Raw genomic sequence first — 286,124 nt, forward strand, 5'->3', positions numbered from 1 at the left:
GATGGCTCCTTGAACCCGTCAATGGACCTGCGTTCTCCGAGCGCTCCGAACATTTGGGCAGGCCTTTGTCTCGACTGTTGCTCTGTCGTCGTGGCTGCTGTTGGCAGCTGCAGCTGCGGCCGGTTGTGCCCGTTTGATCGTCGCGCACGGTGCCACCGCACAGCTCCGACGGAGAGTCGTGTGCGGCTGAGATCTCCGGTGACTCATGCAGAGACTTAACATGCATCAGTAGAGAGAGAGAGAGACACACACACACACACACACACACACACACACACAGAGAAATAGGATTAAAACCTCACAGACTTGTTTCCGCTCCTCTCGCTCCACGGCTTGAGGTCTGTTTGCAGCGATGACTGTTTCCAGCATGAGGCAGCGGTAGACGCGGAGACCGGGTAAAATGCAGCTGATTGGAGCAGTTCGGATCGAACTGCCGTGTATTTTGGTGCATGGGTTCTGCCGGGTGTATCTTGGACCCACAACCGCCGATCACGCTCTTGGGCGAATTTTGAAACTCCGTTGGCCCATCGCGACACGGGCATGTAGTCAGGTCATTGGTTTTTTCCCCCCCGCATCACGTAAAAGTAGCAATAACACGCTATAAAAACACGCTATTACAAGTAAAAGTCGCGCATCCAAAGATGCACTTAAGTCAAAGTATAGGAGTAGTAGCAAAATGTACTTTAAGTATCAAAATTATGCAGAATGGCTCTTCTCTGCGTTACTGGGTCGTTGTTATAGCTACATGAGGATGCAAGCAGCCATTTTAATGCCGGCAGTGGTGGAAAAAGCAGAAGCTGAAGTTGTTTTGCGACTCTGCGGTCACGTTGCGTCTCTTCCTGGTCATCTTCTCTCTTTGCAGTTTTTTGAACTGGCCTCAAAACAAAGGCCCAGGGGCCCACGGTCCCCTTGACCTCTTGGGCCCCTGGGCCTCTGGCCAGCAGGCCCTTTAAATAATCTGTTCATGCCAACTAATCACAGACATCTTAAAGGGAGCCCCAAACCAGACACTGCTTTTTTGTAAGGAGTCACAAGTGGTGGGGAACCAAAGGGTTGTGTTTTAGAAGTTTATCATAAATGTAAAATATTGATCTGAAAGGTATCTAGCGACTAAAGGTGTCAAATAAATGCAGTGCGGTTAAAAAGTACAGCATTTCCCTCTAAAATGTGGTGGAGTTGAAGTGCAAAGTGGCACAAAATGGAAATACTCAAATAAAGTACACGGCTACCTCAAAACATAAAATAATTTGTTGTTCTGCTGCCTTATAGTAGAGCAATAAGGTCGCTGTCGTTCTGCCATTTACCATTAAGTTCTTTTTTTCCCCTTAAACATAAGCGTAATGGTATATGCTAGATTTGGCCTATGTGTAAACGACGTCTACAGCGCCTTCATCAGGAGCAGAACGATCGGCGTTAACCGACTGTTCTGCTCCTGATCGCTGCGCGCAATCGTCAGTCGTAGCGCAGATTGTTCACAGAAGCAGCTGCCGCTGTCTGTCAGCTACACGGCACAGAGCGCTGCTGGGGGCTGAGGACTGAGGACCCCCCCCTCCCAAAACACACACATACACACACACACACACACACCCACACGCACACACACACACACACACACACACACACACACACACACACACACAGACTAACACAGATACCCCTCCTCGGCAGCAGTCGCCATCTGCCGCCTCTTTTTTTTTTTTTCAATTTCAAACCGACCAGATTATTTCCCACAGACTTCGAGCTTCACTTGACACAAGCGAAATATCGCCTCGGAGAGCACCTGCGCAGAAGAAGCAGCGGATAATATTAAAAAAGAAAGAGAAGAAAAGAAAAAGCGGAAGAAAGCCCGCTCTCCGCGTATTGCGCTCAGCCACCGAGAGCCAGGGAGGTTTGCGTGCAGCCAGTCTGCGGAGACAGGCTGCGGGCTCATAAAGACGAAGCGGATTTGAATTAAGCACCGGATAACAGACAGCAACTGCGCGTCCTTCGGCGAGGGAGGGAGGGAGGGACCCGGAGGCAACTGTTTTGTATCTTGGAAGCCCTGGGTTAGGAGAGAGGTGGGGGTGGGGGTGGGGGGGTGGAGAGGAGGAGCGGAGAATGAGCTATTCTTGTACCAGCAGGGGCAACAGCCAGGACCCATCAAGCGCTAAGAAGCCTGCCGGTGATAATCCGGGCAGAGACACCGGAGGCACGGACGGCAGCGCAGACAGCAGCAGTAACGGCAGCCCGAGGCAAGCGGCGGGGATGAAAGTGAAGAAAGGATGCAACTCGACCGACGTGGGGGTCCCGGCGACCACGGAAGAGGACCTGCTCGCCAACGCCGTGATCACTCCGGAGGATGTTCTGGGCTTGCAGAAGATCACAGAGAGTAAGTTCGCAGTCGCTGGTTGGGGGAGAGAGGGGGGACAAAGGTGCTAAAATGTCACAGACTCCCATGAGGGACGTACCACGTCACTAGCGTGTCCCCTTATTTATGTAATCTATACAGGCCCTATTGAAACACATGATAATGCATCGTTGGAGCCCACTCCCCGGTTAACGCTGCCAACCTGTCTGCAGATGGGCATTAAACCCCACCTGTGGTGGCACCTTGGCGGCACCCGTGACCCGTGGAGGCGAGGCGTCAGCCCACCGGTGTTCGTGCGGGGGGGGGGTTAACATTCAGCACACAGTCGTGGGGGTTGAGCGAGGGATGATCGACGAGCGTTGGTGCTCAAAAGCACCGTGCGTGCACTTGCCAGGCTCGCAGACGAGGTTTGATGGAGCTCCCCAAATGCAGATGACAGTTAATTGCTGAACACGCATGGCCGAGGTGTTACGGTCTTAGATCAGACCCTCACTTTGCGCGGCATGTCTTGATTTGACCGGAGAGGTGCAAAGTGAGGCGCCGGGGTGAGTGAGGGGTCGCGCTCCAGAGCAGCCCGGAGTTCCCATCTAGCTCAGCGCAGGATGCCCTCACCTCTCCTCTCTTTTCCTCTTCAAAGGAAGCAGGCCGGCGTCATGGTCATGTGTGGCCGAAATCCCATAATTCCCGTTACCTACGTATTTACTCACCGTTATCTAAATCACAGATGTCCAAAAGCCCTCTTCAGTCTCCGTGGCAGTGGTGTTTAAGTTTTTCCAGCCGAATTTTGCGGTTCAACCCTGCAGTCAGGTAGCCTGGCATTCAAAGTGTTCGTGGCAGGAAGGCACCAGCAGGAGAGTGAAAGTGTTAATATATCAGTGATGGTAGAAGTATTCGGAGCTCTTACTTAAGTAAAAATAGTAATACACGATGTAAAAATACTCCATTAGAAGTGAAAGTTGCATTCAAAATCTTACTTAAGTAAAAATAAGTATTATGGGCAAAAAAAAAATACTGTCAGTCTATAAACGATAAAAGTGATGACACAGACTCTCCCTCTGGGTGCTATATTGCTGAAATGCAGTGGAAGTAGTAGAACAACGACAACAAGCAGCGACATCAGCAACGCATGGGAGCACTCAAGTGCAAGTGCTTCAGAAGTACATGAGTTCTTGAGTAAATGTACTTAGTCACACTCTCCATTACTGTATTGTATTACACTCTGTGTTGGAGAACAGATTTGCAGATTAGAGATGTGACAATCGTATTTTTTTTTTTTGAAGGTTCTGCTTTCCCTGTGCTCTACACAAGTAGAGCTGCTTATTCACTGATAAACCAACCAGTTTCCAAAAGGGGGCCTCTTCTGTCGCTTGTGACATTTTGATAACCATACCTGCCGTTGAAAAAAGCTCGACGTAGCTCACTTTCCTTTGCTCATTCATAATGCCACCGTGACAAAGCTGCTGATGACACAGCGCATTACTCGAAGCAGTTTCAGTTTTGTTTTGTTTTGTTTTTGTTTTTGTTTTTATAATTATGTCCCAACTCTAAATCTCGATCAAGCCTCTTATCGAGAAACACAGGGAGAGATTGCAGCCAGGAAGCTCTTAGTGCACACCTACATCTATCAGCAGCTCAGGTCTTAAACCAGCAGTTAGCTGACAGGTGGCCAGGCAGGGCATTGGACTATTTAAAGGCCGGAACACTTTACTTACACAACAAGGTTACACTGGCCGGTACGATACACACTGAGGGTGATGACATGCAAACACTATGTGTCGGATTTTCTCCCAGCTATTTTAAAAGGTGCGTGGGCATTTACAGTTAGCGGCACAAATACACATTTTTTTCTTTATTTCTCCTCGCACTGATGGTCGCGCACCTTTCGAAAGCAGCCTGGCTGCGCGCATTTTCCGCATATGTGGTGCCATACGCAATGTAATGAGCGCCTGTCTTTTTTGCTCTCTTGAAACTGTACCCACAGCGAACATACTGTCACTCAAATCTTACGTTTTTTTAATCTTTTCCTTATTTTTTTATTACTTTTTTAACGTAGCTCAAGATAATGCAGGAAGTTTATGTTGTGATTAGGAATGAGTTCGTGCCTGTCCAGTCCAACATAATCACAGCTTACAGAGAAGAGGAAGAGCTCTGGGAACATCCTTTGGCTCAGCTTGTCCTCCCTCCCTATTTAACGGTCGTTGTACAGTCTGGTAGTCTCTTTAATTGTGCTGGGAGCAGTCACCTAGGGAAAACACAGTACACGTGTGGGTGTCTGCCTTCGTGTTTTCATCGGCAAGTCTGCCGTCGCTGAGATCCCCCAGGAGTGCGTCTGTGTGGCGGTCATTGTCCAGCCGCACAGTGACACGGGCGGGATCAACGTAATGATCCTGCCTCCGCGCCGGACCTCATCGTGGTCCTGGAACTTCTCACTTTCCCATCTCGCAGCGTCATCGCCGGAGGCAAGAGTAGGCATGTGTGAATCACCACAGCAACGTGGACACACTCTTGAATCGCTACGGCAACGTGAAGCACCTCCCCTTGGTTACAGCCAGCCGAACATGCATCTCCCACACACTTCCTCCTCTACTTTCCTTCCTTTCTCTCCTCTCCTCTGCTCCCCTGTTTAACAGTGCAGTTGTGCTGTCACTTGTCGGGTGACAGAGACATAAGTGAACAAATGTGCATACGCATACTCACACTTGCTTGCCACTGATTCTGGCAGACAAACAGTAAACTGAGCTCTCTGAAGCCCTGGTGTTGTTTTGTGACTCGTCTGTTTTCCCTGCTGCTGCTGCTGCTACTGCTGCACATTCTCAAATAGCTGAAATTACGTTGCATGATGCACAATTGACAGTACTCAGCACAGCTCACACAGACTTGGCAAAGTTGTTTGTTTTCTTTGTTTTTTTTTTTACACGGTGGTCGTTGTTTGAACCTGCTTGGAGCACAGCTGTCTCAGTATTGCAGCAGAGGAAACTCAGCATAATGCATAAAGCCCATCCAGATGTTAGTCAAAGCAAGCCGCTGAGATCGATTAAGATTTGCACAGGCCAGAACAGGCTTTCTGCTCACACAGTTGACTGATTTGATCCAAACTTATGTTCTTAACTGAATCTTAATCTGCTGTGTCACAACCCTCAGAGTTAAATAGTCGGTCAGCAGGAAATTAATCAACAACAGCTTGAAAACTTGATTAATGGCATAAATTTAATATCAAGCAAAATGGCAAACATTTGCTGGCAGCTTTTCATTATTTGATATTGTAAAATGATTACATATTTAAGACAAAATAAGCTTTTGTGGGGCTTTGGGAAATTGGGATGGGTATTTTTCATAAATGAAATCTTGATATGCAACTATTCGGATGAGCCATTAATTCTTTAAGTCATTTTTCAAACGAAGCTGCTTCTCTTTGTCGTGTGGTTAGGGTTGGGGTTTGATACCGTTTTATCAAACCCTCATCAAATCTCATTAAGCTTAGCTTTCACCAGTTGCCAGTAACTAAAGTAATAATTAAGTCTCAATGATTCGGTTAAGATCTGTGACCTCCTGTCGCTCGGCAAGAAACCAGAAATACTACAGTTTGTAGAGGTAGCGACTAAATTAATCAACGTTAACTTTAATGAAGGGGGCCTAATTACTGCGGACAACCTATAGCTGCAACCTAAAAAATGAAATGAGCAGCAGAAGATATGAAATGTTGATGGATATTGAGTGTCTTGACACACGGAAATAACAGCTGTAACATACCGACTTTTACACCAGATGTTTCACAGACTTCTTGATCCAAAGGCTGGAGGTCCTGATTCATAACGATGAGGTCAATGAGCTCAAAATATTGATGTGGTATGCATACAAAGTTGAACTCTCCTGTATTGAACGACCCCCGCGATCAGCTGGTCATTTCTCTAGAGATGAGTTGCCAGTACAAAAACACAGTTAGCTCTCAGTTCTAGAGAGAGTTCACAGAGTGATTCGTATTTCCGTCACAAACGCTCTTTGGCAGAGTACAGTCAGCAGCGTAGCGCGAGCACATTCGCCAACACACAAAAGATTCAGTCTAGCTGTTACAGAATTAATGCCTGCTAACAAAACCTGCATGTTTTCAATGTTTGTTCTTCTAATGAAAACAAGAATTAGTTGCAGGCCTAATTAGATTTAATTAAACCAGATATGAAGAAGAAGTTAAAGCCGTAATTAAATTTTGGACATGTTTTGGCTACTTTGAGGACTTTCGATTTAACTGCCAGTTAGTTTGAACAAGTTTAACCTGTAGAGTGTAACACATCAGATTTGTCGCCACGGTTTCCAATAGTCTAAGGACAGAAGCATCAGATTTGTTGCTATGGTTACTAGCAGTCTTATCCAGGACAGAAGCATCAGATATGTTGCTATGGTTACTACCAGTCTAATCCAGTCTGAGGTGCCGCGATTATAATAAATAATAATAGAATTTTAACAGACACCTCCCAGCCCATCAGAAACAACTATATTCTGCAGCCACTGTGTATGTTTTAACAGGTGTTTTAACACCACATTGCTTCTGTTGAGACTCATACCAGAAATAGATTAGCTCATCACTAGAGCTCAGGTCAGTGTTGAGCTAAATTCAGTCTGTCACGCTCATGATCATCACCGGTGCTTTTTCACAGCTTTGAATGACATTTTCTGTGCGCCTCAAAAAAGGAGTCATGGTGGGTAGACTTATATTTTATGTCATCCGAGTGACAGAAGCACTCATTCAAACACGACTGTGTGAATTGGCCCGTGAGGTCTTCGTTGTGTTGAGAGCAAAATAACCGAGCGATGATCTGTGATCTGTTTTACAACCCACGAGGTCTGTTAGAGCTCAAATAACCCACTTATGCCTGCAGTTCTGTTGGCTTGTGCCCCTCTAATGGTGTGCTGGTGCAGGTCTGATGCAGTTAAATGCTCTGCACTGTGAAGGTAAATGGGGTGGCCAACGTTATTTGCTCGTCGAGATCATTTTAAGATGACACAGATGGGTCATATAATGTGGGGAGTCCCAACACAGATATCGTCTATCTCAGAACCCTAATGTGATTGTTTACCCATGACATTTTTCAACAGTTCTTGTTATATATCTCCTCATGCCATCTGTGAGCAGGTCCTCACTTAATGCTGACAGTGGACAAAGGCAACTTGTTAGTCCTGTGAAATTATGTCTGGGTTCTGTTTTCTGTAAGCTACATCTCCACATCTGGAGACCTACGGTGAACCTCCGCCAGACCGGATCTCAGGCTCGCTCCCTCCCCTCGTCTCCCTATCCTGTCCCCTCTTTCCCGTCACTCATTTTAAAACCCACTCCGTTTTTTTACCATTGCACTGTTGCCATGACGCTTTGGTCATCGACAGGCAAATTCAGGTCAGCGAGACAGAGGTGAGATGCGTCACCCCTCTACACCTGCGTGCTACCGAGCTTCATTACAGTCCACACAGAGCTTAGAAGAGGACATTGTTAGATATTAAGCCTGTTTTATATTGAGCTGTGTTTGGGCAAAAAACAATAAGTTCTGTTATCAAAAACAAAAGTTTCCTATAAACTGAAAGTTAAAATTTTCACATAAATCCAGCATTCGAGTATGCATATACACAATACACTGAATTACACCATGGCACACCATGCATCATCTAGAATTTGGGACTATGAGAGTCTGTACAAAATTTCATGGCGATCCAACCAATAGTTACTCAGACATTTGTGGCGGACTGACTGACCGTCCCTAGAGCCATACTGCTAGTGTGGCCACTTTTCTGTGTCACAGAAGTTATTGAACAATCTCCTGCATTTTTAAATCCGTGGGATATTTAGCAAATAAATAAGCAATATGTGGCACTTCCACCTTCCTCTGGCCCACAAGGCGAACTCATCACAAAGTTGTAAAGTAATGGTGAAGTGGCATTTTAGAAAGTCTTCCTCCTGTAATTTGGGGAGGGTCATCCAAGAATCACATCTCCCTTCCGCTTGCTGCTTTAGCCCTGCCTCCTATCTACAGTGATTAGTTGGATTTGCCTTCAAACAAGAACCTAAACCGGATTCTCCCATGTGAGGGTGGGTGGGACCTAAGGGCCTTCCTCCTCCCACCTAACTGGCTGATCCACCTTTACCAAAACAGACCAAAGTGGGGCCATCTTCGTGTCAGATTTTCATCACTCTGTTTTACTGGGACATCCTGCAAGTGTCAGCAGATAGTGGCCGTGTTTTTTCATATTCTGGAGAGCTTGGTCGATGGATGCTGGAACAGATATCAATATTTGAAGAAAATTAAAGACACCGTATGTACTGAGGAAAACGGATTTAAGTGAAATCAGATATAACAAAAATGTAATTAACTTGAATATAAAAATAGTAAAATATAGTTAGAGGGTCAAACTTACATAAAAATGCAGCTCATAAAACATTTATGTCCTGCACTTACAGAATGTCCTGCCAAAATGTGTGCCAGTACAGACGCTGTACATCTGTTCTGTGATAAAACAGTGTCAGCCAAGAAAAACATCAGCTCAGTTATATGCTGGTGGTTCTAATTTTCGTTTTTCCGATGAATCCAAAAATTGTACACTAAATATGAATGCGTTGATGTGTTAAACAGTATCCTATGAGTAGTTTTCATAAACTGTGTTGCAGACTTCAAATATTATTCAGTGTCATTTTAAAATATCCGGCATGCTGGCTACATTAATATTTTCATCTGCTGTTTTCTTCTGACTTTTCACACCAGCTTTTTTTTATATTATATATAAATGATATACAGTATCACAGTGAACATATGGTGGTCGTCTGCTTTCAAGTCTTGAACCCGTCTTAGAACATTTGTATTTACCATTGCGTCCCGATTGGCACGCTGCATTGAGAGTTACGTGTCAGTGCGCGTGCGTGTGCTTTGAGGACCCTCATCTAGACGGCAAAATGTGTGTTTCCCATGCCAATAGGACAGAGGGCTCCATGCGGCAGAGGTCCGGGCAGTAGAGGAGCTGGCCGTATTGTATATGCTAGAGAAGCACTCACTGAGCTGAAGGGAGGCTGATTGCTCATGTGGGATGAATGGAGTTGTTCATGCTGTGCCACGCAGGCAAAAATAACCCACAGCTGAAACGAACCTGAGAGTCGTGGGTGTTAATTGCTTTGGTGAAACACTCAACGGGCTTCATGAGCAAGAATATATTCCTATACTTATCCTAAATCTCTCACTGTTTCCTGTGAGGCGCGCTTGTGTGAGAATTACTCAAACGTGTCATGAATTGCTCATTTCAACCAGATGAATGCCACCTGCTCGTAAGATTTGATCTTTGATTCCCCCAAAATCCAGGTGATAAGGATGTGGTGACTGAAGTCATTTCCAAATGATGAATGTAATATTTCTGGTTGATTAATATATTACGTGGTGCTACAGCTATTAATTTAAATGCTTTCTCAGTTAATTTTGGCCATGGCATAGCGTGTTGAATGTCACAAGCACTTGTTCCTAAACCAAAATTTTGGTTAAATTGAAACTTCGTGCCGATTATGGCGCTAGAAAGATGTACTAAAAATGTCACACGACAGATTCTGTCAATTTCATGTTTATTGCTGTGTCATCGCAGAGCGGTACAGGGACAGAAAGAAAGAAGGAACGGTTTGAGGTGGAGATGAGGTTAGGTGCTAAAAAATGTCCCCAATTTAAATGGGAGGCAGCCGAGGGGAAGCGAAAGTCACTCCACTTGCTGATTCAAATCATTTGTTTCAGTTTAGTTTAAAGATTCATAGTCCCTGACTATCTAGTGTGTTCACTTTTTCTCTAAGATAAACCATCACATCACCGTTCAAATGTACTTTAGTAAATACAACTGTAAGTGAAAGCATCACTGTCACTGCCATGACAGCTCTTCGCAGGTCGGTACTAAACCGGCCCTCCACGGCCACTGCTCAAGAGCAAGTTATTCACAACGGACTCATCACTACGTGATCGCTTCAGCTTCGGTGGTCTTTCAGTAAGCCGTTAAACAGGCGGTAGCGTGCTGTGTATGACGAGTGAGTGGACATCAGAGCTTTCAGACACCAGTGAAGGGAGCTCTCTGCGTGTTCGGTAACAACGAAGGTTCACTATAGTCATTTCAGCTTAAAGATTCACTGTTAATGGTTTGTTTGTACGTATACTGAACACCTGTGATTCTTAAGTCAAACTAATGTCTTTCCTCTTGTGGAAACACAAGACTGTCTGTAAATTCCTCGAGCTAATCTTAGAGGATTACCAATTTTCACAGAAAGATTTGTGAATCCAAATGTGTTTCCTGCTACAAGAAGACAGTTTTTTACAGCAGTTTACTGTGGACAGTGTCTTCGTGTGATGAGAGAAGCTCAGAAAATGCTTCTGATAATAGAAAGAGAGGAGAATTGTGTGTGTGTGTGTGTGTGGGGGGGGGGGGGGGCAACATAGTCCCTCCAAATAGGAGCAGCAATTAATGAACCGACAGTATTACTAAAATTTGCACTTTTGCACACATTCAGGTTTAATCGAAATGGGTGAATTGAAGTGTAGTAACTGTGGAAACTTCCAGTGAAGATGGACCCACCAATGCGCAGCTCAAGTGCATGTTGTGTTTATAAGCCTTTAATATGGTTTCACGTGCCGGTGATCTTAAACCCTCATACTAGTACGTTCCTATAGCCTGTCCCGTCCCAGTGCTATCTTGGTGAACTACGAAAACGAGCACAGAAGTGTTTTTTTTGTCTAAGTCTAGGTCATGTGATGCAGTATTGAACTGTGAACCTGACCTCGTCTGGTTTGTAAACTGGTGATTTCATGATTGAAAGAATTGGAAGAATTGAAAAAAACGTCGAAGCAGGAGACATCTAGGGTGGAGCAGTTACACTTTTGAAGCCAAAAATATTTGTATCGTCATATATTCAGTATTTTTCAATGAGGGAGAAGGAGCAGATGTGATTTTAAGAAGTTAATTGAACCTTTTGGTGGAAAAACCAAATCAGACACAAATTATTATTCAACGCAGAGTATTTTCAAATGTCTTAAAACATGTCTTGAGGGGATCTTTGTACTCAAAAGCAACTGGTGTATCTGTTTACAAAGCAGCCAAACATGTTTGAATAAAGAAGTCCGTCAATATTTGGCCTTCTTCCATCATCTAATGAGTAACCACAATCTGATATCATGCTACAAACACATTACCTATAACTGCTTCACAATAAAAGACACCCCACGTTTTGCCAGTTGAATGCTTTTAATGTGAAACAGAAAGAGTAGGAAATGTTGAGTTTGCATCAGCAGAAACTTGATATATGGCAGCTCTGATACGGCTGCAGGAGAGTGTAAGAGTGAGTCCTGTGACAGTCGATACCTACATCACAGTAACGGAGGAGTATTTAGTTCTTGCACGTCTGAAAGTCTTATAGACAGCTGTGGCTCATCAAAAACTTTGACTGTAAAAGATGTCAAATGTATTCATTTTACCTAATAAAGGTCTGAGGAACAACGTAAATACTAATATTTTACGGGCTATTTTGGTTGTTTTCACGGGCGCATCTGTAAAACGATAAATCCCACTCACACAGAAATGACTCTTTTTCCATATCAGAACCAGAAAATAAACTACTAAATTTTACTATACCTGCTGGACATTACGCATGTGCACAAATAAGAATAATTGTAAGTGGTGGGTGTAAAATATTGGATCAGGAGGGCAATACATTTGTCCAGTATTGAGGACATGAAATCTGCAGAATTTTCAAACCTGTTGACGGTGAAGTCTGAAGAAGTGGTTTGCAGACGAGCTTCCTGTTTGACTGCGGAGTTAACACTCGCAGCTCAGCTTTGACTGTTAATAGTCAACTTACAGTAGTCTGTTGCACAATTCAGCTCTCGACCTTCGTGACCAGACACTTCACAGCACGCTTTGAATTCACGTAGATCTAATCAGTCCCACACGCACACGTGCACGCCCGCACACACACAAACACACACACACACACACACACACACACACACACACACACACACACACACACACACACACACACATACAGAACCATCTGAGGACAACTTGCTGCTGTATTACTGTCAGCTACTTCTGGGCTGTGATAGTAAACACCTCCAGATAAAACTTGTCCCATGTGTTCTGATTGCGTGTGTGTGTCTGTCTGCGTGCGTGTGTGTGTGTGTTTTTGTGTGTGTATCTTTTTTTTTTGTGTGTTTGTGTAAATGACATGCAGTCTGTTACCTGAGGTAACAGACTGCATGTCATTTACTACAAACACCTCGGGTTTTGTGAGGCAAAGTCAGAGCACACACACAAACACACACATACAAACACCACAGACACACACACACACATGCACAAATAACAAATTCATTGTCTCTTATTCAAACTCATTGTCCTCATGGGACTTCATTAGGAGGCTCAAAAGTAACGATTAGCACTAGGTTAGCAAAAGGACGAGGACAACACCATCTGGGGTACAGTATATTATACACATGCAGATGCACCCTCTGCACACACACAAACACACACAAACACACACACACATCCATGCGCAACTGTTGATAATGGTCCCACTTCTTGCTGGCACAGATATTGTATGGCATTAATTAAAATTAAGCGGCTGCTGCGGGTGTGTGTGTCTGTGTAGGGAGGCTCTGTGAATCTTCAGGTGTAGCACAGCAGGAAAGGCAGCGCCGTATTCAGAACTGATGCATTCAGACTTGACAGAGCAGCAAAGGCATCACAGGGTCACAACGAATCAGATCAGCACTGTCAGGAGCACTCACCTCATGCAGCAAATGGAGTTGACAACATGCTGTTACTTCAGGGTATGGTCCTTCTTCGGGGATGCTCCAGAATGAACACATAAACATGAAAAATAACGTGCAGGGAGCATTGTGCGTAAACCTCCAGGGGGAGTTAATGTAGAAATAAACACCATCTAGGAAGCAAAAAACAGTCGAGCATATTATCACCTTTTAAGTTGAACTTGTTTGCAAACAGTTGCATATTTACACACCCAGCAGTTATGACACCACTTATCATTCATTTGGAGTCTTGTTTCTGGCCACCTGGTGAATGTAAGTCCATTACCCACTTTCTATTTAGCTCTGTTTTTGGTCTCTACCAACTCCTGAGGGAAATATCTGGCAGTTTAGCTGCTAAACGCTCCACTAAGTTCTCCATCTGGTTTCTTTTAGTAGCTTTGGTGCTGAGCAGACAGTGTGCAGTGGATTTTTAGAGCTTTTTTTTTTTTTTTTTTTTTGCCGAAAGCAGCAGCCTCGTGCAGTGAAAGACGATGTAATGAGAGCGGCGAGAGTGAATCAAGACAGTTAATTTTACGAACCAGATTCAGGTGATAATTTTCTGTGGGTTCATCAATACAAGTGACCACTTTGGAAATTACATCAAAATAAAATTCATACAATCAATTCGGCTGATTTTATAGGAGCTATACACTGTTTGTTTCTATCTGTTTTAACTCTGTAACAAAATGCTACAAAACAAAAGTAACTAATTCAGGCTATTTATGTGGTGTGACTAAAGGTTAGCAGTAGGGCTGAACACCTTGAATAATACATGAACTCTCTGAATAACAGGTGTTTTTCCTGTTCTTCCCATTCTGCCGACATTGTGCGAATGTAGCATAAATACTAAACAAGACACAGTTGCTTGTGAGTCTATATTCACTGGAGGAGATGAGCACAAAGTGTTTTCTTTGCATTTTTATAAATGCCATATTTTCATAATGTTTTCGACATGGTTTTTCACTGTTTGAGGTTTGGCTGGCACTCTTTTAATTACATCGCATAAGATGCATTAATTTGCATTTTCTTTTGCCGATTTTCTTGAAATTAGGTTAAAATTTGTTGTGGATTAGGATGAAAACCCCGCTATTTCTCACCCTATACACACCTTAATCTACCAAAATAAAAGACCTAATAACAACATCCACTGTCTACTGCTCACTTTATTTATTGTTTTTAGAAATGTACAAAAACATTGGGGAAAAATTTCACATTTACTATAGAAATAGGAAAAACTGACATGCATGAAATTAACAGCTGGGACCTGACGGTAACACCTGGAAATATCATCTTGTCGTGTTTTTTTAGTGGGAGGCTGCTGCTGTCAAAATGTTATAAAGAACAGCCAGTGAGTTGATTGGCCAGTCGGAGCTGCCATCATTAGCAATTAAACGATCCCTCTCTGTACTGACAGACGTCCATCTCTCCACTGTTTTACTGTTGTCCTTGAGCAGACGGATGTGATTGTTTAGTTGTTAACATCAAATGAGCAGGAAAAACAGACACTGAGCTAAGAGACGGACATGGCATGTAATCATACACATTTACTGAGCTTTTAAATTTACAGTGTGACTCTGTCTGAATCTCTCTTGGCTGTGCAGCGATCCACTCTCAAATCTCTGAAACAATGTTAGCTCAAATTCATTTTCAATTTATCTGAGATTTGCGGCTGCTGGTGTGAGGCGAGCGAGCAGGCTTCAGTGGAGTTGATGGAGAGATGTTGCAGTTACGCCTCCCGGTCAGTGGTTTTCATTGGATCATGCAGGAAGCAGGAAGTGTCTGCTCTGCTGGGGAATGCTAATAAGCAGTGACACTGCCTGGTGAGGGCAGGAAGGATTAGAGGAACAAAAATAACCCGATTCTCTTTCGTACTGGGTGCATGTGTGTGTGTCGGCGTTGTCGTATCTGTGAGGACACGTTTCTCATTCAGATCCATGTCAGAAATTCACTTAAAATGCTCAAAGGGAGCTTATTAGTGCATTAGTCAGATGTCCAAAAACTGAGAAGGATTTAAAATGACATCTACGGTGTTATCAGTTTAACCACCTTTAGAGTATTAATGTTCTTGTTTGTGTGGTCCACTCTCAGTATAGTAGTCTGTTCATGGAGAGGACTGAATGAAAAAGAAACTCTTGAGATTATAGCTTCCTCTGACTAGTGCTTGTTAAGAGAATCCATTTTCTTTGTTTGCAACGGTTTACTTTTTGCTTTTCACAACGTTAAACCAAGTACAACATTATAACATTTATTTATTTTTACTCGTAATTTCAGTGTTCTAATATCTTTGCAAAATATATTAATTAATAAAGAAAATAAAAATATTTAGTAGCTGGCAAATGAGGTCTTTTTAATATTTTTAATCTAATAAGAAAGGAAGTGAACCTGCCTCTTGTGGTGGGGATTTTTTCTGAAAATTTTCATTGTTGCTGCCAACATGAAACCCGAGTGTCAGAGCCAACTCGGAAATATAAACAGGTTTTTAAACTTTTTTCCATTTAACATAATAATATATTTAATACTAATAACTACTCAGTGCACCAGCGTTAAAATAAAGAACTTTCTCCAAATTAAATATGATCTAAAGATTCTGAAATCAGATCAGGAAATATTTGATCAAAGAGTAAGTTAAAAAAAAAAAAAAAAGTCTGAAAAGGTTTTTAAAAAAAAATCTTTTAGAATTTCAGTCTCAAAAGGTATTGACGTCCGATCCTAGTTATATGATGTATTGATGAGGAAATCAATGTACAGTACTTGGTGTGTTTTTATAAAAAGTGCATTCATTTTCATTCAAGTGCTACTGGGTTCAAGTACAGGGTTTGTAATCTGTAACTCACCATCCTCTTTCACTCTCTCTCTATCAGATTACCTGTGCAGCCCGGACGAGAACATTTACAACATCGACTTCACCAGGTTCAAGATCAGAGACATGGAGACCGGCACGGTGCTGTTTGAAATCACCAAACCTCCATCCACAGGCGAGTCACCGAACTATTCTGTGGATTTTTTTCATTTAACCTTCATCTACCATGGAAAGTGCACTGAACACATTACAAAGCAGGTTCATACATGTAGGCTGCACTCATCCACTAAGCATTAACCATTAACCTGCAGAAACATCTAACACATGTAAAACACACACTGATGATTATTTTTCTTCAGATTAATTACTATTTTTATGCCTGGCGGCGACAGCCATGACCGGAGGCATCAAATTTGGCACAAACGTCCACTTGGACTGATGAACTAGTCAAAGGTCAAGGGTCACTGTGACCCCACAAGACACGTTTTTGGCCTTAAGAATTCGTAGGCTAATTATGACAAAATACACTAAATTCCTTTTAGTGAATTCCTTCGAAGTCTTCACTACACATATATGATATAGTTGTTTATTTTTGTTTTTTTTGTTAAAAAAGATCAATTTTGATAAGCTAACGTCTTGGTAAATTAGTTTATCATCGGCAGCTAAATCCGGTCATGGAGAATTAAAACCACTAAACTTGTCCTGCTAAAAACGTAGCGTCGTGGAGTCATAACACTGTCAAGTCTGAACACACAGACATGATACACATATTTTTAGATTCAGTGTGAATTACACTTTCCTGTGATACCATTATCTCCTTGTAACCCAGTGATAGCTGTCAGTACATCCAAGCATACATTGCAAACAGGAACTGCTTAATTCAGCATACTCTTAATGCTTCCGGTTTTCCAAAACGTTAACAAGTATAGGCTTAAAAAAATGGAGCCTAAGTTTTACAAGAGGCCTTTATTTACTAGATCCTACATACTTCAACAATGTTTCCTTCAGTTATGAAAACAAATTGGTGCTTATTCTGTGCCAAACAGCTGCATAATTTTTATGACTCGGTACAAGACATGAACTGGAATACAAACCTGTTACTTATGCTGGTTTTCTGGGTTGTTTGATATTGTTTTCAGTCCATCTCACAGAAGCCAAGGGAAAATTTCCCCGGTCTGAAAATATTTTATTTCTTGTCATCCTGTGCTGTTCCACATAAACTAATCCTCACCTCAGATAAAGCCGGGGAGAAGAGGGACATTGACCCGAACGCCGGCCGGTTTGTCCGTTACCAGTTCACCCCGGCTTTCCTCCGGCTGCGGCAAGTTGGAGCCACGTAAGTGAGATCATGTGTGAATCTGCATTTACAAGGACACAGCCACCAACAGAATAACTCCTGTGTCCTCTGCCTCTCTCTTTGTTTTCCTGTCTGTTATTTCATCTGTCACTCTCCCCTTTATCTGTCTGTCTGTCTTCATCCCTGCAGCGTTGAGTTCACGGTCGGAAACATGCCCATAGAAAACTTCAGGATGATCGAGAGACATTATTTTCGAGAGAAGTTGCTCAAGAGTTTTGACTTTGAGTTCGGCTTCTGCATGCCCAGCAGCAAGAACACCTGCGAACACATCTACGAATTCCCGCCCCTGTCTGAGGACATCAGTAAGTCTATGAATCCGCACGCACACACGCGCACACACACACGCACGCACGCACACACACACACACACACACACACACACACACACACACACACACACACACACACACACACACACACACACACACACACACACACACACACACGCTAGAAAATAATTTGGAGGCTAGGAAGCAAATATGTTTTGTAGGAAGTGTAATGGCTCACAGATAATGTTTTTTTGTTTGTTTTTTTATCAACATTTAACGAACTTGTCTGAAAAATCAAATCACATCGATTCTGAACATTTTTTAAAAGCAATCACTGACAACATATTTCATTTGTTTTCCTACAGTATTAGCGCTTTTCGTAGCAAAGCATATTGCTGTTTTTCTAGGGTTGTGTTTGGGCTGTCACAGCACTTTTTTAAGGTTAGGGAAAGATCTTGTTCTTGGTTAAGTATTGAAAACATCAACAGAGACTTGAAATGCAAGACAAGATGTGTTTACTGTATTGATATCTAATTAAAACCGAAATCTTTTCTTAACCCTGCCCTCATTGATATACTGTAAGTGGGGTGGACAAAATAAAAAAACGAAATTTTTCCCTACTTGTCCTTATATTAATCATCGTGGGACCATCCTCAGATTTATCTTAGGACACACTAGGGGGTCCTGACCCCCAGGTTGGCAACCGGTGTTCTCACAGCCGTCATTTTATGTGTCTGCTCACAGTCAGAGAGATGATCCTGCACCCGTATGAGACGCAGTCCGACAGCTTCTACTTTGTGGACAATAAGCTGGTGATGCACAACAAGGCAGACTACTCATACAACGGCGGGACGTAGAGATGACACACCACCAAGAGAGACGGGTGGATTTACGGACTGGCCTGAGGGACGATCAGAATACGCTGGTGGGGTTAACATCCTGTCAATCCAGTACTCTCTCTCTCTCTCTCTCTCTCTCTCTCTATTTCTTTCTCCCAATGAGAGATGCCATCCAGAAAACGCCCATACAGATGTATCAGTTATAATCTGTGTGTGTGTGTGTGTGTGTGTGTGTGGGTAAGCATGTGTAAGTTTGCCAAAGCTTAACAAGAAGCCACATACACACAAACACACACATGGACACACAGTTCACAGCTTGGGGTGGCGTTGCTGTAACAAAGTGTGTTTGTGACATGATAAACCAGCAGGTGAGCCACTTTTTAGGAAATATCAGATGGTTTTTGCTCTCTAGCCACATCCTGAGGTGAAAAAATAAAAAAACTCTGTATCTTCAAATACTGATAGAAATTATTTTTTTCATTCCTGTACATGTTAGGAACAAATCTTGCATCTAAAAACGTGTGTTTTTAGGACTTAAATACCAGTTTTGGGGAAATTATTTCTCAGATTAAGTGAGTGTGTGTGTGTGTGCGTGCGTGCGTGTGCGTGTGTGTGTTTGTGTGTGTACCCTTGCTTTCCCGAGCGTGTGTGTTTCTGTACTTTGTATGATTGTCTGTGCTGTGTGTGTCTGCGTGTCTGTACGTGTGCCGGTTTGAAGCATGACTACTGGTCTGGTAGAAAATTATGAATTTAAATGTCAGTGATGTTGTCATCTGGTTCAAAAAGGTCAAATAGATTTCCAAAAAACCTGTTAGCACATTTTCTACACAGTAGACAGTAGTTAGTCATTTAGAATTGATCAGACCTATTTCCTCTTTATTTAACCCTTTGTTCCTTCTTTATCTCTCGAGTTGTGTGATCTGTATTAACTGTAGGGCATATGTGTTTATTGTCTTTGCTCAAAGCACAACATCTCTGCAGAGCCAACAATGAGGAAACATGAGCTGATCTGACCATAAACGTACTTTGCCATCTCTGTACCAGCTGTACTTTTCCAGCCTCGTGTCGCTTTGTTTAGGTGATAAAGAAGTTGTTAAAAAACTTTGTCAAGTTGCACTCTATTTGTCCAAGTGACAGTTTTTTTCTGTTTGGGAACTCTTCATACGAGAAGAAGAGGAAAGCTTGGATTTACAAATGATGATATTTTTTCAGTCAGAAAGGAGGAAGATTGGGGAATGTAGCAGAAGTCAAGAACAAATCACCCTTAAATCTTGTTTTCGTTTGTGTGTGATCTAATGTTTCTGTTTCTGCAGCAACCCTTTTCATGACTCACATATCCATTTTCTCATTTTTTTGTGTTGTTTCTCTGTTACCTGATTTCTGCCTCTTACTAATTTCATATCTCAACATTTTCCTTCTGAAAGGCTCCGGTCAGTTGGGACCTGAGTGTGTTGATCTGTTATTTGAGGGCAATTATTACACAGATCACACAGACAATCAGTAACTGAACTGGCTTGGGATGCCTCTAAATTGTAATATGCACGTTCGGTTTTCTCTCTGTCTGTGCTGAGACACAACCTGAGTCAAATAGTATCCAACTAGTTCTCTGTCCTTTTTTTCCAGCATATCTGCACATGCTTTCTGGCTTCATACACTTGAAAATCAGTTTAGTTTCTGTGTTTGATGACTTAAGTGATTCTACTACAGTTGCAGTAAACTCCACCCATCTGTTATCGCAAGTGTGTTCAAACAAGCACTGCAAATCATTCGCAAAAAACATCGGTACTACTTACAGACCTGGCTGTAATGGAAATTACTTGAACGCACAGGTTTGATTCAAATTGCCAGATTGATTAAAATCTGAATGACTTTGGTGTTTTTTGGGCCCGTACAAGTTGCTGATTGTGAGTTACACGGAATTAAGGTTGAGGGACAAAGTAGCAAATGTGCTAAAAGTAGTGAAATGGACAGGAGGGGCCTCGGATTGACTCAGATTGACTTGAATGTTATGTCAAAAATGTAACAGATATGTAGAGCAGATTTATTTATGACTGATTGTGACTGGTGTACAAATTATTTTAAACGGATGTAAAAGTTTTTGACAATTCAAATGTTGGCGCGACTGAACAAAAGAAAAATAAATAAAGATTTATGGGACTTTTTGAACTATTGCAGTGTCTTGACTGTTAATATTGTGGGTGTCAAGTAAATGAGAGAGAGAGAAAACACACTTTGTTCGCATGATGATGCTTTATTTTCAGAATAAAAACGGCTCTGGTACATAAACGTGTAATACGGGGGGAGAAAAAAAAAAAAAACGCATCACTGCTGGGATGTTCTTTCTACTACTTTCAACCTGTAATAAACAAGATAGGAACTGACCTCCGCTAAGATCGTAACCTATTGGCAGCCTCTTATCTCAGAGTTATCCTTCAACCAACCTTTTTCATCTGTGCTCACTGTTCACAATGCTTGTAACATCTTCCTGCTGTTGATTTGTGCACTTTCTGTGTTTTACCCTCCTCAGTGCTTAAAGACATTTTTCAATGTCACCTTAACTTTGTGTACACGTCCCAGTAATTACTGGAGTGGGTTTTGTTAAAGGAATAGTTCGACATCTTGGGAACTAATTTCTTTTTGGTGCCAAGAGTTAGACGAGAAAAGAAAGGTACAAAATGAAATGCCTACCAGCACCTCTAAAGCTCACGAATCAGCATGTTCTTATTACGATTGCCTAATCCGTACAAAAACTTAAGTGTCAAAGTGATATGATTTGCTGTGGTTTAAGGGTATATATAACAAGATATAACACGTTAATCAGTGAGCTTTATAGGTGCTGGTGGGCAGATGTTGTTACCTTTGGACAGAGCCAGGCTAGCTGTTTCCCCCTGTTTCCAGGCTTTATGCTAAGCTAAGCTAATATGCTGTGGGGGAAGCTTTATATTTAGCGTGCAGACACGAGAGTGGTATCAATCTCCTCACCTAACACTCGACAAGAAAGAGAATAAGAGCGTTTCCCAAAATGCTGAACCATTCCTTTAACAGCATTCACCTGTATTCGTCTAGGGAGCGTATTTCCAGATTAAAAAAAAAATTCTCTTCTGGTTTTACAAATAATCACCTAAAGTCTCTTTAGTGTTTACAAATTAAAAGTAAAGAGATATAAAGTCAATGCCTGCTAATGGTAAAAACAGTGTGACAAAATCACTGATAAAAAATAAAATATGCAACAAAAAAAACAAAGACTTAAAGTCTAACAAAAAGACCAAAGTAATAAGTTAAATTAACTGATACAATTAATTAAATTTTAGCTCATTTACATGGTGACTGAAAAAACAACATCACTCAGAATAATCAGGTTATTTTAAACAATCACTCAAACAAACACTGTATTGCACCTTTGCATGATTTGTAAATTATAAAAAGATTAATGAGATGACGCCACATTCAGGGAAAAGTGTACAAGGAAATGACCTCAGTCTCTCTTTAAAGAAAAAAAACACATCATTTCCCTTTTGTGCAGTCACTGCAATGACATGAGGAATTACCGAACGCTAAAGGGAGAGCGTCTTTAATAATGGAGCTACTAAACTGATAGCACTTCAGGTTTATCTCAATTTTAGTCAGTTTTGGTGTTTATAATCAAAACGACTGATTCAGAGTTCTGGGACTGTAACTGTTTGAGTTGCAAGGGCGAAAATGGGCAAACAAAACAGTCCTAGTGAGATGTTCTGAGATGTAGTAGTGCACCACTGCTGGGTGCAGCCGGGTCTAAATGGTGCTTGTGCTTTGGACCAGGTTCATCTTTAAACTTCATTGTCTTTACCACATTTACCGTAGACAACCTTCCATTTACTCCCCCCTCTTCCTTTGCTCATTTTAAAAATAATCAAAGCCTCAGCTACAGCTCAAAAAAAGTGGCTCTCTCTCCTTTTCTTCAAAGGCCCTGAAAACTTTTTTTTTTTCCTCATCAGCTTTTTTTCATGAGCAAAGGGATCCTACAGTGACTAACGTGTACTATTTTCTGCCAACAGTTTAGGTTATTTCAAAAGACAGATTTCTGAGAGTTTTTGACTATTAACCGCTTGATAAAAAAAACATACCTAAGGGTAATTTTTTAAAATCTTTGAATGTTGCTTATTTAGTCCTGAATATTTGATGAAATATTTTCATGAAATAGAGAAATACCAGTTTTCAGGGGCTTGAAAAACCAATTCTGTGTCATTCTCTCTCTCTTTCTGTCCTTCCTTACTCAAGGTTGGGCATGTGTAATGTTGGCCCACTGAGGGAAGGTGCCCATGTCAAATATGGCGTATCCCCAGGTATTGATCCCCAAATTAATGGTCAGAATCCCAATGATGTTCAGCATGAAGCCAGTTTTCACCTGGAAGAAGAAACACATTCTGATCAGCATACGGTAGGAGTGCAGTTCAAAAACCAGGGTATATGGGAAAAAGAAAAAAAAAAAGGCTTTATAAGTTATTAAAAGGTCTCAAATTGTATTTACAAAAGTCCTGAATATTTTTTTAAACCAGTTGTAGGCAGTACTGTTGATTATAAAATGTTTTTTGTGTGAGATTACATGCTGTGGGGAGATGTTATACACCTATAAACTAAAGGCAGCATCAGTAACGCTGTTACTACTGCTAGCAACAGTATCTAGGAAGCTCATCATCTCACGTTTCTTAACTTAAATGAATTAATAATTTCAAGCGGTTCATCCATCCATCCACTGTGTGTTGCTTAAATGGGTCCAGGTTGTGTTAATTCAATGAATTAGGAATTATTACAACATACTGCTTTGAAGTACTGAAAAATATGATATACTATAAATAATTCTAGGCCATATCATCCCTGCTGGTTTTCCCTTGATCCTTAATACTTTAGCCAGTAGGATCGTGAAGTGAGTACTAAATTGCATTCTACGTGGTATTAAAAAGGTCTTAAAAAGTCTCAAATTTAACTTTGTGAACCCTGCAGAAACCTTGAAAAACACAGACTGTTTATTTCTGTATAAGCCTGTGTAAGAATTAATCTCTCCATTAATTTTCATTTTCTTGATCAACATCCAGAAATGATCTGCTCCAGTCTCTCTCTTTTGTTACATGAAACATGAGGTGCTTTTAAACACAGAATAATTCAGTTAGGACCTGCATTTATCACACTGGTAAAAGTGAAAATTTGGACTCAGGTGAAAGAAAGAAATATAAATCCTTCATTTTTTTTTGTTTTACTCCTAATCCCAGACTTAAGAGTAAAAACTATTAATCAAATTTCTTAACTCCTACATAGCTGCAGTGCAGAAACAGGTGAGCACACACGCTCTCAGACATGTTTTAGAGTGATTTTACCAAATAACGTCGGTTATGATTAATGGTACCGTATGTATAATCCAGAGTAGGGTAGTTTTGTTTGCATTTGATATGGACATTTGATAGGATGTTACACCAAATTTTCTTTTTTCTTTATATTTTTTTTTAGTTGCATTTTCTCTGGGGTCCAATTGACTTTGTTTGCATCCACTTTTCATTGATTGCCTGAAATCTTTTTGTGTTACTAAACCCTCAGTTTGGTTTTCTTCTTCTTTTTTAGCCAATTTCCTATTATTCCATTCCTAATTATATATTTATTTTTCCATTAATTGTTACTGGGGACATTAATGCAACTAAATCATTGTTCTAGAAGACACCAAGGCCTAAAGAGGGGTACTTTTGAAGGTGTGTTTGCTTGATTGATAGATGTGTCTACCTGTCACACTCACACCCTATCACTTGCCCTCTGACTCATTCCAAGACTCATTCAAGACTCAAAACGTCTTTAAAAAAACAAAAACAAACTACAGGTCCAGTCATATTTCCTGCATCAATATTTCTCCACAGTCATTGTAAAGGACACTTACCTCTCTCCTACTTCAACATAGACATTTCTTTTTGACTACTATCCTCTTTTAAATTAGATCCATGAATCATTACCTGGAGCCACCTTAAACCTTGCTCACATGGATGATACTTAGATACATACAGCAGATTGTGTATTACGAACTGCAAATGTGTATGACTCTCACCATGTCGATGACTTTGAGTTTTCCAAAGGAGAAGGCTATGGCGTTGGGTGGTGTGGCCACAGGCAGCATGAAGGCCAGCGAGGCAGCAAGAGTGCAGGGCATCATCACATACAGCGGGTGTATCTTTATAGTTATGGCCTAAGAGACACACCAGCACAATGCGATTTAATACAGGGAGAAATATTGTGTGCACAGCCGTGTGTGCATGTGGACCGTTTCTGTAATCACTTTTACCATTGAGGCCAGGATGGGCAGGAACAAGGTGGTGGTGGCTGTGTTGCTGGAGCACTCGGTGAATGTCGCCACCAGCAGGCTGAGCAGTAACGAGATGGCATAGGCAGGAATTTTCTCCAGAGGTGCCAAGCTCTCTCCCAACCACGTGGACAGACCTGAAATCTGTAAAGAAATAGACAAGGAATGTAGACCTTTTTGAGAAAAGACTCTTAATATTGTTATCAGTCACACTACCAGCACGGCTCTGTTGGTCGGTCCACCGAGTTGATCCAACCTTAAATATCTCAACAACTATTGGCTGGCTTGCCAAAAAATTTGGATGAATTCTACTGACTTTAATAATGCCCTGACTCGTCATCTAGCGCCACCAGTGGGTCACTTATCCAGTGAAATATTTCTACATCTACTTGATGGACTGGTACAAAAATTTTGTACCGACATTCACCTTGGAGATCCCCTGATATTTCCTCTAGCGGCACCATGAGGTTGATATTTGTAGCTTTACGTCAAATGTCTCAAAAACTCTTGGATGGATTGCTATTTATGTTGGCTAAATTTATAATTCTTTAAACTATACAAACTGACTTTTTGGCCAATTCGGGGCAGCGGAAACACGTTGTGAGCACAGCATTGACGTGTCATCACCTTTTCAGTTGATATTGTGACGTTGTTAACAAACAGTTGCATATTTATACATCAGGCAGACATTGAGCAACATTATCATTCACTTGGAGTCATGTTTTGGCCACCTGGCCAGAGTAAGGACAATAGTCACTCTCCTTTAGCTCTGTTTTTGGTCCCTACCAACTCCAGAAGTAAACACCTGATTGTTTCGCAGCTAAATGCTCCACTATGTTCAGCAGCTAAACAGCTCACTACTATAGTTCCCTTCCTTTTAAACTATCTAATTTAAAAATGAGGCTTCAATTTTTCAATTGGACATTAATCAATCAAGTCATTTGTTAATTTATCAAGTAATCATTTGCCCTAAGAACCCTAAAAGAATAATAACAAATACCTATCTTCCGTTCCCAGAGCCCAACGTGACATTTTGAAATTATTTATTATCTGACCAATGCTCAAAAAACCCAAACGTATCCAGTTTATAATGGTATGAAACACAGAAGGACAGCAACTCCTCACATTTGAATTGACTGTCAAGTTTTGCATTCACTCACTGGAAGGAGAAGATACAGTGCTCATGGGTTTTTACCTCACTGCCAGCAGCCAGAGCAAAGCCTCCTCCCAGCAGCAGGATGATGTTCCAGGGCATTCGCTCGTGGACCAACTGCCAGTTCAGCAGAGTCGGGGGAGCCTTTATCATCTTACCTGTGAGACCCAGATGAAGTTTGAACATGAAAGAGTAATTAGTTTGAAATAGCAGTGTCATATCTTCTGGGTAATCATTGAGCTGAAATTTAGGCCATAGGAACAGCATTGTACAACATTAATAGAGATTTATTGGTGGGGTTAAAATTAACATTTCACCTGCTTCGTTGCAACCGTAGCCTCCAAACTTGGGCAACTGGGAGGGGATGACGAAGAATAGCATCGACATTAAGATAGCGATGGTTCCATCTGACACAAACCTGCAGTACACAAGATAAAATTATCCAACATAATGATGTTCAAATATGTTGTTGCCATGTTTCCTGCTCTGTTTCAAAGTGCTGTCACAATACTAACCTGTTTGAACTATGGAACTAAAAACAAATATGCATTTATTGATGTAAAACTGCTATATTATTTGTGTTGACAAACGATTTAACTGGAGGGCCTGGGTTTTGCAAGTTTCTGCAAACTTTGAGGGACAAGAAGAGAGGAAAAAGAAGTAGAGATACAAAGTGAAAGTCTGAAGGGAGAGGAGGAACAGAAAAGTAAGAGGTTTAGCAGGAAAATATTCAATATGTCCTATGAAAAAAACAAAACCAGTACTCAGTGCTTTTCGACATCCCCAACCTGCAACCCCCCGTCACCCCATCCATTCCTACTTAAGATTTAACTCTTTACTGGAGGGTCACAAATACATAGTTTCATCTTTAAAATGGGTTAATAAAACAGAAAACTAAAACAGCTGGGCACTGCAATCTTAAGTAAACATTACTTAACATGGAGTAAATATTGTATTGCTGGGGACTATGTTCAGTTGTGGATTTGGTGCTCCTGTGAATATTTAAAGCACCAGGATGGTGTATGTGGGATTGACCCAAAATACAAACTAAACTACACTGCGCATGTTCAAGGCAATGAAGGAACATGTCACCCAGTTTAACTGTGTGGCCCATGAAAAACTGCAGTCGTTTCAACAAATGCCCCAAAACGAAATATTGTGCGTTACCAGTCTCAGAGTCGCAGAAGGTGAGGGGCCCCTGGTCCAGGAAGTGCTCTTACTCTTTCAATATAACAATATCCTCAATGTTGCTTAACATAGAAACACAGGACTCTCTCGCATAATGTAACAATCATAAAGGGTTGAGTTATGGCCTCCAGTTTTAATTATTTCAACTTTGTGTCTGAGAAATCATGTTTTTTATATGTCATTTTGGCATAGTGGACAAGTCTAAATACCACAATACCAATGAGCCTAAGACACTATGGTGCTGCATTTTGTCATTGCAGTTGTTAACAAAATGCAGCAGCATAGTTGTGGAATTCAACCACAATTGACCCAAAAATTAAGAGTGAAACAATTTAAGCAGCAAATTTCAGTTTCGTCAACAGTGTGATCTTTATGTTCCACTCGTCATTAGCAGCTCACCTGACAGAATTTTTTGCTCAGTGACTGGATGTTTCCTGCTGAAATACGTCTTCGGAGTCATAGTTACCTTCTCCCCCCAAATTTTTTATGCGCACAAGCTCATTCGTTTGACTTATTTCAAAGAATCAGATTTTTTTGTAACACAGGTGTTAATGTTTTTGGACTGATGATTGAACCCGGAGAGTCTCATGCCAATCCGAGCCATAAAAGTGCCTCAACTGTGAGACACAAAACATGGTCTATGGGAAAAATGAATAGGAATTTTACTTACAGAACCAGGGGCACTCAAAATAGGTCTTCCCAGTTTGCAACTCATAGCAAGACAGACAAGTGTGAAAGACTTTAACCGCTGATCCTTTGCCATTTCCTACTGACAGTCGACATTCAGGGTCATTCCCTAACCTTAACCAAGTGGTTGTTAATGTTACCATGATGCCAAAGGTCCCCTGACCTTAACGAAGAAGTAATTTTTTCCCAAACCCTTACCCAAATCTTAACAAAGTATCCAGATCATGATCTTTCCCTAAACCCAACCAAATACTACCAAAGCTGTCACATCATAAAAAAAAATAAAAAATTATTTTACAGTTGTGATTTGTAACAGTTTCTAGACCACAGTGGTAGTCTATGGTACATAATAATAATCAATATTAGCTTTGGCTACACAAACAACACTTCATTTCATTGTTGGTTTTTAGTCTTGTCATGGGAAAAATATAGAACTTCACCACTTCATTTCATCCTCTAAAGTCATCGCAAAAAAAAGGGAAGGGAAAGCGAGAGACTCACTGGTCCTCCTTATTGAAGAGCACTGTTGCCCAGCCGTCAATGAAGCCGGGCTCCCTGGTGAACCACAGGACCACCAGCAGGACAAAGATGGTGAGCACTGCCCACTCGGAAAACTTCATACGCCCCAGCTTTTTGTATTCCTCCTTCATCACTGTGTACGCCTCCTTATCTCTGTTGGTCTTTACGCCACAGCCAAAAGATTGCTTCAGGCTGAGGAGAAAAGTACAAAGTGCAACGATGCTGCAGATTGGTTAACAAATCAAGGACATTTTTGAAGACCGAAGAAGTGTGGACTGAAGTGGTTAAACTTTAAGTTAGATTGAACTATTGCTTTACAGCATTTTTTATAATTTCGACAGAGGTTCTATATTGAAAATTACTCATTTTTTACTAACTCAGTGATTTTTTTCACTGTTTCCCCTCCGATACTTGGTGAGTATTTGATTAGTGAAGGTTCAATATTCAATTATCTTATACTCATGTGCCGTAAAATGCCATCATTGCATTTCCATACAATGAAAGACTTGTGCCCTGTCTACTCTCCAGTCAACATGTACAACATATACATAGTACGCAGTCATGCTATTCATTCCACTGTCTTTACTCAAGGTTATAGTAAATAGTGATCTTTAGCTAGGAGCAATTGCCATACAACATGGTTACTGGTCCCAGGCCAAAATTTAGTCTGTCACATACTTTTTTGAAAAACAACTTGTTGTCTTTAGACTTGAGTTTTTTTTTTTTTTTTTACAAATTAAACAAACAAGAATATAATGTGCTAACTAGTGAGCTTCAAAGGTTCCGGCAGGTGGATTTTGTTCTCCAGGCAGAGCCACGCTAGCTTTTTCCACTCTCTCCAGTCATTTAGCGTGTGTTAAGCTACACTAACAGGCTGCTGGATGTAGCTTCACAATCAATCTTCTCATGTAACTCTCCAGGTCAGTTCACCCAACACATGACAAAGTACACCCAATGATTTTGAGCCACACAAATAGTTTAACTTTTATTTTGCAACAGAGGTTTGGAGCACCTGCCACACTAAAACAGTGGAGGCGAATTGAATGTATGTGTGTATCTCCACAACCAATGTGCTGATTTCACAGGAGACTACAAACACCTCAGAGCTCTTCTGCCTTAAGAAGAAGAAGAAGAAGACAAATTCAGTAGAAATCTAAAATATATTTGCATGGGTAAATACCACATGGTGTAAGTGGGAGAATATTTTAAAATTTGGGTTAAAGGATCATTTAAACATAGCGACAAACATCCATGTCTTCATTGCCCAGAGAAGCATCTGTGGCTGTACTGTACTGTACTGTACTAGACTGAAGGTGCCTTACTTGAAGCCCAGGAACATAAACTGAAGCCAGAGCCAGGAAAACACCAGCATGAGCACCATGTTGGGAAAAGCAAAGCCGAACCAGCTGGCAAAGTTGATCACATCATCATTTTTAGGGAAGATCCTTCACAAAAGGTAAGAAAGGTGGAGGGATGAGAAGAGGAGAATCAGCGGTTACGTATCTGGAATAACATTCTCTTGTGCTTGTTGAGTGATATTTGTTAATGCCTTACTTGTCGATTTGACCCTTGAGGATTAGATTAGGGGTCGTGCCGGTGAGTGTGGCCGTGCCTCCGATGCTGGCGGAGTAACACACGCTCAGACTGATCCCTTTGGTCAGGAGCTCGTACTTCTTCTCCAACGCTTGTCTCCTGGACTCCTTCAGTGACTCTGGACTCTGCTCATGTTCATCTGGAGCCCGACACGTCCGGTAAATTAAACTTACTGGAAGGGTTACTCTCTAGAAACCTATTAATCTTGCGGATATCTTTACTTACACACTCTGTTCTCCATCTGAGTCTGGGTGTCTGGCTGTTTTGTATTGTTGGTTATTTCCTCCTTAGTTTCTCTTATCTCGAGCTCAAATGCACGGTTGTCCTCGGCTGCAGCCTGGAAATCTTGTTCATTGGCCTTGGTCTCGGTGGCTTTTAGCTGCTGCAGCACGGCTTGGGAGATTGGCAGCATCATGGCTGTGGTGGCCGTGTTGCTGATCCACATGGAGAGGAAGGATGAGACGATCATGAAGCCCATCATTAACCTGCGTGAGAGGGTAATGAAAGGGACATATGATACTGATCGTGAGTAGCTATGTGTCGAAAATGATGGACATGAGCGCTATTTTCAAATTTAACATCTGCTCGCGACTTATCATGAGAAGAAGGTTTTATGCCGTCATACAAGTTGACAACTGATTTCCTTTCACATACTTTCCAATGATTTTTCAAAATTTTCTAGAATTCATTTTGTCGCTCAGTAACATCGTCTGTTATTTACCAACAAAGGATGATGCAAAGTTACTGTGACGTCTCAAGTTAGATTTTATGAGCATCTCACTTCTGTAGCTCATTTCCCTTAAAGTGAACTTGTGTAACCCATCTCCGTTTCCTGTGCAGCCTGCACCATTTCTATATCTGGTTGTGTTTTCTGTTTGTACGGCATGTTTGTTACTATAATTAAATGTGTCTTCTCACTTTGCAGTGTTTTGTTTTTCTTTTTTTATCCAAATGCTGCATAAGTGTTGTTCAATTCATGAGGCAGTTTTCTGCCTTTGCTTTTGTTTTGCATAATTGCACGTGCTCTCATGGCCAACGTATTCAAAATAACATCAAATGACTTGTTAAGATCTATGTTTTTTCTGCGGTTGATGCCTCTGTGTTTAAGGAATCGCTCACAAGCGGCAAACAGTGTAAATTCAGAGAATAAAAAGGAAGATTTGTGTAATCAGTTGAGCATATCTGACAACCGTTGTTACTCTAAATAAATGTAATGTGGAAACTGATCTAAACACACACACAAGTCAAAACTATAAAGATTTTTGCAGGCGGTGTTGACCCTCTAGTCACTGCTTTGTTTTTGCTGTCTGCTGTAGTGTACAAAGATGAGCTGTATCAATAGGCTTTCTTACAGGGCTGGACGAACACCAACCAGCAGCAAGACTCGGAGAGCGATGCGCTTATGGAGGTTCCACTGCTCCACTGCTATGGCCACTAGCAGGCCACCCATGAACAGCATGTTGGAGTCTTTCAGATATTCAATACTGACCTGAAACAGATCACACAGGAACAAACTTCAGTGGAGGAATCGAAAATCCAAAACGAGCATAGCAGGTTTTTGAACTGATGAGGTAACCTGTGAACTCTCTGTCTATTACAGAGGTCATTTGTCATCCAATTTGTCTGATGAACAATAAAAGTAAAACACTGGGATCAGCAGATTTGTCCTCGTCTGCAAAGCTACAATACGTCCTGAAAATAATTAACTGAAAGGTCAAATCAGCAGTAGAGATTTCCATTGTCTGATTGAGGAGCCTTAATTGTCACATTTCTAATGTCTATGAATTGTTAGCAGTTCCACCTGAGAGTAATTTCCCAGCGGCAGAAGTAAAATGCTGCTTACAAATTGCTGCATGAATTTTAACAATCAGATCATATATAATATAATATAATACTATATTAGTCACAGTAACCATTTTTCTGCTGATTGAGTATTTTTACTCTTGTTACTTGAAGTACATGTATTTTGCTGATAACACTTCTGTACTTTTACCAAAGCAGGGGTTTGAATGCAGGGCATTTACTTGTAAATAGAGTATTTTTACATTGTATTGTATTGGCATTTTTACTTAAAGCAAAGGCCTCTGCGACCAAGACTCGAACAGCCGTGCGGGGATATTCCCTTCTAAAGTTTTTGAGTGAGCCTTGCCCTTCCGCCCGATCAGAGAAGGCCAAAGTCAGAGGTGGGAGCTCAGGGCTCTCGACCAATTAATTAGGTGAACGCACTTCTGGTCCACTACTCCTCTCGCACCGCGGCTTCAGGCTAGTATTAGCTGCCGGAAGACGTCACGATGGCTGACTAACAGGCTAGCGAGCTGCCGATTCCTGCGCTAGCTGAGACAGCGAATGCGAGGAGGACGCAGGTGAAGGGCTGGGCGAAGGTTATGGATCTGAGCACTTCTTCCAACATTGAATCTGTCAATCAGTTCATCAAATGAGGGGAAAAGAGTCACGAAGACTGCACGCAAAGTTCAGCTGCTCTTAACCTATGTTAGTCCCAGTTCTTTCTCTTCCCTTTTCTGATTGCTTGTTGAGATATACTGGTGTCCTGTTATAAAACTTTCTTCCACCTACTGCCTAGCATTTAACTAGCCTTTCTCCAAATGGAGATATTTCTGTTCCTGTTATGAAGGATGACAACGTGCAACAAGCTAAGTCAAATTTAAAAAATATTATGATTTTTTTTTTAATTATTATTATTATTATTACTAGAAATAGTACTACCAAAATATCTGACAATGTTATAGTCACAAACGGCTGTATTTAACTACAGGTATATAAAAAAGTACAAGTACATATATACCAGCACATAATGAAGCACAAAAGAGTAAATAAGGACTGTACCGCTCCAGCCGTCATGATGCCCATCATAGGAAAGAGGACGACTGGCAGTAGGGCAGTCACAGCCAGAGGCATACACTCTGTACACCAGTACAGAGCCATTAGGATGATAGCGTAACCACATCTCGCTTCCTGGAAACACACAAACGTACACTCGGGTCGGAGGTGGCAGTGAAACAGAAGTGTTCAAATTCTCTAAATGAAAAGCGACAAACTTCACATCATTTGTCTGCAGCAAACAAGCATCTTTGCATGTCTCATCAGGTTTCAGTTGTAAAATGACACAGATGGTTGTTCGGATTTGGATTAGGCAAAGACAAACCCACACACACAGAAGCAGAGGTAGACAGATGCAGTAAAGCAGATACAGTATTTCAGCTTCCACATCCTTTCTCTTATCTATGGCCTCTCTTTAAAAGGCAGAAGAATTTACACACTGCAGATAGCACTAACGCTTGATCATAAAACAAACAGTTTGTCTTTTCTCTTGTCTCTTGAGATAACTCTTTATGGGTTCTCTGTAAAATCCTTTTTCTCAAAAACCGTTTAATCTACCCGACACAAAACTTTCCACTGCCACACACACGCGACCTCGCTCAACCTTACAGGTTGTGCACTGCAGTGTCTGCTTCATGGCACTAACACTATTAAAAATATTAACACAAAGTGAGATAAAGGAAATACAAAATGTGCCAGATATGTTAATTATTGTAACATTCATATGCAATATAGGAAATTACTTGTTACATAGGCATTTTGCGTCACATTCACTCTTCTCTTTCTATGTTTTTTAGCTAATCTAAATGTGATAGTTCCACATCATGCATTTATTCGCTTCTTGCTGAGAGTTAGATGAGAAAATCGATATCACTCTTGTATCTGTACACTAAGTAAGAGGCTGGAGCCAGGAAATGGTTAGCTTCACCTATATAAAATGCTTCTTTGAAAGGAATCAACCATCACAATTAATTGACAAATAATTGTAAAAGTGGGGATCAATTTGAAAAACTGTCTGATTTTCCCTTTCATTTTGTAAGTATTAAATGTCAGTTTTAGGGGTTTAGATTTAAAGACAGAATGTGTTAACCCTAACTCCTGGAAATTACATTTATATACTACTAGTGTAACATCCTGTCCTGCCCCTGTACGTATATCTCGCTTTGTTATCAATGTTTTCTGTGCTTCTTGAAAGTGAAAGTTGAGAGAAACTGTAATCCGGTTGCAATTACTCTTCCTATAAAATGTAATTGCTGTTGCAAATTAGCTGTATAAAGCCATAATTTGTAGGAGACAGGGTTGAATGTGTTAAAATGTAATCATAGCATCACTCCAGTAATTGCAATGGCATTTTTTTTGTTCATAAAAACACTTGACTCACACAACATCAAAATCAATTTACTTGATTTTGCCAGTCGAGTTGCTGACACATGCACAGCAGTGTTACCTCTAGTTTTAGAGAGAGAACTAAAACTAAACTAAAGAACTAAAACTAAAACCACCTCAAACTGTCAAAAGTTATATCATTTATTTATTTGTACACGTACAGAAGAGTCTGGAAGGCAGCTTGGCAGATTAATCAAACAAGTTGAAAGTTATCAGAAATTTGCATCACTGACATACAACATCAAATATGAAGGATCCTCCATCCTCCATCAGCCCTCTGTCTAAATCTAGTTTTAGAAGCTTCATTTTTTTCATATTATATTGTTATTATATATTATATGTTGTTATATGTTGTTACGTTGTGTTTGATCAAATTGCTTCCACGTTCTTCTGTATGCCAAGTAATTAACACGAGGAAAACCGGGGGAAAGGTCGTATTATTCCATCTTAGAAGAAGGCTGCAACCAGGAGTTAGTTTCATTAACAATACATCTGACAATTATTTTCTTTATTAATCTGTTGATTGTTTGGTGTAAAAATGTCAGACGTGTTGTGAAAAACAACATTCACAAAGTGTTGAGTTTACTCTCATAGAAAACTCAGAAAACTGGCAGATATTCAAACTGAATTTGGCAAAGTGAATTTTAGGCACTTTTGTTTAAAAAATGACTCAAACGATTAATCAAGTGTAAAAATCATTGACAATCATCTCATCGATTAATCAACTAATCAATTCAGCCTTGCAGTACTGGTTGGTTTCTGGGTGTATTGAGAAATAACGTAAATCCCATTTACAGGGCCGGGGGATAATAAACTGGACAAGCATAATGAACAAGTGAAATTGTTTCCATGATGTACCTCCGACATGTACTGTAGGCTACTGAAGTAGCAAAGGGAGCAGAGAGGGAGAACAAATATCTTAAGACACAGTCAAACCAACGATAGCTGTTACCTGTTAAAGACTCTGGAAAACACTGATGGTTAAATACAGATTAAAACAGCCCAGTGAATGGAAAAGTTCTTTCCTTTATGGAAACGTACACACACAAACACGCACACTCACCGATGTAGGGCTGCAGAGGGGCAGGGGAAGGAGTACTAGCGGAGTGACGACGATGATGATGTAGTTTCTGTGGTACAACAGCCACTTCAACCAACTACCCATGATTCTCTTGGCAAGACTGGCAAGCGACTTAGAGGGTAAAAACTACCCAGAGGTCTCCCTGGTGACTCAGAGCAGACAGCCGATCAAGACAAACACCAGCTGATCAGAGGGAAGACGAGACAGAGGAGCAGGTAGGAAAAAATTAAGCTACACACCAGGGTCAGGTGAGTTAATGGTAAAGCACAAGTGAGGAAAAGTAGAGATGTGCTCCACAGAGAACCAGGGAGGTAAAGAGGCTGATATGACCTGCAATTTAGTCTTTATATCTCTGGTAGCGTATCAAACATTAACTCAACACCAAAGAGATCACAATCCTTGACAGAGAGGCAGATGAAACTATTGGGAAACAGAGGAATGTAACGGCAAAGGTACAGTCAGGGGGAGGGATTGACAGATGAGAAGCGAGATAGCCACACAATAGACAGGTTTATCATCTGAAGGAGCGCAGCTGTGCCAGGTTTAACCAAAGGTCAGGAGCTGTCCATGTGCCAGCTGAGCTGAAAGGTGCATGCAGCCCATGGATGCATTGTGAGAAAATAGTGCATGATGAGAAAATGGGCCCCTGGGCACTGACAGGTCAGAGGCCCCCCACCTCTCCCACGTATATATGACCCCCAGACTGAAAGGGACACAAAACTGTTTGTAGTCATTTCGTGTCTCTTTGTAGTTATTTTCAGTTTCTTTGTTGCTCTTTTGTGTCTCTTCGTGGTCGTTTTGAGTCTCTCGTGTGTTAAATCCATCTGGTTTTTTTTGCCATTTTATGGTGGGCTATGTGAAAACAACCACACAGCTTTCTTATTTACATGTTTTATCAAGTTTGCTAACAAGTTATTCCAGTATCCTAGTCACATGGGTTTTGTGCAAAGTTACAAAAGTTTGTCAATTAAATAATTAAACACAAATACATATCTATTGCTTTTTATTTCTATTTCTGTGTGCAGAAGGCAGCCCGCGACATGAAAACACAACAGTTTTAGAGTTGTGGGAACCTTAGTTTCTTTTTTACAGCTAGGCTGGCTGTGCTCAGCTCAGTTAAGCATCTCGCACAAATCTCTGTACTGATTTCACAAGATACTGAGCCTCAAAATTTTTTTTTTTTCCAGAAATAACTTAAACAACTCAGATATCAGCGTCCTAAAACTTTGACATAAAAACGATATGGATTTCAGCTTTAAGGGTGGGTTGTTCCGTATTAATTAAGAACTTTTAGATGTTATAATTTAAGTCTGACGGATAAAAAGCAACATGATAACGTCTACGTCTAAGTGAACGTCTACTATCAGTCTGTTCATAGTAATCATATCAGGTGTGGTGTTTTTATGACCTTACATAACGCATGGGAATCACTTGGAGCTCTCTTTTGTTTTATGATTAAATCCTTCCACTTCTGATGAGAGTTAAGCTTCAGCTAAGTCATGAAACACACTGTCAGCCAAATCAAATCCAAACAAGTGCTCATGTCGTATCACAGAAAGCATGTTTGGCCAACTCTGAGAACCTTTTATTGAGAGTGAGATGCATGGTCTGGCATAAGTAAGTGTTTAAGAATTTCTATTTAAGTGTTCGAGTTTACACACTCTGCCACCTGAGCATGATTACAACAAAGCCAGAAAAGAGAGAAAAGAAGTAAAAAAAAAACAAAAACAGAAAACAAAATAAAACAAAAAAGCGGCCTGACTACCCAAGCAATTCCTCTCCCACATATGTTACACTGATAGGATGTGTGTGAGGGATATCAAACATCTTTAACTCACAGTTGACATAGTAAGTGGGCATTTAGTCCGGATCCCCGGGGCTATGTGGGAAAAACAGCAACATGTTATCACTTGATTACGAGGGAAACGATTTTTTTCAGTTTTTATGTCAAGGTTGGAGCTGCAGTTATAGAAGGTAAATATAGCCAATTAAAACAAAATCATATCCTGCAGTGTAAACAAGTTAGTGCTTTGTTTATCGACTGATTGATTTAAAGCCAGTGTATGGGGACCGCACTGCGCTTAGAAAATAAACGGAGAAAAAAGAAAAAACACTTTTTCACTCAGAATGGTGTTCCCCATCTTATATTAACAGTACATCTCTTTCAAAAGTATTCTAGAGTTTCAGATGTCTTTCAGTTAAAAAAAATCGAAACATTTTTTGAAGAGCCTACGCTGATCAGGCCAACAGAGAGAAAACAAAAGTGAGTTCAAATGATGATAAAAAATGGGTAGAAATTATTATTAAATCTGCCAAATATCAATATGATAATTTCATAAACATAATGTTTAGGCCTGACAGCAGGAGTTTTACTGGTATTCTCTCTGATATATAAGTAATACCACACTTTTCCCCACATTTTTCTGAACACAGGATGTCATTTCTGTAGTTTAAAGAATATTTTGTTATTCTACTAAAACAGACATTGTGGTAAATTACTATTGATGTTATATGGAAGAGATGTGATAGCTAAATATAAATGTTACCAGCACTAATGAGAGAGTTGGGATGCTCTCAACATTTTATGAAAGAGGGACAACCAAGCACTTCACTACTGTCTGAATACTTAGTAACTGAGTTTTTAAACACTCAGATTGAAGAATAGGACTGAGCTGTGCGCTGTTTTAGTGCAGATTTTATGACTGGCTGTGTTATGGTGCCCCGTCTATAATCAGAGGCTCAAAGGTTCGGTGATCATTGTGTTCTGAAAGCCAGCCTCAGTGGGGCAGCTGACTTCTTCACTGACTGGATTAATATTTGACATGAAAAGGGGCATAACAATAAAACCTATGCATATTTAAAATGGCATATAACAACTTAACATACAAAAGTTCAGTTATGGAAAGAAGATGCATATAAAATCTAGTAACACCTTATGACACAGTTTACATTTTAATTTCATTGTATGAATCATGAAATACTTACCGGATCCTACTGGTACTTAGTTACTTCTTATTAAACATTAAGATTACCTATATGTGTCATATTATTACATGACTTTATAATGTTATTGTTTTCCTTCCTCAGATGACAATAGAAGCCTTTCATAGCAGGGCACTTGACAAAGGCATGTTTGTTTTCTACTCCCAGCGTACATGAGCCGAGCTGCCCCAGTGCCAGAACGAACACGCCTGTTAGGAGGAAATTCTCAAAAAGCATAAACCCACTTCATGATTTGTCCTTACTCCGAATCATAAAATGATGGTGAAAGTCATGGCAATGGAGTGCGACTGCAGCTTGCCTGCTGACGGCACACCTGAAAAATCCGATCACCTCTGGAGGAAATACGGTAAAGGTCTCACACACAAAGAACATTCATCAATCACACACCATCATAATACTGACATAATGATAACGTCCATCCATCCATTCACTTATCCTTGAGGGTTGAGTACTACAGTTGTATAATAACCTTCTGCGGCTCTGGGGGAAGCTCTCTAAAGTCTGAGGAGTAATCGCTACCTGGGCTTTAGATCTAAAACGTTGGACAGAACGTCTGCATTACAAGGTGGAGATTTGTGTTTTAAAAGAAGTGGGCACTCACCAGTCAGGGAGGGTCTGTTGAGTTGTACTATGGAAACTGTAGGATCTACTGTAGGACTAAAGTTCAGGATATCTTGGGCTCTTTGCATCCAAAACATGAGGCGCTTGCAAAATATGACGCTTTGTCATAAATTAAACTACCCAACAGTATAAACAAGTGCAGCCGAAATGATCTGTTGATTAATCAAAAAAGGATTGATAGATGATTAATTGGCAACTATTTTGATATCTGATTACGTCATTTTCCAAGTCAAAATGCTGTAAAAAATAGTAACTACTTGAAGTCCCATAAAAAATAGTTAAACATCAACTCCACCTCTACCAACTACTGTAGTAAAATGCTACTTACATTTTAATGCATAAGAATGAATAATCTATTTGATATATGATTGTTTAGCAGACGCTATACTTTAAATGCATTTTCTGATTATACTCCAGTAAGATTTTAAATGCAGGACTTTTACTTGTAATGGAGTTTTTTTTTTTTTTAAAGTGGTATTCGTACATTTACTTAGGCAAAGGATCTGAATATTTCCTCCACCACTGTACCATAAGCAAAACAAAATCAACAAGGAGGCCACTAAATATCCAAATAAACACAGTAGATCTGAATGATGGTAATAAAAGTAATATAACAACAAAAACTTTATGGCCGTTTCTATCTTTCTTTTCGTTGTGTGTTCTTCTAAGCGATCTCGTAAAATTGTATGTCTTCTTAATTGACAGCTATTAGAGATACAGAAGAAACCCAAGTATATCGTCACTAACTGATACAAGTACCACAGAAAATCAAAGTCCACCTGCCCGTGTAATCTGTCCTCATTAGATTTATGGATAGTTTTCACTGCGCTCAATAAAAGACAAACCCATTCTCAAACACCACTGTCTTCCTTCGTGGTTTGGACTGGTTTATATACCGTTGTTGCAAGGACACACGTTTCAGTTTGAGTGTAGAGGAAAACTAATATACCAAACCCCTTTGACTGGGAAGTTTTGTTTCTATATATAAAAAGAGATTTTTCAATGTTCAACAGATGCCTGGAGGTCAGATGGGCGAGTGATGAGGAGGTAACACCATCCCTTTAACCTGTGCACAGGCTCAAGCTTTCCGCCTGGTGGTGATGCGCAGGTGTCAGTCTCCGTGTCGCTTCGCGGTGCTCAATCTGATTCCCAGCCTCTGTCAGACAATTTCCTGTCGCTCACGATCCAAAATAAAACAAAACAGTTGCTCCAGATGATCTTAAAAAATATCCCACATCTTCTTGCTCTCTCTCTTTTGCGGTCATCAGGGCTGCATATGGAAGAATCCATTGTGTCTACTTTAGGGCTGTTTTTTTTTTTTTTTTTTTTACACCAGAGCTCAATAAAGGAAAAATACTGACCTGGTTACACAATGTTTGAGCTCAGATACACATTCCCTCACGCTCCCTGTCACTCACCCAGAAGTAACATCTACTTTACAAGACAATAGCACACTTTTGTTTCTTGTCTGGTCTGTAATTCTGCATTTCAACCGTGTTCCTAATTAAGAAGCATTCAGCTAAACAGACTAGCATTGAAAGATTTTATTCTACATTACCTGTCTTGTTTTTTCAAAGACTGAAATAACCAAGAAGCTGATAATGGTCTGTTAAATTTGGCAGATAACAGGAAAGTTGGTGGTGTGTTCTGCGCCTCAAAGTGATCACGTCCGTGTTAGGATGATGTTTCTGGGACCGACAGGACAGAGATCAGCCATCAGAGTTTAATGATTATCAGAGCCGGGGTCAACAGCTTCGGAAAAATACATATCGATCATCATCCTGGCACAATGCTGAGCCCCAGAGTGGGGCTCAAATTCATCTGACTATAGCACACTGGGTGCAAACAGGCAGAGAAGCGCACAGTTCTCTTCTGAATTTAGATTCCACATTTTGGGTTTATCGTAGAAGAGTGGAACATTTTCTGTCAGTCGACATGAAGCCAGCAGTGACCCTGCTGGGCCTCGTCCTCCTGCTGGACACCACCTTTGCTGCAGAGGGTAAATCTCCCAGATTGTCTTTTCTAATTTGACTTCTCTTTTGTGCTCTACGTCCACAGCTCAGGATATATTATACAGACAAGCTGAATGCAGGATATAGTCAATAAATGTTAAAAATAAAAGACAGTTTGTCCTCTAGAGACTGTCAGTTATGTCACAATAATTCAGGACAATATATGTCGATGTATGTACATTACACAGGAATTAAACGTATAATGTGTACTATTATATCAGTAACATATTGTACTTTTAAGTTTTGTAAAATGCATTAACGATTAAAGTAAGTATTTTCCCCTGCATTTACCGTAAAGCATATCTGAACATAAGATAACAATGTGATGTTACTTTTTGTATTTTATCCTTGGCTTAAAACGACAGCTTTTTGGAATCTCTTTAAAGTGTTTTTAATACACTTTATTTTTTTCAGCATGCTTTCATTCAGCCTGTTTTTGCCAAAGCGGCTGCGTGTGCCAGAGCATCACAAAGACACACATACACAAATACGCACACAAAAAAAAAAACATTTTGAATTTAGAAGTATAGCGAGTTCTTGGAGCTGACTGCCGTGCATCTAAATGGCTGTTACTAACAGTAAGTACATTCACTGAAATACTGTACTTAAGCAGAGTTCTGAGGTACTTGACTTCCATTTTGTGCTACTTTATACTGATACTGTGCTTTTTACCCAACTACATTTACTTGACAGCTGTAGTTACAACTTAATTTCCAGATTAAGATTTTACATTAAAGGAAAATATGATAAACCTTATAAAATACAACACGTTGTTGAGGATTAAACCTTTGATTTCCAACCTTTTTGGCTTGTGACTGCTTACACAAACGTTGCGTGTCATTGTGCGTCAGACATTTCCCCCTAAACTTCTGGCGTGGTGTCCTCTAAATAACTGTTTGAGGCCCAAGGAGATAAAATTATCCGTGTTGCAATAGAAGCAAAGATTAGAGAAACATCCAAAAAATTAAAACAAATTTATATATCAGGCCTTTTTTTTCTTCTTTTCTCTCACTTTCCACCCGGAGCTAGTTCGATCGGATTGATGCATCGGTATCAATAACAATGTAATCATGCGATAAATAATTATACATCAGTCACAGGGCTTTTTCTCTGCAGAATGTGTACTTTTACTTTTGATACCTCAAGCAGATTTTGCTGCTAATGCTTCTGTACTTTCACTGAAGTGGAAATTTTAAATGCAGCATTTTTTTGCATCGCTGTACTGTTACTTCCACTTCAGTAAAGGATCTGAGTACTTCTTCCAACACTGGTTTTTCTAAAAGCCTGACCAAGACCGCACCGCACCGCGTGAGTGCGGGACACATTCCACATTGAAACAAACTGTGTTTCGACAGAGTCCTGTGCGGGTCGCTGTGGCTCCTTCGATCCACTGACTAAATGTCAGTGTGACTCCATGTGTGTTTACTATGGGAGCTGCTGTGGAGACTTTGAAACCATCTGCCCCAAAAAAAGTCAGTACAGTGGTAGAATATCACCATTTCACTGAATAAGCTGAATTTTTATTTTAATGGATACACTTCGAAACATCTTCATGTGACAAAACTTTTATTTTTTAATTATCTTCTTCCCACAGTTGCTCGTGGTGATACCTTCGAGGAGGGAGCGGAGGTAACAGAAACAGTGACGACTCCTGCTACAACTGTCGGCCCGACTCTCGACACAGACGCAGCAGCTGCCCCTCTCCCGACCGACGCCCACCAGCGCCCACACCACCACGGCAAGCCCGCGCCACCCGTAGACCCCGATGCAGCAGCCTGCAGTGGTCGACCTTTCGATGCTTTTCTGCAGCTGAAGAATGGGTCCACCTACGCATTCAGAGGTAAACCTGGACATCCGAGACTGCAGTATGTTCGCTTGGCCTTTTTTTTTTTTTTGGTGCAGGTACCAAATGTAACGTTTTCACAAAACTAAAAAACAAACAAAACAAAACAAAAAAAAGGCCTAATTTTGTAACGATCATCGTGGATCTGAGTTTGTCAAATGGTTTTTAGGAACATAATAGCTCTGTGCAAAAGTTTTAGGCACTAAAAGTAACACGAGGATGCTTTCACGGAGTATGTCACGAGCAGTTTTTGGCTGGACCACAAAAGCGGGGCCGGCCCTCTAAAACCGGACGTCCCCTGGCTGAGTGAGTGACCCACGTCGCAAAAACAAACAAACAAAAAAAAAAAACATACTTATACCATTGGTCAGCCGAATACCCCGTGACTGGGTGCTGACGGTACACCATTGGTCGGCCGGCAGAGTGTTGGAGTTCTCCCATTGGCTGTTGCTCTTTCAAAATAAATTGGTGCAAAAAAAAAAAAATTTCTATTGCGTCACCAGAGGGGTATTTACAAGCGGTGTTGCCAACTTAGCGCCTTTGTCACTAGATATACCGACTTTTCAGACCCCTTTAGAGACTTTTATTTATTTTAACCCCCCCCCCCCAAAAAAAAGAAAACCACCTAGCGAGGAATCTAATCTGATTTATTTTTGGACAAACCTTGGCTACGTTCCGTAGAAGAGAGTCGCCAGCTTTGCTCCGCGAGCGCGAGGTCGGGCACCTCTCCAGGCGTCTCAGTGAACCGACCGCAGGGCAGCCGTCGCGGACGTGAACGGGCTTCCGACTTTCTCTCTGAGCGGTCATCTTACAGGTAAGCGTGGCCGGAGTCGCAGCACAGCCGTTGGCTTTAACCCGTGCGGGTGGTGATTTCTGTCACGTGACGTGGCGGTTATACAATCGGGAGTTTAGCAGTGCAGCGCAGCAGCTTGGAAGTGGCTTGGAGGTGACTTCCGGTTAACATGTAGTCGTAATGGGCCGCGTTTCAGTCACTATTTCACACCTATTCCGCCGTCTGAAGACAGGGACAGAAAAGCGTGTAAACGAGAACAGCTTTATTGGGAATTCGGCTGCACAGAGAGCGTGGGAGACGAGCAAAAGGATAAAGGGAGCTACAGCCTCATACTAGGTTTTGGCCTGGTCTTGTGATTTATCAGTTAACTTTATACAAAGTACAGTGAACAAAAAATATTATTTGATTTTGTTTGACCAACCTTGAAAACAGCATCAGTTCTCCTCAGCACACTTGTGTACAGTTTTTTTTTTTAGGGTACCTGTTGTCCCAGGGACCTTGGAGAATTCTCCTGTGGATTTAGGCTGTCTCAGTGTCTTCTGTCTTTTAATGTGATCCCAGACTGACTCCGTGATGTTGAGATCAGGGCTCTGGGGGGGCCAGAGCATTTGCTGCAGGATTCCCTTCTTTTCTTGTTGCCGAAGATCGTGAAACCTCCCTGACGGTGCTGCGTGATGGATAAGAATCTAAACATCTAAAGTGTCTCAAACCTTTGCACAGTACTGTATGTCATGGCTCACCCACACTGTCCTTCCTGCACTCAGCTGCCTATTACAAGGGAACAAACATCTCCTTTTTTTCCCCCCCGTTATTGTCAGTAGGTCCCACCTCATCCTTCACATATCACAAAACCAAAATGGATCACAGCACCCACACATAAATCAAAACTCTTCCTGCTGGGTTCGTGAATGGTCCAACAACACTCAGATTCTTCCCATACAAAGTTCTTTCAAATCATGAAAGGAAGAAGAAAGAAGTAATAATACAATGGGAAGAGATGAAGGAAAAGAAAATCCATAGAATTAAGTTAGTAAATTGCCTCATAATGAGTACAATGTCTTAAAAGGAAAAACATAAATTAATTTACCCTAGAACAAAATCTATCTAAGATTCGGTCACCTGAAAAAAAAAAAGTCCACCTAACTGAAAAGTTTGTATATATGAAAAAAGGGTCCCAAAAGCCTTCAAAAATTAATTCTGACACTCCAGATTTAATTTATCTAATGTTAAAAACTGTGATAATTAATTGAGGAATAATGTAAATGTTTGAGAAGCATTTTCCTTTCTTGGTTTAAAAAAAAAAATATATATATATATATATATATATATATATTTTTTTTTTTCAGAATAATTAATCATAATAAGCATATTCTCTTATCTAGAAGAAGATCAGATGTGGATTAACATTAACCTCTATACCTAACACTGATTTTGAGAAAGCATGAATAGATTTGCAAAAACTGTACATAATACTTCACACTGCCACTTCTTTGCTTCTGCACAAGGGGAATTAAACAGGGGAAAAAACAGATTTGCAGGCATTTAATTGCAAACTCCAATCTGGACATCAGCACACTTGACTGACCCAGACTATGCAGGCTGTACAGGCTTGATTTGATTCTTCAATCCTGGTTAAAGTCTCCTATGGCCTAAAACATTGATCCAAGGCCCGCTTTTCCTCCTAGGTGAATATTTCTTTGAGTTGGACGATAAGTCAATACTTCCTGGTTACCCCAGACTCATCCAGGATGTGTGGGGAATCTCAGGGCCGATCGATGCTGCATTCACACGCATCAACTGCCAGGGGAAATCCTACATCTTTAAGGTAGGAACTTATATCTCTCTAGGGTCTGGGAACAGTGAGTGCTTTTATCAAGATAGGTGGTGTATTCTGACCACTCTTTACATGGGAACCCAAACAATTTCTAAAAACAGTAGAATTTGTTAGATAAATGGCTGTCTGAATTTGTAAACAGCAAAAAAACAAAACAAAGAGCTAAATCTTACGCTAATGTGCAGGGGCCATTTTTATCCGCGGTTTTAAAATCTGTATGTTATTAAATCATTACTGAATAAACAGTCTGACAGACTAATTCTTGTATCTAAAAAAATATTAGAGGCACTCAGGGGCTCTTCTGTATAATATACAATGTTTCTCAAGTAATAACTTTTGAGATATGATCAGTTTCTAACAGTTTTACTATACTATTGTGTTTACAAACATTACTGATGCAAATAAACCTGCAGCAGCATCAGAAAAGTTTTTGTTTTTGTTCAGTTGGTCCGTGAGTGATAGCAGGGTCTGATCCTGTGTTTTCAGGTTTTATACTGAGACTACCATTTTTTTTTTTTTTTTTAATTTTTTTTTTTTATACAGGGCCTTATAGGTGGAGAATAGTGGAAAAAAGTATCGGGGGGCCCCAACATGGGGAGGGCCCTCAAAAAGCCTGTAATTAATAGTTTATTTCCATCTTCAATTTTAAAATTTTACATTATTAGCATTAATGGCATTTACTGATGAATAAATGGCTCGACTGACTATTTATTGTATCTAAAACAATATTAGGGTCTCTCTGAAAGGTGCACATAGTTTAATCCTGCTATAGTTTGGACAAATATAATATAATAATAATAATAATAATAATAATAATAATAATAATAATAATAATAATAATAATATCTTCCCATTAAAAAAAAAAAAAAAACAAACCTAATTTTTTCAAGCAGCTTATTACAACCCATAGATACATTTTATTGTAAAGCGACCTCTAGCGGTCGTGTGAGACCGCATCAGTCAGTTTTAAATCTTAAATGTGTTTATGCACCTCATTACTGACTACCCTAATAATCACTACGGATGCCCGTGGTTACCTGTTGATTTGGTTATTTGTACCGGCTTGACAATGGGTTTAAAGGGGGCAGGGCCCAGGTTTCTGTGCTACGCTGCACATTCTTACAAGAAAATCATTGGCAACATGGATACGTAGCAGGGATCTTCTGAAGATATGGTCCACAAAATTAGACTTACATGTAAAAATAGAAATTTTCATGCACATAAATACTTGACTGAATCCTGTACGCTGTCACTTATTCACTTTATTAACAAATGTTTCAGTTCTCAGATCCTCAGCAGGTAAAATACATGTTACTCACAAACACTAACAGGGCTGACCAGAAGAATAACATTTTAAATTTATTGTTTTAACTTTGTTCCTTTTAATGAATTAGGTCTGCAGATACACAGAGGGGTCAGTAATTATAATAGATATTTATTGTATCCTGAGCACTACAGCAGTAGCTTCAAACCTCACTGCTTTGGACTTTGTATTTATTCTGTTTCAGGGGAAGAAGTTCTGGAGGTTTGACGGCGATGTCTTAGATGAGGGCTATCCGCGGGACATTTCGGTCGGCTTTGACGGCATACCAGCAGACATTGATGCCGCGTTCGCCGTGCCAGCACCAAGCCACAGTGGCGTAGAGAGAGCCTACTTTTTCAAAGGTATAAAAAACGGGATGTGTGCTATTTTTCAGCATTCAAAAGCACCTTGTGCCCAGTGTTGACTGTGAAGGCTCTTTCATCCTGCATGACCCTGAAGCAATGAATGCAGGACTAAAAAGCAGTGGTTTCTAATCTTTTTTCGTCTCATGACCCTTTTAAAATGAAGCAACTCAACACGCACATGTGTGTGAGTCTGAAGTGGTATAACCAATGGTGGCTTTTAAAAAAAATTTTAATAGGTTTTTACAGGCCTGCAGAAGTAAACCCATATTTTATTTCATAATAATAAAGACAAGAAAAAAAACTCACATTCACAGAATTCTTTTTCTTCTTTTAAAGTAACTAAGTATATATACTCAACTACTCTACTCAAGTACACTTTTGAGGCACTTGTACTTTAAGTAAATCCATTTAATGCTACTGTACGCTTCTTCTCTACAACATTTAAGAGGAAAATGTTGCACTTTTTACTTCACTACATTTATCTGACAACTTTAGATACTAGGTACTTTGTCAGTCCAAATTAATAAAAATATAATCAACATATAAATTATGATGTATACTTTGAGTATATTGCGTTGCTAATACTTTTACTTACAGATTTGAATGCAGGAATTTTACTTGTAACAGTATTTCTACACTGCGTTACTGCTACTTTTACCTAATCAGGAAAAGATCTGAGTAGTTCCTCCTCTGCTCTAAAGTGCAATTTCCTTGTCTCATTATTTCATACCCTAACGTTTTGGCATGGGGCAGAGATGTTAGAATTTTAACAAGCCAGCGGGCAGAAAAATCGTACCGAGAAGAAATGATATCTACATATCTACAGAAATGATGAGCTGACATTTTTACTTGTCATAGTACGGAAAGCACAGGTGTCATTAACAACATTAACAATGGCAGGACTCTAAAACTGAATCAGCTGTATGGAATTCATCCATCAAGAGTTTTAATTATTTACACCTGTGTTTGTCCTACTGTGACATGACGCCCGGTTTTCGGTGAATAAAAACCTGTGTGCTTGTTTCTCTCTTTCTTCAGGGGACAGGTATTACCATTATGAGTTCAAGCACCAGCCTTCCCATGAGGAGTGTGTCCGCATGAGCATGTCCACCCCGTCTGTGCTGTTCACGCGATACACGGACCTTTTCTGCGATCAGACATTTGGGGATCTCCTCACAGAGCTCTATAGTTACTCTAGTAAGGCTCAGCTGTATTTGTGTGTTTTTTTTTTTTTTTTTTAATTTAATGTTTATTTGTGTTGTTATTTGCTCCATTTCACAATATTGAGTCCAGTCTCTTTTCCTCCTTCCTCCTCATTCAGTCGTCAGTCGCCCTCGTATGGGCCCTCATTTCATCAGCAGGGACTGGCAGGGCCTCAGGCCTCAGATAGATGCTGCTATGGTGGGACGAGTCTACCTCAGTCCCAAGCCCACGCCATCTTCTCCACCAGTGAGGAGGCGGAGCAGTCGGAGAAGGCGGCCCAGCAAGAGGAATGGAAGGCGAGGACGGCAGAGTCGCTATGTGTTTGATTTCTGGGGTTACGATGATTGGTATGACTACAGCGACTACAACTACAACACTGAGAGCACCACACAGGAGTACAAGAGCACTCCTGTGCAAAATGTGTATTTTTTCAAGAGAGGTATGAATACATTTCATCCCTAAGTCAGGTTGCATTTCAACAGAACAGAAAACTGAGGCAAAAATCTAGCAAAAACAATTACAAGAATGAAAAAGATTATCTTTAAGCTTCTTCCTTTAACAGCTTTTGGTTTGTATGTTTTTTTTTTTCCTTTTTATGATGGCAGATAAATACTACAGAGTGAATCTGCAGACAAAACGCGTGGACTCTGCCAACCCCCCGTACCCACGTTCCATTGCGAAATACTGGCTGGGCTGCAAGCATGAGGAGACAAGTGATGCATCAGGGGCAGAGAAGAGATAGGCCAGCTGAGTGAGTCTGTAGTTTGGAGGAAGATCCATATATCTTTTTGTGACAAGTCATTAAAGTAGTTACAACATGAACTTAAAATTACTTGTTATTTTTGTCGTTAAAGAATTTTGTTCTTAATAAATACTCCTCTAATGTCCCCTCTACATTTAGGTGGATAGGCTGAAATTCTGCATACTTTAATAAATTTGAGATTACAGTGTTTTGAGTGGTTTAATTATCTTCTCCTTTGAAGATCTACAGCTCAATTTCGTTTTCACAAAGGTTGATACTGGTACGTGTAAGTGATTGTTCTCTGACAGACAACAGTACATGCACACACTGGCCTCTGTTGGTCTGTGTTTTCACCCGCAGCCCTGCGGGAATAACAGATTTATGCATGCTGCTGCACTGAGATCCTCTGCTGACGTAACTTCTTTAGCAGACAGTGGTTCTCTTGAAGGAGGGCCACCATCTGCTGGACAAAAGACTGCAAGGGAAGACACAGCACACAAAAAGGATAAAAAAACAAAAAGTAATGAATTGAATTTAAGGATTTTTATACATGCACGTCATTTTATATTTTTCTTTGTATGTTATTCATACAACATCATCAACACTTTTATCATGTGTTCTGTTTGCATTCACGTAACACTTATGTTCTAAAGTGACTAATGCATTTATCCTGCCTGAATACACACCACAATACACTCAGGTCCACATTTAGATTGTCACTTATTTGCCTGTGGATCCAGTGGGGACAAAATAATGTGTATCCTAAAGTATAATGATTTACTTTTAGATTTGTTAGTTGACACTTAATTGTTTTCCTTGCTTTATTTTGTTTTTGTCTTGTTTTCCGTTTTGTTCTTCTTTTTTTTTTTTTTTTTTTTTTTTGTCACAAGTGTTTTAGTACCCAACCAATTTCGGAGAAGGCCCCATTTATAAAGGCTTTATTAGTTGTAATTAATGGTTAACAAATGGTTTACAAAAACTTAACAGATCTGTTATAATCCATTCATTACAACAACTGCTGGGTTGCCAGGTTGAGAAAAATCCTACATAGGATGCACTGCTGTAGATTAAGCAACCCAAAAGTACATGAGCTAAAGTAGGTAAAAATACAAGAGCAGCAGTAAAATGCAACGTAGGACCTACGCATTAATGCACTAGTAATATTGGTTCAAAAAAAATGCATGATAAACGGGCTCTATTATTCTGCATAATGAGTACTTTTACTTCAGATACGTAAAGTAAATTTTGCTGATACTGTGTGAAAACATACTTTTACATCGCTAAGGTTTTGAAGGAAGGAATTTCACTTGTAGCAGAGTATTTTCACAGGGTTGCTACTTGTTCTTAAGTGTTGTTACTTACTTGCTAACTGCTTAACCATATACTGTTACTGTTGATGCAAACACTTAATTGTGACATGGTAACACCGATTCAGTTAGAACAACTCAAGACCTGCCGAAAACACGAAAATCGCGTGGGAGATGGCTTCCGGTTCCCGGTGTAAAAATCCTTCGTGTGACCGCAGAGCCATCAAGAGCCTCGGGGATTTCCACGTTGTCTGAGAATATTCCTGTTCACGCCATTGATTGGGGGAAAAAAAGAAAGGCTTTTTATTTTTATACATATATAAAAAAAAAAAAAAAAAAAGGCACCGCTGGGATTCGAACCCAGGATCTCCTGTTTACTAGACAGGCGCTTTAACCAACTAAGCCACGGCGCCACGTGACGACATAGTGGGCATTAGGCTTTATCAATGAAAGCACACCGCAGTGCGGTACTGAATAACGTTTTTATTCTTATTTGTATTTGTAATGCCCATTAACACTCTACAGTGTGTAAATAACAATATCTGAATAGTTCAATGCATTTTTATTCACATCTAGTCCGCTCTCCATAAATACTCTGTCTTAGCTAAACCTATGTACAACGTGGTCTCAAATGTCCAACTTTCTTCCAGGTGGCCTATCTTCTTCTATCAGTCAGCCTAAGAGATAATCAATCATTGCCGCAGAGATTTCCAAATCCGACAGATTGAAGTCGCTCAGGTCCCGAAAGCACAGATCGGACAGGTCGTCCAAGGACTCGTCCGCGCCGGAGAAGCCCTGGTGGTCCAGCTGACTCTGGACGCTCTCCGCGTATTCAGGATGCCCCACTGCAGCGCAGCGGCTACCCACGGGCTGGGATCCCTGTGCATCTCCGAGGAAAGCCTCAAAGTCCTTTGTCAGATCCCATTCACTTAGCCCGATGTGTGGAAACACACAGTGACCAGTGAAGTCCGGGGTTTGGTAGTAGTGGTCCCGGGGAGCTCCTGGGAGACCCGGTCCATGCGGGGAGCAGGTTGAAGCTTGGTCGGCGGCGACAGGGGATACGGGTCCGGGCGGTGACACGGCCTGACCCCCCGGGACGGTCGAGAGCCTGGTGGACTGAGGTAAACTCGGAGCAGGGTAGCCTGGTGGGGACGGTAGGCCGGGAGCAGGGGAGAAAGCGGGAGGCAGCCGGGGCAGCGGCGGACTGGGAGCAGGAGTGTAGGTGAACTGTGGATGCAGGTATCCCGCGGAGGGTTTGGGGGCCTCCCTGGTTGGTTTCTTGCTCTTGAAATAGCGTGCGCGTCGATTTTGAAACCAGACCTGTTGAAAAGAGGAAACGACGGTTATTTTTATTTATTTTTTTTTTTTTTACGCAACACTGGGGCGTTAGGCCACCCAAACCGACGCGTCCGGGAAATCTGAGGTGCACATGCCGTACCTGAATTTTAGACTCCGGCAGTCCGGTTACAGAGGCGAGGGACTCCTTCATTTTAACGTCCGGGTACTGCGTGACAGAGAAGGCCCTCTCCAGCTCGCTCACTTGCGCCTTGCTGAAAGTCGTGCGCTTCCGGCGGCGCTGGGCGTCCGGGCGCGTCCTCCGGGGGGCGTCGTGGTGCCCTAAGGGGAGAGGACGGCATCGTTGAATACAGAACGACTGAGCCCACAAGGACGGTGGACCAGACTGAATGCTTTAAACGTTATAGACTGTAAAGATGGCTATTTGCCTTAAGCAATCCAGGTCAAAGAGAGCACGCGTTCTTATCTCTTGTACTCTAAAACTGCAAACCTGAACCAGGTTTAAAAATGAGTCGCTCACCTGTGCTGGAGTCCCGTGCGTAATCGTCGTTGCCGTTCCTATCCAGGCCTGTAGCGGGCCAGTAATGTCCCGGGTAAAACGAGCTCATCTCAGAAACGGGTCCGCCGGTGAAATCCAACCCGAATGCCATTTTTTTTTTTTTTTCTTTTCCCCCTTTAGAGTTCAAGTACAACGAAGAAGAAAGTGTGTTTCCTCAGGTCTGTCCGAGGTGGCGTCTCCTTGACACTGGTGAACCCGCAGGGCTCTGGAGGTTTTTATACCTGGAGGTTGAGGGACACAACACGACCCCCCCAGCACCCCCTCATCTCCGCGGTCATTACCTTGCCTCACGTGCGCGTGCCTTTGATGTGTTGCTCACCTATCAGTGCGCGTCCGGCTAATAGCTGTGCGTTTGATCCCCAAAGACCCGTTAATGTGCCCCGTTTAACCTAGACTGAGCTTGTCCTGACATGTGGGAGGTGTGAGGTCACACAACACTGAGATCTTCCAGGAAATCCCTGCGTCTGAAACGACGTGTAGCCTAAAATAATTTCCAATTTCACATTTGTGGGGGGGGGGGTTAAAAGAAAACGATTGGGTAACGTTTGTTCAAAGTATGATATGGAGACGCACAAGGCTTTGGTGAGTAATAATTTGAAATACAACTTTTTTTTTTTTTTTTTCATTTATTGAATTGCTTTGTTCTCAGCCCTATTTCTGAAAAGTAAAAGAAAACACATCTGGACTTAGACAGGCCTAATAACATGGCGGGTAGTGCAACAGTCACACTTTTTCTGGCACATCAGTCTGTGAGACATCCTCTCCTCCACAGCTCGCTGCCTCCTGGCGCGCATCAGGGGGAAAAGAAAGAAAGAAAGAAAGAAAGAAACACTGGGTGGATGGATAGTGGAAGTGTATTGGAGCAGCTGCCGAAGTGTGAGGCCTCAGTCAGCTATAATGTGTCGAGGTGACAAATCGGGCTACTGGTCGGTTGCGCTTCCACCGGTCGGGACATCAAAAAACACCGGATAAGGCAGAGTCCAATGCACGGCCAGTTTCCCCGGGCTGCGGTGTGTGGGCCATCGAAACACAAGGCAAGCTGTTCAATTATTTTATTTTATTTTTAAGTGGTGTCTGTCTTTTGCTTTTAACTGATATTTCAAAATGCTATTATAAAACGCCATTTATTTTGGTGGTGGTGGTGGTGGGGGGGGGTCTTTTTGTGAGAGCACGTGATGTAGGAAAAGCGTTTGGACCCCTCAAGGGGCCCAGGAGCTCCCCGAAGATGAGGCATTAAACCCTGATGATCGGCTCAGATTAGCGGCGAAGTGTTCCCCCGTTGACTCCCACTCCCACGAACAACGGGCCGACAAGATCATCACAGGTCGAATCACCGCCGGTCGTCACATGACTCCCATTAAGGCGACAATATGTCGATACCGAAAACGGATGGGCTGTCGAAACCGGGTCACATGCCGCCAGAGTCGGGAGGCATCTGTGGTCACCTCTGTGACCCCCCCCCTCCCAAAAAAAAGAGAAAGTTTTACAGTTTATATAGTTAATCTATGTAGTGTGAGTTGCCCTGGAGGGACATGGAGCATCAGGGATGAAAAACAGTCACTAGGCGGCAGCGTTAGACCTTTAATAAATATAGTCTCAACAACACATTATGATAAACACGTTATTCAAATTTTTGGCTTGGAAATCTTCAGTGCGATATTTACTCAACGTCAATGATGTAATCAATTCTTTTACAAACAGCAAACAGGTGGTTTCATTGACCTTCTATTGTAAGAATCGCTATTATTTACTTTCTAAGTTGAATACAGTTTTTTTTCCCCCATACTAACCTACCTTTACAGTAAATATTAAATAAATGAATGACGCTCGGTGAAGTCTTCTAGAAAACAATTTCTCTGCAATATGAAAACTGATTATTATCATCAGACATTATAAATAATGCTACTTTTTGGTATAGATTACTAATACAATTAGTTTAGAAGGCAGATATTGTCTTAGTGTCGTGATCGAATTTGTGACCCAACTTAATATGACTCTTCTTCATAATAATAATAATAATAATAAAGATATTGCGAGCACCACAAGGTGGACAAGTACAGTGTGGTAGGGCTGAATATACCTATGGATGATAAATTAAAGGAAAAAAGGCAAATAAAACCATAAAGAAACAACAAATGCAGCTGTTTCCCCACACAGGACACGTGCGCTCACTGTCATCTCCATGAATCGCCTGCTATGGCCCTTGCCGTTGCCAGTGTGGGAGATTTTTTGGAGCGGCGTGTTAAGGCCGCGCTCTCCTCCACTATCAGTAAAATGAGGGAAATATCTTTTGGAAAAGTGCCACTCAGCTCTTTAGTAGAGTTTCAAAACTGGCAGAATCCAGGGACATTTACGATGTCCTGGAGGCTCATTGTGGTCCAACACTTTAAGAGTCTTAATGTTGGTTTGTCCCTCTTCTGTTTTTGTGTGTAGTAAAAGTAATAATGGTTCCTAAACACAACACACTGTCATATTCACTCACTGTTAGAGTTAACATGCATTTCTTTGCCAGATTAGACCCATTACTAGGTTTTCTGAAGGTGTTTTTCTTTTTTCTTTTCTAACTTGAGTTTGAATGAGATTTTGACAAATTCTACTTTGATATCAGCAGATTTTACTAAAATGTACAGGGTCAAATCACAAATAGCCTGTTTTAGACATTTCATCTTCTCTTCCCACACATTCTGTGTTCATGCAGTGATTCCCCCCCCCCCCCACCACCACCACATCTCATTTTCAGTATCTGGCTTGCTCTGCAGTCCAAGCTGTATTCCTGCCCTTTTCATAAAAACACACACACACAATACACAAACCACAAGCTGTCCTTCTCTCCGTGTCTGAATGCTTCGGTTTGTACCTCGCAAACTCAGGTGTGCACACAGAGGAACGCTGCTTCTTCTGTGTCCACACTCCTCTCTAAGAAATCGGAATTGACACTCAGGTGTGAATGACGCTCTGGCCTTCTCCCTCCACCGAAATCCTCGGTCCTTCTCTTCGCAATACACAAACACCACTCCTCAGCCCTCTGTTTGATGTGGAAACTCCGTCCACATTTCCTGTCAACCTGAGAGATTTTTGGGCCTAATCCATGCGCTGCGTGGCCGAGGTGACGGGGTAACTCCTTCGCCCATGTCCCGTGCTGTAAAAAGCCTTTCTGGATCTGGAAAAATAGAAACTGGGTGTGATTCCAGTTTTGCTGTGGATGAAAGCACATCAGAATCTGCAGGGGGAAGAAGGGAACACGGGAGACATGATTTACTGCAGTTAAATTACAAAATAAATAGATGCTGTGGCTCAGAGGGGAAAGATGCAGTCTGTCAGCAGCGTTTACGGCACCGCAATCGGGCCGTTAGCTTAAGTTTGACTTTGGATGAAAGTAGACTAAGCAGGAGTGCAGATCGGAACCCCCATGAAGAAGAGAACTGTGGTTTTCGGCTGGGACGTTTGTTCAATCAAATTAATTTGTTGTTTGAAAATAAAGAGGGTTCCGGCGAAAATGCCCGGGTGACAAAAGTTGTCACTGTCAGCCACGCGTGCATTAAAATTCAATGATGAACTAATTCAGAACTACGACGGCGGAAGATAACTAGAGTGGCTGCAGTGTTTGGATACGAATGCTCATTGGTGAAGACACTGGCTGAGACGAACATTTCCCAGTAAGTTTGATGTTGTTCAAACAAACGCTTTGTAAATACAATAACAAAGCCCAGAGGGAGTCAGCTTTTCTCAACACCACGGGCTGAGGTTGACAAAACACCCACAACTCAAAGAAACCCGCCTCAGAAACAGCTTGCGGCTAATCCCTTGATCTGACTCTTTTCCCAAGAATAAGGTTTGTGTACCAAAGGCCCATCGTGGAATACGTGGTGCAAACTATCTTAAGCTATAAAAACTGTGGTGTGTGGGATTGGTCGACGATACGTACAGCACTTTAAAAAAAAAAAAAGTAAAGCCCTCTGGGCTCCGGGTTCCATTTTGGACATTAGCACTGCTCCTCTGGGGCTTGGATCAGGCTGGATGGAGGACGGGATATCCCTCCCGGACAAGAGTATTATTCCAGGATTTCCAGGGAAATCAGACCGGTTCGTTATGTCAATGCAATCACATGGCACAGAGATCTAAAGCTTAAGTGTGACTGCTGGCTTTTGATAAAAGACTGATACATCCCCAACAGTGTATACGATATTATTATATACTACTCTTTTAATTAGACTGTTGCTAAGATATTATCATATAATTATTCGAAGATTAATTTTAGATATTGTCAGATTTTTTTCTTTACTTTCCTGCACAATACCAGTATAATAACTGCTCAACTGAAACATGTTCCTGTGGGATTTTTAATATTCCTAAGAGATTATTATTATTATTTTTTTTTTTTAATCGTTTATAATCAAGTTAGAGGGCTCTTTGTGTCATCATGCAGTGTCTTTTGTTTCGGGACAGTGAGCTCCAGGCCCAGTGTGGGAACCTTTACTATGCGGGAACCACAGTCAAAGCAGAAAACACCAGGATGAAAACCTCCTGCTTCTGGCTGCAAGGTCACAGCGGAACCGTCTCCTACACCACACACACACACACACACACACACACACACACACACACACACAAACAAAACTAAACCGAGAGACTGCAGCCATACTGTAGAGATGCTCTGGGTAAAATAATCAGGAGATTAATTCATTATATATTAATGTATTAATTCAAAAAATAGTCTTTAGTTGAAACCAAATATAGTTAAAAATGAGCCAGTAAAATGCTTGTACATTATTGCACAAGTACTAATAATCTAATGATATATAACAGTAAAACACTGACAGGGGCCATTTTTTGGATTGTGTGTAATCACCTTTACGTACGTGACATTTTCAGTGCACGACTTTTACCTGTAGCGGAGCATTGCGTACCAGTGTGGCACCGGCGCCTTCGCGTGACACCCGGACCCAGGCACGAGGAAAAAAACAAGGCGCCGCCGCTGGCGGGACTGGCATCCGCTCCGCAGATGCGGATTTGCTCGTGAGCCGCGGCGCCGACACGTGCACCTGGTGGTGGCGCAACGGAAAAAAGAAAGAAGAAGTATGTGTGAGTGTCAGTGTGAAGACGTTGAGCGACTCTCGACCGTCGCCTCCTTTCGTCTATTTGCAGTCGTTTCATATTTTCCTTGCTGTCATCTCTCTTCTAAGTTGTTCAGCGGCTGTTTTGGTTTACTCTCCTTGTGGTTGTCTTGCCCCCCCCTTGAGGATCACCTTTTGCGCCCCCCTGTGGTCTCTCCGTGTCTTTGAACCGCCCCCGTGGCCCATATAACATAACGTACTCACCGACTCCGACACAAGGGGCTCTGTGACCGGCTCCCGGTCAGGCCCCGCTAGCGTGGCCGACCGCTCCGCCGGACTTGTTGGTCCTGCCCCCTTCGCGGGGGTGTGACCTAACGGGGAAGGGGGCTAGCAGCGCTTCTCGGCCGCTGTCATTGTTCGGCTCCTCTCGCCTCCGGGCCGCCTCAGACGTAAGGACAGAGGGGGATCGCCAGGCGTTGACCGCAAACCCCGAGAGCGTTCAGGTAGGAGTAAAATAAGCCCACGTCGGCAGCGTTTCCCGTCTGTCGTGGCAGACGTTTGGCCGAGCGGCGGGCCCGGCGGGCGGGCGGGCAGCGATCGGCGGAACCGTGGCAAGATCGCGAAAAAAAAAAAATTTCTATATATATATCCCGATAAGGACACCGATACAACGGTATAACGGCCTAGGAAGATGTCGTATGGACTAGTTAGGGTTTATTTACAGAGTAGTAACGATCCGCGGTCATGCGACGCCGTTTAGCGAAGCATGTTGTCCAGCGGATAACCTCGCCACGGCTTGTTGTAGTTTCTCGTCGCTGCGCACATTTGACTCTGACCCAGTAAAACCTCCCGGAGCTCAACCCTCTACCACACAGTCTCCTTTCTTCTTCTTTTTTTTTTCTTTTTTTTTCTGGAAACAAACGAGCACAGCGCAGCGCAGGCGACCGCAGGAGGCGCCTTTAAACCCGCCGTGGATCAGCGAGGAGGCCACGGTCACACATCGCCCCCGACGCTTTCAGCCGCCTTTATTAAGCAGTAATATGCCCCCCCTTTTTTTTTTTTCAGCAGTAGAAGAAGTATATGGGTCTCCTGCTTCACTTTTATTATCGGTACCACGACGCACGGGTCCTGCGTTTTACTGCATTGTACCCAAGTAGAAGTATTGTGCAGAAATAATCTCCCGAGTATCAGAGGTGACGGTGCTCTCTTGTCGGTGTGACATTATCGTTCAATTCAATTATGTTTCTTATTAGAGGTGCAACGATTAATCGATTAGTCAATCCACAGAAAATTCACCTGCAAATATAATTTGAATTTAATTTGATAATCAAATCATCGTTTTGAGTCACTAAAAAAAAAAGAAGATTGTCTTGTCCCAGCCTTTTCAAATATTAATTTTTCCAGTTCCCTAGTTTCTTTAGTAGTTTTTATTATAGTCCTCAAAATATTTGAGGATGTCATCCTGTGCTCTGGGAAACTGTGATGGGCATTTTTCAAAACTTTATAGACCAAACTGTTAATCGATCAATCGAGAAAATAATTGATAGATTCATAGAGAATGACAATAATCGATAGTTGTCGCCCTACTACTGACGCATAATGTAAGCAGCGTTTTAATTTTTTTTCGGCAGGTTGAGGTGGAGCTAATTTTCATCTACCTTGCACACTGGTGGGCAGTTTAATCCTCAAAAAATTGTTCATAATCCATAACCCATCACAGGTTGTCTTTGTCCAGTAATAACCTGTAAGTAACCATAGCTGTGTAATAAATGTAGTGGAGTAAAACGAGTAATATTTAGCTTTGAAATGTATTGGAATGGACGCATAGATTACCATTGAATAGAAACAGCCGAATTAAGTACAAGTACCTAAAAGCTGTACGTATAATCCTTGAAATGCCAGACACCTCTGAGGTACACTGTATTTATAATCTGTATGTTGTAGCTATAATCTGCATGCATAAAAAAACAACAACATTTAACCTCAGTATGTTATTCTTTATCATTACCTTTGGGGTCTCTTGGCTCTGTCCTCTCAGAACACGCAAACACTTTCTATTTTTTTTCCTCTTCTAATCGCACTTTGTTATTTTATTGGAATTGTCACCATCTCTAGTCCCAACAGAGATGACACAGCAAAGATACGTGAAGATGGAACGTATATGATAGCAATGATGGGTGGGATAGATGATATCAGTGAGGAGGTTTAGTTTGGGGGTTGCAACTAATGATTATTTTCGTAGTTGATTGATCTTTCAATTATTAGATAGATAGGGAGCTTAAAAATACCCCTTGCAACATCCCAGGGAGGAAGGTTGCATCTTAAAATGTCTTGTTTTGTTCACCAACAGTCCAAAAATATAAAGATATTCAGTTTACAATTGTATGAAACAGAGAAAAGTGGCAAATCCTCACATTTGAAAGGCTGGAACCAAAAAATGTTTGGCGCTTTTGTAAAAAAAAATTTTTTTTACCATTTTTGCTTGAAAAATTACAGAAGCTATTAATCTATTATCCAAGTATTTGCTGATCGGTTTCTCGTCGATCAATTAAACAACTCATTTCAACTCCCGTTCGGTCGGTAAATGGCAGCAACTGTCCAGGTGTGCATGGATGAGAAACTCCACAGTTATAGTCTTGCCACTGAACGTACATAATGAAATGTTGTAACTCTGTGCTGCCTTTGAACGCATTTTAAAGTTTTTCTTTTTAATGTGTTCGTTTTTGTGTTCTGGTTGAGCTGGGGCAGCCCCACAAAACAAGGATTACTAACAGTGTCATATTAAACTGATTTAGGGTAACAGTTACAGTTTTATACTAAATATGATCCATAACTAATCACATGACTTATGACAAAGGTTGATAATTCCAGTTGACCAGCCTTCACACACTGAATTCAAATTGATTCAGATTACACTCCCAGCTTTATACATAACTAGGTCCAGTGCTGCTCTCATGGATAGAGTCGGTTAGAACAGCAGACTAAAACTATCTTGTCTTTTGAATCTCGTTCCCAGGATGTCCAGGGAGCAGCAGGCAGTGGCTCGTGCCAGGAAAGCCTTCGAAACGGGCAGGTCCAGATCCTTAGAGCACCGCATCCGCCAGCTGAAGAACCTCCAGCGGTTATTCACCGAGAAACAGAAAGAGATTTCAGATGCCATCAAGAAAGATCTCAATAAGGTGAGTGGTTAGTCCGAAATAATCGATACCTGGTCAAAAAACAAGAGCAAGCACGGGGGATAAAACTAATCAGTCATTCTGAGTCTGTTGGTTCAGACCTTTGGATTTCCAAGGTACAAAATAAGCTTTTTGTCTTTTCGATGCCACCTACTATATAGAGTGTCTGTTACAGAACAATAAAGTCCTGGATTTATTTCCACCGTTGTCCCTGGTTTTTACACAGGTAACTTAATTTTATGAAGACATGGACAGTCATTCGATGTCTGACAGTAAGACAGATTAAAATAAGAGTTAAAAAAAACTAGAAAAGTGAATCCTTTAAACAAACGCTTGATAAAATCTTTTCAGAGAGCGAACAAAGTAAAAAGTATCAAAGACACCCAAAAAAAAAATAAATCACATCACAAAATGGAAAACACCCCCTGGTTACAAATTTAAAACTTTCTTGTGTTTACAAACAGACTTTAAAATAAAAACATACAGTGATAAAAGAGACAAAATACAACAGTGGCGTTGCCTATCATCCCCAGAGCGAGGTGGGGACCCAGCTGTACGAGACCCTGGGTCTGGAGGGGGAGATCAGCCTGGCCATCAGGAAGCTGAAGGAGTGGGCGGCCCCTCGAACCGTGGAGAAGAACCTGCTGACCCTCTCGGACACCGTCTACATCAAGCCGGAGCCGCTGGGAGTGGTGCTGATCATCGGGGCCTGGAACTACCCCTGGGCCGTCACCATCCAGCCGCTCATCGGAGCCATTGCCGCCGGTACTGTGGTGTGTGTGTGTGCGTGCGTGTGTGTGATGCAACGAGGTCAGCGTTCACATTTCTCTCTGGTGTCATCGTCATTTCCCCGCGATGAACTTTGTGTGGGGATCTGACTGTGAACACGTCATGCACATTGTCCCAGTTGAATTTTGAAAACCCTCATGCAAGACTTGTGTCCACCGGCCTTTTTCCATAATACCCCAAAATGGCACAAGAGGTCAAGCTGCTTGATAAGTGTGAGTGGGGTTCAGTAGCCTTTTTATCAAATTCAAACCAAATCCTTCGTCGGATCTTATTAGCTTTACCTTTTCAGCATTTGTAAGTAACTCAAGCCTAAAACAACTACAACTTAAAGATGTGTAATGGCCATTTGTTGGCTGAGAAGGCAGAAACACTGCAGGTTTTCGTGGCAGTCGAACTAATGTCCACAACCTGTACCTACAATGTCAAAATGAGATGAGCAGCACAACATATGAAATGTTGGGGGAAAAAACAAAAAAAACAAAACTGAGGTAAGGGGTCCGAATTCCTAGGCACCTCAAAGCCCATACAACTCGCTGCATTTTAAAAAACAAAGATGCAGACACTACAACAACTCTGTCTCATTTGTGGGGGACAGTGTGACTATTTAGTACTTCCCTATTCTGCTTCTGTTTTTCAGTCCTGTTCAGTTTTCTCCGTGTGTTCCCTTTTTATTCCGCCATTGCCCAACCTTCTTTATTTTCTGTCAGCTCCCGACACTGGGTCAAATGCCACGCTGTGAAACCTATACCGCAGCCGCAGGGGGGGGGGGGCGACCATAAGCACAGATGCAGCATACGAAATGCTCACCCCCTTACATGCGTGCCATGTGTTTTTCGGGTCCTCATGAGCGCATGCTGTGGTGTTTCTGAATGTGTGAACACGCGTGTCTCGACTCTGTGCGCCGCTCCTATCAGTGATGGCTCAAAGGGCAAGGTTCGTCTCTGAGAGAATCACTCCGCTCCAGGATAATGAGTGAACTTGTGAATAATTCATGTCTCTCTCAAAGGCTACCCTTAAATGGCCACCCTGTGCTCTAAATCAAGTGTTTTGGCTCAGCTCTGATCACTTTGTGATGCAAACCTCAGTCTGGAGTGTTTGCTTGTGACCGTTTAGCATGACACTGCAGTATCTTAACAGTCTTTTGTCTGATTCTTTATTTGCTTGAATCTTTTGCTTGTTACTCATCCCCGGTGATAGTTTTCCATAATAGTGCTACGAGAGCTGCCGCAGGTAGACGGTTAATTTGTATTTCATTTGGATAAAGCCTGTTTTAACTCAAACATTGCATGGAGTGTTTGCGCAGCATGGACTTTATCCTTTGCTCCAGCATTATCTTAAATGAATTCCTGTATCTCTCCTAGTAGGCCACAGGTCAGGATAAAGACCATAAAAATAGAAGTTTAGCTCAACACCGTCACCAGACCTAATTCATTAGATTTAACACATTTTGAGAGTATAAATACAGGCAAACATAAATACAGTTTCCGTTCCAGAAAATGTGTGTGTGTGTGTGTGTGTGTGTGTGTTGTATCATCATGTGCCACCAGCTGACAGTAGTCAAGGACACAATCGGCGGTATTTATTGTGATCAATAAAACACTAATCTGAGTTGTGACATTTATTAAAGGCGGGTTTACGCAGGGTGTAGGGTGAGAAGGTGTGTGAGAAGTCGCAGCAATATAATGCAGTTTCTCTAATACTGAGAACTGCATTTTTTTTTTTTAGATGCCATCTGATGTGTTATGAATTGATGTTTTATTTCCAATGAAATGGTTTCAGCAAAAATACACTGACAGATCTCAGCAAAGCACAGCCATAAACCGCTGTAGTCAATGTAAGAAACGGGCAATATGGTAGTATAAGTAATATATGCCCCCACACAAAAAGAAGCCTTATGTATGCAACATTACTTCTTTAAATTTATAGTATCAAATGTACATTTCAGGTTAGGCTTCCTTTTGTTTTCCCTTGTCAGAGGTGGGCTCTACAAGTATTACACTGAGTATCATCAGTCATTTAAGTGCGTGTTTAAACCCAAAACAGTAATTAATGCTTACATAAACAATACAACAAGGCAGGAAGCTGAGACTGCCAACAGAGACGAAGCTAAACAGCTGGAGAACAGCTGCGTGAGTCAGAGGAAATATGCAAACTTACAACAACTTAACAGCTGTCATCAGGGGAGTCAGGTGGACCGTCTGAGCCGATCTAATGTCGCGGAGAAGCTAGCACCTCATGAACGTCGGTTGGATAATGAGCCAAAAAGGCAGAACAACACACCAACAAGACACTTCTGACAACAGAGGTTCATTCTTGAGCTTGGGAACTCATACATGCGGTAAAATATTATTACTGTTATTATTCCACTATTCAAAATGTCTTCAAGTTTCACTTACTTGCTTTTGAGAACGTGTCATGCCAGAATCATCACAAAAAAAAAAACAGCTGACTCATCGGAAAACAATCTGCAGGAGAGCTGTAACGTCTCACCAAAAGAACAGCTAATGCATGAGGAACTAGACTTAAGAAGGAGACTAAAGCAATATATTTAACTGTACCCAGGACCGATTTCAGCCTTTAACTCTACATACGTGATTTCAGACCGTTTTAAAACTCTACTTCTAATGTTTCACTCCTCCGTCTCTGTCATTAGCAGCACCAGATTATCATGTACAGATCACAAATGGTGAATTAACGGCACGCCCGCTGCTCCCCTATGTGACCAAACTACTGCCATAGACATTACCACATTTCATATTAAATCTGCGCTGACTCACTTGGTAAAGCAAACTGGACAGACATGGTAAAAGAAAATGAAGGCTTTAAGACAAATTTGTTACATAATTGTACCATCTTGCAGGCTGTGTCCTTCTGTCTTGTCTTAACGGTTGCTTTTGTCATTTACCTGTCCAGGCAATGCAGCGGTGGTGAAGCCCTCTGAGGTCTGTGTTCACACTGCAAAGGTCATGGAAGACCTGCTGCCAGTTTACATCGACAAAGTAAGAACGGATGGCATAACATCAGCATAACATGTATCCGAGGATTCATTGAAGTGAAGAGAGACACTTAAAGGGAGACAATACATAACTGATCCTGAACAGGCAGGGTAAAAAGTTTTAACCCTCCTTCTTCACCAAATGTGGATCATCATGACAGGATTAATTTCAGAAAAAATTAACATAATCGACACGTACACTTTGACAAAGAGAATTATTTCCTCTCTGAACAAAACACAGATTGTGTTTATAGTCCACATTGCTAGCTTTCCTGCTGGCTCTGTCTGCACTGGTACAGTATATCTGACAAACACTGTTCACCTTTACTATAGTATATAAACTTTACATGGGCAGCCATGCATTCAAAGGCTCCTAACAGGAAAAGTTAAAGTGTGTGCTTGGCATATATGATGTGCAAACAACCAACAACCAGTTTTATTTTTACATATGTATTTTCTCTGCAGTTTATCTACAAATCCAAAAAAGAAAAGAGCAAAATTATAATAAAATGGATATCACAAGACTTTGCAGCTTTGTGATAACTGACTGTGTTTTACTACCCTGTGTGTCAGGAGCTTTACCCTGTAGTAACCGGAGGAGTGTCAGAGACCCAGGAGCTGCTGCGCCAGCGGTTTGATCACATCTTCTACACCGGCAACAGCGTGGTGGGCAAACTGATTATGGAGGCTGCCGCCAAACACCTGACACCTGTCACCCTGGAGCTGGGCGGAAAGAGCCCCTGCTACATTGACAAAAACTGTGACATAAGGGTAGCCTGCAGGTCAGAACGATGCTTAGATATGTTTCCTTTTCCGTCTTAGGACTTTCCTGACAATTAGCAAACTCTCCCATTCACGCACTAGGGAATTTCGGGCCAAAAATCGAATTCCTGCCCACACGGGGGGGGGCATAAAAATCTGGAACACAAACAATCTGCATCAATATCCAACCAACAGCATCCCAATCCGACTCACGGCCCCCAAATTACGATTTTCCAAAGTTCGGAGTCTGGGTTCCCATTTGTCAGAGTACCCCAAAACGGCCACTGGGTGTCATTTTTTTCCTCCCATTTGGGAACATTTTTGGCAACACACCCGGGAGGCTCATCCGAAGCATCCAAAAAGTTCCCTGTGCGGAACCCTGTGTCAAAAATGGTCCCATTTATCAAACCCCGTTTGTCAGAGTGAAAAAAGTATGCAAAATGTCAGATTTTTTTTATCAATCCAGATATTTTTACATTTGGCATGAGAGGGAGGAGGTGGGAATACCAGACATTATAGCACCGCTTGTTTAGAGGCCAGGCAGTCACTGTCGCGCTTGGAAACAGCTTCTACTCTGGTTCTGAATACATATATACTGTCATGGATAAAGTTCAGCACTTAGGAGCCTGTATTATAAAACATATTTCAATTTCACATTGGTAAGTGAAAATCAGGTCATTATTTGGTCTTTGACATTTGGGAACCCCGAACACAGGAGGTTTAGGCGGACCTGGCCTTCCTGAAATGCCACCACAGCTTCTTGGATTGGGGAACATCGAGATTGGGGCATTGAAATGGTCTGCTGTAGCTGTGTTGTGGCACATGAAAGTGGCCTTCTTCTTCCTAACCCCTGATGAGTAGACATTATTTGCCTGGGGACAGTAGAAGACAGGGACACAAAGATTGGTGCTGTTAGTAAAGCCAGCAGAGTTTTGATTGCGAGACTGCTGCAGGACGAGTGACTGAAGAGAACTCACTTGTGCGGACACGGCCGTACGAATATCAACAAAGTTGGGCTTTCCTGGTAAGCCCATCTCCTCCCAGGCCCCCTGCATGTAGCGGACCATGTTTTTTGCTGGCCCTTTGCCTGTTGCGAAGAACACCAGGTTGTTGTGTGGCTGGCACTGCTCCCGCAGCTTCAGCCAAGTTTCCAGCCACTGGTATTCTTCAGGCTCAAAAAAAATCTTGGCCACCCCAAAGCCTTTATTGGTTTTGTGTTCGCTCACCTGCAATACACAGAACACAAGAGAGAGGCAAGGACCCTGTCAGATCATACATTTCCAATAAAACTGATCAGGATTCCCTAATGTTGTAGTAACAAAGAGCAACATTTTTGACACGGCGGGCTATCAAAATGTCCAATCCCTACCATCTCCTTCAAAAGTGTGCAAAATGCCAAAATATTAAGGTAAAATCCGACAACCTAACCACACATCAGTCAAAACCCTCATACTTACAGAGACAACAAAACCCTCAGAGGACTTGCTGCCAGTCTTGGCAGCCTGAACCTCAGCCACATTCATATTTGTCAGCACTCCAGGGTGGTGTCCATACATGCTGGTGACGGAACGCTGCAAAGTAACCATAAAAATGGTAACGGAGCTGCTGGTTGTTGTCATTCTTCATTTCCTCTGAGTGGAGGACATAGCAAAAGAAAGAACACAAAAGCCGTTTCAGCATCTTGCAAGACACAGATAAGCCCACACACAAACACAATCAAACGTACACACACACACACACAGGCTCAACCGTCCACTATGCACACTTACCCAGCAGCTGTGGGATCTTGGCCTTGGCACCTCTTGAGGGTCTCCCTGGACACCACCGTGGATATTTTGCTTGCCTTAACCTTTAATTGGTGAACCACAACCTTTTTGGTTATGTGACCCATGGCTGCTCGCACAGCCCTGATCACCAGTGTTAGCTGGATCGGGGAGAGCGACAGAGGCGCGGTGGGGTCTCCTTCATATATTTGAGGAATTGTTTCACATTCCTCAAATGAAAGTTAGCTGTTGTCATGGTCTTGCCCGTGGATAGCAGGTGGTCTGCCCATCTACAAAAGCGCAAGGTTGAATTTAGCCACTGTTCATAGGTTTGTGTCATAACTGCTTAAACACAAATGACATGGTTAGGAAAGCCACTTTTACTCTCTGATTTTTTGCTATGTTGTCAAGAAAGTGCCAAGAGTGCAAATCTTTGCTTCCCATGCTCATGAAGTAAACAAAGGATTTGACTGTGCTCACTTTTGAGATAGTGTTCTCTAGCTGTTTTTGGGAGTGACAGCTTCCCTCGTGGTACTTCTGGTATTTGCTGAGGTACTTGTCTGTGAATACACATAGAAAAGTATGTGAGAAACATTTAACATGAAATTCCAACCTTAAATCACTCACTAACTTATATGCTACTTTTTTTCTTACCAATGGAGGTGGGTAAAATACGATTTCTCACTCCAGGTGTCCTCCCGCTACACCGGAAGAGTTTACGAATAATGCTCAGACCTGCCTCTTCTTCCTCCTCTTCCTCTCCAGCCCAAGTAGCCTCTTCTCCGTCTTGGTCTCTGGCGTTGGCTGTCAAAAAACACACAAATATAGAAATAATAATTATTTTGACTCATGCCATCTATATATTTCTCACTAGCTCCATCTCAGATTCATTTTGATAAAGCAACCCAGGATTCTCTCTGAGCTCATGTTAAGATAAAACACTCAGGTCTAGGGATAGCCAGCTTCACTCACCAATCCAGCCGCATTGGACAGGCGGCGGTACTTTTTGTCCAGCTGCTTGTACCGTCTGCGTACAGTGGAGAGCTCCTTCTCCAGCTTCTGGTTTTGTTCTTTTAATTTTTTGCTGGCCTCACAATAACTTTGCAGGCGGCTTATACAGTCTTGGGCAGTGCATGTGGCCGCCCCCTCCTCCTGAGGTTTCTCAGGAATGCGCACCTCATCCCCCTCCTCTTCTCCCTCCAGGTCTAGGGTGGTAGCCATCATTGGTGATGGATTGGTCGCCCTCAGTGCTGCCAGGAGAGCAAGTGTTTTTGCTACCTTCACCGCGTCCATGTGGTTCTCCACCTCGTTTTTGCTGAGGTCAGGGTGGCTCTCTATCAGGTGCCTGTCCAGTCTTTTACTCTTATATGTACACCCCAAGACTGGACAGGCCGAATCCCTGACATAAACCCTCCTGGTGGCTAGGTTGAGGAGGAGCCTCCTCTCCTGCAAATTTGCTACCCTGTGGGCGGTGCGAAGGTGATTGGACATTGCTGTGTACACTTTGTAGCACACAGGGCAGCAGTTGCTCTTCTTTGGAAGAGTCATTTCTGAAGGAAAAAACAAAAAAAACAGTCAATTCAAAAGTAAGAAGTAAAATTTTCATCTTTACTACTACATACTACATGTCCTTTAAACTAGCACATCTGTAAACATCATTTAAAGTCTTCCAGAGATTACTGCTTAACTGGACTACCTGCAATCACTTCATTCATGCCAAAAATACAATTTTCAGACAAAGAGAGGGAAGAAAAGAGAGGGAAGAAAATAGAAACACTTACTTTCAGGGTGTTCTGCATCCAAATGAAGCAGAAGGAGAAGATGCAGGGGGCGTTTATGGCTTCTTACTGCTCTCTGATTGGCTCACCCTGTGCTCAACCTGCAGAGAGAAAGAATGAGGTCACAAGTTAGCTCTCTGATTGGCTCAGTCTGCAGAGATAAAGCGCATGAGAGTGAGGTCACCAGACTTTACGTCCCAGTACCACGTCCGAGTCCATATTTTAACATTTTGCAAACATATGACATGTGGCATGCATTTGAATGGGGTGGTCGGCATTCCCAAATGTCAACCAAATGGCAAAAATGTTCCCAAATATCAGAATATAACAGGATCTGACAGATGACAGACTAAATGTCACAGTGGCAACCGGCTCAGCCTCTGCTCAGCCTGCAGCGAGAAAGAGGGTGAGAGAGAGGACACCAGACATGATGGCACCGCTTTTTGAGAGGCCAGGCAGAGTCTGTCACGCTTGGAAACAGCTCCTACACTGGTCCTGAATACATATATACTGTCATGAATAAAGTTCAGGATTCAAGAAGGTGCCTTTAACTGTGGAACATATTCCAGTTTCACATTGATAAGTCAGCAGCAAGTCATTACTTGGTCTTTGACATTTGGGAAACATTGAGCACCCCATTCAGATGTATTCCAAATGTCAAAATGTAAGGGTCAATTCGTTAAATTTTGACATTTGGCACATTTTTAAATGGGGTGGCTGGCATTCCCAGATGTCAACCCAAATGTCAAAAATGTTCCCAAATGGACCCAGACTAAGTAAACTTATAGTTCAACACATCGGCCTCGTAAAGGTCATTTCACCGGATCTTTCTAAAGCTAGAGGGTTGCAACCTTTCCCAACTGAAAGCTGGTGTTGCAGCGAAGAGCTGACATCAGTGTGGTGGTCCTGGCTGCATGTTAACCAGCTCCAAAGTTGAAAAGGTTGCCAGGTTCCCTCATGTTTTTTTCATTGTCGTATTGCAACTTTTCAAATGTGCATATTTACTCAGAGAAAGGTCCCAGAGACTGCAGATTTTGCACCGACGGTGTGGGCGGGGCCTACGACAAGCCCGCGTCACCAAATCCCCTCTGTGGCATCTAGAAATATACGAGGTTCATTGGAATGATGAAGTGAATTTCTCACGTGTTCCCAATTGTCAGATTTGTTGCCAATCTTCACCGATCAAAGTGTGCCAAACATTGGGCACACTGACACCGTTACCCATTTTTGACAGTGAACACGAATCCCCATTCATTTTTCCGTACAAATTTCCTTTATATATTTTTTTCATTTAGCATATTTTTCATCCAGTCTCCCTCATACTGTAGCTGTTCCTTCCTGACACCCTCCTGTCGACTTTTCCACTCCCGTATAGACGCGTCACCTGGGGAAAGTACACTAACTGTGGTCAGACCTGCATCGCCCCAGACTACATCCTTTGCGAGCCCAGCATCCAGGACCAGGTCATCGAAGAGGTCAAGAATTCCATTAAGGTACTGAAGACCTGAAAACACAGCTCTAGCACTAAGGAGAGGTAGTAATCTATTTATTTCATTGTAAACGTCGAAAAACAGCTGATTCCGTATGAAAAGCCCCAGAATGGCTAAATAGTAACCTGTTATATCAGAAAGTCTACAGATGTCAGATGTGATTGTAGAGGAAAACTAACTATGTTTTAAAACCAGAGTGAACCGAAAAAATCATTGATTTAGGGGGAATTTCACAGGAATATTTATGTAATATTACATTGTTCCCACTGGCAGGATTTCTACACAGACAACCCAAAGACCTGCCCTGACTATGGACGCATCATCAACCAGCGCCACTTCAAGAGGATAATGGCCATGTTGGACGACAGCACCGTCGCTGTAGGAGGAGACAACGACGAGTCAGACTGCTACATAGGTAATACCTCTGACTTCCACCAACCCTTCGCATGAAAATCAATCAGGACTTGTCTGCCTGAGTCATACACTCAGGCGTCAAAAAAAGCATTTGGTGGGAGCTTTTTTTTGGGTTTCCTTATTTAAACATGTTAAAATAATGAAGACCAGGAATAATAAACAGTGTTTCTGTGTTGCGTTTAGCCCCCACAGTTCTGCGTGACACGAAGCCAGAGGCGAAGGTGATGCAGGAGGAGATATTTGGACCTCTGCTTCCCATCTTGCCGGTCAGCGGTCTGGATGAAGCGATCAAGTTTATCAATAAGGGAGAGAAACCTCTGGCCCTCTACGTCTTCACACCGGATGACAAGGTCTCCATAACAGCAGTTAACAGATGCAGACCTCTACATGCACGGGGTGTAGATTCAGACTCGTGGGTATAACATGATTATTTCTTCCTCCTCTCTCCAAAGGTGATAAAAAGAATGGTAGATGAGACCTCCAGCGGAGGACTGCTGGCCAACGACTGCCTTGTACACTATTCTGTCAGCTCTCTGCCCTTCGGAGGAGTGGGTGAGTTCACATAGCGCTGACTCTTCTCAGAAATGCTACTGCAAAGACAAGTTCCCCCATTCCCTCACTTGCGTTAGTGGAGTCACCAGTGAGTGAGCAGTGAGCATTTTATTGCGTGAATTTAAATAAATTAATTGAACTCAATTGAATTTAGTTGGATAGATTTAGTCTAATTCAATTAAGTAAATTTCATTTCATTTAATTAATTGAACTTTAATAAATTAATTTAATTAACTCATTTTCATTGACTGAATTTTATTAAATTTAATTGAGCAGATTTATATCGAGTAAATTTAATTATTTTAATTAATTAAACCTAATTTTATTTAATGAATTTAACTCAATTTAATTTAATTTAGTAAACTTAATTAAATTAATCCATTGAATTCAATTTCCTTCAGTAAATTTTGAAACACAACTCCTCCAGAGACTTTAATTGAGCAAATGTAATTTACTTTGGATTTAATTGAATTATTTAAGTCAATTTTGTTAGTTACATTCGATTCAATACAGTCAATTGATTGATTTAGCATAATTTGATTAATTTAATTCAATTTCATTTATGTGAGTAAATGTAACATGAGTAACATGAGATATTTGTGTATATGGTACACAGTATGCACAACATGCAATATATGATGTATTTTTTTGGTATGCCATGTATGTTTTGTATCATATTTGAAATGAATGAATATAAACTGAATGTATACATAGCACAAGACATGTTTTTGACCACAACTCAAGAGTTCATACGCTAATTACGATTAAATACACTTAATCATTTTTTAAAATTCCTTCTTCACTACAGTCTTCACTACATACATTGTATAAATCTAGACAGACATGTATGTAAAGTGCAACTTGACTGTCTTCCGGGAGAGACGGTCTGAAAATCAGTGCTGTTATCACCGTTTTTAGACAATATCACGCCCCCCCCTCTCTCCGCGACGGTCGGTTTTTCACTCCGCCGTCCGGTGTGGCCGTTCGGATAAGGGATAAACCCTTTGATGTCTGACATGGTCGGGCAGCACGACTTATGAACTAGTTCTGACAAAGCATAAAGTGGCCCTCAAAGTCCCCTGTAGTGTGACATTATAAAAATGAAACCGCATTTAAGCATTTAAGTTAAGGCAGGAACGTACCTGGTTAAATAACGGTTTGATAAACCATTTTCCAAAGAATACCTACCATTTCAACCGGACTTCATACGTTTCAAGACATCCACTGGTTTACTTCAGCATGTAACGTCTGTGATCTTGCCTTGACCTGGAACTCGCTAGAGAAAGTTAATCCATCACAGTACAGATTTTGTCGTTTTAATTTTTAGTCAGTGTTCATTTACCGTCGTGTGGTGAGTCCGCTGTTTTGAAATCTTCAGTCTTCTCTATAATACAAGAAACTACCAGATTTGATCGTTGTCTTCACAGTGGCCATTTAAACTTGTCTGTTTTGAAGGCTGATTTTCATGCTTTTTTCGCAGCTTACACCCGAATATTTGATCTCATGTCAAAAGATTTTTCGGTCTCTGTTTTTATGTTATGGTGCCCATTTATTGCCATCAAACTGGAGACTAATACTTGTCCGAACGGTCAAACCAACTTATATTTTCCATGTACAGGAAACAGTGGTATGGGTTGCTACCACGGCAAGTTCAGCTTTGACCAGCTGAGCCACCTGCGTAGTTGCCTCATCAAAAAGCTGAACATGGAGGGGGTGAACAGCATGCGGTACCCGCCTCACACGCCGAAGAAACTTGGCTGGGCGCGCTTCTTCATCCTGAAGAACATAGACCTGGGCTGGATCGGGCGGGTGGCGCTCCTAGCCGTCCTGGCTGCGGTGGCTGCTGCTGTGCTACAGGTGAGTTACACAGGAGGAGAGAACATGCCGACTTCGCACGGCGAGGAAATTCGACAGGTTGCTCCATTCTCACCACCACAAAGCGCCGGGATGACGAAAACATGTTGGTAGCGGCAGTATGTCTGCGTTCCGAATCACAGAGGAGCAAAGCTGAAAGAAAAAAATACTTTTGATACTGACACACACACTGAAAGCTCGACCATCTTCAAGCGACAGTTTTGACTTGCGTTTTGACGTATTCTTTCGCTGATTACAAAACGTAAGAAATAAAGTGTTGTGTATTAAAAATCAAGATATGTTTTAAGACATAAAAATACTTTTCTTCGAGCTACCTTGTTACATCTACACCAGAGTCTATGAAAATGCAAATATTTTTAATTACAAGAAGTTTACCTGCTAGACACAAGATGTCTCCCTCTTCACTGAAAAGTCAGTTGTTACATACCTGACCACGGTTGTCTTTCAAAACTTGTTGTGGTGTTCCCCCTGCAGCAGATAAATGTGACGAAGGCCCTCTAGTATCAAACGCTGCACATACAGCACATTCTGCACAGCAACCAAGTGAAGTCACCATAAGCAAATCACGTTTTTTAGTGGAACAGAGAGACAGAGTAGAGGCACAGACAGATGACTGGCCTCTGCAGGAACTTAAGACACGGCCTGTGTCTTGCTGCCAGTGAGCGTGTTGCTTTTCCTCCTTCGACGGACCATGTAGGATTTCTCATTGTAAAGAAACACTGTTTTCTTTACAAAAATGCATATATCTTTAAAGGCTAACAAACACGTCCTCTCTCTTAATACATTTTTAAAAACCTTTTAAATGTTCTGAAGCATTTTGAAACTTTTCAGTCTTTGTTCACGCCTGCGTGTTGTGTTCTTGTTCTTCTCCTTTTACTGGTGCCACCTTTTATGGCACATTTCCACCACCAAGGGTTAATATGTATTATCGCCCTCTACCAGTGGTGGAAAGTAACTAAGTAGATTTACTCAAGGTACTCGTACTTTACTTGTATATTTCAAATTTTTGCTACATTTCGGAGAAAAATATTTTAGTTTTAATCCACTACATTTATTTATTAGTAATATTTAAGAAGTATGATACATTGTCAAAGATTAAACTACCCAAGAGTATATAAAGTTGTTAAAGTTAGCTCTATTTTAACAACATGAACATCCTCCTCACTTGTTAATGCATCATGCATAGTCATTTGTTTAAAAGAGATAAATTCGTCAGTTTTAGGTGATAGCTTATCTCTAGCTCCTACGTGGTTTGAATGCAATAAGTTTTAAGTCGCTGTGGACAAAAGCACCGGCCACATGAATGCAATGTCATGTAAGGCATCGGTCACGATATTACAATAATACATATACGATAAATAAAAGACTCTGAACGGCGCCATGTTGCACAACTGGCACTTTTACTTTTTTTTTACACAAAGTACATTTTGCTGCTGGTACGTAAGTAAAATTTTGAATGCAGGACGTTTAATGGAGTAAAAGTAACAATGTGACAGCTTACCTTTGAGATACCTGTCAGTCATTTATTACAAACAGAGTCAATGCAGAGGAAGTGAGAGATTAAAGAAAAGTGAATAACTGATGGGCCACTTACCGGGAGGACGTGTTTTTTGTTTTTTTTCCAGAAGTATCTCCTTTGAAGACATCCTGCTGCTTTCCAGACAACAAATCGGTTGTTTCCTTGACCCTTTTGGACCAAGGAGAAGAATCGACAAGTTTCAGCGTAAATCAAATCAACATCCGCAAGCACCGCTGGAACATTTCGGGCGTTCTCTCACTACATTTTACGTTTCAATAACAGAGTCAGATGTTGCACGTAGAGAACAAATCATTATCAAATCATTATCACGAAGCTAATTATTTATTCTCATCTAAGGCTCTTACATTTGTATTAAGCATTACTCTGTTCCATTTCAACCTTTTAGACCTGTTTTGCACACTTAAAATTTTTTAAACATACTTATATACTTTATGACATACTTTAGAATATACAATACAAGGCAGATGTTGTGCCATGAATGATTTTAAATTTTGTAACGCAATGCCTACAGCTACAGTATGACTTACACTACGATGTCAGGTTTCTTCATTTTGTAATGAGTATGAACAACTTTTACTAACAGCACAATCAGTGCTCATCGCTGAAGGGCAGAAAAATCGGAGCTAGTAATATTTTACTAACCTGTAAATTTTTTTTATCACAATGAGAGTTTTCATTTTGTAGGAAGTTGCCTACAGATCGATTTTGATTCCATTCCATTTCAATGATGACGGATTGAAGGTACTTGATCGTTTCTGCCCAGACGGCAGAGAAGGAGATGAGAAGTGCAGTCCGTCTCGGAGACCTCAGGGTTCGAACCCAGGGTTTTGAGTCATGTTTGAGCTGACTGCAACTTGTCAGTATCAAACAGGATCATATGAAGGACGTTTTTATTTCATCTTCCTAAACCGCCAAATGCCTCTAACAAATGTATGTAACTTGTTTAATTGTTTAACAACAGTAGTTGCTAAATGTTTTTTTTTTTTTTTTTTAAATCACCCCATTAAAATTTAAGGGGATTTCTAATTAATAGTTAAATAAATATCCATGTATATTGGATTAATATTGAAATAAATATATTTCTACATGTATCAGTTTTCCTGGCTTATTATTACAATATATTTTATATTATTTTCACTATGTCCTAATTTGTTGTATCATTGCTTCTACTATGTTTTACTAATCCTCATAGTACATAATTCTAGCAGCCAAATACAAGACATTAATGCGCTTGTGTTTTATACTAACAGGAAGTGCTAGATTGTCAAGAGTGCAATTTCGTGAACGGTGCTGCAAATTATAAATTCAGAAAACTAAGAAAGAAAAAGCAACAAAATGTCTTCTCTTAAAAAAAAACAAAAAAAAAAAACTAAGTACTTTATTATTGGCTCTCTAAGATGTTCCTGAGCTGCCCTGTCATTGCCCACAGTTTGTTTTAAGTTCTCCCAAATGTGAGTTGCTCCTCCATTCCCATTGTTCAAAATGTGGTCCCGAAGACACCCACTGTAACAGGAACCACCAACGCGTTGAAGGGCGTCGCGGCTGGAGCGACCCCATCGCAAAATGGGCTTTACCTCATTTTATTATTTACATCTGTGCTTTTCCTACTCTGACTATTCAAAATGTCTTCTGTGAAAAAGACCTACTGTGATTTTATGTTAACGTCATCATTATTGTATGCCATACTGCATCACATTCACTGTTCGAATCACTGAAGAAACAGCAGTTCCAGTGTCTGGAACCAGACCAACTCCACACCAGCGCCCTGGAAGTGACTCCCCTAATACAGCCATCGATGTGCTTATATGAGCTGTCAAAGTGCCTGCTGCGAAAAACGCCTGCCAAGAAAATTTAGCCTGTAGGTAAACAGCAGCAAGCTCACTGTTTGAAATGACTTTCAGTGAAACCTTCCTGAGCTCATCCTGTCTGACATCCTCAGACATGAGGAGATGGTGACAATGGACCTGCAGCTGGTCCACTCTCAGTGGCTGTTCCTCGAACTGAACACGAGGCTGCTTCATTTATGAGCAAGTCAACTATCATAATATCAGCTAGCTAACCATGTTACATACCAATATTAAACCTGCTAAAAAGGTGCATTCCTTCTAATTGGTTTCATTCTCGCTCCTGTCTTTCTTTTCTCTTTCGGCAGCCTGGTTTTAATCGACGTGATGCTTCAAACTGTAGTCCCCCCAGTCAGCGTAATTGCCACGATTGGAGACTTTTGTCCACCTTGCTGCAAGAGCTCTTGCTCTTTGTGTCTCTTTATGCTTGTTTAGCCCCTTTTTGTAGGCGTTTTGCATCACTTTGTGTTCATTTTGTGTCTCTTTGTGGTCTGACCCTTTGGGCCCCTGGTAGGCCCGTTCGGTAATCGATTAATGCCCTGGCTGACATCTTTGAGTAGGCTATGTTTAAAAGAGCACTCTAGCTATTAAGTATGGCACTTTTTTAACAATGTCGGACTCTCAATGGACTAATTAAAAAAAAAAAAAAAAGGATAAAAATCGATGCAGCACAACCAGAGGTATCATCTTTTTATTCCACACATTCCTCCTCCTTTGCAAAACATGACACCTACTTTACCCACAAGGCAACTCAACCGATGACAGTCCGGTTGGAGACTGTTCGGCTAGAACTGGCTAATGTGGCCTCAAAACTGGAAGCCTCCAGCAGAGATGAGGAGCGGGGCTGCAAAGGTCCTGTAAGCTCACTTCTATCTAACTCCACGCCCCCAGATGTTCAGATCCCTCTGAAACCACACAAGACTTCATACAACTTTTTTTTCATATGTGCAGAGTTCCCTTTAAATTTGGTCTCTTTTATGTCGTGAATACTCTTCGCATTAAAATAAGGGGTTTGATGGAGGAGGCAGAGGCTGCTTCCATGTTGGTATAACTCACAGGAACCTCACTGGAAATAACTCCAAAGTATCTGTTTTTGCCACCAGGTGTCCGTCTTTCCACTTTCACACACCTGACAAGTGGGGGTGTTTGCTCAGAGTCACTTTTTTCTTTTTTTCTTTCTTAGACTAACACACACACACACACACACACACACACACACACACACACACACACCTTTTGTAATACTCTCATAACAGTTTCCCTCCCACCTTCAAATGCTGCACAGAGTCAGAATGTGAAGGCAGCTGAAATTTAGTCTATCAGGATCTTCTCTGGTCTCTGTGCTGGTCCTGATCATGGGTTTTTCTCTCTACCTCCTACCTCTGCTTTCTCTCCTCTCTCAGTCCACAGGTAGGACACGCACACACACACACACACACACACACACACACACACACACACACACACACACACACACACACACACACACACAGACTGACACACACACAATTACAGCCCTAAGACAATTACAACTGCATACAAAAGCTATGCTTGGGCTTGGTTTTCTGGGCTTAGTTTACAACTTTGCACACACACTCTGCCACTTTAGGAGTTTTAAACTTGCACAGTCATTCTTGTTTCAGCTCATCAGTAAAAGTATTGTGTTGCAGAGGTTGCATCTACTTAAAATGTAGTTTCATTCAGATCGGTCACAGCTGCAATGCTTTGTGAACGTGTTTTCCTACACTTAAAAAACCTTCGCAGGTAGAGAACATAATTAAAAAGCGGTGAATCTCAACATGGGGGAAGAGAGGGGTAAATCAGGTAATTAACAGGGGAGAAGGGCAGAAAAAAATATTTCTGCAACCCAAGGATATGCATATTTTCACTGACTTTAATCTTTGCTTTTATTCATGTTAGTTAGTAAAGACTTTTACTTGGTTGGGACTATTTAAATAAAACACGGAGAAAAAATATATGTGCAACAAGTGATGGGGCTGCAACAAACAGTTATTTTCATTATCATTCAATCTGCTGATTAATTTCTCAGTAAACTGATCAATTGATTTGTCTATAAAACATCAGAAAACAGTGAAAAAAGAAAATTTGCTCAAAGTGACGCCAAGAACTGTCTTGTTTTGTATGAGCAACATAAAAAACATTTAATTTAATATCATGTAAGACAAGGAAAAGCATTTGAAAAGCTGATACTGTTAAATGTTTAGCATTTTCGCTTGAAAAATAACTTAAACACTTAATCGATTATCAAAGTAGTTGCCAATTAGTTTTCTGTTGATCAATTAATCAGTTAGTTTACTGATCGTTGCAGCTCTAGTTTGAAGTGGACATTGCTTTTTTTTTTTTTTTTTTTTTTTAAAGTAATGATATGTAACTTCGGTCACAATTCACAATAACAGGGTAACTGGATGCCTCACGTTAGCACAAGTAGCAAAGAGTCATAAAGTCAGCAACCTGACTCACTAATGACAATATCTATCTAAAGTTTGCTCAATTTAGCTGCTATCAGCCTTCGCGAACAGCTTGTCAAACCACGCCAAGTAAAACTCCTGAGGGGGTTGAGTTCACTTACAGTCTTTACAGGAATGAAGTCTTATTTCTTCTTTCAAAATTGCACGGTGTTGCTTTAAAAGCTAAAAATGTTGGGAGCCACTGATTTAAAGGATGAATTTCTCCAAGATGCCAGCTCATTAGAAAATAGCATGCACGTATAAGGAAAGGAAAAGGAAAGAAAGGAAAGGAATTAGAAGAAAACAGGGTAAAGCTGGTGGATTTACAGTGGCATGTCTTAGGTTTGCCTTTTCTGCACGGCTCAGTTTGGCACAGGTGTATGAGCCAGGTGGAGAAAAGCCAACCTCCACCTGTGCATTGTTCTCAGTTGGTGAGAACTGCCGTCTCCTTTCAAAGAACGGCATTGTGGGAGGCAGCGGGGTTAAGCTGTGTTCCTATATTAGCTAAATGGTTCTCTATAGCGCCTTTCATTCCCACCGCGGAGTGGGACACTGGAGTTTCATTCACATCAGCAATACAATACACAACCACAGCACAAGACTAAATGACTTCATCAGCACCTGTTGGATGGACATGCTTAGTGCAGGGGGCGTAGAGGCAGTTAGGGAGCTGAATAAAGGTTTTCTGAGCCAGATATCCACTTTACACTGAATGCAATCCGTGTAATCACAACCACTTCTGCGCAACAGACAACTGACTCGTCTGGAAGATTAAAAATCAGTCTGTATCTCTTTATCTACAACTTATTGTGAAAGGTATAGATGTGATGAAATGAATCAATGAAGGAAAATGGCTTTTACTTGAATCAACTTGAAGTTTACTGTAAATTAAGCGAAACATTTCCATTTATTTTAATATGCCATGCAAGTCAATGATGGAAGTTTAGCTTCCACTGCGATCACTGATTTATCAGACATCATGAGCCCAGGTCAGCACTTGCCGTTTTTAAATCATGTGCAGACATGACAATTTCTCTATTTTAATGTTGTACATCAGCGTGAGGTCTCTCTAATCAACAGCGACTGGCTTATTGCTTTGGATTTTGGCATTTTAGCAGTGAGAAACAACGACAAACCTACCAGTAACTGCACCCCAGCTGCTTGCTTTGTGTACTAAGACGCATATGCTACACAAACTTTTCTGACACACTTCTGCCAATTTCGACGATAAGAACTTCATGCAAGTTTGATTTTTGAGTGCACATTTGAACTGAGAGTCTCCCGCTCACAATATTCCCAGCATTATTCCCAGTGAGATGAGATGCGTTTTTGTCGTGTTGGCTCATGCGCTATTTAAAAATGGGCCAGAGGTACAGAGCTTTTGACTCCATCACCAGTATGAAATCACATGTAAAATGACGCACCAGGTCGGTTACCTGTGATGACATCCCCGCAGTCGTGCCACGGCTCAGTTTTGAAACTCAATGCCTTTTTATCTAAGATGTCTGGCTAAGGAGAATTTTATATTTTATGTGGCCAGACGTTAAAGACGGGACAGAAATGTAGCTGTAAAACAGACAGTCTAAAATATTTACTTATGGTTTCAGTTTTTCTCCGCTCAGCGACTGCGGATGTGAACTGAATGAATGATTTAGTGCACTGTTTTCAAAAAGAAGGGTTTTTTTTTTCATTTTGCTGTCTTGAATGAAGTTTTTTCGTTTGTCTTTTTAGACCCCGGTACGTAATTATATATTGATTGTATGCAAAGTTTTGAGAACACAATTTCAAGCATGCATTTACTCTTCTTTGCAAATTAACACACAGTTTTTGTTTTTTGTGTCACCTATTCTCAAATCTGGGACTTTTGATCCCAACATTGCATCAAAACTGGAGGAAAAACTGGAAAAAATGTTAACATTTATATCATTTATCAAACTCTTCACTAAAAACCATGTCAGATGATAATGCATGCTTTTTTTTTTTTTTTTTTGCAAATTTAGCCTATTGTTGCTGCCAGAGTCTATAGGCAGCAACTTTGCTATCAGCTGAATGCGCAAGTATCCTACATTAAAGCGGTCACTGGGGTTTATTTTTAACCCTACAAGTTCAAAGCGGTCCTTTGTGGAAAATGCTTTGTCCCGTTCTTATTTTCAGTGTTTGTGCAACCTCCAGTTTAAGCACATTAACCTCAGCACTCTCACTGCATCTAACAGCAAGTCAGGAGGTCATTGAGTGTGCCCCGTAACCGTAATACATCATTCATTTATCACGGCTGATGATTTTGTCTTAATTTGTTTTTTTTACGACTGCTATCAGATAATTTATATTTAACTTAACACAAAAAGAAAACTGAAGGACAGGATTGGTAATGTGAGAATTAATAATTATCTCGGATTATGTGTGAGAGAGAAAGCGTGTTGCCCGCCCTGACTTCTCAAAGTTCAGCTGCAGAGCACAAACACATTAGCAGATCAGCTAGTAAGACTGCTGACCTAGAAAAAAGAAAAAAGAAAAAACCCACTGTGGCTAATAGAGCGTGAATGTGAGAGCGATTTATACTCATTTATTAACTGCGGAGAGCCAGTTTGTTTGACACACAGCAGAACTGTCCTGAACAAGAACGAACGGTTTGTCTTTGTGTCTGACCCGAGTGCTGCACTTTCTCTACAGCCCAGTGGTGTTACCAGAGCCAGTACTCCTGCGATGACACATGCAGAGGTAAGACCATGTAGAAGGCCTTCAAAAGGGACTATCCTCCTGTGAAACAAACAAAGAGCGACCCCGCAGGTCGTCTGTGCGATGCCGCTGATTGCAACCCATAGGCACGTTCTATTGTCAAGTGACCTCTAGTGGCCCTAGTGATTACGACGGTAGCAAAGGAGGAAGCCGGGTGACGTGGAATGAAGAGCGACAGGGTCTGTGTTAGGAGGAGGTCGGGGTGGATGGGTGGGCCAACAGAACACATCATTTCCTGTTTGAAACCAATAGTAGTTGTTTCTTTTATCCATGACGGCGCCACAACCTGAAACTCCTGTATTTTATTGTAACCATGACGACAAGGTCCTCTAAACACAACGGAGTACTTATTTTAACCAAAACTACCTATCTATGCCACAACCTAACCAAACCGTGACCTTTCCACAAACTTAACCATGTTTTTTACTCTTACCATGACGACGATTGGTGTTTTCCACCAAAATATCTGATCTTACAGTACAATATCCACTTGTAGTGACTACAGCTATATTAAACTTTGAACACTTGGTTAGGGAAGGACCGTGCTCTGGTTTAATACAGGAAAAGTTCCCACTGACTTCAAACACAAAGTGTTTATTTACATTTAATCCAAACCACAATCTTTCCCCTTAACCAAAGGGCTTTTGTTGGCTAAACCTAACCACAGGGAAGGACCGTGGAATGCAAACTCCAGTCTCTGGTTTGCCATTGCGTCCGCTGTGTACCTTTGTGCGCCTGCCGTCCACCCCGTTTCTAGGAGAAAGGGTAGCAAATGGTGCCCCAGAAAGGCCGCGCTGCTTCTTACACCTAAAAAGGAGACTAGACCGGTTTTAACCAGCCGACTGACCTGTTCTCTCAGTTGCATGGGGAAGAAAATTCTTCATGTAACATCTGAGCGGTAACACTGAGATGGTACAGTCGGCCAAGCCTGAAATTCGATGATGTCGTTGATGCTGCTGTTTGTGTTGTTCAGACCCCAGCCACTGGGCAGCTCAGTTTCCCAGCTGTGGAGGATTACGCCAGTCACCAATTAACATTGTCACCAGTAAAGTGCACGTCAACAGCGCCCTGCCACCCTTCGACTTCATCGGTCACACCGACATAATCAACATCACAGTGGAAAACAAAGGACACTCTGGTAATAAAGAGCCTGCTTCATCCAGCCTAACAGACAGACCTGTTCTCCTCTCTTCCAGAATAATTTTTTTTCCAGATGTTGAACGCCTCCGGTTTGTTTAATATACTCTAAAGGTGCTTTTCCACCAAAAGTTCCAGGAACTTTCCCCGGGGTAAAAGATCCTTCAGCACATTGTGATTTGAGTTTTTCACGTTTGGGCCAAAGCCCCGGGAAGATTAAGAATATTAGTCTGCTGATATATCAAAAGTGCGACGGTTGCCTTTCTACTCCATTTGTACAAAAATGGACAAAAAATCCTGGGCTTCGCCGTTAGTCCATTGGTCGTGAAATCTCTTGGCTGCTCCATCCTGATATTTGTCGCACACAAACTAAAAGCAAAACGGCCTTTTTGCAGTTGCTGGTTTTTAAAAATGCCAGGCCGTACGACAATGCAGCAGAAAACACTAGCTTGACCAACCAGTGACACTCAGTGCTGCAAGCACAACCCCACATGGGAACTACTACCTCTCCGAGCAGGGACTTCTTTAGGGGTAAAATTTTCTCCCGGGAACTTAATTTAGACCGTGGTTCCTCTGGTGGAAACAGAGGTGGGGGAAATGAGTTCCTCGAAAATGTTTCCGTTCCCCGGGGAAAGTTTCTGCGGTGGAAACGCACCTCAACTTTGACATCTGTGTTAAGAGGCAGCCTCTCTTCCCTGCAGCCCACTTTGTTCTGCCACAGTCAGTCCGACTGACTGGAGGAGCTCTACCCGGTCACTACAGAGCTGCCCAGTTTCACTTCCACTGGGGGGGCGACGGGAGACCAGGATCGGAGCACACCATCGACGGAGAGAGATTCCCCATGGAGGTACATCCCTCAGGAGACAGCATATAATTTTGTCGCTTTGGAAAGAAAAGTGTTGATTCATTTCACACCACACAAAAATTAGATGGCGGTTAATGTTTTAACACAAGTTAGTGTTTTTGACTACAGTGCTCCGTAGATGAGACTGTAACCCTCTCCTCCTCTCTCTCTCTATACAGCTGCACATAGTCCACATTAAAGAGCCGTACGGTTCTCTGGCCGAGGCAGAACATGATATGGCAGGTATAGCTCTGCTCGCCTTCCTGTTTGAGGTAATAAATTACAATGTAGTCATCTCCATAACTCTGCAAACTTAAAATTTTTTTACAAATGACTGTTTGGCTTGTGTCATAACGTTGATGGTGTCCTCACAGGAAACAACAGACGATCATCCTCATTTGGATACAGTAATAGCTGCTCTGGGCCGAGTACAAAACAATGGTATGAGCTTGGTCCCTTAAATGTGTTTTAAAAAAAAAAAAAAAAAAAAAAAAAAAAAAAAAAAAGGCGTGCTGAACTTTTTTTTACTGTATAAGGACCCTAAACCCTGAAACTTTGAATGTTATCCCTTTTTTTTTGTCTTTTGCAAAGTTTGACCCAATCCTAACTTTACTCCCTTACACATCCCCCTCCCTTCTTTCCGTGTTAAGGCAGCAGCACCGTGATCCCAAACTTTCGACTGAGTGACATTATCCCGTCTGCGAAGGACCTCCACAGTTACTACCGCTATGTGGGCTCCATGACGACTCCGGGATGTGAACAGGCAGTTGCCTGGACGTTGTTTCACAGGACCCTGTCCATCAGCAGTCGACAGGTGAGCAAGTATCCACCAATTATACAGCGTGTCCCAACTCCATACTACATACTAATGCTAAGCAGGTTTTGAGTATGCAGTGTGTTGACACTGGAAAAGTGACTAAATAAAGTATACTCAAACCAGACACTATGCAAACTGTACTTACACACAACAAAAATGTATTGTAAAGAGATGTTGTGTCCCAGTGCAAAAAAAAACTTTAATCATTGAAGTTTTTTGGCAGCTAAAGATAAGAAGTGTCTCTTGTAATGAATTCCAATTTTTAAGAGCTAGAGGTTCAACACTGGGAAAATGTCAAAAAGCCTGAAGGATTAGTGCCTGGAAAAATAAACTTTGACTCACTGACAGAGGCATTATTTTTTATTTTTTTGCTTTTAAAAAGTAAAGTATAACTTTAAGCAACTTTTGACAAAAAAACGTTGAGTCTGGCCCTCTAATTTTTGACCTTTTGTCTTGCTCTTCCTGTGTATAAACTTCCTCTCTGCTCCCAGTACATTAAACTCTTTATTCCTCTCCGCCCTAGCTGGATGCAATAGTGAAGCAGTGTCAATTCTGGACCGGACAGCCCATGACTGACATCTTCAGACCTACGCAGCCTCTGGATGGCAGAGTTGTGTACCGCTCCAGAGCCACTGCATCTCTGACGAGTGCGATCCACTTGTGGCTTGCTGGTCTCGCAGCAGTGCTCTGGACAACGAATCTGATACACTGACTCACATCATGAAAACACCTGATTTACGTGGCAAAAGCTACTATATGTATATGTATATGCTAGTGGAACAACAAACTGTTAATTATGTTTATGGTTATTCATTAAACAAAACGACTACTGCATTTGCACATAAACTCTGACCCGTTAAATTCATCATGATTGCCGTGACAGTGAGAGAAGTTAGTGTGCAAAGTGAATGTTACTTTTTTTTTTTCTGTTATTCTTCCCCAACCGTGAAGCGGGCTGAATCTGTATGACAGGGGGTAGGAAATATTCACTTTCTAGTAACACTTTGACCAAGCTGTTTTGTTTTAGAAGTGGTACACAGATTTACACTTTACTTTTACTCATATTGTTGATTTATTTAAGAATATTAATTTTGCCTGACAAATTACCAGAGATGTAGACACTCATGGTTCCCAGATGATGTATCTACTGACTTTGCTGATCCACTGATTTTTCCTATAGCACCACCATGAGGTTCACATTCGTGGTTTTGAGTGATATAGCTTAACAACTATTGAATGGCTTGCGATGAAATTTGATAACCACCACCACTCAGCTGCTAGCATGGCTGTAGACACTTAGTCTTGTTGCTATATGATGTGTGGAACTCTTCTTCAAATAATCAGAGAAAATGACCTTGTAATCATTTTTTTTGAATTAGTAAATTGTCTGCCGAGCTCACGTCTGGATAGCATCCAGCGTCCATGTGAGTTTTAGCAGGGAGCTTTACCTCAGCAGTCCCACACTTACCTTATTTTTTCTCATTTATAGGGGTCAATATTTTATATTCTTTACATTAACTCTAATCTAATTTTCATGTGATGAATAAAAATGTAGACTTAGGAGTTTACAATAATTTTTTTCTTTCTTACAGTTCCTTTATAAGCTACGGGACCTTACACATTAACTACTATTCTGCTATTTCTTCTTTACTTGTCATGTATATTGTTCTCTGTAAAGTTGCTCAGATGATTGAACATAGAAGTAAGATTAGACGATATGGCCTTTCACAAATGTACTGTACAATTGTTTATTTGTTGTAAAACAAAATAAGTTCTAAGTGTACATAAATACCTGTGATGCTCTGCTACAGTAACAACTTCTTCTCTATTCCTGCTTATGATATGTCTGTCTTTAAGTGCTTAATGCACTGACTTAGACTTAGGAATGAACTGACTGGGCTTTTCAGGGATAATATCAATCACTGATTTTGTGTCAGCAGAATTAGAAACTGATCACTGATTGTTTCTGTTTGTTGAGCATCTTTACTGAAAGTTTCTGTATAAATTTCCTAGACTACGATACAGTATGTTATCATTAAATTAATTACGCAACTAGAAAACTGCACATTTTTCACTGTTGCCGCTGTAACTTTGGGCAGACACACACGTTAAACCATGTTTTAGCTTTGACAAATAATCACCTCTATCTTTTTCTGTACCATTCAACAGCACCATCATGTGTCTGTGTGGGTCTAGACAGGAAAACACCTGACAGAGATCCAATAAAGCCATGATGGATCAGGTGGTAGAAACTGTTTGAATAACATTTATTTATTTTTGTCACCTGTTTTAAACTGGTCAGGTATTTTGTAACATTTATCATCTGTGCACGATCAACTGAAAAATACAAATCATCCATCTAATATTTTATATTTGTAATTACATAGAAGAGAGGAGAATGTTTGAAAGGCAGCATGGTTTCCAAGTCATAAATAAGTCATTTTGACCTAAGTCTGACATTTCAGACTTATCTAAAATTGTGCCAGTAAACCTAATTCAAATTCCTTAAGGTGAAATTGGATTGAGGTCACTGTGCGTGTTTCTTAAGCCAGTTCCTCAGGTGTTCCACCTGTGCAGCGACGCTACTCTTGGCTGTGCCTCCAGGGGCGCTGTACTGCTCCACACTGCTCCTGTAGTCCCAAACTGAGGATATGTCACTTCCAAACAGAGGGCTAAAAGACAGAAAAGATACAGAGAAGACCAAATGGTTGGAGGGGAAAATAGTGTCTGCAAGACAAAGACTCTGAAACTAATCCTGCTAAAAGATTAGAGATACTTTGCAGAGTTTAAGGTTTTTAGGTTGCAGTTGTGTGTGTGTGTGTGTGTGTGTGTGTGTGTCTGTGTGTGTGTGTGTGTGTCTGTGTGTGTGTGTGTGAGAGAGTGAGAGTGAGAGTGAGATTGAGAGAGAGAGACAAAAAGAGAATCACCTAATAGCACTCAGGTCTTCCGCAGTGAGTTGATTCAGGTCGATATTTTTGGATTCAGCTGTAAACACGGCCTTACCAGAGACACCATGTGCCTCTCTGAATGGCATCTGCAACACAGAATAACACAGGGTTTCACTGTAAATTAGTTTTTCACCCATCTGTTGTTGGTCTCCTGTCACTGCATATTCACCCTGGTGGTGTGGGGAGGGACATCAGAAACAACAAAAAGTCACAATAACGCATAAATATTGCAAAAGTTTTCCACTTGGTGCAACAGTTGGCATATTGATACAGAAAAGTTGTGATGAAGGCTGATAAAAAAGTGTTTTTTTGAACAAACAATGATGTTGCAGGATCTGCCCCGGCTTCTTCCTCTGCTATTTAACACATGTAACATCTCTGTTCTCCATCGAAAAACTCCCAACAAAAAAAAAAAAAAAAAAACAGCAAAGAATAAAACAGGTACAGACAGAAACAGCTCATGGTATTTGTGTGTGTGCGTGGCAGCGACAAATAAAATCATGTAATTAAATAATGTAATAATTAGTAGATAAAAATAAGCAAACCTTATTTTTCAGAGAGAAAAAACTGCAGCACATTGATTGATCTTGAGCCTTTTATTTGCTCACAGACCAACATTTTTACACTACTGTCTTTATCAGAGTAAGAGAGGACAAAGGCATTAAACAAACACATACTGTGTATATAGTCAACCTGGGTTAGGTGTATGTTTGTTATTGGGTAGAAGGTGGAACAGAAATTCAAACCTATTGGATAATAGGTAGAAGAGCGGGGATTTCCAAAGCAAATGTCCTGGTGCCACACCCATTTATTAAAAACTACACAGAGAAGCGGGAATACACATATCCCTGAGTTAGATGAAAGTCAAGCATAAAAGCTGAATGTCCTGCAGCAAACATTCAGTATATCATGAATTAGAGGAAGCATGACTCATTCAGCTCTTCATTAGGGCCAAAGGGTTCAACTGTGTTGAGACGATGAACCCAATATGCCTCTCTACGAAGCAGTCAGTTCAGTATTATCACCACCTCTAGGAGAGGCTGACATGTTTTCTATTCCCCACAACATTAATGAGGCTGCAGAGCCTTGGCTCACCCGTGCCTCTTGTCGTGCCACAACATATGCAATATTTGGAGTCTGTAAAGGGGTTTTGTGTTCAGAGATCAGAATCTTCAGAGGCCTTGTTGTTTGTCCAATATACCACAAGGACATTTCAGCATATGGATCGCATATGAAAGATGTTATACTGTGTTGTTCGGCCCGTAGGTGAATGTGTAAAATACTTGGTGTTTGAAGAGTTTAAACACTATGCACAGTGGCCACAGCGGAAAATAACGGTGGGTTGATTTGGCCAGCAGGAAGCAGTGTTAGGTGGTTTTGTTGTGTGGGAATGGACCAGCCTGACTTTCAAACTGCAGGAACATTTAAAAAGTTGTCCATGGGAGGTAACAGAGCTGATACTACTCAGAGACGGGTCCCTTTTCTGGATATTCCAGTGTTTGAAGATAATCTGCTTCACTTTACTTGCCAATTGAGAATATTCAGTGAAACAGGTAATCTTTGTGGAGGTGTAAAAGGGATTCCCTGTCAGTTTTTGGTCTGTTTGCACAATTAATGGCTGCAAATCACTAAGTGGGCTCCGGTCCAGGTGTGTGGAGAAAACCATAAAAGTGAGCTGCTGGCGCTTATAAACGTATCTTGACACGGCCTCCTAACAGTATTCACACACCATTTGATGGAAACACGCTGATTTGTATTGATTTTGAGGTGATTTTCTTTGTAATTACATCTAGAAAAAAAAAAATACAATTTGCACAACATTTATATGGTAACATATCTACACTATGAACTACTCACCCCCTTCCTCACAAGGTAGTAGGCCAGATCAGTCGCCAACATGTTAGGACTGAGGGCCGCTTCCATCACACTCTGGTTGATCTGAAACACAGGACAAATGTCAACGGAAACAAAATCATTGTCAATTTGTCTTTTGAAAGGCTGGGAAGTCTAGAACAGCATGTTTTCAGCTGTATTTTTTCCAGATGTACAGTGTATAAAAAGCATGATTTGAACCGCAGCTCAAACAACACAGTTGCAGTCCAAGTGTTTGCCCTCAAACTGTGCTTTTTCCAATTTAGGCAGCAAAGGGCGGGTAAACAGTTTTTCTTTCTGACATCTTCTGCCTTTTCCTCTTTCTTCTTACTAAAACAACTTCCAAATGAACAACTGCAACTTGCTACATTCACTTAGATGTGTGTACAACTGAGAAAAATCTTTCACACACTGGAACCTCCGGGAAATTTTTAAACCTATTATCCACTTGTGTAGCCTGACACTGTCATTGAATCAAAATCAGTTTAACTAATTAAAATATTCTCCTCTTTTAAAGTTTAAAAAAGTTTATGCCAGTGCTGTTTTACACAGGAGGATCATAACAAGTCTGCCAAATCTTCAAACATTTTTAATATCACGATCAAAAAACATTGTGGGCAGCGCTGTGAAATCGGTAGTGAAAGTTTACACACAAGAAAGTGCAGATGGATATATTTAACTTTAGGTGTGTGTAAAGGTGTGGAGGGGTTGATCTGAGAAACCTGCACATATTGAATATATTATCTTTCTTTCTTGTAACGAATGTGTAAGGTTTCTATATTGAGTACTCTGAAAACAGAAAAGGAGACAAATACAAAGTTTTTTTCTGGTGTAGAAAAAAGAAACAGGTCAAGGTAGTTATACAAAGTAACGGCAAGCAGACACAAACACTTTCATAGTTTCAAATATCGATCGGCAAACACATTGTATCCATGACACCAAGCAGTGTATTCTTTTCTTTTCAAAATAATTAACAGTGACTTAAATCTCTGACCTGGAGAGTTGACATGACTCCAGTTGTCACCTGCAGCACAGCATGAACAGTATCGTAGCAGTCAAACATGGCTTCTTTATCCTCCTGAAGAAGGACGGAAAAACCCAAAGACAGCATGACAAAAAGGAGCAGAAGGAGAAAATGTGCAGAAGTTGTTACTGAAGTTCTTCCCATGAACTGCAAGCACACAAAGACACACGGTCATACCTGCAGGTCTTTGTTGTAGGTGCTGGGCAGGGCCTTCAGTGTCATCATAAACCCTGCACACTGAAATACACACAAGGTCAAAGCTTGAGCAGGAGGAGAAAACTGCAAAGAGGGCTACAAACTACAAAAGAAAGCAGTGAAGTGTGTCAAAGGTGAGAAAGTCTGAGTGTGCTGGTCTGCTTCTGAAAGTTAAAAAGATTTATCCATAAAGCTCTGGCAGGTAAAACCTAACAACAGCGGGTAGCTTTGCCGTGTGACAGCAAAGTGATCCCAGTGGTATTTTAATCACTGCAGTACCACTCAGCTACGAATGGCCTTGCATCCCCATAGAGGGGAAGGCCTCTAGCAGACGGTGGATGGAGTGAGACGTCTATTGAAAAAAAAAAAAAAAAAAAAAAAAAAAATCACATCTGAAAGATTTAAATCCTCTTCTTCTATTAAGTAAAAGAGAAAACCGTTGAGCAAAGAAGCAAAATTGCTCCAAAGGGAAACAACGGGAAATGTGATCTTCACTTGCACTAACAGCAGTGTTCTCATAGATGTCAGCAGTCGATTTCACAACGACATATTAAAAACAGCCAGTATGGCATCGTTAGCTTTTCCCATATTATCAAAAAAGACGGTAGGTGTGATCTCTCGAGACACAGCAGCCGGTCGACGTCTCAAGACACAACATTAACTGGCGATGAGGTCTTTTCAATGAACAGATAATTTAACATAAGTCTCTCTTCAGTCTTACTCTGCCAAAGACACGACCTGCTTTGCTCCTGATCAGCTCCAGACTGTCAGCGTTCTTCTTCTGGGGCATCAGACTGCTGCCTGTGCTACACACACACACATGTATAGGTGAGGAGAAACACGGGACATAAGGAAGAGCGGTGGCGCTGGTGGTAACCACATGTTTCAACGGCACAATAAATGACTGGACTTAATGAAACGTACAGCAGCGGGAACACCAGCTATGAACTTAATTTCAAATAAACTTCACACAGCCAGACTGACAGCAGGGGTGGACACCATCAGAGACACCGATGATACCTGTGTTTTCATTTCACTATGATGAAGTACAGAATGTGACATGAGGTTTTGGCAGAAACGACTGGACTTGAGGGAGATGTAGTCGTCAAATTTCTTTTTTTTTTCTTTTTTTTTTTATAATGACAAGATGTACAATTTTATCGTCAAGTCATCACCAGCATCATGTTTATAGAAATATTAATGCCAGAAAACCTTTCTGCAAAAAAAATACATTGCAATAAATTCTATTTTATGTAAAGATCATACTTGTAAATTTTTTTTATTTCTGATTGATATGTTTAGGTCCTTTAAACAAACACACAGGTCTTATTTTTGAGTTTTAAATAAGACATGCATGTAAAGCTCTACGCAAGTCAGAACAGTTTGACAAACATCATTAAGCATTATATTTTACCAAGGCAGTTTAAAATATTATTCACCATACATTAAGGAATTGCTTTAATGCACACATGGAGAAATAACTGTAATTTAGGATCAAATAATAAAACACAAACTGACCTGTAGGCGTCAGACAGTGTGATGAAGGAGAACTCTTTTGTGCTGTACAGCATCAGGTCCTCAGCCAACTTACTGAGGTGGGTCAAACACAACGAAGCCCAGAACAAGAACTCCACTAAAGAAACACACACAGAAGCAAACATGAAACACTGAGAGAGGCTATTTAATTTGAATGTATTTTCATTGTACGTATCCATTTATGTATGACAGCTGGCCGACGTGTGGTTTACGTACCAACAAAGTCTCTTTGGCCCGTGGCATCCATACTGTTTAGACTGATGCCATCAAACGCCAACTCTGCAGATCCAGAGGAGGAGAAATGGTGCAGTTTTGGTTGGTTTTTTTTTGGCCACTTGGGGGCAGCGGAAACAAGTTGGGAACATAGCACTGACATGCCACCACCTTTTGAGCTGATAGGGTTAACTTGTTGGCAAACAGTTTACACATGCAGCAGTTACGTGTCTTGCCATGTGGCAACTCCTGAGGAAAATATCTGTCTCTTTAGCAGCTATATGCTCCACTACGTTCATCATCTAGTCATTCTGTCTGCTGTTTGGTGCTGAGCAGATTGTGTACAGTGGCCTTTTAGAGATTTTTCTTTAATAAGTTCACTCCCACTGCTCTCATAGGGCCAAAAACATTCCGTATGAGAGCAGAGAAAGCAAACGCAATTCTGCACTGCACATTGTCGCACTGTATTCACATTGTCATTTGATATATTATTGTTGTAAAATATTGGTTATAGCCTCTTTAAAAACACAGATTTCAATACACAAGACACAGGTAAACGATAACTATAACACAAGTGCTCTCAAACACTTTAGACAATAAGGTAACAGACTAGATATTTTTTTTACTAATGGCCCAACCTTTCTGCAGTAGCTCCCTGTCGATGCCAAGAGGTGTTCCAGCAATGGCACCACTGAAAACAACATGAAGCATTCCTATTAACTGACATTGTCTGTGTATGAAAATCAGTGTGAGACAGTGAGTGTGTGTTCACAGCGTACCTGCCAAGAGGTAAAACATTAACTCTTTTCTTGATCTCCTCAAGCCGCTCCACATCTCTGCTCAGAGCAACAGCATGACTGATTAGTGGTTCAACCGGCGAGTGTGGGGAAAGAGAAACACAAGACTGACATGAACAACACATCTCATAAAAGGTGGAAGGCATGCACTGTACAGTATGTTTTGCTTTATAAAAAGGTCACCTTAGAATCCAGTGGCTCCATCTTATTGGCTGAGCTCTTTGCATGTGGGTGTAACCAGGAAATAGGACTTCAATTTCTCTGAGGTCAAGAAAGAGGTGACGGAAGACGGCACAGGGCATCTTTAATAAAGCACAGTTACAAGTCGGTATGTGTGGTGCGTGTGCGGGCGTGTATTTAGCTTACGCTGCTGCCCGCTCCACCATGGTAGATATCAGCTGTAGGGCATTTTCCGTGAGGGTTGAGATGGCATCTCGCAGCCACAGCCTCATGTCAGTCACCACCTGGTCAACCAAAACACACACAGCAAAAAGTCTCACAATACTTAATCAGCTAGTCCTTACAATACACAGGCTGCAACTCCAAATTAAATTTCATATATTACAGTTTTGATCTTGTTAGGGACAAACCTGGTCATTTCTGCTTCTGCCGGTGTGCAGCTTCCCTGCAGGTGTACCAATCAGCTCCTGAGAAAACAGGCAGTCAAAGGACTATGACATGTCTCATCACAGCCATCACCAAGCCTACAAAGCTAGAGCAGAGCGCTGTGCTTGTAGACCATGAGTGAAAGAATAAAAACTCCAAAATTATCCATGAGTTTCGCGCAGATAAATGCTTGACACTTAGATAAGGCTGGTGTTATTCTTTTCTTTCTTTGTTGTAAACAAATCCCATGAAAAGACCAAAAGCAACAATGTGTTAGTCAGTCTCTCAATACTTTCCAACTTCTCTACCTTGTCTGTGGTATTCAGAAATATAGAAATATTAAGTTTTGTTTTGTTTTGGTTTTTTTAAAGGCTAAGTAAGCGCCTAAAACAGTTGGGCAATGTATTTTTTAGGTAATGTAACCCTAACAGGAGTAAACTGTGCATTTGTTGGGGACTATTTTCAGCAGTGGAGTAATGGACATTTAGTGTTCTAGTGGATATTTACACCAGCAGGATGGTGTATATGGTATTGGCTCAAAATAAATTAAAGTATTCATGTTATGAAGGAAAATGTCAACCAGTGCAGCAGTGTGGCTCACTGATGTGTTTTCAATAGGACTGCAATGGAGATATATCAGGCTTTGGCTATATAGATAATACGCATTAGTAGATGTCAGCTTAGCATGGCAGGTTTGGATATTTTATTTTTACACAATCCCACTGGCCAGGACATAAAATCCACTTTGAATTATATTACCAGATTATTCACAGCCATAAGTACAGACTGGGTCTGTCTTATTTTCATAGTTTTGGCCATCATTCCCACTGTTGATTATAATATATCCTTATTGAGTAGGAGGCTTGATTGTTAGGGTATCTGCTCTGCCTCTCCCTTACTCCCTTGTGTTTCCTGTTTGTCCGGGTGTGTTTCTCTGTGTGTGTGTGTGTGTGTGTGTGTGTGTGTGTGTGTGTGTGTGTGTGTGTGTGCGGCATTCCGGTTCCCTCTCCCTCTCCCTCTCCACCTATGCCCCTGCATCTGATCACCTCATCTACTCAACAAGCTGCTGTAGTGTATAAAGATTGGCTCTTCACGTCCCTTCACCTACATGGTACGACACTTTAGCCAACCCCTAGTATCCTTGCCAATGTAATCTTGTCTTGTTTTCTGAATTCAGTCTAACTATCGTCAGCCTATGCCTCAGGTTAACAAGAGCCTGCCAGCTTGTTTACCTGCCTCACCCAGCTCACCTGCATGTGCTGCCTACTTGCCTCAACCCATACCCCAAGCCAGCCTCACTAAAAGCCTTCATTAAATAACCTCGAACTGTGAAACCGACTCTCTTCTGCTTTTGGGTCCAAGAATCGGATTCACTCTTAACACTCGTACATAGAAATTTCCCCTGTCACAAAACACTACATATGTAAGAAACCACAAACTATCATATATTATGTGAAATACAATTCCACTCACTTCTGTAGAGTTATGAAGAACAAGCAAGCTGAAACCCACCTTCAGCCTGCGCTCATTGGCAGTATGAATGTCCTCATCTCCAGGTTTGATAATGAAAACACCTTTAGACCACTCTTCAGAAATCTGAAAAGAAAAAAGCAGCACATTATCACTTCATACTAGCCTGATAACTAAAAAGAACTGCCCTCTCTTTACACTGTTTGAACCAATGAATAATTCTGAGATGTAGAGTGTGATACAGAAGCTTAGAACTGATTGAGCCAACTTAATGCATACAGAAAGTAAAAATGTTTGTAGAAACCTGTTTGTCTGGTAAATATATATGCACCCCCTTACATCTGGAGAACACACGCCATTTGTGTTGATCTCTACATCACATTATCTACACAATTGGTGTTTTTTAAAAATTGTATGGTTTACCTAATGACACCTGCATTGCACAAAGCCCAATGTCAGGTTTGAGAGGACACCATGACAACTGACTCAGCTGTGTGGGTGAAAGAATTACTAAAGCCGTTTGGCGGCTGACCCCCCGTCACATGATGATACTATTGTTCAGTGGAATCCGGCGCAGTGGCACATTTTCAGCCTGTCATCCATTAACCTGCATCTACACCACAGGGCAGAAAAGTGACACACATGCCCACCGTCCAGCAGGAGCGTATTCCCTTTCATACGGCCGCAAAAGTGTCAGCTTGAACTTCTGATCGGGTTGTCTGATGAACTTTATTAGTCTATTCTGATTGAAGCTGAGTGCATGTCTCTGTCTGTGTGTGTGTGTGTGTGTGTGTGTGTGAGAGAGAGAGTAAGTTAACCTGATCCATTCCATGTAAAATTTGGTTCATCTCATCCGTGGTGACCAGCTTTGCCCCCTCCAGAGCTTTCACATAAGCCTTGCTCCCTCGGATGTCGGCATCCCACATCCTCTGGTCATAAGCGATGGATGCATTGAACTTCTCCATGATGGGATCAGTGTCTCCCACGAAACGACCACCCCAAAGTTTCGTTCCCTGATTAGACAGAGGGGGTAAAAACGTGCCACATTAAGTTCAGCTGCAACACATTTAGCAGGTGTAATACAGTGCTGGACGTTTTTCTTAGTTTTGCCTGTGGAGAAGAGATCTCAGTTTGGCAGGTTGCTTTGTTAGCGTCCAGCTGGGCGTTAAAACAACATACTGGATGTCGGCGGTCAGGGCTCCGAAAGCCAAACGTCAGCCTTACCTCTGCACTGGCCATACTTATCGACGACGGGTGTCCGTAGCGGTTTCGTCCGGGGAAATGCTCTCGCCGTTGGATTGCCAACGGCCAGAACTAAATACCGGAGCTTCTGGAACGTGCGGCGAGAGCGAGGCGGCGGTTTGCTGTCCCTTTAAAAAACGTCACGTCACGTCAGGACGTTACAAGCGTCCTGCCCGTATGACGTAATCCGCAGCGAGGAAAAATCTCGGTTCCGGGTACCGCCACGTCCGCTGGCGGTGTCAAAGCGCGGTGCTCTCCTAAGACCTTCAAGGGTGGAGGCAGGCTTGTCTGTTTGCCTTTAAAGATATATTTGTTTGCATGGCAGGATGACAATAATACCCCCTCCCCCACACATTTCCGACATAGGAGCAAGACACCCACACTGAAAGAGACGTGTCTCTGTAGTTGTTTTGCCCTCTTTTTGTGGGTTTTTTCTTTTCTTTTTTCTTTTTCTTTTTTTGGGCTCTTTGTGGTTGTTTTGTGTCTGTTTGTCTTTGTAGTCATTTTGCATCTACTTGTTTTGTGTCTTTGGTTGTTCTGCCCCTTTTTGTAGTCTCTCTGTGGTGTCTTTCGGGTTACGTTTTGAAGGTGAAGCTCGGGCCACCTGACCCTTTGGGCCACTGGGTCTTTCCAGAATGATCTTAAAAGATCCTTTAAATAATTAATTTTTTATTCTTGCCAAATACCACATCCATAAATGTAAATTAAAAAAAAAAATTAAAAGCAGTTAAAACTATGTATTTATTTTCCTATTAGAATATTCCCTAACTTTTTATTTTTGTAATTTCATTGATTTATTCATTCCTTCATTCTCTTTTAATCTACCTATTTGACCCGTATGCCTTGTTTCTTATTTATCTCGATGTTTACCCATAGCTCTTAATGTTGTCTGTATGTTGACTTAAACAAATAAAGTTACTTAAAAAAAATCATGCGTGGAGGGCATGGTGGTATTATATGAAGTGTTAAACTCTACTGTAGCTCTCTTCATGCATCCATGGTGGAGATGGAAGGGTGAAAAATAGGCATGCAGAAAGTCAACTCTTCATAAAGTCATGATATTAAACACTCGGGTACAGTAGGTGGAGTCATTCACCTTTATTTGGTTAGTCCCCCATTAAAACTAAAAGAAGAATACGAAAATGATGCGCACTCCACAACAGGGTGAGCCGCAGGCGGCTGTTTGAACTGATGGTGAGATGAAGCTATGAAGCACTGAACCATTCCAGCGAATTGGTTCGAGAAAAAAGGTTCATTTCTTGTTGCTTCATGTTAACAGTATTGCATCTACTCGCCAGAATGTTAAACAGGCAAATGCAAACGATTGTATATTACAAATGAAATATCAATATCAACATCATGGGAAACCATGGTTGAATTTTTCATTCTAACCATACCTTTACAGTAATTTAATATAAAAAGGCTATCAACATATTTTCTATCCATCAAATGTCTTAATATTAGTCAACTTAGGGTCTATATCTGTGTTTTAACCTAAGTGTGAAAATTGAGTGGTCAATGTGCAATGTGGGCAAAGAACATGTAAAATGGAAAATAATTTTGGAAAAACACTATTCATTTTTATTGAGAATAACAACTTTTAAACTACATATATATACATACATAAATATATATATAAATAAATAAATATATACACACACACACACACACACACACACACACACACACACACACACATATATACACATATATATATACATATATACACATATATACATATGTATACATATATACATCTACATATTTATATATATACACATAAATATACACACACATATATATACACATATATACACATTTATAGTGGTGAACACTGCTGATTTTGGCGCAGGAGGTCGGGGATTCAAATCCCGGCCAGGTAACACATATCCAGTGTGGATATGGCAAGGTCCTTGATGTTGCTGGCCTACCTCAGTATGAGTGAAACCGCAAATTCAAGTGTGTCTATATAGAGCCCGGGTCAACAAGGGATGAGAAATGGGCTACTGGAACAAGACATAGATGGAGCAGGGCAGAGAATAGGGATCTGTTGGAATGTTACTATACAAGGAGAGGGGCCACATGCAGAGATTGTGGGATATATGGATGCTTCGAAACCCAACATCTAAGCTGACAAGGAAACAACTACCACCTCAGTGTTACAACATCCGCAAATGGCAACAAACAGCAGAAGAAGGCAGGGCTGAAAATACCAAGGGCTGAAAGAGGAGCTAGAAAAGATGTTGGGAGTAAAGGCAACAGTGGTGCCAGTGGTAATTGGAGCACTGGGGGCTGTGACCCACAAACTGGGAGATGGGCTCCAGCAGATTCTGGGTACAACATCTGAGGTCTCTGTCCAGAAGAGCGCAGTCCCAGGAACAGCTAAGATACTGCGCAGAACCTTCAAACTCCCAGGCCTCTGGTAGAGGACAAGGGAAGGGGAAGGAGATTTTTATTTTTTATTATTTTTTTTTTAATATATGTATATATACATATATACAACTAAGCCGCTCGCCAAATAGTAAATATCACTCACGTGGTACAGACCGGAAGTGCTCCATCACGGTTGTCAGGTGCGTCATACGTTTAAAATCGATAACCGCCTGGATACTTCTTCGACGCGCGCTACACAGGGAAGCTGCACGCGACGCGTACCGCGAAGCCTCGACCGAAGAAACCGGTTTGTGTTAAAATTTTGGTGTTTTGTTCAAACTAAAACAAAAAAGACCTTAAACCGCTCTGTACCAGCTGAAGGAGCTAAAGGATGGTTACCTGTGGTTCAATGAGTTTTGTAACAGAATATTCTTGAAACCTTTTTTTTTTTTTTTTTTTTTTTTTAGTAGCTTAATACTTATATGTGTATTGTACAGTACATGGCAATGTGAACCTTGCTTTTCATCTGACACACGAAGCCTAAATAATAGGCTAAAGTAGTGACAAATAATACATTGATTTCTCGGATTTGAGTTTTGCTACTTATACACGTGATACTGCATCATGCCAAGTTTAAATTATATAAAATAACCCTTTTCTATCTTACTACAATCTAATATACTTGTAGGCATATGTACTGTGCTTTATTTGATTGTATTCTTTACTTTCCTTTTATCAGTTAGTGAAGATGACCTTTGCTTTCACTTGATAGTTTTGTTTCGTTTCCTGGCATTCGAATGAGAAGAAGATTTGTGTTGCAACAACGAAAGCGGTGCGCCAAACTAGTATGGCCACCTAGCAGTTGTAGTTTTTATTTTATTTATTTTTTTTTAGTGAAGCGAGCCACAGTAAATGTCATATTGATAATAATAAACTAAATGGTGATTTCTCGTGTACTGCAAGTCATTAGAAATTAATCATATTTCTTTTCCTTTAGGTAAGATACTTAATCACCTCCTTTCGGCATTGTTAAAATTCAGCCGGAAAACCTCACCTTGAAGATGGATCTTAAGTTGAAGACCGAAAATGATGGACCAATGGACAAAGCTGTCGAGGTACTGACTCTCACCTGTGTAATGAAAGGAAAGCCCCAAAATGAAAGTCTTTTCAGCTTAATTCAAGTTGTTTCAAATCAATTCATATCACCTTTACCACAACATTTTGATTACTGATTTACATGGGTTTTGTAATTTTATCTTGTTCTGTAACTCTTATCAAGGACATAAATGACATGTCAAAAGTCCTAAGCATGCATTTTAAAATACATTACTATTAATAACATTTCTGTCTCTTTTCTCAAGAATGGGGAGAGCTGTCAACATCGTGAATCGCAACTTGTTGCAAAGGTTTGTCATGATTTAATTTATAATCTGTTTACAAATAAAAACTATAGTTGAAATACACACTTATTTTTCTTTTGTAACATTTCGATTTAGCATTTGTGTCACAATTTCTTGTTTTTTTGTGAGATATTTTTCTTCAATTTTAGGAAAACATGATAAAAATTGATTTAGTATGTGTTAGTATGTATTTTCATTTTTTTTTCTTCAGCCATGTTTCTGAGATGATGTGAAAAGTGTGATGTTGCTTAAATGGCATAAAAATTGTTTTACTATAAGTAAATTAAATGGGACTTAAATGTCTTTCATTCCTAGGAAGCGGCGCCACATCCAACCCATTCTTTCAAGTGGTGCTTAAATCGCAAGTTACCCTCATTTGTTACCTGCAACCAAGCGGGAACTGTTGAGGACTCGCTGAACAGAAGTGCACTGTTTAGAACAACTGCAGGAAAGAACAGACGTAGAGAGCTTGTCATCCTAAGAGATGGGAAAGCTATCAGTTCACACTTTCCATGCCACTTGATTAAAACTGAGCTTTTAACTGTCCAGTATATTAAAACTGTAGACAAGCAAAGGCAACCGGGAAGTGGCTCTTTTCGTCCCTGCAGAAAGGGGTCATCCGGTGAGCTTGTGATTTTTGATGTATTGGCAAAAGGAGGTAAAAATGTAGTGAAAATCATGAAAAACCCAGCACTAAAAGCAATCGCTCAGGATATTACTGTTTATGCATACAAAGGGGAGACAGTGAAGCAAGCTCTAAAAAGAGATGGTCGTTTTCTGAACACTGTATTCAAAAAGAACTGTGTGCTCTCCCACAAAATCACTCAAGTAAACACGGAAATGTCGAATCTCGTAGATGATCTTGATGGTAAAACTTACAAGATCATACTGCTGAATAAGTTTAGTCCACCAGAAAGCCAGCCTGGCAGTCTTGATGATGCTTACATGATGCCAGATAAGTCTCAGAGATCTGATTCTGATGGAAACCAAGGTCCTTCAGAGCAGTCTACCACAACTGAGTCAGTGAATGACAACATGATGGAAAATAAACCACAGACAAATGGCAATACGGCAGCACAAACAACATTTCATGAAATACCTGACTCAGGAAATATGCAGAATCACTTATCTTCAGTGTTTAAACATTTGGTAGATGGGATGAAAACTCTTCCCAAGCTTTCTCGTATCCAGAATCTCTTGCGTGTCGAGTATGGAAAGAATGCTGAGACATGCACGGAAGTGAAAACAATGAAGAAACTGATGGTTCGTAGCACTTCTGTTTGTCAAGTGAGAATAAATGGGAGCCCAGAAGGAAGTGGCTTTCTCCTATTTGACAAGTTTGTCCTCACAAATTGTCATGTACTTCAAGAAATTTACAATGAGAATCGGAGGCAGCATTATGAGCGCGTCACCGTCCATTTCTCTTATGAAAGTCTAGACCAGAAGGAGAGCGGAAAAGAGCATGGAGCGGAAGTGGAAGTGGAAGAGATGGTGGTCTCTGAATTAGGTCCCGATGTGTCAGGGCACGTGTATGACTGGGCTTTGTTAAGGCTCAGGGCTAATCAGACATTGCCTGAGGGTCTGTTAAAACACTTTGGATTCCTTCCCCAAAGTGGTGGAATTTGCATTATTGGGCATCCTGATGGTGGTGTGAAAAAAATAGATGCAGGCTTGATCATTCCATCTGATAGCCGTGACCAGGTTGTGGAGAAGCATTACCATAAAAATCTAAGGAACTTTCAGTTGATTACCCAGCGTTTCTTTGAGGGTGTGGCGAAATCTATTCAACCTGAAAGACATTTACTAACTTACAAATCTTGTTTTTATTTCGGGTCATCTGGCTCTCCTGTCTTTAACAAGTACTGCAAAGTTGTTGCAATGCATTCAGGGGGCTACCACTACCCCGATACAGGGAATAAACATCACCATTTCGTAGAGTTTGGCTATTGTTTGTCCAACATTATTGAACACATCATTGTCCAGCTGGTGAACAGAGAAAAGTTTGATGTGTTGAAGGCATACCTCGCTTGCAGTTATGCACACCACCAAGACATGATGAGCAATTTGAAGCAACTGGTTGAGAGCAGAAACTTCATTAAATTTAAAAATGCACTCAGCAGTTCAGTGGTAGCAAATGACGCGAGTTTGAAGATGTTCTTTGAATTCTTCTGTCAGAAAGAGGAAAACATCCCAATGGACATTGTTTAAGTGTGAACAGACAGTTACAGTGCTAATTACGGCCGAAAAATACAGTCAGAGCAGTTTCAGGAGCGTGCAACGCAGGCTGTCATGTCTGTTTTCATATATCAAGATAGTTTTGTTGTTAAACATGTGAGGAATGCGGGGATTGGTGGAGAGATCTGATACAAAACTCTGTGTATAAATTAACCATAATCACATTTTGGATAAAGGGTTTTCTAAGTTTTTTTCATATTAATTTTAAGCCAGACATTTGTAACTATAATGATTGCTCATTGTTGTTGATGCCTTGTTTTGTTTAATTTTTGTTAATGTTAAAAAAAAAATCTTATTTTTAAACTTTAAATGATCAATTTGAGCCATAAAAACCCATTACTGACTCTAATTTCTTTCTTTTTACCATGTCTCTTTGGACTTTGACATTTTGCTTTAATATGTTTTTGGTTTTTAATGTATTACGTTCAAAAACATGGTACTGATTAAACATCCATTGATACTGGATGTTGTATTTTGTCATACTGGGTAAAATTGCTTCATAATTTGTTTTCATTACTCTGTAAGAAATTGATAATGATGATTGTCTGTCTGATGTTCAATAAAGTCATTTTTTTCATGATTCATTTCATGAATGATTGAATCGTTTTTTTTCATTTTGGATTGTGGTTTTCTGTTTTTTTCTTTTAGCAGCATTATAAATGTATGAATGAGAGGTCAAAGATCAAATTCTGAGTTTAACTAACCGCATCTCTGACACTGATTTTCTGCGCTTTCTGTAACTGTTAATGCCTGGTAGTGAAACTAAACACTGTCATGTTGTTTGCAAGTTATCATGCAATGCAGGAACAGAACTTAAGGTTAAAATGCCGAATCTGTGATGCAAATTGGTTCTGCATGTATATAATAGGATTATAAGTCGATAAATACATACAGTTATTATGACTGATGGTACAGTGCTTGGATTTTAATTCATTGATCACCAGACAAAAGAATTTAGAAATAAAAGGGGCCATAAGAGAAAAAAGCCACTGGTGTAAAGGGACTTTGGCTGTTGAACATCAGCCAACCAGTTAACTTTCATCTGTTACTGATGGATTTGAGACAAACAAGCAGCCACAACTGTCAAAAGATGCTCAAAAGAAATGACTTGGTTCTGTTTGTAAAGCTTTTCTTCTCTTCTTGAAACCAAAAATAATGTGCATATGATATCATCTGACATAAGTTCACTAATCAAGCAGAGTTTGGCAGTATAGATAAATGGACAAGGGTGACACTGGGTCTTCATTTTATTTACAGTATAATTAATAGTATTGTAACATCTTTAAATGCAAGACTTCATTAATTTCGCTTTGTGTATAGTAGATTTATCATTCAACAATTTTAATTTGTATATGATGGATTCGCCCCGTGCTGTCACTCTTCCACCGGGACCCTGTTCCTGGTTTGTACTTTTCTGCGGTGAGTCGGTTTGAACATCAGGTGGCGATATTTCGACGGTTTTATTCCTCATCGTTATCTCCATTAGCTTCCGCGATGTGTGGTTGTCATGTCTTCCCCCGGGTCCACATGAAGGAATAAACGGCATTTTTTAAAAGCACGAAGTCTGATTCGGGCAAGCCCGCAGAAGACAAGGACGACCGGGAGAGTGTCCTGAAAAAAGACAAATTAAAAAATAAAAAATAGAAAAAAGAAGCTAGAATGATGCCGGCGGAACGTTTGACCCGGACAACATTTTCTACACGGACACTTTTGTAAAACAGACCAAAACCGAGGACCTGGCAAAATGGAAGTGTAAGGATTTTATTAATTGATTTTTAATTGACGCTTGTTTACGGTGATTTTTACTTATTGGCAACTGCTTACTGTTAATTTCAACTGTAGACAAACAATGTGGTTAAAGGGAAAACAGCTACGACTTAAGCTCGTGGGAAACGTAATGAATGTAATGACACAAGTCTCTCCCAGAGAAAATACTTGTACCGGTGAGATGCGGTTAAAAGCTCCAAAAGCCAGTAAATTGACCTCTGAGATTAGATCGTTTGATTACATTTTCTAAAGGTCAGAAATCAACTTTTGTGCTTAAGCATTCATTTTCTTCTTTGCAGTAAAAACGCTAACGCAGCTATGCTCAGTAACTATGAGGTAAGTTCATGTGTTCTTTCTCACTGTTTGACATTAAATCTTTTGCACTGTCCAGAGAGATGAATATACTTTCGTGTAACTTCAGATACGTTTGTCTGTGTGTTTCTCAGGTGTTCAAACTCCTGACAGACCTGAAGGAACAAAGGAAGGACAGCGGGAAGAACAAGCACAGCACCGGGCAGCAGAACTTAAACACCATCATGTACGAGGTCGGCTCACATCCTATCCCCCTCTTCACTGACTTTAAGCCGTCCTTGTAGGCCTGTCGTGTCATATGTGCACTTTTAAAAAAGCGTGCTCACACAGTTTCCTCTGCGTTTCCACACAGACGCTGAAGCACCTGTCGAAGACGCCCTGCAGCAGACAGAGTCCAGAGATCGTCAAAGAGTTCCTCACCACCATGATGCCTCACAAACTCACAAAGTCAGTAAGATCTGACAAATAGATTTCATGTTTTCATTTGGTATTTACAAAAAAACACAAGATATAAGTCATTTTTTAGACACACACATATTCTATATGTATGCACTGTTCTGTATACCGTATAAACACTGATAATAATTTTTTCCCCCCAATATCTTCAGGGCCGAGAAACTGCAGCTACTTAATCACCGGCCACAGACAGCAGTGGAAATTCAGCTAGTGAGTGTTTTACTTAGCTGTCAACAATTACTGTCACTACATGTCATACCTTACCTCGCTTTATCTCTGGGCCCCTACAGGTGTACATTTCCATGATTTTTTTTACAACAAGTATTGCCTGTGTAGTCTGAGCCTGATGCAGCTTATTGCTCTGTGCCATAGAGCTCTGTTGTTGTCCAAAAACTGTTGTTGTTAAAAATGCATCAGTGAGCCAAACTGTTGCACTTGGTGAGATATTTCTTTTGAGTCTGTTGTAGTTTATTTTGAGTCTATTGCATGCATAGAGAACCACATGTGTATTAATCTGCTGCTGAAAATAGTCCCCAAATGTGCACTATTTACTCCTGGTTGAGTAACGTTTCCTAGAAACTACAATGCCCTGCTGTTTAGTGAATTACTTAAATTAAAAAAAATACGATATCTTATTTTTCTTGAAGATTTCAGTGCATCACCAGAAACATGAATAAATTATACGGGTGCACATGGAAAAGTGAATACGGTAAATAATGAGCTGAAACTGCATAAAGCTCCAAAAAGCTGAGAAGAGCTGTAGATTCAGGTGATAATTCTCTGCGTTCATCACTACAAGGGACCCCCTTTAATCTGTCATTTGATATGTTGTTATTATTATTATAAAAATATCGATTATAACCACTCTAAGGCTTCTTTATGGGTGCACAATTTGTATAAACAGACACTGGCAAATATGGTTTTGATTTTCTGTTTGTGTTCAGATGGTAGAAGAGAGTGAGGAGCGTTTATCAGAGGAGCAGATTGAGGAGCTCATCCAGACAGTCGCAGTCATCCTACCCGGCGACCCTGAGCAGGAGAACGCAGCTCCAGCAGAAGCGGAGATGGATGAGGGCGGTGAACAGTCATGACACAGGGACAGGCCAGGAATGACCCACGGGTGAAGAACCAGGGTGAAGGTCAAAATTATTGCAGAACTGGACTGGTTGCTTTTACCTGCGCCGTTTTTGCATCACTGGTTGAACCGAACAACAAGCTGACAGAAAGGATGCACAATGGCTGCCTGGCCACGGCTAAAGTGACCTCATTACCTCTGAAATGCCACATTAAATGATTCACATTAAGGTTAATCATTTAATGAATGGAAGAAAATAAGCACATCACGATTTACATGTCTGTGTGTATATACAGAAGGATTCAGATCAAACATGCACACTTTCATAAGTTCAGTTTTTGGACAGTGAGTCACATTTTGACTTGTTTTACACCTGACTTGTCTAATTTGTATTTCACATCAGATACTGTTCATGCAGAGACAGTCTGTTATTAACCTGTTATATTGTTGGTTTCTGACTTAATGTTAGTTGCCTTTTTCTGGCATGGAGCATAAGAATAAGGGTTTTTGACTTCCAAAGCTGTAATATATGTCAGTCATGCAATTAAAGTTGCATCAGTCAGACAGTATTATTAGAGTAGCTGTGTCATAGCAAAGAGAGTAGACAGCAGGGACCAAGAGGTGATCGTTGTGTCTTAATAATGGCTAGAAACCTTACCTTTTTAAAACACACTGACCCTTTTCTTCTGTAATAAAATTAAACCTATCAGCTGAAATGTGTCTGCAGCTTTTTGTCACTTTGAATGACACGGTCAGGAAACAGGGAAATTAACACCACATTAAGTTTTTGTTTTTTTTTTCAAAAAAGGCTGCAGACATTTCCTGAGTGATGATGTGCTAAAGAACATATAAAACAGGATCCCGTCTGGTGCAGCATGACAGACTGCAAAGACCTGGTGCGAAACCAGGATTATAAACTGAATCTTATTTGGTGGTGGTTTCACCTTCGGCTACTGAAAACATCTCCAGTGTATCTTTTCTCTGCGCTATACAGTGAATGCAACACATTTGTCAGCTGTAAATTTAGTTGTTTTAGGAGCTTCTCGTAGGTTTATGTCACTAGTAGTGGTAATTAAGTTAATCATCCTGACAAATTATTGTGGTCATTTAGTTCAACACACATTATTTTTCACAGATATGTTTCTGTAACCACTCATAGATTACACAGGATATACACTGCAGACTTGCAACATAAAGCCAACAACTCTTCAGCTGCAGATTTACATTATCTTCTGTTTTCTGTGCTGGGATGTTGTGAGGCAGCAGCGGAAGGATGTGCTTGTTAGACTCAGGTGTCTTTCTGTTTTGGGTTTCCTGTATTACATCAATTTCCTTTTCTTACTTTGCATCTTCTCAGGGCAAGATATAGAAGCAGAGTGAAAGTAATGGACAATAATATTATAACAATACGTTTAGGTTTTGCTGGTTTAACTTCAGTCTTCTTCTTTGCATATCTTTATAAATTAAAAAAACTCTTTTTTTCTCTTCTTTTTTTTTTTTTTTTAGCTCCAGGTCAAACTAGGTACCCAGTCTTAAGATTCCTCTTTGTGACGTTTGATAAACATTCATCACTGGTGACTTAACAGGGCCCCACAGAGAGGCTGACCTGAGACCCTCTGTGTCAAAATCTAGTTTTCAAAGCTTAATTGTATCAGTTTTGTGGTTACATGCTGCATAATCCTTTATTACTGTGTTTTACCTCAAAGCACATATAAGAGCAGGTAGTCTTGCAGCATAGACACACTGTACATGCTGCACAGAGAGTGGGATGAAGAGGGTTAATAAGGGCCCAGCAGCTGATGTTTGCCCGGAGTCTGTGTACTGGGTTAATTAGGCCGTGACTTTTTCTGATTCAGATTTTCTTTTTCTGATTCAATCACAATGTGTGTTCATACAGTAATAGGGATTTGCTTTCTAGTCATCCACTCTCTAGTCTTTTTAATAACCTAGCCTGCATCACATAAATCATGGCTTTATTATCATTTTTAAGAATAAAGATAAATTACGTTGTAGAAAAAATGCCTGTAACTTGGAGTCCACACAAGGGAAGAGCGAATAATTTTTTCCTTAAAATTTTTTTTATCAAGTCTCCTATTTCATTAGTACCTACAGTGGCTTCAGAAAGTATTCAGACCCCTTCATGTTTTGCACATTATGTTATGTTGTAGATTTAATTTTAAATGGATAAAATTACCATTTTTGTCCATCAGTTTACACCCAATAAGGCATAATGACAAAGTGAAAACGTTTTTTTTTTTAGAAATTTTTACAAATTTGTGAAAATCAAAAACCGAAATCTCTCCCTTACAAAAGTGTTCAGATCCTTTGCTGTGGCACTCCACATTGTGGTCAGGTGCATCCTGTTTGCTTTCATTTTCCTTGAGATGTGTCTACAACTTGACTGGAGTCACACTATTGCAAATTGAATTGATTGGACATAGTTTAGAAAGGCCCACACCTGTGTATATAAGGGCCCACAATTCATACTGCATGTCCGGACAACAACCAAGCTATGCTGTCCGAGGAAAACTCTGTAAACCTAGTCGATAAAATTGTGTCGAGGCATAGATCAGGGCAAGGGGTATAAAACCATTTCTAAAGCTTTGAGTGTTACCAGGAGCACAGCGGCCTCAATAACTGAGAAATGGAAGAGGTGTGGAAGGAGGGAGGGAGGTGACCCAACGATCTCTCTCACAGAGCTTCAGAGTTCCTCTGCAGAGATGGGAGAACCTGCTTGAAGCCCGACCATCCCAGCAGCACTCCATCAATCAGGCCTTCCGAACTGAGGGTAAGATGATTGCAGCCAGATCCACAGACTTCTTCGGAGAAAAAATCTGCTCCAGAGCGCATGCGACCTGAGACTGGATCGACTGGTCGCCTTTCAGCAAGACGACAACACTGGAGTGGTTCCAGGATGAGTCTCTGCCTGTCCTTGAGCCAAAGCCCAGACCTAAACCCCATAGACTATCCGTGGAGAGACCTGGAGATGGCAGTTCACAGACGCTTCCCATCCAATCTGACGGAGTTTGAGAGGATCTGCCAGGAAGAATTGGATAAACTGCCCAAATCCAGGTGTGCAAAGCTTGTAGAGACTTACCCAAGAAGACTCGGAGCTGTAATTGCTGGCAAAAGGGCTTCTACAAAGTAGTGAATTAAAGGTTCTGAATAGTTGTGTAAATTAGAGATTTTAGTTCTAGATTTTTATTAAATTTGCAAAAATGTCTAAAAACATGTTTTCACTTTGTCATTATGGCTTACTGAGCATAGACTGATGGGTAAAAATGGGAATTTTATTCAATTAAAATAAAATATAAAAATAAAGTGTGCAAAAGTTTTGAATACTTTTTGAAAGGGCCTATTTAAAGTGGTGGAGGAGGTACTCAGAACTTTTACTTAAGTAAAAGTAGCAATACAACGGGGGAAAAAATACTCTGTTATAAGTAAAACTCCAATGTTCAAAATTTTACTCAAGTAAATTTACAGTATTAGCATCAAAATATACTTAAAAGTAAATGTAATCATCATGGCCCATTTTAGAATAATATATTTATATTATATCACTGGATTATAATTACTTGAATTAATCTGTAGGCATCACTAACATTGCAGCTGATACAGGTTGGGCAAACTGTAACTGCTTTATTTACTGCAGGGTAGCTTCATCTATGATCATATATCATTATGAGTTGATTTACATTTTATATTAATAAATCTGAGTCTGCAAAGTAAATGGTAACTGAAGCTTGGAGTAAGTTAATTTACAGTTTTCCTGCAGCAATTGAAGTAAATGAAGCCTTGAAAGTTGGTGAAAACAAATCCTACAGGTTCCCCAACATTTGTTGATGACTTACAAACCCTCTGTCTGTACAAAGGCAGTGTTGGAACAAATTGTGATGCTACACCCTCTGATGCATTATTAGGACAATACTGTATTGCAGGAAGTACCCCTAGTATTGTATATGAAGGGTCAGAAGGGTGAGAAAAAAAGGGAAGTAACAAAGGAAGACAGACTGGACATCCCTCAGCAAGGTAATGACCCTAAACGTTAGAAGAAAAGAACTAGACGGAGGCTTCACATGACGGAAGACCGTCGCAGTGTCCATACTTAGACCCCGTGAAGCTGGTTTGGGATGAACTGGACCGAAATGTGAAAGCAAAGTAAACTGCAAGTGCAACACTTTCGTGGGAATTTCTGCGGCAGTGTCGGGACAAACTTTCTGGACAATATTTGATTTCCATTGTACAAAGAGCAGCACGAGTGTGTTCGGCTGCTAAATGAGTCAAAAATGTAGATTAAGTTTTATGTTCGACAAGAAGATTTCATGATTCCTTGTTTTTAAAAGCTCCAATTGTTCAGTTGTTCTATGCTTCAATTTCAGAAACACTGAGACATTGAGTTATGTAAATTTAAATGATAAACTGGGAAAATGGGGGTGTTTCCAATACTTTTGACCGGTACTGTAACCATTCATGAATATCTGTAGTTTTAAATTATTATGAATTGACAATCTTACTAATGTAATTTGATCACTCTTGGTCCTCCACAGAGGCCGCAATATATTATGAAGACCCATGTCATACTAAATGAGTTACAAAAAATCTGTTTTACTAATGAAAAGGCAGGTAAATTAAATGAGGCGGGTTTAACCTCCATTAAATCCCACACGATGATTAAATTTCCCCTGTGGGCTTTTAACTGAGAGCAAACGAATCGATGAGGTAAAGTAATTTTAGCCTTCAGTGCAAGGGGTGGGGGGCAAAAAACAAAAAAAAAATGTGTTTTTTTCACAGCGGTGGAATTGCCCTTTAACGCCTCCACCAATGGGAATCGTCCAAGCAGATGCTCGCTCGAATTCAGAACGTCCATCGACCAATCTGCGCTCACCTTTCTCTGCCTGCCTGCGCTCGTGTTCGATTTTTTTTTTTTTTTCCTCCCCTTCTCCTGTCTCTCAACGGTAGACACGGCTCGACTTCTCACGGAGCAAAGTTACGTTCCGAGCCAGCAGCGATGCGTTGTGTAATCATGTGCTTTTTAAAAAAAAAAAAAAAATGCTAAATGGCGTAGACATAGCTGCTGTGAACTCCGCCGGTAGGTTACCCACATGAGAGCCAACCCCGTTTTTCTCTGCGGGGATAGAGGAGCTGTTCGTGTCAGCCTTTTGGACCAAGGTTCATGTTGGGGTTTTTTTTTGTTTTTTGTTTGTTTGTTTGTTTGTTTGTTTTTTCTTTTTCCCCTCGGATTTCGGGAGTTTCACAGACGCCGGTGAGTGAACACCATTTTTAACGGATACGAAATTGACAACGCGCATTAGCTACCTACAGACAGCTAAATAAACACGGGTTAAATAGCGCACTGACAGGCTGTTTGGTCGCCGTTGGTCTGTCGCGGGGCGTGTGCGTGTGCGCGCGCGAGTGAGTGTGTGCGTGTGCTGTTGTGTGATGTTGTGTTTGGTTGTGTGTGAGTGACTGATAGCAGGTCAGTCACCTGGTGGCTACCCGCCCCGGGTGCATTTTTGCCAGCATGATGCATCGTCAAGCTCGGCCAGATGTTCGTGGCACCCGGGCCGGCGCTTTGCGGCCGTACAACAGTCCTAGTTACACACAGATGCACACCACCGACTGCGATGATAATGTAGCATTGAACTGTTTATCGTGTTTCCGCCGATAAGCACCTGGTTCACCAGATAATTTGTGCAGCAGTCAAGCCGCTGCAGCCGAACGTGCACCTTTTTTAGTAGACTGAATTCACATTTACTTTGCTACTGAGGGAAAACGGTTTTGCAGCACAGAGGGAGCAGGAATAGCTCATACACAAAAAAAAAATACGTGACGAAAATCATTCCGTGGAAAGCATTCAAGGAAACAATAGGCAGGCTCTTGACAGTGCTGCATGAACTAGAGTTAAAGGAAAATGTGCAATTTGCTGTCCCTATCAGAAAGTTAGTGTCACTGGTCCCCCTGCTGTGAGGAACAAGGAGGCTTTGGGCTTCTTCGCCACTGGCTGGGCAAAGATGTCCCCACTATGCACCGGGCTCACCACATATTTTGTTTAAGGAGGCAAGACAATCAGAAGTTCTTCTGCTTTGAAGCAGCTTCAATTGAACTTGTTCGTTTTTGTATTCCACCAATTTCACATTTTTTTTTATTTTTTTATTTTTTTTTGCCACTGATGTGAAACTGTTCTTGCAGCACAAAACAAAGAAAGTATGAATAGTTTCATGAAAAATACACAGACACGTACAAACTTTGAAAGAGGGGAGCATACAAGGAAACAGCTCCAAGGATGGATGAATGTGATATATTAATGCATTAACCAGATTTAGGGAAAATGTAGGGGGAGTCAGGCTTGCCCTTTGGCAGGAAGTCGGGGTTTTCTCCCCTGTGAAGAGAAGGAGGCGGCCCTGGGCTTCCAGACAATCAGCTACTCAAAGGTGTCAGTCTGCTGCTCTCCGGCCTCAACTATCATCTGTTGACAAACTGTGATGGCAGGTCACTGTTTTCTTCTTATCAGAGACTTGTTTGTTGGCTTGTTCGTGATTAGAGAACGCAGTGGCCTTTTCAAGGTACGTTTTTGGACTTGTCAAAGTAGGTATCCACAGCTAGTCTTTACAAAAACCACTTATGAAAAAACTTCTTTTTTTTTTCACCTACCTCCTTTGGTGTCTAGCCAAGCAGATAGTTTTGGTTTCATTTGGCTGGGTTTTCAAGTATCTCTGTCTGTGATTTTTCCCTCTACTCCAGCACAAAGGAGGTGAATTGAATTTTTGTTCTGGTGTTGACAGTATCAAAAAATTAGATAAAATAAAATTCAAACGAAACATTTCTTTCTAGAAACAGCGTCTCACTGTTGAACAGTTTTCATTTGAACTACTTTCTTCTAAAAAAGAAAAAATAGTCCCTATGAAAAATTTCAGTTTGTTCTGTGGATTTATCCTGATTATTATGTTGCTTTGGAATTTTTAAATGTAGATTTTCAATGTTTTGAGCACCAAAAATACACAGTTCAGTCCATCGTATTGGGGTGGAGGCAAAAGCACTGCAGACAGATATCTCAAAACCTACCTAACCAAAACTATCTGCATGACCGGCTAACACCAGAGATAAGCCAGCGCTGAACCAGCTGATCAATTAGTTTATCGACAGAATCATAATTGGCACCTGTTTTGATAATTTAAGTCATTTTTACCAGCTTTAAATGCGAAATACCCATGTAGAGCTGCGACTGACAATTATTTTGATTATCAGTTAATCGGTTGATTATTAATCGATTCTTAGTTTTTGTCTATAAAATTTAAGAAAATAATGGAAAAAAGCATGATATATTTTCCCACAGCCCAATATCATGTTTTCAGATTATTCAACCAACAGTGCAAAACCCAAAGATACTCAGTTTATTATCATATATGATTTTAACAAAAGATCAAAATTCTCACATTTGAGAAGATGGAACTAGCAAATATTTGGTATTTTGGCTTGAAAATGACTGATGAACTGATTATCATAGTAATCACAGATTATCTTTCTGTCCACTGATTAAGCGACTAATCTTTGAAGCTCCATATCCATGCCAAATTCCAGCTTCTCATTTGTGAAGATTTTCAGATTTCTTTCCTTTGTCTTATGTTCTTAGCTGGACAAAATTTGAAGACATCAACTTTGGCTTTAGTAAATTGTGATGGGCATTGTACACTTTTTTCTGACATTTTATAGAACAAATAGATAATCAAGAGAGTAATTGACAAATTAATCGAATGAATGACAATGAGAATAATTGTTAGTTGCATCCCTAAAGTGAAATGATATTTTATCTTCGTAATTTGGGGGAATCATCCCTTTTAAATCTATCGAGAAAAAATGAAACAGCAAGGCTGATCTTAAACCACTGGCCTAATTCTATGCAAACTCCAAGTGGCTTAATCTCTGCATGGAAATGCATTAGAATTACATGTAAAGCTTGTGGATACCACTGAACTTAGCACGGCTTAAAGCAGCATGTAAGTGTCCTAGCCAGGTCGAGATGTCCTCATTTTCCAGCTGTTTTTCCTTTTTTGCTTTGATGGCCAGGCTGCAGTTTATGGGCTTGGCTACTCCAGCACAGAGAGAGGAGGGTTCCCCACGTGGCATTCAGATGTGAGGTTCCCTCCACGTTCAGTCTGAACAAGAAAGAAACCACAATGACTCTGAGAAAGGGAGACATATTCTAAATTTGCTTGTGCAAGAAGTAAAGCTGCTGTTCGAGTCGTGAATTTGTATGATTTTTAGAGCTGTAATGTGGCTTCAAAAGTAATACATTCAGCATTAGTTAGAGTTATTGAAGGCCACGTTCAGCTTATTCAGTTGTTTTACCAAGCCTGTGTATTTTATTTTGTTGTGTGCTAATAAGAGGAATTGGACCCTTGGTTTACGGTGATGAAAGTGCTAGCGTGCACATTTCAGGAAAGAGAAATGGGGAAGTTGCAGATGTCTCACTTGTTCAATAGTAATCTGATCATAATCAAATTTCTTTGCATTTCAGTGTGGCAGAGACCGTCAGTGAGTATAAAAACAAGAGGAAGTTGTAAGTAGTGGCCTCAGATACACTGCCTGGGAGTGTGTCTGCGTTTGCATGCCGCTGTGAAGTTTGATATGGCTTAAGAGTCTGGAGCTCCCCAGAGGAAAGATGCAGAATAGCTTCTTTTGAGAACAGAAAATGGATGAAGTTCAGATCCTATGAAAGTGTGTGCGAGTGAAGTGTTCTTGGCAAAATAACGCGGCAGCCACCATCACACCCTGCCTGCTGATAATAGCTCGCTCATGCAGGGCAGTGGCTAATGTTTGCAGTTACTCGTCTATTGTATATTTAGAGTAGGATGATTTATGTTTTCCGTTACTCAGCAAGTTGGGAAATCTTGCATTTATTTGGTTGAAAGCAGTATAAACTGATTCTGTTGGAGTTCTTGCTGAGACGTTCTTCTCATGTTTTAAGTACTATAGGAATGATGGATAAGAGACATGGCTGGCTTTGGAGTGCAGCAGGCCCCGATCGTGCTCTCTAACACCGGGGCAGAGGAGCTACAGAGGAGTGAGGGGGTCTCTCCAGCCCCCACTTGACTTCGCCCTCCTGGCCTCCGCCGGGCCTCCGTCAGCGTCATCTCAGCTGGCTTTCTTGCATTCATCCTTATCTGCCTGACTGTCACACTAGGCCTAACTGATTTTTAATGAAATTTAAGAAGTAAATCAGGAACCCCTAAATATTATTTTATGTCCCCCTGACTCCCAAACACACCCAGCAACCATGAGGAACACCAGGTCGAGCCTGCTGCTGGGCTGCTTGCTCCTCTGCTCCGCCTCCCTGCTCTACCTGGGCATGAGCGGGATAGAGTGCCCGCCCAAAAGCCATCGGTACAGGTGGATGGAGCTCCACCTGGGCTCAGCCAATCAGAGCCTATCCCTCACCGAACACTTCCCCGAAGACACACCGCTGATCTTCATCGGAGGCTTTCCCAGGAGCGGCACCACACTGATGCGCGTCATGCTGGATGCCCACAGTGCCGTGCGGTGCGGGGAAGAGACCCGAGTGATTCCCCGCCTCCTGGCCATGCGAGCCACCTGGAGTCGCTCGGTTAAGGAGAGGATACGATTGGACGAAGCGGGTGTCACTGACCAGGTGTTGGATTCAGCCGTGCGTGCGTTCCTGTTAGAGGTGAGTTGGTCGGTGCATCATGCAGCCTGCTTAGTAGAGCTAAGCCGCAAAAAAACTTCTGCATCTGTTAATCGGCAAACACGCTTGGGTGTCGAGGGCAGGTTTCAGATTGAGGGTGTTGTGTTTATTAAAGGCGACTGTAAAAATGTAAACTAAGATTAAAAGTATCATTATTTAAAGATCATAAATGATTTATCTGCCGATTATTTTCTCATTCTAAAATGTAAAAAAATTGTAAAAACATACGTGTCACAATTTTTGAGAGCCCAAGTTGATGTCTTCAAATTGCAACAATCCAATTGGCTTTTTTGTTTTTGTTTTTAAAAAAAAACAAGATATTTATATTTGGCCTCTCAATATGAATATGAAAAATCTTAATATTAAAGAGGAATGGATTGCATGTAACGACACAGCCATTTCATGTTGTAAATATTACACGTCTCAGGTGATAGTCGGCCATGGGGAGCCTGCACCTCGCCTTTGCAACAAAGACCCGTTCACCTTGAAGTCACTCTCATACCTGTCACGCATCTTCCCTAAAGCCAAATTCGTGCTCATGCTACGAGACGGACGGGCAACCGTCCACTCCATGATTTCACGAAAGGTATGCTGGTTTTCTTTTCTTATCAGGGTTGCAGGCAGACAAAGTTACTCACAGCCTTATCTTGCCAAACAGCCAGTTCGCAAGTTTGTCCTGGCACCACATCATGGCCAAATGAATTTCGGTCTCTCTCCACTCACAGGTGACCATCTCTGGCTTCGACCTGACCAGCTACAGGGACTGTCTGACCAAGTGGAGCAGTGCGGTGGAGACCATGTTCAGCCAGTGCCAGGCAGCCGGGAAAGGCAGATGTCTGCCCGTCCACTACGAACAGCTCGTCCTCCACCCAGAGGAGGAAATGAGGAAGTTGCTTCACTTCCTAGACCTGCAATGGGATCCGTCAGTGCTGCACCACGAAGAGCTGATTGGAAAGGCTGGCGGTGTGTCTCTGTCCAAGTGAGTATTTGACATGTGCGTGTACACCAAGTATACCTCTTGGCTCTAGTGGTATCTAGCCATGCAGATGGTTTCAGTTTCAATTGCAAAGGTTTTCAGATATCTCAAAGCCTTGGTACAATAAAGTGAAACTAAAACTGAAATCTATATGACTAGATACCCAAAAAGGGTTAGGTGTGAATCTTTGAAAATTATAGTATGGGTCCCGGGATATCTTCAAGTCATTGGAAAGTCTTTGAATGTCTGAAATTATGTTATACTTATTCAGGCCTGACATAGTCATAAAATACATTAACTCATATAATTATTGCCTTCATTTCAGTTCTAGAGGCCTTGAAACTTTTGAATGTTCTTTTTGTAAGAAATGAGTGCAGTCATGCATCCTACTAGTCAGGTTTCCATCCAAACACAACACATATTTTAACAAAACTTCCAGCAAATCAGCAGAGAAAAGGCAAAAATGCACTGAGCACTTTATTAGGAACATCAGGGGGGCCTCCCTTTGCTCTCAAAACAGCCTCAGTGCTTCGTGGCATGGATTCCACAAGATGTTAGAAGATGGTAAATTGTGGATATAAAGGGAAGCACACGGTCAGCAACAACACTCAGATAGGCCGTGGCATCCCAACGATGATTGATCGGTATTAAGGGGCCCACAGTGTGCCAAGAAAACATTCCCCACACCAGTACACTACCACCAGCAGCCTTTATTCTCGACACAAGGCAGGTTGGGTCCATGGGTTCACGCCGTTGACACCAAATTCTGACCCTACCATCTGCTGGCTCAGCAGAAATCGAGATTCAGGACAGGACAGGCTACGTTTTTCCAGTCTTCAGCTGTCTAGTTCAACTGTTCCATTCTCAGTAAACTCTAGAGACTGTTGTTTATGAAAATACCAGGGGATCAGCAGTTTCAGAAAAACTCAAACCAGCCTGTCTTGCACTAACAATTCCTGCTACAGTCAAGGTCACTGAGATCACATTTTTCCAAATTCTGATGTTTAATGTGAACATTAACTGAAGCTCCTGACCTGCATCTGCATGATTTTATACAGTGCACTGCTGCCAAATGATTGGCCGATTGGATAATTGCATTAATGATAAGCAGATGCACAGATGTTTCTAATAAAGTGCTGTGTACGTGTTTGTACGTGTGTGTACGTGTGTGTACGTGTGTGTACGTGTATGTGTATAGATCATCAAGCACTGTGTCCTCCTGAAAAAGGCTGATTAGCCAAAATAAGCACAGTACTCAACTTTTCCGAAATGAACTAACCAGTGTAAAACAGCTGGTAAATTCTTTTCACACACAGAAAAATTAGCTGAATATTCAGTTGGTTGGCAGCTGACAATGCATCCCCTGAATATGTGATGTGTTCAGGCTATTGTTCTGGCTTTAAATAAACTTGAGCACATTTTTCATTTCTGTGTGCTTCTGCTTTGGAGTATCAGACACCAGCTTAATAATCAGTGAGCAAAGTTGAATCATTTCAAGTAGCGGAAATTCCCCAACCCCACTGCCTCCGTAATGTGTGCCTATGTTCAATCGTGGTTATAAGGAGGCACAGTCCGTATACATGTTACAGAATTATACAAATCTTATTCCTGCCATGATTGTTCCTCCTGTGAATTCCCACCCTGCCGGCTTTGAGGAGCAGGTATATTTCAGGATAAAAGGTGTCATTTTTTTTTTTTTTTTTTTTTAGGTTTTCTGTTTATCTGTCAACATTATGGTTTCAAGGTTTTCTCAACACTGCCACATACAGTGTGTTGATGTGGTGGTGAATACCGAATCCCTTTATTTTAATTTTTTAATGCCTGGAAACAAACTAATTTTTAGATATTTAGTCTAAGAAATATCAGAACCAGAAACAGAAATGTAACCCCTTCCCAGAGTCATTAAATATTATTTTACTATACAGTGATAGCTATTGCTCCTGCACCTTCAGCACACTTTATTAGTTTTTTTCTAAGTGTTTTTTTTTTTTTCCCACCCAGTTAAAATTTAGCACAGGTTGTGAGTCAGATTTGAGTCACAACTGAAGCAGCCAAACCTTTCAGGGTCAAGCAAGGCTTACAGACTTCCCTCAGTAGATATTTAGTTTGTCTTTCACCACTTATTTGTTCGTGATCCAAGTAGATCATCTCTTTGCAGGGCAGAGGCTCAGGGGGATTTAGTCGCTTCATTCAGCCATACTCAAACCTGGCGTGTATCTGAAGGAATGAGGCAACAGACATCTGCCGTAGCACCATGATGTTGATTACTTGTTCAATGATTGGCGCAATATTAGTCACAAATATTTTATAGCCTACTCAGAAATGTAAATTATAATTATTATAATTGTGTGCATAGGATTACACACGTTGATTTATTTAGGGTGGACAGGTGGATATGTACGGAAGATTTTAAATACCTAAATTAAAACAAATCAAACAAAGAAATAAGGTGAAATACAATACACATTGTCATATCTATGTCCTTTTTATGTATTCATTTACTGTGACATATTTAAATGGAAAAGCATATGTTCAAAGCTTATTGTCTTTAACCACTGAAGGAATTTTTGATTTTATTTTATTTATTTATTTATTTTTATTAATTGATTTTCATTAATGTTTTTCATTTAATTATGACACAGTAAATAAAAACACAAAAGGAAATAATATGTAATTGTGTATTGTATTTCACTTTATTTCCGTGTTTGATTTGATTTTAATTTAGGCATTTTAAATCCTTCACAGCTTTCCCACTCTTCAATGGCTCATTACAAGTATCTGTTTTTGGAGCTTTTCCTCTTCCTTATAAAAACTTTAGTATTATCATGGTTGAACACACGCGCACACACACACAAACTGGGCTTGTGTTTGCCTTTCTGTGCAGGGTTGAGCGTTCGACGGACCAGGTGATTAAGCCAGTGAACACAGACGCCCTCTCCAAGTGGGTGGGGCACATTCCCTCTGATGTGATGAACGACATGGCTGAAATTGCCCCCATGCTGGCTCGCCTTGGCTACGACCCTCACGCCAACCCCCCCAGCTACGGAAGACCAGAGTCCATGGCGTCTCCCCTCAGCCACACACAGGTGAAGTTAAAAAAATCTGATCTGATTCATTTTAAAAAAACGATTTTCAATGAAAAGTACAAAGATTTTTAAAAATGATTTTTTTTTTTTTTTAGGGCTGCATCTTATGATTATTATTGTATTCGGTGATTTTTCCCAATTTCCCCAATTAGTTGTTGTCTGTAGTCCCTACAGTCTGGACTGTATCTTTTATTTTTTTAAATTATCCACATGAAAAAAAGCAGTTGGAGAAACAGTTGGAGGTTGCAGCATAAAGGAGGTTGATCATAGATCCTCTATGTCTCTTCTTTCAGCCTTGATAATTCCATAAATCAGTGAAAATTGTATTTTTTCTTTCTTCAGAATTCGAAAACAGCAGAAACTCCACACGCCAGTTAAGCAAAGGAGGAAATTGCTGTAAGCCCGGCCGGCTCAGCAGTACTTACACTTCGGAGGAATATTTTTAGTGTCCCATGTGTATTTTTGAATTGTTTGTAAGACTTGAGTGCGGTGTTGTGTCTTTAGGAGGAGTGTGGAGGGAGGAGTGTTTTAAAATACGGATTTGTCAAGTGGTGTTGGGTTTAAATCTCAGCTCTTAACACCGTATGTGGACTACCTGCTCAGGGGAGTTCACTGCTTCTCACTCTCCAGCACTTCCTCCACGGTGAACGGACAGTATTACATTCCATTGTGACGCATCCTCACACTTTGTACCTAAAATTACTTCCACATGTCCGTAAGTTGTTATGACTTCACCGAAAATGTGAACGTGTCTTTCCACAAATCTTTCACTTACTGAGATTTCAGTCAGTATCCATCAAGCGTAATGACTGTATATTTTTAAAGACGTATGTTTATTTTCTTAATAAATTATTTTGGTGTTGATCATTCATTCAGGAATTTGAAAGTTGTCTATTCTGAATTGAGGATTTGTAATTGTTGTATATTGTTGACCATGAATAAAAAGCACCTAAATGTCACCTTTTATAATTCAGTTTATGTATTTTGCTCACCAGTATTTCAGTCACACACTCCACTCCCAGCTGAGCCACAGCACCCTCTAGTGAAGCAAAGGAAAAACAACCTGACAGAAAGGACATAAAAAAAAACATACCAGGTTCCTACAAAAGCAGCTATAATTCAGTCATCCTGGTTCTGTAGAAAAAAAAATGTCCAAGTGTAGTAGAGCACAAAATGAGCTTCATCCGATGCAAAGTGTAACACTGGACTGAGGTAATCCAGTGGAGCTCTACCCAAGAATATGAGGGCAAACATATGATGATCCAAACTCGATCATGGAGCTAAAATGGCCTTTGACTTCTGTTGCATAGTGAGCCGTTAGCACCAGGGCAGGCCGCTGTGGCTGCCCGTCTCTGGGTGTGACGAGTGTCTGTGGGCGGGTTGGGGGGGGGGGGTGAGGCCGCACCCCCCCTGCTGCTAGGCTGAGTGAGGCGGACCCTGGGTCGGCGGGGCTTCTGAACTGCACCTGATCAGGTACAGGAAACACCTGGAGAACTGAGAGAGATACAAAAACACAGGAGCAAAAGAAATGTGACGCAGAGACACGCGCGCATTCAGAGCTGCACTGGCATTTTAACTGTTTGAACAAGAGGAATTTCCACTAACATTTCACAGGAGCGACTTTTAGATAGAAAAATCTTTCCTCCTCAGCTAATGTTTGACATGGGATGTAATCGCAAAGGATGTTAGTTATAGGTGAGATGTGCCGTCTAAAGCAGTGATAAAAGCGAAAAGAGCATATAAGCCAGTGCTGGATTACCAGCCAGGCGGTCCAGGGGCCCTGACGCTCAGGTTGTGTGTGTGGCGATTACATTGTGTGGATGTTATTAATTACACATTTGTTCGGTAATATTCCAGCCTGGTTTCAGACCTCTGAATTGCCCCTACATCTTCAGTTGTATGCAAAAGTTTGGGAAAATTACATATTTTGTTGATTTTCTGAAAGGAAGACAATACAACTCCTTCAGCAAACATTTAAAAAAAAAAAATTAAACTGTTGAAATTTTGATGCACTGTTACTTTTAATTTCATGACCTTAAAAAACAGAAAAAAATGAATCAGTAATTCTGGCATGTGCACAAGTTTCCCTTCTACTTGTCAAGTCTCAAGCTTTGCACACACCATCAAAACTTCATTAAGTCATTATGCCTTAATTGACTCGTTAGGACTTGTGAGGCAGGTCATTAGGAATTGCCAGCTGAGGACATTTCCAGAGCTGATAAGTCTTCTGACTTTTCAAACCTCGTAACACTCAGCAACCATGGACTCCTCTAAGCAACTGACCGAGGATCTAAAAAAAAATGACGCTAACTGACGCCTACAAAGCAGGGAAGGATAGAAATAGTTGCGCTTCCGGCTTACGTGTCATTAAGAAAAGGCAGTTTGCGGGGAACTGTGGAAGTCTAGACGCCAGCTGGAAGACCAAGAGCACTTTCGGATAAAACTGCCCATCATCTGGGCAGGAAGCCTGCAAAGGAGCTGCAGGAGGATTTAGCTGGCACATTGGAGTGGTGGTGCACCAACAGGGTCTACACGGTAGAGTCATCAGAGGGAAACCTTACCTGCGACCTCATCACAAGAGTCAACATCCGAAGAATGCAAAGCAACGTCCGGATAATCCAGAGTCCATGTACCGTGGACAGATGAAGGTAAAATCGAGCTCTTTGGCCACAATCACCAAAGGTGTGTTTGGAGAAAAAGCAAACAGCATTTGATGAAAAGAACTCCCTGCCAGCTGTTAAGCATGAGGGCGGAAATTTTCTGCTTTGTTGTTGTGTGGCAGCCAGCGGCGCAGGAGACATTGGACAGAGGGAAGAATGGATTCCGCTCAATATCAGCAAATTCAGGATGCAAATGTCCTGCAGCCGGTCGGGAAAGTGATACTGAAAAGAGGCTGTCTTCTCTAACAATAGACAACTGGACAATGATCCAAAGCACGGAGGCCTTAAAAAATGCTGCCTAGCTACATCCATGAACAGGAATGGCAATAAGCGTGGACGAGTTTGACCTAAAAATTGGCAGATTTTCTTGATTGTGGTAAAAAAACATTCCTCAAAACCCCTACGGCAGCTTTTTGTCGACAGCTGCTTTGTTTTAAACTGTCCATTTCAGAGGACATGCACACAGGAACATATTTTCAGTAGAGGGGTTTGCCCGCAGTAGCCTGCGTTTTCTATAGTTAAAACTGAAACTTTGGTCGAGTATATTAAACCTTCACCAGGCTCAGCTGCTGCATACACAGGGTTAACACATAGGGTCGTATTTCCACTTTCTTTTCGGTGTTTTAACACTTGTATTGCGTGATGTTTCAGATGCCGTAGATGTCCGCCCTGTCTGTCCTCAGAATCAGCAGCTGTCAGTGCCTTCTCCGCACAGCGTTTGTTTTTACCTCCTTACCTCAACACGATCACAGTGGGAGAGGACACGGGGATTTAACAACATAACAAAAGACGGGATTTACAGGATAAAAGCCGCTAGGCAGCGTAAAAACCAGTGCAAATTCTTCGTAAATGCTTCATAAACACAACTGTGGATGTACAGATAACATGCTCTCTCACTGCTAGACGCTGTGTCCCTGTTGTTCCCTAGAGCCTGTTTTTGTAGTTGATCTTGGACTATTTAAAGTGAATAATAAAATATTTTATGTTATTTTCAGCACCATTAATTTGCTGTGGCCTCTCTTGTTCGGCACCTCATCGAAACATTTAACTGAGGTGAAGGCAAGCAGTCCTGTCAGGATACTAAGGTAGGAAATCATATAAAGTAGTATGTTTATATTTTAAATTTACCATATTTCTCACACTTGAACCACAACAGAATAATTCATCCACAAGCACTTGATCAGAAACTCTTAAAATGATTTTTTTAAAACACAGATTATTTAAAAAACGTAAAATTATTTTTCCATTGTGTGAACCTAAGCCTTGCAAAGGCTATAGAGAAGCACACATACCCCTCTAGTTTATTTTCATTTTGTCTGGAGTTGAATAAAAGTAAATCCCATTTAGAAGAAGGAAAACAACTGTCCTCTGGCGACTGCAAAAATCCTGAGGAGTATTTACATGGAGCTGCTGTTACCTGGTTGTTGAGCAGCACTTAAATAACAGGGTTGAGGACGGTGCTGGTTTTTGCTGGCGACAGGCGGCACCAGGCCTGGCTGTCCCAAAGAGGACAGCCAGGTAGCACAATAGGTACCCCGTCACCATGGAGACGACCGAGAGAAGGATACGACCTTCCCTCCGCTCAGCGGAGGACTGGTTGATCCCGGTGACCTGGAGACACACACACACACACACACACAGTGAACAGAAGGAAGTCCTTAATGTTGGAGCTAGACGTCGCAGAGTACACCGAGGTCAAAGGTCAAGCTGCGAGCTTCACCACCTCTCGTGCAGCCAGCAGGATCCTCACGTAGCAGAGCAACATGAGCAGCGGAGGCAGGAGCGGGCAGAAGACGAATAAAGAGCTGGTGTAGGAGCGAGACGTGACCGAGAGCTGGTGCCGCTGGGCCGAGCAGGTGGTGCCAGGACCCTCCAGCCTGTAGCTGCTCCACGACACAGGACATACACTACGCTCTGACTTCATATGATTCATATGTAGCATTAAGTCCCTGTTCTGTGTCATGATGTGTTTAGTATTTCACTGTTTTTCTCTGCCCGGAGCCTTGACTTTTTTTTTAGCTTCATACTTTTATGTGTTATAACAGGCGATAGTTGAGGTGGCCCCAGATCTCGTCAACACTCTATCTTCAAGAACAAAATATGAAATTCTGCGCACAGTAATATAATTCAGTCGGGTGTTTGTCAAACACAGACAGTGCAAAAGAATCAAAAATGAGGTCCACGGCTGAGTTTTTGGTGTGTGGGGCTTATCAAGTGAATAAAACCAGCACGTACTTTCCTCCCAGGTTCAGCATCATCAGACTGAATAAATGGATGATCTAACGAAGGAACTGGCGGGTTAATATCGGGGCAGTACAGACCTGCTCCAGCCCAGCAGCGTCGGCCGAGTCCAGACCAGTGAGCAGAGCCAGGGGGCCGCTACAGCGAGCCCGGCCCTGCGGTACTGAGAGGGGTCCGACTGGGTGCTGCGGAGCACCACCGAGTACCGTTCAAAGGAGAGCAGAGAGAGAGAGACACCAAAGATACTATACCTGACAGAGAGAGAGAGAGAGAGACAGGTTACAGGTTAGTCAACAAATCTGTTGAAACACTACAACATACTTCCACTTGAATTTTCATGACCAAAATAACAAAAATCCGGAGCGTGGGACGTTAACTACTTCTCCTCCACTATATTTCACAAGAAAATAATTTACTTTTTAGTCCACTGCATTTATCTGAGAGCTGTATTTACTGTTCAAATTAATATTTTATATCCAAACCATATGATGAACCTATAAGATCTGGTTCATTTTTATAAACTATATACCCAACAGTGTACAACGCCGTTAAAATGAGCTCCAACTCAACCGGCCGTAAGGTCAAATGCTGCTTACAAGTTTGTTTATTTGAATATATGTTTGGATCCGTGCTAGCTGTTACTGTGGTGCAACAGCCACTCTTCCTGGGGTCCATAGAAGGAAACAATTACTGCACCATTTTCATGTGGTTATGTGAAACTAATAGGGCTACATATAGTAGGTATGCATATACTGTACATGTGCACACACACACATAATACATGTACTTACATATAAAAGAGACCAAAGAAAATCTAAAACACATTGTTCTGCTTAATTTTTCATGGTTATTAGATTCTGTCATAGAAAACTGGCAGGATATCCGCATTTGAAAAGTTGATACTGGTGAATTTTTGGCAAAAAAAAAAAAGACAAACTACTACAAAAGTTCTTGTGATTTAATTTTTTGTCAGTCCACCAACCAATTAATCAACTAATTATTTCGGCTCTAGAGTGCTGGTTGGTTTGGGGAACTAAAAAAACTGACATGTAGCCCTTAGTGGGGGGGCCAACAGGGGCCCAACAACCAATATCAGTAGGAGGTTAATCCGGCCGTGCTTTTGTATAAGAGCGCTCAAACAGGACCTGCACCGATGACCATAGAGCAATGTGGAGCCACGTTCATTTTCATTTTCATGCAGGAGCTTCAAGTGACCTCGGTCGCTCACCGAGGAGCGCGTTGGAGAGGGCGTACCACCGGCACCCGTGGCACCCGGTCCGCCGCCTGCCCCGCGCGCTGGCCGCGAAGCTGAGGGAAGTCCCGAAGGGGTGCCGATGTTCATCAGCAGCAGGCCCGGGGGAAACGTGAGAAGACCGCGGGCACCAGGAAGTTACAGAGGAAGCCCAGGACCAGGATCAACCTAGATTGCGGGCCAATCGATTAGTTGAAGAAATAATTATCGGATCAATCGATAATGTTGAGTTGCATTTGCGAAAAACCTTTGGTGTTTTCAAGGCGTCAGGGGGCTTCTGTTAGCCCAGGGGCGGCCCCCCGTTTATCCCCTTCGTATCTACTGCGTACGAGAAGGTGTTCCGCTAAGCACCGGCACCGCAGACGGAGGCAGAACGCCGACGTCCTGCAGCGCCGGGTCCCGGTGCAAGGGCAGACGGTCTGGCCCCGGGCAAGAACCTCGGCCCTGCGCTTTTACCGTCAGCCGGACAGACGCCACTCGCAGTAAGGGGCTGCTTCCAGTGTTCTGCCGTCACAACACAGTTCGTGTTCGGCGTGACTCCGCATCAGACCCCCCGCCGCGGATCGACGTCAAACACCCACGCGTGCCCCCCCCCCCACACACACAGCGTTTTAAACGTGGGAGGAAGTGTGGCTCACACTTGTGTCGGCACTTGAAAACCTTCCGCAAGGGACCCGTGGTGACACCTGTTGTACAAGGCAAAAGCGGTTCTTGTGGGCTCGGCCGACGCGGCACGGGGACGGCCAAAGGCTCTTGAGCGCGCTGTGCGACCATCTACGTCCGGCCGCAGCGCTTTTTATTGAAATAAGTTCAGGCTTTTATACATTTTCATTCAGAACTGTTTAGTTTTTTTTTTTTTTTTATCATTTAGATAGTGTAGCAACCATCGTCTGGAATGAAAGCGGACACTTATTATCTAACTGAAAGGGCGAAAAGGTCTGAGCAGGCACTTCGGTGCAACACTAAACTTTTATCACTGGAGGGTGGTATTTTATCTGACATGGAGGAAAGGCGTCAGCTGCAGTAAAAGCTACAGGCCCTGCATTCACCCCGCATGGTACCAAGGTGAAAATGAAGGGTCGTCATCCGTTTACAGAAAGTTCAAGAAGGTAAATACCCGCTGCCTTTGCTGTCAAGTTGTAGCAGCTGTATTTATACTATTTCTGCATCACAACGACAGAAACCGGTGGATATGATTGAGTTGTTTTTATATTTAATTGTTTTTATTTGCATGGGTTTAAGGAGTTGAGGAGAGTTGGTAAAGGTGAGGGGATTGTTGAGAAGGTCGAGGGAGAGGAAGGAGAGGAAGGATGGAGAGGGGATTGGGAGGGTGGAGGGGTAATAAGGGGTAAAGGGGTGGGTGGGTTGGGGAGAGGTTACTCCTCTCTCTTCCTTTTATTTGCCTCCTTTTCCTTCTTCTCTCTCTTCTTCATTCCCCTTTTCTCCTTCGTCTCTCTCTCTCTCTCCTTTTTCTTCTTTGCTCTGTTTGTCCTTCTTGTTGTTCTCTCTTTCCACTTTCTCTTTCTTCTCCCGCTCCTTCTTCTCTTTCATTTTCTTCTTCAGCCTCTTTTGTGTCTCCTTCTTTGCTTTCTTTGCATGCTGCTCGCCTTGTTGGGCCAGTCCTCCTCTGTAGCTCTGCTTCGTTCCTTCAGCTCCTGTATTTCCTCAGATCTGTCCTCCTTTTCTGTCACCTCACGTCCGAGACGGTCCTCCAGAGTGTTAACTTTTTCCTGCCACTCAGTCTCGGTGGTTTTCAGCCTGGCCAGGTGCTCCAGGTTTTTCTCTTCCAGTGCCGTCATTTCAGTCCTGGCACTGGTGACTGCCTCATCCTTTTCCTGGATGATGTCCTTCACCTTCTTCTCGCAGCTCTCTTCCAGACTCGACGTATACCACCTCCTGCCCGACAATCCACCGGCTCTCCCGCTCTGTGTTGAAGTCCACAACAGTCTTGTTGAAGCAAAGCTCCTTCTCCTTGACCTGGTCGCACTCCGTCTTCAGCTGTTTTTTTGACCTTCTCGAACTCAACCCCCTGTAAATCCAGATGCACCTTCAAAAAGCACAACTACATTTACATCGCCCAACATGGCTCATAAGATATAATCACTTCAAGTCTTTTTTAAACAATATTATAATATAGATTATTATTTCAACACATCAGTTTTCCCATTTTAATGTTTTGTTTTTCTAAAGTTACACACACCTTGCAGTTTAAAAAAGTTTGTATTTATAATAACAAGTATGTCTGGGTCCCTTAGCAGATGATCCTGGTCACCCCCTCAGAGCTCCAGATGCTGGACACTAAGGGCTACAGCTAACCATTAATCTGCCGGTTATTTTCTCAACCAATAATTTAATTGCATCGTTTTAATGAATCGTCTTACAATGTAAGAAAATAAATAATAAATAGATAATAAAGTAGTGAAAAAAACCTTTATAATTTCCCACAGGCCAAGATGACGTCTTCAAATGTCTTGTTTTATCTGACCCACAGTTTACTGTGATAAATGACGAAGAAAAGCATCAAATCCTCACATTTAAGAAGCTGGAACCAGCAAATATTTAGCATTTTTCTCTAAAAAAAAGACTAAAACTATTATTTGATTATAAAATATTTGCAGATTTCCTTTCAATCAACCCGTCATTGCAGCTCTACTGAACATTAAAATGGAAAAGGGCATGTTTTGTTATCTCTGCCATTGAGGCTGTAAGCACAATATCCCCCTTATTACCTGTATGTTTTATGAGGAGGTCTCCGGGTGTTTGTACAGATGCATCCAGAGTTGTTCAAGGGGCGTGGATAAAACACACACTGAAAACAAATTGTCAATCTGAATTTTCTATTCTAAACATTCATTCTATATGAATAACATCTTTGACATTAGAGATGCTGACTGAGACACGACAACCAATCAGCAGAGTTGTTGCTCTGTATTTATTTATTTTTTTTTCCTGTAATGTGGGGGCCTGAAGTGAAGTTTACTTTCTAAGTTTTGAAGTTACAAATAGTGTTTTTAAAGTTAAGATAACAATAATTTTAAATAAAGTGTCCCGAAATCAGAAAATATATAAATGAATAAGAAAACAGTTTACAAATTTTCCCTCCGTAATTTCTTCCTGACAGAGGGACGAAAACTATTAGAAATCATCTTCACGAGGACAAACTTACAAACAACTGTTTTCAAATTAATAATAATAACAAAAAAAACTAATAGAGCAGCTCAGTGAATTAACCATGGCAAAAATGACAGAAACTTTTACAGAATGCTAAAGCCTCTTTGCTTTTCAAGTAATTGCCAAACCGGAAAAACTTCAAGCAACTTAGTATTATTCGGTGATAGGGGAGAAGGCGGCAACCAACAGTTATTTTCATGATCTACAGGTCTGACAATTGTTTTCTTTAAGCCCCTTTAAGGCCCTCGCCCACTGGTGCGAGTGGAGTTTGGCTCAGAGCCGGGGGCGAAGTACACAGTAGTTGAGTAAATGTGCTGGTCCCCACTGATGCCTTAACGTCCACCGTGCGGAGGGGCCCTTGAGCCAGGCACCGCCGGCGCCCGGGGCCTCTCGGGAGAGATAACAAGGCAGTGTCCTCACTGCTTCGTTGGTCCTGCGTCATTTTGCTCCGACTTTCGCCCGTAAAAAAAAAAAAAAAAAAGAAAAAAATAACCCCGATTCAGTCCCACGAGCGAGAGCACGTATCGACGTTTAAGTGACGTCAGGGACCTACGTTTCCGTAGCAACTGGGGCCGGTCCGTTAGCCGCAGCGGCCGCTGAAGTACCGGAGCTCATCGAGGAGCCAGGGGGGGGGAAGATTGTCGTCGGTAACCGGATAGAATCTCTTGTCCTGTGCGGCGTAGAGATACGGGGGCGAGGCAGTATCGAGGCGGCGAGCCCGCAGTCCAGCGCGGAGATGCTGAATATGTGGAAAGTCAGAGAGCTGGTGGACAAAGCGTGAGTACCGCGGAGCAGGCGGAGCAGGTGGAGCTGTGGTGCACTGGCTCGGTGGCTGCTAAGCTAACCGGCCGGCCGTGGCCGGGCAGCATCAGCAGCTTTTACCGCCGAGCGGAGAGGATAGAGGCCGTGACGTCACGGCCCTAGCCCTCAGCTGTTAGCTTTCACTAGCTGGCTAGCTGCCAATCTTCAACCTTGTAGCGTAAATAGAAATGTGTGTTTTGCGGTGGCGTCTCCTGTGGTGCCTTCGCCCACGCTAGTTCGCGTGGGACAGGAATAATACGATATTGCGATATTGTAAACTGCAAAATCATTTGTTTCCGACCCAGAACGAAAGCTATCCAGTTAGCTAATTCCGCTAGCATTTCAAAGCCCAGGTCGGCTGTGTTATGCGTGCACTGTAACTGTTAGTGCTGCTGCAGGATCACGCCCTGTCCCACTCAGGTGATGCCCGCTACCTCCAACGTGCTTTCACCTAGCATCATATCCTGACCAGAAAGCGAAGCATTAATGATTGTAAATTTCAGGGGCTAGATAATTGCATGTTTCCTGCCAATTAGCTACCAACCATGTCTCGCAGTGTAGCTTCACTGGGCCCATGCCCCTATGGCACCGGACAGATGGACAACAAACCTTGTTAGCCGCCGAACACTTCATACTGTAGTAGCAAATGCAGGTGTAGCAGCCTACTACATTGTGTTGTTTGTCTGATCAAAGATGCTTCTTTGTGATGTGTGTCTCTGTGATTGTAATTTTATCAAGTAGTCTATACAATTCTAATAGAACAGCTCTACAATAAATCCTACCTTCATGAAGGTAGCTTTTGTTGAAATTGTTTCAGACAGGTTTGATTAAACTATATGATAATTTTGTAGGGTGTAGTCTATTATTTTGTCCACCCAATTTATGTCAACGAGGGCATACTATATAACAGAAATAATCTCTGTATAATGCAGTACAGTTCAAAAGCAACACAAACTACATCCGCCAAAATGATCATAAAGTTGAATGAACACTTCTCTAAAACAGTGTCAACAAACACTTAGCATTTTAACCTTCATGAAGGTAGGATTTATCACAGGACTGTTGTATTAGACTGCATTAGTTTTAGCTAGGTGGACCTAATAAACTGCCAACTGAGTTTACAGTCATTTTGGGGGAAGAACAACAGCTTCCTGTCCTGCCTGTTCCAAGAGGCAGATTTAGTTATATGAAAAAATCTGCTGAGTAAAACCCAAACCCTCTCAAAGAAAAGAATCAATCTTGGTTTTACTCCGCAGAATTAGATGAGATAATTAAGTAAGTCAGCCTTGTGGAACATTCCCTTTTATTTAATACCAAGTAAACAACTTTTGATTAGGAGCTATCAAGAGGGCTAGGTTTGTAGTATAAGGTTTGCTAAAACGAAATATGTTTTCAAGTAGCTTTGCAAAGGAAACTGTCATCATGTGTCTCATAGAGCAACAGTAACACAGTTGCATTAAAAGCATGAGAGAAGTGAATAAGAGATCTAATGACAGTATGGAGTAAAGGTTCAGTTCAGACTAGTCTCAGGCAGTCCAAAATCCTCGTCCAAAGTTAAGGGGCATATAGTATGTGTATATAAACTTACAATACACATTAGAATCATTATCTTGGCTGGTATTAAAGGACAACATTTTCCCATAAGAATAGTTTAGCGTATAATCAGATTATTCTTTCTATACAGTGCCAAAAAAAAAACAGAATTTGCTGAGTTTGAAATACTAGTCTCACATATCAGTGCTGCATCTGTTTTCACACAATAACTTTTTAGATACTCCTCTTAAATGTTAAGTCCAATCTCACAGTTTCACGTGGAAAGTGCTTGATACTTCATTTTCATTTTCATAACCAATGCTGAAGATTTGAATCTGTGATGACATTATATCTCAGCACCTTTTTTCACTTTCAAATAGCACCTAAACTATTAATAAGGAGTTGTATAATTTATTTTTTCTGGTATACGATCCAGTGCTTTTGGCCAGTATTTAATCAGTGCATCTCTAAAATAGCCCCATTGATTGTCGAAGAATCTTTTTTTTGCTGTGGTTGTTGTTTCTGTTTTTTAGTTCACTGTCTCTCCTTTAACACTTTAGTTTTTTACTAAATTATGTATTGTCATTTAGATTTTGTTTGTAGAGTTTGTATGTCAGTCTTAATTTCCTATGTTACACACATTTCAATAGAGTATTCATGCTTGTTATCAGAATGATGAGCCAAAAATTAAGTCTTTTTTTTTTTTTTAATTTTGTGCATTGGGTTATATACTCAGTGGCCACTTTATTTCTTACACCTGTAAAGTCTAATGCAATCCAATACCACAGCTCAGCCATAAATTCTACCTTTACAAAGATAATAATGGTCAGTTTTGTTCTACACTGTCGAAGAGATATTTATGTAACTATACATTTATTACTGAGGTTGTAGTTTGTAGGGGTGTTCAACGGGACGACATTATATTGAGAGGCGTTTCTAATGTTTTCCCAACCTCAACAAGAATGGGGAGAAGTTTTAGAAACACATTTCTATACAATTCAGTCCATTCTAACACCACCACTACATATGACCTCAGTAATAAACAGTACAGTTGAGTCAATGACTCTCAGAACTTTTTAATCAATACTGAACATTATCGGTTTCGTAAAGGTAGAATATGTGTTGTTGTACTGGATTAAATTAGATTGTATAGTTGTACCTAATAAAGTACCCAGGGAGTTAATTTTCTATCTCAAAACATAATCTAATTTTGTTACAGTTCTTTGTTTTCTTAAATATTTTCTTATCTCTTTCATCTATCTTGACATTTACATTTTTGCTGTGTACACAAGGTTGGTAATTAAAAGTTAGATGTTTCAGCTCCCTGTTGGTTGTTAACATGCACTAGCATTTTGGTAGCAATCCTGCTAAAGGGATAAATTCAGGCTCTGTATTAGCACTCATACTGTCGGGTACATTTTGTTTTCTAACAACACTGAAAATTTGAAAAAAAAAGTGTGATGGAAAAACACTGCAAAGTGACAAGGCAGGTATAGTTTGGCATGCTTGTGCCATGCCAAAAGCATCTTTGTTTTTCATGGAGATTGAAAGGTTACATACATTTTGTCCTGTATACACAGTGATGATACACACTGATTTGCAAGTTTATTAGGTACACCTAGCTAAACTTAATGTAGTCTAATACAACACTCTTGAAGTAAATCCTCCCTCAGTGAAGGTTATAATGTTCAGTATTTGTCTAAACTGTTTCAGAGGGGTGTGAGAGAGGTGTTATATAGGACTGGATTATTTTTAACCAGTTGTACCTAATAAACTGGCAACTGAGTGTACATTGGTATGACCAACAAAGCTTCCGAGAGAAAGTGGTCCCTAAGTCATGTTCTTAATGTCATCACATCACGTTGTTTCTTTCCACATTATACATTTTCAGTCCAATGAACAGAAGCATTGTCAGAACAAAAGTCACAGTAAGAATGCTCACGTGAAAATCATTGTAATTTTTCCAGTGACTGTTCGCTCACAGTTTGAGACGCTGCATATTCCAGCTGGCTCTGCCTTTTTAAAGGATCAATTATATCATAAACCTGATAAGAAGATAAAGAAGAGGAAGTAGAGAAGAAAGTTGCATTGAGGAAAGATGAGTGAAGAGACCAAGGAAAGGAAAGAGTGAGAACAGGGAATATGAAAAAGAAGCAACAAGAGCTTTAGATGGAGTAATAGACACCAGCTCCCATCAGCGGTTGGTTGTGCCTGGCTTGTCACAATGAATACACTCTATTATTGATCTACCTCATCAGAGCTGGCACTGGCAGCCTTGTTTTTTTTTTCCTTCAAATTAAGAGTCACGCTATTATGGAACACTCACTGTCTGTCTATCTTATCTACTGACAATAATGGAGTCTAAGGCATCTCTTATATTCCTTTAGCTAGGAGGGTGGCAGAGATGGTGAGAAAAATGAAGGAAAAGGAAGCAACTACTTAGGTATAAATAACTAATGAGAGGACTGAAGATTGGGAGAAGTGAGGAGCAGGAGATGAAACAGGATACAATATGAAGTGGAGGAGTTAAAGAAGGAAGGAGGGGAAGGGCAGGCAGCAGGAGCATTAGATAAGAAAGAGTTGTGGGAGAGGTGTGTTTAAAGTTGCAGTGCTTTTGGCTATTTTTTTTTTCCTTTTTTCGCCAGGGATCCGTTGAACAAGTCATGCCACACGCATCAAGAAATGCAACACACACACACACACACACACACACACAGATACACACACACACGCACACAAAGTAAACAGGCAGCAGCAGGTGAGCCCAAAAAGACAATGACGACAGGAAGCTGACATCGCTTAAGGGGAGGTTTGGCTGTGTCTCCCTCGCTCTGTTAAACACACAAACACACAAACACCAAACTCACCTCATGTTCGTGCGTAAACTGTCTCATTCGCCTTTGTGCCACAAAGGGCTGAATATTTTCTTACACGTGTGTATGTGTGCGCACACATCCATGTCTGTCCTCTGAAGTGCAGTGGTCAGGACAAAGGCTTATAGAAAACTGTCATTCATTATTCACTGAACCGGGTTCTCCTTGTCTTCAGAGGAACATTCATTTTCTCTTACTTGATTTCAGTGTTTGTGTTGTGTTTATGACACACGCATGAATATAGCTATTTCTTGTGATAACCCTGTTTTCCACAGTTATTCTCTGTTCTGTGGTGTGTAGAGTGTGTGTAGAAGTTAGATATGATGATGATGCTCTGCTAGCTCGAGAGATCATTTATTATTTAAGAGTTTCTCTTCTTGTATTTTTTGTGTTCTGCTTTTTAAATGCGTCCATGTGTGTTTTTTACTTGTCTGCATTTCGGTCTGCTTGACCTCTGGAAATGTGACCAGTGGACATTTGCTGATAGACAGCAAGGCTGTCTGATTGAAAAGCCGACAATAAGAAATAGTGTGTTCACAATAAGTGGACAGAAAGACGAGAAAGGAAAGCCACAGGGTTTCGCCTTTACATGTTTGAAATACTGATGGTACTACTAATTTATGAAGAAAATATACGTCTGTGTCAACAGCACCAACGTGGTGATGAACTACTCAGAGATTGAGTCCAAGGTGAGAGAGGCCACCAATGACGACCCCTGGGGACCCTCTGGACAACTGATGGGAGAAATAGCCAAGTATGTGTAACACACACATTCGCACAGTTACTGTATATGCATGCATGATATCACTAAGGCAGCAGATGGACACATTCAACTGAGGCATTTTAGGACGGAGGAACATGAAGTCTGTTAGCAAGTCAAGTAAGGATAGTTCTCCACAGGCTCTGTTCACTAGGACTGATTCTGCTTTGGTTTACCTGCATGGGTTTTCCCAGCATCACTTTTTTTTTCACTTGTGTGCATGTGTTTGTGTGTGTAGATCTACCTTTATGTATGAACAGTTCCCAGAGGTGATGAACATGCTGTGGACCAGGATGCTGAAGGACAACAAGAAGAACTGGAGACGAGTCTACAAGGTGTGGTCACACGTTGGTTGGCAGTTTTGTTGGTGGTTTCCCTCGTGTGCCTTTGTGTTGTATCTGGGCTGTATTGTGCCGTGCAGCCCAGTTCTGTATTAATGTGAGCTGAGTCACACAGCTTGGTTGTGTCTGTAATCAGACACCAGCAGGGGTTCCAGTGTTTACACAACTGACTGATTCGAGACACTTTTGACTCATTGATTCCCAGTTTTTCTTTCTTTTTGTTTTAAATACACTAATATGTATACATTTTAACTGCTGTCAAATTGTTTCACTCACATGATTGTACATATGAGGTGCAGTGATTTCAAAAGTGTATCAGTTTGATTCTCTGCTTTACTGGAGCAGTTTCTTGGTTCCTTCCCTAATTACTACATTTATACACACAGATATGTATGAATCCTTTAGTTGTATAGTGTAAAGATCAGAGCAGTGCATCTCAACCGCTTTCTTGTGTCCTACCTGCATAATCATACAAGACTGATATGCAAATATTATAAATTATGCAAGAGCCAGGGAAGAGTGAGTTTGGATTTTTTTAGAGAGCAATTAGGCTGAGTTTAAGAGAGGAGACATGATTCAGTGCAGGGGAACTGCTGAAAGAAAAAATAATTTCACTTGAACAGTTGAGTAAAGAAGAACTGACTTTAAATATATTTTTTAAACATTAATTTTAAGATTAGTTCTCACTGAGCAATGCTGACTACATCTCCTCATCATTTCTCTCTCCCAGGCTTTACTGCTGCTGGCCTATCTGATCAGGAATGGGTCTGAAAGAGTCGTCACCAGCTCCAGAGAACACATTTATGACCTGCGATCCCTAGAAAACTACCACTTCATTGGTGAGTTTCTAAATGATAGTCAGCCACCGCTTTATTGGCTACATTTTTTTTTCTTATTCTTCTTTACTTTTATGTGAATTTGAGATGTCTTGTGCGCTGATTAGACGCTAGTTTGAAAATCATTGAGGGCCAGATGTAGTTTGAATGTCATTTGTTCAAGTGTTTGCAATATGCAGCTCTCAACTCATTGCACACACATTTAGGGGTGGATTGCACACTAAGTAAGGGGAGACATGTTAACAGAGGATGATTATCTATTCAGCTGGGTTTACTAAGGTCATGCAATTTGCATTGGGCAGTTTTGCAAGGAGAAGTTGCAAGGTGGCCTCTAGCTTCGAAAAGGGTGCGTAAACTTAGTGCAAATGGGATTTATAAGCGCCAAAGTAAGGTTGTAGAGGGGAACGTAAACGTGAATGAAATATAGGTTTATATGTTGCTGAAACCGGATTATTAGAAAGAAACATTTGTATTAAACTTGAATTTTAACTTGACCAACAATGTAAACTCTGTACTGTAAACTCCATACACACTGCAACTGTACATTTGTTTGTTATGTTAGAGCAGAGTAGCACAGAGCACTTCTGGCCTTGAGTGTCAAAAATAGAAAGCGTTGATTCTCTTTGGAGCAGGAATACAGTACATTCAGTAAAATTTTATTCCCATATCAAATTGACATTTGATTTGATCTTTCCTGTGTTCAAGTAGAAAGTTTGGGCTGATGGTGGGAACAGGGGAAAGCTCAGGGATATCAAAAATGTAATTGTTCTTCCCTTGTGTGTGTCTGTGTGTGTGTGTGTGTGTTTGTGCTCTTGTGTTTGCTGACAGATGAGAATGGTAAGGATCAGGGCATCAATGTGCGTCAGAAGGTGAAGGAGATGGTGGAGTTCATCCAGGACGATGACAGATTGAGAGAGGAGAGGAAGAAAGCCAAGAAGAACAAAGATAAATACATTGGAGTCTCCTCCGACAGTATGGGCGGAGGAGGAGGCAGCTTCAAGAACTGTAAGTAATTCACTACATCTTCTCGGACAGCTCAAATCAAAAGTGGATTAAAGTGTAAATGGAACTTTCCCTGTCCAAACCCACATGAATTTAAATGTATTAGAGGGAGGATATTGTGTAAAGCAAGTGTGTGTCTTTTTGATTGGGTATTAAAAGTTAAACTTGAACTGTTTGTACTAACAAAGTATTTGAAATATTGATTTATTGATTAGCTGATTAATCTCCTAAATTTATAAATTTGTAAAAAATGGCAAATCGCTACGTCAAAAGCATCCTCACATTGGACAGTCTGTAATGACGAAATGTCGAGTGTTTTTAATTGGTAAATGACTTGAAGCATTAATTAATCATCAAAACAGTCATGGATCAAAATTCTGACGAATTATTTATAGTTTCAGCATGAGAGTAAAGCCCCTCTTTATCCAGTAAAGAAACATTTCAGGTGACTGCTTGAGCAGCCAACCCTGAGTACGTTGATGTTACTGGATCGATATGGAAAATGTAATACAGCATGACATTTTGTTTTCTAATGTATTTCATTCTTGTCTGCCCATTTACTTTAAATTTTTTTTTTAAAATGAATTAGTGTTATGCTTTTAATATGCCCTTTATTGATTAAGGGGTATTAATGTCGAAACCATTAGTAGATTATTCACTTGACAGAAAATTAATTGATTGGACAATTTAATTTAATTAATCTAAAATGCAAAACATTTTCCAGTTCCAACTTCTACAATGTCAGGATTTGGTGTTTCATATTATTGTAAATTGTATATCTTTTGGTCCTGGACTGTTAATCAGACAAACATCTGACAAACAATAAATATATATTTTTTATACCAAATGATTAAAAGAAAAATATATTAAAATCATAATTTGCAGCAGAATGTTTTTCATATCATATATCATCATTAGAATAACAAGTTTAGGAGGTTTATACCACTAGTATAAGAGACGTTTATGTCCTTTGGTGGATGCCTCTGAAGCTGCACAAGTGAACGAGTTTACAAGGTCTCTCCCTCTCTCCGCCCTCTCCTGTCTTTTTCCTTCCAGCTAATGAGTTGGATCGGAGTAAGTGGGATGAGGACTGGGATAAGAGCAGAGGGGCTTTCCCCTTTAGTGAGAAGCTCGGAGAGATCAGTGACAAGATAGGCAGCACCATCGACGACACACTCAACAAGTTCAGGAAGAAGGAACGAGACGACTCACCTGACAGAATCAGGTAAACATTTACACTGCCAATGTCCACGAACACACCTCTATAGTGTTTTTTTTTTTTTTTTTTTTTTTTAAATGTCTGAACAAATGCTTGCTTTGAAATGGTCTGAGGGTGTATACCAACGTTACTACATGCTTCCTTGGTTGTGTATGCAGGTGGTGTTATTGCAATAACTTATTGGCTTCCTTTGTAATAGTTGCCATTTTTTAAAAACTAGAAACAACAAAAATAATACAATGCAAAGAGCCACCCACATTGTGCATCAGTTGGCTCTGGGCCTCCCGGTCACATGTGTAAAATCTTTTTAAACCTCTGTGTCTTGGATTATCCATTACATAACCAAACAATGATGCACAGACACCACTGCACACAAATCTACAATAGTTGCAAAGCAACACAACAGTAAATAGGAAAATCTCCAGAGTGCTGTTTCTCATATATCCATATTCTGGTTGCCATAGTGATAACGAGGAGGACCGAGCATCGAGAAACGGTAGGCAGGAAACCCTGGAGTTCAAAGATGAGGAGGAAACTGTCACAACGAAGAGCATCCAGATAACACAAGCAACAGAAACCACAACCACCACCACACGGAAACGCAGCGGAGCAACAAGCAGCAAGACTCTGGACCTGGGTGCTGCAGCTCACTATACTGGAGACAAGAGCCCAGAGGAGAAGGTACTCACATAAACGCTCAGGTTTTTTCAAATGTGAGACACATTTTCAATAGCACATGTTTAACTGCTGTGTCTCTCTACTTCTCTCGTCAGTCATCAGTCAGGCAGTCATCCAGTAGCGGTCTAGCTGACCTTTTGGTGATCGACCCTTCATCCAATCAGAGCACTGCAACAGGTAATGACAGAACTGCTACACTCACAAAGATAAGGGGGAAATGAAGGCCATGAAGACGGTTTTAAAATCTGGGTCTGTGTTGTATGAGTTGTCCCTCTTCTGGGACAAGGGGAGTTCTTTGTCTTTCGCTTTTTGTATGAATCCGTGTGTCCGTCCAAACAGGTGGCAGTTCAGACCTCATTGCTGGTTTTGCTGACTTCTCCTCTCCTGCAGCCTCTGCCAGCCTCCCAACCTCCACCGGTAAACTTCTTCTTCCCTCTGTAACCTTCCGGTGCTTTCACACCTGTAGTTTGCTTCACTTGGTCCGGAGCAAGTGAAAAAATTGACACAAATTATGCAAGAGGAGTAAAATTGAAGTTGTACAGACTGAAATATAACTAAATGATTGGACAGTTTTGGCGATTGTCATCCTATATCATCAGCGCATCACCAGGACCCATGTAGCACATCAGTGCTTCTACTGGGCTTATTTATGTTCTCTGGTGTCACAAAGAGCAAACGAAGAAATGACTGATGATAAGTATTATTAGTAGTATAAGGCTGCAGATGGCGGCATGTTATAAATAATGACAAACAGGTAGAGACTAACAAAATGGAGTCTTACACAGCAGAATACCCGGGGGTATTACTTTGGGGTCACTATGTCACACACTTTTTAATTTTTAATTTTACTCAACTGCCAACGTACATGGAGTAGGATACATATAAGCAGGGAAAATCCTCATACTCAGGCGCAGATGTGCATGTGTTACTATAGTTACCGAATGATTTACATAAATATGTACATCAATTATACAGATCGATTAGAAGATCGTTTCCTGAACAGTTCATGATCAGCAGATGGGTTTAATAGTAGTTAAGCATTTTAAAATGTATGTAAATCGCATATGTACTGTCACAAAGATTCTACGGTCAGTCTGTTTCCTTTCACACCACAAATGAAATGCACCAGAGTCCATTTGGAGAAGCGTCTTTTAAATCGGTGGTGGTCCAGTCGTTTGGTGAACACCTGGGTTTGATTGACAGCTTTCACGCAAGCCAAAACGAACTGTACTAACTGAACCTAACAGGTTAGGCATAAATGCACCCTTAAGGGCTGAAATATACTCTCTTAGAACAGGGTCAGGCGATGTCTGCCATGACAAAAAACATACTGTACATAGTGTAGTATGGTTGGTTTTTAGAAAATGAATGCAAGTTTAGGACACGGTGAAGGAGGGGGACTGTTCCTGTCAAAATTCATGATGTTGTAGTCACAACTGAACATAACACTTCTCTCTTATGGCCAGCTGCTGCGTCATCCAATGGAAATGGAGAATTTGGAGACTGGAATGCCTTCTCGGCCAACCCACCAGCTTCGTCTAGCTCTGCTCCATCCCAGCCCATCACCGACCTGTTTGGTGGTGTCCAGTCACCCACAGCCCCAGTCTCTAATCCTGCCCCCGTCCCACCTTCCGCTGAGCTGTTTGACCTGATGCTGATGGGTGGAGTTAACCATCAGATAACCAATCCACATACAACACTGAGTGCGTCTCAGAGCATGACTTTCTCTCTGGGAGGGGCAACGCCAGGAGCGTCTGTTGCTATGCCCACCATGCCCCTTTCTCGCTCTCAACAGGTAGTTATTGTACCCATCACAGGAAGTGATAACCTAGTTTGTCTTAAACTGTGAGAAAGTCTCAAAATGGTACAGGTGATGATTTCCACTGAAAGAGGGACCAGAACTGTCTCATGTCTGTTACATACATCAATTAATAGTTTAAATTAATGCAATAAAAGTGCAATAAAAAAATGAGTAAGGTAATGACACAAACACTGCCGACTTCAAAAATTTCAGTGCACCTAAGAATGCTTTTTTGTTCTGATTTTCAATTAATGGAGGTTGTTAATCGCTTTTAGTTTTTGGATTTTGGGTAAACATTGGAGACTTTTGGAGAAACATTACTCCCTGTGGTTCCGGGTAATTTAACTCTCCTTTCTGCTTGGGATTTTAAACTTTGTAAAATTAAAGGATAAGATCTATAATAGACATGGACATTTAGCAGGACAAACCAAAAGGAAGGTCAATAAACGCGATTAAACGACCAGAAACGTGATTTTAAAGAGAATAGCAGTATTTACCTGTACATGGCATTACAACAGCCCATTGATGAGCTTATGACTTACAGTTCTCCTCATGGCTTTAATTTTATTCTGTTGTCTTATGGTTCCCAAACAGGCCTATGTATTGGTGTTAACATGTTTCCGTTTATTAGATTGGCAAAACAATTTTGACTTCTTCATTGTTCGCACAAAAACTGAATTTCACTTGAGCTAGTAAAATGCAGGAAAAGGAAAGAAAATTTTCCTGCTTTAAAAACTCAGCTTGACTTTATAAGACAAGGATGTTGTTCTGGACGGAATTTAAATTACAGAAGGAACAGTGAATTCTCTGAAAAACATTAGGTTATTTCAGCTGTAATTATTACGTAGGAAAGGGGTGAAACATTACTCACATACACGCTCCAGAGTGGAATAAAATCACTGACCAGAGCAGATAATAATAAAAATCACCCCACCTCTCCTAGAAGAAATAATTCCCGTCCAAATGGGGCTTATTCCAAGGTTCTTGATTGGATATTTTTTGAGTTCAGTGATCTTTTGATTTGTATTATTTAAATAAATATATTTCTTCTGTATTTATCAAGTTGTAAAATATTTGTAATTTGTTGCAGAGCTTGGGAGGTATGACATCTCAGCAGCCCATAGGACAACAGCAGAATGTTGGGGTGGGAGGTCAGGGATCGTTAGGGTCGACGTGGTCTGACCCCTCTGTCAACATCAGCCTGGACTTCCTATCAGCAGGCCTCAACCCCACTAAGACACCGCCCACACTCAACAATATCATCCAGCAACAAGGTATAACGTTTCACTGGAATTCATTTTCTGTGTGCAGATGTACAGAAGAAAGACATAATCATTATTAGGCAAGGTATCTGCAGGTGTTGAAAAGCCTTAAATGGCCTCGGTTTAAGTTTCCTTTGAAAAGAGCCATCAAAAGTAATAAAAAGTCTTGAATTTAAAGCAGTAATGCTATTTATTAATTGTTTTTGTGTGCGATTTTAGGCAAAAACTGTCTGGAAAATCCCCAGTACTATTCTTCCAGACCTCCGACCTCATGTAAAATTCATATGTCAAACTTAAATTTGGTTATTTGTTTTGTTAATTGGTTAATCTGTCCACTCTTCCATTTTCTGCTACTTATCCAGGTCCAGGTCACGTTTAATGATGAATTAATTGTAATATTATTAGGAATTATTCCTCTGTACAGCTGGGATGTACTGATAAAACTGTGATATAAATGTTAGTTCATTCACGGACTTGGTAAATAATTCTAGGCCATATTATCCCTCCTGGTTTTCATTGATATCTTTCATACTTGGGCTGGTATGACTGTGAAACAGCTATTAAATTCTGTTCAATTTCGTAAAGTCTTGAATTTAACTTATGGGTTCATACATTTCAGAGTGGGGATTCGAATGAATAAGGTCACCGAGTGATTTAGTTGGACAGGTCAATGTTGGGAAACATTTTGAATACGTGTTGTTTAGATTAGGCTGGTCAAAGTAATTATCTGACAAAAATTACCGACCTATTACATTTTATAAGGCTCCATAACCCAAGTGGTAAAACAGAGTGAATTAATTCCTCCCTGCTCATTTGTGTCTGTGCAGGAGTGCCTCCCGTCAACCTGTTGGCCCAGAACTTCGGAGGACTGAACCTCAGCTCCCCGCCTCATGTGACACCCATCAGACCGCCAGCCAATCCCCTGATGGCAGGCAGTGCCATGACGATGGGCATGCCTGCATCAATGGCGACTGGCATGCCCGCTACCTTGGCAGCGGGAATGCCACCTTCAATGACCACGGGTACCTTGGGGATGGGGGGAATTCCTGTAAACCAAGGCATGATGGGAATGAACATGAGCATGAATATGGGCATGACCAGTCCAGTGATGATGGGTGGTGTGGCTGGCATGGGAGTGCCAGGAGTCGGGATGGGCCTAGCACACTCCATCAACCCAGGCGTGGTTCCACCCAAACAAGATGCCTTTGCTAACTTTGGCAATTTTGGGAAATGAAGGAGTGTGTGAGTGTGTGAGTGTGTGAGTGTGAGTGTGTGTGTGTGTGTGTGTGTGTGTGTGTGTGTGTGTGTGTGTGTGTGTGTGTGTGTGTGTGTGTGTGTGTGTGTGTGTGTGTGTGTGTGTGAGAGTTAGTGCGTGCGAGAGAGAGAGAATATGAGAGTGTGAACCACAGAAGGACTGCTGTACTTGAAGACAACCTTGCATGTTTCTATCTCTGCTTCTGCTCTGTTCGGTGAGGCGGCACCAGTGATCGCTCACCATCCCAGCCTGAAGACATGGTCTTAGAAGCAGGGGAGAGAGCCCACTGGTGCCCCTCACCCACTGGTAATTTGATGTGTGAATTTATGGCACACAGAGGACACCCGAAGAGCAGGGAAGTTGCCCACCTGCAGCTTCTTGTCATTACTTCGCTGTGGGGAAAGGATTCCCGTCTTTGCCCGTTTTATATATGAACTGCAGTGTATCTCCCTTCATTACAAAACATCACTGCTAAACTTTTTTTCTCTGTAACTGCACAGAGATTTCAATCAGTAGGGTTGACTCAGATGAAAATGGCATTGCTGCCTTAATTTTGCATCGTATCATGTTTTATATCATTTCAACCAAATTCGATGTCAAATTTTAAATCATTGCATTATTGCCAGGCAGCAACTCTGTTACTTTCTCTCACTCCTTGTGAAAACAGTATGACAGTTACAGTATCTGGAGTATACAGAATCCATACTCTGGTCCTCCAGCAGAGGCCAGGATAGGTGTATGCAGTGAGATAATGAATTGCATATTACAACCTTTTTCTCTCTGTTTCCCTTCCCCTCTTTTTATCAGGCTTACAGCAGTTCACAATAGATGGATGTACAGCAGGACACCTGAAGTTTTGTTGATGTTTAAAAGACACCATGAGTTAAGCCTTGAACTACTCAGAAAAAAAAGTCCCCAAAATACTGTTGGGCTCTTTAAAATATAGTAACAAGTTACTGTTAAAAGTGATACCTGTCCTCTACTTTCTACTTTGGATGCCTCCGTCATATTAACGCCTGATGAAAGGGTCAGTCAGTATTTTTTTTAATTAACTGATATTTTCTCTTTATGCCAGCCCTGCCATCGGGTCCCTTCAGACCTGCTGTTGTAGTACACATGACTTTATTTAGGCATTGCTTCCTGACCCACACAGATTTATTCTATCTGTTCTGCTTTTGCATACAGTCACTGTCTGTGGATAGAGATGCAGAATAATGTATTTTAAAGAGTATTTTCCATCCTGCTGTGGGAAAAGAGGATCAACATCTACAAGACTGAACATCACAATGGTCTAAGAATCTTTCCTGTTTAAGGCAGTGGCACACAGCAGAATTTTTGGGACACCTCCGCAATGTACCTTTAATTACAAAGTATTTTCTTGCCACTAAACATTTTTCAACTTGCAGCTAACTTTTCGGTCTCTTGCATAGCTTGTGCATCTCACAAACAATGTACTAGAAAAATAAACACCCCTACATTTGACATGGATTAGATAAACTGGAGAAATTGGATATTTGTTTTCATTAGCCGAGTTTGAATAAATGATTTCTATGGCTAGCTGAGACCAATCCAAAGGGTTTTGGGATCTCGAGTTAAGTGTATGTGTGAGAAATGAGTGAATGAGTGTGTACGACGTTGTGTATGGGTTCAGTTTTCTCTGTTTGATGTGCAAACACAGCTAAGCAGAGCCTCTTGTCATTTTCTGAGGCACTACACTCCAAATGACCAAATCTTTATTTTGTTACTCTCAGAAGGATGATTCCATAGCTATTAGTTTAATATTTTATTAGTTTACTTGTAAGGTTTTGTTGATATGGGAGAGCTACTAATAACATTTAGTTGATGGGAATCATTTTTTTTTTTTTCAGTAGAGCTTGTTTCATTTGATTGTACAATATATTTTCTGTACTTCATTCAACATTAAATTAAATTATAACAGTAAAGATTCAGTTTCCTCTTTTTTTTTTCTTAGAGTAGGTTAGTTTGTCTTCGCGGTCTTACCGATGTTTGTATTACATTTGATCCTTAACAGGGCCACAGTAGCTCCCACTGAGGACATTGGGGTCATGTCCTTGGTATTTTTTTCTGGGATTTAGCAACCCGGGGCGAGTTTGCATTGTGTAAATGAAATCTAACATTTGGTAGATGACAGAAAAATTCTGTTTATTGTTTTTTGCACAGTGTGTAGAAAGACAAATCATAAATGCAGTTACACGCAGTACTTCATCACTTGACAGTGGGGGGAAAAAAACTCTAGCTTACTGAAACAGTCTATATAAACAAGTCTTGTAAATGTTCCTTTCTGTCATAAAACAGAAAACTGTCTTTTATCTCCTTGAAAAATGTTTTTCCTATTCTTGTATTTCCTGAAATGTTTTTGGGTTTTTTTTAAATCTGAGGATTTTATGACTTGTCTGTTTTTATGGTGCTGCCTTGTGAAGCACTTAGTAAATTTGATTTTTAAAGGTGCTCCATAAGTGAACATCATCCTTGTTATTATTCTCATAAAACCACACGTTGATAAACGTTAATAACGAGCCTACCCGGGAACGTCTGGTCCGGTGGAACACCGTTCGCGCGTTGTTCAAACCTCCCAAAAACGTTTTTTTTTGTTTTTTTTTTGTTGTCAAGGCAACTAACGGCTTTCAATTCATCAAAGTCCAGATGACACGACTGGTCGCATAAAAACCCGGACCCTAACCCCAATTTACAACAGCGGACAGTCGTGACAATGCAGGGGCAAACCCGAAGAAGAAAACGAGAGACGGTTCGAGAAGACGGTCCGCCCGACAGAAACCGGGCCTCTGAGCTCTGTCAGACCGGAGACAGAGATCAGACTCGACAGCGCACCGGGACCGAGACTAATTCTGCGTCCTCGGTCGGAGCAAGGAGTCGGGTACCACCCCTATCGGCCTTTTCCGACAAACCGCCACTCAATCAAGGTGCTGTGGCGGAGGAGAGCAGCCGCGGCGGTGGCGGGGTCAGGTCAGAGACGGTCGCCCCAGGGCCTCCGTCTGGTGGACGCGTCGTCGCCGAGAGGCTGGACGTGCCACAGGCCGCCGCAGCCGGAGAACCCCCGAGGCCGGATCCAGCTCGCCTCGCCGCGACCTCACCCAGTCCCGGAAGCGTTAGCGCGGTCGCCAGCTTCACCATCCCGCCAACAGAGGAAGGTAGGGTATCCCTGTGGGGTCTGGGTGGGACCTGTCAGAAAAGAGGAAAATAAACACAAAATGTTGGATGGAATATTTTTAAGAAAATCAAAATAATGAGATACTTGGTCAAAATCATAATGTAGGCTACTAAGTCAAAACTTTTTTGCTTGTAACATTTATGATATAGACAAATTGAACTCATTGAGTCACAACTGTGATATTTTAACTCACATCTTCGAAGCAAAAATGAGACGAAATTTCTGATTTATTTATTATGAGATGTGAGGACAGGAGATGTATTCTGTACAGACTGCAAATTTGTGGTCTCTGATACTGACCTGACATGAGATTTTAAGTCAAACTTAGTTTTTTCTGTGTCACAATTGTGAGATAGTAAGTAACAAAGTTTGAGATTCTGGGTCAAAATTATGGGGAAATAATATTGATAGAGTAAGTCAACGTTAAAATATATAAATTGAGAATTTTGATTTACTACTTTTGACTGACTACGTTATTTTTCCCCCCTCACTATCGCATAATTTTGACTTAAAAGCGAAAACTTTGATGTAGTAGCTCACGAGTTTGACTTACTAGTTTTGGATATTTGTTTATTATCATACAGCTGTTTAAGGGAATCTTTATCGAAATGATCAATAATGTACTAACAAATACCTTGTGTCTTATTCTGAATGTTGTTTTTTTTTCTTTTTTTCAACAACTGCAAATGAAGCACTCAGTCCCCCAAATGTCTCCCTCAGATCTGAAGCAGATGCAGTCCATCCAAGACAAGAATGGACATATCAAACGGCCGATGAATGCCTTCATGGTGTGGGCTCGTATCCATCGGCATGCCCTGAGCAAAGCCTGCCCCGGGGCCGGCATGATAGACACCAGTATTCAGCTGGGCCGCGAGTGGTCCAAGCTGAGTAAAGAACAGAAGAGGCCCTACTATGAAGTGGCTCACAAACTGAAAAACACACATAAGCAGCAATTCCCTGGTATGAGCATTTAGAGGGACAGTGACAGTGACAAATGGATAATGAACATTTACTGCAAGGTTACTGCACTGTCTTGTCTGCGGATATACAGTAATTTCAGGTATGAAAGTGAGAAACTTTTGATTTTCACTTACTCTGGCTCTGTGCTTTGTTATATCATGCCAGATTATGAGTTTCGCCCCCAGAGGAAGAAGGGCAGAGAGCGTTTGTCCTCGGGGCAGGAAACAGGACAGGGAGCAGGACAGGACCCTGGTGTTTCCTCTTTGGTCTCAAAGGCCGTACCACCAGCTCAGTCCAAGTTGCTGGGTCTTACATTGCACCTATGTCCCTCCGTGATGCCCTGCACAGTGAACAACTATCCTCACTCATATTTTTACCCGTATAATGTGATGGGCCTCTACTCCAGGGTCCCGATCCATTGTTCAAGGTTAAGCTTTATCAGTGTTACATGACACTTTACATGAGACTTTAAGATGGAGAAACAATTCACAGAATTCCTAATTCAGTGACATTTGCTTTGATGCATTCAGTGGAGCATTTTCTAACGTACTTGCTCCTTTCTTACATCTTTCCACAGACACCCGAATGCCAGCAGCTCCATGGAAAAAGTGAGGAACCACCACAGCATTCAGCTGCCGAAGGACAAGGCGGCTCTGGCTGCAGAGCGTCATCCAGCTGATGTTAGTCATGACCTCCTCCTTGAATCTAACACAGCGTCAGAGAGCCTAGCTCAGCCTGACATTGACACCAGCCAAAAAAGCGACAGTAAATGCGAGTATTTTGTCGATGTCGTTGGACTGCTTTAAGAGATGTTCAGCACACACAAAGCAACACTTTCAGCGATATTTAGCGGGATTTATCTACATTTGGTTTATACTGATTTAAATAAAATGTTCTGTCTTTGTATGATTTGTAGTCTTCCTGACTTAGTTCAAGGAGCACCCAAACCAGATGATATCCGTTCACTAGACCTACCACATACTGCATGTGTGTAAAAAAAAAAAAAAAAAAGACATTACGTTACCTGATTGTCAGCTGTAATTATATTCAGATGTTTAACCTGTGCATAGTTTCATCCTCTCACCAGCAAAGGTGAGAAGTAAACAAACTCTCCTTAAGTATAATTCTGATACACTGGCTCTTTATGTAAGTAGTTTCCTTTAGTGAGAAGTAAAGGACAAAGCAGAGAAGAGCCTTGACTGAGATGGTGCATTATAACTCAATGGTGTAGTTTGACAAAACTATCTTGACACACAAAACAGCTAGTAAGTGCACCTTGTGTTAAGACGATTTAAGCTGTTTCTCTATGTTTTCCTTATCTCTGGGAAAGGATAGTAGACCACCACCACATGCGTAATATTTTACAAGGTCTTCATATATTTAGTATGTAAAATCTCTATTGGTGAAGTGACTAAAGCTGTCAGACCAATGTAGAGGAGTAGAAAGTATAATAATTCCCAAATATAAAGTAGTATGGAAAGGAAAATACTCAAGTACAAATACTGGTACAAAAGTACCTCGCTACTTTCTACCACTGGGTAGATTATTACTTCTTTTAAGTAGAGTAATTCAGTTCTTTTTCCACCACTGCTCACAACACTGGGCACACAAAGTACCCACAGCATACAAAGACCCACCACCACCACCACAATAAACAGAGAGATAAGTGGTAACAGCTAAGGGGGTATGCAAAAAGTGGAAGAGATTAGAGGCCACTTTATTATCCACAACACCCTGCACACTGCCTGAACAAAGACATCATGAAAAATGGGACCAAAGCGGACCAATGAACGCTCGGCTAAACCTCCGTGACATAAATCACCATCCAATCAGAGCTCACATTGTTCCGACTGCGCTGTGATTGACGCCAACGTTTAGCCAATACGAAACGGAGAAATCATCGCGGGGCGTTTCCAGGAAGGGAACGGTTACATTTTCCTGTAATGGCGGACCAGACAGAGAGCGAGACTATCGGGTTCAGCGACAACAGGTCAGATAGAAGCAAATAAAGTGTTAAATTGAGTATCGACTCAGTGGAATATTAAGCACAAGCTGAGATTTTATGCCGAGTTGTTTTTGATCGAGAGGTTGTTATAAACAGTGGATTTACTTGTGATTGTGGCCACGCTAGCTAACTAGCTTCTAGCTAATTAGCCTGTGTTGCCAAGCGGCTCGCCTCTGCTCTTCGCTCGTGGCACGCGGTAAACACCGGCAGCCAGGGCAAACACCGAAAGATATTTTCCTCTTACACAGGGCTGCTTTACTCAGCGGGCCCCGGGGTTTAGACACAGCTCTTATCTTAAGTGTGCGTCCTGTGCACAAATTTTAGTGCATAATAGCTCGCTAGCTTAGCTATGCTACATTCATTAGTAAGCAGGGGCGCATAAGTTCACGGCCGTTCAGTGTTTTGAGTGGACTGGCTTTCTGTTAGCCCAGTTAGAAATAGATTTTCTGATTGAGTGTTTATTTTTTATTTTATTTTTTATTTTGGATCGTTGTATGAGCACTTGTACGGCCAACAAGATAACAGCACGAAGAATTCAGCATTTAAACGTGGAATAATAAACACCACAAAGCTAAATAATGTACGACCGGGTGATTGCATCTTCAGGAGCGTATTTTTGCAGCTCACATACAATACTGTGCAAAAGTTTTAGGTATTTTAGATGTTTAGATTCTCATCCATCAGGCAACACCACCAGAGAGGCGTTTGATCGGTCCCCAGTTCATTCCGCAGCATGAAAACGAGCCCAAACATACAGCCAGAGTCATAAAGAGCTATCTTCACTCACAAGAAAGAAAGAGGAGTCCTGCTGCAGATGCAATGGCCCCCACAGAGCCCTGATCTCAATATCATGGAGTCAGTCTTGGATTATATGAGAAGACAGCGTAAATCCACGGGAGAAATCTGACAAGTTTTCCAGATTTTTTTTTTGTTTTCTTTACTGCACATTGTATTTATTAATTGATAAATGAAGGTTAGTCATAGTTAGTTGCACTTTACTTTTAGTTCCTTAAACTTTTGCACAGTGCTATACATCAATCAGCAGAACCACATCATTAGTAAACCATAAAAGCATTCAGTCTTAATTCATTCATTATCGTGCACTCTGATGTTATGGCCAACAACTTAACAATTTTAAATTGGCCACTCTTTAGTGATATTCAAGAAAACATCATGTGGTTAATATGATACCTGTATATCCTTTTTTTGTTAACCAGCCTTCCCTGTAGTTAAAGTTACTTTATAACATTGGATTTACCTGTAGCTTTCTGGAATGGTTTGATAGCAAGTTAGCATGTTAGTATTGATCGGAGTGGCGATGTGTAAGGGTGTTTGTTAATGCTCCTTAGCAATCGACCATTGAACACTTAGTGTAATTCAATATTACTTTGTTGTACTAGAATGGCGCAGCAGGCGGTGAGGTTCCGCGGCCCTGCCCCTGCACCTGCGCCTGCCCAGACCCCTGTGTTACGAGGCCCACCGCCACTCCTTAGGCCACCACCACCTCCTTTTGGGATGATGAGGGGGCCCCCGCCACGACCCCCATTTGCACGTCCACCCTTTGACCCCAACATGCCGCCCATCCCACCCCCAGGAGGCATGCCACCACCCATTGGACCTCCCCACTTACAGGTAACTGTTTACCATTTCTTATACATGCATGTTTTTCCTTATGGAAGTGAAGGGCTGAACTATTTTTATATGAGCCATCTGTCAAACCATATTTTGAAAATCACACTGCGTCAATGTGTCGGTCTGTCAAAACTGACGATCCATTTGAATGGGTCAATGTATGTCATCAAGCGGCCCTCCTCCACAACCCCTGACTGCTTTGGTGGTGTCCTGGCATTTCTATCAAGGAACTAGAAACTCCACGAAAAAAGAGAGAGAAAGGAAAAAAGAAGAAAATGATGGACAGAGAGAAAGCATGATATAGATAGAAAGCATGCACATGTGGATGAGAGAGAGGGCGCATGCTCATGGACAGAAATGGAAGTGAAACTGAAACCCAACTTTTCTCTGGAAATTCAGTGTGATCCTCAGGTTTATCAGTGAAGTGTATGGAACTACAATGCAGACATGATTGTCTACAGGCTATCTTATGAATGGGTACAACACATATTAGTTAAATACCTTAAGAGTATATATGTGTATTAATTTTGGATAACTATCCCTATTCCTTACAGTTTGAAAACTAAATGTTGGTATCTTTTGCTCCAGAGACCTCCCTTCCTTCCCCCTCCCATCGGTAACCTGCCACCTCCTCCAGGGATGCTGTTTCCTCCAGGGATGCCTCCTGTTCCTACAACTGGAACCCCTGCACTCAACCCTACAGAGGAGATCTGGGTGGAGAACAAGACGCCAGAGGGAAAGGTAAACTGGAAGTCATATGAGAGCACATAGCAGGGTTGCTACCCTACTCGCCTGATTGTACTTCAACATTTTTGCTGGGGGAAGTCTGTAAACCTAGAAATTTCGAAGCACTATACACTACTCAGAGGAACCAGTGACTCACTAAAAATAATTACATTTGAGCGCTGTTGTGTCCGATCTCACACATACACACACACACACACACACACACACACACACACACACACACACACACACACACACACACACGAAAAAACTGATTAAGGAAAATCCTGTGGTAAATTGTTTTAATTAATATCTTTACCATTGGACTGTAAATTGGGCTGGCTTTCTAAAATAAGTAATTTTGAGAGAAATCGTGCTTAGTAAGTGTCAGTATAATCAACAAAACTGATAATCCCAATAATCCTGTGATATCATTATAGGGGTAGATGACAAATATGATTTTGCCTAGCATTATATTCTATATATATTCTTACTGTTTGTCACCAAGTTACAAGTGTTTTCTTGTCTGTTATCCCTCCAAAGGCATATTACTATAATGCCAGGACCAGAGAGTCATCGTGGAGTAAACCAGATGGTGTAAAGATCATCCAGCAGTCTGAACTCAATCCTCTTCTTGTAGCGGGGGCTGGGGCTGGGGGGACAGGTACAAGTGTAGGGGTGACTGCAGCTGCCAGCTCAAGCAGCGTCAACACTACAGCCAGCACTGCAGCTGCAGCCTCCCCTACTCAGGCCCCATCCACAACCCCCTCCCGCACTCTCACCTCCAGTCCAGACTCCACCTCCTCCCCTTCCCCTTCTGTGTCCATTGCAGGTAAGTACACAGTCTTGTATCAAGCATACACACATCCACACTCACAAAATCAAAACTAAAAATCCTCTTTTTTGTCTTTTTGTTCCACAAAGCCACTGTTGTAGCAGACTTAGCCCCTGTTGCCACAGTGACCTCAACTGTTGCTGTGTCTCCAGTCACTGTGGTAACTGTTTCCACGGTGCCATCACCTGTTACGGCGGTGCAGACTGTGCCACTGCTTCCTGCAGCCCTGCCTCACAGTGTGGCCCAACCCACCGCTGCCATACCTGCCTTCCCCCCAGTCATGGTGCCACCTTTCAGGGTGCCTTTGCCGGGCATGCATATTCCTCTACCAGGTAAGAACTGCAAACTAAGAGCAAGAAACTAACAGGCCACAATATCTAGCTGCTATCACTATAGTACTAAGTTGTTCATATATATATATATGTATATATATATGTATATGTGCGCATGTGTGTGTGTGTGTGTGTGTGTGTGTGTGTGTATAAAGAATATAAGAGGACCTCTAACTGATGGTAGATTTGCCCCCCATCTAGCTGGTAGAATTGATAAACCTTCGAGCACCAACAGATTTTTTTTTTTGGAATATTGCTGATTTTTCATTCATAGCCTGGTAAATGGTATTGTCGGGTTTCCACTGAAAAGAACAAGGGGTTTACGGATTTTTTTGCAGATTTATTCGTTGAGCTCAGGTACAGTATTTTGGTTTTACACTGACGTTTAGAAAGCCGAGATGCCCTGAAACAATCCTAAGGATCAGTACTGGGGTGATCAGGGTATAGATTTATGGATTGGTATTGGCTAAAATAAAGCAGATAAAATGACGATCCATTCTTTAGTGTACTCTCGTGAGTTTTGTCCGCCTCAGCCTGCTAGTGTTGCTCTGCTACTCCCCTTTATGCCACCCTGCAGTACAGCACTGTACTCAGATATGCGAGTGAAAATTAGAGTTTGAGTTGGCAAAATACATGGATTTACTAAAGTTCAACTTCAATGCTCTCTTTCTCACTAGCAATGAGCAGCAGTGTATAAAACATTCAGGTAACATCTTCTCATTTTTAGTCTGTGCTAACCGCTGCTTTCACTAGTTAAAATGATAAACGTTGCTAGTGGCAGGTCATATCATCTGTAACTGATTAACTTTAATCCTGCAAGTAACTCAATGACAGAACAAAATTAAACTTGTTGGGTTCAAGTGTCTTTACTCAGCCAAAGACTATTTGTTAGGGAAAGAAACTTTTCTATTGTGAGTGGGCTGCGTTTTTGTAGTTTCAACAACTGCAACAGAGGGATCCGTCTTCTCTCTAGCTTATTGTGTCTCCCAGTTAAACTTTCATATGACCAAAAAACCCCAATCGGGACATCCCAAGTAGAAAGTACAGTGTTGCTAGTAAGTTAACCAGTTAAGATTACTTGATTATTCTGATGCTAGTGGGCTACTACAACTGGTATTTAGTTTACAGTCCCTGAGGAGAAACTGATTCAGTATTATGGGCACATTTATGATTACAACAATAACATGTGGGCAGGTAGTGGACTCCAGCTCTAGCTGTTATGGGAACACCACAGGGGGGTATGATTATTTTGTGGCAATAGGGACACTCACTCAAAGCTTATACATGTTTCTAAAAGACTTCCAACTCAATATCTCCTGGTAATGGATAACCCTATTTAGTGTGGTCAACACAGAATTGTCAGCAAACATTTTGTTCAACGGTCACATAAGAACACGTCTTCAGTGCAGTGGCTGAAATTTAAATGTAGACTAATGTAAATGCTCCTGCTAGTCCTCCTTGTTTGCTTTCTGAGTCTTATCTGTTGCTTTTCTCTTCTCCTCTGTTATATGTCTTCTTTTATTCCTTCTGGTTTCTTTCTGTCCTTCATTTTAACGAACAAACTCATTTGGGTAGTTAATTTCCTCAGTTTATTGTGCACTCTGTGGACGAAGTGTCTGGCATAATCAGAATTACGATCAGACTGGGCTGGGAATAGATCAGGGCGTTTGTTCATTCAACTGATAAATATCAGACTGAGAGCTTCCTGATTGACTTTGAGATTTGTGGTGTTCCAACATTATGTATTCACTTTTTCAGATGTGCTTTTTAATGGCCTCCAAATAAATCTTAGTTCAGATTGTAAACCCAATGTACACTGTGCTCTCAAAACTAATTACAAGTGCAAAAATGTCAGCAGAGACTGGGTAACTGTCTTAACAGAACAGTGATGCACAATCCAAAATTTGGGCGTGTGTTTGTCTGAGTGGGGCCACACACACAAACTCTTACACACCATGGTAGCTGATGTCTAGTGTCCTCCTGTGTTCAACCAGATGCTTGCTTGTCTATTGTTCTTTCAGGTGTAGCAATGATGCAGATAGTAGGTGCACCCTGTGTAAAGGCAGGCCCCAGCGCCAACGGTAAACACCCAGCCGCTCGCCTCTCAGACCTACAGTAGATGGCATGGTAGTGAATGATGTCTACATGAGTCATATGGTATATATGGGAACTCTCAAACAGTGGCACGGTGGTGAATGCTGTGAACATGATCCATTCGGTGTACAGTGGTGAAATTTCTTCCATTTCAACCAGCAGGATATGCAGTCATTGTGATTATACTTACAGACTTCACATGATAAATTTAATCTGGATTAAGTATGCCACATATAACATTTCATCATGAGCATGTTTTTAAGATGTTGTACTGGACAATGTGCTAAACTATAGTTTCCATTAATTTCTTGTTTAAAACAAACTGGAAATAAAGAATATTTCCAGGTGCAAATGTAAAACTATTCAAACCTTCACTAACTTATGAATGCACTTTGTTTGCGCGTTGTCCTCAGGAACTGGTAGGATCTTGTTTTGCTCTGTTTACTGGTAAATGAGATTACACTTGAAAATGTAGCAGATGAATTGTTAGATTGGGCCAAATCACTAATTTTTTTTAGGATCAGTCATTTTATTTAGGTGTGTGGTTGATGAATGCAAACAAGCTGAGACAGAGACCATGTTTGTAAGGACAGTCCTATTAATGTTAGCTGCTGCTGTCTAGTGCTTCAGTAGTGTAATAGTCAGGACTACATGTTGTGGTCATGTTGTTGTCCTCTTTTGTGGCATGGTTGTGTGTGTGTGGTCACTGCTATGTTTGTTTATGTATGTGGCCTGTGTTTGTTGTCAATAAGTTATGTTTAGATTTCAGCAGTTTCTTCCACAACATGATATTACTGTTTTTGTTGTTTTTTTTGTTTTTTAAATCACTATCTAATAATCAACTTCTCTAGATGACCAGACATATACTTGCAAGAAAAGTCCCTTTTTTAAATTGCAGTGAGTCATTCTTATCCTGCTTGGAGAAACCTACTCTCTTACCTCTGGTTTTCCTAATACATGTTGTTGATTACAAATGGGCAACCTGACATATGACATTCCACAAAATTATGTATAAATTAATTCTTTTTCTAGAGTTTAGTCCACTGCAACTACTATTAGTGGCTCAGACAGAAAGATGACTGTCAGCTAATCATGGTCTGTCTCTTTCCTCTCTGACCAATGACAGGTATGCTTCCTGGTATGGGCCCGCCTTTAGTTTCCATGATGCACCCCCAGCTGGCTCTCTCAGCAGCCCCTGCCTCCATGGCCGGATCATTGCAGCTCCCTGAGTGGTCAGAGTACAAGACTGCTGATGGGAAAACGTACTACTACAACAACCGAACACTGGAGTCCACCTGGGAGAAGCCCCAGGCCCTGGTGGAGAAAGGTAGGCACTGCTGACACACACACACACAAACACACACACACACACACACACACACACACATGCTTTGTCAAGCTATGGGATGGTGAGATGGTCATCTGTTAACCACTTATCTCAAAAGCTGTACCCTCAATCATTTCCCACCCACCAACAATACTGTCATTTGTCAGTCAGAATGCACAACCAAACATGCAAGAGCACTGGAGCCATATTCACAAAACATCCTTAGGCTAAAAGTGACTCCTAGGTAGCCGAGTTAGGAGAAACTCATGGAATTAAGGGGCATGTCCGTCCTAACTTCTTGGCCTATGATTAAACAAAGCCTTTTATAGCTAAAAGTAGGTCCTAAGTCTGTGGGAAGTTAGAGGCAGTCCAGGGGACTCCTTAGTCACTAAGATCTGTTCACAGGCAGTAATGTGCTGCAGGTAAAGTGCTTAGTGTGTAAAAGTTTTGTACAAATAGAACGATAATGAACTTGTTAAACCATATTCTGCTGGCAGACATTTAATAAGTATTCAATAGGCTTACCAACAAATCTAACCAATTTAGTAACACTGGAGATGATGGTTTGGACATCAGAAAAATATAGTTTGCAGCGCTGATGATCGTAGCCTCAGCTGTCTGACAGATTTATTCATTAAAGTAAAAAGGCTCTCTTCAGACCCCAATCATCAACTGCAAACAATAAATAAGTTATTTCATGACTATCACTGGATTATCCCATAAAATCAGTGCTTTATATAGAAATATAAAGCACTTATAAACACTTGTAAAGTCAATACTTAACATTGTTAGATGCATGATATCCATCCATCCAAATTTAATTCCTTCTTCATGCTGTGTATTAATACATTTTTTCACATTACTGACACACCCGCCACTTCTCTTAGCTCAGGTGTTCTAGTTCTTTACTAAAAGTTGCTCTCAGCAGCTTTGTGGATAGCTCTTGAGAAAAAACACTTATGAAATTGTAATACCATTTAGGAGGTATTCTGGTGGTAAGATAAGATTTTCTGTGAATACAGCTCTTGATTCCATATTAGCTGCCCTAAGATTTACCAATGTCACTTGCAGCAGGGTATATTCAGGTCTTCAAAAGTATTAAAAAGTACAGAATTTAGTGTCCTGAAAAATAACCTTAGATGGAATTAAAAAGTCTACATTTCATTTACAAAGATCTTAAATGTCTTCTTTTGCTTGGTGTAGAGAGTAATGTCAGTTATCAAATGTTTTCGTATCCGATTCAGGGCTATTGGGGGACACAATTACATATTTATAAATTACTGAGACTTGTGCAACAGTGGGTTTTGCTGCAGGAAGTTATTCAGTCCCTAGTAAATAATTCCTTGGTCTATTGTCCCTACTGGTTTTCCATCATTCATTCGCACTATGGCTGGTATGATCGTGAAACAGGTATTAAATTGAATTCAGTGTGGTATTAAAATGGTCTTAAAAATTCTTAAATTTAACTTGGTGAACCTTGCAGAAACCATGAGAAGGTATGCCATGAAAATTAGCAGGTTTAAGTCAGCTTTTTTAAAGAATTTATGTAAACTGAATATGAAACCCTGGCAGAAATGATAACAAGCTTTATTTGTTAAGCTACACTACACCATTTTTTTAATTGCCTTACTTTTTGTTTGTGTCTGTCTGTCTGTCTGTCTGTCTGTCTTTCTTTCTTTCTTCAGAAAAAGAAGCTGAAAAGGCCAAGGAGCGTCTGGCCCAGGAGGAAGCAGAGGCAATGGAGATGGAGGATGAGGAAAACAAAACAGAAAACACTAATAATGAGAAGGAGGTATGTGAATCGTAGATACACCAGATTTAACGACAAAAAAAAAAACAGATGCGTCCTCCGTCTCAAATTTTGAAATTCAAGCGTGCTTTGTTGCTATGACCATAATTGAATACAGTATTATCAAAGCAAGTTGTAAAAGTTATACATTATTTATAGTATTCCAGAACGTAAGAAAAGAGGACATCAAATACATACACTAAAGTAGGGGTTTTCAAACTGTGAGGTGAGAGTTGTAGGAGGGAGAGACGTGAGGTGAACGTGACAAGTGAATGCCAGTGTTTTAAAAACAACAAAAAGTTAGTTATTGTAGTTTGTCCTGCTTATCAGCACACACAGCTCATGGAGGCACTTAAGGTTCTTTTAAAACCATAGTGGCTGATCGAGAGCAGTTTGCATCAAAATCATACTACTTCTCGCAGTCAAATAGTCATTGAAAAAGACTCTTCTTGTAACTCCAAAACTTGCCTGAGAATAACCATGTTTTTAGGTTTTCTTCAGTATCAAAGTAATCCAATGATAGGTGTTTGTATACACGTGGATACGCTGCAAACTGGAACTGCTAATGGCTAATTCTGCACACTTTTTATGGTTCCAGTTTGCCAAAATGTAAATGAATACCAACTTAAAAAACAGTTGTATCCTATAACATGACCTACTGAATCCATATCAGCATTGTACTTTGTGTTTGTATCCCCAAAGCAAATTGGGTAATGTAGTTCCATTCATATTTTTTTTAATTTTTGTTACACTATAAATATTTTTTTGACATTACGGAAGTTCAATGTTGTACTCTAAACACCTATATTACTGCACTACATAGAATTTAATACTAAAAGAGTGTAAGAAAAATAATTTCCAAAAATCTTAAAGAATAAATAAACAAAAATATAGATGATAAGATACACTGTGGTTTAACAGGTCACTGTAATGGTAGTGGTGAGAACCAATTTTTCTTTCTCTCTGTCAAGGAGCCTAAAGAAGAAGACATGACAGAGGAGGAAAAAGCAGCTCAGAAAGCCAGGCCTATAGCCACCAACCCTATCCCTGGCACACCATGGTACGCACACCACACTTCACAGCCTACATTATCTCTCCTTGCCCTTTAATGCAATACATTTAATGTATTCTTTTTTTTATCTCTTTTAATCTCTGTGCCGCCTCTCGATGGCTATGTGTGTCGACCATTTTATACTAGGTGTGTGGTATGGACGGGTGATGACCGTGTGTTTTTCTACAACCCGACAACACGGCTGTCCATGTGGGACCGACCCGAGGAGCTGGTTGGCCGAGCTGATGTTGACAAGCACATCCAGGAGCCGCCACACAAGAGAGGTCTGGAGGACAGCAAGAAGACAGGTGTGGATAAAGAAACACTCACGTGCAGTCAGTGATTATGACATTGAACACAGTGCTCGATTTTTTTTTTTGATAATTTGAATCAGTTACCTTTTCTAAAGCACAAAACCAGTGGCCAGAGAAAGATATAAGTGCACTAATAGTTTTTATATGGAGCAAGGCATTTGTAAGGTTTGTGTATTCAAGGGCACAGTCTGTGATTTGGATGTAAACAAAATTCATTAGAGTGCAGCTATTACTTCTAAATGCTGAACACTACAGTGTTTGTAGTGTTTATTTTATGTCTTTTTGTTCATACACAGTAATCAATAAGGAGGAGCCAGAATTAGCCATTGCTACTGAAGAGAATCAGGATGAGGAGCCAACCAAGGCCAAAAAAAGGAAGTAAGTATCCCATTACTTAATGCTATAGTACTGTAAAACCTTAAGGGGTGAACTTGTCTCTGAAAAAAAAAATATATATATAATACTTTCAATCTTCTTTAACCCTCCCCCTGTCATGTTCCTCCTTTTTCCCTACCTCCTCTCTCCATTCTCACTGATAATTCTCTCACCTCCTCTCGTGACCATTTGTGGCTTCACCCTCACAGGAAGGAGGATGTGAAGGAGGCAGACTCAGAGAAGGAAGCAGCAATGGAGGCAGAACTCAGAGCTGCCAGAGAACGAGCTATAGTGCCGCTGGAGGCCAGGATGACCCAGTTCAGAGAAATGCTGCTGGAGAGAGGGGTAAAACTAATTTTATGCTGAAGTTACTAGATATTTTAACACCTAGTTTTTCAGTCTTTGCTTAAAGGCACCCCATCAAAGGAGTGGGCTTTGGGGCACTTACACAGGCCAGAGAGAGACAAAAACCCCGTATTCAAAGGTTTTTCTGTGCCTTGTTGCTTATTCCCTTGTCACTTCTTGAATTGTTCTCAATCAAATTATGAAATTTTACATAACAGTGTTCTGAGTTTCGTGTTTAGGTTGTTACTGGATGTAGACAGTTAATATTAAACCTTTGTGGTATATGGTTACATCTTACAGTAATTGTCTGTCTAATTCCATTGTTGTATCTTTTACGTGTAGGTGTCTGCATTCTCAACTTGGGACAAAGAGCTTCATAAGATTGTGTTTGACCCACGTTACCTTCTGCTCAACCCAAAAGAGAGAAAACAGGTTCAGTTTCTCTTCCTGTTTCATGTGTTTCTCTTTCCTCCCTAACTATTACTCATTCTCCCTTTCTTATTGTGTTGTCATTACCATGAGAAGGCCATTTTCAAAAAATCTTTCAGTCACAGTTTTGTGATTATGTCCACTACAGGTGTTTGATCAGTATGTGAAGACGCGAGCAGAGGAGGAGAGAAAGGAGAAGAAAAACAAGCTGATGCAGGCCAAAGACGAGTTCCGGAGGATGATGGAGGAGGCGAAGCTCACACCCAGGTAAAGGCACAGACCAGTTTTTCTACCCAATAGTCTGTGATTAGTGTTTTAAAGACCAATATTCATATCTTTGGTGTGAAACTGCTGATATTCAGTTAGACAGATGTGAATAATTAACTGCCTATACAGAAAAGAAAATTCTCTTTACAATATAATCAATCATGCCATAGTAGGTTTTCTGTCTTTTTTTTTTTATAAGCACAAGTGAAAGAATACAACAGATATGTGTTTTTATTGAACAGTTTATTTACCCCCCCCCGCACTACTCGCAATATTTAACATCATCATACAGTATTTGTATTTAACAATTTAACATAATAAGTAATTAATATTTTTTTTTTTTTCCACATTGTGTTGAAGAAATAATTTCATGAGATATAATTGTGTGTTGTAAAGACATTTTTTTTTTTTTTTTTATGGATGTTGTTGCAGAACAACGTTTAGTGAATTTGCAGTGAAGCACGGCCGAGACCCGCGATTTAAGACCATAGAGAAGATGAAGGACAGGGAGGCTATCTTCATTGAATTCATCACCGCTATGCGGAAGAGGGAGAAAGAGGACTCCAAGTCCAGAGGAGAAAAGGTATCAATCAATAACTCGCGAGCATTATTGTACAGCATCTCTCTCCCAAACAAGTATGTGGTGATTTTGTCGTAGGTTAAAGAGGTCGAATGACGTCCGCAGGCGCCTGTTGCCCTGCTGACGTGTCATGGAGCAAGTTACTCAGGCTCTTCCATCTGCCGGGTTCCCGCTCTCCAGCTAGACAGATTTCTAATTCATTTTGATGTGTGTATGTTTGGTCCCAGGTGAAGCAAGACTTCTTTGATCTCCTGACTGAGCAGCACATAGAGGGAGGCCAGCGTTGGAGCAAAGTTAAAGAGAGGCTGGAGACTGACCCGCGTTACAAGTCTGTGGACAGCTCTGCACTCAGAGAAGAACTTTTCAAACAGTACACGGAAAAACAAGCCAAGGTGGGGGCATTTCTGTGTGTTTTACAGATGGAAACAATGACTTGAATCAGGTGCGAGCCAGTGAATTAGAGCAAGAGGATGGTTTTAATATTTATGTGGTTTTGATATCTGATCTGGGTGAGAGCAGCTGTAGAGTTATTTTTCAGTGTTGAACTGAACATTGCTCCGATAATTAATCATGTACTTTTGTACATGAGTGGGGAAAATAAATTAAGTCATTGTATTGTGATTTGTGTGTGTGTGCATTGTAATATTCATTCCAGCCTAATGACAACTTTGTTGTTAAGCTAACCCTGATTTACAGCTCTGGGTTTTAGCACAATCCTCATTGAGTGGGTTTTCATCCATCTGTTTTTAATGCTCACATTTTATTTGCACATAAAGAAACATGAGTGGAAACACCTAAAATTCAAAAAAAAACCTTGAAATATCACAATACAACATCAATACAAATTTCATGCTTGGCTGAGAAGGAAAGGTTGGTGTATTGATAAAAGCAAAATGCAATAAAGTGCAATGGAAATAGACTTGCTGAATTAATCATGTCATCTGCTGAAGGTTCTGCTCTTTTGTTTTGTTTTGTTTATTTTTTTTGCCAATTTTCTCAAAATTTTTCTATAGAATTAGCGCTACAATTGGATGGAAACCTAGCTATTGTCAACAACAGGTAACGAACAAAACTGACACAGACCATGTGTGTCATCCCCCACAGAGCGTGGACATCGAGAAGGAGCGGGAGTTGGAGCGGCAGGCTCGTATTGAGGCCAGTCTCAGAGAGAGGGAGCGTGAGGTGCAGAAGGCCCGATCAGAGCAGACCAAAGAGATCGACCGGGAAAGGGAGCAGCACAAGAGGGAGGAGGCCATCCAGCATTTCAAAGCTCTAATGTCTGATATGGTGAGATGCTCTGCAGATTTTTGTTTCCTGATGAAATGTACTATAGTGGGATTAAAAAAAAAAAAAAGAAGGATATTTGAATTTACACAAAGTCCTAATCTATTTTTGTCCTCACCAGTTTGTCATTTCTCACTTTTTCACAAGATTTGATAAGAAAAATGGGGGTGTAACAACTGATTCTAACCAAATGGACAAAGGTTGTATCTCAGTTCAGAGTCCCTGCAGACACAAGTCAGATTTTACAGATAGGATTTGACTGCAGGGATAATCACATTGGAGCACTGCCTTAACATTTGAGAAATCTAAGTATGTTGCAGAGCACGATTTTAACTAGTGCCTTTCAACTAGAACCATTATAGTTTGACCTTTTGCCAGAAACTTTGATCCCATGTAGCATTGAGTGATATTAACATTTCCTCTGCATTTAAATTGTTTTTTTTTGTTCATTCATTCCTCAGGTACGTTCTTCAGATGCAACGTGGTCAGACACACGCCGTAACCTGCGGAAGGACCATCGCTGGGAGTCAGCGTCGCTGCTGGAGAGAGAGGAGAAGGAGAAGCTGTTTAACGAACATGTAGAAGCTCTGGCCAAGAAGAAGAAAGAACATTTCAGGCAGCTACTGGACGAGACCAGCATGGTGAGAAGTAAAAACATGAAGCAAGAAAGGTTCCAAAAGCAGTGTCAACATCTGGAAAAGTTAACAGTCATCTGTAATAAGTCATTCATTTAGTCTCAGTTTTTTTTTTCTTGTGTGTCTGCACACAGGGGCAGCTATAACCATGTCATGTCCATGTATGGGCTTTATATATTATTTGTTCATGACCTGGGCCAATCACTGATTAATTTTATGAGCTTATTGACACATCTTTGTGTGTGTTGTAGATCACTCTGACAACTACTTGGAAGGAGGTGAAGAAGGTCATCAAGGAGGATCCTCGCTGTATTAAGTTCTCCTCCAGTGACAGAGTAAGGTTTCAAATGGGAAACCTCCCACCTGCGTTAGTCTGTATAAGTATAAAATGATAAGAGATTAGTCACTTTCTTTAAAAGAGTTTTGTGACTTGAGTGATGGGTTAAAACACTCTGTAGTAACATTGCAAGAATCTTCAGCAAAGTGTTTAGAAAACCCAAAGCATTCTTCCTCTGTTAGGTAGGGCAGACAAACAAAACAATCTGACTGAACCAGGTTAGTCAAAATGAAGGCACTCCTCAACCTGCGCTTGTTATATTGTTATAGTTAAATCAATTTCCAACTCAATCCACTTACTACTCTTTTACAATACCTCATCTCAAGCATAAATAACCTTGACCTTGAACAACATCTGTACATTGTTCCACATTTGTGGGACCAGCTAGTAGGTAGGTAGGTTAAACAAAAAAAATTGGAGGATATGGAAATATAGTATGAATCAAGTAGATTAGACTATAGTTCCAGAGAAATGTCAGCCCAAAGAAAGGGTATCTGAAGGTCTTAAAGCACTGAATTAATTTCCTTCCTTAGGAGGCGCCATAAACCGTAACATTATACGTCTATAAACTACAAGTGAGACTGGTGCGACAGTGGATTGTGATGAGTTTTAACCATCAGACCTGTAGCAAACGCTGTCATTACTGTGACCTATAGTAGCTAGGAAGCTGGTTGTCTAATAATGGACAAATGTCAATTTTAGCAAAAACTTAACCTAATCATGTTGTAATTGGTTTATCCATTCCACAGTTATTTGCCCCTCATCTGGGTCCAAGTCACATTAATTGATAATTCTATTAATGGGAATTATTCTTATATACAGCTGGGAAATGCTGACAAAAATGTGATATAACTGTCAATAAATTAATGTGCTAAATAATTGTAAGCCTTATTAGGAATGTGTTCCGATAGCCAGTTCCATTTTGGATCCAGCTCCTGGTCAGTAAAATACCCAGATTCATTAAGCTTTGATGCTAAGGAATCTCAAATCAAACCTTTTATCTCTCCCCACTCTTTTTTTTTTTTTTTTTTTAAAGATTCATATATTATGCTGCTCATCTCATTTTCAGGTTGTGAACATTAATTAGGCTGCCTCAAAAAACTGTAGTGTTTCTGCCTTGTCAGCCAGCGAAAGGTGACTAGGCATCTTTGATTTGTAGTTTAAGTTAATTGCAGATGTTGAGAGGTAACCCTAATAACACTAGATAAGGGATTCAAAAGGATTCATGTTTGATAAATGAATTGGATAGGCCTTATATTCCCTGCTCTTTGGCCTGTATGACTGTGAGGGTATGCAATTGCATTCTATGTGGTATTAAAGAGGCCTTGAAATATCTTAAATTCAATTTGACACTGCAGAAACTCAACATCAGCTGGCCGCTGACATAAAATCCAGATATTTTTAGACCTGTCTTAAAGTTCTTAAGGTGTGAGTTAAGTTACTTTACACAGCCATTGTTATCTGAGTTTTGGTGTGTGATGTGTTCATCTGTCTGTGCAGAAGAGGCAACGTGAGTTTGAAGACTACATCAAAGACAAGTACATCACAGCCAAAGCTGACTTCAGAACCCTGCTAAAGGAGACAAAGTTCATCACCTACAAGTCTGTATACTCTCTGTCACATACTACATATGCATAATCAAATAAGTGTCATTAAGAGCATTTAAAAATATTGCAAATTGTTTTGTTGCACATATATTCAATTTAAATACCCTTATACAATTGCAGCCCAGGAATATTACAGATTCTACCCAACTCCACTTGTCATAGTTCATTAACATGTAGATAGCATAGGATGTGACGGTGATAAACTCTCCTTTGACACACATTTTGTGTCACTTTTAAGCTCTGACCAGTTAAAACATTTGAATTAAAGTGACTTTGTTGTGTAGGAAATTCAGACAGTAGAAAATGGTACCTAATGAAGACATAAACCAAAATCTGAACAGCAGCTTGTTTTTAAATCTTCCCCTGAATCCCTGGTGCACAGAGAGGATGCTGTTAGTATTGCTGTCCTGCCTTCTGCCTGTATCACATCCTCCCTTCCCCCCAGGTCAAGAAAGCTGATCCAGGAGTCAGAGCAGCATCTGAAGGATGTGGAGAAGATCCTTCAGAATGACAAGCGGTACCTTGTTCTGGAGTGTGTCCCCGAGGAGCGCAGGAAGCTTATCATGTTCTACATTGAAGACCTAGACCGCCGCGGGCCACCTCCCCCCACCGCCTCTGAGCCCACCCGACGCTCCACCAAGTGACCAGTCACATCTTCTTCTCGGCCGATGCCCTACTCCTCCTTGCCCTCCCTTTGGCCAGAGCATGACCTCCCCCAACACCCCCTGAACCCCGCCCTTCAGGCCCACGGCTGGCCTCGCAGTGTTATTACTGGGGGTGATGTTGCTTAGAGATGTACCATAGAGATGAACGGTTAAGGTCTCTGTGTTATGTCGCCTCTTAGCCCTGAAATAGCCCTGCATTTAAGGCTACAGCAGGGAACAGTGGTTACCTGATCTCAAGGTGACCCTTGACCCCTCACCTCTGACTGATTAAATTAGAGGGAGAGAGGGATAGTGATGAGGCTGCTGCCCGAGCAGCCACAGAGGTGTAAGATAGCTGATGTAAATGAAGTTGAGTGTGTGTGGGAGTGCGTCCGTATGTGTCTGTGAGTGTGTGTGCATGTGTCTGAGGCGTCCTTAAGCCTTACTGCTCCACTGTGCCAGTCATTGTTTCAGCGGCTCAGTGTGAATGTTAGTTTCTGCTCAGTGGTTTACTCCAATGTCGCAGCAGTTTCTCTGTTGAATGAAATAAAGGAAACTTCCACTGTTTTTCAATATTTCGTCCTGTGGATTTCTTTTCTTAAGCCTCACAATTACTGCTTGAAGCTGTGGAACTAGTCATATGGAGAAAATAGTCCTAACTTAAACCCCTCTCTGTTTTCGCTGTTTCTGTTTTTGATAGCTGATTGTCATTTTTTTAAGCAAAAAGGTCTAAAATTTCACGATTAGCAGCTTCTCAAATGTGAATATTTGTTAGTTTTCCAGTTTTCTATGATAGTAAACGAGAAAATTTTGGTTCTTTAGACTGTTGATCAGACAAAATGCAGTGATCTGAATATGTAAAATTGGGCCTCAGGGATAATAATGGGCATGTTTCACTATTTTCTTTATACACTTATCAGTCGATTTTTAAAGAAAATACTTTTCAGACTTAATGATAATGACAATAACTGTTGGTTGCAACCTTATGATACTCCCCTTGCCTGAGGTTTTCTGACAGAAAAAATTAAACTAATTAAACCACGGTCAATTTAAATTACAAAGTTATGGTCTTAAAACTAGATTTGGACGCAGGAACACTGAGTGCTTCAACATGGTAATGACCTCTTTAGTTCAGAGACTTCCCATCATGAACATTTGCTATTAGGTGGTAATTAAACTATATTCAGGAGTAGCCTATTAATAATGCATTCGCCTCATAAATCATGGCATAGTTCTCGCCCTTGCATGATAGTACACTAGCTGCTTTTAACAATAAAAAGTACTGATCCTGACCCGGGTATTACGTGCTATTAGACTGAGACCCGATGTTGTGGTATCACCAATCAAGCGGTAATTCAAATTATTTGGGTAAAAATAGCTTGGAGTGAAGATGGGGCATGTGGGGCCCCTGGGGGACTGCGGTACCTGGGCAGTTGCCCACTCTGCCCGGCCGGTAATCCATCCTTGCTGAGGGTGACATGTTTTATTTGTGGGGAACAATACCACTGTGCTGTAGCTTGATTCAATTATCCTGTGTGTGTGTGTGTGTGTGTGTGTGTGTGTGTGTGTGTGTGTGTGTGTGTGTGTGTGTGTGTGTGTGTGAGTGTGTCTGGCTACCCTCAGTCTTGCGGCGCTGCGTTAATAAAACTGAGAATCGCGGCAGTACGTAAAGCACGTACACGCCACTCATTATCTGACGTACACCCTGCTCAGACGGCTGTGATTGGCCGAAACAATTCAACGGTTGGGATTACTCGATGTTGCCGGACGTGGGTGCAATCGGCCGTTCATTAGTGAATTCTCCTCCATCATCGTCGCCGCTACCGGGCCGACTTTTGTGCAGTATCCCGAACCTATTTAAAATAACCTATTTAATTTACAGAGACAGAGTCAACCGACATGTGACTATCCTTGTTCTGGACACACTGTCCGTGTAAGGGGAAGACAAAGAGAGGCGCTAACCTCATAACGGTCGCTGCTCATCTCCGCTCCTCCCGGTTATCTTTGCTCTGTTGCAGCTATGGCCGGCTCTCTGCTCCCGCTGTTCGCCGTCCTGATGTCAGCCTGGTCGGTTGTCGGTGACCCGGAGGGACCCGTTCATGTCGACGGAGCCCCGCCTTCTAAAATAGGTAAGGAAAGCAGTGTGCTAGATCGGCCAGCCGTCGAATTTTAGCTAACGTTAGCCCGCATTTAGAGGGTTAATGGCTAGTCTGACTGAGAGTTAAAAGGGTATACTACGTAGGTTTTACCAGTAAGATACATAATTAAAGACCAAATATACCATAAGACAAACACATACTATACATTTTTGACAGCTTCTCTGTTTGCACTGTACGAAATAATAGACCTGTAATTTTTAATTTCACAAACCAGAGCAGAAAAAGGGGGATTGCTGTTGAGTATTGAAACTTACGGATACAAAATTTTCCGTAAGTGTGATAAGATTGATTATCATACTTACGATTATTTGTTGTTATCTTTCCTGCTGTGGTCACGGAAACCAAACGAGACATTTTCCCATTTCAGAAAAGGGATCACGATAAATTCTGGTACGAAGGTACAAGATTGTAGCAAAACCGACCAAATTGTGGTACAGTCTTCAAGCATAAAAATCAAAAGTGTTAAAACACAAAACCAACTGGGACTAGAGCTGCAAGAAGTATTTTCATTGTCCTGTCCAAACCAACAGTCCATAGCCCAAAGATATAAAGTGTACAATGATAGACAACAAAGAGAAGCAGCAGGTCTCACATTTGAGAAGCTGAAGACAGAGGCTGTTTAGAGTTAAAAGCCACTCAACTCTGAAAACACTGACTCTTCATTTTATAATTTGTCTTTTGTATACAGATGTCCATGCTTTTAATTTGTCCAGCATACTTTGGTGCTGGCGCAGTGAGCGTGTGAGATGTACTACTGTGTGTAACTTTGTATTGTATTTTTTTGTCTGTCTGGTTTGCTTAGAGGTGTTCTGTCACAGTGCGTATGTTTTAATTGTGAACTGCCAAAGAACTACAGATGAAAAATTTCCTGTGGGGGAAAAAATTACTACCAGAATGAGCAGCTCCGCTCAGTTCCCACTAGAAAATAACCCAACACTCCATCGAAAAAGCCACTGTTTCTCACCTACATTCCTCTGTCCAGCTATAGATATGATGACTGACAGGAAACACTTAAAACTTTTTAAGCACTCAACTGTCATTCGTTTATTTCTTTCCCAATTAAGACGTACACATTACCTTTGTAGTTACACCATGTCTTAAAACACCCAGGTGCCAAAAAATGATAAACATTATTATGCGAATGTTTTAGGCACTAAAAGTAATGTGAGGATACTTTCAGAAACAATGCCATGACTGGTTTTTATTCATCAATTAACTTCATAAAAAAAAGTGCAGTAAATGGAAAGAAAAAACCTAAATCAAATCAATATTTGGTGTGACCAACAGCGCTAATACTTCTACACAGGTGGGTTGTTCTTGGAGAACTTGCCACAGTTCTTCTGTGTTTTTAGGCTGCCTCAATGTCTTCTGTCTCTTCAGTTAATCCCAGACCGACTCTCTGATGTTTAGATCAGGGCTCTGTGGGGGCCAGACCATCTGCTGCAGAACTTCTTGTCGCTGAATATAGATCTTTATGTCTCTGGCTGTATGTTTGGGGTCGTTGTCATGCTGCAGAATGAATCTGGGATGATCAGAGGCCTCCCTGCTGGTGCTGCATGACGGATAAGAATGTGAAGATCTAAAGTGTCTGAAACCTATGCACAGTACAGTCGATGAATTTGTATGATTGATGATCATTCGTTTTAAGACACATTTCACTTCCAAATCACACTCTGATTTCACACTTCTTCTTCAATCCCCTGTGCTCCAGCGGTGGTTGGGGCGGGGATAGGAGGCAGCGCCACGGCCCACTTCCTGCGGCAGCACTTTGGCCCTGAGGTACAGGTGGACGTGTTTGAAAAGGGTGAGGTCGGGGGTCGTCTCGCCACCGTAACTGTCAATCACAATGACTACGAGTCTGGAGGTTCTATCATCCACTCCCTCAACCTCCACATGCAGGAGTTTGTCAAACAGCTTGGTGGGTTAACACACACACACACACACACACACACACACACACACACACACACACACACACACACAAGGGTTAAAAGGCCAAGAGGACAATAAGTATGTAAGTGACTGCTTAGGATGTATTTAGTCACTGTCTGTTCTTTTCTAGTTTATTTTTGAGTTGTGGAAATTATGTACATTTTTGTAGAATATAGAGATCCTGTGTAACGGCAATGAAGATGCAGCTTGATCAGATTCATTTTGTGCTTCCAGTAGATGTAAGCTGGGCAGGAAGAGCAGTCATCAGTCAAGACAGGTCGGTGGTTTGAGTTTACTAAGCAGCACCATGTGTGTGAATCTCTAACTGGTAGACTTATCATTGTGGCTCTGCATCCAATATTCAGTGCCCTGCCAAAGTAATCAGACCATACAACTGTTTATATCTTGTTATGGTGCATTTTAGTATGATAGTAGTATACAGAAGGTTTCAGAGAACATAGAAGTTATTAATGTGAAATCACAGTTTGTGAACTATAAAGGGAGACATATTCATATTTTTGTTTGAATATTTTCTTTCCATTATTCCTTTGATTTCCATGGTAAAAATGAACAGGTACATTTTACCTGACAATTTTTAGAGACAAATTAATTAAAAACAAAAAAGTCAATATTAAATCACTCCCTGTATCCATGTTTGTGTTTTGTCCTTTGTGTTATCTTGTATGGGTCCCTCAAGGTTTGAAGTACCGTCGCAGCGTGGCGGGAAAGACGGCGGTGTTTAACGGCAAGGAGGTGATTCTGGAAGAGACAGACTGGTACCTGCTGGACCTGTTCCGGCTTTGGTGGCGCTATGGGATCAGCTTCATACGACTGCAGATGTGGGTTGAGGAAATTATGGAGAAATTCATGAGGTAAGCCAGATTTAGAAAGGCCCTGTTTGTGTTTTTGTCTCATGGTAGCTGCCTGGCATGCACATACCTTTTGTTTTAAATGTCTGGCATGTCTCGGTAGGAGGGTGGAGGTGCACCACTTTAATTTACATATACCTGCACCTCTTCCTAATGATATGTGTTTGGTCTACCTGGTATACTTCATATTATCTATTTCCTGTTTCTGGTGTCAGTTGTGTTACTTGATAGGGAATAACATGAAGCTGATCTAAGAAGGTATCCAAAGTGCTCTTCACCTTTTTAACGATGCCAAACAATTGTGCATTTCTGATCCAGCAAAGCCATTTCCTGTTTAAACCTTCTTGCTGCCATTGTTTTCACAAAGTGACTCATAGAGTGTAAAAACTTTCACTTCAGGTATAAAGGGAATGCACAACACGGCCTTCTAGTGTTGCAGTCAATGGGCAAAGCCTATACTGAGCTATTTATTGTTTCCTACGCCTTAGGCATTTGCAGCCGTAATCACTGCGAAACCTGAACTCAATGTGTGGCTTCATCCTCCAACAACAAAACAACACAGTATAAAATAACAAAATCGATGTCTTCGGTCAGCCGGTCCTTTTTCAGATATCAGTTGGTGCACAACCTCACACATGACTGTCAAATATGGCCAAATCTGGACTCAATTTCTGCTTAAAAGATGAACCAGGCCCTGATTTGCGCTTTACTCCTCCACATTCACCGTTCAACAACCCCTGTTTCCTCTCTCAGGAAATTATTTATCTCAGTATTGCTGTTTTGTTTTTTTTGTTTTTTTGCCTTCTCTCTAAATCAACAACAGTGAGCCTGTAAATCTCTCTCTCTCTCCATTTTTGTTATGCACAGATACTTGCTGAGAAATTTGTGATAATTTGTTCCAACTTTGAGATAGGAAAGGGAAAAAAGTTTCATATAGTGTGTACATTTATGAATCTGTCTACTGACTTAGTAATTGACTACTATAATTACTAATTAACCATTTATTTGTTGTCTGTGTTTACATGCATAATAAAGGATATACAAGTACCAGGCCCACGGTTATGCCTTCAGTTCGGTGGAGGAGCTGCTGGACTCTCTCGGGGGGAGTGGCTTCATCAACATGACCCGGAGGCCGCTCTCTGATTCATTGCTGGAACTGGGTGTGTCGCAGCGTTTCATTGATGAGGTCATCGCACCCGTCATGAGAGTCAACTACGGACAGAATGTCAGCATCCCTGCCTTCATAGGTTAGATGAGTGAAGAAATGAGCAGTGGTGTGTGACGAGCGGGAAAAAGACAGAGAGTGAGGAAAGAGAGCGAGAATTGGAAGGCTGTAGTACTGAAAGTAGGGCCAGTTATGAGCTGAACATCTACGTCCTTGCTGATGTAGGTCAGGAGAGAGGAAAACAAGAGGAAAGAAAAGAGATACAGAAGATGAGGAAGGGAGGAGTGGGGAGTTGAGAATAGAAGAGAGGAAAGCAAGGTGAGAGGAGGGGGTGGCCTGTGGGAACGAGAAAGCAGGAAAGTGTGTGGGTAGATGATAATTGGTTTATAGCACTTGGCGGTGTCTGTTTTGAGTGAGCGTTTGTTTTTTGTGTTTCAGGCGCTGTGTCTTTAGCTGGTGCCCAGAACAACCTGTGGGCGGTGGAAGGAGGCAACAAGCTGGTGTGTTCTGGCCTGCTGAAGGTAGCCAACGCTAACCTGCTGCAAGCACAAGTCAAGGCCATCTCCCCCGTCCAGTTAGGTACTTAACCAAGGTGTTGGATGAATGGGATCATGTCAACCTATTAGTTCATTTTAATTTAGTTTTATTTGGATTTATTTGTTTGTGTGTTATTGAGTGACAACAATAATACAGTCCACAGGGCTGTCCCTAAGAAGAATATTAGCCCTTTTACATGGCAGGAACAACCCGTAACGTGGGGATTCCTTCAACCCAAACTTGATGCTAGGTCCTTCCTTGTGGTTACCACAATATTTTACAAACATTTCGGATATACAGTACTGTGTTTTAGGCACTGAAAGTAATGTTAGGAGGCTTTAAAAAATAATGCCAGAATAGTTTTCATTTATCAATTAACTAGTGCAGTAAAAGAAAAAAACAAAATATAATCAGTAATTGGTGTGACCAAGCTTTGCCTTTAAAACAGCACCATTTCTCCTTGTTACCCTTGTTCACACTTGGTACACTGGGGCACATTTTTCAAGAGTTAAATGATGTGCTTATTGACTGTTTTATGTTGTTTTGTAAATCCCTTTTTCATTTAAACTATTTATTGATGGATTAATATTTCATTAGTAAATTTTATAATTCCTCTTTCTTTTGCCCATTAAAATATAATCTAATGAATTAATTTGTAATTTAGTCTATTTATTTATAGATTAATAAATTAACCTTTAAACAAATTTATTAATTTTTGTTGTACAACTTGTTATTAATTAATGGCATGCTATATTACTATTAACGTGACTCTTATGGTCCTGCATAAGCCAGTGACTGCTCAATTTGGCATCATTGGCAAGTGCTTTAGTCGCCATCCTATGGACCTGACTACTACTTCCCTCCGAGGCCTTGCTGTGGAACTGGCTACAAAGCCCCTGCAACCCACCTCAACTGGACGCACTTTTACATTCCAGCCTCGCTCCTCTTCCTCAGCTGCAAGGTTGGCGTATCGCAGCCTTTTTCATTTGTATGACTCATCCACTGCATGATCCGAGGGGACCGTCAGCTCAATGATGAAGACAGGTTGGCAGGAGTCGTACCAGAAGACCAGATCTCGGTGCAGGTTGGTTGTTGCAATTTTGGAAAGGAAATTGAGTCTATGGCCTAGGTCAGCACAAATTTCCCAGTCCCTGGCTGCATTCATCTGGCATGTGTCAGGAGGCCAGGGGTTAGCCCCTGGTTTCTCTCCTTCCCAGATGAAGGATGGTAGTTGTGGGACCATTGTCTGGGTGTTGAGAGGCATGGCGTTGGTGGTTACTCTCTTTCATCCAAGTTCAGCTTCCAAACAATTCAGTACTTGTTTGTGTTGTTGGTGCATCTGCCTTGTATTAGGCTTGTTTGCAGCCAACAAAGATGTGCTTTAGGGTTGCGCTGGAACTGCACACTGGGGACAGGCTGGATCCTCTCCCAGCCAAAGATTTAGGTTTGTGGGGGAGGGCAGGACATCACATGTGGCTCTGATGATGAACCTAAACCTGTTTGACTCCATGGCTTCACAGCTCACTACATGTGATTGTCGTCTTCTCAACGCCATCCTACGTCATTCAGCAGCCTTGTTTGGCTTGTGATATTGCTTGGCACACCTGGCTGCTTCTTCTTGGTCGAGCACCTCCTCCACCACCAGATGCCGGCATTCAGTTGGGGTAGTCTTTTACCATATAAGTTTCATTGCTCCCGGGCCGAAGCCCCTGCTGCCCTGTGTTCAGGATATAGTGGGACATCTACAGTATATCCTGGTATATTGACCCTGGTGGGTCAATTGGTGACATGTCATCCAGAATGGTGACTTGCTCATGCCTCCGGTTGTCAGAGTAGGTCTTCCTCAGGTGCTCCCCCGGTTCCCTTTCAGGTACTCTATGGCTCCTGCTCTTCTCCTTTAATCGACTGGAATGATGCAGTACATTTTTATCTAACTCATGTAGTATAGTGCTAACACTGATTTTGTATATTTGTCCTACAGGGGAGGCGCTCCAGTACCAGCTGAGCTTCAGCACAGCAGCAGGGATGGGATCAGAGCTGTATGACATTGTGGTATTGGCAACGCCGCTCCAGGCCAGTGTCGGGTCTGGAATCCAGTTCCAAGGTTTCATACCTCCATTTGACCAGCTCCCAGGCAACTATCAAAGCACAGTAGCAACCATTGTCCATGGTTACCTCAACACCTCTTTCTTTGGCTTTCCGGACCCTCGCCTGTTCCCTTTCGCCAACATCTTGACAACTGAGACAACTGACCTATTCTTCAACAGCGTGGCTAGTGTTTGTCCCGTCAACATCTCAGCGGGCTTCCGGCGTAAGCAGCCGCAAGAGGCTGGAGTCTATAAAGTATTCTCGCCACAGCCTCTGGACAAGTCTCAGCTCAAAACACTCTTCAGGTCAGCCACTTCCATCCTAATAAAGTATTCATGGTATTAATTAGGGCTGCAAATAACTATTATTTTCACTACTGCATAATTTGATTACCATTTTCTCTACTATTTGGTCCAACAATAGTGAAAAATGACTGTCATACATTCATATTCAAGAAGCTGGAACAAGTGAATTAATGGAATTTTTGTTTAGAAATTAACTTCATCAATTAATCAAGTATGAAAATTGTTGCTGATTAATTTTTTGTCAATCACTTGATCGATTAATCGAGTAATTGTTTCAGTTGTAGTATTGAACAACTAAAACAATTCTTCCAGATAAATGAGATAGAGCAGCAAAATGACAAAACGATTCTAAAGCCATGCTAACAGACATGAATGTGTAAACCAAATTTCATGGCAAACCAGCCAATAGTTCAAGACAGTTCACTAAAAAACAAAAATTACAACCTCATGCTGGCACTAGAGTTAAAGACAGGGGATCACTATATTCAGTAGGATTTATTCTCTGGGGACCATTAATTTCAGGAAAACATTTCACAGCAATCAATCTGATAGTTGTTGAGATATTTCTGTCTGGACCAAAGTGGTGGACCATCAGACAGCCAACAGCCATGCCACAGTTAAAATTGGTGACTACGCTCTATCATAATGATCCATCTTTGTTGTTCCTCTCAATTTTAGGTCGTACTACTCGGTGCAGGTGACAGAGTGGCAGCCCTACTCTCATTATGGCAGCAGCCAGGGTCTGCCGCCTGTGGAGCTCCACCCCAATCTCTACTACCTCAATGGTATTGAGTGGGCCAGCAGTGCCATGGAGATGAGCTCAGTGGCTGCCAAGAACATCGCCCTGCTGGCTTACCACCGCTGGAACAGACAGACGGATATGGTGGACCAGAGAGATCTGATGCACAGGATCAAGACTGAATTATGACCTCGTCACCTGAAAGCCAAGACGCACTTCAGTAAAGATACACTCCGAAGTGTTTGTGGAGGGAGGCAGAGAGATGGCCTCTGGGTAATTGTAGCTCGTATGGCATCATAAAAGTAGAGGTCTTCACAGTTCCACTCGGTTCTCACGAACTGAGACTCAACCTAGGACCCATGTCCAAATTCCAAATTCTACTCTGTCTGATCAGTTCAGGTAGGGTCTCGTTTCACTGCTACGAGTCTCGGGTCTTTGTGTCATTATGTCCAACACCCGAGTCGATCCGATTGGACCCAAGCGAACGTGGTATCAGTTCATTCACACTGCGGGAGAAAATCATGTGTTTTGAGGCGAGAAGGAGGATGAGAACTGTGAACTTCACAGTCATTTCACTGGTGATCATCACTGACCTCATGTCATATATCATTCAAACACTGTTCTGATTTTTTATTTGAAATGGAAATAACCAAAATCAGACAAGGATGCAATGCATCTTACAGCTTTGTTCCGAGCAGGGAACCAAGCTTATTGTAGGAAAATCCATAATATGTAAGATTTATGCTATTAAATGACAGGTTTCTGGAATTTGATTCACAGATATTAAACAGGTTAGGAAATTGTCTTTTGTCCACCAAAAAAAGTTTTGTACAGAAATATACAGAATGATTCATTGTTGGTGGAGGAGGTGGAAATTGGAATTTCAGTTATTTATATAAATTTGTCTTTGAAGCATGTAAACAAATTATTTTAATTTTTATGAATTTACATTCGTTCTTAGGACATTATTATCATTATATTGCTCCTCTTTTCTACCACCGCTTTGTAATGGATTGGAATAACTGCTGCCAGTGTTGGTGTTCTCTCGCTATTAGGATCTGTTCGGGTCAACCACATTTTCGGGTCTCTGTTTTCCACAGGTCCCTTTTGGATCAGGTCCAACATTTTGGACCCGTGAAGACCACTATCACAAAGCGGATGTGCACACATGCTACTTCTTAACTGAATATATCTCTTGCTGAATTTTGTTGATTCAGAAAATGTCCATATTAGAGTAGTCTCCAGTAGTAAAGTATATTTAGAGACACGTCCAAGTAATTTAATTACTTTTGTCAAATAAATCTAATACACCAAATCAGTGATAAATACGCTGTTAAAGGCAAACAGAAAAACTAGTTGGTATCAAATTTAAATCAAGACAAAATTCAATTTAATCGCACCACTAAAGACAACTGCTGTGCTGCGTTACTGTCCAAAGGCCTTTTTGGTTTTACTGATTGCTTCGTTCTCAACATGTCTCATACATCTGCCATGTCACGGCAGATGTATGAGACATGTTGCAGTATGCTTTTGGGATTGATTGCTAATACTAAAATGGGGTTTAATCCAAAAATTCAGCCGCAGGCAGCTTTTCTTTGCCAAGGAATTTGGAAACCAAGCAGCCATGGAAAACACCAGCTGATATTTATCACAGTAGAAAGTAAATGGACTGTAGAGAAATGGTTTTCTTGAATTGCTGATGTTCTGTATAAATAAATATTCCTGTGTGTCCAAGTCAAGAAAACACTTTGACGCTCATGGGTTCAAGATTAAGAGCATGAATGAGACACTTTTAAATGGCTGCTTTTTGTCTGCGCTTTAGCAGCTACGAGGCATGAGACAGATCAGTGCAGTCACTGAATTAACTTTACCTTGAGGCACATCAACCTTTGATGTCTAATCAAAAACAACTGCGGCACTGCTGTTACCTTCTACACTGTTAAGGACTGTTAATGGACCTGCTGTTGGCACTAAGGAGATCTCATTAACGTAATTTCAGTAGTAATTTTGTAAATTAATAAAGTCGATATTCAGTAACTCATGGTATTGGCCACTGGCGCTATGCTCTATTGCCCCTTTCATCAGACTCTTTCATTATCTCCCCTTCCTGCTGCTTTTGTTGCATTATCCAGTGGAAACTTTGGTTTTTTTTTTATTAGGGAGAATGGAACCAACAAGCTTTCACACTGGACCAAATAAAAGCAGAGGACAGGTCTGTTCGATCTGCTGGTGCAGATGATTTTTCCCTTTTCTTTCAAGCCCTAAACCCTCGTTGAAATCCTGCTTTTTTTTAATAAGCGCTGTTATCTTGGAAAATTAGAGTTTGACATTCAAATTCCAGAAATGGAAAACGCTAAAAAGGATGTGGTGATAAGAAACTACTGACTGTTGTTTATCTTCAAAAGACTTTGAGCAATGCCTTCTTTTATTAATTTTTAATTTATAACAGTGGATTTGAACTGAAGTGGAACTCTGTACTCCTCACTTAACTGTTGTGAACTGAAAAACCTTGTCACTCCAAAGGGCTTAAATTGATGGATAATGTGATGTGGCATGTGATGAGAAAACGCCGCAACCCTTTAGTCTGATGAATTGTTTCAAAACCCCATGATGGTACCAGAAATGATGGTGGTCAAGCTGAAATGAAGACCGTATATCTTTTGTTCTGAACAGCTGACTTTTCTGAACATCAAGGTTTTCACTTAGCAGCAGCTTCTGTATGTAAAGCAGTCAAATATTTGTGGCAGTGGTACCTGATGTGCTATGAGGTAGAACAAATAAATAGTACAAATATACACAAGGAACATAATGAAACCATCTTAATGGTGGACAAAACAATCCAAATTCAAGGTCCACTTACTAGCTGTTTTGTAACTTTCAGCTGTATCAGGCAGTCTTCATCATCAGAAGGAGTGTGCTCAGTTGTAATAAAGATGGATCTGTTAACAAGAAGCACTTTTAGGCATTCTCATCTGTGTTTTGGCTTAAAAGTTAAGTATGATGAAAACGGTGTGATACGGTTGAAAGCTCCCGAAAAACCTAGTAGGTACTGTAACACCTTTTAGTTGGGATTGTTTTGTCAAATTTCTATTTCCAAGGTTAGAATGAACTGTCATGCTCAATTTCGTGGATTTTTTACATAGCGAAGGAAAGTACAGGATGGAGTTTAATCTTAAAAAAATTAAAGACTATTAAACCCACTATTAAATCGCGTGTGAGAGCACCAATTCCAGAATATAAAAGTACTCCATTACAAGTAAAATTTTAATCATTTAAAATCCTACTTAAGTAAACGCACTATGAGCAAAATGTACTTCAAGTACCAAAGTAAATGTACTTGTTCTGCCGTAATGTCCCGTGTGACTGATATATTATTATATGTGACATTATTGGGTTCTTAATACTGATGCATCAACATGTAAGCAGCATTTAACTGTTGTAGCTGGAGCCAGTTTTGAAGACTTTACGTACAGTCAGGTAGTTTAGTCCACTGGTTCCTAACCTGGGACTCCAAAGGGTCACAAGATAAATCTGAGGTGTTGCGAGATGATTCATGGCAGAGGAGAGATGATAAAACAAAGTTCTTCTGCACAATTTATGTTCATCCTTTGGATTTTTCTGTAGTCTTTGATTTTTTTGTGAAATATTGGATAATTTGACCTCTTTGGACCTCACAGTTATTTAAAACAAAAACCATCTGGGAATGTCAGAGTTGAAATGTCTCTGAAGCTGAACCGCTAACCACATGGAGACATCTGAAACGTAACAAAGAGCCCCAACCGGGCAGCACTGAAACTACTGGATTAATTCATTATTTTCACGATTGATTAATCTGGAGATTATTTTCTTGATTAATCATTCAGTCTAGAAAATGTTGGAAAATTGTGAAAGATGTTACAAAAAAGATATTCAATTTACAGTGAAACCAAACAGAGAAAAGCAGCGAATCATCACAAATGAGAAGCTGGATCTATAAAACTTTTGGCATTTTTGCTTGAAAAATTACTTAAACAATGAATCGATTATAGAATTAGTTGCCAGTTATTTTTCTGTCAACCGACTAATCAATTAATGGACTAATTGTTGCAGCTCTATTAAAATCTTTACCTTCAAAGTAACTAGTAACTGCAGCTGTTAGACAAATGTGATGGAGTAAAAACTGCAATATTTCTCTCTGAAATATAGTGAAGGAGAAGTATAAAGCAGAATTAAAGTGCAGTACTTCTATAAATTAACAGGAGTACAGTATTTTTTTGAAACTACAGATTCCCAGAGTTTGCATGTTCATTCTTGACATTAGAAATAGTAGTTTGACAAATAATCTTTATTCAAGATCGACTTATTAGCCTTTTGCAGGGCTTTCAGCTGCATTTCTGTCAATTATTTTGTCAAACAGATTCTGCGTAACTGTTCAGATCTAACCACTGGTGCTCTACAAACAGCTTTCTGCTTAAGTACAGCATGTTGTAAAACATTTCATGATGAATGTAATAATGCAGCTGTTTATACTGAATGATGTGCATTATTCTGAAAATAAAACAACTGGATGGTTTGCCATGAATTTTGTTTTTTTTAGAAGTGTACTAGAAAAATCCACTCGTCAGCCTCTGATTTACCCCTGACATTAGGATTTTATTTCCTGCCAACTAATAATTGCACAGAGGAAAATTTACGGGTTGAAAAACTACCTCTGAGTTCTGAACAATTTTTTTTTTCTTTAGTTTTTTATTGGCAGCCATGGAATTTAGAGAGAGAGATATACAGATATTCTACACATTTTAGCCCTGTTTTGAAGATTATATGTCCAAAAAAAAAACAAACCAAACACACTATTCGATGAACCGTCTCTATCCTGTTATCATTTGAGGAAGCCTCCGGTTTTAGCCCTAAACGAGTGACATCTTTCTTGCATGTCGCCAGCAGAACTGCCATAAGAGTTCTGTCTTCAGTTTGTCACATGTGAGATATTGCGTAAGTACAGAACATCGAATCTAAAAGGGACTGATTTTCATAATACCTCTTCTAAAGTCTGGTGTGTACTCTTCCAGTAAGTGGTCAAAACAGGGCAGGAACACAATATATGGTAATGATTTGCTTTGTTTGTCTGACATTGCCTCCAACTATCAGAATCAGTAGTTCTGCGTCGCTTCTGCAGAGAAGTGATGGAGAAAACTCTTCCCACAGATTTCTCTCCAAATTAGGGAACTTGTAGTCTTCCACTGTATTTGACAAACCTCATATCACTCTTCCACAGGGAGAACTCTATTGCTTTATCTTTAATATAAAGTGCCGCCTCTGATTTTCTATTGAAAAATCAGTTGTACATTCTAGATATATTTTTAGTATTACATTCAGTTATAAGCATTCATCAAGATTGTCACTGTACCTTCTTCTGTGTCTTCCTGACTGTTTTAAAATAGCGTTGCATTTTGAAGAATCTGTAGAAATCTTGCTGTCCTAAATTATATTTTTCCCTCACAGTCCTAAAACTCTTAAGTGCTCCTTTATGTATCAAAAGTACATTAAGCAGTAATACATGTGCTCACCCGTATACTGAATCTTTTGCCCATCAGATTAGGGGAAAATTCACTATCTAATTTTATTTTCTTGCTTCATTTCATTCTGCTGGAGTTAAGTCATTTGAAGTGTAATTGTATTCCACTGGAATGGGAAGTAAAAGAAAAGTTATGAAGTAATATTTCACTAACAGGATGTCTAGTGTTGGCGGTCGACTGCTCATAAACTCCTGCCACAGTTCTTTCAGCGGATAATTTAAAAATCTTGGTTTACAGATTTATAAATCCGATTTATGCAGTTTAGCTGACAACATACTGTAGCTTTGTCAGTGTGATGGAAGTTTTCATGCTGTTCTACAATCATGAGAACATTCAAATCTGCCTGGCTGTGAAAGCACTTAATTGCACACTGAATTATTTCTGTATTTATCTTCGAATTTTTCATTGACGTCTTTATGCCCTGACCCTAGAGAAATGGTCACATGTGGACCCAAAATGAAGTTCACCAGACCATGGACCCCAACTTGCAAGGATTTAACACTTTTACTATAACAAAGATTGGAGAAAGATTATTCCATCACTTAATGATTCGAATTCTATGAAATAAATTCTGTATTTTCCAGCAAACCTCCTGTAAAAAACAAAACAAAAAGATCAGTTCCAGAATCTCTCAAGGAAATGGAAAACCACCAACAGGCCCCTACCAAAGCTCATCCTCCTCCCCATGGGCGTCTGTTTACAAGAATAGCATAATCTTGAGTAGTACTTTCGCCCTCATCGCAAACATTGAGGACATCACATAACTCCTGATGCAAACTAAACAATCATCAGTGAATATACCCAGTATTAATTTATACTACCGTAACTTTATTTAAATAGGATGAAGAGACAAGCTGAGAAAACGAGTTGAGAGTGCAGATGTTCCGCTTTCCCACAGTATCCTGTTTATGTGAGAAATCCTTAAGCTTTGAAGTGGTAATATTTCCAGTGATTTACAGGCATGCATTGAGATACATAAAAGACACACACTTTACATACACCGCAAATAGACTGTGTTATAGTTTTATTTATAACAATCTTCTGCTTCATTTGTGTCCATGAAAAGTAAAAACATTTTTTCAGCCTTGAACTCTTCTGTAGCAATATTTTGATATTTTGAAAAAATGTGAATTTTTGTTGGCGCCAGTGTCATTTTTCTCGTATGTTAGGAGAGACTTACAGCTGAGTCTCTGCTGAGAAAGAATACCATGCGTGTGAGGTACAGATAGTTTAATAGGTGCTAAACAAAGACAAAATTAAATGCAGGGAAAGTTGGCAAAAAATTTTACTACAATGAACCTGGATTCCAGAGGGTTTATACATATCATAAACATAAGGGTTATTTTTAATACTTGGATGAAAATCCTTTGCAGTAACATCATCATCTTTTTTCCCCCTTCATGAAAGGCACAAAAAAAAAAAAAAATTCAGCTTTAATAATAACAATACTGTTGAATGGAATGAGTTTCCTCCCTTGAGATGCTTTGCCAGGCCTTTACTGCAGCCACCTTCAGCTGCTGCTTGTTTGTGGGTCTTTCTGCCCTCAGTTTTGTCTTCAGTAAGTGAAAGGGCTGCTCAGTTAGGTTGAGGTCAGGTGACTGACTTGGCCATTGAAGAATATTCCATTTCCTCACCTTGACAAGCTCTTGTGTGGCTTTCAAAGTATGAAGTATCATTATCCATCTGTACCGTGAAGCACCATCCTGTCAGTTTTGAACCTTTTTTTCTGAATCTGAGCAGATAGTTTAGCCCTTTACACTTCATCCTGCTACCAGTATCATCAGTCACATCATCAGTAAACACCAGTGACCCAGTTCCATTGGCAGCCATACATGCCCGTGCCATGACACTGCCGCCACCATGTTTGACAGATGATGTGGATCATGAGCCGTTCCTTTCCTCCTCCATACTCTTCTCTTCCCATCATTCGGGTACAGATTAATCTTGGCTTCATCTTTCTCTTGTTCCAGAACTGGCCAGCCTTTTTTAGATGCTTTCTGGCAAAGTCTAATCGGGCCCTTCTATTCTTTTTTTTTCCCGTTTGCACCTTGTGGTAAACCCTCTATTTTTACGTCCATTAATAGTAATCATAGATAGAAAGATAGTACACTGAAAGAGAAAGAGTGATGACGTTTCAGGGTCTCTTTCTTTCCCTGTATCCTTTCTTTATCTAAAATCTTCAACTCAGACCACAATTATATTTTCAAATAATTAATTGATTTCATTTATGCATAGACAGTCTTTGCCTTTGTTGTCACACGTGGTAATAATAACTGGACTCATAGTTTCTCTTTCCAGTGAATTGGGGTTGGGAGCTGCATGGAACAGCTGATTACCCCCCCCCCAGAGGATTACTTTTGGACTGAGTTCAATGGAGACTTTTACTGTGTAAAGCAGTTTATGGGAATCAGAAAGTTGCTTGTGTTTAACCTATCTTTGCACAGTTTCACACTGGTGGGACTACACTGTGAAACGTGCAGTGCTTTGCCCGGTTGGTAATCCAGCCTTTCATGTAGGTAAATAAATATCTACAGAAACCATAACTGAAGTGCTAACTCAATGAAATATGAAAAATCTAATTAATTAAAAACATTTTGAGATTTTCTCTTTTGGTTTTTGGTCCATATTTTCTAAAGTAGGTGGGAAGACTTGGACTAATGACCTCAGTGTTTATAAAATCCAGGCTCTGGCCCTGATCAAGGCTAGGTTACCTACCGGACAAGGGGAGGCAACTGCCCAGGGACCACAGACCCCTAAGGGCCCAGAAAGCCCCAGATTTACTCCATATCATTCGGGTCTACATAATTTTGATTAATTGCAAATTTGTCAGAAATCTGCACCACTTAAGTACAGTGTCATCTGTGATGGGTCCTCCATCCTCCGGCCCTGGTCTTGGAGACAGAACCTGTCAAAATCTACTTTTAAGGCCTAAATTATTTTAGGTTATATTGAGCTCATTTGATGTAAAGCTGCATCTGTTCTTCGTACACAGATAACGGAGTTATACAGATTATAATGTTGACGACTTGACATGAGTCTGAATTCTTTGGTTCTCTGAAGCTGGTTTAGAATTTATCTGTAGTGATAAACAAGTCCATAAACCCAAACCTGCAAAAGTGCAGCTTATTGACATTTAGCAGGATCGTGACCAAGACGTTTAGGGTGAATCCCATACATGGACTAATTTTCAGTTACAAATAACTCACCTTCTAAGAAATATATTGAAAGAATGTTGATATAATTATGATTCCAGGTGAGAACATGCAGGTCATTTAGAAATCATTATGATCTGGTGGTGTAATTATCACAAAGTACCTATACTTATACATGATAAAATATAAAACAAAATAAAACCTTGTACACTAAAAAAAGAGCCAGTCAAGATTTAACTAGAAAAATTAAAACTATTAAAAGACAAATGTGATGTTAAAATGCGAATCTGTCATTTTAATACAATAAAACTTATTAAAAGGTAAAGTGCAGAAGTCACTTTGCTGTCCAGTGTGGAAACATTGCTGAGAACAATGTGGAAGAAACTTACAGCGGCAACAGTGCAGGAACCCACATAAAATTAGTCTTCTGTCCAAGAATCTATTGCACCAGTGCATGCTGGGAAGCTTCCCAACACAGCAACTGCATTCAAAGTGAAAGTAGGACCACAAGATACCTTCATCCATGATTAACAAATCAACCGTCAAACTAGCTGGATGAGAATTAACAGGATTGGTTTTAGCCTGTTGTTATGTAAACCACATTGGAAGAACAGGGCCCAGGTTGGTTTCTGGGTGAGTAAAAATGAAACTGTCTTGTACAGTGGGGGTCAACAGGGGCCCAAACAACAAATTTTTATCCTGGAGTCCCCTACCAGGTTAATCCAGCCATGGCCCCTGATAACATCACTATAAACTAGATATCGATTACAGCCGAGGTTACAGATATTTATTATAATATTAAGGTTTGTCGAGTCCAGTGTGATGTTGCAGGAGCCTTTTCACCCAGCTTCGGGGCTCTGCTCCTATTGGCCCAGCAGGGAATCACGTGGTCGGGCAGTCACGCGCTTTCCAGGAACCCGTCAGGAAGAAGAAAAACAAAACAAACCCGATAGAGCCGCAGCAGCGTGTGGACTCCATTGAAAAGTGGGCCTTATTATCTCCAACACGGGAGCATACACGAGGTCTAACACGAAGAGAGGCGTCTGCGGGGGCGTCCTTAAGGTGAGTGGGACTGTTTCTGATCCGTTCTGCGGGGTGGGTGGGGGTCGGTGTTCTGGGAGGATTAGCCCTCGAAGCTAACGGCAGGTCGGTTGTTGTTGTGTATCGGGCTTCAGCTGGGATGAGGAAGGGGGCGGACGGAGGCCATACTGACTGCGAGCTGCGGGCGGAAGGGAAGAGGAGCTCGCCAGTTCCGCGATAAAAAAAACAAACAAACAACACGGCCGGGGGCGAAGTAAACACTGTTAGTGTGTCGCCTGTCGTGCTCTGAAAGCTCGTCGAGCTCTTGCGGAGAGAGTTGGTGTGCAGAAAGGGAGCAGCATGCTAACGCCTCAGGATGAGCTGAGATCCATTTTGGGGATAAACCTGTCAAAAATAACGTCCGGCTGATTTTGCTGATGTATCCCCGTGTAAAACGAGTCTCACCAGAAGTGGGTTACCTGTCTAACTCGCGGTTATAGTTGGTTACAAGATGCACTTATGTAAGGAGATCGGCTTGTACTCTACTTTTTAACTATCCTGCGCCCCTTACAACATACTTAAAATCATTTAACGTGCCATTAGTATGTCCAGTGGAACATTATTAAACCGTATTTGGGGTAGGAAAAGCCTCAGTGGGCCAGTGAAATGCCAAACACTGACTTTTTTTGCAGGCAGGGCAGCCCGAGCTCTCGGCAGGTACACGCCCCCCCCAGCACTAAACACATCCAGTGCTGCTGGAAAAAAAACTCGACACAGCCAGAAATTTCCATGTGATCTAAGGTAAATAATACACCCGCGCCAGACTTATGATTCCACACAGGGGATCTCATGATCATAAGGATTTCTTTGGGAAGACAGATTAGTTTGGATTTTCACCTATAAAAAACTGCTATATAGTTTGTCCACCGACTTTTTTACATATACGTTGGAATTGGTGTTTTCTTCTTTCATAGCGATACTAGTAAAATTCGCAGATTGGCGTATGGTCCCGTGTTGCATTCAGGTTTTGTGTTAGGTGGGAGATTTGACTTTAAATATCTTTTAAATATAGCTATCTAGGCCACGGGCATGTAGGCCTCCAACTTGTTTATCTTCTGCCTCAACCTAGATTGAAACGGGCTATGTATTATGAAGCAGCCCCCGTGATTGACAGTCGCGGCAGCCACTCCGGTACTAATGGAGGCGGGCGGTCGTCTGCGCTCGACCAATAGGGAGGAGAGATTACGTGGGTGTTGGCACAAAGGGTTAGATTGAGGTTTTGTTTTGCTTTGCTGAGGAGCTGTACTGAGTGCAGGGGCTGGCGAAATACTGTTGACATTTATGACTCTATTGGTTTTTTTTTAAAATAGGTAGTTTGCAATCTACACTTACTTGTTAGATAGTGATGATTGTTGTGATGTAGACGTTAGTGCTCCAATGCTGTCCCTCTTCAAAACAAGTGAATGCATCACAAAGAGAGGTAGGGATGTGATTTTTAATTTTTTTTTTTTTTTTTTTTTGATTTCGTTGAAATGCCTTTTTTATATTTTTTTATTTCTATTTCTCCTTCAGACCTTTCTGTATAGTTTTTGTGTTTATCTGCTGGCATTGTGGCTGTTTTTATATAATGTTTTTTGGGAGAAACTGCAGCTCATTGTGCTTTCATCAGCAGATGCAGTGTCTGTACCAGAGCTGTTCATCCATTACTATCGCTTTGTAACAGTGAGGGATAAAAAAAAAAAAAAAAGCTGTATATCATAAACACATGCGCCGGTACCAGACATCAGTCAATTCATCACATTGTTTTTTTAAAATCTTTTTTTCATGTTCTTCATTATTCGTTGTTATTATCATAGTTAATCTGCAACCATGTCCTTGTGTGCTTACAGCAAACGTTTTTCTGTCGTGGAAAAATTTACGTTGGTAACAATACTGAGGTATGACAAAAGGATGCCGTGTGGAATCTTAATGAAATGACCGGATCAAGAACCTGAAGCTTGTTTCTTTTTACAGATTTTTTCTCATTCACATGATCAGAAGATCAATCAAGAAAAAATAAGAGAAAATGATTGTTAGTTTAGAAAATTAGAAAATTGTTAGTTGCAGCCCTAGCTGTCACCATCACAGCGCTCATATTAATTGACCTTTTTCACAGCAGACATGAAAATGGTAAATGGCTGCATTTATTAAGTATTTCCATCCAAAGAGCTTTACAATTTGCAATTTCTTTCTGCAATTTACCATTTGTCATTAATCCATTCACACACATGTACATACATATACACACATGCATATAAACAGACATACAAACACACACACACACACACACACACACACACACACACACACACACACACACACACACACAAATACACAAATACACACACACACACACACACACACACACACACACACACACACACAATACGCACACACACACACACACACACACACACACACACACACACACACACACACACACACACACACACACACACACTGTCGGCAGTGAGCTACCATGCAAGGTGCTAGCCTGACATTTGGGAGCCATTTGGGGTTCAGTGTCTAGCTTAAGGACGTGTGGAGAGGAGGAACTGTTGTTTGAACTGCCAGTCTTGTCATTAGCAGATGACCCACCCTGCCTGCAGACCCACAGCTATGACCTGTCGTAGCAGGAAAAGCACAGGTGGAGTTCATAAAATTAATAACAAAGGCCCAATTTCAGAAATTATTGCAATGCAGCGCATCATTTAAAATTGATATTAGTTACACCTCCACATTTTGTTTCCTCTGATCATGTGCGTTCCCACTGCAGTGGCTCTGCGTCCCACCCAAGGGGGGCACCCCCCAGTTTGGGACTCGGTGGCCTACAGTAATCCTCCTGTTCAGTGGATACATAGTTGTGTTACAGAGCTGCTGTGGACTAGAATTAGACATTGGAAAAGAAGAAGCAATACTTAATTTTCTCAAATGATAAACACAGGTATACTCATGACACTGAGCTGTAGAGTTTAGTAAGAGTGAGGAAATCGACGAGCCAAAACACTTGAAATTAAGATGTTACAATAATGAACCAATAATCAAATTTTGTTTATCCTGGATTTTATAAATGTACACCTGAGTAGTTCTGAATTTAATCCCATTGACCACATAACAGCAATGAATCTGCTGTTTTAAGAGCTGTGCATAGTGCAGTAATCTTGTGAAAGGGCTGCTCAGTGAACAAAAGAAAGAATTGGCACTTGTGAAATCTGTTGTCATCTCTGTAATTCATCTTTTCTTTCCAGTAGGGCAGGGTGACCTTACTGAAATCAGCGTCATGACATAAATACTGGTATTTTTCTGCCATTTTCTCTGATAAGTCACATATATAATGATCAAAGTAATGTTCAAAAGGCAAACCAAAAGAAAAACAGAGTAACATGTTTCATTTATGTTTGTATGATTTGTAATTACAATTCACTTGAATCTTTCTTTTTAATTGATGAAGGATGACGATGAGGCTGTGATCATAAATCAGGATATGGTTCCACTGAAAGTCGATACATAATCAATACATGAGCAATTGGACCACTGTCACCTGCCTGTTTATACCACATAATGGCAGTATAAAAATGGCCATATAGATAAATCATTAACGACCTCAACCTTTATGAACAGTTGGCAGAGAGTGGGCATCCATATTCTGTTTGTCCGTTGCCACACTGTGCACACACCTTTAGGATTTGTGGATTAACGACCTTTCATGATATTTGCAGAGATTCTCTGTTCTTTTTTAGTAAACATACTGGCATCTCCTGCTTATTATGTCTGTAGGGATCAGGAACTGACTGTTATCAGTAGGTAACTCATTCCAAACAAGACACTGCTGATTGGCCTACTTGGATCATGTCCAATGTTGTGAGGCGGAGAATGTGAGCTGTTTGCTTGATAGCGAAGCTATGAGTTTAGCACAGCACCGTCACAATTTAACTCCTCTCTTTTTGTTCAGACCGGATCTAAAAGGGAGAGGAGGGAAGTAGTAGTTGGTTGTTGTAAATATAAATATTTTTTGTCATTTTTTCCCAGATCTGATTGTGTCTGAAGATTCAAAGATAAAGGTGACTGGTGAATGATGTTTCCAAGCATGAGGCTTCTTTAATCTGCCTATTTGGCATGCAGCTAATAATTACTGTTATTACTGCTTAATGTATCGATTTTATGTTTTTTTGTGTGCAAGTGTCAGTTTGGTAGAGCCAAAAGTAATTAAATGAAAAGCTTAAAATGCTCACTTGGCTTGGCATGCTACCACAAAACCCAGATTTATAATAATATGAAACTTAACATTTCATATTTGTCACTTACAGCGAGCAATGCTTGGGCATGTTCAATTGATAAATGACAATTAATCAATTGTGAAATGTATGACTATCAAACTTGAATTCAGTTTTCTTTCCACCACTAAAATAATTGATTGATCTACTAATACAAGCATGGGGAAAAAAACATCTCTATCTCTCAGATAATGTTGTGGCCCCAGCTGATGCTCATTTCTTGATGCACAGAAATGAGCTGTTGGGTGAGTCCATTTTACAGATAGCTGTGTGCGTGAATCTGTCATCAACACAGGAAACCATACATTTCTAGAGCCCTTGTATTGTTACCCAGCATGTTAATTTTCGTTGTAAGCGGATGTTATAAAGAACAAAAGCACATTTTGTAAACTGTGCAAGAAGACAAGATTATATGTCCAACATCTGAGCTGCAGCAGTAGAGAGTCATATATCCACAGTGCATCATGACAGAATAATCAAATGTCAATCAAATTATTGAGAGTAAGGAGAGTGTTTTTATTACCTAAGCTGGAAGGGCAAAAGCTGGCGCTTGTTTCAGACTCGGCAAAAATTCCATATGCACTTCTGAGATGTAATCTTCATCGGTTTATCTTTATTTACTGAACATGACTCTATGTATAGGGGTTTTTTTTTTGTTCGTCGTGGCCTCATAAAAGGGAAAAAAAAAACCTTAAAGTCTGAAATTTTGAGCCCTGTGCAAGAACCCTGACCTAAACCCACACTTTAGACTGTTGTGACCCTAAACCAAGGTAAATCCCAAAGTATAAGAGCTAAAAGAAAAGATCTAATGCTGCCAGTTTTCATCTTTGAACTAAGTCTGACCAGAAAACTATAAAAGAGAAATTCAGCTCAAATCTTTTGGGGCCTGTCAGGCTCGGTCATAAATATCCAGCGCTACATCACAGCCTATGTCAGCTACTGAGCAGTGAGTTGGATTATATTAAACTCTGCTACTGGAAAATATTCAGTGCAGCTTTGACTGGAGAGGTGAGAAGCGCTGTGACTCGTTTTCTGCATGTTTGTAAGATTCCTGGTTGTGAACACAAGCTTTCTGTTTCCTTCTGTGATAGCATAGAGCTTTAATGCTGTTGTTATTGTTGTGCTCAGGCCATATGTTTCCTCATTCTGCTTCTGCTACAAGTAAAGCCAGACACAGCTGGCCAGGAAGGAAGCACACACACTGAGATATGATGGTAATCACAATTTGTATTTTTGCGAGGCTGAGCTTCCAAATATATTGTTGGTCACTAAGAGAGTATGTGTGTACATACATATTTATCTGCCTAAGTTTGTGTGCTTGCATGTGCTTTGTTTTTTTGTTTTGTTTAAAGGTGCTGCTTTTACAAATGCTGTTGTACTAGTACTGTGCTCTGCCACTTCCTGTCTCTATGCAAAAGAGAATATATACATGCGGACAGATCTCGGGTTAGGAGTTCATTTGAGTCAGTGAGCCTCCAGTGGGAGGAAGTCATGTCGTCCCCGACCTCAGAGATGAGTGGGATTGGTGTACGATTGTGTGTCAGCTGTTTGCTGCATGGTTCGTGTCTCCATGCCGATTCTAATTTATTTGAGTTGCAAAAGAAGTGAAGGAACGAAGTATCAGCCCAGGTGCTGCAGTTGGTAGATGGTGCGGGAAAATGAGAAAACAACAAACGAGTAGAGAATTACAGTTTGCATTTGATGTATGCTCGACTGAGAGCAGACCACATGCTCTCAGAACTAATGCGGGGAGGTAGCTGAGTTTGGAAAAGTTGGTGATTTCTGAACATATGATGGAGGCAGGGATTGGTTTGCACCACAAATTTCTCAGTAGCTTATTCTCACAGAAACTTCCGGCAGCTACTGGGGATACGGCAGCGGGCTGCTGTATGCTTTGGGCTCTTTGTTAATGGACTTTCTATGGTGGTATGTCACAATGAAGAGTATTGTGCAAGTCATTTAAATACAGACAAGTATTTACACATTCAGTGAGAGATTACCAGATGCTCCGCCTCTGTCTATGCAATTAGAGCAACATTAACAACACCAAGTTTTCTTACTTCATATTAGAGCTGAATTGATTAGTCTATTTAATCAGTTAGTCAAGCGAAAGAAAAATAATTGCAACTGTTTTGATAATTGATTTTTAGTCATTTTCAAGAAAAAATGCCAAAAAACATATTTATACCTTATTAATTGTGAATATTTGATGCTTTTTTTCTGTTTTATATTATTGTAAACTGAATATCTCTGACAAAATCACCATATACATAAGTTAAAGACAATGACTGTGATGTGATTTAGGCTATATTTAACTGTAAAATGATCACTCAGAGAGAAAGTTAGAAGCTCATTCACATCTGTGTCAGGTGCTTTGTGGTCAGTTGAATGAGACGCATGGAGGGATGTGCCTGTGTGGGCCCGACCTCTTGCTCTTGGGGCAATACTGGCGACTCTCCTCTAAGGTTGTCCAAATGTCGCTAAATTTGTCGCAGGTGCTTTTGTGAAAAAAAGTCACTAAAGGGGTCTGAAAAGTCTGTAAATTTAGTGATGAAGGCGCTAAGTTGGCAACACTGCTAGTAAATGACTGCCTGATGAAGTAACAGAAACCAATTCATTTTGAAAGGGCAACTGTCAATGGGGAAACTCCAACACTCGGTCGGCCGACCAATGGTGTAACATCAGCACTCGGTCAGTCAGTCAGTCATTGACATTCGCGTTTATCGGGGCGGGCCCGGCTGTTGCGGTCCAACCAAAAATAACAGGAACAAGACTTATTCTTATTATTGCCAATATGTAAGACTACTTGCACCTTCTCCAATGCTCTGATCAGATGGGTTACAGAGGAAAATCAGGGTGCTTTATCACAAAGCAAGTTCAACTTAATCTGACTCCTTTTGAGTTATCTGGTTTCACTGAGCCCAACACTGGTGACACAAGATAATTGTTATCAAAACACTGTTGACTAAGGGTTTTCCTATCTAGCCTTGAGTGTAGTAATGTGAGTGAGCCAAAAGCAAACCAATCCCATGATGTAACATCATCAGTACAACAGTATAAATAATACCCAAATACTAAAAATAAGACTGTGGATCTAATTATATGTGGGAATTATTTTATTCATACTTTTTAAATATGGGAGGCATCTCTAACATATTCCCTTGTCTAGTGTAATTATGTAAAACAAATCCATTTATTTGCCTTTGTGATGTTTTAGTGCTTTCTTTGTCTCACAATCAAACTTTGATTGATTTAAAAAAAAATGATTACATTTAAAAAAAAAAGTACAAGTAAAGTAAAGGCTCTTCCTGCTGCCAAGTGTAGCTGAGAAGTACAGATGAATCCCTGATGAAGTCTGTATGATTCAAATAATTAATAATAATTTAATTTGTTTTATGAAGTCCTGTTTTAAACCCAGAGGGAGCACATGGTCATAAAAAAATACTTCTTCTATCTCTGATTTAATTATTGTGGGTAAAGGGATTTTACTGACTCATAAAATGTGGGTCAAAGGACTTTTGTCCTTGTTTGGGTCATTGGTGCATTAGCCAGAAAGGCATGCACTTTAAAATTGCTTTTCTAGACTTTGGGAAAATTTTACAAATGTAAAACCATGGACTGAAAAAAATCACAATACAAAGAGTAATAATTTAACTTGTTTGTAACTTCAGGTGTCCTGTAAAAATTTTACAAACATCTCTGTTATGATGGCAGCCTGTGGGGAAAATACCTTTGAGCTGCAGGAGATTTTTTTGTTGCAGTACCGTAAGTGGCCAGTGCGACAATTTGACAGCAAGGTGGAGCTGCGTTGCCGTCTCCAGCTCTCTCTAATACATCCATGGCCGGGATCCTTTACAATCATGACCCCGTTTTTTTCCAGTCATCTGATAAGTCAGAATTGGGGTTTGTGACTTTTGCTGATCTGATCCTGTAAAGTGAGGGTCGCGTCAGCTCATACGAGGTGTTGTCCGACTACGTTGTAAACCAAAAGTTTTTATAGTTGTTCCAAACAGTCACAGAGAAGGTAGAGTGCAAAGCCAGCCTTCATTGAGAGGGGAAGACGTGATATTGTTTAAATACGGGGATGGGAAAAGCACAAATTGGAAGACATTCATAGTGTTGTAATCAGATGTTGACATGAGAAGTGTCAGAATAATTTTGCCAAGAATGAAAAAACCGAGCTAGAAAGAGAAGTTTAAAGGTGCTATATGTAAGTATATGCTATTGCTACATAGCCAACGTTAACATTAACAGCTATTTACCTACCAGTCTAGAAGAAACGTTGGAGGTTCAGCAACAAAAACTTCAATCCTTTACTCACCAACAGCTGTCTCCAGCGGTGGAAAGCAACGCCAATGTTATCTCTTGTTTTGCGTCTGTTTCTATCATTACTTCTCTTCTGCTGAAGGTAGCATGCTAACCAGCTAGCCCTGGCCTGTCCTGTCTCGTGATACTGCTTTGCAATAGTGAGTCACTGTAGCGTCCAGTCTGCCCTCAGTCCAACATGAGAGATGAAATAGAAGCGGTGTTTAGAAGGTGTATTCTAACCTGTTGTCTTAATCAGGCAACAAAGCCTGAAGCTCTTGGTAAGTAAACCGCTGTTAATGCTAACGTTGGCCATGTAGCGATAGCAAAAGCTTGCTCCTTTCTCACCTCAGTACAGCTGGTCAATCCTGGTGTGAAGTGGGTGTGGATGTATGATTTTTACTTTCAGAAAGTTACAGAAAATGGTCTGTCACAGCTCCCCACATAGGTTATCTATGATGATTTGCCCCAGTTAAAAGTCAGCCGTCTTCATGATACCCAAAAACCTCCAACTGAAAGATAGCTGGCTAACACACTAATCTTGCTTCATGATAAAGGCCCCAGAACATCAGAGTATATTTAGGCCTTAAGTCTGTGAAAGCAGAAGTGAGCAAGGGGGACATATGAGGAAAAATGAGATTATGATAGATTAGCCTGCTCCAGTGCTGTGTTGACTTTAGATCCAGTTCTGGAGATGCAGTCAGAAGGCCCAGCCTCCCATCCAGCAGTTATCAGTAAACAGAGGGAGGCCTGGAGGCAACAGTTCTGCATTTTTAGAAGCGCTGGGACAGTGTTTCCCATGATATCCTCCTTCAAAGATACAAAAGCTGTTTATCTGATTAAAAACAAAGGCCTGGCTGTTTTTACAGTTGAATGGGACCGGTACATGGAGAAAAGGGTGTTTTAAAAAAATAAAAATAAAAAAATTCCTCACAAGGGAATTCTACTTAATTTCCCTTTCATTTACATTGTATCAGAAAAAAGAGCAGTTAGTATCTGAGCTCCATAAGTGACCTAGCAACCAAAATAGTGAGGCTCCTCAGTGTCTGTTTAATGGAGGATGGCACACACCCCTCCTTTTAGGAAATACTGATCGTTTAACACTTGTTTGTGCAGCTGCATGGTGAGATAATACAAGCAGCAGAGAAGGTGGGGTGCCTCATGGCTGGCAGTGAATGGCCAGTGATAATAAATAATGACAATATAGTGTTTGTTAAAATGTTTCATAATCCACAATTTATAAAGTGTTGTTGTTCGCCTGCTAGCTCTTGCAGCTTATGCATGCAGCCATGCCACCAATTTTTCCTGTCTCACCTGCTTTTCTCCACAGTGTCTTTGTATATTTCACCTGGCCAGTTCTAGTCTGACACACCTAATGACCTGCCTTACAGATGAAAATGGGTTATTATATCCTCCACAATCATAGCAACTTCATACAAGACAGACTGGATGTGTATCTGCAAACAGAAAGGAAACGGACTGGTTTATAACCACATGCTGTTTTCTTACTTTCACTTTTTGTGTCAACAGCTCTAACAGTACATCATATAAATCACTTTGTATATGAGGGTGGGATAAGTAATCAATACGCCGATATATTCAGTTAAACTCTGTAGATCTTTATTGCCCCCACATGGCAGTTTGCTTGCAGCAAGATTTAAAGCAATACATGACAACAAAACATGTTACCAGATAGTATGAAGCACCTTTCAAGCGTGAAAGGAATTTGAAAGAATGCGAAAGTGAGGCATATTAATTGGTGCAAATGCGCAGAGGAGTAAAGGTCCTTGTTGACATACGCACATACATACAGTACATACCTTTTAAACCTGGGCATCCAATACCCAATGTTAGAGAATGGTTTAGTAATCCTCTGCAATATGTGCTCTAGTCAAATGTAATCGATAAACTAGTTCCAACTTTCTGCTTTCTGATGGTTCAGTTTATGGCTGTTTGATATTTGAATGTTGACAAACATGTACAGTACCTGTGCGTGTGCGTGTTTGTGTGTGTGTGTGTGTGCGCTCTTTCCTCTCTCCAGTGAACTTAATGAAGCAGCAAATAAATACGGCAAGTGATTAGTTAATTGCACCTTGTTTATTCATTTATTTTTTTGTTTATTATTTTGCCTCCACTGCTACACAAATACTGTGATGTATCAGAGATGACTTCCTTGTACTCCACTGTATCATGATATTATTGTGACCCTGGGCAATGTATCCTAATGGTATCACATCGTGAGTGAAGCCATGTAAAAGTAAACATCTGCAACCTTGTTTAAATTGAATTGCTAAAACCTGCTTGTTAGTCTGAAGCGGTCAGTTAGTCAAAAGCATCTGCCAACCTGATGGATGCAAGTTTTAATTTTGCTCATGTAGCTGAAGTGTTGATACGTAAATTAATCAAACAAGTTGAAGTTTTTGTGCTTGATCTTTCTTATGAGATCAAATTTTCAATTAAGGAACAAAAATGATCTTGTTAGACCTGTTTATTTCTCACCCAGACATCGGGACCCAACAAAGGGAGGAAACTGACACTTTAAGGCTTCAGTGGTCTGAGAATATCAGAATGAATGAGCCAGCTTTGCAGCTTTTTTCCATCCATATGGGATTTTTGGAATAAAAAGAATTTCTTGAATGACGAGTGTTGAGATGATAATTTTTTTTTTAACCTGCTGCGAGCTTCTTTGGCAAAATTAACTGTTTAATTTTATGTTTCAGCTTTATTTTCCCCATTTAGTAATCACAGAGTAAATTAAATTTAGTGAAATAACCTGATTAACATAAGGTGCACGATTTCTAAAGCATAATTAAAAAAAATTTTTTAAATTTATACAGAATTTTGTCCCCCATTTTAAGTCTTTTTAAAGTTTGTATCTGTTTTGTGTCAGGCATATTTTAGATACCCGTTGATAATTAAAGATAGTTAATTTTAGGGATGCAACAAACGATTTTTTTGGTCTTTTTTTTTCGCATTATAAAATGAAAATGGTGGAAAAAAAAAAGTCTTGACACACTTAAATTACTTCTTTAATGTCCAGCAGTCAAAATCAGAAAGATATTCCGTTTACTTTTATAGAAGACAAGAAGACATAGAAAAGCAGAGAATATTCTATGTGATTTTTTTTTTTCAGCTTAAAAAATTATTTAAACAATCGATGGATTATCAGATTTGCAGAATAATTTTCTGTTGGTCGGCTAATGGATTCAGCAGTTGTGCTGAAATGTGCAAATTTATCATTTTTATGTCTGTTTAAAAAAATTAAATATCATATTACTGTTTGGTTCATTCCGTTTTGCTTTGTTTGCAAACCTGTTAACTTTACACGGTTCATCCTTTTGTAGTTTAGTGTGAGAGAAACAAACAAGCTCAGCAGCTGTAAAATGTATCTGCATGATACCGGTGGGTTGTTTCTTTGTTTCCTTCTCTTTTGATTCTAATACTTCTGCTCTGTGCCCTCTCTGTTATTATCACAGACCTAAAGCATACCGAGAACCACACCAGACCACAGAAGACCAGATCAGACGAAACCAGGTTGAGCACAGTTACTGACTCCTTCCCTCTCCCCTTCCCCTCCCCCCCAGCCGTGCAGGCTGCATCCACCAGCACTCTGCGATCGTCTCCCTCAGCAGTAATTTATTGTGCTGATCAGACAACCTCACACCACTGGGACTGGACAGGAGACCCAGAGGTTCCCCCCGCTGGAGCTCTAAGCTGTGCCTGGCAATGCCTCAGGTAAGAGGGACGACAGAGGGAGGGAAACTGCACCGTCACTGCCACACAGGTAGACAGGTTTCCTCCTACACATGGCTGGACAGCCGGGAAATGAGATTATTTCCAGCTGTTGAATACTTGCGCAATCAACCACAACCATAATGGCGTTAAACCCTGGCAGATAAAAATATGGACTTTCAATTTTACAGCTACAGGAATTATAACATATATTTTTATTTATAAACCAAAATTGAGTTGACTGACTGTCAGCACAAATTAAATCAAAAAAGGACCAAAATCTGCAAATCCAGCGAACAAATGGAAACAAAGGAGCTTTTCAGTAACCACACGCAGACAGGCAGTATCATAGATTTGAAACACAGTTCAGTAGTGTTGAAGGAGGCGAGTGACTGACCCTTGTTCAGTGTGACGTCTGTGGACGATGCATCCCAACAGCTGCTGGGAGCAGATGGACTAACAGGGAATGAGTTACTGAATGAAAATGTGAACTCTAGATCCCTATAGAAAAAAGTATGAAATGATGCAGTGTTGAGTGCGAACATAATTTTGGATCTTTTCTTTTTTTTTTTTGGTTCTCTGTGGTGCTGAATTAATAGAAAAGTTACACAAAGTTTTTTTCTTTTTAAAATGGTACTGCTCTTCTTTCCCTTGGGCTCATAATTTATCACATTACCATTCATACTAAATACTATAGTGACATAAAAGACAATTATTCAGCAATTATTAGCAGTTATGATTGAAGTTTCTTTTGTACTGACTCCTTTACCTTGTCAGATACTTAATAAATGATCAATCGGCTCCTGTCCTGTTACCATCTTTGCTAAATCTGACTGCCGTGGTGGCGCGTTGGTCTGAGACACAAACTACTGTATATAACTGCAACATCTCTAGTTTGAATTTGACTGGAGACCGTTGCATTTCCTGTCCTTCTCCTTATCGCTTCACAGTCCTTGCTGTTAAATATAGGCAAAAATGCTTTAGAAGGGTCGATATATTTGCCGATATTAGCTTTATTGTAGATATATCGGTATCTGTGTATGTCAGCTGATGAGTAACTAAATGATAAGTTCAGAAATGTCAAACAAGGTTTGAGGTGATTTAGATTCAGTGTCATCATTACACAGTTTGTCCACCATTTTTGTATCTTTATCTGAGGGACCTTTATAAATATTGCTTGTTTATGTTATGTGTTTATATTTTTAAAAAATTAGTACTTGCTGATTTATCGTTATTGGATATTTTAAAACCACAAATATTATTCGAGTATCAGTTGCGCTATATTACATACAAAAATAATGAAGACAATACAGAACTAGAGTGACACAGAACAGATACAAGAAATACAAAGAAAGATGAAGGAAGAACTTGGTTTATCAGATTTTGGTTTAGCTGATGGTGATGTCTATTATATATATTTTTTGCTTTTATTTTTTTCCTATTGTGTTGCAGCCCAGCGTCAGTGGGATGGAGCCTCCCTTTGGGGACGCCTTTCAGAACTACTCATTTGCTGACCAGGCCCTGACCAGCACTGAGCTGCTTGCCACCAGCTCTGACCCAGATTTCATGTACGAACTGGTGAGTGGCTGCAAGCATGAGCACGCACGCACGCGCGTACGTACGTACGTACGCCGTGAGGGGCTACGTGCACATGCGCACGCATACATGCACGCACGCACACACACACACACACACACACACACACACACACTCTCTCACACTTTCACAGACAGACACACACACACACACACACACTCATTTCACCAAGGCTGTGTTAAGGACAGGTATCAGGCCTTGTTAACCATTCTTTGAGCCGGACTTCTTTTGAAAATCAGTCACAGCTGCTCACGCTGCGCTGTCACTGATCTGCATCTGAATGAAGGATCCAAGTTTAAAGATGAACGGCGAAAATTCAATTTCCTCATGCGTTAGATATTAAATAGTTTTATCAATTGCAACTGATTTTTTTTTAGCGTAAATAAATAAGTAGGAAATTTGACTATTGTTATGTGCTAATAGTCCCCTCTTATAGAGTATAGATGTGTTTGGCTAGTTTTTTAGTTGCATTGGAAAACTTATAAAACGCTTCTCATTGTTCATCAAAAACTGACTTGCATAAAAGTTACTCTAAACATACTTACGATTGTTAGTGACTTTAGTAACATCTGTCTTTTCTTTGGGCTGAACTGTAGCTGATTTCAGCTCAGCTTTTATTTGAGTGCAGAAAAAAAAAAAGAGAAAAGAACAGATCTTTCTACAAATGATATCTCCTTAAAGCAAATTGCTGCGTGTGACAGATAGAAAGACACACTGATGTTGAAGAAACGGCAATGCGAGTCATCTAGGGGAGTTTGGCAAACACACATGAACACATATGGATACTCTCTCATTGCTTTTGTAGCGTCCAACAGAATCTGTGTAGTTTAGAATTTAGTTTTGCTCCCTGTTTGTACTGTCAGATATTAGCCTTACTGTTAACTGATCACTCTCAGCCTCATCGGAACTGTGTGAAGTTTCTGCTGATGCTAACTGAACATTTCCTGCTGCTGCCACTTCACATTAAAAGCTCCCCACTGGCAAACCAGCGATAGCCTTGTATTATTAAGCAGCTATGCAATTTGCAATTAGGATATCACAGGGTGAGCGGAGCTTTGTTATGTGGAGCTATTCTTCAGAATTTGGCTGTTTGGTCAGTGGATCAGTTTTGAAGATTGCTGGGAGGAAAAGTACCAACAGAAATGGTCACGGTGAGATGATTGATGAAGAGCTGCAGATGACAGGCTCTTGCCAGATTCACCACACCGCCAATGTGTCATCAGGCTACACAACATGTTTGACCTTCCCATGCTGTGCAGTGGGAAAAAAACTTTCGTGGTCGAAGTTGCTCACGACTCAGCTTGAGTGTCACCCATCTGTATTTATAAAAAAAAAAAAAAAAAAAAAAAGGTTTTACACAACCTTTGCAAAAGTTAAAATTAAATACAAACAGAAAGGCAGGTAGGAGTGAATTCAAATAGACGACATTTTGGCTTACTGGGAAACCTAAATAGAATGAGGCCATCATATAGTTATCAGTAACACCTGTGCCTTTTCTGCTATAAAACATCCACGTTTGCAGGGACGACATTTGAAAAACTGTAAATAAACCTTTACACGCGGTCAACTCAGCTGCCAACGCGGCATTTAAAACGGAGCTCTGTGTCTAATTGTTCAGCAGCCATGAACAGCAGCCCGGCTCACAGGCGGGTGATGTGAGGAAACAGACGGCTCACCTGTCACCACTCGCGCTGTCAGCTGCCGGTGTCCACCTCAATTTACTGCCCGCTGTAGACTAAACAATAGTGATACACTGCCGCGCTTTCAAGTTCTCGCACCATAGTATCACATTATTGTGTAGGACGACCTGCCATCTTCTTCATCCCTCCAGTTAGTTTTCACTGTGCACAAACGTGGGTTAACTTAATGGGCTGTAAAATAAAACTCATTCTGCAATATCTTGTTATGATCTACCCCATCTCCCCTATAAAGACATCCAGGGATCTAGAGTAAATATACAAGAGGGGTCAACAAAGCTGTATTTTCTGTGGCGGCTGAATGCTTCTAATGTTGACAGATGCCTGATGGCATTATTTTACAGACCCAAAGATCACATTGATTTGTTGTTATGGAAATTTTATTGTACAAAGGAGGAATCAACTGGGAAACATTGTCAAGACAGCAAGTGAAATCACTGCTGAGCAGCAGCCTTCCCTGTCTGATATTTATAGCAGACAAATCACACGGAAAGCCAAATCCATTCTATCAAATCCAGACCATCTTCTCCTTAAGGAATTTGACATCCTCCCCTTAGGTCAGAGATACAGGTTTCCAAAAATTAGATGCAACAGGTTCAAGTTTTCATTTATCCCATGTGCAATAAGTGCTCTCTATTTTAATACATTTTAAAGCGCCGCTGGGTACCTCACACAGCTTAGCATTTTATTTTTCTTATCTTTATCCTCTGTGTTGCAGCTCTCCTTGCTTTCATGATACACCCTTTATTCTGCTCAGAATTTCTTGCATAATACCAGCACTTTCCATGTCTTCAGTTGTCTTGTTGTATTTTTATCATGTTTGTTTCGTGTGTTTGGTGATAAAGAATTTCCACCGGTGGGCCAGTAAAGATTTGAACTGAGCTTAACTGAACCGAACTGATATTCACAGCCATCAGAACCACAACACGAATGTGTTTTGCCTTGTTCTGGGCCAATTCAAAGCTTTCTGACAAAAAAACAAATTAGAAATGTCGTCATACTTCAGCTCCAGAGACCTTCACCGACTAGGCATATGCTGATATGAATTCTTAGGGCAGTTGTCGTTGCCAAAATGTCCTTATGACAATGTTGTGATAGCAAAATGAAAATAAAATTATACCATGCAGGCCTTCAGCAGTATTCAACCATACTGAGATCACCAAGACAACTTGAGTTGAAGTGGCCCAGAGATGTGTTGTTAAGTTTGTTGTGCTGTTCTGATTATTTTTATTCATATTTTCAGTCAAATACTTATAAGGAAATAGGTCTTTCAATGGCGTATTTACATATTAAAAGCACACATGCATGGTCCTTTTTTTCCAGTATGTTGCATATTTTTCAGATTGTAATCCTAAAATAAAAGTCAATTTATCCATACAGTTTATTTCATGGACATGTGCAGTCCCGATGTCCTTTGGATGGAGGGTATAGATTGCAGATTTTTTAAAAATAACTTTCATCTTTGATGGGGAAAAGCTTCTATAGGGTGTCATGTTTCTGTCTCTGCTGCAATGTGTTGGTTCCTTCACTCTCCAACGTGACAAAGTTGATGACTTTTTTGTGTCCAGGCCACAAATGTTTGGCTAGAGGCGGCTCCCCTTATCGGTAATCTGAATCCACTTATCTGATTCTAAGGTTGCAGTAATCAGTTTTTGGATTGTGATCTTAAATGTCCTTGTGCAAGTTAAAAAACAATCCTCCTAATCGATGAGAACTTTAACATCAAAAACTAAACTAAATAGAATTTAAAATAGAACATCTTCAGCCCACCACCTGCTTGACTCACCGCCATCTTTTCTCTCCCTCGCTGCAGGACAGAGACATGACCCACCGGCAGAGCCCCTGTGGGGACAGCATGGTGGGGGTTGGGGATGGAGGAAAGGAGGTGGAGGGCTGTGTGGATCAGCTCATGGGTTTGGGCGAGTGTGAGACGGTCTACAGCAGCTCAGCGTTCGAACAGTGGGACTCCTACTGGGAAGACCTCACCAGGTACTGGATTATTTATTTATGTGCTGTAGATTATTTTTAGATCAAGTCAAAAACAGCAGCAAGCAAATAATATGTAAAAACATACTGATGAATTTAAGGAAACTAAAAACCGCATACGTGTTTCACCCCTAAGAGAACTTCCTGAAGTTGAAGGTGGCTTACATTGTCAAGAATTTTGCATGAGGTCACTTATGAATGGACAGTGCATTAACTAGCATGGTATTAAGTAGTAAGGGTACAGGAGGTTGCGTTTAGTGTCCAGAACACTTTTTGGTTTTCAGTAGGCAGCAAAAGACTCTAAGAAAGACACAGTCAGTCAGTTGCTTTAAAGTTATAGAAAAAGTACTGAAAACACATCAGTGAGACGCAATGTTTTTTCATTATGATGGACATGGGCACTGTTTAATTATTTTCAGCCAGTACCATATACACCGTCCTGCTACTGTAAATAATCAATACAGCACAAAATGGGTGTTAATGCGCAGCGGAAAAAAGTCCCCAACAAATGCTCTATTTTCTTCTGATCTAGTAATATTCGATAAAAAACCAGCTGTTTAAAGGAATTACTGAGCCTTAAAAAAGTTTTTGGGGGGGATTTTTGGAGCAGCATTTTCTTGCATTATCAAATGCATGACGGGTACTGGTCCCGCACTTCCTCGACATGAACTGGGTCCCTTGGAAAACAACAACTTGTGAATTGGGAGTATTGCTGTTCTAGTTTACAGGACATTTAAAATCTGTTCTATACCAGAAAAAATGGAATAATCATATCCTCAGTCATGGCGTATCTTTTTACCAGTTTGCTGTTTATAACATTTACATTTACTCATTTGGCAGATGCTTTTATCAAAGAGACTTACAAGTTTGCAATAAATCTTTATAGTCTGTAAAATGTGAAAAAGATTGTGAAAAATCGCAAAATCCTAAAGGCCAATATTATGTCTTTAAGCTGCTTTTTTTTTTTCAACCAACAGTCAAAAGCCCAAATGTATTAAATTACCAGTAACATAAAACTGAGAAAGGCAGCAAGTCCTTGCATTTGAGAAGCTGGAACCAGCAAATGATTGGCATTTTTTCCCTGAAAAATAATTAATCGATTGTTGTAAAATTGTTGGACATTCATTTTTTTTTCTAATCAGCAAATGATCCACTAATAGTTTCAGGACGAGCTGAATTCACTGAAGTCAATAAAGAGGGGTGTGGCGTAAAGTAGGTTGTACACAGCGATCCCCATGCGTCATGTGGTCTCAATATGAAATCATTGAATTTTACTGCAGACAGATAAGAAGTCAGTCTGTGACCAGGACAGGTGCCTAAAGGTTTTTACAGCAGTAGGGTTCACTGTCGAGGGCTGGTCATCTTGACCTGACACAAGTGTGACACTGGATGAATTGGAACAGGGAGCGGTTTTGCTCGGAGGCAGGGAGTGGTTTAAGGGGCCAGTGAACAACAAAGTAGCTGTTTGCCGCAGTCTCCTGGGATCTCAGGTGATGCTCTGTCTGTCCTGCAGCTATGCCGACGCTTTGCTGCCAAAGTAGTTTGTGTACTCTCTTCTCTAATGTTGTGTGTCAGCTAAGGGGAAGAAAACAGTCTCTGCAGTCTAAAGGCTATTAAAACTGAGATGGAATAGGGCTGGCTGCTGTTGGATCCGGGGAATCTGCTGCTGACAGGGTTGATTGAGGTCATGTTTAACTGGAACAGAGGAAAGTGCTGTATCTTTTGGCTAATGAGTGACTCATTCTTTTTCAACCTCGCCTGTCCAGGCTAGTCCCGCACTGCTGTTTGATAGCTCTCATGTGTTATGGAAAGTGTTTCTGGATCGGCATAAAGAGATCAAAGCAGACAGTTTCTGTGTGGGTGTCAAAACTATAACTACCAGATGCAGAGCCAAGACAGCCTCGGAGCTCTCTGTTTGCCCCTGGGATCTATTTGTATCTTGTGGTATGAAGAGGTTTAAATGCCTTCAGGTTTCTATCACCTGCTGCAAATGTTGAAAACCATAAACTGAACACAAAGCAGAAAAATTACAGGTGAAAAAACAAACACGAACAGGTGCAAATTTGCCCTAGGAGGATTGAAATAATGGACAGATTCATCATTCAGACTGGAAACAACAACTTGAAAAAGTCGAACTTATCTCCATCTCTGTGATCTTGACAAGTGGAATACGTGCAGGGTCTAGAGTAAATTAACGGATATTAAATGAACAGAATTAGCAGGGTTTTTAGTTAGCTACGAGAAGCTAACATGGCGAATTCATGACATTGATGTTTAACATTCACTGTTTGTTGCTAATAAACACGAAACACACACAAAAAGACCCAAAGTAAAGTTATAAATTAGCTTCATGAACAGTGTGAATTCACCTGAAAGCCATTTTTAAATCAAGTTGTATTGGTGTTGAATGTTGTATGACCAGTGCTATCACATGACCTGTTGCAGTTGCTGCTCCAAATATCAGCTTCCTTCAGAGAAAAGCACTTCCAGGCATAACTCTAAGTCTCTGTTTGGTTCCTTTGTATCAGTCAAACTGTTTACATCTAGGGCTCCAAGGGTAGAGTCCAAGATAAAATCTTCAAATTATTGCCTTGTCCAAATATGTTCATTTTACAATGATATAAAACAGAGACAATCTGCAATTTTTTGCATGAAAAAATTAAATTATTACAGATTATTTTATCTGTTGATTAATGACTAATTTATTAATCATCTAATTGTAGCAGCTCTATTTACATCTGTGAATTCATTTAATTTCTTTGAGGGGGGGCTTCTATCATGCCAAAGAAAAAATTTTTTCACTCGCATCAACAAGTGCTCTATGAATATTCTGAAGCTCTAACAACATTACATAATTAAGAAAAATGGTCAATTTTTTTCCCACCATCCATTATCACATCTTCTCTTTATTAAAAACACCAATGCGACATTAAGGCTTTTATTACAAATTCAAATTTAGACCAAAAAGAGGAAACAGTAACATTCTTGAGGTCACATACAATGACTAGACAATGAAAGGTTTCACTGTTATTAGACCTGCATGTCTTTGTGCTTACAGATACACACGGCTGGCCAGCTGTGACATCTGGGGAACCAAAGAGGTGGATTTTCTCGGACTGGATGACTTCTCCAGTCCCTACCAGGATGAGGAAGTGATTAGTCGAACCCCAACACTGGCTCAACTCAACAGCGAGGATTCGCAGCCTGTGTGCGAGGCGCTGTACCCCCCTGCCGACCTGACCCTGCCTTCCCCCCAGCCTCAGCCTCAGCCCTCCCAGTTTCCCTGTCACAGTAAGAGACCCCTGGTCCCCGGCCAAGGATCGGGCCCCTGCTCTGCACGGCCCTCTCCAAGCTCCACCTCCTCATCCCGTCCTTCCCGCAGTCTTCTCCCAGACTTCCCTGAAGGCTCACAAAAAGCCACCAGACCTGTCCCCTCTAGCACTGAGACTATGGCTAAGACCCAGAACCACCTCAGTCTCACCCAGGACCACGGCCAAGCTCAAAGCAAACCCCAGGGGCGAGGAACCAAGATGGTAGCCCCAACTTCCCATGGCTCTGACTTTGTGCGGAAGGCTAAAGTCCGTGTGAGTGCTGCGCATAAAGCTCACCCCGACATGCCCTCCCAGACAGATTTTGAGAGGTCGGATCCGCCGCTACCTCTCTCCCAGCCCCAAGATGAATTGGCTTCCACTTCAGCTAGCGCCACCTTGGTGGGACTTCCTGGTGCTGCAGCCGGTGGTTCCAGCAGCCTCACAAGCTTTGAGAGGAGGGCAGAGGGGACGGGGAGGAGAGAGATGCCTGTAGGCTGGTCTGCCACCGTCCCTCAACTACTGGAGGCGAGCCAGGCCCTGGAGGGCAGCACCTCTGGGCTAGTTAACAGCGGTGATAGCGTGGCAGGGGCCAGCGGCGGCGGCGGCGGTGGTGGAGGCATTCTGGTTGTCGAGGGCACAGAGAAGAGTAAGGAGGAGGAACACAACTACTCTCTGTTCCTGACCCGCAGCAGACTGGCCGCCAGAGCACACTCCCAGTTGGAGGAGGACGAGGAAGAGGAGGATGAGGAAGAGGCGGAGGAGGAGGAAGGCGATGGGCTGGAGCTGGACGACGAAGACCACGATGAGGGTTTCGGCAGTGAGCATGAGCTGTCTGAGAATGAGGAGGAGGAGGAAGAGGAAGAGGATGAAGACTACGAAGCAGACAAGGACGATGACATGAGCGATGCCTTCTCTGAGCCAGGTACCCGTCATCGGTTGCGTCTGGGAAACATGTAACCAATCACTGGCGATTTGTTACTTATTTATTATTTAGTTATTACCTTCCTTTCGGTCTCTATTTCCCCTTCATTTTCATTTTTTTGTCTTTCTGTTGCTATAATTTCGTTGCTATCCTCCTGTCTCTTTTTATCCTATCACCGCCAGGCTGTGACGTGGAGCTGATGGAGGACATTAAAGGCCTGACAGCAGGAGTCTCCAGCCGGAAGAGAGGCAAGCGCCGCTACTTCTGGGAATATAGCGAGCAGCTCACCCCCTCTAAACAGGAACGTATGCTTAAGCCGTCTGAGTGGGACCGACACACGCTGCCTAGCAACCTGTACCAGAAGAACGGGCCTCTCCATGGTACACACACACACACACACACACACACACACACACACACACAAATTTTACACTGGAGCAGAATATTTTCGCAAGCTTTGTAGGATATAAGTCTTACTTCAAGATTTGCCAATGAGGGTGGGTCAAAAGCTTTATGAGGATCTTAAAAGGAAAGACTTTATTTTAATTTCAGTGCCTCAAGCTCAGCTTCATTCATCACTTCAGTCATATTTGCCTTTCAGTAACACCACATAAATAATGGTCCGACACAGAGTGATTAATTATTTTGTTACTGAACCCAGACATGTAATAGATCCCTCACAGGTGTCACCAACCGTGACTAAAGAGAGTTTAAAATCTGTTTGCTGCTCACAGTACTGAGAAAAGGTATTAATCCTCTAAGAAATATTCAGTGAACAGTGAGAGAGTGAAAAATTAACATAATGTGTAAAATTCAGATGGATTCTCCTACTTTCGGTGAGCACTTCAAAATGAAAGGAAAAACGAGGAGGAGTTTGAGCTAATATAGGTGCAAGCAAGTGCTTCATGGTTCATTTCCTATTTTCCAGATTATTTAGCATACATCAACTAATATTAACTTGATAAACACAAAGAAACCAGTTCATAAAGTGGCAACGACACCTGCAGTTGCCTAGTTGTTTATTATTTAGACTGAGTGAGAATCCCAGACTGCGTATAACGAGATGAGACATCTTGCAGCGTCAGTGCTCTGCATTGAGCTGCGGAGGACGAGACATCGTTGAAACATTAAATCAGATTTGAGAGTAATCTCGGTTGCCTTCTTTTGTCACGAAAGGAAAGTACATGCTGAAGAAGTCACGTCGCACGGATGTGGAGGACCTGACTCCCAATCCGCGCAAGCTGCTGCAGATCGGCACGGAGCTCCGCAAACTGAACAAGGTGATCAGTGACTTGACACCGGTCAGCGAGCTGCCGCTGACCGCGCGGCCCCGGTCCCGCAAGGAGAAGAACAAGCTGGCGTCCAGGTAAAACGCATGTAGAAGTATACTAGTTTTATCACTCAGAACGTGAGTGTAGCTTACAGTAAAGCTGTGAAGATGCTGATTGAGAGCAGTATTTCATGTTTCTCAGTGCCCACCATCTGTTGCATTTTGTAGAGCCTGTCGTTTAAAAAAGAAGGCCCAGTATGAGGCAAACAAGGTGAAGCTCTGGGGACTCAGCACAGAGTACGGTACGTTGCAACACACGTTTCAGATTTAAGTTTGTCAACCTTTGAATCCATTTTTTTTCATGCCTTGTTAATAGATCTCCTATCAAATTTATTTTGTTTCCTCTAAATTATATTTCTATTTCATCTAAACCTATTAGTGATAATGGTGGTTATCATATTTTACCTACCTGTATCTATTTTTAAGCTTTGTCACATTAGAATTTTACCTTCTGATTGTTAAAAAAACGAGTAGATAAGGGCCTGTATTCCTATCACCAACAAATAACAGTTTTTTGCAGTTTGCCAAAATCCCTGACGTTGAATGCATTTTAAATGACCATTTTGTGTTCATGCTTCTGAGTGTGTAATCTGTGCTCTAACATGTGGCGTCCTATAGATCGGCTGCTGTTTGTGATCAATGCCATCAAGGAGGAGATTGTGGCACGAGTCGAGGACTCCTCTCCTCGTCCAACCAACATGACTGACACTCTGGAGCGGCTCATCCAGGAGACACTTGGTGAGAATTAAAGAAGGTGACTACAGAGTCACCAGAAACACATGAAATGTAATAGACATTACCATGTGAAGGATGATTAAAAAAAAAAAAGTACTTGAAATTACATTTAATTTAAACAACTAGTATCAGTATCGTAACTAAGTTCTTCTTAACTCATTCCTGTCTCTGTTGACACTACAGTTATTACAGACCATGGGCAAGTTCATATAGTCTTCTCCTTACCATCTAGCCAATTGAAATTCAAACAGTGGAAGGTTAGCAGCTCTTTACTTGAAGGTTCAAAGAATAAAGAACAAATAATACAATATATCCACAGCTTTATTGGACAGATTTAAAGAAGCGGATGAAATAACATTCTCATTGTACGTATTTGAGACAATCAAGTTGCATAAACAAGGTTTTTTTATGCCATGTCTGAATGTATCTTTCTTTGTCTCTCTGTGCAGTGGCATCACCCGTTGCTGGGCAGACTTCAGACTTTGTCAACAAGATCTTGGAAAACACGGGACGCGGCGATCCCACCGGCGGATTGGTCGGCCTGCGAGTCCCCACCTCCAAAATCTAGACAAACCGCTGTCCACTGAGAGGAGTGGACTAAACATTACCACCGTGCTGTCCCATTGTAACTATGCTCCCCTCTGCATGCCCCTCCAACCCCGAGCACATACACATTGTTAGTGACACAAACACACATACCACTCCCTGTGTGTATGTATGTGTGCTTGTTTATAGCCATGCACCTATATGGCATACACCCTAGCTTTCTGTCTCTGCACACTGCGTGCAGAGTCAGTGCGTCACTGTCTCCCAACCCATCGTGAGCATCTGTTGGGAAATGCGCCTCTAAAAGCAATTGATGGTAAGGTGTATAGCTAATAGCACGTCCTAAATCCACTGGTGATTATTAGATGTGTTTAACATAGCATTGTGTTGGGTCAGTTCTACTGGAGGTCTGCTCCCGGGGCTGAGACAGAGACAGTCACACGAGTGCAACCACTGGAAATACTTTCACACAATTTGTTTGATGTTGTAATGACGGAGGAAGAACTGTTACACGTTGGACACCATCAAAGGTTGAAAAAGTTATCATTTCCTAGAAGAGCTTCACCTCAAATGGCAACGAAAATTAAGTCTGGGATGTTAAATTGACCCACTGAGTAAAGCACTTTGATGAAAACAGCTTTGGTTGCCAAGATGGCTGCAGAGAAAAAAGCAGCGCGCTCTGAGGCGTTTTGGGGTGGCTGGAAATATTTTGTTTTGAAGGCCTAAATATGTTCATGCCATCCTCTGTTTGCCAATCAGCTCTGCTATTGTTAAAATGTAGGAGCTAACTCCTAGCAAATTAATGCTCTAAACAGAACAGCAGTAGAGGCTGAAAGTTAAAATGTAGAAATTAAGCGACAAACATCCTGCTGGGTTGAAGTTTGTGGCAGGCAGGAGGAATCTTAATGACTCATTTTGACAACGTTAACTTAAACAACAGGAGGTAGTTGACCATGTGGAGAGGAAGCGCGTGTAGTTTGGTGCTTTTTGGCCTTTTGCTGGTTATAACTGGACTGGATGAAACAGGCATTCTGCCAGTATGGGAGTGGACTGTGAGGAAGATTGTGGTGGTGATGAAGAAGACATGAACAGTGATCCATCTCCTCTAGGAATCTGTACATAGAAGTGTCTCCCAGTGAAAAACGGCACCGGCTCCCCTTTTTGTACAGTAGAGATGACCAGGCTAACAGTTTGGTGTGTTCATACTAGTGTTTGATCAGAGTTCTATTAATTGTGCCTTGTTTATGTATGTGTGTGTTTCTGTAAGTCTGAATGAGTATGTGAGAGGGACTGAACGAGAAGAGGCGATCGGTCAGAACTCCCTGAGGTCCAGCCAAGGAGAGGACTACTTTACACTGAGGGAGATTGTTAGTGAATGCGAGGAGGGAGACACCTGTGGGGTTTGTTGTGTATTTCAGTTGTTTAAAGATATTCTGAATGTACATAAAACAAATGGAAGCTCTTGTTGCGTGATGCCACAGAGTCTGTGTATATAGGAGGGCTTTGCAATAGATTACTTATGGTTTTTGGTACTCTTGTCTTTGGGGATCAGGGGAGGGTTATCTGATATTTTCGTTTAGAGTTACAAAAAATATTTGCACACTATATTTTGATTGTTTTTTGTACCAAAGACACATGCAACGAAACGGCGACCAGCCAGTTAAAGTAAGGTTTTGCACAGCTTACCTGACGCCGTATTGAATGTAAGAAATGTGGGAGGGTCAGGGAACTTCATAGAACTGTGAAATTAGCTTGGGTCCAATTCTGTACAGAAAAGGAACATTCATTCATTTTTTTTTTTTTTTTTTTTTTTTTATAAATCTAAAATTTTACCCCATCTGTGGGCTTCTCCAGTAAATTTGTTGCTTAGGAAGCATTTCATTCCTGAACTGAATCCTCTCTCCACATGCTAATTGTGTTAATGGCTCTATCTAGGACAAAAACCAGGAGCACTAGTAGATAAGCTATGTTACATTTTTGCTTGTTTGTCAAAATGTCACCAACAATAACCAAAATGTTATGTTCCTGTGTCACTTGTTTGATTTCTCTATGTAGATGAGGTGTAGTTCATCAACAAAATATTAACAGAATTGTGTTTTAAAGTACTGTATATAGAAACATTACTGATATATCTATCAATGATGAAATGCCACTTTTCATGACAATTGATCCATTTTTAAGCATGACACATTTCTAAAGCCTATCCTTGCATCGAGAAAAGTAGAGGAAAAACAGAAAAACCTAAAAAAAAAAAAAAAAAGTTCCCGTTATATTTTTGTATTGTAGCTGCCTGTTAGCTTTCCTGTTGGTTTGGAACTATTTGTTGGTCAGATTCTCCAAGTGGAGAGAAGGACATGTGGAGCAAAAGAGGAGAAAGGTCTTAAAATGCAGCCAGTTAATCTCATAATTTGACCTATAAAGCGACACTTGACCCCTCCGGTCTCCTTTGCTGGCTGAGTGAAATACAGAGAATCAGGACTGGATTTATTTAAAACACAATGCAGCAAAGCCATGGTCTAGTTTAAGTCTAGTCTATAAAGAGAATGAGGACAGGCTGTCTTTAGCGCGGGCAGGGAGACGTCCAGGAAAGCAAGAAACTCAGAGGACAACAGTGTGGAGATTGGAGGGCAGATGAGGAACCAGCTGCAGTGTTGTAATAGACGCTATAAGAAAGCAAAAGCCATTTGATTCTGTCCCAGACTGATCTGGATTCAGCACTGTTGGTTGTCATGCGGATTTTCACATGTACTCCCTTTTTAACCGTGAAGCTGGTTGAATTGTACATTTCCGGGGGTTGGCATTGCCACCTCAGAGGTTGAACTGCTGAATTTTATCTGCCTGGCCTTGCCATCAGTTCTCAGCATACGTTTATTCACCAAAACACACACACACACACACACACACACACAGATACAAAGTTCAGGTCACAAATTGGCAGCACGTCCAACCTTTAACAACGCATGATGCCTGTATGCTTCCCTCCCTGCTGCCTGCTCAGAGGAAACACTGTCATTCCCGGGAATTTCAAAATTCAGCCAGAATTCGCTCGGTTAGCAGGCAAATTTAAGGAAAAATAAGAGTCTGACGAGGCTGAATTCAGGTTAGTCTGAAGTGAAGAATGATGTCTGATGATGGTGATGCTCAGCTGTGGTCTTTCTGTATCGTGTGATTGAATAACAGCTAGTGCTACATATATATATATTTTTACTGTTTTCCGTTTCGTCTAAAAAGGGAGAAATGGTGCTTTTTCTGAAACTAGAACGAAGAGTATCCATGATTCTTATTTCACTTCTTAGTCTAGTTGTAGCCTAATGACTTGCTCTCCCCTACCGTCCATAGCTATTTTCTTAGTAGTGATTAATTTTTGTAAATAGACTATAAGTTAATATGTATCTTCTAAATGTTAGATATATGTATAGAATACTATATCTTATATGTTTGAAAACAAAAGCACTTTGTCCAAAAAAGAAAAAAAAAAACAAAAACAAAAAGAAAAGCATTTTTTTCTTCCATTTGCTGCTAAAAGGCCTGGTGTGAATGCTGCAAGTGTACTTGACAACTACTTGCTAGGATAGGTCTATGACCTGACTTGGCTAGGTCTATAAACTAGCAAGAAAAAGGTGTATAGGTGTATGGCCTGACGAGGGTTAGATCCAGGTTTTTCTGGAGCCATGTAATGATATGAGGTGTTGAATGAGAGCGTATCATTGCTAGGCTTTGAGAAGCCCAGTGTCTTGACAGGATAGGTCTATTTCCTGGTCAGAGACTGTGTGGATAGTGAGTTTGTGGTCTTTAAAAAAAAATAAATAAATAAAAAAAATAAAAAAAGAGGGTTTTGATTCCAGGGCCCCTACGTTGATCCTGATGCTGACCCCCTTGGCGTCATGATTCATTTGCCTTCAGTAGAGGTTTCCTATGGAAAAACTGATTCTGCTTTGGCTTCCTCTTCAGGGTGATGTACAGTGTAGACACATTTCTCCAGAGAGCTATATTGTTATCATTTGTAAACTGATTTCTACTTGTGACTTAATGAGGAGAGGTTTAGCCTGGGGCGGCCAGGAAGAGCTCATTTGAAAGATGTTGTTCCCGGCCGCCTTGGGGGAAGTTACTATATCACTGTACTGTATGGCAAGCCAATTACAAATGAAGACTCAATCCGGACACTTATTGCCTTCTTAAATAACTTCACATACACACAAACAAAAACAATAAAATGGCAGACAGGTCAGTTGCCGAGGGGTGTGCCTCAGGTTTCTGACATTGTTCTGCCGATATACGGTCAACAACAACAGCAACAACAAAACCATTCAGCCTGATTGGCTCAAAACAACCTTGATTGAAGTAGCAGACATGGTGAAATATATCTGAAAAATGTCTTCAAAAATTCAAACTACTTGTGCTCAGTTGTATCCCCTGGGACAATATTTGATGCATTTTTTCAGCTATAATTTTGCCCAGGTCTGGTAGGGGGTCAACAGTGGTTAAAGGGCCGCTGGTTGACGGCCGGCTGACAAGAGAAGCGCATGTGTTTTGTTGTCGATCACAAGGCTGGTTCAAGAGAGAGTCCTCACAGGTTTTTACATTTAACATGATAGGCGCAAGCTGTGCAACTTTACATTCAAACCAGGAGACTCTGTGGCATTTTAACAGTCAAGGAAATGAGTGAAAATCCACGCCAGTAAAACTATTCCTTATTCTTTTTATTTCTTATGATTCTGATAAATCCTATTCAGTCAACTATTAAGCTAATAGAGTGTGTAACTTTGTGCTACTCTTGTCCAATAAAAGCTAAGTGGATCCATAAAGCTCTTCTTCAGCAAATCAGGGTAATATCGTTCTTCTATCTGACATATGTGATGACATATAAAATCAAAAGAAAATATATTTATGTATTCAAATTATTGTCGCCATTCTTTACTCTGTACAAAATATTGTGCGTGTGTGTGTGTGCGTTCTGAATTATCAATGTCAATCAATATGGTGCAATGATCTCTACACAAACTGAAAAAAAAAAAAAAAGGCCAACAGACTTGTCACAAGAATTCACACAGGTTCTCTGCTTTCTCGAAATCGATATTCAAACAAACGCAACCTGCCACATTTTCCTCTCAAAGGATTTGACTCTGATTTCCAGCCATTATCCAACTTGGGTTTGTCACATGGTGCTGTTTACTTTTCTTTCCAAGAGTGAAACTGGCATCTGTATTTAGAACCATTCACAAATAACATTGTCCATCCGATTATTGTCCAATAACTTTCATCAGACCAGAATTCCCCCCTTGATCATTTTCATTGGTTCTCACTGTCGATTAATGGTATGATTCCCCTGTTGGACCAATCAGAAGAAGATTCACTCTGACTCTCAGTCTAAACAACAACAGACTGGTCATTTCTGTATTATTGTCATGTATGATCATTATTGTTAAGCATACCATTATTTCTTTTGTAAAAGCCAGACTCCTGGATTTGATACCACTGCACAAAAATTATGGAGGATCTATATTCCTTTTGAAAGGTACAAAATATTAACCATAACTGCAAAATAAATACACACTAGTACAAAATATTAACCATGGCTGCAAAATAAATACACATTAGTACAAAATATTAACCATAACTGCAAAATATATAGACACATTCTGGTGCATTAGGAAATAGTTTTTGTTGATATAATTAGCAAGTGGAATTTCCTTGTAAAACTTATTCGATTCAAATGCTCCATGGTGGTATATATTCAACTTCCATATTCAAGAACGATCTCCAGAGGAAATATTCGATTTTACAGAGTAGTTTTTGAATAACTTCCAATAAGTTTCCTCGAAAGAACTATGCCTTTTGGTACTAGGGAAAATAGGGAGGGTGTTAAATTGATGCACTTCCAGTTAATTAGTTCCAGTTAGTCTGTTAGTCAGTGCAAAGCATAGTGAACATAGTGGAGAATTTAGCAGCTAAAGAGCCAGATATTTCCCTCAGGAGTTGGTAGAGACCAAAAACCGAGCTAAAAGCAGTGAGTGATGAACTGACATCCATCAGGTGGCCAGAAAAACGACTCCAAATGAATGATAATGTTTGCAAGGATGTTCACCTCAACTACATTATGACGTAATAATATCATTGTTTGTTTACTGTTTGTTGAGGCTTTAATGGAGCAGTTCTTTCAAAAATATTATCCTATCCTATTAGCCTATTTTTATTATACTATTTATTTTCCTATTTATCCTATTTTCCCTATAACCAGTACCAAGATACATACAGTACTTCTTAGGAAATTATGCATATGTAAAAACTAAGTGTTACCAAATATTCTTGATAAATTGAGTTTGTAAAAAAAAGAAAGAAAAGAAAAATTAAAGCTGGAAATGACCTTTTGCTGGCGGTGATGTCAGATCTCAGAGTCTGGCTTTGAGTTTCTCTCAGTTGTTTCCTGTCTTGTTTGAACCCATGAGGGCTGCCCTTGTTGCTTGTGAAAACACTTGATCTTCAGAGGCTGTATGCTTACTACCCTCCATTTTTTTTTTTGGTAATTTAGATACATACATAAATGTACTCCATGACAAAAGATGCATTGGGAATAATGTTTTTGCATGCCGATTCCCTGCATAGAACTGAGAGAATCAAGTGAGGTCTGGAGTTCCTTGCAGATTGGGAAATAATTTGGCCAATCGTCAGAGAGCGTATTCACCGTCACAAGGTTGTTGCATGACTTTTTGGGCTCACTGTACTCTCAGTCGAAGATTTCATGCTTGCTGCTATTGAATGAGCACAAAGAGACTTTAGATTTTGTTTTAGTGTGAGTGTCCATGACACAATTACAGTACATTATAACCACCACACACACTCGTTTTTTCTTCTTTTTTCCAACACCTTTTTTCCTATGACAGTCAAAGACCAACAGCGTTACTCACCTTGCACTTGGTTTTTACACATACAAGGAAAAAAAAAAGATATTTTGAATATGATGCCTGCTGAACCAGGTGCCTTAATCAAATATATGAGAACACAAATCTGCACCTTCTGTCAGTCTGGAGGGGGTTTCCCTACAGAAACAAGGGGCTGGGTTTCCCAAAACCTAAACTTGAAGTACAACAATTAAATGAAAACCTCATTTTAATCCCAGATCAATACAGTTTGTATAATAATCGGCCTTTAATAGCAGATAAGAGCTGTTTGTCATGTCTGGATAGAAAAACTAACTGCATAGGTGTTCCCTTTTAAAGTATTACTGATGAAGAGCATAAACGACAACTTGTAAACTAAAAGGATGTTGTTTTGGGAAACCTGGTTCTGTTTTTAACTCTTTCTCTGCCCACTACGCCACATTATTGTGTTTTCTGTATTGGCTGCTGCTGCTATCACCGCTAGTGTGTCCATGTAGAGAAGAGCAAACTTCCACTGTGTCTGAGGCAGAGGGAGACTCTGGCCTGCATTTTACCTAGTCAATTACAATGCATTCTTCTTCTTCTTCTTCAGTTTCGACGTGGAGCACTTGTGTTGCTGCATCTCGGAAAAAAACAAAAACAAAACACACACACACACAAGAGAACTTTCCGTTTCTTAACTTTGCTATTATGAAGTGCCAGACCCTCCTTGAAGTCAGTGTTGGCACTGAGTCGCAGGTTGCGAATGAAGCGACAAACTGAGCATGGAGGTAAACTGTGGTGCTAATCTGTCAGTGGCTGGGTGCTAACATGGCTGTGTTAAAAAGCTGTATTAGCCATATTATTCCTTCTGTTGATGACTCTGGTCAGTCTTGTGTGTCTGACTGCTGCACTGCTGTATGCTGACATAGCGAGGTATAACTCTGCTGCTGCTGCTTTGCTGATAAATGTAGACTAGTCTTCTCGTCGTCAGGATCCAGAAAGATCATGAATGTTGTATCTTTATATGGCCGCTTCCCTGCTTGTATGTTTAAACCTTTTTTATTAATATTATGGTTTGATATTTATGCTCTGACTCTGTCAAATGTTGCTTGTTTGAATTTTTTTTTTTTTCCTAAATTATATTTTATTGCCTTTTTCCCTGATCCCAGTGTTCATGCCATTTCTTTGATATTTATTTTATTAGTCCTGTAAATGAACATGTAAGGAGACAATTTGTTTAAACTAGACTTTATAGCTTTTCCACTGGAGCGGGCTTTGCCACGATTCAGAGTCTTCACACGAGATTCATAGTCACGAATCACAGTCACAGTGAAACTAATAATTGTCCATGTCATTATATACAACTTATAACAAGAACTACATGATAACTGCAAAATGCATTTTTTCTTGAATTTTCACATAAAATGTTACATTTACTCATAGTACATCTGTAATATTACATTATCATGTACCGCTTTAGTACAATCCTGCCACCACAATCTGGAGATGCAAATTCCAACAAGACAATCATTAATTAATATCTAATTAGACAGCAAAAAAATCCATCAGTACATAGATCGGATTGTAAACCAGTGAATTGAAGCTTTGACAATAAAAAGACTATTAAGAGATATTAGAAATTAAATGAAGAAATGAAACCAATAAATCAGTTTGGAGCTGCAATGATGGGTCGATTAATCGATTAGTCAATCAACAGAAAATTATTAAACAAATATTTTGAAAATCAAATTATAATTTGAGTCATTTTAAGCAAAAAGGCTATTTGCTGTTTCAAGCCTCTCAAATATGAGGATTTGATGCTTTTCTTTGTCGGAACATGACATTAAACTGAATATGTTTAGGTTTTGAACTGTTGGACGGACAAAACAAGTAACCTGAAGACGTCAACTAAGGCTCTGGGAAATTATGACAGGCATTTATCACCATTTTCTGCAGTTTCATAGACAAAACAAATAGTTCATTAACTGAGAAAAAAATCATCATAATATAAATTGTTAAATGCAGCCCTAAATCAGTTCAAATAAATAAGTGGATAAATAAATAAGTAAATAAATCAATAGATACAGTAAATTTAAATTTCTAAATTGATAAGAAAATCCTACTAAAATGAAAGACAATCCAGCTTTTATTATGGACATGAAAAAACTTTACATTTTGATTTGCTAATTGATATTTTGATAGGCGATAATGGCTTCCTTTTGTAAAGGAAGCCATTATCGCCTGCACGAGCCATTTAACTAATGCTAATGTGTTTGAAATCTAGGTGGCTTAAACTTGACACGCACGTCACAGAAATCTTTCAGGGCGGGACAGATCCTCCGCATATTAAAGAAATGTGTTGAAACGAGTTGTGCGCTTTCTTGCCAAGAGTTGCATGAGAAGATTGATTCTTCTCTCATGTAAGAGGGGAACAGCTAGCCTGCCTCTGTCCAAAGGTGACAACATCCACTTACCAGCGGCTCTAGAGCTCATTAGTTAACATGTTATATCTCGTTTGTTTAATCGGAACAAAAATAAAAGTTTAGAAACACACGTACCAGACTATTTCTTGCAACAATACAGTGACCTCACACTGAAACAGCGTTTTAAAAATCGGCTGGCTTAGTGCAGACTGAATCTAAGATGAAAAGGCTAAAAACTACACAACAGATTTGTCCATAAGAAAAACTTAATTGTAAGTCATTGGAATAATTTGAAACATGGTATAATCACAGACAAATACTACACAATCTGGCTTCAGTTATTTGCGTCTGTCCTTGCCTACTTGTCCTTCAGTATCCTATTACTTTATACTTTCTCTGTATTATGTTCTGCCCTGATGCCAGTTAAAGGAGACAAGATCAGAAGTTTCACTGTGACTTTGAGAAATCGTTATGTGTGAAGCCCATGAAGCGTTCTGCCATTTGAGGTTTGACGCAGTCAGACGGGGCCGTAGGGCCCTAAACCCGGCTCACCGAGTCAGCAAACAGAACCTCACCTTGACACAACTCTTCTGTTGTCGTGACTCTGGACTGGACTGAGGTTTGGGTGCTCCGCAGCCCTAGGAGCTCCGGTTAGGAGTCGCCTCGCCTACCCTCTCTAACTTTGGTGGGGAAATTTGAAAATTTGATTATGGTCGTTTGATCATGTTTTCTGGGAAAACTTCACCACAGCGCCAGAGATGTTTTGCCCCTTCTGGGTCCTTTTTTTTTGTTTTGTTTTCCTTTTACTTGTTTTTTTGTTTGTTTGTTTGTTTGTTTGTTTTTTCAGAAGGGCTTTGGTTCGCAATTGTGTCTCGTCAGGGAGCTCCTGAGATTAGCCAGGGGTCACTAAAGGCTGGTGGGCAGAGACCCCTCACCCTCCTCTGCAGTGAATGATGGGGAGGGTTTTCATTTCCTCTTCTGCAGACTGATCTTATTAAAGCAAAACAACAACAACCCACCCTCGATTTAAAACAAAAACAAAAAACAAACAAAACCCCTCTTTCTAATTTACACACGTCCAACTCATCATCCAAAACTGCAATGATTTACATCTCCTTCCAGACTTGCCAAAATGCATGGAGCGAGAGACATTTATCAGAAATATAATATAATATCCTAAAACATCGGTTTTGTTTCTTTTCTTTTTTTTTTTTCCACTTTTGATAATAACGACAGACAGTAAGAAGATTTTACAGGAAATCCATACAAGTCCAAACATGTAGAGGATGTGGGAGGTATCGGTCATCCTGAGCTCCACAGCTACATGCCATTGTTATGATGCTTCTGGTCTTGTATGGTAAATTATTTGACAAGATCAACAGCATGGGATCTTTCTGTATTTAGTCCTGTGTGTGTTCCTCTCACCAGTCTCAGTAGGAAGGCTGTACTTCATTGCTAAGTGCTCTATAATAGATCTCTTGGTGATTATAATTTCATAAAGAAGCAAAACCTGCAGAAAGTGTATCCTGCTGAAACTAACTTGATCCTCTCTTTAGCAATGACGTCTATATTTGTAGTTCACATATATGCCTGTTCGAATACAATATCTTGACAGTTGTTATATTTATGTTGTGTAATAAATGTTGTGCTGGGTTTATACTTTTGTTTTAACTAACTTTTTCTTTTTGTTTTACATTGTATTTTTTTTTCTTGGAGGCACAATTGGGTGGCTTTATGCACAGGCATGAAAATGTAAAAAAAAAATTGTTTTTTTGGTTTGTACTGTAACAGCTCATTCTGTTTCAGAGCTTCTGACATTTTGTGTCTCTGGCTGCTCCACATCCTGCGGACACCTGCCCTGAATTTCTGTTGTGTTATTGTGCCTCTATCTTTCTTTTTCTTTCTTTATTATTATTTTTTTAAATAATTCTTTCTCTGTTGTATCAGCCAGGAGTTGGTACCACAGCTTTGCTTGTAACCACAATAGTCTGATTATGTTTATTGATTTTAATATCAAAATAATAAAACCATTAGCACCCCATCCTGACTCTTGTTTGTTTAATTGGGTAATGTAACTGTTTGCATGTGGGTTTCAGATGACTGAAATGAAGGATTGAGTGTAGATACTGATTTCTACCGGTGCTTTTATTTAATTTTCATAGTATAAATTAAAACTCTGAATATTTTTTTATAAAAAAAACAAAACCAAAATAGTCTCACAGGTTGTTTTATCACACACATAAACTTTAACAGAGGCGTATGTCCATTGTAATAAGATAATAACAAAGCTATAAAGTTTAAATTTAAATTACAGGGAGGAGAATATGTCTCTTACTGTATGATACACATGAATAGAGATTAATCTAGTTTTGAAAATAAGATGAAAATCTTCACCAAATCTCATCAAACTTTCCAGTTGAGCCTCGAGTGTTTTGCCATTACCTCCTCCAAACTGTCATTCATGAGATGGTGGTGTAGTGGTTATCCACCCGAGGAGAAAGGACAGTAAATATACAGAAAAATACAGAAAAATACAGAAACTACAGCGTCGTTTAAGTTTTGTTTTTGTTTTTGTTTTTTTAAAAGTATTTGGCTTGATATTATTTAATTTATTTTGTTTGTTATCTTCCTGAAAAACAATATATTTTGAGAATAGGGAAATCTATATTAAAATGAAATAATTTTATTCTATTTTCAAGTCATACGTTTATTTATCAGTTTCAAAGGATGCAGTCCGCAGCCCTCACAACCAACTTTATTGCTTCGCCTTCAGCAGAGCGCCTTGTATTTTGGGCGTCCAACTTGCCGTACAAAAACAAACATGGCGTCTTCTCTGGATGTTCACGTCCGGATCTGTGGACAAGAAATTATAAAATATGACCTAGAAATCAAGGCTCTCATTCAGGTAAGAACTGAACACGTGTTGTTTGTCGCTTGGTTAATTTAAATGCCGGTATCGGTTTTATTCGAGAAAGATGTCCATTGAAGCTAACGTTAACTTAACACGGTAACAGGAGACAATAAAAAAGGGGAAACTGTCTTGTCATTATTGTAATGAAAACAACTTTGTCCAACTTTATTTCCCTCAGTCACTGCCAACGGTTTTTATTCACTCGATGTCAGTGTGGGGTATTTTGCAGATGTGAAAACTAAACTTTCACCAAACACTAACAGACAGAAAAGATTCATTTTAATGCCTGTCTCTGTTTTTGAGGGCGTTTTTGTTGTGCTTTAATGATAGACAAGCATAACAACGTACAGATATATCTGCATCTTACAGTAAAAACAGAAACACGGTCAAGTGAAGACAGATACAGTGGCTTCACAAAGTATTCAGACCCCTTCACTTTCTGCACTTAATTGTGTTGTAGATTTAATTTTAAACGGATAAAACTGCCTTTTTGGTCCCTTAGTATACACTCAATAATCCATAATGACAACGTGAGAACATTTTTTAAAAAACTTTTGCGAACTGAAATCTCTCATTTACAAAAGTATTCAGATCCTTTGCTGTGGCATTCCAAGTTGTGGTCAGATTGCTTTCATTATGCTTGAAATGCACATACAACTTGACTGGAGTCGCACTGTGGCAAATCGAAGTGAGTGGACATAGTTTAGAAAGGCACGCACCTGTGTATATAAGGTCCGACAGTACCCACACATGTCAGGACAAAAACCAAGCCATGAAATCCGAGGAAATCCCGGATAACCTCTACGATTAAATTTTTGTGTCAAGGCATAGATCAGGGCGAGGGGTATAGAACCCATTTTTAAAGCTTTGAGTGTTACCAGGAGCACAGCGGCCTCAATAACTGAGAAATGGAAGAGGTTGGGAAGGAGGGAGGGAGGTAAACGAGAACCCAACGGTCTCTCTCAGAGAGCTTCAGAGTTCCTCTGCAGAAATGGGAGAACCTGCCGGAAGCACAACCATCCCAGCAGCACTCCATCAATCAGGCTTTTACGGTAGAGTGGCTAGAATGAAGCCACTTTGAGGAAAAGGCATATGACAGCCCACCATAGCATTTAAAGGACTCTGAGAGCATGAGGAAATAAATTCTCTGGTCTAATGAGACAAAAAGTTAACCTTTTAAATAACACGGTGGTGGCAGTGACATGCTATGGGGGGGGGGCTTCTCAGCAGCAGGGACAGGGAGACAGGTCACAATTGAGGAAAGGACGGAAGCAGAGAGGTCCTTCAAGAAATCTTGCTCCAGAGTGCACGTGAGGTGAGACTGGAGCGATTGTTCACCTATCAGCAGGACAGTGACCCAAAGCAAAGACAAGACAACGCTGGAGTGGCTCTGGGACAAGTCTCTGCCTGTCCTTGTGTGGCCCAGCCATAGCCCAGATTTAAACCCCATAGATCATCTGTGGAGAGACCTGAAGATGGCAGTTCACAGACAATTCCCATCCAGTCTGACGGAGTTTGAGAGGATCTGCCAGGAAGAATTGGATAAACTGCCCAAATCCAGGTGTGCAAAGCTTGTAGAGACTTACCCAAGAAGAGTCAAAGATGTAATTGCTGCCAAAGGTGCTTCTACAAAGTACTGCATAAAAGTTTCTGAATACTTTAGAGAATGAGAGATTTCAGTTGTCGATTTTTAGTACATTTGCCAAAAAAAATCTAAAAACATGTTTTCACTTTTTCATATAGGTTATTGAGAGTAGATTGGCAATTTTATCCATTTAGAATTCTCTCTGATGTGACTCTAAGTACAATACTGCTCGATGTAGACAGATATGGATTAACACCTGGACAATATGGGAAAAGAAAATAATTATGAAGGTTCAATTGGTTGATCAAAAATTGCAGTTCTCTGTCTGTTGTACGACACTTGTGAAAATCAAGTCTTCATATTTAAATGCAAAGTTGGTTTGGAGATTATTACAAATGAAACCACAAACAAAAGATCTTTCTAAAATTTGTAGCTAAATTTACAATACTAAAATTAGTGGATATAGCAGACAGAGGAAATCCGAAGTGTACCTTATCTAACAGCTGTGTAAACTGACTGATGAATCGAATGATGAGGAGTGATATATGTAGGGATATAGTTTATTATTGGTTGAAAAAATTAATGTTAATACCTGATTACACCAGACTTTTATAACATCAGTACATAAGTTTTAACAGTTATTTGATGTCAAAAGCACGCACAGATTGATTGATTTGATTTTCTGACATTTTATAGACCAGAAAACTAATAAGTTAACCGAGAATGTAATCTGCAGATAAATCCATAAAGAAAAAGATAAAGATCGTTGGTTTCAACTCTAAAATTTATTATAAAATATTATTATTTGAGATTATCTATATGACATACTTTATGTATTGTAGCATTGTGTTGATGGTTAATCAATAAAAATAATACAAATAAAATCAATAAATCAAAAGAGCTGTTTACTGTAAATTCATGAATATTTATTTAGTTTTTGGCAGGAATCATTCCAAAAATGTTTGAACTAATCTATAAAGTATGATTAAAAAGACATTTTTTTGGGAGTGTGATGGGCGTTTGCCTTCATTATTATTATTATTATTTGTATTATTTTTTACCTTTTAAAAAAAGGTTGCACGTACACAAGTACATTTAAAAATATAGCAAATTAAATGATCATCAGTACGTAGTATATGCATACAACTTACAGTAAAATCTTTTTTCTTTGTTTGAATTTGATATTTTATTGATGTAATGATTTAACACGCCTATGCTCGATGTGTACTCCCACAGTATGATTCAAGTCAGGTTGGGTTTTTCCAAAAATACGTGTGTGTGTGTGTGTGTGTTACCCGCAGGACATCAGGGATTGCTCTGGACCACAGTCTGCTCTGAGCGACTTCAACTCTCAGATCAAAGAGAAGTTCAGCAAGCTCAGACTCAGAATACAGGTCAGCCTCAGCCACACATGCATGCAGCGTTGCATCTGACAGGGCACATTTCTTGCTTAAGAGCCGAACTGTTTTATTCGATGTGGCGTGTTGCTGCTGTTGTTGTCAGGATCTGGAGCAGATGGCCAGAGAGCAGGACAGAGAGACGGACAGACAGGCCATCCTGGCAGAGACAGAGAGCCAGCAAAGGCAAATGCTGAGGTGTATTGACTCACACACACGGCAACCATCTTCATTTCCCCCTTGAAATCATTACTTTATTAACATCATCAATCCCAACCTAATGCCAGTTTTCAATCCAGTGATGAAGTGAGTGAACCCACTTGTGTGTCTCGCTCTCAGTCAACACACTAAAATGAACTATCTGCTTAGTTGTAACCTGTCTTTGCATGTTGCCTCAGGTTTGGCTGTTTCTCAGCCAATTGAAGTAGGTCAAGTCGCTGAAAAAGTAACGTATCAATATTGTAAATAGTGGCCTTTTTAAAATTTTGATTGTGCCGCTTTTGGCAATACGTCACATTCTTGTGTTGAGCCCTTGACCCCTTGACCCCTATGAAGTCAAAACAGTTGGAGACATGGTTTGACTTGAGCAAGTTAAAAGTTTGTTGCAGAAAATATTTTGTTGTACTACCACCAAAAACATCTCAGATCACTGATTAGTTTAATTACTGTTCTGTGATGAGCGTGCGTTTGACACCTGCATATTTCTCAAAAAAGTGACTTTGGCACTGGATGTTTCCAGGCAAACTTAAATTCTAGATGAATATAATTCGTCATGAATCTTGAAAGCAACTATTCAAATCAGATATTTCTTAATATTCTAGTTTTCCTGAAGGAGAAAATGTGCAGTACATCCATATCTGGAGCTAAAAAGACTTTAAGAGGCAGATAAATGCACAGTTTCTGGCTTGGGATTGTTGTGGTTAAACAGCATGTACACAAAGCATCGTCAGACAAAACAGACCAGATGAGAAGACTAACTAAACTAAGAGAACTAAAACAGAAACTACAGTTCTCAAAGTTGGTTTCTGTGTTATTTTTCCTGTGGATTCCAGTAACCAGACGGCGTGGAGGAAAGCTAACCTGGCTTGTAAACTGGCCATAGACAACACGGAGAAAGACGAGCTGCTGCGTGGAGGAGAGAACCAGAGCACCAGACAGAGGTGAGTGCAGTTCTTCTCAGACTCCACTGTGGTGGTGAAATATTGACTCAATCAGCTTCATGCCATTTTAAATTGAATTATTATTAGTTTACCTTTTGGCAAACTGGCAGAATAGCTCTTAGCAGGTCCTGTTTTCCTGTTTTCCCAACGGATGAACAGACGACTATCACTGGATTGATACTAAAGAAAATTGAAGCAAAGTGGTGGGTTCAAGGCAAGTTCTGGAGTTATAAGGATTGTCCTTTTTTCTATGATTTCTAGGTGGATTACGGACATTTGTTTGCAATGGATATCAGAGAAAAAATATCTGCGGAGAGTGTTAGTCGTACTGAATCTAAAAAATACGTCTGTAATACATCATGTCTGTAAATTCTGATTTTACCGACGAATTGTGACACAAGAGAATTTGATTTTTAATCCCCCATCTCAGCAATTATTACAACTGCCTACTGTGTGTCCTTGAGTTTTTATACTGTACATAGAGCTGTGTTTACTGAGTTTCATCCGCTCAGTGCACACAACCTGATGGATCACTTGTCTACATCAGTCAACTTAGTAAACACTCATAAAATTAAGAAAAAAAAAACTTAACCACGATCTCATAAGCTCATCAAATGGGCTGTTGTAATTACATACTACAGGTGATTATGTCTTGGCTGATCTACCTTTGTATAACTAAACTGATTTTATGTGTCTTGAGTTACATGTATTTAACGCTGTTGTGGACACAAGTTCCTCTCGTACTGTAAAAGCTTATCCTAATCTTCATTCAGAAACAGACATTTAGGTAGTTTGCTCAATAATTACAGCAAATAATTTTAATATGTAATGTAATGAAGGTCACATGGTTTTTCCCCTAGGATATCATTATTACAGAACCAGCTCCTGTCATATGCCAGAGGTTAAAATTCAGTCCTGAACGACAACCGTTATTATGAAAGAGGAGGGGAAATATTTTATTACCCACCTCCCTCTGTTAAATGAATCCTGTCTGAATAGGGCTTTAGTCAGTGATTTTAACAAATCACTTTGGCGTAAATGATAAAAAAAGAAATAGATCCATCACAAGTTTTGTTTTTTGTTAGTTGTAGCTTTGCTCTGCTGGTAGAAACAAGATGCTCTATTCTAGTTTTCAGACAGAGGGAACACTCGGACACACATTATGATACCAAATTGAACAGCATATTATCGCTATTCTACTGGATTGGCGAGTGCACCATTTCCCTACGCTGGCAAACAGCAACCCTAACATAACCCTGTATTCGTCTCAGGAAGGCGACCAAAGAAAGCCTGGTGGAAACCAGTAGCAACATCACAGAGAGTCTGATGTCTATCAGCAGGATGATGGCTGAGCAGGTGAAGCAGAGTGAGGACAGCATCGGCACACTGGGTACATTTAAAAAAAATAAATAAAAAACCCAAAAAACTGTACTTTGTCCATGTGTTTTTATACTTGTGTGTGCAAACGGTAAATCCAATTCACGTTTTCCAAGCGAAAATCTCTTGTTCTATTATTTCCCCAACACAGCCACTTCCTCCAGGACGGTGCAGGAAACCAATGAGGAGTTCAAAAACATGACGGGAACCATCCACCTGGGGAGGAAACTGATCCTGAAGTACAATCGGCGGGAGCTGACGGACAAGCTGCTCATCTTCCTGGCTCTGGCCCTCTTCCTCGCTACCGTCCTCTACATCCTTAAGAAACGCTTCTTCCCCTTCATTTAGCCAACGGGCTGGGTCACTCACCTGCTTAAAAGAAGAACTTTTTCCAGGTTTTCTAGTCAACAGGAGGTTACCGCAAAGAGTTTTAGCAGGTTTGAGCTTGGACTAGATGAGGAGACTGGGCTGCTGCACACAGAAACGGTGTCAAGTGTAATCGTTTTACCTTGGATAGCAGCCGTGAACAAAATGGAATATGTGCGTTTATGAAATGGGTATGAAGGGTTTTGTGAGATCAATTAAAGTGAGAGGAGCATAGTGACTAAAAGTGGCATTATTTGGTTTCATGAAACAACAGCGATGGGTTTAAAACCTCAGCATGCTTCAAACAAACTTGGTCATGTGTTGTTTGACACTGTCTAAAGGCAAGTTTTTTTATAAGGCAGGGCCAATAGCCTGCTGTAATTTCCTTCTCCTGGCTGCATGACCCCTCTTCCCTGATCTCTCTAAGAACGCTGCTGTGTGGTCCCGATGCGACGATTCGTAAAAAAAATCCTGCCCGTTTCCACACCTCTGCACAGCTGACCAGACGCTGGGCAAAGGGCACTTTGAAGCATACTGAGGCATTAATACTTCACCTGGCATTCAGAAACCATGGTCAAGGCTATAGCTTGCAATAACATTTGTTTTGTTTACTTTCTGTCAAATTACAATCCCTGCGTGTTAGTTCAAGAGAGAAAGCGTGTGTGTTTGTCTGCTTTGGACGGGTATTTCAAAGACGCAGCTGTTACAGTTATTTATGAGTTTTAGCTTGTGCCTTTCTTCCTTCCAATCAAATGTCCAGACTACTTAACCACAAATGTTATTACTTGCTCATCCCGTGAAGGACGTCTGCCGTGCTGAATCAGTGACTGTGTGAACGTTAAAAAGAAGGTCTGCTTGTTTGAATAAAGTCGAATGTTTTTCCAACACGTGGCGGGAGAGGTTTTTGTGCAGCATGACCGCAGACGTGCCAGTAGATGGCAGAATACCCAACATTACATCACCATCAGAGACGCGGCACTGGGAAATTGTGTGAAGAACACAGGTCAGGACTGACTCAATTAACACGCTACTCCGTGTCCAGTGACATCACTGTAGTTTATTTAATTTCAATCAAAATTGCTTACAAATGTATTTTTAGATTAATTTAAATAAAAACTTACAAAATATAGCTTGAAACCTGGGGTCTGTATGAAATGTGATCGTTCAAGTAGAACATAAAAAATACATATTACACATCATAACCCAAGAGTGCTTCCCTTCCTGCAGACCGCACAAGATAACTGTCTACAAGATAACGTTTGATAGTCTGCCAACTATATGGTGCATAAAATAACAATGCTCATAAATACAAAAACAGACTTAAATAGGTAGAATACTGACTTTCAGCCATCAGCTGCACTTGAGCTAGGGACATATTCCCTGTACTGTTTACTCGTGTGTGTCCGTATGCCCGTTGCTGAGGGATACAGCCTCTGTGGTTCACTGTGATTTTGAAGTGAGGTAGATCATTGGTTTTCATCCTTGTACAAAGTCAAATGTAAAGAAAAATATTAATAGCACAAATACCCAACAGATTAAACATGTTGCATTGCTTTCACCAGCAATACCACACTCAATTCTCTAAGAAAACTACTACTACCACTACTTGTACTCATTCTACTACTAATATAATAGTAATAAGTGCACGATCTTTGTATCTTTGTGTACCCTGTATGCACGTCTGCCTTCATAGCTGCGTGGCTCGCCTGTCGCTCTATGAAGCAGTAACATTGGTTTTGTCAGGCACAGGGAGACCAGAGTCGGTCCCGTTGTCAATCTGATTGAGCCCACTCCTGTCGCCTGGTGCGGCTTCTCTGGTTGGCTGCTGTGCGTGTCCTTGAGTAGTGACGGGCCAGGGCGCGCTGGGCGGTGGATTGGTGGTGTGCTGCTGAGCCTCCGATTGGCCGGGAGAACAGGTGCCGCCGAAGCTTCTGCACAGCGCCCCCCAGTGTTGCTCGCACTGCCCGCGCAACCGCCGGCCGACCCACGACCTGACATTGTCTCCGCACTTCAACAGGAAGTTCACCAGCTCCACGTACGGTCTGGTACGACATGCACACACAAGAAATTAATGATAGCTGTTTTGTTCATGTGTTTGTTCAACCTTCAACATAGACTTATGGCATATTCAGAGAAAACACTATCATAAAGTGAGACTAGTATAACTTACTGAACAGAGGATACTGTGGCAGGTTCTGGCCAGTGGCACAGTCCATTTTTCTTAATTTCCCAAATTATCATGAGACAGTTGTGCATTTTCAATTTGCGCATTAAAAAAAAAAAAAGCAAGCGGATGCGCCGAAAATTCGAAAAAATCTTGCACTATCACAAAAAAGTTTTAGGCGTGGCTGAGGTGTAAAAGTTAGTGTATCGATAAAAGCCAAATGTGACAAAGTGTAATAGAAACAGACTTAGTGAATAAATCATGACGTACATGAATCATGTGACTTAAACATTCACTGAGGCTTCTGCTCTACTGAAGAGATGAAAACATCATCAAAACAAGTTACTTCCCTCGAATTAATACATAAACATGAATGCCATATTTCCATCGTGTTTTCTACAGTAGTTTTTTTACCATTTGAGGTTTGACTAGCGCGCCTTTAGTTCCATCATCCCCTTGCGCCCTCTTCTCCTGCAATGGTTTGAACGGCACCTGACTGGAGAATTAGCGCCACCAGCTGTTTATCTCCATGAACCAACCCCTAACATTTGCATAATGGTAGTGGCTGGAAGTGCACAACAATTTGCTTTTTCTTTTCCCGATTTTCTCAACCTAGCTAGTGAGCCAGCATGCACAATACCAGGACCCTGAAACTGAAGCCGCTAAATGGAATTCAGCCATTATTAACTGTGTCATGTCATGTCATGTGACATGTCTTCTGTGAAAAAGGTCTGTTGGTCCACAGGCAGGAAATAACAAACATGTCTCCTGGTGATAGAACACTTGAAATGAATATCTGTGAAATGCTAAAACGTAATGTAACAGTAACCCAGGTAGAGGAGAGTCCTAAAGTCAGCAGACTGACTCCTTAATGCCATTAACACAGCAATATGTGTGTAAACACTGCTAACATTAGCCACCATAAGCTACTGGTCATACCAGACCAAGTAAGCCTGTAGCAAGAAAAAAACCCTCAGTGTATTAAATTGAGCAACAGTGAATTTTATGAATGAATTGAATTCAACTTTTCATTTGTGAGAGGAGAATTGTGGTACTTCCTCTTTCAAAAGTCAAATATTCTCGCTTTAAAGTTTTGCGAACCGTCGTTATTGTTAAACTACAGGTCAGTACTGCATCTTTAACTGAGGATGGTTTCACTGATTCCGTTGTTGTTGTGTGTTTTTTTTTTTTTGGCTGAGTGGTGATAAAAGATGCTGGTTATTTGTTAATGTGTGTCTCTCTCTCACCCCGGAGGAAACATCAGGTGGAACTGGACCAGGCTGCCCGTGGTGTCCATGTGGTCCCGTAGCGCCAGGCATAGCTGGTGCCTGGAGTAGCACTCTCTCTGAAGTGAGAACACCATCTCTTTTACCGCTGAGCAACGGCGGCTCACACAGCTGAAGCGCTGTCGAAGTCCCAGCGCCATGCACCGCAACGCATCCTTCACAAATGACTTGCCCTAGGAGGAAGAAAGGAGGAGGAGGAGGAAGAGAACGACAGGAGGAATCAGTGGGACATTTCTGATGGCACGTTTAGCAAAGCTGCATGTTGTCATGAGGTGTGTCAGCTTCCCTGTTTCTGCCCATTCCTATGTCTCTCCACTGTACTGCTGAATAAAATAATCTGCATTCATCTATCTTTTATTTTCATGCTTTAGTGTGACCATTCTCTGGAAAAATATTTCAAGTTTATCTTGATATAACACACACGTGCTGTGTGTACGAATCCATTAATGCAGCTACTATGAAAGCTGCATCAAAGCTGCATCCACTGTTCTCCATTGTGTGGAAGCCGGTCCTGGAAGCTAGAAAGATTTGTACTGTATTTGTACTGTATGTACTGGAACTGTATTATATGTCCAGTACACGGTCACTCACAGCTCCTTACTGAACATCATCCACCGTGCCTGTTCAGACTGGAGACACATCAGACTTACAGTATATCACGCTCTTATGCACTTCCATTCTAGTAAAGTAGACAAGCTGTTCTCTCTCTCATTTCAGTTCCCCTCTCAGTTTGTTCTGTAACCTGTGCCACACACAACTATACACTGCTCCTTATACAGCCAACTTTCCTCACAAATGACTGCAATGACTGAAGGGATTAAATGAAATAACATCATGTATCCATGTATGTTTGATCTAAGTCTGCCCTGAGTTGCTGTTGAACATGGTTGCAGGCAGTGTGAACCAGAGCAAAAGATGCCCAATGGCAAACAAATTACGTTCAAAAAGTGTTTTTTAGGTGTATGAGTGTGTGAAATGAGGTCTGACCCTCATGCTGCTCCCCACCTGTGAGTCATAGCGTCCAGCATTGTGCAGCAGAGTGAGACAGATGTGGTGCAGCCCTTGGATTTCACAGGAGTTGTTGTTGAAACACTGAAATGTCCCGCAGCCGACATCCCCCGAACTCACCAGGCAACTCTGAATCTCCGCTGAGAGACACGGAGAAAGATCGGTATTAACTTCCCTACGGTGAAACCACAGAGGAGGAGAATGTCCCCCAAATAGGTGCTGATGTGCCGTTATCTGTTGTACCTTAAGAGGACACTATAAGCATCATAAAGACATCACACATCAGGACGACCTACAACGCATCAGGTTAACAGAAAGGAAAGTTCATTTCCTTGTCATGGCACTGAAGTGGTTGTGAGTTCAAGACTCTTGTATGGGGCCATCTTGTTGATTCAATTTTCGTCGTACCAGACTCAATCTTCACACAACTGGGACAAATTATACATAGTTTGAGAGTCTTAAGTCTCCTGGCTCTACACGTGCCAAGCATTTTAGGATCCCCATATCGCTGCAGCAGCTGCGGACACAGAATTGGTTCAGACTTGTGGCTACAGCTCCAAAATGTTTTCCACACAAAGGGTGCTACCAGAAGACTCATCGTCACTTTTTTATGCAAAGGGGATGAAAGAAAGAAAGAAAGAAAGTCAGTTGGTTTCTCACTAACCTTTTTATTTTTAGGTATTCGTTCACGAAATTGGGGGTAAGTATTCTTATTGCACAGGCTGCACGGTAGTGGACAGCAGGGATGAGGCATTTTAAATAAAAATATTGTTTTGAGAGGATTTTTTTTTTTCCTTTCCCCCTTTTTGGCAGAGCACATAAGGTCACGCTACCTGTGTAGCCTACATGAGACAGACCATTTTTTTGTTGGTAGTCTTTAGCTCGTTTCAGGTTAATCTTCAACCAGCATTGCTCGGGTTGTTGCCATGCTGCCGTTCCTGCTGTTAACGGGCCCGTACTACGGGGCCCGGTGCCGTGGGTGTCGCGCAGCCTGCAGGTCAGCTCTGGGCCGGAGGGGCCGCCGTCACGCACCGCCCTGCCGCTACGGAGGGAATGTGCTCGGAAACAGGATCGAGGAGCCGCGCATTGAATTACAAGCCGCCGACTGAGAGCAGGAGGGCGCACAGAGGCGCGATCTACGGCCCGCCACGTCCCGGCACGGCCCGCCACGTCCCGGCACGGCCGGCCTACGGTTACAGTCTGAGCTGGCAGGCTGCACAGTATCCAGACAGCCCAGGGGGGAGCATTATTTCAGCGACGCCACCTCACTTTACTGCAGACACGCATGAAACAGACCTATTGCCACGCAACTCTCAATATTGTTACTGGATATTAATATGAGAGCCAAGAGACACGGAAGCCCATGTGTTATCATCACGGCCGCTGGCCATTTACAACGGGTCGCATAAAGAAGTACTGAAGGGTTTGTTTTTACGTTTGCGGCTGCAAAGTAAAGACATAATCCAGTGCCTGTCCAAAAACAAATGATATACGCCAATTGATGAAATGCAAAAAAAAAAGGGCTTATTTAAACACCAAAAAACAAAACCCCAAACTTTTCGGGGCCAACGAGCACTTTTTTCAACACACGATTAGAAAGTCTTCCTGCAATGACTGCCGCCGGCAGGCTCTACGTGCACATGCTTCGAGTCCCGTATTTTCCGGCAATGAAAGAAGCACAGCGAACAATCGACGCTTTATGTCTCGGGAGACCACTCGCGCACCGCGACCGCCGGAGGCTCCGCTCGGCGATATGGGTGGACGTCGCCGATATCTGGACGCAGCGTGCGCCACGCGAGCCCAGCTCACCTGTGCTCTGCAGAGACAGCCGCCGCTTGGCCTGGCTCGCTTGCTTCTCCTGGACATCATGCGGATCCACGGTCAGCACCTGTTGACAGGCAAGGAGCAGGGAAAAGACGAAAAACCAAGCGGGCAAGTTCACCGGCATGTCTGAGACCGACGGAAGCTGGGTGTGTCTGCTGGGTTTTTTTTCCCCCCTCGGTCTTATTTGTGTGGTTTGTTGATTGTGGCAGCGGGAGTATCGCCTTGCAGAGGGGATTCCTACGCCACAGCGTGACCGCGACATGAAGGCTGATATATATATAAAGCTGAACGGGAGGCGCGCGTTCACGACGATCTGAGTGAAGGGAGCTCGTGTCTCCACCAATCACGGCGCAGCCCCCGCGAACGCGCAGCACGCTGGGGCTAAAGCTTTACCATTGATGAGAGGAGGGGGGGGTCCGACAATAGCAGGATGCATTTGAAGTGCTTGAACAAACTGGATGGTTCAAGATTGGGCTTCGGTCTGGTTTAATATTCCTATTTATTATTCAGGCCTATCCACGGTGACTGGAGGACAGAAGTGGGGACGAGCAGAGGGAGCGGAGGTCGTGCTGCGGGAGAATTGGCCGAAAAAAAATAAATTAAACACATCCCGTATTCATAAACTCCTAAAGCATAAAAATGTTCTTATAAGGTCTTCCTGTTCCTCTGGAGTCTGCCGGGGTACGTGAAGGTCAACCACTCAAGACATCCACACTCAATTAACCCGCCAGCCAGCCGTGTGTGTGTGTGTGTGTGTGTGTGTGTGTGTGTGTGTTTGAGGGTTAGCAGCTGCTTTCTTGGCAGGGGGACGTGCAGTGAGGAACGTATCAGAAGCACCCAGACTGAAAGAGGGAGCAAGAGTATGTGTAGAGGGTCAGGTTTTCCAAATTGTTAGAGTACTACATTCCTCTAAATTTACATTTTTTTCCCCCCACGTCGTGTCTGTCCCACATACTTTCTACATCAATAAACCTACAATACAAACAATATATCCAGTATTACCACTTTGTGGCATTTATAAAAAGATTTAAAGTTGTAACTAATGGTTTTAGTAAAGGTGGATAAATCCCCTACTAATGCTTTATAAATTAGTTAAAAGTTGTTAATAGGTTGGGCTGCAGGCTGTGCACAGCAGTTATTTGAGCTACATGATAACAATGACAACAGTTTTCGCCAACTTAAGCTTCACGTGTTACCCTGCTAATGTTGGAGCTATAAACACGGCACAGATGAGGCCGATGGGAATATGTTGCAGGTATTTGGATAAATCGGAATTCGGACTTGATGACCCCGCTGGATCAAAAGTTAGGTTGATCACCAAAGCTCAACCACTGGGCAACATGAATGTGTGTATTCAATTTCATGACAATCCGTCCAAAGGTTGCTGAGGAAAAGCGAGAGGATGACCAAAGTCATTAGGATCCATTCCCCTGAGGACCATGTAAAAACTTTCATGGCAGTTCGTCTAACGGGCCTAATTGTTGAGGTATTTCAGTCTGGACCAAAGTGGTGGACTGACTGGCCACCCTGTATTTCCATCCCTAAATAAAATGGTCTGAATAGGGGGACTGACAAATCTAGACAAAAATCCATTGATTAACAACTTATTAATCACTTATAACTGCAGACTTCAAGTCTTTATTGATGACTTATTGAAATTTATAACACCAGAGACTGAGAAACCCATGAACATGTATTGATTACAAACATTTATAACTGAATTATTACCAATGAGGAAGGATAAACAACTACTTCCTGCTCTATAGAGCATTATTTAGTCATTCATAAGCTTATAAACCCTATATACCAGATATCCTCTACAAATGGCTACTTCACATTTTCACTTTTTCATTTTAATGAAGCGCACACACACACACTTGTCTTTCCATACTTGTGAGGACCGTCCCTGACATAGGGCATTCCCTATAGCACCTAATCCTAACTACAGGCCTAACCCCAGACCTAACCCTAACCTCAACCTTAAAACCAAGTCTCAACCTTCAATCAATTTTGCTAGATACTCTCAAAAGCATAGTTTTTATGTCTCTTGTCAAAATGTTAATGGATGGTGCATTTTTCTACTTTTTTTTAAAGCTGAATAATTACAGCATTAATTAATTGTTAGTGCTGTTAATGAGATAAGCTTTGTTCTTTTATTCATGATGCATTCAAATTTCGCAGCCTAGTTATTGCGTTTGTATGTTTTGATTCATAACGGCCATGACCTCTGGCCCCTTGACATCCACAAAGGGCAAGTCACGGTCATGTGACACCATGACATCAGCACCTCCACGCGAGCCAAACAAATACCGTGTACTTGTCACCTCTCTGTCTCCTTGGGTTTATCTACGCTGCATCCAAGAGGCCTTTAGTGAGCGTGGTTGAGAACAAGTATGTGTGAGCGTGTGCGTGCGTGTGTGTGTGTGCTGTAGTTGGAGGTCAAGGTAGAAAGACAGGATGTGTTTGTGTGTGTGTCCATACAGGGGCCCAGTTGGGGAAGACACTCTCTTCCAGGGGCTAATGTTTGAGTGTTTGGACATCGGTTGGAGGACTTTTCTTTTGCAACCTCACCCGGTCATTCTCTGTCTCATTCTGCTTCAAAACAACGCCCCACAGTTTCCCCTCACACAACCCCTGATGACCACCCACACAATGACCCCTCACCCCGAGACCGAACACACATCAAAAATACTCAAACAGACGCACACTCACATGCCCAAAAAGGCCCACTAATGCACATAGACACCACTGTGCAAACAGCACACATGCAGCACCCTCTTGCACTCGTGTATGATCATGTTGTAAACAACATTCTGCATGTCTGCCTCGGTGCGTGCGTGTATGGATCAAATTCACAAGTATCTGCTTTGTGAAGCATCACCATAACCTTTGGGTTAAAAAAACTCTGAACAATTAGCCATTTTGCCCTTATGTGTTCAGTTCATCACAGTTCATACGACAAGATGCAAAACTTGAGCAACCTCAAGGACAATGTTGCTGGCTTTAAGTGTCCGTTCACACAAACACATGCAGACTGCTAAATTTTTATGTGCTGAGGTTCTGACATGTTTGCCTCCAGTACAATGAAGGGATGTGTAATTTCATTTCTGTGACAAATTGCTTTTGAAAAAGTCAACAGTCTCATTATTTCTTCAGCAAAAAGCAGTTCCAATGAAAACAGATCAAGGTAATGTTTTACAGAGCATCCAGATTTTTTTTGTAAGGAAAAGCTGCTGCTGAGGTTTCAAACAACAATTTTTTGTTGCTTTGAGTGCAAGTTGGGGTTAATAAGAAAATCTGATTTATTTTATTTTATTTTTCTTTGGAGGACCACAGGTGTCCTGTAAATGATTATAAAGCATTGTATTACTTGATATCTTATTGGACAACAAAAACAAGGATGAATAAATGTTTTAACAAACGAATCCATGAATAAAAATCGATTAAAAAATTGAGCACTTTGTTAACTGATCTTTAAATGGTCATGGATTAGTGAAGTAATTTACAAATGCATATATTCACCCATCAATTCAATTTGCTCAGTGCAATATTTAAAGTATATCTGATACAACACTTACCACTGTGACTTCATGGGAGGGTGACTAGGATTTCACACAGCACAGACACACACACACACACACACACACACACACACACACACAGATGAACAAAGATAATTAGATTTACAGACACACACTGACACACATATTTGTGTTAGCATATAGATCAGTCTTCTGCCAAAAACAAGTAGTTAAATCAATAAAGTTACGCAACGTGTGACACACAGACCCTCAAAACTGCCTCAGGTTTAAGGCTGGATTTATCGAGGCTTTGAGGGTGACAGCGTTTCTCTACAAACTGATTCTTAAGGAAATTATAAACAAAACTGGGCATCCCAGACACAGAGACACTACCTGAGGCTTAAGTCTATTACTTTTCACAGATGACAAACTATCTGATATTTATGATGCACATTACATAAAAATGTTTTTAAAAATGTTTTTTATGGGTTTTTTAAATAATAAAAAAAAGTCCATTATGCATGTCTCTGCAGGGTTAGTGGTATATTTTGCAAAGTAGGATGAACACAACTAGTTGGAGTTTACTTCCACCCCCTGGCATGACAGTCCCCCTGTGGCTCATGCAAAAGATACAGAGTCAGTGAAGTCACTCAATTCAACTTGTGACTTCAGGTTGTGTACCTCATATAGTAATACAGCTGTGGTCCTGTCTCTAAAAAGCAGATAGGACATGTATATGAGTGGCAGCCAGATTAAAACCATTTCAGATGGTGGAGTTCAGAGGTTTGTCTCTAAAATAGCAACCTTGGGATACTTTTATGTTGTACGCTGCTGTTAAAACACCCACACAAAAACAACTACCCCACCTGGTGGTACCGTTTTGTGATTATGGGCTCTCTTCTCTGTTTTCACTGCAGCAAACAAAAAGTTATTGCCATCATTCAGAGGAAATGACTGATTGTGTGGCTTACACACTATCTTACATACAGCGCATCAGAGTATCTTTACAGATAAAAGCCCAAAAGTACAAATGGGTACAATAAGAAAAAGAAGAAAGAGAGGAACATGATGTCAACTGTGTTTAGTAAGTAAGATAGGATGCATAATGAATACTACATAGTGAATACATGCACAAAAAGGAAACCTGACAGGGTGTGATGAAAAATGAAGACATCTAGATTCTGAACAAAATATATTTACATAGATTTCTGTCAATACTTCAATTTGAAACTTTCCAAGAGCCTGCAGACATCCCGTTTACACTTCTAATGAGTTATAGGGAAACTTCAGGATCTTCTTCTTATAATCCTCCTAACTGGAAAACAAACAGCCCACTGACTTCACTCATCAGTCTGAATCGGAGCAGACAGAGTTTGCAAGCTTAACATATAGTTAGTCAGCGTGTTACTAGTGGAAAATGTCTATATACTGGATTTCTACTGATAAACAAACACCCTGAGTGAAAAATCTGCATTACACAATATACAACACTCCAAAATAAAACGTTGACTGATGTCACACATAAAAAAAAAAAAAAAAAACAGTGATCATAAAATTCAAAAATAATAATCCAGGTTTGTGCCATGCAGTGCAGTGACAGTGCAACTTCTCCAACTGTGTCCTTGTGCAGCACAGACGGGCAATGAAACAACACCTGATGCTGAACATTCTCAATGCAGTAACGCTCCTGACTCTAGTCCCGTAGTTAGGCATAGCAGGAAATACCCTCATCCTCTTGTCTCCTGCTGCACATTTCAAAAGGCTAACATAGCCATACAACATTGTGCATAGACCAGCATGTGTACCTGCAGCAGGAGAGAAATATATGTATTTCTTTACTGTATTTCTACACCGTTCTTGATATTAGACTGTACTTCAGTTTTTAAAACAGACCTCAGGGGGTTTTGGGGCCAGAGGCAGACGGGGCCTCCTGCGATTCTGTCTGTTCAGAGGTTGCTGAGTTAGAACTTAAGGCGTTCTCCTCCTTCCTGTCCCCTGAAAGGAAATCATGGATGGCAGTTTCTATGTGCGGCCTGAAAGTGTGGTTCATTTTGGGGTCCACGACCTGTGTGATGATCCTGTCCACACCGGACTCCAACATACCCGATCTAAAAAATATATATAAATGAATAAATAAACAAAACACACACACAACGCAAACAAGAGTTACACTTAAGTGAAAAAAGTTATCAAATACCGAGAAGAAGAAGTTTGTCTTGATCACGAGGGAAAACTGGTCATGAAAAATTTGTATTTTCAGCTCTAATAAACAGTTAGTGGTCACCATTAAAAAAAAAGAACTCCACCAAATTTACACATGAACATTAGAACTCAGTGGAGAGCCAAACACAACCTGTGACCTTTACTTCAACTACAAAATGAAACATGAAAGACACTGCTGCGTTGCATAGTGGGGAATAACAGCATCTGGGATTTTCAGGGCTTGACATTTTAGAGACAGAGACTCTGGATATCTGGGATTGTGCTGCTGGGATTTTACTAGACCTGCAATGATTAGTTGATTCATCAAGTAGTGATCAATAGAAAATTAATAAGCAACTGTTTTGAAAATCAATTAATCGTTTAGGTAATTTTCTCAAGCAAAAACACCATCCATAACCATTGTAACCTGAATATCCTTGAGTATTGGACTGTTGGTTGGACAAAACCAAAAGTTTTAAAACACATCAACGGGTGATGGGGGGTTTTTCAGTGTTTTATAGACAAAACGATTAATCAATTAATAGTAAAAATAATCACCCAATTAACTGAGAATGAAAATTATCATTAATTGCAGCCCTAATTTTGACCATCCTTTTCTTTATTCTGTCTCTTGGTAGTCCCCACATTTTACAGAAGTGCACTATTAAACATCTGGAGAACCCCTTGACTGGATTTCAATTTCATGTGTCATAGAAAATGTGTGCTATGATATCATGAAGTGTGCCTGACATATAAAGGCTGCTTTTCCAGATGCAAGTGAATACAATTCTTCATCAAATATATTCTAAAGTCATAAAGTGCCAGCACATTTAACACTGTTATTCCTTTACACTGTGCACAGGATGTGTAATGAGTCAAAGACTAGGGGTAACACTCACTGAACAACACTTTGCCTGAGTCCATTCCTCATCTGGTTCTTGTTGATAGACGGGTTCCAGTCTTGCGTGCTGAGCTGCGATGTGACAAAGTTGTCAACTTTCTGTCGCAGGTTCTGATAGGCAGGCTGGCAGCAATGACAGTGACAGGAATTTAAACTCAGGCAGTCAGATGTATATGTTTATAAAAGTTTGGCGTCCCCTGGGTATATTACATAATTCGTTGATCTTTGGATTGAAAAGTTGTGAATACAAAAAGACATTAAAAATTAAAATTAAAATAGCCTTTCTACAATTGTTAAAGCACTTTTTATTTCTTGAACTTAAGAAACAGTAATTGTGTGAAAAAGTTTGGGCAGTCAATTCCTAGTACTCCCCCTCTGGCATATATCACAGCTCGCAGATGCTTTTTGAAGCAGCTTAGACTCTTTCTGTTGTTGAATTAGGAATTTTTCGCCCACTCTTCCCTCAAATCAGGGGTCAAGGTCTGAGATGTTTTTATGCTGCCTTGCACACACAGCATGTGTAAGATCCACCCACAGACTTTCAGTGATGATCGGGTCAGGGGGGACTGTGAGGGCCGTCCCAGAAGCTTCAGATAGCGATTCTTGAAGTGGATTTTGAGGTTTGCTTCGGATTGTCCTGTTGTAAAAACCAGCCTCTTTTCAGTTTCTTGACTGGCTGCAGTACATTTGCATCCAGAGTTTGCTGATATTTAGTGGGATCCATTCTCCCCTCTATCCGTGTAATGTTTCCTGTGCCACTGGCTGCCACAAACCCCCAAAAAAGAATATTTCCACCCTCATTTTCAACAGCTGGAAAAGGAACGGTTAGGGTCAGCAGGGACTCAGGAGGGGGCCCTAACACTTGCTCATGCCATAATTACGTTCTCTCCCTATTTTTTAAGTTAATGAAATAAAAAGGTAACAGTGCATTAACATTTGACAGGCTAATTTTTAATGTCCAGGGTTTTATTTACTTTTTTCACGTCCAAAAAAAACAACAAAATGTGTAAACATTTCCAGGGTGCGCAAACTATTGCATACAACAGTACCTACAATAATGACACACACAAAATAAATATAATATACTGTAGCTTATATGGAAGGTTAATTGAACTAACAACAACAACAAAAAAAACAAAACATTTAAATATGTTCCAATCAAATTAACAACTGGTTAACAAGTAAACGCCGATCAGAGGTTGGGTCAAGCACATTAGCTTGGAGTCTGGCTAAAGTTAGCTGCCTACCTTCGTATCAACGTCGGCCAGACAATCCCGACGGAACTCGTCAAAAAGTCCCCGGTTCTTCAGATGCTCCACAATCATAGCGATCAGCTGTGGGTCTCCCGGAGGAAGGTTGGCCGGACCCACGTTGACGTTCCCGGTTCCCTCCGCCATGCCAAACCTAAGATCTGCTACTACTTACCAGTTAGCTACACTGGATGCTAGGTTAACTAGCGGAGGTGTCGGCGCTTACAAGAGATGCGGTCGATTCGTTGTCTCTGAAAAACTGCAGGAGGATTCATTGTTCGTTGTGATATAGAGTATAGCCTCTTCTGTGTACCGTGGCACTCAATACTGGTGAAACGGTAGAAGCTCAACTACAAATCGAGTGCCCCGTTCCCAGTTGTCACGCATGCGCATTTGGAATCTGACTTCGGAAGTACTTCGTTCAAGTGTCATCGCGGACAGGGGGCAAAACGTTAGCAGGCACTGAATTAACGATAATTCTAAAGCAAAATTAATTAAAAACACAAGCTACATTGTCTAAACACTGTAGTTTGTTCTGTGATTGGCTCTTTAGACGTGGGGATCTGTTTCGTTAACCTTCGCAGATTTTAGTCTGCCTGGTATCTGCTTGTAGAAGGTAACGCTAACTAGCAATGACGGCTAACATTAACTAACTCATCACCGTTACTAAAACTCTCAAGTACCGACCGTCAGGTGTTACCAGATGTGCGGCAGTAAATTATCCTGGTGTGAACCGAACCACAGCAGCCCTGTGAGCACAGACGGCAGGGTTTAATAGGTCCACATCAGCTAGCTAACGTCGAGTCAAGCCGTCAGCTCCCAGCCATCACGGTGTGTTGAAATCAAACGACCGGCTCACACCTCATTCACGAGTTACGGGGTTGAGAGTGTCAGAGGCACGATATGTTTGGTCGCCTAATGGCGTGTGTGTAAAAGATCTTTGTTGCGGGCAGTCGTGTGTCAAGAGCGGGTTAGACATTGCATTATTTTATAGACTAAGTAAAGTTTATTCTTTGTTTTTATAGCACTGACTCGAATCGGACAGTAGCATACAGTATGTGTTTACTATCCTGCTTTGGCCACAGACAACCGTCATTGTTAAACCACACACACACCACCTTTTTCTGCAGTTTAGTGTCTCCATTAGAGATATTTTTACTAAATCTATGAATGCAGAGGAAAGACCCCTGTTGAGCTTCTGTGCTTTCTGTTCTAACTTTTGATGGATAGTAACCACATCATACTAAACATTTGCAAGACTGTGACAGCCTCATATTGCAACAGCTTCTGAAATATTAAACAGGACATTGCAAAGCAGGCTATTAAATCAACACTACTTCTTTGTTACATTCTTGTTGCAGATGAGTGGTGAATCAAAAGCCAACAAAGAGTTTTTGGAGCAGCTGCGGATGCAGGAACTCTACAGCCAGAAAAATGAGGATGGCTCTGACCCCTACACCTACACCGATCCAGAGGATGGGACTGTTTATGACTGGGACCATGAAAAGAAGGCCTGGTTCCCTAAAGTACGAACATTTATTTGCCTCTCAGTTTTTGTTTTCCTACATCCTGTTTGTTTTTTAACATCTCTAAATCGATGAGTTTCTGTTCCCTCTCGCTGCCTTTTTTGGTATTGTATTTGCAGCAAACATTCTTATATACAGTACTGTGCAAGTTGTAGACACTAAAAGTAAAGTGAGGGGGCTTTCAATAAGATGCCATCAATAGTTTTTATTTATCAAGTAACTTCAAACAAAGTGCAGTAAACAGAAAAAAAAAACTAAATCAATATTTGGTGTGACCTTTGCCTTTAAAACAACACCAGCTCTCCCCGGTACACTTGTGCATAGTTTGCAAGGTAGTTGGCAGGTGGGTTGTTCTGGAAGAACTTGCCACAGTTCTTCTGTGGATTTCGGCTTTCTCAGTGTCTTCTCTCTCTTCATGTAATGCCAGTATGACTCCGCGATGTTGAAATCAGGGCTCTGTGGGGGCCATGCCATCTGTTGACTCATTGATCTTCTTGTTGTTTGAGATATCTCTGTACGACTCTGGCTGTATGTTTGGACACGTTGTCATGCTGCAGAATGAATTTGGGACCGGTCAGACGCCTCCCTGATGTTACTGCGTGATGGATAAGAATCCTAACATAACCTGTTTTATCTTGAAGCTTCAATAAACTTGAGACTTAGGATATCGAAATTCAATCACAAGTTTTCACTTGAGATGTATTCTAATTTCACGTATGAGCTGCAATCCAATGCAGTTGGACTCAAGCACTATCTGGATAAAATATGATCCAATATCTGTCACGGATGAATGCACAAGTGAAGGGTTTTTTTTTGCCTGTAAAGCATTAACTTTGAACAGCTACAACTTCTATGAGGTGTGGCAAAACTGGTCAGAGCCAGTTTCCGTGTTAGTGTTAAGTAGGTTTGCTTCATTTTCCTAGATAACCGAGGACTTCATCGCAGCTTACCAGGCCAACTATGGCTTCACTCAGGAGGGAGATCCAGATACAAACAATGCTACAGTGAGCAGCACTGACCCAGCAGCCCCCGAACCAGACGGCAAACCTTCAGTAAAGCAGAACACAGGAGATGCCACCCAGAATCCTGACCCAGACCAGCATGAGACTCTAGCCAAAGAGGCCAAGCAGAAAGGGGAGAAGAGGAAAGCAGAGCCAGGTAAAGCAACATCCACAACCAGAGAGAATAGAGAAAACCAGCTCAGTACAAATAGACATTCTTGTTTTGTATTTTTTAAGAGGTACACTCATTTGCGTATGATTCCACCTTTCTTACTGTCTAAAAATAGTGATCGTGTTTGTCTACAGTATAGATTTATACATACAATTTCTATGCTTAAGTTTGTATAAAATGCATCTTTTGATAAAGGCTTTCTTCCCCTTTTTTGTGCATGTAGGATGGTTTGATATCGATGACAACAAAAACACAAACGTCTATGTGTCAGGTTGGTATCGCTAACATTTTTTTTCATATTGTCCAATGAATAGCTGACTCTGATTGTCCTATCTCTCACTCTCTCTTATTTTTCTCTCCTGGTCTCCTTACCTAAGGTCTGCCCCCTGACATCAGCACCGAAGAGTTTGTTGAATTGATGTCCAAGTGCGGCATTGTGATGCGGGACCCCATCACTGAGGAGTACAAGGTCAAACTCTACAAAGACAAAGAAGGAAATCTGAAGGGAGATGGCCTCTGCTGCTATCTCAAGGTTAGCCTCTCCTTTTGCTTAATTTATCGTTTCCATGTCCTCCTGTCCATGAGGGTCCGCATGATGGAAAATTCATCAACTCAGTTAACTTTATTTACATGCACTTAATTAATCAGGTTACTCAGGTATAAAATAATTTAATCATGTGGCTCTCCTACGCTTCCCAATTATATTGGACCGAATGGATCAAATTCTTATAACAAAAAGAGTAATTTCTCTGGGTTTATAATGCTCAGAAAAATGTATTCAACATTTTACAGCTGCTCCTTTTCCAATTATTATGCATAAGAAAAATGCTTTTTGGGTCAGTGTGCATCATGTAATGAACACAAACGTAATACCCAGTACTACTATACTGTAATACACACAGGTACTTGTAAAAAACAATTACAAACATGCCCCAGAAATTGGTGTTCCCTAGGAGAAAATAACCTGGGGAAATCTGGTTCCTCAAATCTCCCGCCCCGGTTGTGGAATACAAGTGTTTGTTATGTATTTGACAGTAAAGAAATCATCTTACTGTAGAAAACCAATTGTAACCCACATACTTAAGTGCATGTAAACATGCTGAATGTCCAAACTGGTTGAATCACATCATCAGATTTTCCACACCAAGTTAGAAACATGACCTTTTGACTTTTGGCTGCATATTCAAAATGCATGTTTTGTGTGTTAGAGCCGTGGACCCAGGCAGACTTTTTCTCTGTTTGGCTCAAAAACAAAAGTGTTCTCACTCTCAAAGAAATAGTACAATTGCGTAAGCCTAACAGCTGCACAAAAAGCATACTAGACAGCAGAAGAACTCCAAAACAAGATGACAGCCACACAGCCCTGAAATATTATCACTTTGTAAAGTTGATATTGCTAACAAGTTTGCAATAAAAGACGTGGAGCAACATTAGCATTCATTCCTAGTCCTCTGTATGACCAGCTGATGAATGCAACCTCAGTATTCACTCTTTTCTTTGTCTTGTGTCTCTTAGCCTGTGGCTTTGAATGACACGATACACGGCAGAAGTACTAGTCAGTATTTGCATTATACTGACAGTGTGTGTGTGTGTGTGTGTGTGTGTGTGTGACTTTCTGCAGAAGGAGTCGGTGGAATTGGCTATGCGCCTGATTGACGAGTCAGAGGTCAGAGGTTACAGACTCCACGTGGAAGCAGCACGGTTTGAGCTAAAGGGCCAGTATGACGCCAGTAAGAAGAAGAAGAAGAGTAAAGATTATAGGAAGAAGCTGAAGCAGCAACAGAAGTAAACTCTGTTCTTTTTATTTAACCTCCCACTCTGCATGCAGGGATAAACTCCACTCCCCACAATGCTGAAGTGGATTAAGAGCAGACACATAATTGAGCATGTCTGTCTTGTCCCTGTGTGTCTTTGTCCATGTAGACAGTTGGACTGGAGGCCAGAGAAGAAAGGAGAAGTGAGGAAGAGGCACGAAAAAGTTGTCATCATCAGGAACATGTTCCATCCCAGTGACTTTGAGGTGTGGAGAGGAACACACATGCACACACACACACACACACACACACAGACACTGTCCATTATCAGTATTAATCTCTTTGCTCTCCATGTTGGCCTTTTCTAGGAAGACCCACTGGTGTTGAATGAGTATCGTGAAGATCTGCGGACAGAGTGTGAGAAGTTCGGGGAGGTCAAGAAGGTCATCCTCTTTGATGTGAGTTTAATGTCACTAGTGCTGCTTTAAAGTCATAGTAGAATGGTTTGAAATTTGCATCAGTGGCATCGATAAAGAGCTGGTATGTGGTTGCGCTTGTGCTGCAGAGACACCCAGACGGCGTGGCCTCAGTCGCATTCAAGGAGCCCGAGCAAACCGATGCATGCATTCAGTCGTTCAATGGTCGTTGGTTTGGAGGAAGGCAGTTGTCTGCTCAGCTTTGGGATGGAACAACAGACTATCAGGTATACCAAAAATATTTTGAGATCTGTGGGCAACTAGGGATGCACAGCCAAACTAATAAAAGGAACACAGTAATGTTGACTACAGCTTGTAGGAGAAGATTGTGTACCATCACTATATGAGGCTGCTAGTAGCCCAAGCCTCTTGGTTTGCACTCTTTCCGACCCGTAATGCCCTTCAGCCACACATTCTGCTTGTGTATCTATAAAAACACTGAAATTGTGCAGCAGTGGAGTTCTGGGGCTGTGGTAACAAAATCAAGTGTGTCCGTAAGGGGGAACTCAGCGGATTTTACACATCAGGATCAGTTCATTAATAATGAGTAATACTCAGCCCGTGGAAACAGATGTATAACTTGTTCTGTGGCTCTGGAGCAGCTCTGACAAGTCTGTGAAAATGTAATCATGGTTTCTGCAGTGTTAGGGAGTGCGACGCTGAATCCCTGGAGTACTCTACTTCTGGTAAGAAGTCGTGTTAATTGTTTTTGCGCAGGTGGAGGAGACGTCGCGAGAGCGAGAGGAACGACTGAAGGGTTGGTCTACTTTCCTCGAGGTAGGCGACAAAGGCCAGCCGAACAACAACAACACCATCACCACCACCACCACCACCACCACCACCAAACCAGCAGAGACAGGCAAAGCCACAGAACCCACGGAGCCCTCCAACACCACAGAGCCTGAACAGCACCCCGAAAGAGAACCGCAACCCTCGCAACAAGAGGGACAGGACATGGACTCTACAGACAGCAGCCTGGCAGGAAGTGATGATGAGGAAGCCTAGACACTTGCATGCACACCTTTGGTCCCCATGGCAGCCAATTAGGATTAGAACTGCTGCAAAGCTCTGTTTTGATCATGGCAGGTGGAGAAGGAGCAGGGGGAATTTGGACAGTTTGAGCTCTTTTGTAATGTAGAAAAATAAAATTGTGATCTTGTCTGTCCTATTTTCATCTTTTTGGTTTATATTGTAATTAGTCATGCATTTGAAAAGACGTTTTTTCCTTAAATACACAGCTTTACTTTATTTCAGTGTGTCAGTTTGTTTAGAGTATTGTGTTGATAACACTTACAAATTTAGATGAATTACAAAAGATAACTTAGACTGAAACTGTGTAGGATTTGAATTGTAGAAGATTGTTCAGATTCAGTGCTCATTACATTTATTTTAAATACCAGTAATTTGCTCTGATTTTTTCTTTACTTCTTGGAGTATATTAGAGTTTAAAAAAAAATCTATATTAAAAAAAATATAGATTCTTTATTTTATATCTCCCCACCGAATCGAGAACTGTCATGAAACACGACTGCTCGTTGTACAACTGCGTCCAAACTGCTAAAATATGCAGAGGTAGCAAAGGGACACTGGGTCATCCTGTTTAAATCATAAAAACAAAATTTACAAATTTATATTGTTTCATGGGGAGTACAGTTTTAAATAAAATGTCAAAATTAGCCAGCATTCAGCTTCAAAATGAGTTTAATGATCTTACACAGAGCACACATTTAAGAGAATGCAGCATAATCAACAGCCTTAGCTGACGACTCAGGCTCAAACATGAACAACCATACATTATCTCATGCAAAATAGAGCTTCAAATAAGAACCAATTAACTTTAATCTACACTAGTTAGATAGAAAATCTGTTTTCAGTGTGTATTATCCACGCCCCTTGAACAACTCTGGATGCATCTGTACAAACACCCGGAGACCTCCACATAATTCTTTCAAGTAATAAGGGGGATTTTGTGCTTACAGCCTCAATGGCAGAGATAACAAAACATGCCCCATTTTAGTGTTCAGTAGAGCTGCAATGATTGGTTGATTGAAAGGAAATCTGCAAATATTTTACAATAAAATAGTTTAAATAGTTTAGATTAAAATAGTTTGTCATTTTTAAAGCAAAAATGCTAAATATTTGCTGGTTCCAGCTTCTTAAATGTGAGGATTTGATGCTTTTCTTCGTCATTTATGACAGTAAACTGTGGATCAGATAAAAACAAGACATTTGAAGACGTCATCTTGGCCTGTGGGTAATTATAAAGGTTTTTTTCACTACTTTATTATGTATCTATTATTTATTTTCTTACATTGTAAGACGATTCATTAAAATGATTCATTGAGAAAATAACCGGCAGATTAATGGTTAGCTGTAGCCCTTAGTGTCCAGCATCTGGATCTCTGAGGGGGTGACCAGGATCATCTGCTAAGGGACCCAGACATACTTGTTATTATAAATAGAAACTTTTTTTGGACGCACTAACGTAAACTGCAAGGTGTGTGTAACTTTAGAAAAACAAAACATTAAAATGGGAAAACTGATGTGTGGAAATAATAATCTATATTATAATATTGTTTAAAAAAGACGAAGTGATTATATCTTATGAGCCATGTTGGGCGAAGTAAATGTAGTTGTGCTTTTTGAAGGTGCATCTGGATTTACAGGGGGTTGAGTTCGAGAAGGTCAAAAAACAGCTGAAGACGGAGTGCGACCAGGTCAAGGAGAAGGAGCTTTGCTTCAACAAGACTGTTGTGGACTTCAACACAGAGCGGGAGAGCCGGTGGATTGTCGGGCAGGAGGTGGTATACGTCGAGTTTAAAGCTCTGGAAGAGAGCTGCGAGAAGAAGGTGAAGGACATCATCCAGGAAAAGGATGAGGCAGTCACCAGTGCCAGGACTGAAATGACGGCACTGGAAGAGAAAAACCTGGAGCACCTGGCCAGGCTGAAAACCACCGAGACTGATGGGCAGGAAAAAGTTAACACTCTGGAGGACCGTCTCGGACGTGAGGTGACAGAAAAGGAGGACAGATCTGAGGAAATACAGGAGCTGAAGGAACGAAGCAGAGCTACAGAAGGGGACTGGCCCAACAAGGCGAGCAGCATGGAGGAGGGCATCAAGCGCCTCATCCAGCAAAATATTGAGCTTCAAGTACGCCACATCAGCCGATTATTTTGATTTGAATAATAACTTGTTGGATTGTAAGTTTGTTTCAGATTTAGAGAGACAGACAAGAGTCTTGTCTTTTGCAAATTAGAAACCACCAGTTGCTTTCCTGCTACTAATAAAGTCAGTGTTTTGATTGTAGGACCAGGTGCGTAGAACATCTGAACTATACCCCGCCTCACCACTAGATGGCACTGTAACCCTGCTGTTTCCCCTTTTGGTTTGTGAAACATGTTCTCCTATACAGCGGATACTATATCATAAGTATGTCAAATTAGGGCCATAACAGGATTGTCTGTTTAAGCAGCAGCTTTGAAGCCTTTTTGAAACACAAAATATTTTCAAAGAAAACATGCTTGGGTTTTCCGACCCTTGCCATCATGGCAGTCCGAACAATAAATTCACTGTTACATGTATTACATCTGGTTGAAACATACTCACTGAATATGGCTTGCAGACGGTAGCACAAAGTAACTGAGTACATTCACTCAAGTGCTGTTCTCTTAAGTACTTGAATATCTACATTTTATACAGCTTTATACTTCCAGACAAATATTGTATTTTATATTCCACTACATTACTTCACAGCTATAGTAACGAGTTACTTTGCAGATTTGGATTATTAATACAAAATCTAATCAACAAATTAGATTTTGCTGATATATATATATATATATATATATTCTGAAATGCCTAATTCTGCATGATGAGTACTTTTGGTAATTTAGGTATATTTTGATAGTAATTCTTATGTGCTTAACTAAATGTTTGAATGCAGGAATTTTTCTAGTAACAGTATTTCTCCATCGTGGTATTGCTACTTTTATTTAATTACAAAATCTGAGTACTTCTTCCACCACTGCTTGCAGAGTATTGCCACTTCAGATGAGTTTAAGACAATTTAATGCAAAGATTGACTTCTGTCATTTGTACAGAAACTCACATTTGAAACATCCTTTTTGCAGGTCCATCAGATCGTGTTAATCAATATCCTTCAATGTTATTCAGTATTTTATTCACTGAGAAATCTATCAACCTTTTGGGTACATTTGTATTTGCAGTTTAACTTTAGCTTTAACTGGGTGTGCTGCTCCAGTCTTGACCAGGTATTACTTGCAAATAAGATCCCTAATCCCAGTGGTACTAACCTGGATAGATAAAGCCTTAAAACACCCACAAAGCATTTAACGTGCAAACGGGTGTATGTGATACGGAGAGTTCAGCTGGGCCGAGAACACAATACTTGATTTTGAACACTGTGTTCCCAGTTTTCCAATAAACTATGACTGCAACATAGTTTAAAAGTAATGCAAGAATATTGTGTGAGTCAACAAGGGGGTGCAGACCGAGAAAGATATGGGATAAGAGCAGAAGCAGAGAAGGAAATGGACAGAGCATGTGAGGGGAGGGTCTGTGTTTGTGTGTGTGTGTGTGTGTGTGTGCTCTGTTCCCTGGAGTCCACCCTGGAGATCGCTTGGGAAAAAGACCTCTAGGTCTGCCTGAGGTTTGACTTGCAGCCAAGAAAAGCAAGACTAAAATAGAGGGAGGGAGAGAGAGAGAGAGAGAGAGAGAGATGGAAGATGGAGAGGGCGTGAGAGGAAGGAGGAGCCAAAGAGATGGCGAAAGAGTGTGGACAAAGAGCTTTGTAACTGAGTAGAAAATGTATGGAAAATAAAAACATTCACATGGTGTCACACACACACACACGCACGCACGCACGCACACACAAGCTGCTGATTGGAACCATATGCTGACAGACAGAGAGAATAATGGGAAACTGTGAAATGTTTGATTTGTTTCCCCTCTTTGTTGCGTTGGGATGGGGAGTGGGCGAGATGGCGGGGGTGGAAGGTGTCCGTGACGATAGATGATGATCAGCCATGGGAAATTCCAGTCAGTAGACATGTCCCTGCGCTGCATAGACAGGTCCGGTCCATTAACAGCATGCACGAGGGGGGACTTCCACTGTGTGAACTAGGAACTCGAGCAGTGGGTTGACCAAAAAGTCAGTACACAGAGTATAAATGGTGGTTCTGCCAATACTGCTGCTGACCAGTCAAGTTACTTATCTGTATCTCCCGCTTTCCCACACACAAACACACGTAAATAACACACTTTTACTATTCCCGTGCAACAGACCACAAAGCATCTGTTTTTTTTTACTGGCCAGATTCAATTAACTGTCTAATAGAACACAGAGAAAGTAACGCAGCACCTGTGTATTTTGCATCAGCGAGGACAAACACATTTCAAGGCCACACAAGACAAACATAGTTGCTTCTGTCAAAGAAAACACACAACTATACATACATACGTAAATAGCAGGTGACATGGATCACAGAAATACCACCTTATGATGCAATTAAAAGAGTTATTTCTAAGAGAACATGGGAAAGGCATCTAGCAATCCATTTTTCAATTTTCCATTCCTTTTGGAGCCTTTGGGCAGCGGTGTGACAGATGAGACAAGACAGGCTGAAGACAAGCACCTGTGCATGACAGCAAACATGCATTGGAAGCCAGGATCTGTGTATGTGTGTTTTAGAGATAGGCAGAAAGGAAGTTTTGGCCACTTACACTTGTTGCTAATAACTGAAAAATGCATAGAGGGAAAAATAAGCGAAAGAGGAGGGGAAGTGAATGAGTGGGAGACAGAGAGTGAGCAGAGTGTGGTGAAGGGAAAGTGAGGATGATTTGCTACAGATGCTGCAGCTTTCTGAGAAAATGACATAAGGTTGATCTTCTATGAAAATGGGTGTGTTTATTTTGGTATTTGGGTTTGTGAAAAGACCTTGTCTTCCATATTTAAAACATAGTTAGCTTAGTGGTTACAGTAGTGAGCGCAAATTTTGAGTGTGACAAAAAGGTATAGGGATGGGATGACTGATGACGCAAACACTCCTTTTACCCTCGGTAACTGCTACTGAGACGCCCTTGAGCAAGGCGGTTTTAGTCTCTTCATTCTTGTAGAATGCTTTCCTGGTACAGAAGAACGCACATGTTTTTATTCATTTATGTAAAATCATTTATTTTCTGTTTGCTTTTTTAAACCTGTTACTGGTTGAAACATTTTTTAGTTATACATAGCTGCAGAGCATGATGATATTGTTTTAATGTTTTATTTACAATGCAAAAAAGAGAAAAAAAAAAAAACCCTGCAACATCTCAGCTTTAACATACATCTAGGCAGAAAATCATTATCACTAGACTCAGAATGTTAAACCTGCAATAACTGACTTATTTGTCCAAGTAGAGGCAGCGAAAACAAGCTCTAAACACAACACAGACATATCATCACCTTTTAAGTTGATATGGCTAACTTGTTAGCAAACAGTTTTACAAAACATTCATTTTCCCCATCCAGCAGAAAAAGAGCAATATTATCCTTCATTTGGAGTCATGTTTGTGGCCACCTGATGAATGTAAGTCCTTTTAGCTCTGTTCTTAGTCTTTACAAACTCCTGAAGGATATATCTGGCTCTTAATGCTCCACTGTGTTCATTTGCTAGTCACTAACTTTGTTTGTCTTCAGTTTGGGCAAAAGTCCTTCAAAATTGCCCCTTAGAATAACACATAGAAGCATTTTCTGATCTGGTGCCCCTATCTGTAGGACCAATTAATTTGCCAGCGCCTGCTCAAACCATTACAAATCACCCTTGAAAAATAAATCTGTTTTATGATGTGACAAAGTGATGGTTAAGGTTGGGTTAGGTCTGTGGAAAGATCATGATTTTTTGTTAAGATAAGTACTTGGTTAAAGTTAGGGAAACACTGTGGGTTGGGTTAAAATGACTACTTTGTTAAGGTTAGGGCACCTTTGAAATCATGAATGAGAATCAGAATGATAACCACTTGATTAAAGATGGGAATGATTGTGGTCCCGGTTAAAAGAAACCCACGTGGACTGGCGGTAGGAAACCTGCAGTCTTCTGTGGCAAAGTTACATGTAGAGTTTCCAAGGCTCACAGAAGAACTGGTATATTAACTAATGACAGAGGTGGATCGCACTCAATGACAAGAAACCACTTTATTTACAAAAGGCAAACTGTTTTCAGCTACACGGCTTTCATCTGTGTCACAGTCATGCAGTGTAGCTGCCTTTTAAATAGCAAACACACAAGTGACTCCCCTCAAGGTAATTAGCATTGCACCTGGCGGGGCCATCAAACACATGATGATCAATGAGCGTCCAGCACTGGAACAAGAAAGAAGGTAGAAACTAGTTCTGGACAGGAAAACGTTGGATTCATTCAGTGGATCAACCATCCACTTCTTTACACATCTAATGTCAACAGGCTTTCCAACAATTACTAGATACCACAGTTAAACAGCTTAAACACTATCCATATATATTTACATTAGAATTTAAAGGAGAGAAGGACTTGTGAAATATTTGCAATCCCATAGAAGGAGTTTATTGAATCTAGATATGCACTGTAGACATTGTGCTTTGAGCCGGTCATAAAACGGTGAATACCTAGGTCCAGAAGAAATCATTTTTGTTTTTTACAGAGAGACCATTTGATTGTGTTCTTCATTCAGGCCACGGGGGTGTCAAGTTTAAAGGGTGTAAATCCAGAAGCATTCTCTTTTAAATAAAGTTTTTTTCAATGTCACCAATGCTGGCCCAAAAACCAAAACATTGAGCTGAAGGATACCATGAAGCTCTGTAGAGCTAAGGAGAACTGCAGAGTCAACCCCGTCTTCCAGAAATTCTGTCCCTGTACTACCAAACCGTTTTCCCAATTAAGCTGTGGTGGCAATGTAGTCGCTGGCTGGATTATGGTCAGAGGCAACATTATTTTTTTTAAACGAGTGAAACGCTACGTTTATTAACGGCAGTGGAGAAACCAGGAGGTTGTTGGGGGTGGACAGTGGGTGCACAAAGCGCACGACTGTCACACCAGAGACCAGAGTTCAGATCCAGCGCTGTTGCAAATCAGTTGTATATAAAAGTGGTTTCTGGGAGACAGGGCAGAATAGGATAATTACTCTGTGGGTTTGTCACTCGTCTCATAATGATCCATTGAACAAATTAATATTTTCTCGAGGTGTTTTCTCGAGTGCAAACTTTATTAAGAATATCTAATTATGTGGAGAAACATGGATAAATTTTCTCAGGACAATTAAGAAGAAAGAAAAGGTAAAAATCCGTCAAAAGGGAAACAGGGCTGCGGGAATTTTTCTGGATTTGCACATGGTGTCGCCCATTTGTTTCAGCCAAGACAACAGCCATGTGAATGTTGTTTAGAGCACGTCTCTCCTTCTCTCTTGCTATGTGCTGTATTCTCCCATGGGAAGACTGGTGCTGTATCCTGTTTGTCTGATGAGCCCTCATTTCACACAGAAACTATGACTGTAACATACGCACGCAAACAGTTTTTTGTCACTTCGAAGGACATTGCATTGCGTTCACCCCCTGGACCCACATAGAAGGACACAAATCTCATGGAGACATACCTTAACCAAAAACCAAATCTTAACCCTGAAGTTTAATGGTTTATCTTGTGGGGGCCATATTTTTGTCCCCAAATGAACAGGACGTCCTCATATGTGCCTGTGTGAAGAGATTTATGTCCCCACAATGTCATTATTACAAGTCACATAATCTGTGCACTTAAAATAACAACACACTTTCACTTGGACAAGACAGTTTTTGTAGGGCAGAAATAATAATAGATTGTAACTTCCCTGTGGGTCCGTCTATTAGTTTTTCTTGCCCCTGGTCGTAAAACATGGCCAACAGCATTAAATTACAAAATGCTTAATCCACATATTTAGTGGGATGTATTTTAATTAATATTTTCCTCATCAAGTCAGTATTAAATACAACTAGAGCCCTAACCCAAGAGCTAGAAGCATTTGGCATTGGCTATCTGAACACTGCAACAGTGTGTCTGTTTCTCCTGTGAGTTGGAATCATAACTCTGACTCTCATTATGTCTCCTCTGCTTTAACACTTCGCCTCAGGCCCTCACTTGTTATTTTAAATCTTCACTAATTGTCAGACTTTGGCTTGGTTCCTTTCCATCACCTTATGAAATCCAGTTCATGCAATTTATGTGTAGTGTGTTCCTTGTGTGGGTGTGTGTGTGTGTGTGTGTGTGTGTGTGTGTGTGTGTGTACGTGGTGAGTTTTACTGGTTGGCTATATCAATGTATTGAGGGCATGCTTGTGTAAATAGAGTGAAGTCACATGCAGGGATCGTTTCCACTTTCCTTTACATGAATAATATTATTGTAAACTATCTGTGACCTAACCTTTTCTGTCATAACTTTCCTCCTGAATAAAAACACATGTGGAGGGTTTGGGGAAGGCTGGCCGCCGCTCGAACGCTGGGTTACTGATTGATGACATCACGGCTCCCCGGTGTGAAAGTGGCAGATTAGAGTAACTCTGGGTGCTTGTAAAGTTGGAGTTTGTGCTGCATTTTAGCGTCTGGTCGTGAAAACAATGGCATGACTTTCTCCCGCAGGAGTTTATTTTTTCATAACTGATAATTACAGGTTTGAGGCATTTACGTATTTATCTTCCACTGGTCATCGTTCTTGCCAAGTTCCTTTTTTAATTTGGACATTTGCTGGCGCTTAAGAGAGCTGCGGGGGTGTTGCGTGTTAGGACAGTGGATGAGTCTGTGAATATATGTGTGCATGTTATGTAAAAAGGATGTAATTTCTTCAAAATGCAAAGAGCATATGGGGAAATAGAGAGAGAGTGTGTATGTGTGTAAATTGATGGTGGTGGTGTGTGAGGGCCTGATTTCAAGGTCGGACAGGAAATGCCTGTCCAGATGGAACAGTAATGTGGACACACTGAGAACGGTATACAGGAAACAGCCTACTCTGCAGCTGTGTGTGTGTATTTATATGTGTGCTTGTGATTAGCAGCAGCAGTTTGCCATTATATACAGCAGAGGCAATAGAGGAATGCAGTAACACTCAACTGAACTTGGTGGCATAATGCATTATATTGCAAATGAAAATGTTAAGTATCTCTGTCATTGTCTCTACACCTGATTTATCTGTGCAAGACTAGGGGAGAATTGGCTGCTGTAATCTGACTCAACCTCTCAGACAAATATTTTTGGTGTTTATCTGGTATAATTTCATTTTTAAGGGATTTTGTTCCAAAATGACATATCCGCCATTTGAAAAAAATGAAATCCACAATCTTGCAAAAGTTTAGATTGCACAAAAATCGATTGAATATTGGCACATTTTAAAGACAGACGAGAAAATTAAACCCCCACAAAAGAGTCACAAGTTGAATCTAACGGTTTGTGAGATGACATTGGCGGTAGGAAGTAAGAAAAATCCTTTTTCTCTTTTAGGAATGGCTCTAGGGCAGGCAGTGTTGGCCGGTCAGTCCACCACTTTGGTCCAGACTGAAATAAGTCAACAACTGGATGAATTGCCATGAAATTTTGTACAGATATCCTGGATCCAGAGGATAAATCCTATGGACTTTGGTGATCCTCTGACCTTTCCTCTATGCTACCAGCAGGTCAGAGGTTTTACAACATCTACTGAATGAATTGGCACAAGATTTTTTTATAGACATTCAGGGTCCCAGATGATTCATCCTACTGACTTTGGTGAACCCCTGATTTGACATTTTTGTTTTTGACTGAAATGTCTCAACAATTAGTGGATGGATTTCCATGAAATTTCATGTTCTCTAAGAGAGAGTTTTTTAATACCTTTGGTGATCCCTATAGGTTCACCAGATAAAAGATTGTAATTTCTCCTATACTTTGTTAGAGTTCTGATTAGCATTTAGCTTAAATGCAGCCTCACAGAGCTCTTAGTGTAGCCATTGAGGCTGTTATTTAAAATAAGACTTGATGTTACATTGACATAATAGATAATTTATTCACTGGTCTCCTTGTAGTTGGGTTTAGTGATTTTTAGATTAATTTCTAAGATGTATCTCTGTTCTCTTTTGCACACTTGCCATTTGAGCATTGTCTTCTATAGGATCATATTAGTTGCTCTTTGCATATCTGTGGCTTTTTGTGCACCGGCGTGATCCGTATGTTTCAAGTACCTTCATTTGTGGCCATTTTCAGCCACTCATAGCTGACATCCCACAGCACATTAGGTTTCTTCCAGTAATTAAGTCGTCACTACTGCTACCAACTTACTGCTGCTACACTAGTACGACTCTTTGGCTCACACTGCATATGTCTAATATATTGGTTTACAGCATGGTTTACTGTCCCAGTGTATATTCTGCTTGTACTGTGGGAGCCACATTTCAGCAGATAATGTTGGTTTTGAATAACCATTACCATTTTACCATCATCATTAATAGCTTGGTTCAGATTTTGGCACATATTGACTCTATTGGCATTTCTCAGTCTTTCTGTGTATGTGATCGACCCAAACCCAGGGTCGCACATGCAGAAAACCGCACATCTACCAGCTGGGCAAAGGGGAATTCCCTCCTCCTCAGTTAAAAAGATTCAGGGAGAGAAGAAATGTTTAGAGGAAAAACACATTAATGGGGTTCACAGTTAACAGATTTTCATATAAACTGACTAATAAGCAGGTTTGAACATCTAGTCCATATATCAATTTATTTGCAAAACAGACACCATGTGAAAAGTCTTTTAAAGACCAATAAAAATATTCTGACTAAATTTTATAATCAGGACGAGGGTAAAACAATATTTACAACACTTATAATTTGTAAGTGAAACACACTATTAAACAAAAGAGCATTGGTTGCTCTAGTAAAATTATATATTTTTAAAAATCAAGTCTTTTTGGACCATGATATTTCTTTAATTTGACTATTGCAGGACAGATTTTAAGGATGTGTTCACATGCACACAGACGCACACAAACCTTCCTCAACTCGGTCACTGCTTTGATTGACAGACAGACAGGTAAACCACAGGGCATTCCAAGGCTGCTCAGGTGTGTGAGCATGTGTGTGTATGCGCTGCAGCCTCATCACTATTCATCAGGCTCCGCTGTATTTGCGTCTCATCTGCATACCGGTCCAACAGGGAACAGATTAGCATTAGAGAGAGAGAGAGAGGGAAAGATGGAAGGAAGTGGAATCACTTTAATTTTTAACAAGATGATATGAAGGAGACACAAAGACCCAAGTACTGCTGGTGCTGCTGCTGACACAGCCAGAGAGAGAGAGAGAGAGAGAGAGAGAGAGAGAGAGAGAGAGAGAGAGAGGGCTGGGTGGGGTGTGATGTGTGTGCGTTTGGATTGAGGGGGGGGCTGTCAGACAGCTACACCAAGAAGTAAGGAGGTAAGGAGGTAAGGAGCACTGCTGGCATCAATCATTAGAGAATGAGCGTTGTGGAAATGGATCTGTGGATCTGTGTTTTCCAAATGAAAATAACATTAAAGACAATTCTGTGTTAATGTTGCATATTGATCTCTCTGTCTCTCTGGCTCGCTCATTCACTGTGTGCGTTTGTAGGGACTCAGCTGAACTTACACATCAAATGTTCATAAATAATTAAGTGGGATAAACAATACACTGCCAGTCACCATGGAGTCAATATCTCATTAGTGGACTACGCACAGGCAGGGAAACACACACAAAATTTCCAGTGTGTATTATTATTGTAAATCGCTGTAACTCATCATGAGTTTTATTCAACCTTCATATTTTATCAACATTCAATGGTGTGAGTAAGAAACTAAGATTTTCACGAGATCCTTGTTAAACTGCCTAAAATGTTAATATGTTTATACACCTGACATTTTGCACTGAAATGTGATTGCTGCCTGGCTTATGTTACCTGGCACTGCTTTTTTCAGTGTGGGAACTTCAGTTATGCAGTGCGCTGTAGTTGCGTGAGGCGGTCATGTTTGTGATTTCAGTTAAATGTTAGCAAAGTAAACACACCCCATCTCGTGCTTCAAGTCACTTTTGACTTTTTCAATATTTTACCAAGACCAAAATCTTTCTCCAACCTTCACCCATGGCTGTGACTGCCTAAATATAAAAATAAAAAAGTTTATCCATGCTTCATTCGCTTTGAGCAAGTGAATGATTGTAGGAAAACAAATGATATATGCTGTCAGTCAACATTTTTACATACTTTCAGTACCAGTATTTTTTAAATGTGCCATGTACGTATATTAACACATTTCCTTAGTTTTTTTTACATAATGTATCCCTTCCTAGAGCCACAGTGGCACACAAAATAAAGCCTGCTGTCCCCATAAAATAAACTATAAAAAAAAATGAGATAATATAGAGGCAAACATTTTATTGTTTGAATTAGATTTAGGACATGACCATTGTAGCTGACATTCGGCAATGGTGGAAGAAGTATTATGATCTATTACTTAAGTAAAAGATCTGGTACAAACAAAGTAAAAATACTCCACTGCAAGTAAAAGTCATGCAATCAAGATTTGTCCTAAGTAAAAGTAAAAAAGTATTATCTGCAAATTGTACCGTACTTAAAGTATCAAATAAAAGAATACTTATCCTTCTGTGTACATGTATATACTGTATGACAGTATCAGTTAATACTGATGCATTCATGTGTAAGCCAGATTTTACTGTTTTAGCCAGCTGGGGTGGAGCTGGTTTAAACTATCTCATCTACTGCACTGTTGGCCCAGTCCAAATGATCACAAGTTAAGGCTGGAGGTTTTCTTTTTCAGGATGATGGAGAAGGAAAACAAATAGAACTCTGCTACACACATTTGCAATTTGGCTTTTTCTGTAATCTTTTTCTGCTGTGAAATGTTGAAAAAAATGTAGCTCTCTAGGCCTTTAACAGGTATATTGATGAAACCATCTTAGAATCAGACATCTGACGCACGACAAGACTCATTTATATTGTAGCAATGCATTGAGCTGTATAAACTTATCACATGTAAAATAAATGTAGTTGAGTTAAATGTACTATATTGTCTTTGAAAATGTTGTGACGTAGAAGTTTAAAGTAAACTAGTATCAAACTGGCGTCTTTGCACTAATGACCTTTGATAAGATAATGCAGAAAAACATAGAACGTGATGTTTACTCATAATTTCAGACATTTACTTCTTACTTTTGTCGATACCTGGAGAGAGACACTGAAGTGTATGGAGATGAATCAAATTCCAGTTTCCTCAGCTGCTGTGAAATTTGAAACATTCAGTATGAACCTCATGCATTCTTTTTAAACTGTCACACTATAAAGGCGCTTGGGCAGCAGTTAAACCCTCTTGGGTTTGTGTAATGTGCATGTTCATGTCTGCATCATGAGAACATCAGGTCAGTGGTCTGTTCACGTCAGTGTCCTGCAAATAATTAGTAACCTTCCCCAAGTGTCTCATCTGTCTCTTTGTTTCAAACTCTCCCTCCATCTTTCACTGTCACACCATCCCCGCCTTTCCCTTGTGGTCCTCGCACACCTTGATCTCTTATTCCCTCACTTCTACCTTTATGCCACATCCAAACCTTTTATCCATATATCTTTTCTCTCTTTTATTAATCTCTTTCTCTCCCTTTATATCTTTTATCTCCCTCAGTTGCTTATGGTCCTTTTATCCCACAGCTTTCAGCTCATTTCCACACTCTCACCACACTGAAGCAAATAGTTTTCCCTCACTACAAAACTGAGCTGGTCTCTGTAATAAAAGGTCTGTAGAGTGTGCAGGCTTGCTATCTGTCCAAACAAACTGTCTAAATGGGTGTTGTCAGAACAAGTTTAAGTTTAAAAAGGGCTGTCCAGAAAACAGCAGCATGGCACATGGATTTTCTAAGTCTCTGGAAGTCTGCTGGAGGAGCGCTTTCTAACACATCGTTCCAAAATCTTTTGTATGTGTTCAGTTGGGTTGAGAACTGGTGACAGTGAAGGCCAGAGCAGATTCATATTCATTTCAGTCTCATCAAAAAATTCAGTGGACCCTTGTGTCGTCTGGGGAGGCATCTGAATTCATTATGGTTGTCCACTTGTTTTTTTCTTTCTCCTTTTTTTTTTTTTTTTTCTGTAGTTTTGCAGCCAGTTTTGCAACAATCTGTGCTGCAACAGAGACAAATAGTCCCATTATTTTGTGTCTGGCAAATACATTTTCATCAAGGAAGAATTGTGACATGATTACAGCTTACTAATTTAAGTTTTGCTCTTTTAGCAGTTTTCCCCATCTATTCCCATTCCCCTCGTTTATCTTGCAAATGTTTTTTTGTTATTTGACTATGCTTGGACTGGTTGTTTGCAGCAAATTTAAAAGCAATGCTGAATAGCTGACCATGAACCAAATTCCTCAAAGGTTAAAATGCTACAGATTTACGAGAAACTGATTACATACATCTTAAATCACCAAACTTACACTTCAGGTTATGACTAAGTGTGGTGTCTGTCTGGCTAGTTTTTAAATTTCTCTGGTATTCTCAAAATTGTCTATACCCTTACACTCCCACTGGAATGAAATGTCAGCCAACAAACAATTGTTGCCAGTATATAAGATGTAATACAGTATGTTTGACTGCGGTTCAGATTTGTACAGGCTCATCTCTGATGTGGAGCTACCTTGACAGCTTTTCATCCACCCCTTCTCCATTACACTCTCAATCTTTTATCCACCTTTCCATCATCTTTTTTAGCCCTTGATGATGATCTAGCCCCACTTTTCCCCCAGTCAACCCCCACCCCTTCCATCTCTCTCTCACTCTCCCACTCCATCCCTCCGGGCCCCTCAGCTGGGGTGCTGCCCCACTGTAGTGCCACTCCTAAAGTGTCGAGGCTCCCAGAGGACGTGGACTGGAAGGTAGTCCCAGAGGGGGCTGGCACTGGCATTTTCTCATCTCTCTCTTTGACACACACACACACACACACACACATGCGCACACACACACACACACACACCACACACGTCTACTCTCCTCTTCAGAAAGCGCTGGTCTCAGCGGGGCTGCCCTGGAGCATCGCCGCAGCATGCTGGGTACCTGAGAAGCCAGTGATACCGGGGCAGGGCCAGAATGTTAAGTGGTGTGCATGTGTATTATGTATGTGTGCATTGGTGTGTGTGTTGCCTGAGTGGGGTCAAAATGTTAAGTGGTAGATTAATCAGTAGTAATTGTGTGTATGGTCCATTAAGGCAAGGGCTGGCTGACAGTCAAGTGTGAGACAGAGAGGGGAAAAAAAGGAAAAGTGAGGGTGTCTTCATATGTGAACGTGCATCCGTGTGTGTGTGGACCAACAGAGAAGTGAAACTGGCAGAAATAGCATTTTAACTGTACAGCCCTTTCTACGGCGCTCTTTACTCTATATCTTTTTATAAACCCCTATTCTTGTTGGCCTTTCATGCACCACCATCATCAATCTTCCTCTCTTTTTTAGAAATTCATCCATCTGTGCACAGAGCTGTTGCGAAGTTGCTCTCCTACTTTTAGAAGCAGGACTTACTGAACAACGGTCACCGCTGGAAAAACAAGGCTTCTCAAACACACACACGCACACACACAAACACTACACCTTTCCCCCAGTGATCTCCTCTGGCTGATTTGGTATTCAAGTGCTGTTGCGGGCCCAGCAGGCCTAAAGCTCTCTTTGTATTGTTTTATTACCCAGGGGCTAGGCCTTGCCCCACACACACACACACACACACACACACACACACACACACACACACACACGCACGTCTGCATGCACGCACGCATACACTTCAAACAGCACAAACAGCATACAAGTGCAAAGCAGGATTAGCATATTAGTCTATTAGCATCCTGTCTGTCATTTGGCTCTGTCTGGTTTTCTTTCTCTCACAAGCTGTCAGAATGGAGAGGAAGAGTTTCATGAGGAGGAGACAGAGGAGGGAGAGAAAGAGAAACAGAGATAAGGAGGAAAGTGAGGAGGAAGAGAAGAAGTAGGTGGAGGGCCGTTTACTCCTCTCCAATAGACAGATGGTAGTCTGACTCCTACTGAGTTGTCAACTGGCCAAGAGGGAAAGACAGAGGGACAGGGATTGAGAGGAAGAGGGAAAGAGAGATGAACCTTTCCTCTACTTTTTCATCTCCTCTTTCAACCTCTCACTCAGTTTTACTGCCAGCTTCATCTCTCCTTACCCGTCTCTCTCCTTCTGCCCTCTATTTTTCTCTCTGCAAACCAGCAGTGTCTTCATTTGCACCTCTGTTTTTGTCGCTCATCCGTCACACATTACTATTTTTCATCTATACTTTCTCCCCTTCTTCTTTATGTGTTCATCCATCTCTCCCACTCTTTTTCTGCCTATCTATGAAGCTCTCTCTACTGCTCCAGGAGGAAGTTAACTGGCCAAGTTTGGATACATGAAACAGAGAGAAGAGAGAGAAGAGAGAGAAGAGAGAGAGAGAGAGAGAGAGAGAGAGAGAGAGAGAAACTTGAGAAATGTGGGGTCATACAGTACAACCCTGCTTTTAAAAGTGAGAGACTAACTTAAACTCTTAAAGGAAAATGCCTCAGGCCAATGAAAGTAAACACAAAATTATCAATTTCTGCTGCTGCATATGTATAACACTGGTTTTTCAGGTCTCCATTGGTGGAAAGTAAGTACATTTACTCAAGTACTGTACTTAAGTACAGTTTTGAGGTACTTGTATTTCCATTTTATGCTACTTTATACTTTATACTACTCGACTGCAATTCAGATGTAATTATGAATACTATACTTTATACTAGACATTATACTTTTCACTCCAGTACATTTAGCTGGCAGCTGTAGTTCATTTTCAGATGAACATTTTACATTAAAAACATACGCATAATAAGCTTATAGAATAAAAGCCTTCTTAAAGATTAGGTCAGTGTTCCTCAACTTCAATGGCCCTATGACCCCTAACAAAATGCAGTGTCTGGTAGAGACCCTTTATCACATTTCAGATGTGCAGCATGTGAGTTGTTAGCAATACCCCTCTAAAACCTCTCAGATCGTTTCATTTAAACAGCTGTTTTAGGCCCAAAGAAGTGAGATTATCCAATATTTCCCAAAAAAAGCAAAGATTTGAGAAAAGTAAAAAAAGGAATACAAATTTTTGCAGCAGAACTTAGTTTTTTCTTCTTTTGTATCAATGTAATTATCTCATGACCTTTTTGAGGGGCCAGAGTGCTGTTTATATATGGTTGCACCAGTCTAATTATGTCATATGAAATAATGTATCACTCATAGGGGCCATCTTTCTACAGAATAAGTACTTTTACTTTGCTGATAATACTTTGCTTTACTACATCTAAGGTAAGGCCTCACCAAAAGATCCCGGTTGCTTGTGATTTGCTTCATTTTACAACCAGTTGGCGATTGTAATGTTGTGGCCGATCGGTGTATGGTGCCATGATCTGTCTGACACAACAGGGGGCAGTATGGCTCTGTCCATCACCTGCCTCACACTACCAATACACTCCAATAATGTACAAGACAGCTTTTTAAATACAATGAAATAGAATAGGATAGGACTTACTTTAAGGCAACTCTGCATCCTCTCTACAGCTGCTAGAAATCAAATTGAAAGACAGATGGACTTAAAATAAAAATAAAAAATGTAGGGATAAATTTGAAAATATATGTAGACTTAAGTTCAAACCCATTTGGACTGGTTTAAAGAACAACACTGCTCTCAATTTAGCCTGCTTTCCACCATTTTTGCCATGTCAGGGAAAAAGAGGAGCAGTGAGTTATTTTTTTTATTAGAAACATGAGTCGAGCTCCTAACTCCCCTCTTCACCCTTTTTTATTTCAGCATCCTTCTGTATTAAGAGGGCATAATTACTTCAGACTAACAAGGGGACTTTTGAGCCAAGAAATGATCACTCTTTACTATGATTCAGGGTTTTTTGATTGCAGTGGAATAATTGGAGTTTGCATGTTGCAACTCAGCGGTCAAAATTGGCAAAGACGTCTTCAAATCATAGTTTTGGAGCCTGTTTTGTAGTAACATGCACTTCAGTGAGTTTGTCATGGTTTTAATCAAAAGATAATCATCTCTGTTGATATTGTCTGTGAAGACTGTGAGTCGGGGTTATGCAAGAAACCAGTTAATCAAACTTGAAATTCAAATGAAGATATCTGTTGTCAAATTTCAAGAAAGAGGAAAAAAAAAACCAGATAAAAAGTTAAAGCACTAATTAGTTCTGAAATGTTGTTGGACTTTTAACAAAACATGATCATCCATGTTCTGAAAAACATTCCTTTGTCGAGGTAAACACTTCTGACATATCAGAGTGTTGAATGCTATATGATATTTACACTAAACCCCATCATATTTATACTAGAGGTGTCTTGCTCCCTTGAGAGAACAGAACTGACAGTTTTTGATGCTAATATTACCCCATATGAACATACATCCTTGTATCCATCATATCTGTGTTTGTATTCATTAGCATTTGCTGTTGGAGCTTCATCAGAACTAAAAAGGCAGTTTGTTTTGTAGAAACACAAGAGACATTGCAACTAGCTGGCTGTGCAATCACTGTGCTTGTGTTACAGTGATTTTGTGCACTTGTTAGCTTGGTGTGGTAGAAGTGTGTGTGTGTGTGTGTGTGTCTGCTTGAGCATGTGTGTGTGTGAACACATTTTTGTCTGTGTGATGTACTGATGAGAAACACTGAAATGACAGCCGTGAGCTCTGTAATGACAGTGTGAGACTTCTGTCAATTTTCAAACAAATTTGTTCGGAGTGTGTGTCTGTGTTTTTGAATGTGTGTGTGCATGTGGGACTTTTTTTACACACGTGTAAATGTGGGTGTATGTGTGTATCGATGTGTGTGTGTGTGTGTGTGTGTTTGTGTGTGTGTTGTCATTTTATTTGTCATCTGCCAAGTAAGACAGAGTGTCTTTCATCCTTTTCCTCTCATTTCATCCCCGATATGAACGTAATTGTGTTTGCACACATACAGACAGACACACAAACACACAGACGTTGGTTGTTTGTCTCAAAATGAGCCCATAATTACACTGCTTGTTTATACTTTGTCTCCGAACAGAATGCTACAAAGTGTTGAATCCGGTTTTGTTTTTGCAGAGCAAAAAATAGTTTGCTTTGTCTCTCTGTAATGATGCTCCACATCACTGTCACACATTAACAGCACAAAAGAGTGAATGTGTGAGTGTATAACATGCATGTTATTTAAACAGAGCTTTTCTCTGTATGTTTGTACGTGTGTGTCTGTGCTGCGGTGAAGTGAGGAAGTTGCTGTGGCACTAATCACTGTGGATACAGAAAACTGCGGTTACTCCCTCACCCTCGAGTGTGTTAACATGTCAGAGGTGTTTCCAACTTTTTTACTCACTCTGCTTGTCTCCTGAACTTGCCTGTTTCGGAACAGGCGCTTATACCTGCCAGACAGCTCTGCAGTCTCTAGGTTAAGGTAGAAAACTGAGCTGAGTGAGAACAAATGAGTCCATTGACAATGTAACATATGAAATGACAAAAATCTTGAACTTTGAGAGTGGCAAATTAATTTTATTTATAAAACACAAAACATTATCACCGTTGAGCCGAAGAAAATTAATTCAGAAAAGTAAACCGGTGACAACCCAGTCAAGTCTCAACGCATAGTAATCCAGAGCAAGTCAAGTGTCTCTTTATATATCAAATTAAGTTTTAAAAATCCATTTCCATTGATTGCAAAGTGAATTCTGGCCTCATGTTACAAGCACAAATTCGACCACTGGACTGTTTTTGAAGTCTGTGTTTATTTGCTCTGAGGAGCCAGTGTAGCAACTTTACAAATGTTACACATCTAGCAAAGCACAATACACAGTGTGTGTGGTGTAAGCCTGTGTTCGGTGACAGTTCCGACTGACTGATCCGTACGTTCATGAACTGCCGTCATAAAGTCTCAGGATAAGCTTTCTCTGAACACGTTTTCGCCTCAAGTCACAGCTTCCAGGGCGAATTTTGGTCTGCTTGCACCACTGAAACAATTTTTTGAGCCATGCCAGAGATGGCAGTGTCAGTCAGTTGGCTGTTCACCACTTTGGTCCTGACTGAAATGTCTCAATAACTTTTGGATGCAAGGCTGGTCTACATTTCCAACTTTTAACATGTGCTCTGCATTCAGTCTCAACACACTTTTAGTCAGTTAAACTGGTGCTCAAACTACACTTAAGTCAAAGTCATGTGATTTAGACAAAGACATAGAACATTTCTGTAGGAATAAAAAGTGGCAGAGAACTATTTTTTGAGCATATCGGTAGTATTCAGATTTTCATGTTACATTAACAGAAGTTTCTTTTTCTTTTTTTTTTTTTTTTGGATAACTTACCTATCAGTAACTAGACAGACACCAAAACCACCATTGTCTCCATGGCAGATCAATTACAGCCAGTGTTACATTCTAACCATTTAGGTACTACTGTATATGCTGAATGGTTATAGAGTACATAAAAGTATTTTACCAAATACAAAATGTGAACTTGTAATAGGCCTATGAAGCACAGTCTGGCAACTATTTGACAGGTACAGAGTCTGATGTAGAGATATTTTATTGTTTTGATTTATCAGCTACTACTTTCCTTATTTCCATTCCAAGTCGTAACCCTACAGCAAAAATAATTACATTATGTTAACTTTACAGATATATAAAACGCAGTTTTTATTACTTGAATGTTAGTGACCAGTTTGGATAAGTCACTGCTCTCTCTCACCCTGCAGTAGGCAATACTGTACTGGAGCGAAGGATCTTCGAGAGACACATGAATGATGTTGGTTTCTCTCCTCAGTCTCTGAAAATCTTGGTGAGTTCATTTAACGGTGGTTAACTCTCCATATTTTCTGTTTGTCCAGCTACAGTAGAGTGTTGATATACATCTCTTAACACTCTCTGGTATTCAGGTGTGTGTGCGTCAGGAGCTCTCTGTGGTCTACTTGTGGCAGATTCCATCCACTCACATACATATTTATAACAGGAAATGGGAACGATGCCCAAATATGGAAGAATGTGGCTTACATTAACAAGAGGATGTCTGTCGGCGTTATGAAGCCAAGATACTGTAGGTTGGCATGCATGAGTTGATGCACAAATATGCAAACATGCACAGTTTAATACTTTCATTGCAGTTATAAAACTTAAATCAATTTCAATCAAAGAGGGAAGCTAACTGCACCAGGAGGAATGTGACCTTAGATGTTTGCACTTTTCTTTCTTCCCTCCATCTCTTTCTCTCTCTGTTTTCTACCCTCCGGCTACCTTCTGGCTGTCCCCTGAGGCATCATGCTTAAATGTGTATCTGCTGGGCAAGTTGTTGCCTGTGTGTGTGTGTGTGTGTGTGTGTGTGTGTGTGTGTGTGTATGTGTGTATGTTTTTATTTATTTATTTAGTGTGTGTGTGTGCTTGAGTGTGTCTTGGGACTAATGAGTGTGTTAGCAGTTGTGAACCTATACACCACGGGAAGGGCAAAGAGAGGGTGTGGGAAGATGAGCGAGAGTGGCAGGCACGCGTGTGCACTCCTGTTTAAACAAGGATAGCTAGATAAATAGATAGATAGATAGATAGATAAATAGATAGATAGATAGATAGATAGATAGATAGATAGATAGATAGAGAGGAGCAAAGAAGGACAGGACGGTGCATCTATAAATACGATCTGTCACTTAATTACATGTTGTGTGTTTAGGGACCGGATTCCTGATGCAACCAGCTGTAAGCGGTACAATGGATGTGGGCCCAGTTTTGTAATATACCAACTATGGTTAATGGCAGTGGGATACTTTGCAGAGAAGCCGCTCCCTTGTCAGTATTCAAGGGCAAATTTCCCTGGAGGGCCATCAAAATGCAGCAGGGGACGACAGATGGGGGAGTAGTACTTTCCCAAGTTCGGTGGGGTGTCAGCCTTCCTTGTTTAGGATAAAATACAAGAGGGATGACAGGAGAGAAGATTGTGCTGGTGTTATTCTTTTTTTGGCATCCATATGTCTCATCTTTTAATTTGACGTTGCCATGAAAGGTTAAGAAGTGAGGGCTGAGCAGTAGTTCAATATTATTGTATTGTATACGTGTGGTGAAATCATAATGTGACATTAGGATCATACTGTGTTTCTGTTATATAAAATTCTGTTGTCCAGCTGAATGATTGCAAAGGTTTTTGTTTTAAATACGTGAAAATCTTATCTAATGTAATGCATAACAATGGAATAGAGTTAATTGTTTTAAAGCTTCACTAATTAATATTTTTATTATAACAATGGGCCAACTAAATATGTATAATGTGAAAGGAGATTGCTTTTTAGTGTCTCTCAGCTCTTCGTTTTGGATTTTGGGCCCGCAACTGTAGTGTTTTGGTTTAGCCTCATCGCTCTCATCAGCATCGTTTTCAGCAGAGGGTAGCTCTGAAAACCTACTGAACACCACCTGCTCAGCACCAAATAACAGCCAGACAGAGTTAGTACATAATAGTGCATTAAAGACATAAAGATATTTCCCCCGGGAGTTGGTAGAGACCAAAAACAGCTAAAAGAAACCGAAAATTGGACTGACATTTGTTAAGTGTCCACTAGATGTGTAAATAGGCAACTGTTTGCTAACATGTTCCACACACTATCAACCTTCTGAGGTGATAATATATCAATTTTGTATTTGCAGCCTGTCCTACTGCCCACAAGTAGCCATAACATCCATTAGTGCTGCTTTGATTTCAATTTAAAGTAAGTCAGTTTGACTATTTTATATGTAATCTTGCATACATTTGCCATACCGTGACATGTAGTGATGTTGGAAGGATATTTTTATGTTGATTTCAGGCAAATTGTCCATCCCCTCCCAAGGTGTGCCAAGCCCCCCCTCTGGATGATGGGATTTTTGCTGAAGTTGTAAAAGAACGATGACGGTAGAACTGACAGAAATAAGTCAGATTGATGGAGGGATGGTGGGTTTTCAGAGCAGGAAAGAGACATCAGTCTTGGTGCACTATGAATAGACCTCTGCAGCTGTCCTGCCTTCTCACTCAGTAACACACATACACACACACACACACATGCACGCACAACCTTGTCCTGGGTGGCCACAAATGAGCGGCTGCAGCTGCCCCTAAGCTTTGCCCAGGACCTGATCTTAGCCCCAAGCTGATCTCCAAGTTCAACAGTACGACCTACCAATCATTCCCTCCAGGCCACAGACTGATGAACAGATTATGGAAACCATTAGACCACTGTGTTTAAGCCTCTTCTAAGTGTGGATGTGGTATGTTTGCACTTAGCAGTATACTGGAATAAAAAAGGTCAAAGGTCAAAGGTCAGACGTCAGTCTGAGGCCAGTTGTCTTTATGATCTACAGTGTGAAGAATAAGTAAAGAAAGTATATTATGGTCACCCCGTGTCATCAGTGACTCTGATCTTCTAAAATCTCCTTTTATTAATGTTGTTTATGAGCTATGTGAACTTGGTGTTTTCAACTTTGAACGACAGCTCGGAGATTTTCTCGGTAATATTCTAAATTTTTCTTCTTTTCAACCCCGTGAAAAGTCCAAAACCAACAAAGAATGATTATGATAACAGTTAATGCCTGATATATCTTATTCTTCTGTTCCATAGAGCTCCATTGCTGTCCAAAAATGATTAACTGCGTGATAGTGCCCATTTTCATCACAATGAAAATATGTAGTAGTTTAGGGTTTGTAGTTAGGGTTAAATAAAAGTGGGTGGTGCAACACAGCTAATAAGCTACAATAGTTTTATCCATTTGGACTGTCTGACTCTTCGTGCTGTCAAAGATCAGGACTTTTAGGACAGTTTGCTGTTGGTCAAAGTTCACTTAAGTTGAACTTGGTGTGAAGAGTTTGTGCTGATTTAGCCATGTGAATGAATCCACCACTCGTGGCGATTCTATTGAAACTAACTGATTTTGCCATGCAATTTTGGCATTTTAAATGCTTGTTTGACTGGGCCTTAAGGCTGCCAAATCTCAGTAACAGTCTTTTTAATTGTCGTAGCATTCTTGGATAAAGATTTAAACCCCAAAAATAACTCAAACCTCATCTACGTCTACCAGTAAACCAGTAATCCTGCCTAATAAATAAACTGAAAGGCTCTTAGACCTAAATAGTGATAAGTAATAGACTTTTAGTACTGTGGGAATGAACCAGAAAACAGAACTGCCCCTCCCCTGCTTCATTAAGTGGTTATTGTCACTCATTACAGGCTTCATAATAAGTGCAGGAGAGGCCCTCCAGATAAGACCATGTCCTGTAACCCTGAGACCAAACCTGGCAACCCAGATCGTTATCATACCTGACCTCTCTGCCCTGATAAACATCACAGCCATTACACACAACTGCTGCTCAATTAGAGCAGCACACAAGCAGACATGCAGGGTACTGTAACACATGTTCAGACACATACACACACACACACACACACACACACACACACACAAACACACAAGATGCTTTCTTTATACCACAGGACAGTCTTTCAGTCTGTCTCTCTTTCTCTCTCTCACTTACACACACACATACACACACACACACACACACACACACACACACACACACACACACACACACACACACACACACACACACACACACACACACACACACACACACACACACACACACACAATCTAGTCCACCCAGTGTTCATGCATATAAGCACTACATGCTGTAGTAATTTACAGTGTTGTGTTAACCTCAACTTAACTGTGTACACCAACCACAACTACAACACAGTGAAACGCTGCTGCCACCCATGAGTCAGGTGCACTGTAATCGTGGGGAGGAAGGAGAGTGTGTATGTGTGCGTGTGTACGCGCATTGGTCATTTGCCAGGTAGGGACACAGGGAATTAGACAAATTCAGCTGATTATAGCATCACTTTTGTAAATTTAAGGTCTCATTGCAGCTGAATAGTCTCAACAATCTGGTATTTATTTGTGTTTGTGTGTGTGTGTGTGTGTGTGTCTTGTGTGTGTGTGTGTGTGTGAGCATGTGTTTTCATGCTCAACCAGTACAGACCAAAATTAACTTGGACCTTTACATATTTCACTGGAAACCTAGTTAGCTGTACAATCCTTCAAGCTACTAAGTGACTTTTATGTTGAGCATTGTATCACAGTCATGGAATCATTGGATATTTTTAGTTAGTTTTCTTTTAAAAATCATTACCATTATCATGATCATTAAAAATTGTAATTGTTTCACTTTGCGTTTGGCTTTTTTAGGGATATGACTACATCTTTACTACAACTACTACTCCTTGTACTTGTAGTTGAAGTTTCTTTTTTATCAGTCACAGGAATCTTATAATTCTGCAAGATGTGGAGAGTTAATAGCTCTGTTTCAGTGAAGTAAAATCTCATTGCAGGTCAGTAGCTCTATTGCTAAGCGTGATGGACTTCAGGTGTGAAATGTATCCTAATACCTGTAAGACGAACATGAACAAATAGCTGAGCAGCATCATATTTAAAACAAATCATCACATGAAAACACCACAGTTAATTTTGTTATGTTAGGCTTTCCAAGCTGACGTGCCTAATTTGGTATGATTATACAGTATATGTGTATTTATACTATTCAGTCTTCAGTCTAAAAGCAATTGCATTGTTACAAAATAGTTTTTCGGTTAGAGAAAGGTGCATCACCCAATACGTAGATGAAAATCAGATTAAATCGGACGAAAAGAACTACTTAAAAAAAAGAGAGATAAAGGTAATTTCAAAGCAGTTACTGTTAATAGTATTTAATGTTATTAACAGATACTGATCTCTTTTTGTCCACAGCTTCTATCTGCATTTTCACCAGAGGTACAAAATTATGGTTAATAAAAAATAAAAATGTAAGGACATACTCAGTTACTATCTCCATGGTAGTTTAAATGAGGAGGACTGACATTCACGTTTCTGTTGCCACCTGCCTAAAGGAGCAAATACATGACTTTGAGGGAGTCTGATTCCTCCAGTACAGCAATGAATGGACTCCCTCTGTGAGTCATGTAAGAAATTGCAGTGGTTCCAGTTGTTTTTTTGAAATTGAGATACATTTAGGTAACGCTTATACTTTAGTGTTTCGTATCAAATGTTCTCCCCTGACACCCTCATCTTTTTCTTCACCCATATTACTGTCTCTCCGACTCTATCAGCAGGCATTTTTACATTTCATTGCCATTATGTAAAACATACATTTCCACTCCACTCTACACCCTATACTATACTGTATACTCTTTTATTGCTTCTCTGAACTGTTGATGCCAAGCCCCTATAACTCCCTTGGACACACACACACACAATCTAGTCCACCCAGTGTTCATGCATATACAATTACATGCTGTAGTAATTTACAGTGTTAGGCATCCCTCAATCTCTAACTGTACACCAACCACAACTACAACACAGTGAACGCTGCCACCCAGGAGTCAGTAATCAGAATCGTGGGAGGAAGGAGAGTGTGTATGTGTGCGCGTGTACGCGCATTGGTCATTTGCCAGGTAGGACACAGGGAAGGACAAAATTCAGCTGATTATAGCATCACTTTTGTAAATTTAAGGTCTCATTGCAGCTGAATAGTCTCAACAATCTGGTATTTATTTGTGTTTGTGTGTGTGTGTGTGTGTGTCTTGTGTGTGTGTGTGTGTGTGTGAGCATGTTTTGTGTCAACCAGTACAGACCAAAATTTAACTTGGACTCATATATTTCACTGAAACCTAGTTAGCTGTACAATCCTTCTGGGCTACTAAGGACTTTTATGTTGAGCATTGTATCACAGTCATGGAATCATTGATATTTTAGTTAGTTTTTTAAAAATCATACCATTATCATGATCATTAAAAATTGTAATTAGTTTCTGACTTTTTATGCTATTTTTTAGGATATGACTACATCTTTACTACATAACCATTACTCCTTGGTACTTAAGAAGTTGAAGTTTCTTTTTATCAGTCACAGGAATCTTATAATCCTGCAAGATGTGAGAGTTAATAGCTCTGTTTCAGGAAGTAAAATCTCATTGCAGGTCAGTAGCTCTATTGCTAAAGCGGATGGACTTCAGTAAATGTATCCTAATACCTGTAAGACTTAACATGAACAAATAGCTGAGCAGCATCATATTTAAAACAAATCATCACATGAAAAACAATTCACAGTTAATTTTTGTTATGTTAGCTTCTTCCAAGCTGACGCGCTCTAATTTGGTATGGTTATACAGTATATGTGTATTTATACTATTCAGTCTTCAGTCTAAAAGCAGCCCTGTATTGTTACAAAATAGTTTTCGTTAGAGAAAGGTATCACCTAACACGAGATGAAAATCAGATTAAATCGACGAAAAGAACTACTAAAAAAGAGAGATAAAGGTAATTTCAAAGCAGTTACTTACTAGTATTTATCACATACAGATACCGATCTCTTTTGTCCACAGCGCTTCTATCTGCATTTTCACCAGAGGTACAAAATTATGGTTAATAAAAATAAAATGTAAGGACATACTCAGTTACCATTCCATGGTAGTTTAAATGAGGAGGACTGACATCTTCACGCCCTTGTTGCCACCACTCGCCTAAAGGAGCAAATAAATACATGACTTTGAGGAGCTCCCTGATTCCTCCAGTACAGCAATGAATGGACTCCTTGTGAGTCATAAGAAATTGCAGTGGTTCCAGTTACTTTTTTTTGAAATTGAGACATTTAGTAACGCTTATATTTCTTAGTATGTTTCGTATCAAATGTTCTCCCTGACACCCTCATCTTTTCTTCACCCATATTACTGTCTCCGACTCTATCAGCAGGCATTTTTACATTTCCTTACGCTTATTATAAAACATACATTTCCACTCCACTCTACACCCTATACTATACTGTATACTCTTTTATTGCTTCTCTGAACTGTTGATGCCAAGCCCCTATAACTCCCTTGGACACACACACACAGACACACAGACACACACAGACACACACAGACACACACACACACACACGCACGCACGCACGCACGCACACACATACGCACGCACACACACACACACACACATACACACACACACACACACACACACACACACACACACACACACACACACACACACACAGATAAGCTTATACACCTTGTTTAACATGTGAAAGCACCTCTCAGTTCTTAAAGATGAGAAATGAAAATGAGGCCCATGGGCTTTCTGGCAAAAATGCATCCTGGCAATCTTTACAGCATCAAACACTTGACTGTGAGAACTCATGAGGGAGTATGTGTGTGTGTGTGTGTGTGTGTGTGTGTGTGTGTGTGTGTGTGTGTGTGTGTGTGTGTGTGTGTGTGTGTGCGCTTACATATGTTTGTGCATGAATGTATGCAACAGGGGAGGGTGGTGGAGAGTAGAGGAGATGCAAAAACAGATTTCATTAAGAACTTAAGTGCTTTTCACACATTTTCTGACAAAAGAATGAATCATACAAAAGCTGAAATGTCAACATTTGTGAATGTTTTTAATCGGCTCTGGATAACGGTGAGTTTCAAAACCTTTTGAGGACAACTTCTCTCACAGTTACAAAGACAACTCAGAATTGCGAAACCATCACATCACTTACAAAAGCACATTCATTATCTACCACTGAAGTCTGCATTTTCTGTTATGAGTCAACCAGGCAACGAAATCTTACAGTTCATAAAGTTAAATCAGTCAGTTCACTCAGAGTTGAGATACTATAGATATATTTTTCTCCCTATGCGTAATAACAATAATGCATGGTTGAATAGATCTGCATACGATTTCTTTTATTTTATTTTAATGTACAGCATCTCTTCAAACTGCATCCATAACGTTATGATTTGGAATTTGGTCTCCAAACCAAAACTCATAAATGGCTGAGATCCCAGATTACCTGCAACATCTAGCCAATTGTTCCTTGGCCAGAGGCGTGTGGACTGAGTCCATCAGATTTTGTAGAAAAATGTTTCTGAGATGTTGCTGACCTGCTAACAGATGAACAAACAATTGTAATATACTTGGTGGAGGTAATAAATAATATTACCATATTGATTTGGAGAAACTGATATAAAGTAATGCCCTTAAATGAGAATCAAAATACTCAAAAACTGCACCAGTGTCTAGACTACAACCATGCGCACTGATTGTAGCGTAGATTAAATTTGAAAACACATCTTTTGCTCCCAATTTTGGCCTAAAAAACAGGGCTTTTCCAAATGGGGAATGGATGGGACAAATTATGAAGTATGCCTGCACAGACACAGCCGGGTGCTGTGTGGCTGTACCCAACAGTTATTTTCTTTGCCAACTGAAAGAGGAGGAAGACCAAGACGAAATGTAACCTTTTTTTTCAGCATTTAAAAGTGGACTAGGACACTTTTAAAAAGGTACAAGTCATTTTCACATGTAAACTGCATTTCAGGTTAAGCCACCTACCTGTGGATGATTTAGAACAACTGTTCTTACAGTGCAAACAGCTGACTTTGTATCGGTTATGATGACATTGTCTCACCAGTGATTGCTGAGATCTTGGAGCATGACAACATCCCTACAACAAATCAGATGACTCTTTTTGTTTCCTGCACCGTTGGACTTCTTTTAACAAATTTTTTAAACTTGGTTCCTAGATTGTTAATATTACAGGTTATTACTAATACAACCATGACATTTACCAAAACTATAGTCGTAATAAACCTGAATAACATTTCAACCTTGGTTTCATTTCATGGGTTAAACATACAGGGATGTAGCACTTAGTTTCTGACTGATGTGATACTGATATGAACTGAAACTGTTTTGCTGTTTGGGTTTTCTATGTGGGACATGAGTGTTTGAACCCAGACAGGAGCAGAGAGTCACAACAGGAAGCTCTAAAAAGCTTCATTACTGGGTCCAGTTACAATTAGTCCTCCAATGAGGACAGACGTGCATGTGAACACACACACACACACACACATGCCCACATGAAAACAGCTGGATCATATCTCTGGTAGCGGAAGAATAGAAAACCCAGCTGTGTTTCAGGCCAGGTGTATGTTATCTTGTGTGTGTGTGTGTGTGTGTGTGTGTGTGTGTGTGTGTGTGTGTGTGTGTGTGTGTGTGTCTGTGTGTGTGTGTGCGTGTCAGTATGTCCAGTGTCTCTCTCACTGTTATTAAATTGTGTTTCATCACAACAGTTGCACCTAACCTGATAGAGTTGACCATTTACTCTGCATCATCATCATCATCACACACACACACACACACACACACACACACACACACACACACACACACACACATTGGCCCTTCTTTTCCCTACAACCCATCCCCACTCTCCACCCCCACTCAGCCCCCCCACCCAAACCCAAAGATGGCCTCAGAAGTCTGCAGAGTGTGTGTTTGTGCGTGCACCACATGTGTCTGCTGCTACTGACAAACTAGAGACAAGTGATGACTGAGATTATGCAGGGCTGTGACTGTTGAACAGAAGCCCCCCCAACTCCCGTCCCCATCCCCCACCACCACACTCAGTCTAATAATTTTTATTTATTGTCACATGTGTCAAACTCTAACCATCTGCCACTGCAGAAGGCTGTAACATTCTATAAACCATTTTTACAAATACCTTTAAACCACAAAGAAGCCATTTATTTTTTTTGTCCTGCTGCTGGTGCCAACCTGTTTGCCTTCCTCCTCCTTTTCCCCTGTATGCTTTATGTTATTCTCATTCCTCTGGCTTTGCTCTGCCCCCCCTCGACTCACTGTGTTGATGGAAGGAGAGCTGACAGAGCTAACCAGAGTTTTACAGCCTCCTTCCCTTCTTGCCCACCTTCCTCTTCATCCCTCCAAAGTCTTCCAGAGAAAACAGAACCTGATGTAGTTTACGACCTGATTACTGCCTGGACACACTGCTGGCTACTCCCCCACAGAGCCACGAACACACACACACACACACACACACACACACACACACACACACACACACACACACACACACACACACACACACACACACACACATTGGCCCTTCTTTTCCCTACAACCCATCCCCACTCTCCACCCCCACTCAGCCCCCCCACCCAAACCCAAAGATGGCCTCTGAAGTCTGCAGAGTGTGTGTTTGTGCGTGCACCACATGTGTCTGCTGCTACTGACAAACTAGAGACAAGTGATGACTGAGATTATGCAGGGCTGTGACTGTTGAACAGAAGCCCCCCCAACTCCCGTCCCCATCCCCCACCACCACACTCAGTCTAATAATTTTTATTTATTGTCACATGTGTCAAACTCTAACCATCTGCCACTGCAGAAGGCTGTAACATTCTATAAACCATTTTTACAAATACCTTTAAACCACAAAGAAGCCATTTATTTTTTTTGTCCTGCTGCTGGTGCCAACCTGTTTGCCTTCCTCCTCCTTTTCCCCTGTATGCTTTATGTTATTCTCATTCCTCTGGCTTTGCTCTGCCCCCCCTCGACTCACTGTGTTGATGGAAGGAGAGCTGACAGAGCTAACCAGAGTTTTACAGCCTCCTTCCCTTCTTGCCCACCTTCCTCTTCATCCCTCCAAAGTCTTCCAGAGAAAACAGAACCTGATGTAGTTTACGACCTGATTACTGCCTGGACACACTGCTGGCTACTCCCCCACAGAGCCACGAACACACACACACACACACACACACACACACACACACACACACACACACACACACACACACACACACACACACTCAGAAAGAGTCTCAGCAGTGGGCGGTGCTATCGGGGAGAGGCGCACAAGTTTACCTGTCATCTCACATTAGTAACACTCCAAATGACTGCTCACACCGCAGAGAAAAGCTAACTATTCCAGTTCCAAACAGCAGCTAGGCTATTTGTGGCTGAGGAATGGGCTTGTAATAAATGTCAGTCCATTAAACAGAGATAGCTTTCAGTGCCTGGGAGCTCTTTAAATAAACTTAGATATGACCGTGTTTCTTTAAATCCACACCACAACACCAGCAGCTATAAAAAATCTGGGAACAGCCAGTTGTAAAAATAGTGGACCAATGAGGTGATAAACAATTAAGGCCAGCTTCCTGTGGTCCTGGCGGGCTGAGCAGCGTTAGACAACTCCTCAGCATCCTTTCGCGACTGCTCACCTGCCTGTCTGAGCAGATAACTGTCAACACTGGGAAACAGGCCACTCCCACGGGGCAGATGAGACATTTTTATGTCGTGTGAAAGCCACAAAAAGTGTAAAATAACATTAAAAATAATTGTTTAAACGTTTGTTTTTATGGGTCTGGCTTCTGCTACGGTTTGTTTTTGAAATTTTGTATTTTGGTTCATATTTTTGTCTTCCCAAAAAAAACACATTTTTTTTATTTTCAGTTTCACACTGTTAGTTTGCCAGCTAATAAAATGACGACATTGCTAAGGTTGTTTCAACTGTTTGGCAGCTACAAGAACTAATACTGTTATTTTACCTTCATAATTTCTAATTTCAGACCTGTTAAAAAAAATCAGTTTCACTGATGTTATTTATAGGCTTTGAAGGTACAATAAAATAGAACTAGGTTAGCTTAAATGCTAATTAGCATAAAGCTTACAACAACATAGCCTATACAAGAAAAATCTATGTCACAATGCCCTTAATCATAATTAAATATTTAGAGAAATTTATCAACTTATCGATTTATTAACATGCTGTTCATAATCTTGAATCCAGCCTTCTAAAGATGTAGTATCAGGTGCAGCCATTGTAAACAACACTTTACTTTTAACATTTTTCACACTTATAAGTGGATCATATTTACATCAATGGAGCCTCTTCTTCTGATGTAAATTAGTGAGTGTGTGGATGTTTTCTTCCATGTTCTTGGACCCTATGACTCTATTGGTACTGAAGAACTTGGAGGTAACCTCTGGTTTTGATGTCTTTGTGTATACAGTAATACTTCTATTTAGTTTATTCATTTGAATTTTCAAATCTTTTTATGAGACACATTCAGTGGTGAACATACATGATTTTTATACTACACCAGTCCAAGTTAGTCAGGACCCCCACCAGAGGATGTGAGCTAATTTAGAGGGTTTGGAAGTTGAGTAATAGGATGGGAAAGCAGAAAAAAATATGTTTCTGTCACACAAAATCCTGTTGATATTTTTACACTTCTCTCTAATTTTTGCTTTTTTTCTTGTGAGTTAATGAATCATTTACCTCTGCAGCGGAAATGCTCACAATCAGCAGACACTTCGGGCTCTGGGAAACTGCATTTTTCATTATTGTCGGACATTTTATAGACAAATCAATAAATCAATAAATTGAAAAAAAACAACTGGCAGATAAATCTATAATGAAAATAATCGCTAGTTTCAGCCGTAGAAACAAGGCAGCCGTTGTTTCTTTACACATACAACAACTAACATTTCAGTGTTTTGAAACATAATAGCTACATACTTTAGGTATAACAGAATGCTAAATCTAATCTAAATCTAGTCTGAAACTTAATTTGTACATGTTTAAACCACAAGTGTTGAAAAAATTAAGATCTTGCACTTTGAAGAATGATAAGTCTGACATGTTAAAAGCAGCAATGTGTGTGTTATTTAAAATGATATGCCACAATGTTGACATGGTACCGGATAATTATATCTCAGCATCTTTGCTTAGGTTTCAAATATCTACCGTGTCCACCTTGAAATTCAGACTTAAAGAGCCATTTTACTGCATTTTCCTAAGGAGAAATTTTAAATTTCCGACTCTCCCGCTGCAGTCTGGAAGGCAGCTCCACAGTTGAGGTCTGTTGATGTCATCGAGGGAAATGTTTTCAGCAGAGATGATTGGCCAGCTGTCAGGAGCAGTCTGTCCAGGCCCCTCTATCTACAACACAGTTCCCATGATTACCCACTGCTTTCATCAGCGGGTGTTAGTTGGCACCTGTGGCCCGCTCAAGCTTTAGACATCAGAGGAGGACATACAGTTTGACATAGCGTACCAACCATATACAAGCACTGGCATACAACACACACACACACACACACACACACACACACACACACACACACACACACACACACACACACACTCTTTACTTTTTTTTTTTTTTGATTTCTATCTTTGCATTATAAACAGCTACAGACACATGGAAATGTTACTAAAAAAAGAAAAACGGTATCTGATTATCATAGAGCTCTTTAATAGATTTAGAATAGAAATATAGGCTATAACACACAGACGCTAACACACTTCAAATGTATGTATGGACACACACAAACACACACACACACACACACACACACACACACACACACACACACACACACACACACACACACACACACTATACACACACCTAGCTGGATGTGCATTAGTGTCCATCCCGATGCTTTGCTACAGTCGGGTCTCTGTGCCTGACTCTAATGTAATAAAACTATCAGCTCACTCCCCACACAGACCTGTCTGTGCAGCAAAGCACTCTGGGTATATTCACCACAGCGTCCCATGAGATGCAACGTGAAACTGCAGAAAACCGCCATTCTCTGCGTGCGCACACACACATACACACACACACACACACACACACACACACACACACACACACACACACACAGAAAAAGAGAGAGGAAAGCTTTATGCATAAACAGATGAGAGTCCATTAGTTGTAATGTTATTATCCAGCTGTCTGAACTGTGACCTCGCTGAGGGTGTGTGTTTATATGAGCAACTGAGACAGAGAGTGATAGATTTAGAAACCTATTTTAGTAGCCAAGAAGGATTTTTTTTTAAAAAGGATCCCTTTTCAAAAGTAACACGTTAGCCCTTTAACCTTTTTCTAGGATGACCATGTCAATCACCTCTCAACACGTAGTTAACATCCTACACAACACGTTTTTAGCAAACTGCATTTCTTCACCTCTGTGTCTCATACTGTTAACATGTGCTCCTGTGCAGTTTTTTTTTGTCTAGTGTTACTTTTTTAATGATACCATCAGAAATACTATAAACAGGCCTTTTGCACAGCAGGCCATTTGACTTGTCATGGGGGAAAAACACAGATGTGACTAATAACATTAACAATGGTGCCTAACAGTGTAACAGTGAACCGGCATGCACAATACCAAGACCCTGAAACTGAAGCAGCCATTTTATTATTTACACCTGTGCTTTTCTTACTGTGGCATGTCAAAAATGTGTGAAAATGATTATTATTTCAAACTAAAATGGTTTCATCTTCCTTACTTTTTTAACTTAAAATGATAAAATTAAAAATATCAGTAAAATTTTTGCAAAAGTTTCTAGCAAACCTCTGAAAGCTTGCAAAAATTAAATGTGAAACAATGCACATCTCCACACCTCTATGTGAATATAATCAAGAGGCCTTCACAAGATTACATAAGTAATCCAGCAGTAACGCTGATACACCCTTAAATTTCATTGCACCTTTCACCTAAGATTAATTTTCTCTCCTCTTTTGATAAATGAATTTGTTTCTTGTGATACAGAGGAGGGTGACATGCACCAAGGCCCTGGATGGGAATCAAAACCTGGCACCTCTGCTCTGTCTTTGTTTTTTTTTTTCCCTTTTTTGAGCAGTTTTCCACCACAGTCAACTGTAAAAAATGCATTTTGCAATTTTCAGCTTATTTACCCCCCCTGAAATCATGACGTTTCCACTCAGGTTTTTTTTTATGTACAAATTGATAATGTGAATAAAAACTAGTGGATAGAGGCATTCTGGTAGACCATACATAAATTAAGTCATAATAACCTCCTAAGGCAGAAGAGTTTCAAAAAGTGTTATATTTAGTTATGTTTAATGACACACTATTACTCCCCAAAGGTGAAGGTGTTGTGACCCAAAGTGCAACTTCTCGTTTAAAAAGTATTTATTTATACTTTATTATTATTCATTCACCGTCACTGTTTTTCAAATTAAAGTGATTTAATCTCATGTCTCTTTGAAAAAAAAACTCTTCTTTATATAACAATAAATACTCCATTACAGTAATTTGCCAGTCAAATAGGTTCATGCAGTCTTTTTATTTACGAGCACCTGGTGTTAACAAGCTGCATGGGAACCTTCAGAATCTTTGTTCCCAGTGTTGCTCCCTCGAGTGGAGAGGCTGCCACTGTGTTGGTGCTGATGATAATTAAGTCGATGAACATGAAAATAAAAATCCTTCGCTCTAATTTAGCAGTGTAGGAGCTGACTGTGTGTGTGTGTGTATGTGTGTGTGTCTGTTAGAGAGAGAGAAAGGCAGAGAGACAGAGAGAGAGAGGGAGAGAGAGAGAGAGGGTGTATGTGTCAATGTAGTGCTGAAAAGAGAACTAAAGGGCCATTTATAGCTGTCGCAAACTGACAACCATTACCCCTGCATTTACAATGCTCTCAGCACATACTGTCAGGAAGACTCTGTGCACACACACACACACACACACACGCACACACATGTACACACACTTCCCACTCTACCTGACAGAGCCTAATTATCGACACCTCTCCCTGTCGGATGAAACAAAAAACTGCTCTATTTTCAGACTGATGGAGTCTGATGTCTCTCTGTCGTTTTCTTCTTCTTCTCCCCCTCTCAGCGTCTGTTGTCGTCTCTGCACGGTGCCTCGCCCGCCGCCCACCCCCTTATACGACGTTTGATTCTCAACTCGTTAAATAAGACTCAAATTAAAACAGACAATGAGGAAAGTTTCCCCCTCACAGCCAGTTTCATTTGTTGTGACTGTTATTCAGAGTCATGGATGGGAGTGTGCCCACATGTGTTGGTGTGTGTGTCTTTGTGTGTGTGTGTGTGTGTGTGTGTGTGTGTGTGTGTGCTTGCATACCTATGGAACAGTGGTCCTCGCCGTCATTACAAACTCACTATCAGTGGACCTGTGAGCCAACAGGGGACATTTTGGAGGCTCACTGTTGGTCATGCCTTAAATCATGCCATAATTGTGTCCAAACCCCCCTGATGAATTTATTTTAATTTTCGCCAAGAGGGCACCCGCAGGTATTTGAGTGTTAAAGTTCACACTCCGTACTGCCTCTGCAGGTTGGAGGAGGAATTTTAACAACTCATTCACACACGTTGTATTTTTCAGACTGCTACATTGTTTGAACAGTTTACAGCCCCAGACAGGCTTTCACATTGGAGGGGGGCTATTTAACAGGCTACACACCGAAGACACAAGTCTCCTTGAACACTGTTTTTGTCATGTTTCTGTGAAAAAAATATAGTCGCTCAGCTTTAGAGTATGTCCTTACTAGTTTCAAGCCTGACACTGTACTAAAATGAAGAAGGCAGAGGAATAAAACATTCTAAAACCTAATAAAAAAGAAAAACAATGATGATGACGCTAGCAATAAAAGGGTTAGCAGAAGATAATTTCTTTGAATTATAATTAATCACAGACAACACGGAAACCATCGTACCATCTGTGATCCAACACAGACAGTACCACTGCAGGCGATGGAGGTCCCCTCTTTGATAGGCAGACATTGGAGTTGCAACTCCCCTCTTGCCAATATTAAAAGAAAATTGCAGAAGCGGTTTTGCACTTATATTATGAAAGAAGACGTTAAAGAAAAAAAAAACTGTATTTCTCTTTTGTTTTTTCAAAAATAACTAGAAGTAGTGGTTCACACTTAGTCTGCCTTACCTGACTGTCCATTGTTGGTAAGGTAAGAAAGTATTTATGTGTGTGTGTGTGTGTGTGTGTTCAGAGTGGAAATGGCGGCTACTGCCATCTTGTCTTTGAGGTCTGCTTCATTAGTTGTCAGACCCCTGGCCCTCTTATCCTGTGTGTGTGTGTGTGTGTGTGTGCGTGCGTGTGTGTGTGTGTGTGTGTGTGTGCGTGTGTGCGTGTGTGTGTGTGTGTTGTGTGGGTCGGGTGGGGGTTCGGGATCAAGTGGTGCCTCTGCAGCTCTGCAGAATTTGTTTTATCTGAGGTCAAGTCAACTTATCCAAGCTCTGATTCATTATTTGTCCTTCTGGCCTGATGCAACCAATGCCACAATAATGTTATATCTCTCTCTCTCTCTGTGTGTGTGTGTGTGTGTGTGTCTGTGTGTGTGTGTGTGTGTGTGTGTGTGTGTGTGTGTGTGTGTGTGTGTGTGTGTGTCTGTGTGTGTGTGTGTGTGCGTGTGTGTGTAAAAAGACAATACAT

General features: G+C 40.8%; 18 protein-coding genes, 1 long non-coding RNA gene, 1 other non-coding gene and 1 pseudogene across 36 annotated transcripts; 15 read left to right on the forward strand and 6 right to left on the reverse strand.

Moving 5' to 3' along the window:
• Positions 1–2,097: 2,097 nt before the first annotated feature.
• On the forward strand, positions 2,098–20,555 carry unc119b (unc-119 homolog b (C. elegans)). The gene is made up of 5 exons (XM_040149972.1): positions 2,098–2,368; positions 16,014–16,127; positions 17,189–17,288; positions 17,439–17,611; positions 18,323–20,555. Exons 1-5 carry the CDS (start codon positions 2,098–2,100, stop codon positions 18,433–18,435), a joined length of 771 nt encoding a protein of 256 aa, XP_040005906.1. The 3' UTR covers positions 18,436–20,555.
• Positions 20,556–20,668: 113 nt separating this feature from the next.
• Positions 20,669–43,630, reverse strand: LOC120802298 (solute carrier family 13 member 2-like). Of its 5 annotated transcripts, none has more exons than XM_040149964.1 (14): positions 43,321–43,408; positions 37,017–37,057; positions 35,161–35,361; positions 32,718–32,846; positions 31,226–31,362; positions 30,099–30,358; positions 29,835–30,012; positions 29,603–29,725; positions 28,263–28,472; positions 26,204–26,304; positions 25,929–26,044; positions 24,716–24,877; positions 24,482–24,619; positions 20,669–22,801 (listed from the first exon to the last, which is right to left on the reverse strand). In XM_040149964.1, exons 3-14 carry the CDS (start codon positions 35,260–35,262, stop codon positions 22,670–22,672), a joined length of 1,788 nt encoding a protein of 595 aa, XP_040005898.1. In that variant the 5' UTR covers positions 35,263–35,361; positions 37,017–37,057; positions 43,321–43,408; the 3' UTR covers positions 20,669–22,669. The 5 variants fall into 5 exon arrangements, with proteins under 5 accessions (XP_040005898.1, XP_040005899.1, XP_040005900.1 ...); XM_040149965.1 differs by lacking the exon at positions 43,321–43,408 and adding an exon at positions 40,361–40,508; XM_040149966.1 differs by lacking the exon at positions 37,017–37,057 and having other exon boundaries at positions 43,321–43,406.
• Positions 40,243–49,729, forward strand: vtnb (vitronectin b). 3 transcript variants are annotated; one of them, XM_040149969.1, is made up of 8 exons: positions 40,243–40,801; positions 42,170–42,286; positions 42,409–42,654; positions 45,136–45,275; positions 46,793–46,949; positions 47,991–48,149; positions 48,274–48,594; positions 48,761–49,729. In XM_040149969.1, the coding sequence occupies exons 1-8, from the start codon at positions 40,738–40,740 to the stop codon at positions 48,895–48,897; spliced, it is 1,341 nt and encodes a 446-aa protein (XP_040005903.1). In that variant the 5' UTR covers positions 40,243–40,737; the 3' UTR covers positions 48,898–49,729. The 3 variants fall into 3 exon arrangements, with proteins under 3 accessions (XP_040005903.1, XP_040005904.1, XP_040005905.1); XM_040149971.1 differs by having other exon boundaries at positions 40,769–40,801; positions 41,229–42,286; XM_040149970.1 differs by lacking the exon at positions 42,170–42,286.
• On the reverse strand, positions 49,277–52,108 carry LOC120802857 (homeobox protein ESX1-like). The gene is made up of 4 exons (XM_040151032.1): positions 52,021–52,108; positions 51,643–51,821; positions 50,904–51,524; positions 49,277–49,372 (listed from the first exon to the last, which is right to left on the reverse strand). Exons 1-4 carry the CDS (start codon positions 52,106–52,108, stop codon positions 49,277–49,279), a joined length of 984 nt encoding a protein of 327 aa, XP_040006966.1.
• trnat-agu lies at positions 50,544–50,617 on the reverse strand. The gene has a single exon. It is a non-coding gene; the product is annotated as a tRNA-Thr (tRNA).
• Positions 52,109–57,396: 5,288 nt separating the features above from the next.
• On the forward strand, positions 57,397–75,244 carry aldh3a2b (aldehyde dehydrogenase 3 family, member A2b). The gene is made up of 11 exons (XM_040150138.1): positions 57,397–57,616; positions 60,130–60,292; positions 60,823–61,054; positions 63,992–64,077; positions 64,647–64,855; positions 69,752–69,869; positions 70,140–70,281; positions 70,464–70,630; positions 70,733–70,832; positions 72,451–72,689; positions 74,333–75,244. Exons 2-11 carry the CDS (start codon positions 60,131–60,133, stop codon positions 74,345–74,347), a joined length of 1,470 nt encoding a protein of 489 aa, XP_040006072.1. The 5' UTR covers positions 57,397–57,616; position 60,130; the 3' UTR covers positions 74,348–75,244.
• A 4,282-nt stretch (positions 75,245–79,526) lies between these two features.
• ca4c (carbonic anhydrase IV c) lies at positions 79,527–84,852 on the forward strand. Its single transcript, XM_040151245.1, has 8 exons — positions 79,527–79,548; positions 81,230–81,277; positions 82,269–82,433; positions 83,134–83,279; positions 83,456–83,548; positions 83,651–83,717; positions 83,927–84,090; positions 84,617–84,852. Exons 1-8 carry the CDS (start codon positions 79,539–79,541, stop codon positions 84,803–84,805), a joined length of 882 nt encoding a protein of 293 aa, XP_040007179.1. The 5' UTR covers positions 79,527–79,538; the 3' UTR covers positions 84,806–84,852.
• Positions 84,853–85,862: 1,010 nt separating this feature from the next.
• Positions 85,863–96,141, reverse strand: asl (argininosuccinate lyase). The gene is made up of 16 exons (XM_040149546.1): positions 95,979–96,141; positions 95,573–95,767; positions 94,797–94,880; positions 93,269–93,325; positions 93,045–93,142; positions 92,862–92,939; positions 92,661–92,738; positions 92,520–92,572; positions 91,885–91,947; positions 91,651–91,765; positions 90,854–90,938; positions 90,115–90,174; positions 89,908–89,991; positions 88,899–88,979; positions 87,021–87,127; positions 85,863–86,765 (listed from the first exon to the last, which is right to left on the reverse strand). Exons 1-16 carry the CDS (start codon positions 95,991–95,993, stop codon positions 86,621–86,623), a joined length of 1,398 nt encoding a protein of 465 aa, XP_040005480.1. The 5' UTR covers positions 95,994–96,141; the 3' UTR covers positions 85,863–86,620.
• Positions 96,142–98,569: 2,428 nt separating this feature from the next.
• Positions 98,570–102,589, forward strand: LOC120802156 (serine protease FAM111A-like). Its single transcript, XM_040149673.1, has 4 exons — positions 98,570–98,676; positions 99,367–99,484; positions 99,731–99,775; positions 100,085–102,589. The coding sequence occupies exons 2-4, from the start codon at positions 99,431–99,433 to the stop codon at positions 101,975–101,977; spliced, it is 1,992 nt and encodes a 663-aa protein (XP_040005607.1). The 5' UTR covers positions 98,570–98,676; positions 99,367–99,430; the 3' UTR covers positions 101,978–102,589.
• A 933-nt stretch (positions 102,590–103,522) lies between these two features.
• On the forward strand, positions 103,523–106,330 carry LOC120802643 (calcitonin gene-related peptide-receptor component protein). 2 transcript variants are annotated; one of them, XM_040150681.1, is made up of 6 exons: positions 103,523–103,756; positions 104,071–104,107; positions 104,218–104,316; positions 104,436–104,530; positions 104,692–104,749; positions 105,484–106,330. In XM_040150681.1, the coding sequence occupies exons 1-6, from the start codon at positions 103,749–103,751 to the stop codon at positions 105,628–105,630; spliced, it is 444 nt and encodes a 147-aa protein (XP_040006615.1). In that variant the 5' UTR covers positions 103,523–103,748; the 3' UTR covers positions 105,631–106,330. The 2 variants fall into 2 exon arrangements, with proteins under 2 accessions (XP_040006615.1, XP_040006616.1); XM_040150682.1 differs by lacking the exon at positions 103,523–103,756 and adding an exon at positions 103,763–103,947.
• Positions 106,331–110,561: 4,231 nt separating this feature from the next.
• tpst1l (tyrosylprotein sulfotransferase 1, like) lies at positions 110,562–120,340 on the forward strand. 5 transcript variants are annotated; one of them, XM_040151141.1, is made up of 6 exons: positions 110,562–110,877; positions 114,580–115,296; positions 115,742–115,900; positions 116,040–116,293; positions 119,175–119,376; positions 119,719–120,340. In XM_040151141.1, the coding sequence occupies exons 2-6, from the start codon at positions 114,889–114,891 to the stop codon at positions 119,752–119,754; spliced, it is 1,059 nt and encodes a 352-aa protein (XP_040007075.1). In that variant the 5' UTR covers positions 110,562–110,877; positions 114,580–114,888; the 3' UTR covers positions 119,755–120,340. The 5 variants fall into 5 exon arrangements, with proteins under 5 accessions (XP_040007075.1, XP_040007077.1, XP_040007080.1 ...); XM_040151143.1 differs by having other exon boundaries at positions 114,588–115,296; XM_040151146.1 differs by having other exon boundaries at positions 114,884–115,296.
• Positions 120,341–120,792: 452 nt separating this feature from the next.
• Positions 120,793–127,613, reverse strand: LOC120802860 (annotated as a pseudogene).
• On the forward strand, positions 121,580–123,024 carry LOC120802669. Its single transcript, XR_005709256.1, has 2 exons — positions 121,580–122,024; positions 122,688–123,024. It is a non-coding gene; the product is annotated as an uncharacterized LOC120802669 (long non-coding RNA).
• Positions 127,614–129,144: 1,531 nt separating the features above from the next.
• On the forward strand, positions 129,145–144,958 carry LOC120802858 (clathrin interactor 1-like). Its single transcript, XM_040151033.1, has 12 exons — positions 129,145–129,477; positions 134,557–134,661; positions 134,906–135,002; positions 135,739–135,847; positions 136,673–136,849; positions 137,903–138,071; positions 138,530–138,746; positions 138,839–138,920; positions 139,083–139,160; positions 140,210–140,538; positions 141,635–141,818; positions 142,634–144,958. The coding sequence occupies exons 1-12, from the start codon at positions 129,437–129,439 to the stop codon at positions 143,038–143,040; spliced, it is 1,995 nt and encodes a 664-aa protein (XP_040006967.1). The 5' UTR covers positions 129,145–129,436; the 3' UTR covers positions 143,041–144,958.
• Positions 144,959–145,792: 834 nt separating this feature from the next.
• LOC120802861 (transcription factor Sox-17-beta.1-like) lies at positions 145,793–148,052 on the forward strand. The gene is made up of 4 exons (XM_040151036.1): positions 145,793–146,231; positions 146,972–147,211; positions 147,377–147,638; positions 147,789–148,052. The coding sequence occupies exons 1-4, from the start codon at positions 145,793–145,795 to the stop codon at positions 148,015–148,017; spliced, it is 1,170 nt and encodes a 389-aa protein (XP_040006970.1). The 3' UTR covers positions 148,018–148,052.
• Positions 148,053–149,107: 1,055 nt separating this feature from the next.
• LOC120802736 (transcription elongation regulator 1-like) lies at positions 149,108–166,392 on the forward strand. Of its 2 annotated transcripts, XM_040150843.1 has the most exons (21): positions 149,108–149,201; positions 150,617–150,848; positions 151,437–151,589; positions 152,118–152,406; positions 152,499–152,741; positions 154,763–154,822; positions 155,962–156,162; positions 157,848–157,954; positions 158,923–159,011; positions 159,150–159,310; positions 159,613–159,694; positions 159,901–160,036; positions 160,379–160,468; positions 160,614–160,732; positions 161,165–161,315; positions 161,540–161,704; positions 162,417–162,599; positions 163,058–163,237; positions 163,483–163,566; positions 165,069–165,169; positions 165,621–166,392. In XM_040150843.1, the coding sequence occupies exons 1-21, from the start codon at positions 149,155–149,157 to the stop codon at positions 165,817–165,819; spliced, it is 3,072 nt and encodes a 1,023-aa protein (XP_040006777.1). In that variant the 5' UTR covers positions 149,108–149,154; the 3' UTR covers positions 165,820–166,392. The 2 variants fall into 2 exon arrangements, with proteins under 2 accessions (XP_040006777.1, XP_040006778.1); XM_040150844.1 differs by lacking the exon at positions 154,763–154,822.
• Positions 166,393–167,584: 1,192 nt separating this feature from the next.
• On the forward strand, positions 167,585–180,153 carry LOC120802841 (prenylcysteine oxidase-like). Its single transcript, XM_040151011.1, has 7 exons — positions 167,585–167,948; positions 169,690–169,896; positions 170,608–170,782; positions 171,815–172,026; positions 172,383–172,523; positions 174,463–174,874; positions 175,553–180,153. The coding sequence occupies exons 1-7, from the start codon at positions 167,840–167,842 to the stop codon at positions 175,800–175,802; spliced, it is 1,506 nt and encodes a 501-aa protein (XP_040006945.1). The 5' UTR covers positions 167,585–167,839; the 3' UTR covers positions 175,803–180,153.
• A 5,085-nt stretch (positions 180,154–185,238) lies between these two features.
• Positions 185,239–211,587, forward strand: crebrf (creb3 regulatory factor). Of its 4 annotated transcripts, none has more exons than XM_040151559.1 (11): positions 185,239–185,382; positions 189,409–189,440; positions 197,435–197,693; positions 199,143–199,268; positions 202,797–202,972; positions 206,028–207,202; positions 207,385–207,582; positions 208,379–208,568; positions 208,701–208,774; positions 209,151–209,270; positions 209,717–211,587. In XM_040151559.1, exons 3-11 carry the CDS (start codon positions 197,685–197,687, stop codon positions 209,833–209,835), a joined length of 2,187 nt encoding a protein of 728 aa, XP_040007493.1. In that variant the 5' UTR covers positions 185,239–185,382; positions 189,409–189,440; positions 197,435–197,684; the 3' UTR covers positions 209,836–211,587. The 4 variants fall into 4 exon arrangements, with proteins under 4 accessions (XP_040007493.1, XP_040007495.1, XP_040007492.1 ...); XM_040151561.1 differs by having other exon boundaries at positions 197,543–197,693; XM_040151558.1 differs by lacking the exon at positions 189,409–189,440.
• Positions 211,588–221,846: 10,259 nt separating this feature from the next.
• On the forward strand, positions 221,847–228,950 carry bnip1b (BCL2 interacting protein 1b). The gene is made up of 6 exons (XM_040149888.1): positions 221,847–222,001; positions 224,894–224,986; positions 225,096–225,187; positions 226,042–226,149; positions 227,421–227,539; positions 227,678–228,950. The coding sequence occupies exons 1-6, from the start codon at positions 221,918–221,920 to the stop codon at positions 227,872–227,874; spliced, it is 693 nt and encodes a 230-aa protein (XP_040005822.1). The 5' UTR covers positions 221,847–221,917; the 3' UTR covers positions 227,875–228,950.
• On the reverse strand, positions 228,943–242,383 carry LOC120802862. The gene is made up of 7 exons (XM_040151037.1): positions 242,046–242,383; positions 240,797–240,921; positions 239,593–239,803; positions 234,160–234,508; positions 232,348–232,490; positions 231,304–231,515; positions 228,943–229,934 (listed from the first exon to the last, which is right to left on the reverse strand). Exons 1-7 carry the CDS (start codon positions 242,193–242,195, stop codon positions 229,607–229,609), a joined length of 1,518 nt encoding a protein of 505 aa, XP_040006971.1. The 5' UTR covers positions 242,196–242,383; the 3' UTR covers positions 228,943–229,606.
• Positions 242,384–242,447: 64 nt separating this feature from the next.
• htatsf1 (HIV-1 Tat specific factor 1) lies at positions 242,448–248,344 on the forward strand. Of its 2 annotated transcripts, XM_040149886.1 has the most exons (11): positions 242,448–242,664; positions 242,742–242,879; positions 243,410–243,574; positions 244,498–244,732; positions 244,971–245,018; positions 245,125–245,279; positions 246,369–246,532; positions 246,671–246,767; positions 246,870–246,959; positions 247,067–247,204; positions 247,695–248,344. In XM_040149886.1, exons 3-11 carry the CDS (start codon positions 243,410–243,412, stop codon positions 247,980–247,982), a joined length of 1,380 nt encoding a protein of 459 aa, XP_040005820.1. In that variant the 5' UTR covers positions 242,448–242,664; positions 242,742–242,879; the 3' UTR covers positions 247,983–248,344. The 2 variants fall into 2 exon arrangements, with proteins under 2 accessions (XP_040005820.1, XP_040005821.1); XM_040149887.1 differs by lacking the exon at positions 242,742–242,879.
• The last annotated feature ends 37,780 nt before the right edge of the window (positions 248,345–286,124 follow it).

Source organism: Xiphias gladius, chromosome 17 (genome assembly GCF_016859285.1).
Source record: "Xiphias gladius isolate SHS-SW01 ecotype Sanya breed wild chromosome 17, ASM1685928v1, whole genome shotgun sequence".
Taxonomy (NCBI): domain Eukaryota; kingdom Metazoa; phylum Chordata; class Actinopteri; order Istiophoriformes; family Xiphiidae; genus Xiphias; species Xiphias gladius.

Coding starts and splice junctions, on each gene's coding strand:
- unc119b (XM_040149972.1), top strand. CDS start 2,098: ATGAGCTATTCTTGTACCAGCAGGGGCAACAGCCAGGACCCATCAAGC. Junction 16,128..17,188: donor CACCAAACCTCCATCCACAG/GCGAGTCACCGA, acceptor TCCTCACCTCAG/ATAAAGCCGGGGAGAAGAGG. Junction 17,289..17,438: donor CTGCGGCAAGTTGGAGCCAC/GTAAGTGAGATC, acceptor TCATCCCTGCAG/CGTTGAGTTCACGGTCGGAA.
- vtnb (XM_040149969.1), top strand. CDS start 40,738: ATGAAGCCAGCAGTGACCCTGCTGGGCCTCGTCCTCCTGCTGGACACC. Junction 45,276..46,792: donor GGAAATCCTACATCTTTAAG/GTAGGAACTTAT, acceptor ATTCTGTTTCAG/GGGAAGAAGTTCTGGAGGTT. Junction 46,950..47,990: donor GAGAGCCTACTTTTTCAAAG/GTATAAAAAACG, acceptor CTCTTTCTTCAG/GGGACAGGTATTACCATTAT.
- LOC120802298 (XM_040149963.1), bottom strand. CDS start 43,464: ATGACCGCTCAGAGAGAAAGTCGGAAGCCCGTTCACGTCCGCGACGGC. Junction 26,045..26,203: donor CTACGGTTGCAACGAAGCAG/GTGAAATGTTAA, acceptor TGGGTCTCACAG/GTAAGATGATAAAGGCTCCC. Junction 22,802..24,481: donor AACTCAAAGTCATCGACATG/GTGAGAGTCATA, acceptor TTCTTCTTCCAG/GTGAAAACTGGCTTCATGCT.
- LOC120802857 (XM_040151032.1), bottom strand. CDS start 52,108: ATGAGCTCGTTTTACCCGGGACATTACTGGCCCGCTACAGGCCTGGAT. Junction 51,822..52,020: donor CGCACGGGACTCCAGCACAG/GTGAGCGACTCA, acceptor CTCTCCCCTTAG/GGCACCACGACGCCCCCCGG. Junction 51,525..51,642: donor TGCCGGAGTCTAAAATTCAG/GTACGGCATGTG, acceptor TCTTTTCAACAG/GTCTGGTTTCAAAATCGACG.
- aldh3a2b (XM_040150138.1), top strand. CDS start 60,131: ATGTCCAGGGAGCAGCAGGCAGTGGCTCGTGCCAGGAAAGCCTTCGAA. Junction 61,055..63,991: donor CATCGGAGCCATTGCCGCCG/GTACTGTGGTGT, acceptor TTACCTGTCCAG/GCAATGCAGCGGTGGTGAAG. Junction 70,833..72,450: donor TCTGCCCTTCGGAGGAGTGG/GTGAGTTCACAT, acceptor TTCCATGTACAG/GAAACAGTGGTATGGGTTGC.
- ca4c (XM_040151245.1), top strand. Junction 83,718..83,926: donor GGGCCGAGTACAAAACAATG/GTATGAGCTTGG, acceptor TTCCGTGTTAAG/GCAGCAGCACCGTGATCCCA. Junction 84,091..84,616: donor TGTCCATCAGCAGTCGACAG/GTGAGCAAGTAT, acceptor TCTCCGCCCTAG/CTGGATGCAATAGTGAAGCA.
- asl (XM_040149546.1), bottom strand. Junction 92,739..92,861: donor TGGAGCCACTGGATTCTAAG/GTGACCTTTTTA, acceptor ACCACTAATCAG/TCATGCTGTTGCTCTGAGCA. Junction 86,766..87,020: donor GAAGACCTGAGTGCTATTAG/GTGATTCTCTTT, acceptor TCTGTCTTTTAG/CCCTCTGTTTGGAAGTGACA.
- LOC120802156 (XM_040149673.1), top strand. CDS start 99,431: ATGGATCTTAAGTTGAAGACCGAAAATGATGGACCAATGGACAAAGCT. Junction 99,485..99,730: donor CAATGGACAAAGCTGTCGAG/GTACTGACTCTC, acceptor TCTTTTCTCAAG/AATGGGGAGAGCTGTCAACA. Junction 99,776..100,084: donor AATCGCAACTTGTTGCAAAG/GTTTGTCATGAT, acceptor TTTCATTCCTAG/GAAGCGGCGCCACATCCAAC.
- LOC120802643 (XM_040150681.1), top strand. Junction 104,317..104,435: donor TAAACACCATCATGTACGAG/GTCGGCTCACAT, acceptor GTTTCCACACAG/ACGCTGAAGCACCTGTCGAA. Junction 104,531..104,691: donor ATGCCTCACAAACTCACAAA/GTCAGTAAGATC, acceptor CAATATCTTCAG/GGCCGAGAAACTGCAGCTAC.
- tpst1l (XM_040151141.1), top strand. CDS start 114,889: ATGAGGAACACCAGGTCGAGCCTGCTGCTGGGCTGCTTGCTCCTCTGC. Junction 115,901..116,039: donor ACTCCATGATTTCACGAAAG/GTATGCTGGTTT, acceptor CTCCACTCACAG/GTGACCATCTCTGGCTTCGA. Junction 116,294..119,174: donor GGCGGTGTGTCTCTGTCCAA/GTGAGTATTTGA, acceptor CTTTCTGTGCAG/GGTTGAGCGTTCGACGGACC.
- LOC120802858 (XM_040151033.1), top strand. CDS start 129,437: ATGCTGAATATGTGGAAAGTCAGAGAGCTGGTGGACAAAGC. Junction 129,478..134,556: donor AGAGAGCTGGTGGACAAAGC/GTGAGTACCGCG, acceptor CTGTGTCAACAG/CACCAACGTGGTGATGAACT. Junction 136,850..137,902: donor AGGAGGCAGCTTCAAGAACT/GTAAGTAATTCA, acceptor TTTTCCTTCCAG/CTAATGAGTTGGATCGGAGT.
- LOC120802861 (XM_040151036.1), top strand. CDS start 145,793: ATGCAGGGGCAAACCCGAAGAAGAAAACGAGAGACGGTTCGAGAAGAC. Junction 147,212..147,376: donor ACATAAGCAGCAATTCCCTG/GTATGAGCATTT, acceptor ATATCATGCCAG/ATTATGAGTTTCGCCCCCAG. Junction 147,639..147,788: donor GTCCCGATCCATTGTTCAAG/GTTAAGCTTTAT, acceptor ATCTTTCCACAG/ACACCCGAATGCCAGCAGCT.
- LOC120802736 (XM_040150843.1), top strand. CDS start 149,155: ATGGCGGACCAGACAGAGAGCGAGACTATCGGGTTCAGCGACAACAG. Junction 156,163..157,847: donor CCAGGCCCTGGTGGAGAAAG/GTAGGCACTGCT, acceptor TTCTTTCTTCAG/AAAAAGAAGCTGAAAAGGCC. Junction 159,695..159,900: donor ACCAAGGCCAAAAAAAGGAA/GTAAGTATCCCA, acceptor TCACCCTCACAG/GAAGGAGGATGTGAAGGAGG.
- LOC120802841 (XM_040151011.1), top strand. CDS start 167,840: ATGGCCGGCTCTCTGCTCCCGCTGTTCGCCGTCCTGATGTCAGCCTGG. Junction 167,949..169,689: donor AGCCCCGCCTTCTAAAATAG/GTAAGGAAAGCA, acceptor CCTGTGCTCCAG/CGGTGGTTGGGGCGGGGATA. Junction 174,875..175,552: donor CAGCTCAAAACACTCTTCAG/GTCAGCCACTTC, acceptor TCTCAATTTTAG/GTCGTACTACTCGGTGCAGG.
- crebrf (XM_040151559.1), top strand. Junction 208,775..209,150: donor GGGACTCAGCACAGAGTACG/GTACGTTGCAAC, acceptor GGCGTCCTATAG/ATCGGCTGCTGTTTGTGATC. Junction 209,271..209,716: donor GCTCATCCAGGAGACACTTG/GTGAGAATTAAA, acceptor CTCTCTGTGCAG/TGGCATCACCCGTTGCTGGG.
- bnip1b (XM_040149888.1), top strand. CDS start 221,918: ATGGCGTCTTCTCTGGATGTTCACGTCCGGATCTGTGGACAAGAAATT. Junction 224,987..225,095: donor AGCTCAGACTCAGAATACAG/GTCAGCCTCAGC, acceptor TGTTGTTGTCAG/GATCTGGAGCAGATGGCCAG. Junction 226,150..227,420: donor AACCAGAGCACCAGACAGAG/GTGAGTGCAGTT, acceptor TATTCGTCTCAG/GAAGGCGACCAAAGAAAGCC.
- LOC120802862 (XM_040151037.1), bottom strand. CDS start 242,195: ATGGCGGAGGGAACCGGGAACGTCAACGTGGGTCCGGCCAACCTTCCT. Junction 232,491..234,159: donor GCTGTCTCTGCAGAGCACAG/GTGAGCTGGGCT, acceptor CGTGTCTCTCAG/CGGAGATTCAGAGTTGCCTG. Junction 229,935..231,303: donor CACCTGATGTTTCCTCCGGG/GTGAGAGAGAGA, acceptor ATGTCGTACCAG/ACCGTACGTGGAGCTGGTGA.
- htatsf1 (XM_040149886.1), top strand. CDS start 243,410: ATGAGTGGTGAATCAAAAGCCAACAAAGAGTTTTTGGAGCAGCTGCGG. Junction 245,019..245,124: donor CACAAACGTCTATGTGTCAG/GTTGGTATCGCT, acceptor TCCTTACCTAAG/GTCTGCCCCCTGACATCAGC. Junction 246,960..247,066: donor AGAAGGTCATCCTCTTTGAT/GTGAGTTTAATG, acceptor CTTGTGCTGCAG/AGACACCCAGACGGCGTGGC.